Raw genomic sequence first — 288,358 nt, 5'->3', positions numbered from 1 at the left:
TTTTTTGCGGGACTGCGACATTGCGGCGGACAGATCGGACCCTTGACTGACATTTTTGACACTTTTGGGGTTACCAGTGACATTACTACAGTAATCAGTGCTATACATATGCACTGTTACTGTAAAAATGACACTGGCAGTGAAGGGGTTAACTTTTTTCGAGAGGGAGGGGTTAAGTGTGTCCCTAGGGGCGTGCTTCTAACTGTGACTGGTTGTGGCTTGAGGTGTAAGAACATAGCAGAACCGTATGATCACTATTCTTACACAGGGGAGAATGACAGGCGGCTGTGTTTACATTAGCTGCCTGCCTTTCTCCCGCTGTGACGGACAATCGCGAGTGCCCGGCGGACATAGGGTCCGACGGGCACACGCGTGGAGGGGTCCGTGAGCGAGCTGGAGCGCGCCTCCGGCGGCGCACGCTCGCTCCCTTTAGCCTCACAGGCTAGCGACGTAGCCCTACATCGCTTTGCCTGTGAGGGGCTGACTGCCGACGTAAATAGTCGTTGGGCAGTCGGCAAGTGGTTAAGTCATTTTTAGGAGGGGGTGATCCTTTTTCCAACTCAGTGATTCTATTTGTCATTTTTTGTATTTTTTTCTGACATGTTATATCTTTCACTTGGATGTTATAAGTTGCACCGAGTAAATACAGCTGGATAAAGCAAAGACTGTGTCTTCATTTCAGGGTGCAAATCAACAAAATGTGATTATTTTAAAAGAGGGTAATTATTTTCTATACCCACTGTATATATACATATGAAAACATTCAGATTAATTGCAATGTCTTGTATCTCCAGACAGATTCCACACCTAAATGCTTTATCACCGGTTGTCCGAATGGGGCAGTGGACCAACCCCTGTACCCTGGAGTGACCCTGCATCATTTTCCAACTGACATTTCCAGAGTGAAGGTCTGGCTGCAGCAAAGCGGGCAACATCTTGGCAACCCTGACTTGGTTGCTCGTCACATTGTGAGCAATTGGACAAATTTTCGTATGTGTTCTTCTCACTTTGGCCCAGACAGTTATTTCATCCACGGTTCTGTAGTGGATCTTAAGCCCAATGCTGTGCCAACTCTCTTCCCAAAGTTTGAAGATCCCTCTATCAAAGAGGAAGAAACAGAGGAATTTCAGCCAGAGAGCACCACGGACACCAGCTGTGATACATCTTTTATTTCCAAAGAAGAGATTGATGAGTGTATAGACGAGAAGCGTAGAGTCAGACATGTTGGCACCACCACTGACCCCCACTGGGGGGTACGCAGCGTTGGAATCCTCACTAGACCCATTCTCATGAAGGAGGCCTCCACGTCCACGTCCATGTCACGGTTTGGAAAAAATGTGAAGTGCATAAAGTTACAACGGCACACGGCTGATAAGGGCGTCCAGTGCTCCACATTTGAGTTGGGTTTTGATGGTGATACACAAAGCTCCAGACCTGATTATTTTTACCAGGGTAGTCCGTTCCTGCCTTCAGGAGAAACGGGCTTCAATAAACCACTGTTTGGTGCGACCCCACAATGGAGCGAGGAACATGGGCTAAATGGGGCAAATCAAGAGTATATTGACTCATCTGAAGGTGTCCATGTGAAGGACAGCAGGTTATTTCTGGCCCTGGAAGATGTGCTGGTCAGTACAATTCCACACTACATACAATTACTAAAATCTCTTCTGTAAAGCTTATACTCTATGTTCTATCATGTTGGAGCTGTATAAATGTAAAACAATAATTGTGTATGGGGTGGGACCAGGGCTGCTGTTAAAAATCGTGGGGGCCCTGTACAGACTACCTGGCAGGGCCCCCCCCCCCCAAGAAAATATTATAGATATAATTAGCTAAAATGACAACAAAATCACTATTAGCAGACACAAATATAATATAACTCACATAATTCCTGCTAATACTAAAAAAAAAAAAAACGATGTTAAATAAAAAAGAAGATGAGATGAGAAAAATATACAGGTTGGGCAGTTGGAGCTCAGTGATCAGAGAGACAGAGAGAGAGAAACAAAGTTACAAATAAACTCCTGAGCAGAGATAACATTAGAGCCAGTGCTGGGAGGGGGGCCCACACAGGGAGGGGGATTAGTGAGGGACGACTGTCTCTTTCTCAACAGATAAAAGCTGATAGCAGGGAGGGGGACAGATCAGATTCAGGTGCTGGAGGAAGATTTCTGTATTTGTTGTCCATCACTAATCCCCCTCTCTGTGTGGGCCCCCCTGTGTGCTCGGGCCCCCTACAAGAGGGCTGGTGGTCCCCCCCTATCAGCGGCCCTGGGTGGGACATTGGAGTGTAAGCTGGTCTGATGCAGAGACTGATGTAAATAAATCAGTATTCTCTGTACAGCACTGTCGAATATGTCAGCTATAGGAATGAGCATCCTAGCATTTGTTACCCCAACACCTCAGATTCCTGATATGTGGCTGCTGTACCATGTACTTGTATGAGAGAATCTCCTGTTCTCTTTGTACTGCTTCATTTGTGGGAAATCCCTGGTAGAAACTAGGGATGCACCGATCCAATATTAGGATTGGATATCGGCGCCGATACTGCCACAATAGCTGGATCGGTAAAATTAACCGATCCATGGGCCGATCCGGTTTTGCTGAGTCCCGGCTCAGCCATCCTTTACTTGGTGCAGTAGTAGTATGGGATGGGAGCCGCTACTTCCTGTATAGTCCCGGCTCACAGGCGGAGTGATATCAGATGCACTCCGCCTGTGAATGGAGGAGCCGTACACATGAAGCAGCGGCTTTGCTCTGTACTGCAGCCTCATGCATTTTGTGTATGTGTGTAGTTCCGGATCGGTATCGGCAGATACACAATGCCAGATATCGTTATCGGGACAAGAAAAGGCGGATCGGTGCCCCCCCTATTAGAAACTGACCACACTAATCAGGAGAGCACATCATGGTCAGTTCTGTAGCTATGCTGGGAACTCAGTGTGTTCTCTTCCAATAAGACTCGTCCTGACACGCCTCCACTGCACAGCCATTTACTGGTAAGCTTAGTGTACTGCTGTTTCCCCCCCCAGCTCTTATGCAGCTGAGAACAGAGGGAATATGATCACTTATAAAAAAAAAGTGAAAAATTTAATTTATAATGTATTTTTTTTATCTATACAAAAATGTTTTGCCTTTCATTTCTATTTTAAACTAGGTTGTTTTAGAAGGTGATAGTTTACAATCACTTTAAAGAGGAACACATCATTTGTAATAAAAACATATTTGCCATTCTGAAGCCTCCCTCCAACCACTTTGCATAGTTGATATATACTGTAATTCTGTACTTGCCAAAAATGCTGCAGAAATCTCCCCCCACTAAGTCTGGCTGCAGCCATTTTAACTGTGGGCATCTGAAGCTGCTGCCTGTTCACTCCCTGGATTTACACAGAGACAACACAGCCTTTAAGCTATCATTGGCCCTCCTATGACTCAGCCCTCTTTCCTTGCTGACAAACTCTCACAAGAGTTAGAGAGAGAGCTGTGCATGATGTCATTAGCCCCTGGGCAAATCACCAGACAAGAAAGAGGAAGTGGGCTGTAAAAGGTAATTACTGGCAGAAAAAAATGTTTTACTATCCAAAGTTAAAACAACAAGGGAAGACGATTTAATAGATGGAAAGATGAAAGAATTACTCAAGAGCCGCTTTAATAGTGGTTTGTGACTGTGGTGAAAATGTAGGCTTCTTAGTTGTACAGTAAGGGACACAGGCACTTTATTCATTGCTGGAAACAGAAATAAAAAGGGGGGGGGGGCACCACCATCTAAGTGTAGATTTTAGTGAAAAACCATTAAAAAGGGTTAAAATACACTCATAGCCCTGGTATCGTTTAATCTGACAATTGCTCCCACACTGACTACCTTTCTTCCTTTTGGCTGTTTCTCTGACCCATCTGCCACGCAAGCTACTGCTTTCTTATCCAGATTCAGATTTCATGAACCGATTTACTGACCCAATCAAGGCTAATGGAGGCATCAGTGGTCTCAGCTGTGCCCTTTTGACTTCCATTCCTGTTAAAAATGATCCATCTTCTGAGAAATCTGATCAGGATGACACTCTAGCATCTAGCTCCTATTGACTCTGTATGCACCCCCTTAGCATTGGAGCACCCTGGGTCTGCTCAAACCCAGTGGTGTATTTGGGTTTTGTGCTGCCCTAGGCAAGACTAAAATTTGGGCACCCCCCCCCCCATGTAAATTTGCCCCACTCCTTATTTAACAGATGTGACTCCCTCCAAAATATAAGGACTACAAGTCCCAGCACAAACCCCTGAGATCTCACGAGAGGGGGGGGGGGTGAGAGGGGGTGGAAGAAAGAGAGAGGGGGGTGGGTTTGGGGGGGGGAATAAGAGAGGATGGTGAGAGAGAGAGGGGGGAATAAGAGAGAGAGGGGGGATCAAAGAGAGAGGGCGATGAGAGAGATGGGGGGGGATGAGAGAGAGAGAGAGAGGATGAGAGAGAGAGGGGGGGATGAGAGAGAGAGGGAGGAATAAGAGAGAGAGGGGGGATGAGAGAGAGGATGAGAGAGAGAGGGGGGATGAGAGAGTGGGGGGATGTGAGAGAGAGGGGGCATGAGAGAGAGAGGGTGGGATGAGAGGGAGAGAGAGGGGGGATGAGAGACAGAGAGAGAGGTGGATGATAGAGAGAGAGAGGGGGATGATAGAGAAAGAGAGGGGGTGAGAGGAGAGAGAGGGGGCGAGAGAAAGAGAGAGGGGGTGAGTGAGAGAGAGGGGGTGAGAGAAGTGGCTCTAGCAACCAGTGGCCAATAGAGTCTCAGGTGGAGAGGGGGTGGATTTTTTGCTGCCCCCCTGCAAAGTGCCGCCCTAGGCCTGGGCCTTGTTGGCCTAGGCCAAAATACAGCACTGCCTCTTGGCATTGTTTTCTGTGTTCTCCACCCCTCGGCTAGACTGGTTTTGGATATCCCAGTAGTAATGAATAAAGATACTATGTCCTTTACTGCACAACTAAGAAAATAGGAGTTTTTGACTGTTTCTTGGAGTACAGTACAGGACTCGGGTCTTCCATGTCTGTTTTTACAATCTTCCTTTGCTTGCTACAAAACAGAGGCTAGCTGGGATTGGCATGGGCTATATAGGGTTATATAGTTATATATTGGGTTATTTATATGGGTTATAGAGTTCCTGCAGCTTTTTTTTTTCTTTTTTTTTTGCGTGAGTATCCAATCACCTGAGGGTAGCTGCACATTATGTAGTCTATGTCCTTTAATGTACTCCAAGAAACACATTTTTCTGGGGTTGTGAGACTAATGATACTCCGACCCTCTGTTCCCTCCTGATTGTCATTTCTCTGTCCCCTGCAGATCTCTCTCATGCAACATATGGTCAGCTCCTCATTCATCGAAGAGAACGCCAAACTGACAACACATCGTATCCTGAGACAAACTCTGGAGATTGTTGGTCTACTTACTGGAGATGTGAGTTTCTAAAGAAGAACTTCACTGAGGTTGTAAAAAATGTAAGGTCATTTGCTTAAATATCCTGTTTTCAGAGCTCATTAGCTCACCTATTAGACGCAGCAGGTCAAAAGTTGCAGAATGCATATGTTCAGAAAACCTGCAGAGATTTTAGAATCCTATATCAAGAGTTGCAGCCCAAACTATCATTCAGATTAAATCCCCTAAATACATTCCAACTGCATAAAAAAGTTAATTTTATTTAAAAAACAGCCACTGCCCTCTTGCCCAGCAACCCTGTGCAGCAGACATAAGGACCTACAGTGGGGATAATTATTTGATCCCTTAGAGCAGTGATGGCGAACCTTGGCACCCCAGATGTTTTAGAACTACATTTCCCAAGATGCTCAACTATACTGCAGAGTACAGGGGGCCTTGGCGCGGCCTGCAGCTTACGCATGTATTTGCAAATGTGTGCAACTAAACCCCTGCTTTTAACGCATACTGTTAGACAGGTTAATTTGGCTGGTTGGTAAGTAGTGACTGCAAATCCCTTCATTTTTGATCTGCAGAGTACAGGAGCATCATGGGAAATGTAGTCCCAAAACATCTGGGGTGCCAAGGTTCGCCATCACTGCCCTAGAGATTTTGTAAGTTTCCCGATTACAAAGACATGAAGGGTCTATAATTTTTATCATAGGTACATTTTGAATGATAGAAACAGAATATCAACCAAAAATCCAGAGAAAACACAAGATACAAATGTTATAAATTGAGTTGCAATTCATTGAGTAAAATAAGTATTTGATCCCCAAGCAAAACATGACTTGGTACTTGGTGAAACCCTTGTTGGCAAGCACAGAGGTAAGAGACGTTTCTTGAAGTTGGTGACCAGGTTTGCACACATTTTAGGAGGGATTTTGGTCCACTCTTCTTTACAGATCTTCTCTAAATCCCTAAGCTTTCTTGGCTGTCTCTTGGCAACTCGGAAGTTTCAGCTCCCTCCATATATTTTCTATAGGATTAATATCTGGAGACTGGCTAGACCACTCCATGACCTTAATGTGCTTCTTCTTGAGCCGCTCCTTGGTTGCCTTGGCGGTATGTTTTGGGTCATTGTCATGCTGGAAGACCCATCCTTGACTCATCTTCAGCGGTCGAGGGAAGAAGGTTCTCATCCAAGATTTTACAATACATGGCCCCGTTCATTGGCCCCTCCATGCGGCAAAGTCAGCCGGTACCTTTTAGCAGAGAAACAGCCCCAAAGCATCATGTTTCCACCTCCGTGCTTGACTGTAGGGATGATGTTCTTAGGATCATAGCATTTTTCTTCCTCCAAACGAGCAAGCTTTTTAAGAAGGTGGGACTAAAATTATTATTTAGAGCTAAATTCCTGGGAACTGAAAAAGTTGTCCCTGCGTTGGGGCTTATTCTTCACTGGAAGAGTTAGTGATATTAAAGGCAAGTTTTTTTAAAAGAAAAAAAATAAAAACATGTCATATTTACCTGCTCTGTGTAATGGTTTTTCATCCGGTCCTCCTCTTCTCGGGTCCCCAGCCAGCGCCTTCCCCCTGCCAAGTGCCCCCAGAACAAACAGCTTGCTATGGGGGCAGGCTCGCTCCCAAGCTCTCTCTCTATGGCCAATGGCTCCCCCTGCTGTCTCAGCCAATGAGGAGGGAGAGTCCCCGGGGGGCCGAAGCTCTCGTGCACTTCGCTGGATCAAGAGATAGGGCTCAGGTAAGTATTAGGTGGGGCTGGAGGGGCTGCTGCACACATAATGTTTTTTACCTTCATGCAAAGAATGCATGAAGGTAAAAAAAACCTTGGGACTTTACAACCACTTTAAATGCTCTGTTTTTGTCTAGGATACCAGTATAAAGCAAATTTACTTCTCTTATCCTTTACTCCTCCAGCAGCTGCCGCTCACCTCTTCTCCCCAATTGTTTCTGGTCATGGACGTGCCCGTGGCGTTCTTACCTACAATGCAGCATTGCTAGTCCTGCATTGTATATGATGAGGTCATAGCTGTCACTGCTAGACTGAGTGCCTAAGAGGAGAGACTGCAGGGGACTGGTCGTATGGAAGGAGGAGCCTGTGGAAGCAAGGGGTGAGGTAGGTACAAAATGCTTTTTACTGGTACCCTAGGAAAAGGTTTGTTTTTGCAATACAAGTGGAGCCCTGTTGCAAGGGAATTTTTTTCTGTTCCCCAAACTGCAGCTTTAACCTCTAAAGATTTACCCAAGCAAGACACTGTGTTGCTCCAGGACAAAGAGCCTCCGTTCAAAGCTCAGCCTCAGAGAGGAAATTCAGGTGCACGCCCTGGTTGCAACAGAAGCATATGAAAGAAATGGACTGGATGGCAGCACTCCAAAAAATTAGTCCTTTATTGAAGAAACAAAAATGCAGAAATACATGAAGAATGATCATACCACAGCGGAGATGATGACACTGGCAGCTAACACGTTTCGCACCCAAGCTGGTGTTTAGTCATAGCTCTAATGATTTACCCCCCTTCATGACCAGGCTATTTTTTGTGATACGGCACTGCGTTATTTTAACTGAGAATTGCGCGGTGGTGCAACATTGTACCCAGATACAAGTTTTGTTCTTTTTTTTTTTCCCCCACAAATAGAGCTTTCTTTTGGGGTATTCGATCACCTCTGCGTTTTTTATTTTTTGCGCTATAAACAAAAAAGACTGACCATTTAAAAAAAAAAAAAAAACGTTATTCACTTTTTGCTATAAAATATAACCAATTAAAACATTTTAAAAATCTACTTTCTTCATCAATTTAGGCCAATATGTATTCTGCTACATATTTTCAGTAAAAAATATTGATTGGTTTGCACAAAGGTTATAGCGTCTACAAACTATGGGATAGTTAAAAAAGGAATGTATATATATATATGTGTTTTCTTTTACTTGTAATGGCGGCGATTAGCGACCTATAGCGGGACTGTGATATTCCAGTGGACAAATCTGACATCTAACTGACACTTTTGACACTTTTTGGGGACCAGTGACACCAAGTGCCGGTTCACACTAGTGCGGCTGCGGCGATCGCATGTAATATCGGAGCGCACTGCTCCTTCATTACATGCGATCGGCTGTGCAGTGCGAATTTAGCCATACACTTTATATGGCTAAATTCGCACTGCACCCGCAGCAAAGTCGCACATGACCCTTTTTTTTAGCCGCATCAGGATCGGATCGCACAGTGGTTCACATTTGTGCGATCCATCCTGTGCGAACTGTAAAGATCGCACTGCGATATGCGATCAAACTGGGGGTGTCGTTAACATTTCATTGACACCCCCAGCGTATCGCATATGGCAGTGTGAACTACCAAGGGTGCATGTGCAATGCGGGAACAGGCTGCGAATTCGCAGCCTTCCCGCATCGCATTAGTGTGAACCGGCACTAATACAGCGATCGGTGCTAAAACATATGCACTGTCACTGTACTAATGATACTGGCTGGGAAGGGGTTAACATCAGGGGCGATCAAAGGGTAAATGTGTGCCTAGCCCGTGCTTACTCACTGTGTGGGATGTGCTTTGACTAGGGAAAGGCATTGATACATGTTCCTGCTTTGCAGGAACACAGGATCAATACCTTCCCTTCTGACAGAATGACAGTCTGCCTTGTTCACATACGCAGATTGCCGTTCTGCCTGTGTGCTGTCTGATCGGTGGGTGCCGGCGGGCATCGAGTCTTCGGTACCCACCGCTGGGCTCCCACTGTGTGTGATCAGAGAGGGAGCGGATCGCTGGTGGTGTGCGTGCCCCAGACCCGGATGTTTCAGATCATGTACTAGGTACATGATTTGGCACAGAGCGGCCGCCCTGCCGCAGTATATGTATGGTGGGCGGTCCGCAAGTGGTTAAAGAGGTTGTAAACATCAGACTTGAAGTATGAACAATGCATATCCCTTTGTAGTGTGTTTTCCTGACACCAAGAGATAAAAAGGTGACAGAGTAGGGAGCTTCAGCACACAGCTTGTGATTGACAGCCTCAGCTCTGTTCCTGCATGCTGTGTGAAGCGGGAAGGGTGTCCCTTCTCTCCCTTCCCCTCCTATCAGCTCTCAATGGAGGAGATCACCGCACCAACATCGCTTGTGTTAGTTCAACAAGCTCTGTTTTTTTTTTTTTCCTTTACATTCAGCCTGCTGGGTTGAGTGAAAAAAAAAACTTCTAGTGTTTTCCAGGCTTTACTGATGGGACTTCTGAATTTTGCATCCTACCGTTCTCTTATCATGTCATTGTGCTGTGTTCTCTGCAGAAATGGGTGATTGCCGAGAAAGAGGAAGACCTTGAAAGTCTAGATGAGGTGAGTGGCTGCCCATTGTAATATTACACTGGATGAGTTTTCTGGCTTTTCCAATCCTGTAATCACTGTGATTGGCTGTCACAGCAATCAGGTGATTGGGAATCCTGTCGGTGACCATAATGCCTTGTACACAGTGGCTACAGCTTAACGAGGACCTTTAATGGAAGCTGTACCAGAATAGGCAAGCAGAGGACAAAGTACCAGTCACCAGTATTGGCTGTGATCTTCCAGCAGTTGGTTCCTTCTCCATTACTGACTGACCATGCCTTGTTTCACACTATTTCTCCTTGTGGTTATTAACCACTTTACCACCGGAGGATTTTGCTGTCTTACGTCCAGGCCCCTTTTTGCGATTCGGCACTGTGCGACTTTAACTGACAATTGCACGGTCGTGCGACACCGTACCCAAACAAAATTTACGTCCTTTTTTTCCCACAAACAGAGCTTTCTTTTGGTGGTATTTGATCTCCTGTGCGATTTTTACGTTTTGCGCTATAAACAAAAAAAAGAGAGTCAATTTTGAAAAAATAACAATATTTTTCACATTTTTTTATATGAAATTCCCCCTCAAAAAAATGTAAAAATCAAAATTTTTTTAAATTTTTGGCCAATTTGTTTTCTGCTACCTATGTTTGGTAAAAAAAAATCACAATAAGCGTATTTTGATTGGTTTGCGCAAAAGTTATTGCGTTTACTAACTAAGGGAAAGATTTCTGTCATTTTTGGTGTTTTTTTTTTAACGAGTAATGGCGGCGATCTGCGATTTTTTTTTTTTTTTTTTGCGGGACTGCGACATTGCGGCGGACAGATCGGACCCTTGACTGACATTTTTTACACTTTTGGGGGTACCAGTGACATTACTACAATAATCAGTGCTATACATATGCACTGTTACTGTAAAATTGACACTGGCAGGGAAGGGGTTAATTTTATTGGAGAGGGAGGGGTTAATGTATGCCTGGTGCTTACTAACGTGTGGGGGGGGAGGTGACTGAGTGACACAGGGACAGATCGCATGTTCAGCTATGCTGAACCCTGCAATCTGACCCTGCCTGTCACTTAGGAGATCTCCACACTCGATATCCCGACGATCGGGGAAGAGCGACGGCGATCGCCACTGCTCCTCCCCTGGCCCCACTCCCGCTGTGACTGAATACAGCGGGAGCGAGCCTCCAGTGGCGCGCGGGTGCCGCCCACAAGGGGTGGAGTCCAGCGTCGTAGGTCTACATCGCTGGACGATAACGAGCCACATTGCCGCAGTAGCAGCAATGTGAGCGGTCGTTATGTGGTTAAAATGCCTCACCGTAGTGAGAGGGAGTTGAACATCCGCAGCAATATAAAATCTTGAATATTTTTCATCAAGTCCAAGATGTCCTTGGCGTGTGTCCGGCTTCTTAGTTGACTTCTTTACCTGCTGGGTCGTTCACCTTGAACAAGAATGCAGCCAGTGAAGCCGGAACCTGTATTCTTGTTTTAAGTCAGCCACTTAAGCAGGCCATAGATTATGCAATTTTCATTCCTGCAACCTGCTCGATTCCCCCCATCAACACAGAGAGTGAAGGTATCTGGCGCTGCCTAAACAAGTATATACAGTGGTGATCGAAAGTTTGGACACCCCAGGTAAAAAATTGTATTAATGTGCATAAAGAAGCCAAGGAAAGATGGAAAAATCTCCAAAAGGCATCAAATTACAGATTAGACATTCTTACAATATGTCAACAAACGTTATATTTTATTTCCATCATTTACACTTTCAAAATGACAGAAAACAAAAAAATGGTGTCTGCAAAAGTTTGGGCACCCTGCAGAATTTATAGCATGCACTGCCCTCTTCGCAAGGCTCAGACCTGCCAGTGTCATGGATTGTTCGCAATCATCGTCTGGGAAGACCAGGTGATGTCAATCTCAAAGGTTTTAAATGCCCCGACTCATCTGACCTTGCCCCAACAATCAGCACCATGGGATCTCTAAGCAGTTGTCTAGAAAACTGAAACTGAAAATAGTTGACGCTCACAAAGCTGGAGAAGGCTATAAGAAGATAGCAAAGCGTTTCTGATGTCAATATCCTCTGTTCGGAATGTAATTAAGAAATGGCAGTCATCAGGAACAGTGGAAGTTAAAGCAAGATCTGGAAGACCAAGAAAAATATCAGACAGAACAGCTCGCAGGATTGTGAGAAAAACAATTCAAAACCCACGTTTGACTGCACGATCCCTCCAGAAAGATCTGGCAGACACTGGAGTTGTGGTACACTATTCCACTATACAGAGATACTTGTACAAATATGGTCTTCATGGAAGAGTCATCAGAAGAAAACCTCTTCTACGTCCTCACCACAAAAATCAGCGTTTGAACTTTGCAAATGAACATATAGACAAACCTGATGCATTTTGGAAACAAGTTCTGTGGACCGATGAGGTTAAAATTGAACTTTTTGGCCGGAATGAGCAAAGGTACGTTTGGAGAAGAAGGGGCACAGAATTTAATGAAAAGAACCTCTGTCCAACTGTGAAGCATGGGGGTGGATCAATCATGCTTTGGGGTTGTATTGCAGCCAGTGGCACAGGGAACATTTCACGAGTAGAAGGAAAAATTGATTCAATAAAATTTCAGCAAATTTTGGATGGTAACTTGATGCCATCTGTGAAAAAGCTGAAGTTAAAGAGAGGATGGCTTCTACAAATGAATAATGATCCTAAACACACCTCCAAATCCACGGGGAATTACATCAAGAGGCGTAAACTGAAGGTTTTGCCATGGCCTTCACAATCTCCTGACTTCAACATAATTGAAAATCTATGGATAGACCTTAAAAGAGCAGTGCGTGACAGACAGCCCAGAAATCTCAAAGAACTGGAAGACTTTTGTAAGGAAGAATGGGCAAAGATACCTCAAACAAGAATTGAAAGACTCTTGGCTGGCTACAAAAAGCGTTTACAAGCTGTGATACTTGCCAAAGGGGGCAGTACAAGATATTAACTCTGCAGGGTGCCCAAACTTTTGCAGGCGCCTTTTTTTTTTGTTTTCTGTAATTTTGAAAGTGTAAACGATGGAAATAAAATCTAACTTTTGTTGACATATTATAAGAATGTCTAATCTGTAATTTGATGCCTTTTGGAGATTTTTCCATCTTTCCTTGGCTTCTTTATGCACATTAATGCAAATTTTTACCTGGGGTGCCCAAACTTTTGATCACCACTGTATATTAAAAATCACATAAATATGTAAACTTTGGATAAGATATTAAAGTGACAGGTGTGCATTAAGTGCCCTAGTGCAGTTTATGGCATCAATAAATGATGAATATTCTTCTTATATTTGTGTTTGTAGTGCCTAGGTCTCATGCACCAGAAGTAAGAAATGATTCCACTGTACAATGAATGCAGCTTCCATTGCTGTGGTGCCCATTGAGTTAACCCCTCAGCTCCTGGGGTGATCCAAAGTGTTCCCTGCATGTTGCTGAGCAGTGTTGTTTGTTGCAGGTGCCGGTGAAATGTGGTGACATTGGCGTCTATTTCACCCCGGATGAGTGGGACTATATTGAAGCTCACAAGGAGACGTACATTGACATCATTCCCGATGATCCTCTATTGACAGAATCCCAGCAAGACGTGGCTTCAGGTATTGTGGGGTCAGAAATACCTTCTACCAGAGTAACTCGTCCTTCCCCTGTGCACCCACGATCAGGACACCTCAGTCCTTTCCTGTGTCTGGGTCCTGAGTGGGCTTCTTATTTTAAGAAATAAGGTCATTTTTACATTGATGGCAGCAACATGTCGGTATGGGGCCATATTTAGCGCGGTGTAGCATCCCCTCTTCTTTTAACTACTTGCCTACTGGGCACTTTCACCCCCTTCCTCCCCAGGCCAATTTTCAGCTTTCAGCGCTGTCACACTTTGAATGACAATTGCGCGGTCATGCAACACTGTATCCAAACAAAGTTTTTATCATTTTTCTTTTAGACAGATAGCACTTTCTTTTGGTGGTATTTGATCACCACAAGGGTTTCTATTTTTTGCTAAAAAAAAAACAAAAAAGATCGAAAACTTTGAAAACAAAAATGTTTTTCTTAGTTTCTGTTATAAAATGTTAAAAATAATAAATTTTCTCCTTCACTAATGATAGGCTGCACTGATGGGTACTGATGAGAAAGCAGTAATATGTAGCACTGATAGACGGCACTGATGGGCATCTCTGATGGGCACTGGTTGGCATCACTGCTGGGCACTGACTGACATCAATGCTGGTCAATGATTGGCATCACTGCTGGGCACTGTTGGGGCTGCACTGATAATCGGAGCACTGATTATCTGTGAAGATCTCCCTGTGAGGAAATGCTGCTGATCGGCTCTCCTCTCTTTACTTCCTGTCAGTGTGAGGAAAGGAATACAGATAACCAGAATTTCCTTGTTTACATGTGATCAGCTGTGATTGGACACAGGTGATCACATTGGGTGAAGAGCCTCGTCATCAGCTCTTTACCGAGATCGATGATGCGCTGTCCCAGGGACAGAGCGCATCACCGATCGACTTGCTGCACTCCCCTGCACGCCCAGAGTGGGACGACGTCAAATGATGTCATCCCAAAATAAGAGAGCTGCGCGCATCACCGATCGACTTGCTGCACTCCCCTGCATGCCCAGAGTGGGACGACGTCAAACGATGTCATCCCAAAATGAGAGAGCCGCCGCTCGCCCGTCAATTGACAATACTGCGGGCGGGAGGTGGTCAACAACACTCTGTAAATGTCTGGGAACTGTGGAAATCATTTGCTGGAGTTTTGGGAGAGGAATAAAGTCCCATTCTTTAAAAGGAAAGAATACAGAGGGCGCACCAGCGTAGCGCATTACCTTTGTAACAATTTGTTTTGATAAAAATATATGTACATCATACTCACAAAGTAGATAAAATAACAGGCAGAAAATAAAACAATGAGTCCACCGGAAATTTCCACTGAGCATAGTCCACCGATGCAGACCGTGATTAGATGCGAAGCTCTAAATGCAGTTTACGCATTTTGGGGGTGTCACACATTTAACCCTTTCCCAGCTAGTGTCATTAGTACAGTGACAGTGCATATTTTTAGAACGGATCACTTTATTTGTGTCATTGGTCCCCACCTATCAGTGCCCACCAGTGCCACCTATGAGTGCCCCATCATCAGTACTGAATCAGTGTCACCTATCAGTGCCTATCATTGCCACCCATCAGTGCCACCTATTAGTGCCCATGAGTGCCACCTGTTAGTACCCTTCAGTGCTGCCTTATCAGTGCCCACCAGTGCCACCTTATCAGTGCCCATCAGTGCAGCCTATCAGGGCCCATCAGTGCCGCCTCATCAGCGCACATCAATGAAGGAGAAAAATTACCTGTTTGCAAAATTGTATAACAAACTATAAAAACTGTTTTTTCTTTTGTTTTTTTTTCCAAAATTTTCGGTCTATTTTTATTCAGCAAAAAATAAAACCCCCAGTAGTGATTAAATACCACCTAAAGAAAGCTCTATTTGTTTGAAAAAAATGATAAAAATTTAATTTGGGTAAATTGTTTGTTGCTTGACCGCGCAATTGTCATTCAAGGTGCGACAGCTGAAAGCTGAGAATTGGCCTGGGCAGGAAGGGGGTTTAAAGCGGAGTTCCACCCTAAAATAAAACTAACCTCCATCTTCATGCCCGGGGTCACCTGAAAAACAAATGGATAATCGCAATTTTTTTTTTTTTTACTTACCTGGTTTAGAAGAAAATATACTTCCTCTTCCTCCCCTCGGCAGCCACGGCGATTCGTCACTTCCTGGCTTGCAATGATCCCTGGGAGCTGAACGTCATCGCTCCCAGGAATCAATGTGCCTGCACCGGCCACGACGTCAGTTCCGGTGCAGGCGCCGTCATACCCAGAAGCTGTGCAGGGATGACGCTGCGGAACCGGAAGTGACGGCGGGGCCGGTGCAGTGCATCGTGGGACCGAAGAAGACGCAGAAGAGGATCGCGCTGGCTTCAAGCTGCCCACACCTGAGATGGCAGCGCTGGACTATACTTTTTCAAGGTAAGTATTTCTTCTAAAAGGTAAGTGCAACCCGGGACAGATCAGAGGCTAGCCATTGTGGAATGCACTAACCCTGACTGTCCCGGGGGTATTTTTATTAAAAAAGGTATTTGAGGCCGGAACTCCGCTTTAAGTGCCCAGTAGGCAAGTGGTTAAGGAAAAATTTGGAGTAGCGGCTTCAGCCTTTGTAAGAAGGCCGCTGTTTTGCAGAGGGTTTTAGAAATCTTACATACATTGTCTTGTTTCCTCCTCAGGGGAAGAGTCAGCGAGCGAAGATGAGGCAAAACCTTCCCCGGATCGTCAGAACTCCCCAGAATGGAAGCCACAGAGTGACCACAGCGAGTTCAGCGAGTCTGAGCTTTCCTCAGATGATGCTGATGATTCTGACGGCTCCAAAAAACGCAAAACTGAAGATGCGTTTTTGGGGAATCCTGAGATAAGGATCGAGTACTCTGCAGACGGAAGGTCTCGAACATTTTGGTGCCTGAGGTGCAACTTATCCTTAAAAGACAGACGGGGTTTCCGAAGCCACTTGAAGACACAGAGGCACCTGAATTTCCGCGCTGATGAGGAGGTGGTGACGTGCGAGGAGTGCAGTCAGGTGTTCAGCACTCGATCGGCACTGACTAAGCACAAAGCAGAGAACCACGCCAACAAGCGCTACGCCTGCACCATCTGCGGCCTGGAATATGACTATATATCTCAGTTTATTATACACCAGAGGGCGCATACCGGGGAAAAACCGTTTGAGTGTGACAAGTGCGGGAAGAGGTTCGGCCACAAATGTACTCTGCTTGTCCACCACAGGAGGCACGTCAAGGGGAAAACAGTGAAGTGTGGCACGTGCGGCAGGTTGTTTGACACCAAGTCTCAGCTAAGCAGACATGAGAGAATTCACGTGCCCAAAAAGCCCTATAATTGCCCTGTGTGCGGGAAACAGTTTGAGCAGAAATCACTTTTCACAAAACATAAGTGGGAGCATGAGGAGGAGGCAAAGCGAGCCCCGGAGGTGATCAGACAGGAAAGCTTAGCACCAAACTCTCCTCCTGGTGACGTCCTGCAAGAAAATTGAGCAGCAGAAGCACAGCTGAACAAGACTGGATGCTTGCCATTGCTTACAGACACTTTAAAGACTATCTCTGCCTTTATCAACATATTACACGTTACACCCATATTCCCACTTATTTAGGGTGTAAGGCCTCTTTCACACGGGCGCACTGCCCGACAGGGAGTCCGTTCTGCTCAGTGGGGGATCGATCCGCCAATCCCCGCTGAGAAGGCGGGTGACAGCTCTGTGTGCGGAGACGGAGCTGTCAGATCCCAGCTGTCCTCTATGGGAGATCGGATGAGAAAGGACCGCCTGTCCGTTTTAATCCGATCCCATCCGATCCGATTCTCCAGACGGATGGAAAATAGAGTTTCCATCCGTCCGAATTTCACAGACAGGATCGGATCAGAGAGCAGCGGGTGTCAGCGGAGATGTCACCGCTGCCATCCGCTGCCCCATAGGGATGCATGGAGAACCCGATCAGATCCACCTGACAACAGACAGGCGGATCGGATCGGATCACCCATGTGAAAGGGGCCTAAAATGTTGCTAAGCACCTCAATAACTGAACCCTCCCTTCCCATGACTGGGAGAGGGGGTGTCCTCTTACCCGCAGCTGCTGTCAAATTTAAAATTGCAGCGGCTGTGGGGCTCCCCCCCTCCTACACAGCTGCGTCATTCAGTCACAGAAATCTGTGAATGAATAAACTACAAGTCCCATTTCCACTACAGAAGACAGGGTTGTTTTTCTCAAATAACTAGGAGTGCACTGATTGATTGGTGCACTGAAAGTCTATTGCCATTTCTTCAGCTCAGTAACTGAAAGCCCATACAGAGGTACGGGCAGAGAACTGTAGAAAATGCCCGCAGGAGCCTGACATTGCAGCCACGATTCACTGATCCTGGGTGCAAAATAGAAAAAAAATTATAATAATGCAGATTTTTTTCTTTACCTGCTAAAAAATGTGCGTTTATTGTTTTTTTTCTTAAAGGTGAACTTACCATTTAGGTTCATTGAAAGCAGGGCTTTTTTTCTGAAAAAATAGGTGCTGGAACTCAACTACCCCACACACCTACCCTCCAAACCGCATCAAATAGTGGGTGGGGTCAAATTTCACTAACAGTAGGATGGCCTTAAAAGAGCATTAAATACCAGGAGTGCATCACGTACAGAGAGCAGAGTTTTGGGGGTTACGTACATAGTGCAGAGTTCAGGGGTGCGTTACGTACATAGTGCAGAGTTCAGGGGTGCGTTACGTACATAGTGCAGAGTTCAGGAGTGCGTTACGTACATAGTGCAGAGTTCAGGAGTGCGTTACGTACATAGTGCAGAGTTCAGGAGTGCGTTACGTACATAGTGCAGAGTTCAGGAGTGCGTTACGTACATAGTGCAGAGTTCAGGAGTGCGTTACATACATAGTGCAGAGTTCAGGAGTGCGTTACATAGTGCAGAGTTCAGGAGTGCGTTACATACATAGTGCAGAGTTCAGGGGTACGTTACGTACATAGTGCAGAGTTCAGGAGTGCGTTACGTACATAGTGCAGAGTTCAGGGGTGCGTTACATACATAGTGCAGAGTTCAGGGGTGCGTTACATACATAGTGCAGAGTTCAGGGGTGCGTTACGTACATAGTGCAGAGTTCAGGGGTGCGTTACGTACATAGTGCAGAGTTCAGGGGTGCGTTACATACATAGTGCAGAGTTCAGGGGTGTGTTACGTACATAGTGCAGATTTCAGGGGTGCGTTACGTACATAGTGCAGAGTTCAGGGGTGCGTTACGTACATAGTGCAGAGTTCAAAGGTGCGATACATACAGAGTGCAGAGTTCAGCCACCTTCTATAGCTGCTTACCTCTTACCATCCACATCTCACTTTCAGCACTCTTCAGCTCTGATCTCTGCATGCACCCCCCCCCCCTCCACTGCTCCTATCCTCTCTCCCCACTCCTTAAAAGCTCCACCATGTTTTACTTTTGTTGCTGTATTCTCCTGAAGCACCCAACCGGCTCTAGTATCTCTCCATATACTGTAGTTGGCTCCACCTCTCTCACTTATAGGGAAATCAACCAGTGAGGGTATTGGCATCTGCACTGCACCCCGGCACTTGCATCTTCCTTTTACCCATCCTGCACTCAGTGTGAGCCACTGAGGAGCTCAGATATGTAGGAGCTGTTGGGAAACAAGCTGTCACCAAGTCCCACCAAGTTCCACCAAGTCCCAGCTAAAAAAAAAGCCCTGATTTAAAGTGAGATTATGCAACTGTATGCATATATGTGGCAGCATGGTGCAGAACCTTGTGCTGTGCTGGGGGAGCGCCCAATTGGTGCCCCCAGCACTGTCACCATGCTGTCAACTACAGTTCCAGTTCACCTAGTAATGATTGGGAGCTGGTAGGATGCCTCCCAATCATGTGATCACTGGGACAGCCAATCACAGTGGTCGGGAGGCCCATGTCATGAACAAAGGCAAAACTTTTTTTTTTTGGATAGAGGGGAGAGGGATTAGAATGGTTGTTAGTTTTATTTTTTTTTTTCTGTCTGTGAAATAAAAGAAAATCCCAAATGTTGGTGCAATGTTCACTAATACACGAATAGGACTGATCCAAGTGCAGCCACCTGACCTGTCTCAGTGTTTACTGGCAACAAATAGGGTTAATTCTGGTGTGACTGGGCGAGACGTATTTGTGTCACCATTTCCATGATTTCCAAGCTGGTGGGACTTATGATTGGTAGAGCTCTATTTAACTACTTCCCTTCGGGAATATTTTTTTCATTTTTTGTTCACTTTAAAATCTGCATTTTTTGTCTATAAGGCCCCTTTCACACAGGCACCTCTGTGCAGTGGATTCCGCTTGCTCAGCGGTGGTCCTCCCTAAGCAGGCGGATGACAGGTCCTGTCTTGAGAAAGGAGCACGCATGCTTCGATCGTGTGCTGCTGATACCATGCCCACCAGCCTCTCCATTCCCCTTGACAACCGCTATCTGCCACTCCTGCCTACAGACCCTCTCGGGATGGATGCCATGGCGTGACTATACCATATGCTGATTTGATTTCTTCTTTTGTGAATGTAATCACAAATAAATTGATTCTTTTATCATCTGCTACACTTAGAATAGCGCTCCTTTTCTCCTATTTTGTTTCTACAGAGGTACTTCTTCTCTGCCAGCTGGCTGCCTGTCCACATCTGTGACACCTCTAGAATTATATGGACAGTTCTAGCAATATATGGACTCCCTTATTATTGGCATTGTAGTGTATACACCACACATTTTGTACCCAGACCCCCGCTCGTTATCTGTTTGCACTGTGTTTACCGAGCGCCCACACTATTTCCACTGTTTAACCAACTTTCAGCTTGGATTTCGACAGCTCCGAATCCAAAAATGTTGAGAGCCGAGTCCTTCGGGGTTCACAGTCAGCAGAGGAGATTGGGGAACCACCAAAGAAGGGACAGCGTGAGTCCTGTAAACGTGATTGCCCAGATTGCTTTTATATAAAATCACAACTAAACACATGTAAACAAGAAAATGCAGGTTATCGGCTTTCCTCTGTGTGAAGAGAGGAGAGCTAATCAGCGGCATTTTCCCACATGGGAGACCTGCACAGATAATCAGAGCACTGTACATCAGTGCAACCCCAACAGTACCCAGCAGTGAAGCCAGTCAGTGCTGCCTTTTAGTGCCTACCTATCAGTGTCGCCCATCCGTGCCACCTATCAGTGCTGCATATCAGTGCCACCTATCAGTGCTGCATATTACTGCCTTTTCAGGGTTTTTTTTTCCTTATTTTAACAAAAAAAAAAAAAAGGTGACTAAATATCACCAAAAGAAAGCTCTATCTGTCTAAAAAAAATTTCATTTGGGTACAGCGTTGCATGACCGCATAATTGTCATTCAAAGTGCGACAGCGCTAAAAACTCAAAATTGGCCTTGACAGGAAGGCGGTGAAAGTGCCCAGTACTGAAGTTGTTAAGCTATGGTGACTTCTTACCAAATATACAAATATCTCCCAATTAGATTAATAAAGATAATATATTAATATACAAGTATATTTATATATATATATATATATATATATATATATATATATATATATATATCTATATACAAAACCAAATTACTGGTGATTTATACTTCAAACACACTATCAAAGATCATTACCACAATAATGCAGTTACTTTGGAATTTCAAAGGCAAACATAAAAGCAGATATAACAATACAGGAGGAATTAGATCTGCTCTCCCACAGTACACAGAACATGGAAATGCAATTATTTTAGCAAATATGAACTGCTAAATACTTTTTCTTATCAGCAGTATATAGCAGTTTTGTGATTTCTGTCAGTGTCTAGTTAAAGCTTGTAGGAGGAGTTTTCATTCTCCTCTGACTGTCCTATGAGGCTGCATGACTCCTGATCCTCTGACTGGACAGTGCTGATTGGCCCTGTGCCGATCACATGCACCCTCTCAAGAAAGAAAAAAAAAACTAGCAATACACAGCAAACTGAGCATGTGCGCAGTGCCTCCTAGAGCTCTGTATTATCCGGAGATGGATTGGGGCCTGTGGAAGAAGGGGAGGATCAGAGGAGGCAGGATCATACAGTCTTTTTACACAATGCAGAAGAATAACCCCTTAGGTTCCACAATGAGTATAACAAGCATGCTTTACTGCATATACAGATTGATTTTACAGTTGGGAGTTTAGTAACACTAAGACCATAGGTTTGCTGTATTCAACAGGAAAGATAAACAGACAACCAAGTTATACCGACAATAGCAATCAGGTTTCAACACAGATTTGCACCCAATCTCACTATACACAATACAGTTTCAAAGATATAAAATAGATAAATATATGGAAAAATTTAGCAGATTAAGAGTCGGTTCACACTGGGGCGGCACGACTCTGTACTACTTCGGGGGCGACTTGTGCAGTCCCGTTCACCGCGACTTCACATAATGGAAGTCTATGCAAGTCGCTCCGAGGTCGCCCCGAAGTAGTACAGGACCCTTTTTCTAAGTCGGAGCGACTTGTGTCGCTCCTATTAGAACGGGTCCTGTAGCAGTCAATGGACCATGAGGGACCGCGACTTGTCAGGCTGACAAGTCGCTCTAGTGTGAATCGAGTCTAATTCACCTTCCTCAACGTAAACAATAACTTTCATAAAAAACACTTGTAATAAAATATCATTAATAGGATTTTGGAAGGAAGACAAGTTAGTAGCAATACTTTGTCTAGATCTCACCACCTTTTCAAAGATAATGTTCGTAGTATGATTGGATAAGAATGGTGGTTCATCTCAGACAGCAAGAAGAGGCACGTCTTCAGATGTCATCAGTGGTCAGCCTGGTGTGATCAAGAAAGTTTTTCTTTCTCTTTAATTCATTGACGGACACAGCTTCATATCTTCTTGACCCTTGGGTTTATGCTGCCCCCTAGAGGAGTAGGACACTAGGCGGAAAAAAGTTTGACTACGCCTATAGGGCAGTCCCAGGGGGTGTACTCCCACTTCCTGCTATAGGTCTTCAGTTTTTTTTCTGCCTAGTCAGGAGTAAGGACCTAGATTCTTGCTGGGATCTCTGGTCCTATAATTTTTTCCTTTTTAAATGGAATATCTTCCTTCTTAATTATTTTCTGTTCCTGTGAGAACTACAATCAACTGCTGGACTGGGCGACGGACTGGATATCATAGATCCTTACGGTCTCCCCAGTTCGGCCATCGATCGCTCCTCTGATCCCCGCTTAGCAGGTGGATGACAGGTCCTGTCCGCTCCGCTGTGCAGAGTGGACATGGACACAGTCCTGCTCTCTCCTCTATAGAGAAGTGATTGGTGGAGCTCTATTTAACTACTTCCCTTTTGGGAATTTTTTTTGTTTCATTTTTCGTTCAGTTTAAAATCTGCATTTTTTGTCTATAAGGCCACGGATGACACGGACACAGTCCTGCTCTCCTCTATAGGGAAGTCGGATGGAAACGGACTGCCTGTCCATTTCCATCTGATCCAATCCGCCAGATGGATGGAAAATAGGACCACCATCTGTCTGGTTTTTCCAGGCAGGATCAGATTAGATAGCGGCGGGTGTCAACGAACAAGTGTCCGCTGACATCTGCCGCTCTATAGAGGAGACTGCACGGTCCAATCAGGACCGCCTAAAAAACTGACGGGTGGACCTGATCGGATAGCCCGTGTGAAAGAGCCCTAAAAGTACTTTACATTCTGAAAAAGATTTTTTTATTTGACAATATATGGGTAACCGTTATAAAATCTATATTTCTCTTTCGTTCATTGACGGACACAGCTCCTGATCTTCATAACCATTGCGGAATACTGCCCCCTACAGGAGTAGGACACTAGGCAGAAAAAAGTCTGGCTACACCTATGGGCAGTCCCAGGGGGTATACTCCCTCTCTCTCCTAAAGGTACTTAGTTTTTTTTTTCTTCCTGCCTAGTCAGGAGTAAGGACCTAGTTCCTTGCTGGGATCTCTGGTCCTGGCAATTTTTTTCCTTTTAGATAGAAATTTTTTCTCCTGTTTTTTTCCTGTGAGATCTACAATCAACTGCCGGACTGGGCAACGGGCTGGATAATCTAGATCCAGTGGTCACCCCAGTCTGGCCAGCAAGTGCGCGCAGTCCGTAGCTCTGCACTAGGTTGGCCACGACATAGCCCCACTGGACAGGGGTTGGCCAATGAGTAAACGCCTCGCGAGGACGCATAGCCCTGGTCACGACCTGAGTCACAGCAAGCCTCTGGCCCGCAGCACCCCCATTCCAAGATGGTGCGGTGGTCTGCCTGGAGTGATGCCCCCCGGTTCCAAGGTGTGGTGAGCAGTGTCCCCCCCTCTGGTGGTTTTCAGGGTGGACGTGGGCCCCTCACTGGTGGGGGGGGGGCGTCGCCGGCTGCTCAAAGCACGATTTTTTTGGGAGGAATGGTTCTGATGGGACTTCTGCCAGTGCCCCTCCATGCTGCCCAAGTGTACCTGGGGGTCCCGGGAGCCGCGTGGAGCCCCCATTTTGCCGTGGATGGCTGCTGTATATCTCGGTGGCCATGTTTGTGTAGTCTGGCAGCCATTTTCTTGTAGTTTCCCATTGATATGAAGCAGCGGCCATGTTTTTGAAGCCTATGGAGCGATGAATCAGCGGTGGGCCCTAGTGTCAGTTCCTGAATTTTCTCCTTCTTTCTGATCGCCGTCTGGATCCCAATCTGCTTTGTCTGTGATGGCGGCGGTCCTGCAGTCACTAGTGTCCAAGGTAGATATGGCCCTCCAAAATAGGAACGAGCAAAAAGCGTCCCCCGCCTTCACCTGCATCCTCTGTCTCCTCAGATTCTGAGTTTGATTTGGATGGAGTCCATTCACACGGTAGTGGCATCCCATCATCAAAAGGACTTTCTGGCCTCCATCGATATCAAGGACATTTAATCCAGATGTTCTGTTCCCTTTTAATTCAGGTAAACATACAATATGTCTTCACAGTAAACATTTATGATACCTGGAAGTTAGTTTCTCTGGTTGAGGATGCATGAATCCATTGTCTAGGACTCTGTTCTGTACACGAGTGTTTACAGACTAATTTTCTGCCAGTTGGGACAGTTCAGTCCAAGTCTTCCTTTCTCTTGGGAAAAACCCATTATGTCTTAAGCATTTTTCACTGGGTATATATTTTATTTGATAGATGTTATGTATCAATACCATGACAGTACATGGCAGGGACCAAATGTAGAGGTGGTCGGGATTACCTCCCTTTTATGTGCGAGTAAGTAGTCCTGAAGAAGTCAGTTGGCAGATCTGATCCATAAGTGGGCTGACAAAAGAAGCTGCCATGAAAAGAAAATGATGGTAAGTAACTTAATCTTAAGCGCAACAAAACTGGAGTTGAACTTGTAAACTTAAAATGCATAACAGTCCTGCACTGGTGCAGGAGCCGATATTCCTGTGTGGTGAGGCCAGAGTGTTCACTACCAACAAAATTAAATAAACTAAGGCTTGACACAATTCTTGATGGGGTGTTTGTTGAAGCTGCGGTAGGTGTAGCACTTGTTGCAGTCCGGCAATAGCGCATCTTCTCATGTTTCACCAGTGCTGGCCGTTTACCAAGCTTTTTGCTGCACTTCTTACTTACTTCCAGCGTCTCTGCTGGTGAATGACCAGCCTGCATCTAGGCTTGAACTCCTTGCCGCACTCATCGCAGGTAAAGAGCCTTTAACCAGAATGAGATCTCATGTGGATGGAACTATGACTGGTAGTTGTACTGAATCCCACAAATGTCAAAGACTCTCCCACAGTCTTCATGGTCGAAGTCTTCCACGGGTTCACCCTCAATGTGCGTCGTCTGGTGCATCTCTAGGTCCCCCCAGGCTGGGGAAGCAGTCGTCACAGATGTCACACCAGTGCATTTCCTGCAATTCCACCTCCTTCCATTGCTTCCTCTTCTTCATGCTCTCTATAGACTCCATCTCTTTGCTTGGGATGACAAACCTAAGGCTCGACATGTCTCCAGTTTTCCAGGAAAGGTATGGCTTTTGGAAGTTTTCCACTGGCTTTCTCTTGCACGCTCCCCTGGGCTTTGAGGGTAGAGAGCTGCCCTTGTATCATACCAGAGTTCTCCGATCCGTCTGCTGTGTCCACACCTAAGAGGAACAGAACCAAAGAAAATTCCCAGCTCATCTTCCACCGGCTTTCTTTTGCGCATTCTTCTGGGCTTTGAGGGTACAGAGCTGTCAATGTGGGTCATACCCGCAGGGCCGGCCTTAGGGGTGTGCGAGCAGTGCGGCCGCACAGGGCGCCATGGGCAACAAGGGCGCCGTGCGGCCATCACAGCTCGCAGAAGATCAGGAACAGCGGGAAGTAAGCGGCGACCGCGGCCGGGATAGGGTTAACACAGGCCACGGCCGCCGCTTACCTCCCGCTGTGCCTCGGTCACCTCACCTACTGCAGTGCTGTGCTGACAGTCTGAGGCTGAGCTGTGTATCACACACAGCTCAGCCTCCAAACCACCACGGTGACAGATTCCCTCCTCCCTGCAGGGATCGTCAGCTCCTCCTCGCCCCGCCCTCCTACCCCGCCCACACTCCCTGGGGATGGGTGGGCGGGAAGTTTCAAGAAAAAAAAAAAAAAAGCTGCAGAGCAGACAGCGTGAGGTCTCCTTCAAAAAATGTAAGGGGGGTCTCTGATATGGGGGGCTCTGTGTGAGGGGGGCTCTCTGATGTGGGGGGCTGTCTCTGATGTGGGGGGGGGGGTCTGTGATGTAAGGGGGCTTTTTGTGGGGGGGTCTGTGATGTAAGGGGGGCTCTCTGATGTGGGGGGCTCTGATGTAAGGGGGCTTTTTATGGGGTTCTGTGATGTAAGGGGGGCTCTCTGATGTAAGGGGGTCTCTGATGTGAGGTGGGTCTCTGATGTAAGGGGGGCTTTGTGTGGGGGGTCTCTGATGTAAGGGGGGCTTTGTGTGGGGGGTCTCTGATGTAAGGGGGGCTTTGTGTGGGGGGTCTCTGATGTGAGGGGGGTTTTGTGTGGGGAGTGTCTGATGTGTGGGGGGGGTCTCTGATGTAAGGGGGGCTTTGTGTGGGGGGTCTCTGATGTGTGGGGGGGTCTCTGATGTAAGGGGGGCTTTGTGTGGGGGGTCTCTGATGAGAGGGGGCTCTGTGTGTGGGGTCTCTGATGTGAGAGGGGTTTTGTGTGGGGGGGTCTCTAATGTGAGGGGGGATTTGTGTGGGGGGTCTCTAATGTAAGGGGCTCTGTGTGTGGGGTCTCTGATGTGAGGGGGGATTTGTGTGGGGGTCTTTGATGTGAGGGGGGATTTGTGTGGGGGGTCTCTGATGTGAACATCCTTAAAAAGAAAGAACGCACCGATAAGCGCAGCAACACCAAAAGACCCGGAAGACCACGGAAAACAACTGTGGTGGATGACAGAAGAATTTTTTCCTTGGTGAAGAAAACACCCTACACAACAGTTGGCCAGATCAAGAACACTCTCCAGGAGGGAGGTGTATGTGTGTCAGATCAAGATCACTCTCCAGGAGGAAGGTGTATGTGTGCCAAAGTCAACAATCAAGAGAAGACCTCACCAGAGTGAATACAGAGGGTTCACCACAAGATGTAAACCATTGGTGAGCCTCAAAAACAGGAAGGCCAGATTAGAGTTTTCCAAACAACATCTAAAAAAGCCTTCACAGTTCTGGAACAACATCCTATGGACAGATGAGACCAAGATCAACTTGTACCAGAGTGATGGGAAGAGAAGAGTATGGAGAAGGAAAGGAACCGCTCATGATCCAAAGCATACCACCTCATCAGTGAAGCATGGTGGTGGTAGTGTCATGGCATGGGCATGTATGGCTGCCAATGGAACTGGTTCTCTTGTATTTATTGATGATATGACTGCTGACAAAAGCAGCAGGATGAATTCTGAAGTGTTTCGGGCAATATTATCTGCTCATATTCAGCCAAATGCTTCAGAACTGTAAATACCCTCAAATTAAAGCTGAAAGTCTGCAGTTAAAGCACATCTTGTTTGTTTCATTTCAAATCCATTGTGGTGGTGTATAGAGCCAAAAAGATTAGAATTGTGTCGATGTCCCAATATTTATGGACCTGACTGTATATTGTAATTTCTGGTAACATTCGTATTGAAAACTTAGGTTTTGCACCACCGCGGACTAAAGCCAAGTGATCAGTCACTGTGAAGCCCGCCCCTGTGTTTTTTTTTCCTCTGTGAATGAACGAGAGAGATACATCGTAGCTCTCCTCTCTCTCCTTGCAGAGAAAATAATAATAAAAAAATCAAATACAAAAAATTCCTTGTTTAAGGTTTGATCTACTGTGGGTCAGTGCCAGGGTTAGTGTTTGGGTAAAGGTCAGAGTCAAAGATCAAGGTCAGGGTCGGTTTTTTTTTTTTTTAATATAATTTTTTTTTTTTTAATATAATTTTGTTTTTTATATAAATTTTTTTTTATATTATATTAGTATCAGTGTGTTTAAGGTAGGATAAAAAAAAAAGAAGCAAAGTGGACGCTATTAACTATTTAATTTAGGTTGTTCTTTGGAGGAAGGTTATGGTAGTAGCAAGAGGTATACAGCTAAATTAACCACTTGCCGGCTGCCGACAGTAATCCTACTGCGGCAGTGCGGCTCCCCTGGGTCCAGCGACGTAAACCTACCTCGCTGGACTCCTAGCGGTCCCGGCAGCGCGCGTGCGCCGCCAGAAGGCTCGCTCCTGCTGTGTTTAGACACAGCGGGAGTCGGGCCAGAGGAGGAGAGGCGGCGATCGCTGCCTTTCTTCCCCGATTGTTGGGGAAAGTGTGAGAAGACCCGCCTGCTTATGTAAACAAAGCAGGCGGATCTTCTCTGTGACAGACAGGGAGAGATCACAGGATTCATAGCTGAACCTGCGATCTCTGTCTGTGTCACACAACCCCCACCCCCACACGTCAGTAAGCATGAGGCATACATTTAACCCTTTGATCACCCATAGGGTTGACCCCTTCCCCGCCAGTATCATTATTACAGTAACGGTGCATATTTTTTAGCACTGATTACTGTAGTAATGTCACTGGTCCCTCCAAAAGTGTCAAAAATGTCAGTTAGGGGTCCGATCTGTCGACCGCAATGTCGCAGTCCCGCAAAAAATCGCAGATTGCCGCCATTACTAGTAAAAAAAAATAAAAATGATATAAATCTTTCCTATAGTTAGTAAATGCAATAACTTTTGCGCAAACCAATCAAAATACGCTTATTGCGATTTTTTTTTAGCAAAAATATGTAGCAGAAAACCAATTGGCCTAAAATGTAAAAAAATTTTGATTTTTAATTTTTTTTTTTTGGGAATGTTATATAGCAGAATGTGAAATTTTTTTTTTTGTCGCTCTTTTTTTGTTTTATAGCGCAAAAAATAAAAATCGCACAGGTGATCAAATACCACCAAAGGAAAGCTCTGTGGGGAAAAAAGGACGTCAATTTAATTTGGGTTCAGCGTCGCACGACCGCGCAATTGTCCGTTAAAATAACGCAGTGCCGAATCGCAAAATAGGGCCTGGTCATTGAGCAGCAAAATCCTCCGGTCTTAAGCCTCGTACACACGCAAAGAATTTCCGCCAACCGGTCGTCCGTCTTTTGTCCAGAGTTGTGTTTTGTTGGTTGGAATGTGCTCTAGACTGCACACGAATTTTCCCGCACGACAAAATTCTATTTCAGAAGTGATGTCATGTGTTGGATTGCTTTCTTTGTGTTTTTTCTTCTCTGAGCATGCCCAGTCTTGCTCATCAGATTTTGCCCTGTCGAAATCTGTACTGACTGCACGAAAATCGGCCGTGTTTTGACGGAGGACAAAAATTTTATAGTCTGCACACCAGAATTTTTTCGGCCGAAAAGTCGGAGTCGGTTGTCGGAAGCATCATACTAACAAGCCGAAAATCGGCAGATCGGTCGTCGGACGAAAATTCCCGACCGAATTTCGACTCGTGTGTACGGGGCTTTAAAGTGGTTAACCACTTGCCGACCAGTCACGTTGACTGTACTGCGGCAAAGTGGTTCGATTCTGTCCAGCGCTGTAGACCTACGTCGCTGGACCCCTCCCCTCGTGGGCGGCGCGCGCGCACCGCTGGAGGCTCGCTCCCGCTGTAGTCAGTCACAGCGGGAGTCGGGCCAGGGGAGGATCGTCGGGGATCGAGTGTGGAGATCCGCCCGCTTGTGTAAAGAGAGCGGGCGGATCTCCTAAGTGACAGGCAGGGTCAGATTGCAGGGTTCAGCATAGCTGAACCTGCGATCTGTCCCTGTGTCATTCAGTCACCTCCCCCCACACACGTTAGTAAGCACCAGGCACACTTAACCCCTTGATCACCAATAAAAATTAACCCCTTCCCTGCCAGTGTAATTTTTACAGTAACAGTGCATATGTATAGCACTGATTACTGTAGTAATGTCACTGGTACCCCCAAAAGTGTCAAAAATGTCAGTCAAGGGTCCGATCTGTCCACCCCAATGTCGCAGTCCCGCAAAAAAAAATCGCAGATCGCTGCCATTACTCGTTAAAAAAAACCCACCAAAAATGACAGAAATCTTTCCCTTAGTTAGTAAACGCATTAACTTTTGCGCAAACCAATCAAAATACGCTTATTGCGATTTTTTTTCTACCAAAAATAGGTAGCAGAAAACAAATTGGCCTAAAATGTTAAAAAAAAAATTAATTTTTAAATTTTTTGGGGGGGAATTTCATATAAAAAATGTGAAAAATATTGTTATTTTTTCAAAATTGTCGCTCTTTTTTTTGATAATAGCGCATAAAGTAAAAATTGCACAGGTGATCAAATACCAATCAAAAGAAAGCTCTGTTTGTGGGAAAAAAAAGAAAGTAAAGTTTGTTTGGGTACGGCGTTGCATGACCGCACAATTGTCAGTTAAAGTCACACAGTGCCGAATTGCAAAAAGTGGCCTGGACGTAAGACAGCAAAATCTTCCGGTGGTAAAGTGGTTAAATGCCTAACCTGGAAATTTATCTTTTAGAAAAGAATTGCAATCCATCCATGCTAACGGATTGAAAGACTGCACTTCCCAGAATCCCGCGTGATGAAAGTAGGAAGTGATGCGGGTTGTCATCTCCCAGCCAGTTGGAACCTCTGTTGTCTCTCCAGATTGAACTTCCTGTGTGTGGGGGACTGAGGATCTGCTGCAACAATCAGGTATCATCTATCAGACCAGTGACATTCATTGTGTTGTACCAGCCTGTGTGTGAGTGTGTCTGCGTTCTGTACCATCAGCTCAGGGCACTACAAGTCTCAGCATGGCCTGCTGCACACAAGGCTGACACTTATTCCAGGGTTGGGTTGTCTTTGGGGTGGGGGGGGGGGCTGTGGAACTACAACTCCCATCATCATCAGTCTGCTGTGTACACCATGGGCTTGTGGCTCAACAAAGAACTACAACTACCAGCCATCCCTGCTAAGTGTAGTTAGCTTGCTGTAGAGCTACAACTTCCAGCATGCCTTTGCCTGCGATTCCTTACTGCTGTGGTACTACATATCCCAGCATGCTTCCTTTTTTTTTTTTTAATTCATACATGCTTTCTATGGTTCAGCAAATGTACATTGCATGCACCAAACATGCAGCCATCACATACAGATACGGGTGGAAGTGTACATTCACCTTTCTAATGCAGAATACCCACTTCTGGACCGGAAGGATTTGCCCCCTTAATGACCAGGCCATATTTTGCGATTCGGCACTGCGTTACTTTAACAGACAATTGCGCGGTCGTGCAAAAATAAAATTGATGTCCTTTTCTTCCCACAAACAGATCTTTCTTTTGGTGGTATTTGATCACCTGTGCGATTTTTGTTTTTTGCGCTATAAACAAAAAAAGAGAGCGACAACTCTAAAAAATATATAATTTTCACAATCTGCTATATAACATTCCCAAAAACATTCTGCTATATAACATTCCCCAAAAAAAAAAAAATGTAAAAATCCAAATTTTTAATCATTTTAGGCCAATTTTTTTTCTGCTACATATTTTTGGTAAAAAAAAATGCAATAAGCGTATTTTGATTGGTTTGCGCAAAAGTTATCGTGCCTACTAACTACGGGAAAGATTTATGTAGTTTTTATTGTTTTTTTTTTTTACTATTAATGGCGGCGATCTGCGATTTTTATCGGGACTGCGACATTGCGGCGGACAGATCGGACCGCTTACTGACATTTTTGACACTTTTGGGTGGACCAGTGACATTACTAAAGTAATCAGTGCTAAAAATATGCACTGTTACTGTAATAATGACACTGGCAGGGAAGGGGTTAACACTGAGGGTGATCAAGGGGTTAAATGTGAGCCTAGGGGGGTGATTCTAACTGTAAGGGGGTGTGGCTTGTGAAATGACCACAGAAACATGTGATCCTATATAGAAGGATCACAGGCGCTCTGTGATCATTGCAGGGAGAAGAACGGTCAGATGTGTTTACAACAGCCGACCGTTCTCTCTCAGCGAGGAGCGATCGCGGGTGTCAGACGGCAATCGAAGCTTTCGGCCCGGTGCATCGAAGCCCCTCCTGCCGAGTGGTGGAGGGAGCACGCCGCCAGTGGCGTGCGCTCGCCCCCTAGCTGCAGGCGCGTGACTGACGTATACCTACGTCGGGAGGACATCCATGTATGCCCTCTCGGCAAAGTAAGCCCGCACTGTAGCCGTCCTTTGGCTTAAGCTTGGGCAGGAAGGAGTTAAAGCAGTAATAAACCAAAAATGTATTATATTGCAGCTTACCGATCATTAGATGTGGCGGCTGCATTAGTTTTCTTTTCTTTGGCTTTTTTCTCCCTATTGATTTCACCTGGTGATCTGGCCAATAACACACCTTCAATATTAGTGAGACGCAACTCTGGATGAAGGAGCACATGAGGCACAGAAGACAGCAGCATTGTCAGTCTGGAGGGAGGGGAGTGTTAAGCCCCGTACACACGTACCGATCGTCGGCCGAACGATCGGCCGTCTTTTGTCCAGGGCTGTCGTGTCTGTTTAAAACTGCAAAAGACTGCACACGAATTTTGTCGGCCAACAACAGCCGACTGCAGAAGTGATGTCATGTGATGGTTAACTTTCCTTGTCTTTTTTCTTTTCTGAGCATGCCCAGTCTTGCAAATCTGCTGTCTGTCGGCCGAATTCTGTACTGACTGGCGAACAATCAGCCGTTCTGGTGTCGGCATGCAAAAATTTTAATGCTTGCACGACAGATTCTGTTCGGCCGAAAGTGCGCTGTCGGCTGTCGGAAGCATCATACTAACAAGCCGAAAATCGGCCGATCGGTCGCTGGCCGAATCTTTTGGGCCGACAATCTGCACGTGTGTACGGGCCTTTAGATGTACTTGCAGATTTGGATACACTAACAAATTGAAGCCAAACTCCAGCTCACACGTTTTAATCCGTCACAGCAACCAGTTTTTTTTTTCCCTTTCATGATAAAGGTTTTACACGATTAAATAAAAGCTGATCTTTGTAAGCACAACCGCCAGTGTTAATTGGTTTGTCCCATCCATGTAAACTGATACATACATCTGGAGAGCTTGTGCTGTAAAAAAATAACTGGCTGGATCACTAAATGAAAATAGAAGAAAGAGAGTGTAAAAAAGAAAAGGAATGCAGCCATCACATCTAAGAATTGCTAAGCTACAATATAATAAATGTAACTGCTTTACGGCTCCGTTCACACATTTGAGGTCGTGGGCCGAGATTCTGCCCGCAATCCCGAATCATTGGAAATCGCGGGACGACCGTGCGATTCCCGTGACTTGCAATGGCACCCCAAACGCGGTGCAATTTTGCCGCGATTGTTGTCCGACGAATCGCGGTAAAATTGCGCAAACAGAATCGTGGGACGCCTATCGCCCAATGAAAAAGTACAAGAACTTATTTTCGGTGACAGGCGTCCCGTGATTCTGTTTGCGGGATTTTACCGCGATTCGTCGGGGCGACAATCGCGTCAACGTGCTTCGAATGCTTCAAATATCTTCATCAGGAGCACACATGAACAGTATCCATATAAAGAAACCTAAAATCTAAACTTTCCGTACAGATTACTGGAGTGGAAATTCTCAATTTCAGAAGGGAAAATCCGAGGGACACGGTGGTGTGGTGTATTTGGGTTTTGTGCTGCCCCAGGCAAGACTATAATTAAGTATAATTAAGTGCCCCCCCATGTACATTTTCCCCACTCCTTGTGACTCCCTCCAAAATTGAAGGACTACAAGTCCCAGCATGAACCCCTGAGATCTCATCAGAGGGGGGGCGAGAGGGGGTGGGAGAGAGAGGAGGGGTGGGTGAGGAAGAAAGAGAGAGGGGGGATAAGAGAGAGAGGGGGGGTGGATGAGGGAGGGAGGGAGAGAGAGAGGGGTGGGTGAGGGAGAGAGAGAGGGGTGGGTGAGGGAAGGAGAGAGAGGGGGGGGGTGGATGAGGGAGAGAGAGAGGGGGGGTGGGTGAGGGAAGGAGAGAGAGGGGGGATAAGAGAGAGAGGGGGGGTGGATGAGGGAGAGAGAGAGGGGGTGGGTGAGGGAAGGAGAGAGAGGGGGGGTGGATGAGGGAGAGAGAGAAAGGGGGGGTGGATGAGGGAGAGAGAGAAAGGGGGGTGGGTGAGGGAGAGAGAGAGGGGTGGGTGAGGGAAGGAGAGAGAGGGGGGGTGGATGAGGGAGAGAGAGAAAGGGGGGTGGGTGAGGGAGAGAGAGAGAGGGGTGGGTGAGGGAAGGAGAGAGAGGGGGGGTGGATGAGGGAGAGAGAGAGGGGGGGGTGGGTGAGGGAAGGAGAGAGAGGGGGGATAAGAGAGAGAGGGGGGGTGGATGAGGGAGAGAGAGAGAGGGGGTGGGTGGGTGAGGGAAGGAGAGAGAGGGGGGGTGGATGAGGGAGAGAGAGAGAGAGAGAAAGGGGGGGTGGGTGAGGGAGAGAGAGAGAGAGGGGTGGGTGAGGGAGGGAGACAGAGAGGGGGGGTAAAAGAGACGGACGTGAGAGAGAGAGGGGGGGAATCAAAGAGAGAGAAAGGGGGATGAGAGAGATAGAGGAGGATGAGAGATATATATATTTATAGAAAAAGAGGGGGGGTGAGTGAGAGAGAGAGGGGGGTGAGAGAGGCGGCTCTAGCAACCAGTGGCCAATAGAGTCTCAGGTGGAGGGGGTGGATTTTTTTGCTGCCCCCCTGCAAAGTGCCACCCTAGGCCTTGGCTTTGTTGGCCTAGGCCAAAATACAGCACTGGAGGGACATGGAAGATAATAGTCCAAAAAATTTGACGATTCTCCAGAATAATCCTTTTCATTTTTACAGCAAAAGTAAGAAGCTTCAGAGGCAGGGAACAATATATTTGTAGTGGTGATCAACCAATATCGTTTTTTTATTACCGATACTGATATTTTCGTCATCGGATATCTGTATTGGCCGATATTTTCTGACATTTTAAAACATTTTTTATTTTTATTTTTCACAGGTATTCTTGTGGAGGGATCTGGGGGTCTAAAAGACCTCAAACTCCTCCTCTGCACTTAAAAGCATTCAAAACGCCAATTTTGGCTGTTTTGAATGCGGACATTTTTTTTAATTTGGTGCTGAGTACCCGGAAGTGATGTCATGACATCACATCCGGGTTTTTACATGGAGCCAAATGCGGCTTTGATCGGGTCTTCCCTTCGACGGCCGTGCAGGTAGGATGCCCGGGTCTCCCAGGTGGGACGGGAGACCCGGGCAAGCTGCGGAAGGTGGCAGGAGGGGGGGTGGGGGGCGTTCCCTCCTGCTTCTTGTAATGACAGCCGAGCGGCTCCTCAGCCGCATCGGCTGTCATTACAAGACAGCCGACCTTCAGCTATGGACGCCGGTACCGGGGTGATGCCTCTAGCTGCAGACATTACTCCGGTACAAGCACTTTCCTGAAATATCGGAAACCTCAGGGGCCGATTCCGGTATATCGGGGGAAAGTGCATATCGGCATTGCCGATAATCGGTCGGTCCCTAATTTGTAGCACTGTCCCCGCAGGGCCTGCTGAATAGGGACTTGACGGGCTCCCCTGATTACCAGCATACAGTTACCTTGAGATATAGTCCATGAATCCCTCCTTGCTCCTGATGGCTCATCACACAAATAAACAGTCTGTGGGGGGGGGGGGGGGGGTTGGTGTTTATTTGGAATTGGGTTCCAAATAAACTTTGTGAACTAAATTAATTATGAGGAGCGTTTACAATCGCTTGATTTATTCTCCCTGGAGAAGAGACGCCTGAGAGGGGACATGATAGCAATTTATAAATATCTCAATGGTGATCTCAGCATAGAAAAAAAACCTATTCGGCAGAAAGGTTTGCATGAGGACTCGAGGGCATACAATGCGATTAGAGGAGAAGCGTTTTAACATCAGGCAACGCAGGGGGTTCTTTAAAAAAGATTGTGGAATTCTCTACCACAAGAGGTGGTTTCTGCGGGAAGTATGGTGGCTTTCAAAAGACTCTTAGATGTACATCTCAAGGATCAGAACATTCAGGGGTATGTGAGATGATTACAGCCACACACACCTACACAGGTTGAACTGGATGGACTGTTGTCTTTATTCAACCTCAACTACTATGTAACTATTCATATTAGTTGAGCACTTCTATCTTCAGGACTTCTTTATCAGTTGGAAACAGCTAGGCTGCTTAATCCACACTGCCACAAGTGTAGAAAGGGTTAAGTCTCTTCCTCTCTTTACTGTCTGACAAGAGGACATGGTGGATGATAACTTATCTTCAGGACATTCTCATTAGCATCCCCTTTCAACCGACACCCCTCCACTGACTAGCCAATGAGCAGGGGTGGCTGCACACAATCCTGACTTCAACCTGTAGAACACCTTTGGGATGAATTAGAGCGGAACTTGCGAGCCAGGCCTTCTCATCCAACATCAGTGCCTCACCTCACAAATGCTCTTCTGGAAGAATGGTCAAACTTTCCCATAGACACACTCCTAAACCTTGTGGACGGCCTTCCCAGAAGAGTTAAAGGAGATGTACAGCCAAAGCTCGCGCGGCTGTACATCTCCTATGGATCACAGAAGTGCATTTAGTTCTGCACTCCTGTGACCCGTTTTCAGCAGAGAGTGGACTGAAGTCCGCTCTCTGCTGCCGTAACAGATGTCGGTCCAGGCACCACGTCCTCACGACCACGGAGTTTGGATCCGCCAGGTGCCCTGACCGACACCCGTCTCAGCCTCTCAGCGAGCTGCTGAGAGCATGAGCCGGCCACTCCCCCCCCCTCCACAGCTCAGCGCTCCAATGAGCGAGGAGGAGGCAGAGCAGAGAGCGGTGACTCACAGCAGCTCTCTGCTTGGGAAGCTGTCAGAACCGAGTGATCGGCGGTGTTCGATCGCTGGGTTCTCAGTGCAGAGGAGCGGGGGGACCGATGCTGCATCCACCTAGGTTGAACCCTACAGACTAAGACTGCAATGCCATTAAAGTTCATGTGCGTGTAAAGGCATATAGTGTATATATTCTTCCAACGCCAGTCTTCCACCACTTTTCAAAGACCACAGCTAAAACTAAAAATGTATACATTTTCCTTGTTCTATATACACACACAAACCGGCCACCTGCACTAAAGGCCACACAATACCTCATAGCCGATCGAGGCCTCCACGGCTTAGGAGGCCATACTTGGCTGTGAGGAGTCTGCCCAGAACAGTGGTGGTCTGTACAGTTGCCCTCATATGATCCCCCCCCCCCCCCAGAAGACATCTTTTAATGACGAAACTCGTAGGGTGGAGCCTCCCATTGATGTCATTGTGTACCGGAAGTGAACCGGAAATACAAGAGATCTACCAGCCGGGCAATTTTATTTCAAATGTACATATTTTATTACACATGTGAGTGTGATTTTATTTATTTATTTTTTTTTTTTAAAGAATCTTTATTTAGTTTAACAGATAAACACAAATAAGGAAACAACAAAACCAAATGGTAGAAATTAGGATGGGGCCAAACAGTGCCACATCTCAGGGGGTACAGTATTGCAATTCAGAACGCAGTGCAAAAACCAGGCAAATTGCATTTTCAAAACCATTATAGGACAGAGGGCAAGATGCTGGGAGCCATAAACGGGGGTAACTATGGACAGCCACAGGTGCCAATCAGAACATTAAGCTGGCTCCGAGGGGCCCCAGATCAGAACCCACCCCAGGGGAGGGGGGCCAACAGCCTCCATCAGACCTCCCATGACCAGGGCCCCCCCCCGCGGACCCGTTCCTTCGCCCAAAACGGGCAGTAGGATGGAGCGCAGCAGCAGCCCGGGTCCTCACAGGAAACACAGGCGGCTCTCAGGCAACCCCCCTGCGGCCCAAAAAGGGAAGGCAGTGATAGCTCCGGCAAACTGTCCAACATGGTCCACAAACAAACCATCTGAGGTAGAGTAAGCAGCATACAATAAAAGGGGAAAGTAAAGGGGAGAAAGAGACAGAAAGAAGGGAAAGAGAGAAGAAGTAGAAACGCGTCATACCTGACGAAATCCGGAGCCCGCCGCATTCCACACTCCTACGAGGCCAGCCATGCCATCCAGAAGCCTAAGATACGGCACTGGGGATGGTCTAGGGGGGGGGGGGCAGGGGGAGTCCACCTAAGGACGGGTCAGCCACCACCAACAGGGCCTAATCAAGGCTTGAAGGAAGCACAGCCGGGTTGCCCGAATAGTCGAGCCACGGTCTCCACTTCGCATCATTGCGCTCCCGCGTCCCCCTACATTTAGCTACCCAGTCCACTATGAGGAACGTTGATTTGTTTGTTTTTGTTTGTATGGGTCATTGTGGTCTGGAAAGCTGGCATCTTTATTAGTCTTGGTGATGGTGAATTCTACTGGCGCTTTTCGAGAATAAGGAAGAAATCCTTTTATCTGGCACATTTAAAGGGGACTCTACTTTTCTCATTTTTGGAGCACTTTTTAAGGCTTTTTGTGCGGACACGATTATAGATTTATTAATTTATTACATTGGTACTGTTTATACAGTATGAATATTTAATTATGCATATGCTGGAATTTTTTCACTGATCTAGCGCAACACAGTTTATTAATAGAAGAGATATCTTATTTTTGTGTTTGCTGCTCTTTTTATTTTTTTTGTGCACTACTCTTGAGCATTTATTTTAAAAGTTTTATCTGCTGTGTATAATAATCAGATTTTGTCTGCAGGTGGAAGCCATGCCTAAATGTATCTTCCGATCCTGCCCGCACTTCATGGGAAAGAACTGCTTCTCCCCCGGCATAACGTTGCACGTCTTTCCCAAAGATCTCAGCCGGATAAAGCTGTGGCTTCGGCAGACTGGTCAGTACTGTGATGACATTGATGACTTTGCCGAGAAAATTTTGTCTTCAAAAATGGGTTCTTACCGCATGTGCTCGGCCCACTTCGTTCCCGAAAGTTACATGACCCAGGGGGCCAAAGTGGTCCTCAAACCGGACGCCGTGCCCACAGTCTTCCCTGGGAATGTGGTGGAAGTCGCCATAAAACACGTTCCTCAGAAGAAGAAGCAGCGCCTGGAAGAGAAGGAGGCTGAGAAAAAAGAGCGTTGGTCCCAGGTGGAAGCCGGCACCTCCACCATACACATCTTACAGACAGAGATGGGCACACAGACTGACCTGACTATGGTGACCATTCAGTCTTGCTCAGTCAGCGTTCCTCGCTGGAATACCTATGACAGAGGCATCCAATGGCCTGAATACGAGTTTAATTTTTATGGGGAAGCCTGGAAGGTGCAGTTGGACCACATGTATTTTAACAGCAGATTTAAATGCGTTCAGGAGTTACCCGACGTAGAACAGGAAGAGATCATGGAGGACCATTATCAAGTTCCTTCTGCATTGAAACGTGGCTCCTCCCCAGAGGATTATCGTGTCACCCAACAGGAACCTCTTAAGCCGGAGTCTGAACCTCATACCTCCCCCGAGACACCAGAAGGATGCTTCTTCTCCAAATGTTCTCTGCGAAACAAGAAAACATTATGTGTCCTACAGGCCAAACTGGTGAGTTTGTGGCTTATTTTATGGAGAACTTCAGACGAAGTGGAAAGTATTGTTCTAGAACAGGGGTATTCAACCTTTCTAAACAAAGGGCCAGTTTACTGTCCTTCAAACTTTAGGGGGCTGGACTGTGGCCAGCGGGAGTAGAAAATGTCTTAGGGTCAGTAGGAGTAAACAATGCTCCACCTTTGGTATTGGGGGAGGAATAGTGCCACTATGTTGGTGTCAGTAAGAGGAATAGTACCTCATCATTGGTATCCGTGGAAAGAATAGCTACCCATCTTTGGTGTTAGTGGAAGGAATAGTGCTCCATCATTGGTGTCAGTGGGAGGAATAGTGCTCCATCATTGGTGTCAGTGGGAGGAATAGTACCCCATCATTGGTGTCAGTGGGAGGAATAATAGCACAATGTTGGTGTCAGTGGGAAGAATAGTGTCCCATCATTGGTGTCAGCGAGAGGAATAATGGCTAATTATTGGTGTTAGTGGGAGGAATAGTGCCCCAATGTTGGTGTCAGTGGGAGGAATAGTGCTCCATCATTGGTGTCAGTGGGAGGAAAAGTGCCCCATCGTTGGTGTCAGTGGGAGGATTGGTGCCCCATCATTGGTGTCAGTGGGAGGAATAGTGCCCCATCATTGGTGTCAGTGGGAGGATTGGTGCCCCATCATTGGTGTCAGTGGGAGGAATAGCACCCCCTCATTCATGTCAGTAGGAGGAATAGAAGCACATCGTTGGTGTCAGTGGGAGGATTGGTGCCCCATCATTGGTGTCAGTGGGAGGAATTTCACCCCCTCATTCATGTCAATAGGAGGAATAGTGGCACAATGCTGGTGTCGGTGGGATGAATAGTGCCCCATCACTGATGTCAGCGGGAGGAATAATGGCTCATTGTTGGTGTCAGTGGCAAAAATTATGCCCCACCTCTGGGTTCATCAGGGAGAGCAGTGCCCCAAAGGCCGGATGGAGATGAGCAAAGGGCTACGTCTTGCCACTGGGGCACAATTTGGAGACCACTGTTCTAGAACGAAGGGCTGTTGAAATAACCAATCTTCATTATTACCATCTTTCAGTGCAGTTATTTCTTGAAAGGTATATAAACCCAAAAATAGAAATGTAATATATTGCAGTTTCAGTCCTTAGTTGTGGTTGTTGCATTAATCTCCTTTTTGTGGGCTCTCTCTCCTCTTTATTTTTCTCCTGGTGATCCTGCCAGTAGCACACTTTCTGTTCTAGGGTGACAACGCTCACTCGCTGTACTGTCCCTTTGGAGTAGCATTGTTGTCATGTTAGGACAGGAAGTGCGTTAGGACTATAGTACACCTCCCCCCATCTCCTTATACCCATGACATTGTGGGGTTCTGTAGTCTAGTAGGGGGAGAACTGTGGAGGACTGATGGCTCTGCTTGAGAATTCTGCGCAGCAGAGAGCAGAGGGAGTTACTAGCTAAATTGATTTCTGGCAGAATCAAAAGGCATTTTTTAATATATAAATGCTTTCAATGCTATATGTAGAAGAGCAAAAGGAAGCAAACATGAGACGTTTATTTTTTGCATCTACCAACACTTTATTCTCATTTCCTTGAAGCACTACCAGTGTTAGAAAAGAACCAGCTTAGTGAAGATCAGTGCAGATATCAGCTCATGTTGTGCTTTTCCCTTCCTGACAGGTGGCGCTCTTGAGACACATGACTGAAGCACCACATATGGGCAGTTATAAGAGGCAGCGGACCAGGAAACTGCTGAGTCAGATTGTGGAGATCGTGTGTCTTGTGGCTGGAGAGGTGAGGACTGGGACCGACAGATATGTACAGTAAGGCCTTTTCACTCTTTCTTATTCCTAGGGTGGAAATATGGGTCATATTAGTATGGTACCTCCTTGAATTCCATCACTTCCTTTATTTAAACCTGTTTTAAAAAGCATCTCCATCCAAAATGGGTAAAATAAAGGGCAAGGAACGATTGCCTGGCAGGTCTTCTGCCTATATTTCCAACACAGCTTTGTCAGGCAACGCGTTTTAGTTGAGCTGCTGTTGACACTACATTGAATTGTTCGTAAACTATAATGATATTTTTATCTTTTGTTAAAATTTAACACAATATTGTCAAAATATATATACTATATTGGGACGCCTGCCTATACACACACATGAACTTTAATGGCATCCCAGTCTTAGTCCGTAGGGTTCAATATTGAGTTGGCCCACCCTTTGCAGCTATAACAGCTTCAACTCCTCTGGGAAGGCTGTCCACAAGGTTTAGGGGTGTCTATGGGAATGTTTCACCATTCTTCCAGAAGCGCATTTGTGAGGTTGGGCACTGATGTTGAACAAGAAAGGCCTGGCTCGCAGTCTCCGCTTAATTCGTCCCAAAGGTGTTCTATGGGGTTGAGGTCAGGACTCTGTGCAGGCCAGTCAAGTTCCTCCACCCCAAACTCTCTCATCCATGTCCTCATGGACCTTGCTTTGTGCACTGGTGCGCAGTCATGTTGGAACAGGAAGGGGCCATCCCCAAACTGTTCCCACAAATTCGGAAGCATGAAATTGTCCAAAATGTCTGACACCTTAAGACACAGGTGTCAAACACAAGGCCCGCGGGCCAAATGCGGCCCACCAGGCCATTTCATGTGGCCCTCACACCTCTCCTGCAGCTGCAGAACCCCCTTGTCTCTGCACTCACCTTGTCTCAGTAGTCGGCAGCAGAGAGGACAGAACTCCTTTGCCAGATCCTGTCCTTCTCTGTGCTGCTGCAGAAAGGCTCGTCTTTGCCCACCCTCCTTTTTAGCAGTCTGCAGCAGAGAGGAGGGCAGAACTCCTCCTACAGATCCTGCACCTCTCTGTGCAGCCACAACATCACCTTGTCTCTTCCTCCCCTGGTCTCAGCATTCAGCAGTCTCTGTCAGCTGACTACAGCCCTCCTCTGGTCGTCCTCCAGACCTTGCAATTTCTTCTTCCCTGATCCACCGCATCTTCTTCCTGGCAGTAGCACAAGGTAAGGGGGTGCATTGTGATGTAAGGAAGGGTGGGGGGTCTTGACATCTCATGTAAGGGTGTAAGGGGGCGCTCCGGACACCTAATCTTATAGATATAACCGGCAACCGGCAACCATAATGCTGATGCGGCCCACAATGAAATTGAGTTTGACACCACTGCCTTAAGATTTCCCTTCACTGGAAATAAGGGGCCAACCCCCCAAAAACAACCCCACACCAAATGATTTGGACCAGTGCACAAAGCAAAGTCCACAAAGACATATAGTGTATATCAGATGGGTATAACATTATCTGGGGCTACACCCCAGAAGGTTCTCCCACAAGAAGGATGTCCCTTGGGGTTAATTCCGTCTCCTTTATGCTGTAGTATTACCAGTTTCGTTCACAGGAAACTCCTGATGTCAGGTAGTTGATAGGAGATAGGGATAGACCGATATGGTTTTTCCAGCGCCGATACCGATATTTTGGTCACAAAGTATCGGTATCGGCCAATATGGGCCGATATTCTGCACATTCAATCACACATCCAATGCAGAGTGACCAGTGCCCCCATCCAATGCAGAGTGACCAGTGCCCCCATCCAATGCAGAGTGACCAGTGCCCCCATCCAATGCAGAGTGGCCATTGCCCCCATCCAATGTAGAGTGGCCATTGCCCCCATCCAATGCAGAGTGGCCATTGCCCCCATCCAATGCAGAGTGGCCATTGCCCCCATCCAATGCAGAGTGGCCATTGCCCCCATCCAATGCAGAGTGGCCATTGCCCCCATCCAATGCAGAGTGGCCATTGCCCCCATCCAATGCAGAGTGGCCATTGCCCCCATCCAATGCAGAGTGGCCATTGCCCCCATCCAATGCAGAGTGGCCATTGCCCCCATCCAATGCAGAGTGGCCATTGCCCCCATCCAATGCAGAGTGGCCATTGCCCCCATCCAATGCAGAGTGGCCATTGCCCCCATCCAATGCAGAGTGGCCATTGCCCCCATCCAATGCAGAGTGGCCATTGCCCCCATCCAATGCAGAGTGGCCATTGCCCCCATCCAATGCAGAGTGGCCATTGCCCCCATCCAATGCAGAGTGGCCATTGCCCCCATCCAATGCAGAGTGGCCATTGCCCCCATCCAATGCAGAGTGGCCATTGCCCCCATCCAATGCAGAGTGGCCATTGCCCCCATCCAATGCAGAGTGGCCATTGCCCCCATCCAATGCAGAGTGGCCATTGCCCCCATCCAATGCAGAGTGGCCATTGCCCCCATCCAATGCAGAGTGGCCAGCGCCCCCATCCAATGCAGAGTGGCCAGCGCCCCCATCCAATGCAGAGTGGCCAGCGCCCCCATCCAATGCAGAGTGATCAGCGCCCCCATCCAATGCAGAGTGACCATTGCCCCCATCCAATGCAGAGTGACCATTGCCCCCATCCAATGCAGAATGACCAGTGCATGGGGATTAGACCGCCGCCTGATTACACAGAACGGGGTTCTTCTGCTTACCCGGCGTGGGAGCTGTCATACGAAGTCCCACCTCTTGGACTGGCTCCTATGATAGACGTCGCCAGTGTGCTGTCTATCATAGGAGCCGGTCCAGGAGGCGGGTCGTATGACAGCGCGCACACGGGTAAGCAGAAAAACCCTGCTCTGTGTAATCAGGCAGCGCTCTATTCCCCATCCCCCTTCCCCTCCGGAGGCAGCCCAATAGGCCCTACCTTAAGAAGATATCGGTCATATCGGCCAAGTTTGTGGCCGATACCGATACTTTCAAAAAAGTGAATATCCGCCTCTGATTACTGGCCATACCGATAATCGGTCGATCCCTAATAGGAGGTCCACATGATTTTGGCCATATGGCATAGATCCATGGCTGAGAATAGTGCATGCAGTAAATACGTAAGAAAATAAAGTAAACAGTAAAAAAGTAGGTAAATAGAGTTTGCTGCACCCTCTAAATTTGGTGTATCCAAGTTTCTTTGACTGTACTTTGTGACTGCTGGGTGAGTTCCACATTTTTTATATCTTGCAGGATTTGAAGCTGGTGAAGAAGAATGAAGATCTCAGCAAGTTCTATCAGGAGGAAGGACAGGTGAGAGAGTGGGCCAGGCAGACAGGTAGAGTTCTGACTACAGGTAGTGTTAGGTGGAAGAGTCAGAGCAGCGCTTCCTCTACTATGTATCCCATAAAAGAGGTGCAACCATGATGGTTCAGTAGGTGTGTCCTCCTACAGGGGACATAGGGACAGGTAGTAGACGTCATGGGTATCTTCCTGCAGGATAAGCATGGCTGTTTCCTGTTTTTGTTTTACAAAAGGTTTATTGGGCTTTTCTAGGTTTTACCCGCTTGACCTCCGAAAGATTTACCCCCCCCCCCCCTTCATGACGAAGCCATTTTTTGCGATACGGCACTGTTATACCTGAAGGGTTTCACATGTACTGTCACTTTAAGGCTGGCTCCACCCAGGAGTGATGACAGGGGTCGATTGCGCGGTCATGCAACGCTGCACCCAAATAAAATTAATGTAATTTTTTCCCACAAATAGAGCTTTCTTTTGGTGGTATTTTATCACCTCTGCGTTTTTTTTTTTTTTTTTTAAACAAAAGAAAAAGCTGACAATTTTGAAAAAAATAAATATTTTTTGCTCTCTGCTATAAAACATACCCAAAAAAAAAAAAAAACAATTAAAAATCGAATTTCTTAATAAAGTTAGGCCAAATCTTTTCTGATTCATACAGTGCATCCGGAAAGTATTCACATCGCTTCACTTTTTCCACATTATTTTATGTTACAGCCTTATTCCAAAATAGATTAAATTCATTATTTTCCTCAAAATTCTACAAACAATCCCCCATAGTGACAACCATGGGCGTCCGCAGGTAGGGGCAAAGGGGAGCAAATGCCCCCCCCCCCTGGAATCTCAACTTCCCCTTTTCAAGTGGTTGTTAAAGCTGAGTTCCACCCTGGATTTTTTTTTTTTAAATACCCCCGGGACAGTCAGGGCTAGTACATTCCACAATGGCTAGCCTCTGATCTGTCCCGGGTTGCACTTACCTGTTAGGACAAATACTTACCTTGAAAACGTCTTGTCCAGCGCTGCCATCTCAGATGTGGGCAGCTTGAAGCCAGCGAGATCCCCTTCGGCGTCTTCTTCCGCCTTCTTCGGTCCCACGATGCCCTGCGCCGGCCCCGCCGTCACTTCCGGATCGCGCGGGTCATCCCTCCACAGCTTCTGGGCATGCCCAGAAGCTGTTTAGAAGGGGATGACGCGCGCGACCCGGAACTGACGTCGGGGGCCGGTGCAGGCGCAATGATTCCTGGGAGCGATGACGTTCAGCTCCCAGGAATCATTGCAGAGCCAGGAAGTGACGACGGGCCGCGGCCGAGGAAGGAGGAAGAAGGAAGTAAGGTAAGTATATTTTCTTCGCTACGAGGTAAGTAAAAAAAAAAAAAAAAATATGTGATTATCCATTTCTTTTTCAGGTGACCCGGAGCGATAAGATGGAGGTAAGTATAAAAATAGGGTGGAACTCCACTTTAAGCTCAGGTGCGTCCTGTTTCCACTGATCGTCCTTGAGATGTTTCTGCAACTTGATTGGAGTCCACCTGTGGTAAATTCAGTTGATTGGACATGATTGGGAAAGGCACACACCTGTCTATATAAGGCCCCACACTTAACAGTGCATGTCAGAGCACAAACCAAGCCATGAAGTCCAAGGAACTGTCTGTAGAGGTTTGTATCAAGGCACAGATCTGGGGAAGGGTACAGAAAAGTTTGTGCAGCAGTTTGATAATGGACTGTAGGAGTGATCACACCAGAGGCGTAACTAGAACCTTCAGGGCCCCGGTGCAAGAAACCATGAAGGGACCCCTGGCGCCCTGGGGCCCTTTACTCTAGTTGCGGGGCACTTTATTACGGTCCCGCAGCGGGACCCTTTCACAAGTTCTGCAGTGGGCCCCCTTCCTGCCATCTTGGGGCCTCCCCACGGTGGTGGAATGCCAGTTTCCTGTCGCAAGTGTGACCTTTGCGATCCTGGAAGTTCACCCACTGGTGTCAGTAGTTTTTTTTTTTTTGGTATTTTAATTGTATTATTTTTTATCATTTTATTTAATTTTTTTACAATGTGACTGACTATGACTCTGTCCATTCAGAAAAGGAAGGAGCTGTTAAATTACATATTTACCGACCCCTTCCTGGTTTCTCTATTGTAACACATCCCCTGCAGCAGCTGGCAGGAGAGGGAAGGGAGCATTCTGAAGGGGGGGGGGGGACCAGGGAAGCACACAGGGGCCCAGAGACAGCAGAACACAAGTATACTGGATAGGAGAAGTGGCGGGGGGCAGCGTACAGAGGAACCAATCTCCTCCATTTTCCTCCTGCAGCTACAGAAGGAAAAAGGAGGACAGTGATTTCTCTACATGCTGCCCCCGGTGTACAGGGGAGCCACATGGGCCCCCTTGAGCATGGGGCCCGGTTGCGATTGCAACCCCTGCAACCCCTGTAGTTACGCCCCTGGATCACACCAAGAGAAGGGTTCGATCTATATTCAGACGATCATTGTCTGCTATCCATGGTTTTCAGACCTTCAAGTACTTGGTGTGGAAGTCCTTCAAAATGGAAGTGAGCTTCTCATTGACCATGGTACCCAGAAGCCTTATGATGTGCTTCTTTTTTTTGGAAGTAGAAGGTGAAAAAAGTTGTTTTATCCAGGCTGGTGACCTCATAAAGGAGCTCTATATAGTGGCCAGGTACCCTGCAATAAACCGTCTATGTGCTGCACTGATGGGGGTCTTGTCATTCTTGATTTGCCCAACTTCTTCTTTGTGAAAAGAAAAAAGAAAATGAGATGTATGTAATGCTATCTAGAATGTATCAGTGTTTCTCCTCGCAAGGAAATGGGAGGCCATTATGTCTCCTCTGTTGGCGAGCAGTGGCAGCGGACTGTGATTTAGCCAATCGCTGTCAATCACTGTCCTGTGTGTTTCAGATTCCAGTACGATATCAGGACGTGGCTGTGTTCTTCACTAGAGAGGAATGGAATTACATAGAAGAAAACGAAGAGCTTTACAAGAAAGAAATACTCAGTGACCCCAATGAATCTAAGGAGGACCAAATAGAGGACTTCATAGGTGACACTGGCATTGGCTGTATTTCTGGCATATTACGCTGCAGGATTGTTTTATATCAGTGGTCTGCAAACTGCAGCCTGGTGGCCGGGTGCGACCCTTTGCTTGCCTTTATCCGGCCCTTGGGGCACTTTTCCTCCCACTAATACAAGACATTATTCCTCTCACTGACACCAACAATGGGGCTTAATTCGTTCTTTTGACATCAGCAATAGGGCACTATTTCTCCTAATAACGCCAACGATGGGGCACTATTCCTCCTACTGATGCGAACGATGGGACACTATTCCTTCCACTGACACCAACGATGGGGCACTATTCCTTCCACTGACACCAACGATGGGGCACTATTCCTCCCACCGACACCAATGATGGGGCACTATTCTTCCCACTGACACCAACAGTAGGGCACTATTCCTCCCACTGACGCCAATGATGGGGCACTATTCCTCTCACTGACACTAACGATGGGGCACTATTCCTCCCACTGACACCAACGATGAGGCACTATTCCTCCCAGTGACACCAACAATGGGGCACTTTTACTCCCACTGACACCAACGATGGGGCACTATTCCTCCCACTGACACCAATGATGTGGCACTATTCTCCCACTGACACCAACGATGGGGCACTATTCCTCCCACTTACACCAATGATGGGGCACTATTCCTCCCACCGACACCAACGATGGGGCACTATTCCTCCCTCTGACACCAACATTGAGGCACTATTTCTTCTACTGATACGAATAAGGGGGCACTATTCCTCCTACTGACACCAACATTGGGGCACTATTCCTCCTACTGACACCAACATTGGGGCACTATTCCTCCCACTGACGCCAACATTGGGGCACTATTCCTTCCACTGACACCAATGATGGGACACTATTCCTCCCACTGACACCAACGAATATCCGATTATAGCCTCTCGGGGGATCAGGAAGGAATTTTTCCCCTGCGGTAGCAAATTGGATCATACTTTGCTGGGGTCTTTCGCCTTCCTCTGGTTTACCTGTGGGTATAGGATTGTGTATATGGGATTGTATGGTTGTGTTTTCTTTTTTTGTTTTTTATTGGTTGAGCTAGATGGACTCGTGTCTTTTTTCAACCTGACTAACTATGTAGCTATTCCTCCAACTGACACCAACAATGGGCCACTATTTCTTCTACTGATACAAATAAGGTGACACTATTCCTCCCACTGACATTAACGATGGGGGCACTATTCCTCCTACTGACACCAATATTGGGGCACTATTACTCCTACTAATAACAACATTGGGGCTCTATTCCTCCTACTGACACCAACATTGGGGCACTATTACTCCTACTGACACCAAAATTGGGCGCTATTACTCCTACTGACACCAACATTGGGGCACTATTCTTCCCACTGATACCAATATTGGGGCACTAGTCGTCCTCCTGGTACCAAAGCCCTTACCCTTCAGATGCTGTTTGGATCCACAACACACTTTTGCAACGTTCATAAAGCTTCTGAAAACTGTCAATAAAGGCCTCTTTAGGAATTGATCGCAGAACCGATGTCGTACATTCTTGGATTACCACCACGTCCACAAAACGTGCGCCTTTCATGGCGCTGTTCAGGCAGGTAAACAAAAAGAGTTCCGGAGGTGCCAGATCAGGGGAGTAGGGTGGATGATCGAGAACAGGTACACCGCTTGGATTCCAGATGGAACTGGAAGCACCAGGTCTCATGCCCTGTGACAATGATTCGCAGAAAGGATGGCTCCTGGTCACACATGATAATTAAAGTGGAGTTCCACCCATTTTTAATAACTTGGATTACATAGATGTATGTAATCCCCTTTAAAACTACTTTTACCAATGGAAACTTTTTTTTTTTTGCTAGGAAATACCTTTTTTTCTTCTTTATTCATCCTCTCCTCACTTCCGGGTCTGGCCGCCGATCGGCGATTAGGTCATTCGGCGATTCGCAATGGCTGCTGGGATGTATCTCATGAAATCTCATGGGATGAAATCTTGCATTATTACACAGGAGTCCTGAGGTGTACTCGTATGTATTGGATTGAGTCCGTGCTCCGCCCCGCCTCCTCTCAGTGAACTGTACCCTCGGATGTATTGGATTGAGTCCGTGCTCCGCCCCGCCTCCGCCCCGCCTCCTCTCAGTGAGCGTGGAATGAAAGCATTATATCCCGTAGAGCTCACTGAGAGGAGGCGGGGCGGAGACGGGGCAGAGCACGGACTCAATCCAATACATACAGTACAGCTCAGGACACCTGTGTAATAATGCGAGATTTCATCCCATGAGATACATCCCCAGCCCTTGCGAATCGCCGAATGACGTAATCGCCGATCGGCGGCCGGACCCAGAAGTGAGGATGAATAAAGAGGAAAAAAAGGTATTTCCTAGCAAAAAAAAAAAAAGTTTCCATTGGTAAAAGTAGTTTTAAAGGGGATTACATACATCTAAAGTTACTAAAATGGGTGGAACTCCACTTTAAATCTCCAGAGGTTTCCATCCATTTTGCTTTCTGTTGGTCTGTCAGCTTGTGTGGCACAAACTGGGAACAGATCTTCCGCTTAAAGAAATCTTCACGGACGAGGGTGCGCACCGTGTCCTTGCCCAATTCTTCCGCCATCAATCGTAGAGTCGATCGCCGATCTCGTGCCAGCATTTGTCGCACTCACTCGATCATGTCTGGGGTTTTGCTTGTCAACGGCCAAACTGAACGTGGCTCATCCTTGTTTTCTTCCCGTCGCGAAAGCGTTTGAACCAATCCTAAACACATTTTCAGCTTCTGTCCCGTACACTTGCACCAACATTTTATGCGTCTCCGTCACTGTTTTCCCCAATTTGTAGCAGAACTTGATGCTCTATTACACTGTGACCCTGCCTTGCACACTGTCTACATTCGATTGCCAGCTGCAGGTTTACCCTGACGGTCACGTGCACTCCACTCTGGGTGGCGCTTCTTGACATGTCCATGGATAGCCATGTGTATTCGCATGCAGCTGGCCCATGTTGCCATTGCAATATCGGACCATTTACCAAACTTTTTAGACACACCAGGTACACTAGAATGGTTTAGGTCAACATTTTAACTAACTTTTTAAAAAAAAGTTTGTTTATTGATTTTTTTTGTACTGTTTATGTATAAACATACCTGATAAAGTGTTCCTAGAGCACTATGGGTTAGCTAAAAAGGCAGACAAAATATTTATTTAAATTCTAGAATGCTCGTAATGGGGCTTAGTTTCACTGTGGGGGAATGGGGATTCTAGAGGAGGTTGGGAGAATCTGTAGCAGACTTGATGGTTTTGTTGGGAATGAGGGTTCTGTAAGGAGCTGGGGGCAGCTGTGGGGGCTTGGATCCCTGGAGGGGGCTGGGAGTCTCTCCATGAGGCTGGGGGCTTTGTAGGGGCACTGTGGAGGACTTTGCAGGAGGTTGGGGGGCTGTAAAATCTGTAGAAAGCTAGGGGGCACTATGAGAAGTTGGAGGGCACCGTGGGAGGTTGGGGGTTTTCAGGGAGCCTGGGAGAGGCAAAGGAAGCATAGCAGCTTCCTTTGCAGCTCCCTTTGCCTGATTGAAACCTCGGACTGAGCCATCTGATAAGAGAGGGGTTGGTGCTCTGATGAGTCATCTAATATCTGTAAACATATAATGATGTGGGTGGGTAGGAAAAGGAAAAAGGTGTTTCTGCCCACCATGCCATGTATTCCGGGTGAGTCTCATGCCACACAATATACTCAGAGTACTAGGGAAGTATATTTAACATTAGAAATTTTTTTATTACAATAGCACTGCTGACTGCTTCTCCATTATATACCATGTAGAATGTGGAATTATACAAGGAGCTATGATCTCTATACAAGCTGACCTAGCAGTACTGGCCCATTGGATGTGTGCTTGGCTGGGATTACCCAATGGCTTTTATGTACAATATCTCTGTGCTTAGCAATGTACACATATTAGGGCCAATTTATAAACATACCTGATAAAGTGTTCCTAGAGCGCTATGGGTTAGCTAAAAAGGCAGACAAAATATGTATTTAAGTTCTAGAATGCTCGGGATGGGGCTTAATGTCACTGTGGGGGAATGGGGATTCTAGAGGAGGTTGGGAGATTCTGTTGCAGACTTGATGGTTTTGTTGAGGATGAGGTTTCTAGAGGGAGCTGGGGGCAGCTGTGGGGGCTTGGATCCCTGGAGAGGGCTGGGGTGTCTCTCCGGGAGGCTGAGGGCTTTGCGGGGGCACTGTGGACGACTTTGCAGGTGGCTAGAAAATCTGAAGAAAGCTAGGGGGCACTATAAGAAGTTGGATGGCACCGTGGGAGGTTGAGGGCTTTCAGGGGGCCTGGGGGAGGCAAAGAAAGCATAGCAGCTTCCTTTTCTGCTCCCTTTGTCTGATTGAAACCTCGGACTGAGCCATTTGATAAGAGAGGGGTTGGTGCACTGATGTGTCATCTAATATCTGTAATCATATAATGGTGTAAAAAGGGTTTTTTCTCATTGCCCGCATTCTCCACCAGAAAAAAAAAAAGGGGGGGGGCTTAGTGTAACTGTGGGGGAATGGGGATTCTAGAGGAGGTTGGGAGATTCTGTTGCAGACTTGATGGTTTTGTTGAGGATGAGGTTTCTGGAGGGAGCTGGGGGCAGCTATGGGGGCTTGGATCCCTGGAGAGGGCTGGGGGTCTCTCCAGGAGACTGAGGGCTTTGCGGGGGCACTGTGGATGAATTTGCAGGTGGCTGGAAAATCTGAAGAAAGCTAGGGGGCACTATAAGAAGTTGGATGGCACCGTGGGAGGTTGAGGGCTTTTAGTGGGCCTGGGGGAGGCAAAGAAAGCATAGCCGCTTCCTTTGCTGCTCCCTTTGTCTGATTGAAACCTCGGACTGAGCCATCTGATAAGAGAGGGGTTGGTGCTCTGATGTCTGATGTGTCATCTAATATCTGTAATCATATAATGGTGTAAAAAGGGTTTTTCTCATTGCCCGCATCCTCCACCAAAATAAAAAAAAAAGGGGGGGGGGTTTCGTCTGCACTGATTTTTGTGGATGGAGGAATCTGTTATGTTTTTTTCATTCAGCCTGCAGATTGAATGAAAGAAATATGACAGTGGATGGCCTGTTATGGTCCTGACCATAATAAACAAAGGAAGGAATGATGTACAAACCCACTAACCCACCTTTATGACATAATGGGAAGTTAGGAAAGAAACCTATTGATTTCTGCAACCATAATAGTTGTGTTGGAGGTTGGGGTGTTCATTTTTTTTTTTTTTTTTTTTTTAAAGCAAAAAGCAATGTTGTGTGTTTTTCCATATACAAATTATACTCTGTGTGTGGAGTGTGGCTGGTTTTAAAGTTTTTTTTTTTTTTACAGAGGATTTTGAGGATGATACGGATATAACAGACGACCATTTCTTCAAGCTTCTGGAAGTGAACTCACAAGGTACAGAAATCTTAGATGTTGTCAGGAAGAAGATTGTTGAATTAATTATTTGGGGTTTGGCCTGCTGGGCCCGCACTCTTCACTATAGACACGAGATGTGATTGGCCAAACCTGGGTGAATTCTAAAAGTGCCGGGAGCCTTCAAAAATAAATGGTCCTTTCTTCAAGCATTTTCATTCATTGTATTAGCCAAAACTAAGCCTGAGTTCAGGACTCTGTGCAGGCCAGTCAAGTTCTTCCACCCCCAAACTCCCTCATCCATGTCTTTATGAAGAGAGAGACACGGAGCGCCTCTAAGTGCCGTATGCTTTAATCCAAGAATACACACACACGATTTAAAAACTCAACATGGGGTAGATTAATGCAAGGCTCAAAAGATGGTGACGGCAGATGGTAGTGGAATCCAGTGGCCGAAGATGGAGTGCAAATGGAAGCTGATGTATACGGCAGGAGGACAAGCTAAGCCGGCCGTTGTTTTCGGGGATCTGGTACTTCCGCGTGTTGGACTGGAACGTGACGTCACCAAAGTCAGATGGGAGACACAACGCGTTTCAGAGCATGCGCCAAGCTCCCAGCGGCCCCAGAGCCTAGTAAAAGGTTTGAAGCTTCACTTTTCAAAAAGTACCCAATCACATGCAAGAAAAAAAGGCATTTTTGCTTGCACATGATTGGATGATCAGGTTGAGGTCAGGACTCTGTGCAGGCCAGTCAAGTTCTTTCACCCCAAAATCGCTCATTCACACTATATTGCCAAAAGTATTGGGCCACTCCTCCAAATCATTTGGTGGAGGGGGGATTATGATGTGGGGTTGTTTTTCAGATGTTGGGCTTGGCCCCTTAGTTCCAGTGAAGGGAACTCTTAAGGCGTCAGCATACCAAGACATTTTGGACAATTTCATGCTCCCAACTTTGTGGGAGGAGTTTGGGGATGGCCAATTCCTGTTCCAACATGACTGCGCACCAGTGCACAAAGCAAGGTCCATAAAGACATGGATGAGCGAGTTTGTAAAGGCAGGCGTCCTAATACTTTTGACAATATATATGGCAGCACATAATAGGGCCCACCTCTACGTTGCCACCTATAAGACCAACGGGAAGGGGAAAAAAATTAAATATTTATAAATGAAAATTAATGTAGGTGGGCAAATTAGAGGTTTTTTTTTTTTTTTTTTTTTGTTCCCATTAATCAACAAATATTGGCACTGCTAAATCTGGCCTGGAAATCTTGATTTCAAAGACCTTTGCTCATGAAAGAGATAGAAGTGGACATTGTATCAAAATGCAAAATTGGCTTATCAGCAAAGCCCCATCAGTATGGAATGTAGAATTACATAGGGGATTATTGTAAAGGTTACTAAAGGCGATCTTACGCTTTAAATCAGGTATTTATGGTATATCAGTAAAGTACCTAAATCACCTTTGGGAAGTCATGAGTGTAACTCTACGCATCTTTCCTTTCAGGTCACAGTCCAGGAGCAGCGCCATTGGGTAGGAAAAGGAAAAAGGTGTTGCTGTCCACCATGCCATGTATTCCGGGTGAGCCTCATGCCGCACAAATTACTCAGAGTACTAGTGAGGCTTCTGACCTGAAGTATATTTAACATTAGAAATTATTTATTACAATGTGTTGGAGCTGGAGAGAGTCCAGAGAAGGGCAACTAAACTGATTAGGGGGTTGGAGGACCTTAACTATGAAGAGCGGCTGCAATCGCTCGATTTATTCTCCCTGGAGAAGAGACGTCTGAGGGGGGACATGATAGCAATTTAGAAATATCTCAATGGTGATCTCAGCATAGAAAAATTTGAAGGAATTGCCTGAGGACTCGAGGACATACAATGCGATTAGAGGAGAAGTGTTTTAACCTCAGGCAACGAGGGGGGTTCTTTACTGTTAGGGCTACAAGATTGTTGAATTCTCTACCACAAGAGGTGGTTTCTGCGGGAAGTATGGTGGCTTTCAAAAGACTCTTAGACGTACATCTCAAGGATCAGGACATTAAGGGCTATGTGAGATGATTACAGCCACACACACCAACACAGGTTGAACTGGATGGACTATTGTCTTTATTCAACCTCACCTACTATGTAACTATGTAACAATAGCACTGCTGACTGCTTCTCCATTATATGCCATGCAGAATGTGGAAAAAGACAAGGAGCTATGATCTCCAAACAAGCTGACCTAGCAATACTGGCCCATTGGATGTGTGCTTGGCTGGGATTACCCAATGGCTTTTATGTACAATATCTCTGTGCTTAGCAATGTACACATACTAGGGCCAATTTAAACAGGAGCCAAGTAGCCTACAAGCATGTCTTTGAAGTGTGAAAGAAAACCACCCGGAGAAAACCCATGCAAGCACAAGGAGAACTTACAAGCTTCAGATAGTCTTGTAATAGAAAAGTGTAGCACTATACGACATTTCAAAAGCAATAAATTTAAAAATATCTACAAACCAGTCATCAGTAATATAATTACACTTTACTGTCAAAAGTATTGGGACGCCTGCCTTTACACACACATGAACTTGGCATCCCAGTCTTAGTCCGTAGGGTTCAATATTGAGCGAAGAAATTAGCGTTCCATCAGTCCGCAACTGCACCATTACCCCAAAATCGAATAAATGAAAAAAAGGAGTTGTAGGCTAGAGAGGGGGGCTATATCGGTGCTGTTAATCCCGACCCAAGAGACAAAAAATGTTTTATTCAAACAGAATAGATGTAAAAAAAACCTTTATTATACATTTTCTAAAATTTCGTGCAAGAAACGTACATTTATACAACCACCAACATGTATCTAAATAACATATACGTGGACCTCTATGGTTCAATATTGAGTTGGCCCACCCTTTGCAGCTATAACAGCTTCAACTCTTCTGGGAAGGCTGTCCACAAGGTTTAGGAGTGTCTATGGGAATGTTTGACCATTCTTCCAGAAGCACATTTGTGAGATTAAGGGCCGTACACACTTGACGAAAATCGGACGAAATATCCTCCGATTTTTCTCTGTCTTCTCAGCGTTCATTACCGTTTTTAGTCGACGGTGCATAAATGTTCACAAAATTTCTCGTCCGATTTTTTTTTTTTTTTTGGCACATTTGTTCCTAGACTTCCGGGTTGTCAGCAAGTTCAGATCATGTGCGGTCTTTCGTATCCGATTTTTCATGGACGTACTGCATACACATTAAATAAAAATCGGTCATCTGGGGACGGACGAAAAAAATTTTGGTGTTTGTCCCTCCGTTTTTTTTCATTGAAAATGTCGGCATCGGCTGCTGAAAGTTGTGTACACACTAGGCGAAAATCGGACGATTTCACATCGGGCGGCAATTTTTGGCAGATTTTCTACTAGTGTGTACCCCACTTTAGGGGCTGATTTTGAACGAGAAGGCCTGGCTCGCAGTCTCCACTCTGATTCATCCTCAAGGTGTTCTATCGGGTTGAGGTGCAGGCCAGTCAATTCCTCCACCCCAAACTCACTCATCCATGTCTTTATGGACCTTGCTTTGTGCACTGGTACTCAGTCATGTTGGAACTGGAAGGAGCCATCCCCAAACTGTTCCCACAAAGTTGGGAGCATGAAATTGTCCAAAATGTCTTGGTATGCTGACGCCTTAAGAGTTCCCTTCACTGGAACTAAGGGACCAAGCCCAACCCGGGAAAAACAACCCCACACCATAATCTCCCCTCCACCAATTGATTTGGACCAGTACACAAAGCAAGGTCCATAAAGACATGGATGAGTGAGTTTGGGGTGGAGGAAGATGATTTGTTTTCTAATTGGAATACATTTTGGAGTAGCACAGACTTCTTTACATGGATACTAAGTTCTTGTAGTTTGGTCTCCAGGCCTCAGTACAGTTTTGTCTCTCATTATTGATGAGTTTATGGAATTTTGTGATTTTTACCGATGTTGGCTTGTCCATGAATCAGAAGTCAGATTAGTTAGCTGTGGTGTTTTTCCCTGTCATTGCAGAGAATGTTCCCGGAGGACAAGGACATGAGGACACGGACTGGCCCAACAACCGAACCTGCAAATCCGAATGCTTCTCAGGTGAGCCAACTAAAGAGGTACAGTGTATCTTACTATTCATATTGCGTAGACCAGGAGTTGTCAAACTTTTTGAAACTGAGCCCTGTAAATTCTTCCAATCCTTTTTGCCCACAAAAAAAAAAAAACAAATCAATAATAGTATGGGACTACAAAACATGTATTTACATTCTAGAATGCTGGGGATGGGGCCTGGTGTCTCTGGGGTGGAATGGGGATTCTAGAGGAGGTTGGGAGACTCTGTAGCTGACTTGAAAGTTTTGTAGGGGATTACGTTTCTGGAGGGAGCTGGGGCAGCTATGGGGGCTTGGATTCCGGGAGGGGGCTGGGGGTCTCTCTAGGGGGCTTTGCAGGGGCACTGTGGATGAGTGGATGGCTTTCAGGAGGTTGGGGGCTGAAAAATCTGCAGAAAGCTAGGGGGCACTATGGGAAGTTGGAGGGTACTGTGGGTGGTTGAGGGCTTTTCGGGGGCCTAGGAGAACCTGCTTGCTCATTGAGTTATGAATTTGTATCAGTGTTCCTTTGATCTAATCTCCAGTATGAAGGCAGGTGACACAGGAAGCTGCATAGTCTATGTCAGGGCTAGGCAACCTTAAAGAGGTGGATATCTACCTGAACAACATGGGGGAAGTCAAATGGCACTTTTCCACTGCAAGTACCGGCTCAGCTCCACTTGGCCCTGCTTGGCCCGGTTTGGTTTTCCACTTCATGGTACCACATGGTACGGTGTTGGAACAGTTCGGTACGGTTTGGTACGGTTTGCTTTTCCACTAATGTAGTACTAAAGTAAGTGGGTGGGATAACAACGATTCTCTGACTAATCAGTGGCAAGTAGTGACAAACAGTCAAGGCTGCATGCAAAGGATTCTGGGATATGGTACCGGTACGGCCCTCTTGGAACCACAACTGAGGTGGTACTGTTTATGGTATTGTTTAGAGAGCCGTACCGTTCGGTTCCATGTAGTGGAAAAGCGCCGCCGTACCGCACCGAACTGTTCCTACACCGTACCATGCGGTACCATGCAGTGGAAAAGCACAAAAGCGAGCCGAACCGTTCGGTTCAATGCAGTGGAAAAGCACCATAAGATCACTGGGTACAGTGTTGACTCCTCACACTTGATTTAAACCTCTAATTGCCATACTACCATGTCGCAATCACGTGTTTCACATGGTAATCAGGGGTTTAAATCAGGCGGTGAGGAGGCAACATATCGACACCTGTCAAAAACATCCGATCGCTTTTCAGAGGAGCAGCAGTGCTTGCTGCACTTGTAAATGAGCCCTTTTTCGGAGCGGCACCCTTAGGGCTTGTTTACACGTGAAGCTGGGGGTGATAAAACCCTGCTGTTGAGTTATGGTTTTACTGCCCCCATTCCCTAACCTAATTTTAGTTGCTGAGGCAGCAGCCAAAGGTGCAAACATTCTACAGCAGGAATTAAGCCCCTTGTTGCTTTTGATTGGTGCTACCGCCTGCCAATTGCGATCCATGCAAGTAAATGAGGCCACTCTTCAAGCGCCCCGCAACTACATGCTTCTTTGGGGTCCAAGGGGTTAAAGCAGGTTGTGAGAAAGCAACACAATGCTGCTAATATGCCCGGTGTATTTTCTTCTTTCCTGCTGCTGGCACCATTCTGGAGACCACTAGCCGAGATAAGAGGTGGAGTGCAGTTGGTATCATTCCGCATGGGATAGGATCCAGCACTAAAGAGGAGGCATTGACTTATGCGGCTCTTGCTCCCTTCTACAGATCCAACTTTACAAGTAGTCCCTCTGTATTGCACTCTTTGATGCTCTGGAATAGCGGGTTAGCAAGCCAAGATCGCGATCCACCCGTCACCTATCCGTGATTTACAATTTGCTGACCCCCGGTCTAAATAGTGTCATCCTCCCCACTGTATACAGTAGATTGCAGGAACAGCTGTGGATTTATCCATTTACCTAAAGCTCCCCTTTAAGCTGCTGTAATGTTGATAAAAAGCTGCTGTAACCCTGACATCAAAAATTTCACTCATTTATATTACCAGTTCCCGCCCGACGTATGGCAAGATGACACCGGTGGGAGCCTCTCGTTGATCTGGGCGGATGTCAAGGCACCGGCTGCATCCACCAGATACAGCCGATGACTGAACGGTACCAGTACCGGTGTTCTGCTTAAAACTCCAAATCACCCAAATCTCCGACCACGTCACTTCCGGTGACTCTACAGCAGGAATAATTCTAGATTTTGACGAGTTGCTGTTTTCATAGAACATCGGCAGCCTATACATTCCGGTACACGCTATAATCACTGGACATTGTTAGTAACGACTGCTACTAACCAACAACATGGCTGCCTCCAGGGCGGCGACAACTTTTTTTCCTCCTTACCCAGTGTTCTGTGAAAAGAGGCAACTGCTCGTGTACTGGAATGTATAGGCTGCCGGTGGTCTCTGAAAACAGCAACTCGTCGAAATCTCCAATTATTATTCCTGATTCCTGCTGTAGAGTCACCGGAAGTGACATGGTTAGAGTCCTCGGCAAGTTGGAGTTTTCAGCAGAACACCCTGGCCTGCTGCCAGTACCATGTGACTGCTGTAACCAATCACAGCAGATCACATGACAATTGTACACAACGGATGGCTTCCTTTCAAGCCATCCATTGTGTCCAATTGTGTTGCTAGCTGTGATTGGTCAGTGTTAGAGATGAGCTTGGGCGTGTTCGAGTTTGCATGTGCCCGATCCCGCCAGGAAGCCGACACTGCACTCCACTAATCACAGACAGTGAGACATTTCCCGATCTGTGCAGCTACAGATCAGGAAATGTTTCACTGCCTGTGATTAGCGGAGTGCAGTGTCAGCTTCCTAGCGGGATCGGGCACGTACGAACTCGAACACGCCCCGAGCTCATCCCTGGTCAGTGTGATCACATGGTACAGACTGGGCCAATCACAGCTAATTACAACAAAACAAACTGAATGAATCAATTTCATTCAGTAAAATGCTTGCATATAGAAATGTAATGCACTGCTTTATGCAAACATATAATGTGTTAAAAAAAAATTGTAAAAAAAAATGTTAAGTCAAATTATTATTTTATTTTATTTTATTTTGTTTGTACTGTCCCCAGTCAGTGTCCCTGATCACCGCACACCAATTTTATAATGACACATCTAAAAAAAAAAATTTTAATTTCTTAATTTTCCAAAAGCTTATGACAAAAAAAATGACGACTTCAAAAAACCCGCCATGCCTCTTACAAAATACCTTGGACTTTCCAAAAAGGGGTCATATGGGGGGGGGGGGGTTGTATTGTTCTGACATTTTAGGGCCTCAAGAAATGAGACAAGCCATCAGTACATCAGGACTGATTAATTTTCATATATCTAGTATCTCACAAAAGTAAGTACACCCCTCACATTTCTGTAAATATTTTATTATATCTTTTCATGTGACAACGCTGAAGAAATGACACTTTGCTACAATGTAAAGTCGTGAGTGTACAGCTTGTATAACAGTGTAAACAGTGTGGCGGCAACCGGGTGAGGAGTCATTTCTTCAGTGTTATCACATGAAAAGATATAATAAAATATTGACAAAAATGTGAGGGGTGCACTTACTTTTGTGAGATACTGTATACGCACACCATAGTTTGCAGACTCTCTAACTTTCCTACAGACTAAATAATACACACTGATTTTGGGTATTTTCACCAAAGAAATGTGAAAGAATACATTTTGACCGAAATTTATGAAAAAAGATTATTTATTTGCAACATTTTATAAACGGAAACAAAGAAAAACGTTTTTTTTATTTTGAAAACAACAAAAAAAAAACCCAGTGGTGATTAAACACCACCAAAAGAAAGCTCTATTTGTAAAAATATAGTTTGGGTACAGCGTTGGATGACTGCGCAATTGTCATTCAAAGTGTGACAGCGCTGAAATCTGAACATTGGCCTGGGCAGGAAGGGAGTAAAAGTGCCCGGTATTGAAGTGGTTAAACTGGTTAAGTTTCATTGTTATCATGCATCTTGTCTCTCTAGATTTTCTCTCATTCTGATTTTCTCTGCCCTTCCCTCCAGACAATGATGATGCAGTAGAAGAGGACGGCGGCTGTCTCCGGTCTCTGGACCCCGGTGCGTTCTGTCTCTTTGGTCAACAATTGGTCAGCTGCAGCGGTTGGTAGTGGTGTGGGAGATTAGGTCACACAGATTTAGGGCTCTTTCACACGGTCCGCCTCCGTAGGCGGATCCGTGCTGCTCAGTGGGGATCGATCCGCCGATCCCCGCTGAGCCGGCGGATGACAGCTCCGTCTCTGCTTGCAGTGTGGAGAGGGAGGTGTCACAGCTCCCGCTGCTCTCTATGGGGGATCGGATGAGAGCGGACCGCCTGTCCGCTCTCATCCGATCCGATCCCTGAACGGATGGAAAAATAGGGTTTCCATCCGTCCAGATTTCACGGACAGGATCGGATACGGATGGCAGCGGGTGTCAGCGGAGGTGTCTCCACTGACATCCACTGCCCCATAGAGCTGCATGGAGGATCCGATCAGATCCGCCTAAAAAACTGACAGGCGGATTTGATCGGATCGCCCGTGTGAAAGAGCCCTAGGTCGCACACCTTGTGCCCCATCCTCCACATCTGCATGGTCAAAGGACCAGAATGGGTTAGTTACCATTTAAAGCACAACTCCGCTATTGTGGGGAAAAAAAATAGTGAATATAAAAACAAATAATATAGTGTAATTGAATGTTATTAAAAATGACTTATTTTCAATGTGCAGCGCTGTCATTTTCTGTAAAATGCAATATGGTGACCTGGAGACATTCTGTACACTGATGGTGTACAGAAGCCCCCCCCCCCTCCCCCAACAAAAAAAGAAAAAGTATTTTCTAGCTTGTGTAATTGGCTTACTGATTCTCCCAGAAGTCTGCACTAAGATTATAGGTTGAAGTCAGATTTTGGGCATCCTCTGTAACAAATACGTCATTTTTGTTGAGATAATCCCAAAGGGAAATCACTTCTAAAGGGATGCAGACTCTGCCACTTTGCTCATGAACCCTGCAGGTGCTGCCGCTGATTGATAATGATAAAATCACTCCCATACAGATTCTGCTTCAGTCTTTTTTTTTTTAAGATTTTAAATAACAAGAAAAAAACATAATTAAGTAGCAAAATCGGGTACAAAATGGTACTATCATCATAGTCAGTATACAATAAAAGAAATTGGTGACAATAATAGATGAAAGATGATGAGGGGTTCAGGCATGAACCCATATAAAGTCCATAAGTTGATATGAGAAAGTATATATCCAAGTGGTCGACCATGAAGAGTCAAGTGTAATACTAACTCCCATGGAGATTTGCTCGGCACATGGATACAAACATCTATTTCTTTAGAGATTAACAAAAGGTAGGAATTTGCAACAGAGTTTGTTAAAATCCCTGCAATGTACAGAGATCACCCAGACAACAGAGTTTGTTAAAATCCCTGCAATGCACAGAGATCACCCAGACAACAGAGTTTGTTAAAATCCCTGCAATGCACAGAGATCACCCAGACAACAGAGTTTGTTAAAATCCCTGCAATGTACAGAGATCACCCAGACAACAGAGTTTGTTAAAATCCCTGCAATGTACAGAGATCACCCAGACAACAGAGTTTGTTAAAATCCCTGCAATGCACAGAGATCACCCAGACAACAGAGTTTGTTAAAATCCCTGCAATGCACAGAGATCACCCAGACAACAGAGTTTGTTAAAATCCCTGCAATGCACAGAGATCACCCAGACAAAAGTGGAGTTACTCTTTAAGTCTCCATTTTTATAAGGCCTTAGTTGTTCTTGGTTAAATTTTACTTCCTGTAATTTTGATTAGGGTTGCTGTTAGAAATCACAGGGTCCCATACAGCCTACTAGACAGCCCCCCCCCCACCCCCACCCAGCCAAAAGAAAGTGACTGAGGATCTAGATTTATCAGTCCCTTTTCTTTGCAGCCTCAGCTGCACAGATGATTGAATAGGAAGCGCTCTGAGGCTTCCTGCTCATTCACAAACTGAGACACAGTTTACTATGATTCGGTGATGAATAAACACAGTAGTGATTGGTACAGATTGCTCACTGCGTTCATTCAGGAAAGGAAGGGGCCTGTAAATTACATATTTGCCAGCCCCTTTTCCCGCTCTCCATCCTGAAACATCTCCCTGTGTGCCCATAGCAGCTTCTAGCGGGAGGTAAGTTGGCAGAGCTGTGGGGGAAAGGGGCACATGAGAGGTCTGGACAGAAAATGGAAGATGCACATGTGCCAGGACCCCCCTGCAGTGCAGCCGGAGGGAGAAAGAGAAGGAGATGCTGGCAGCACTGTAAGGGGAGGCAGAAGAGGATCGGTGTCTGCAATAAGACAGTACAGCCAGCCTTCCTGTTCAGCAGGTGCCCGGGCCCCCTTTTTGAACTGATGGGGTCCAGGCCCAGTACAGGAGGGCTGGTTGTACTGCCTTATAAGCAGCCCTGATCTTGATATTAGGATGGCCTCCCTGTGCCCCTTTACAAGACATTCCTTTGTTAGGACCGGGGATGGGCCAAGATAAAGACTATGTTTGTTGATACGTATTGAACACACTGTACTTCTCCTTGTAGAAGACAGACGTGTGTCCAATGCTGAAATCGCCCACTATGTTTTTTTTAATCCCAGCAGGGTGCAAGGATCTCCTTTTGTGTAGAACCATAACATTTTTGTCATACATGGATCAAAATTTGGCCTGTTCACCATGGACCAGCCGAGATTCGATTCAATGCTGATTGTACCCAAGTTGATCCATAATTGACTTTGGTACAACCAACCTGTCAGATTTTTTACATGTGATTACTGACGGTGTTCTGCCAAAAACGCCAGCTCGCCAATATCTCCAACCACGGTGACTCTCCAGCAACAATAATTGGAGATTTCGATCAGTTGGTGTTTTCAAAGAACACCGGCAGCGTATACACTATGGTACACGCTATAATGATTGGACAATGTTAGTCCGCCCGCTAGTTGTCACCGCCTTGGAGGCGGCCATGTTGTTGTTGTTTAGAAGCTAGAAAAAAGGGTGTACTCCGTGGCCTCCCTCAAATATAACCGAAGTTATATGAACACAGTAAAAAATTGGGGGAAAAAGAGGTATGGCGCTGCCTAATGAATAGATGGGTGGGTACCCCATACCACCACCCATCTATTCATTTAGGAAGCGCCATACCCCTTTTTCCCCCAATTTTTTACTATGCTGGTACTATGTATGTATGATGTTGTTGTTGTTTACTAGGGGGCGGACTAACAATGTCCACTCAATATAGCGTTTACCATAGTGTATATGCTGCCGCCTGTTCTGTGAAAACACCAACTGGTTGAAATCTCCAATTATTGTTGCCGGAGAATCACTGGAAATGACATGGTTGGAGATTTTGGTTAGTTGGAGTTTTCAGCAGAACACCAGCGGCTATAGCCACTAGCCATGGTCATTGTGTTCTGTCGGCCTGAAATGCTGCCCCCCCCCAGCAGAACACAATGGCGCTGTGGGAGGAATTGAGTGAAGGTCTAGAGCGGGGGTCTCCAAACTTTTGAAACAAAAAGGGCCAATTTACTGTCCTTCAGACTTTAGGAGGGCCAGTGGGAGAAAAAAATGTCCTGGGATCCAGTGGGAGTAAACGATGCCCTATCTTTTGTGACAGTGGGAGGGCTAGTGCCCCATCGTTGATGTCAGTGGAATTAATAGTTCCTAGATGTGGGAGTCAGTTGCAGGAATAGTTCCCATTGTTGGTGTCAGTGGGAATAATTTTGCCCTTTCATTGGTGTCAGAGTGAGGAAAAGCATCCCATAGTTGCTATCAATGGAAGGAATTATGCCCCATCATTGATGTTAACGGAAGGAATAATGCCCCATCATTGATGTCATTGGAAGGAGTTGTGCCCCATCGTGGGTGTTAATGGAAGGAATTGTGCCCCATCAATGTTGTCAATGGAAGGAGTTGTGCCCCATTGTGGGTGTCAATGGAAGGAATTGTGCCCCATCATTGGTGTCAGTGGAAGGAATTGTGCCCCATCATTGGTGTCAGTGGAAGAAATTGTGCCCCATTGTGGGTGTTAATGGAAGGAATTGTGCCCCATCAATGGTGTCAATGGAAGTAATTGTGCCCCATCAATGGTGTCAATGGAAGTAATTGTGCCCCATTGTGGGTGTTAATGGAAGGAATTGTGCCCCATCAATGTTGTCAATGGAAGGAGTTGTGCCCCATTGTAGGTGTCAATGGAAGGAATTGTGCCCCATCATTGGTGTCAGTGGAAGTAATTGTGCCCCATTGTGGGTGTCAGTGGAAGGAATTGTGCCCCATCATTGGTGTCAGTGGAAGTAATTGTGCCCCATTGTGGGTGTTAATGGAAGGAATTGTGCCCCATCAATGGTTTCAATGGAAGGAGTTGTGCCCCATTGTGGGTGTTAATGGAAGGAATTGTGCCCCATCAATGTCAATGGAAGGAGTTGTGCCCCATTGTAGGTGTCAATGGAAGGAATTGTGCCCCATCATTGGTGTCAGTGGAAGGAATTGTGCCCCATCATTGGTGTCAGTGGAAGGAATTGTGCCCCATCATTGGTGTCAGTGGAAGGAATTGTGCCCCATCAATGTTGTCAATGGAAGGAGTTGTGCCCCATTGTAGGTGTCAATGGAAGGAATTGTGCCCCATCATTGGTGTCAGTGGAAGGAATTGTGCCCCATCATTGGTGTCAGTGGAAGGAATTGTGCCCCATCATTGGTATCAGTGGGAGGAATAGTGCCCCATCATTGGTGTCAGTGGAAGGAATTGTGCCCCATCATTGGTGTCAGTGGAAGGAATTGTGCCCCATCATTTGTGTCAGTGGAAGGAATTGTGCCCCATCGTGGGTGTTAATGGAAGGAATTGTGCCCCATCAATGGTGTCAATGGAAGGAGTTGTGCCCCATTGTGGGTGTTAATGGAAGGAATTGTGCCCCATCAATGTTGTCAATGGAAGGAGTTGTGCCCCATCGTGGGTGTCAATGGAAGGAGTTGTGCCCTATCATTGGTGTCAATGGAAGGAAGGAATTATGCCCCATCAATGGTGTCAATGGAAGGAGTTGTGCCCCATCCTGGGTGTTAATGGAATGAATTGTGCCCCATCATTGATGTCAGTGGGAGGAATTGGCCCTTTTTATGGTGACAGTTGGAGGAATAGTGCCCCATTGTTGATGTCAGCGACAGGAATTCTGCCCCATTGTTAGTGTATTTCGATGGAATAGTGCCTCAAGGACCAGATAAATGCAAGCAACGGGCCGCAGTTTGGAGACCGCTGGTTCAGAGCAATTGCACTTTGTAGAGTTCATATGCACTTGCAAAGTCCACATTTTATTTGCCTTTAGTAAATCGAATAATCTATGGATGACTAAAGTCTTCAAACGTGTTTTCATCTACCGTACATGTGTATGACTTCTAGAGCCAGGATCAGCGGCGCATCGTCCTTTGAATAGCTCTTGGGAACAGCTGCAATTCTTACAAGGGAAATTTGCTTTTCTGGGGAAAAAAAAACTTTTATTCTTTAATAACAGAAGTTTTTGTTGCCTATTGTGCCCTAGAAATTGCCAACGAAGAAACTGTGAGCGCCAGCCATGACTTAAAGCCCCTGATAAAAACAGAAGATTGTTCTCCAGGTAATGAATTGTATTTTGCAAATGTCATTTGTCACTTCAGCTTATGTACTTATGTATTGCGGACTAACAATGTCCACTCAATATAGCGTTTACCATAGTGTATATATAGTGTATATGCTGCCCCTTGTTCTGTGAAAACACAAACTGGTTGAAATCTCCAATTATTGTTACCGGAGAGTCACTGGAAGTGACATGGTTGGGGATTTTGGTGAGTTGTAGTTTTCAGCAGAACACCGGCGGCTGTAGCCACTAGCCATAGTCACTGTGTTCTGTCGGCCTGAAATGCTCCCCACGCCCACCCCTCCCCAGCAGAACACAATGGCGCTGTGGGTGGAATTGAGCGAAGGTCTCCAAACTTTCTAAATAAATGGGCCAATTTACTGTCCTTCACACTATAGGAGGGCCAGTGGGAGAAGAAAATGTCCCGGGATCCAGTAGGAGTAAACAATTCCCTCTTTTGTGACAGTGGGAGGGCTAGTGCCCCGTCGTTGATGTCAGTGGAATGAATAGTTCCCAGATGTGGGAGTCAGTTGCAGGAATAGTTCCCATTGTTGGTGTCAGTGGGAAAAAGTTTGCCCTTTCATTGGTGTCAGTGGGAGGAAAAGCATCCCATAGTTGCTATCAATGGAAGGAATTGTGCCCCATCAATGGTGTCAATGGAAGGAGTTGTGCCCCAACGTGGGTGTTAATGGAAGGAATTGTGCCCCATCAATGGTGTCAATGGAAGGAGTTGTGCCCCAACGTGGGTGTTAATGGAAGGAATTGTGCCCCATCAATGGTGTCAATGGAAGGAGTTGTGCCCCAACGTGGGTGTTAATGGAAGGAATTGTGCCCCATCAATGGTGTCAATGGAATGAGTTGTGCCCCAACGTGGGTGATAATGGAAGGAATTGTGCCCCATCATTGATGTCAGTGAGAGGAATTAGCCCTTTTGATTGTGGCAGTTGGAGGAATAGTGCCCCATTGTTGATGTCAGCGACAGGAATTATGCCCCATTAATGGTGTCAATGGAAGGAATTATGCCCCATTAATGGTGTCAATGGAAGGAGTTGTGCCCCATCGTGGGTGTTAATGGAAGGAATCGTGCCCCATCAGTCAGTGGGAGGAATTAGCCCTTTTGATAGTGGCAGTTGGAGGAATTGTGCCCCATTGTTGATGTCAGCAACAGGAATTATGCCCCATTAATGGTGTCAATGGAAGGAATCATGCCCCATCAATGGTGTCAATGGAAGGAGTTGTGCCCCATCGTGGGTGTTAATGGAAGGAATCGTGCCCCATCAGTCAGTGGGAGGAATTAGCCCTTTTGATAGTGGCAGTTGGAGGAATTGTGCCCCATTGTTGATGTCAGCAACAGGAATTATGCCCCATTAATGGTGTCAATGGAAGGAATCATGCCCCATCAATGGTGTCAATGGAAGGAGTTGTGCCCCATCGTGGGTGTTAATGGAAGGAATCGTGCCCCATCAGTCAGTGGGAGGAATTAGCCCTTTTGATAGTGGCAGTTGGAGGAATAGTGCCCCATTGTTTATGTCAGCAACAGGAATTATGCCCCATTAATGGTGTCAATGGAAGGAATCATGCCCCATCAATGGTGTCAATGGAAGGCGTTGTGCCCCATCGTGGGTGTTAATGGAAGGAATCGTGCCCCATCATTGATGTCAGTGGGAGGAATTGGCCCTTTTGATAGTGGCAGTTGGAGGAATAGTGCCCCATTGTTGATGTCAGCGACAGGAATTATGCCCCATTAATGGTGTCAATGGAAGGAATCATGCCCCATCAATGGTGTCAATGGAAGGAATCGTGCCCCATCGTGGGTGTTAATGGAAGGAATCGTGCCCCATCAGTCAGTGGGAGGAATTGGCCCTTTTGATGGTGACAGTTGGAGGAATAATGCCCCATTGTTGATGTCAGCGACAGGAATTATGCCCCATTAACGGTGTCAATGGAAGGAATTATGCCCCATCAATGGTGTCAATGGAAGGAATTATGCCCCATCAATGGTGTCAATGGAAGGAGTTGTGCCCCAAAGTGGGTGTTAATGGAATGAATTGTGCCCCATCATTGATGTCAGTGGGAGGAATTGGCCCTTTTGATAGTGGCAGTTGGAGGAATAGTGCCCCATTGTTGATGTCAGTGACAGGAATTATGCCCCATTGTTAGTGTATTTGGATGGAATAGTGCCTCAAGGGCCAGATAAATGCAAGCAACGGGCCGCTGTTTGGAGACCGCTGGTTCAGAGCAACTGCACTTTGTAGAGTTCAACTGCACTTGCAAAGTCCACATTTTATTTGCCTTTAGTAAATCGAATAATCTATGGATGGCTAAAGTCTTCAAACGTGTTTTCATCTACATGTGTGTGACTTCTAGAGCCAGGAATCCCTCATCACTGGTAAAGGTAATTCTCTGATCAGCGGTGCATCGTTCTTTGCATAGCTCTTAGGAACAGCTGCAATTATTACAAGGGAAATTTGCTTTTCTGGGGAAAAAAAAACTTTTATTCTTTAATAACAGAAGTTTTTATTGCCTATTGTGCCCTAGAAATTAACAATGAAGAAACTGTGAGCGCCAGCCATGACTTAAAGCCCCTGATAAAAACAGAAGATTGTTCTCCAGGTAATGAATTGTATTTTGCAAATGTCGTTATTGATGATTATGTGATTCGCCTTCTGTAAATAACACTTCAACTTATGTACTTTTTGCCATTTGTCACTAAACAGCATTTAAAGCGGAGTTCCGGCCTCGGGGGCAAAATTTAGATAAAAATACCCCGGGGACAGTCAGGGCTAGTACATTCCACAATGGATAGCCTCCGAACCGTCCCGGGTCGCACTTACCTTTTAGAAGAAATACTTACCTTGAAAATTTCTTCTCCAGCGCTGCCATCTCAGGTGTGGGCAGCTGAAGCCAGCGCGTCCTCTTCTGCGGCCTCTTCGGTGACGTCGGAGTCCCACAATGCACTGCACCGGCCCCGCTCATCACTTCCAGTGCAGGCGCGGTATCCCTGCACAGCTCCTGGGCATGCCCAGAAGCTGTTTAGCAGGGAATGTCGCACCTGCACCGGAAGTGACGAGCGGGGCCGGTGCAGTGCATTGTGGGACTCCGACGTCACCGAAGAGGCCGCAGAAGAGGACGCGCTGGCTTCAGCTGCCCACACCTGAGATGGCAGCGCTGGAGAAGAAGTGACGAGCGGGGCCGGTGCAGTGCATTGTGGGCATTGACAGGCCTTCTCGTCCACATCAGCACTTGACCTCACAAAAATTTGCTTCTGGAAGAATGGTCAAACATTCCCATAGACACACTCCTAAACCTTGTGGACAGCCTTCCCAGAAAAGTTGAAGCTGTTATAGCTGCAAAGGGTGGGCCAACTCAATACTGAACCCTACGGACACACGATAAGATTATCGGAGGAATGATCGCCTGTTTTTTTTTTTTGTGCATGCTAATCTCAGATTGAAACTGAAAAGTTTACTAAAGCTATGAAAAGTTACTAGAGTTTACATCACTTCCGAATTTTTATTCTGCCGCACGAGAACATTAGTAATGTGTTGTAGTGTATTTTCGGACTACTGTACTGATTAAACGAAAATCGTACAATCTGGTATCGTATGAGGAAAATTTTTGTGCTTGCGCCATTGACTAATATCGGATGAACTGTCGTGATAGGCTATCGAAAGCTGTGTACTAATGATTAGATTATCATACGATCGCTGCAAAAGCGCTATTTTTCATACGATTTTCAGACCGTCTGTATGGGCCATTGGACTGGGATGCCATTAACCACTTCCCGACCACCTGCTGCCTTTTTACTGTAGATCTATGTCGGCCGCGCGCGCGCTGCCGGCAGGGCCCTCCCGCCCCCCACTCGGCAGCTGCGTGTGTCAGGCGGCTCCGATTGCCACCTGACACCCGCGATCGTTCCCTGCTGAGAGAGAAGGACGGTCGGCTGTTGTAAACACATCCAACCGGCCTTCTCCCGGCAATGATCATAGAGCCCATGTGATCCTTCTATATAGGATTACATGTCTCTATGGTCATTTCAGAAGCCACGCCCCCCCCCCACAGTTAGAATCACTCCCCTAGGCTCACATTTAACCCCTTCCCTGCCAGTGTCATTATTACAGTAAAAGTGCATATTTTTAGCACTGATTACTGTAGTAATGTCACTGGTCCCCCCCCCCCCCCCAAAAGGGACAAAAATGTCAGTTAGGGGTCCGATCTGTCCGCCGCAATGTTGCAGTCCCGCAAAAAATCGCAGATCCCCGCCAATAAACAATAAAAATTACCTAAATCTTTCCCCTAGTTTGTAGACGCGATAACTTTTGCGCAAACCAATCAAAATACGCCTATTGCGATTTTTTTTTTTTTTTTTTTTTACCAAAAATATGTAGCAGAAATCAAATTGGCCTAAATGTTAAAAAATTTTGATTTATACATTTTTTTTTTTATGTGAATTTTTTTTTTTTTCAAAATTGTCACTCTTTTTTTGTTTATAGCGCAAAAAAAAAAAATCGCACAGGTGATCAAATACCACCAAAAGAAAGCTCTATTTGTGGGGAAAAAAGGCCGTCAATTTTATTTGGGTACAGCGTCGCACGACCGCGCAATTGTCCGTTAAAGTAACGCAGTGCCGAATCGCAAAATAGGGCCTGGTCATTAAGGGGGCAAATCCTTCCGGTCTTAAAGTGGTTAAGGTTCATGTGCATGTAAAGGCAGGCGTCCCAATACTTTTGGTAATATAGTGTATTTGCCTTTAGTAAATCAACCCCTATGATCTCTGCTGAAGCAGCCTAAACTTTGTTCCTCCACTTTAGTGGAGATCACATGACCAAATGACAAGGCTTTTAGACATGGAACCAGCAATGGTGTTGGAAGCAGCGATTTCTCCAGCAAAGGTAGCTAAGTCAGCCCTTCCTTCCACTATTTATTTTCATATTTTATTAAATATGTTAATATTTGTATCTAATTTAAAGTCTTCTTAAAAAATCCATTTTATTTTTTCCTCAGTGTCAGAGGTCAGCACTGGATTGAATGCAGCAGGTAACTCCCATGATGCACCTGGCCCCATGCTGTGGATAGCGGAGGATGGCACCACTTCAACTCATTGGGTGCCGTGGCTCGCCTTCTCTTATGACACGCCCATCATGAAAAGGCATAGAGGGCGCCAAAAAAAGCGTCTTAAGGAGCCCGACGAGCCCTCGGATACAGGTGATGTCTCATGGCACATCACTCACAACCCTACAGAGTTAGAAGAGAATTCTAAAAGTAGGCTAAGGAACCTCCCTGCCTTGGGTTGGGTCAGCAGACAAAGTCCTTCGCCGGCAACACTCTCGTGTGGCGAATGCAATATGTGTTTTTACAGCGTGGCCGAACTTAAAACTCACCAAATCCTGCACAGCGAGAAAACTCAGCTAAGGTGTGAAGACTGTGCTGAGGTCTTTGATGTCAAGAGCGATCTTGAAAAGCATAAAGCCAAGAAACATGGCAAGCTGCGCTATCCTTGCGAGGTCTGCAGCTTGCAGTACAATTACCGCTCGCAGTATATTATTCACCAGCGAACCCACACCGGCGAGAAGCCGTTTTGTTGCAAAGAGTGCGGCCAGGCATTCGGCCATAAATGCAGCCTGCTCATACACATGAGGAAACATTCGGGGAGCTCGCTGTTTGAGTGCGGCCGGTGCGGTAAACTGCTGGACACAGAGCAGGCCTTAGAGAAACACCGCAAACTACGATTCTGTGTCAATTGTAAGAAATGCTTTACTCGCCGGGCGCTGAGACGCCACCTGAAAACGCACACGCCGGACGAGATGGGGAAAAAAGACTCTAGCTAGACTCTCGAAAAACTTTCCTTGGTCTCACCCAAAATTTCTGTTTGTTCTAAAAGGACCAGTATGCACCTCCTTTGTGGTCTTAAAACTAAGCCTCTATCTATGGCAGCCATTCTGTGTCTCTTGGACCACATATTAGTTGGAGTCATTGCCAGTAAAACTGACAATTGTCCGAAAACCAGTGTTCAGTCTAAGAATGTCAGCCGCTATGGATTACACAGGTCACACAGGTCTTTTGCTTTGTGATAGGTTCCCCTTTAAGAGTCATTGTCAGGAACCGTAAACCAGGTGGAGACAGAAAGTGCAGTTAAAAGCACACCTTTAATTAAATAGCAAAAATAACACCATTCAGGAACATAGTCAAAAACTGAAGCCAGGGTCTGGATGAAAGAGTGGGTTATCAGACGAGCAGGAGCCAGGACACCAGAAAACAGCGTAGTCAGGAGCAAATTCAGGAACAGGTAAAGAAAGGGAAGTCAGCCAGGCCAAGTCGTACAGGAACATAGGCAGGAACACACTGGAGATCATAGACCACGCAAGGGCAAGGAGGAAATGAGCTAAGCGCAGTGATGGCAAACCTTGGCAACCCAGATGTTTTGGAACTACATTTCCCATGATGCTCATGCACTCTGCAGTGTAGTTGAGCATCATAGGAAATGTAGTTCCAAAACATCTGGGGTGCCAAGGTTCGCCATCACTGAGCTAAGCTGTTTAAATAGCAAAAAGAGGCTGGCTGTAGGCTGGACTAATGAGGCAGGTAAATGGTAAGCAGGTGAGTCACTGTGGTAACAATGAGTGGCCTAGTAAATAGCCAACAGCTGAGCAGCTTCTATGCACTGAAAGGAACTGGCTGCTTGTAAATAGCAGGAGCCCAGACTTGCCAGTTATTAATGTTAACCTATCACAAACCAGGGAAATTCATACCAAGCCTATGGTAGAAAAATACTTTTGAGTTTTGGGTTTGGTGCCTCAAACCAAGGTTGTTGGGACTTTAAGGGCAAGAGTAAACAAAATAAAGTATCATAGAATAAAAATTGAACAGTTTATTTTCAAAAAAGTTTTACAAGGTAATAGACAAGTTTGTTGTGGGTGGGTTTAAGGTCCATCGTGAGAGAAGTGAAGAAGTTAGAAAGGTAGGTGACAAGGTGAAAAATGGTGACTTTTGAGGAACATTTGTCTCTGTTGTTCCATGCCTGTATTTCAGGCTTGGAACTTTGTTCAGAGGAAAATGTCCAGGAGATTATCCTACGCGTTTCGGCTCTATAGGTATTAGCCTTTTTCAAGGATAAGTCACCATGTCTAGAAACAACAATGAATTGTAAGTTTTTTGCACATATCAAAAATTTAAAGTAGAATTATGCAATGTGCTTTATGTTACATACATCTTCCTTTTGTCTGGTCCATATGTGAAAGGTTTTCCCCAGGTTTCTAAGTCGCATCAAAAATACTTAACTCCACTTTTGTTGAGAAAGAAAAATTCCCTCTAGGTGATCAATATACATTGCAGGGATTTTAACAATCTTTGTTGCAGATCCCTACCAGGTTTTGCTCTGAATAAATAGCTGTTTGTATGGCTATGTCTTATGTAGACTGATTTTGAATGGGAGAGTCTGGTTCATTATAATCAGCTGATGCTCTGTCGGTGTTCTGATGAAGAAAGCTGCAGTGTCGGCATCCCACAAAATTTAATTAACCCTTTGGGGAGTATCCCCCCCCCCAAAAAAAAAAGCAAATTCCTATTGCAGGAGGTGCCTAAAATCTGACTTGCATTTTAGTATAGACTACTGAGAAAATCAGTGAGCCAATCACGCAAGCTGGAAATCAAATTTTTGGAGATGTTTTGTACACCAATGTTATACAGAACCCCTCCTCGTTACCATGTTGTATTGAATTTTATGAAAAAATTACAGCGCTCCAGTTTGAAATGGAAAGGTAATTTTTATAAAATTAAATTACAATATGGCTTGTGCTATATTCTTTCCCACAAAGTGTAGTTACGCTTTAATCAAAGGTCAATTCCAGAGGAAACCACATGTCAAAACCACTAAAAGTTCAGTGATGCCCTGGCCGTGATCTGGGTGGAAATACCCCAGGACACCATCCGTCATCTCATTAGGAGATGCCCCCCCAGACTGACAATGCTGCTGTCTGCTGTACCCCCTGTGCTCATTCCTCCAGTAATGGGCCATACACACTATACAATTGTCTTTAGATTTTTTCCTTTAGATTTACCAAAACCATATAATATGAGGTCAGATCTAAACGCGTTTTAATTAGTATGCAATCAGGCAGGTCCTTGTACTACGTAGTTGAAGGTAAATCTAAAGGAAATCTACCAACAAAAGTTGTACAGTGTGTATCCAGCTTAAGTGGTGTCTCACTAATACCGGAGGTGTGTTACTGGCCAGATCACCAGGTGAAAGCAGAGGCCTCCACATCTAATGATTGGTAAGCTGCAATATACAGTAATACATTTTTGGTTTTGGGTTTAATACTACTTAAAGCGGAGTTCCAACCTGAAAATTATTTTTTCACTGTCTGCTTGCTCTTAATAACCTGTAAAACAATTGGATAATTAAAAATATTTTTTTTATTCACTTACCTTCTTTTTAAAGAAAACATACTTACCTTACTTCCTCTTCCTCCCTCTGCGGACACGGCCGCCGCCGTCACTTCCTTCTTTCATTGACTCCTGGGAGCTGAACCTCATCGCTCCCAGCAATTAATGCGCCTGCACCGGCCCCGCTCGTCAGTTCCGGGGCAGGCGCTTCATTCCCTGCTAAACAGCTTCTGGGCATGCCTGAGATGGCAGCACTGGACAAGAAATTTTCAAGGTAAGTATTTCTTCTAAAAGGTAAGTGAACCTGGGGACAGTTCAGAGGCTATCATTGCTGAAATGCACTAGCCCTGACTGTCCCGGGGGGATTTTTATCAAAATTTTTTTTTCAGGCAGGAACTCCACTTTAACCGCTTGCCGACTGCCGCAAGTACATATACTGCGGCGGTCAGCCCCGTGAAGGCAAAGTGACGTATGGGTACGTCACTCGCCTGTGAGCCAATAGGGGGCGAGCGTGCGCCGCCGGAGGCGCGCTCCCGCCCCCACTCGTTCACGGACACCTCCGTGCAAGTGACCGGCGGACTCGATGTCCGCCGGTCACTCGCGATCGTCAGTCACAGAGGGAGAAAGGCAGACGGCTAATTTAAACAAAGCCGCCTGTCATTCTCCCTTGTGTAACAGCAGAGATCATATGGTCCTGCTATGTAGGACCGTAGATCTCTGCTGTTACATGAAAAGCCACATCCCTGCACAGTAAGAAGCACGCCCCTAGGGACACACTTAGCCACTGCATCACTAATAAAGTTAAACCCTTCACTGCCAGTGTCATTTTTACAGTAACAGTGCATATATATAGCACTGATTAGTAATGTCACTGGTAACCCCAAAAGTGTAAAAAATGTCAGTCAAGGGTCCGATCTGTCTGCTGCAATGTCGCAGTCCTGCAAAAAAAATCGCAGATTGCCGCCATTACTCATTAAAAAAAAAAAACAACAAAAATGACAAAAAATCTTTCCCTTAGTTAGTAAACGCAATAACTTTTGCGCAAACCAATCAAAATACGCGTATTGCGATTTTTTTTTTACCAAACATATGTAGCAGAAAACAAATTGGCCAAAAATGTTAAATTTTGATTTTTACATTTTTTTGGGGGAATTTCGTATAAAAAAATGTGAAAAATATTGTTATTTTTGCAAAATTGTCGCTCTTTTTTTGTTTATAGCGCATGATCAAAAAATCGCACAGGTGATCAAATACCACCAAAAGAAAGCTCTGTTTGTGGGGAAAAAAAGGACGTTTAGGTACAGCGTCGCACGACCGCGCAATTGTCCAGTAAAGTCACGCAGTGCCGAATCGCAAAATAGGGCTTGGTCAGGAAGGGGGTAAAATCTTCCGGGGCTTAAGTGGTTAAAGTGGTGTTACAACCTCCAGCCTCCCCCTCCAAAAATTAAAAGTCAGCAGCTACACATACTGTACACATACTGTAGCTGCTGACTTTTAATATTAGGACACTTACCTGTCCTGGAGTCCAACGATGTCGGCACCGCAGCCCATGTTTCCATCAGCTGTTGGGTGCTACCGCCGCCACCATTGCCGGTGAGGGAACCCGGCAGTGAAGCCTTACGGCTTCACTGGCAGGTCCCTAATACGCATGCGTGAAGCGCGCTGCACATTCGGATTGGCGGAGGAAGAAGGAGGGGGCCAAACTTCCGAGGGACATCGCAGCGGTGCCGTCTCCCGGAAGTGGGGAAGGGTACCTGTCAAAAACAGGTACCCGTTCCCCCCTTCCCCCTGAAAGGTGCCAAATGTGGCACCGGAGGGAGGGGGGGGGGGAGAAAGCAAATGAGTGAAAGTTCCACTTTTGGGTGGAACTCCGCTTTAAGCACAGGTAGGGGGCAGCACTGTAGGGTTGCACTAAAAATGGCCATACATGGCTACGTTTTTTTCCAATTATCCAGAAGGCTGATTGAAATAAACTGAACAGGTTCCCCCAGCCACACCATCGAGATAGAAGATAGAGGAATCCTACCAATTGTGCTATTATATCCTGATAGCAGGGGCTCCTCCACTGTCAGAATACACTGATCAGCATTGCAGCAGATTGGCTACAGGGCTGATAGAACAAACATTTTCCAACAAACCCATTCATGAGATCATTGGATTGACCATTAGATTGATCAGAATTTCAATCCATCTGTGGCCAGCTTGAGCCGTGGCATTGTTGTGGATTTTTCTGGTTGAGACACTGAAAAAAAAAATAACACTCACCGGCCGCTTTATTAGGTACACTTGTTCAATTGCTTGGTAACACAAATTGCTAATCAGCCAATCACATGGCAGCAACTCAATGCATTTAGGCATCTAGATGTGGTGAAGATGACTTGCTGAAGTTCAAACCGAGCATCAGAATGGGGAAGAAAGGGGATTTAAGTGACTGAATGTGGCATGGTTGTTGGTGCCAGATGGGCTGGTCTGAGTATTTTTGGGATTTCCACACACAACCATCTCTCAGGTTTACAGAGAATGGTGGGAAAAAGAAAATATCCAGTGAGCGGCAGTTGTGTGGAGGAAAATGCCTTGTTGAGGTCAGAGGAGAATGAGCAGACTGGTTCCAGATGATAGAAAGGCAACAGTAACTCAAATAACCACTCGTTACATCCAAGGTATGCAGAATAGCACATCTGTGAATGCACAACACATCGAACCTTGAAGAAGATGGGATTCAGCAGCAGAAAACCACACCAGATGCCACTCCTGTCAGCTAAGAACAGGAAACTGAGGCTACAATTGGCACAGGCTCACCAAAATTGGACAATAGAAGATTGGAAAAGCGTTGCCTGGTCTGATGAGTCTCCATTTAAGCCACGACATTCAGATGGAAGGGTCAGAATTTGGTGTAATGAAAGCATGGATCCATCCTGCCTTGTATCAACGGTTCAGGCTGGTGGTGGTGTAATGGTGCGGGGGGGATATTTTCTTGGCACGCTTTGAGCCCCTTAGTATCAATTGAGCATCGTTTAAACACCACGGCCTACCTGAGTATTGTTGCTGACCATGTCTTTCCCTTTATGACTACAGTGTCCCCATCTTCTGATGGCTCCTTCCAGCAGGATAATGCACCATGTCACAAAGCTCCAATCATCTCACCACTGGTTTCTTCACCATGACAATGAGGTCACTGTACTCCAATGGACTCCACACTCACCATATCCAGTCACTGTACCCCAATGGCCTCCACACTCACCATATCCAGTCACTGTACTCCAATGGATTCCACACTCACCATATCCAGTCACTGTCCTTCAATGGCCTCCACACTCACCTTATCCAGTCACTGTACTCCAATGGCCTCCACACTGACCATATCCAGTCACTGTACTCCAATGGCCTCCACACTCACCATATCCAGTCACTGTACTCCAATGGCCTCCACACTCACCATATCCAGTCACTGTACTCCAATGGCCTCCACACTCACCATATCCAGTCACTGTACTCCAATGGCCTCCACACTCACCATATCCAGTCACTGTACTCCAATGGCCTCCACACTCACCAGATCTCATCCAATAGAGCACCTTTGGGATGTGGTGGGATTGTATGAAACAGATCAATAATCAGATTTGCATTGTCAATTGTTGGCCCTCAAATGTGGATGCTAAAAGGCGCCAGCAATCTGGCATGGAACAGATTGCCCTAAGGCTGTGTAAATAGTCTCCCAACCAAAAAAATGTAAATTACCAAAATGTGAAATTTGAACTGTCTGTCTGCCGCTTAGTAGCCAATCACATGTACACCTCTGCAATGAAAGTGCAACTCTAGACAAAAGGAAGGTTTTGGAAAGGGGTAGAGCCGGTGCCAGGCATTTTCTGCAGTTTGTAACACCTGTAGAAGAAATTTCCCCTTTTTTTCCTGTCTGTACAGGAAGTGAAGGGAAATCTCTTCAGTGGGGATACATACTGTAGAAAAAAACAGGGTTGTTTCTACAGGGGTTGCAATTGCAACAGGGCCCCATGCTCCAGGGCCTGTGCGGCTCCCCTGTACACCTGGATAGGAGGGGCGGCGGGGGGCAGCATGTAGAGAAATCACTGTCCTCCTTTTTCCTTGTGTAGCTGCAGGAGGAAAATGGAGGAGATTGGTTCCTCTGTATGCTGCCCCCGCCACTCCTCCTATCCAGTTCACTTGTGTTCTGCTGTCTCTGGGCCCCTGTGTGCTCCCCTGGACCCCCCCCCCCCCCCACTGTGCTGCTGGCTTCCTCCCTCCCCTCTCTTGCCGGCTGCTGCTGTCACAATAGAGAACCAGGAAGGGGTCGGTAAATATGTAATTTACCAGCTCCTTCCTTTTCTGAGTGGACAGAGTCATAGTCAGTGACATTGTAAAAAAAAATCAAATAAAGTGATAAAAAATAATTTAATTAAAATACAAAAAAATAAAACCTACTGACACCAGTGGGTGAACCTCCAGGATCGCAAAGGTCACACTTGCGACCGGGCCCTGGCATTCCACCACCGTGGGGAGGCCGCAAGATGGCAGGAAGGGGGTCCACTGCAGAACTTGTGAAAGGGTCCCACTGCGTGACTATAATAAAGGGCCCCACAACGGGACTAAAGGGCCCCAGGATCAGTGGGAAGAGGCTCATGCTTGAAGGGAACGGGGGGCCCTTCATGGTTTCTTGCACCGGGGCCCTGAAGGTTCTAGTTACGCCTCTGGAAAAAACCCTTTTCTCAATACAATAGTGAAGTCGTTGGGGATCAATCATTATCATTACTATCTGTGTCTTCCTGTCCCTGTGAAAACCACTTTCCCAATTTTTGTCCTGGTATCACAGGGACAGGAAGTGAGGTCAAATCTCCCCAGGGGTTTAAAGAGAACTATAAAAACTCTACAGAAGTATTTACTGAGACTATACAAAATTTAAAAAAACTTTAGATTTGCATTTGGCTTTAAATCCAGACCATGGCAGAGCCACCAAAGTCATTTTTAGAGACTGATCTGATGCTACTAATTAATAACGCCGATGCACGGACTGTACAATAAGTGAAGTAACTTAGCTGGAAATGATGACAGTGATTACAAAAATGGAAACTATTCATCAGTCATGTCATGGAGCCCATAGAAATGCTAACTTCTGATTGAATGGACTTTCACAGATCCATCAGTAATTCAATCACCTTCACAGAGCCATAAATCCGACAACACTGCATTAATATAATTGGTGGTGGCTGCAGGGATTCTCCACCTTCTGTGTGTCATTCGATTGCATTTGGACGCACCCAGGAGGTGGACATCATAATGAATTAGCAGATTAGTGCGGAGCAGATAGTCTGTACATACAGTGCATTGCGAAAGTATTCGGCCTTTTGCCACATTTCAGGCTTCAAACATAAAGATATAAAACTGTAATCTTTTGTGAAGAATCAACAACAAGTGGGACACAATGATGAAATGGAACGAAATTTATTGGATATTTCACTGAAAAAACTGAAACTGAACTGAAAAATTGGGCGTGCAAAATTATTCACCCCCTTTACTTTCAGTGCAGCAAACTCTCTCCAGAAGTTCAGTGAGGATCTCTGAATGATCCAATGGTGACCTAAATGACTAATGATGATAAATAGAATCCACCTGTGTGTAATCAAGTCTCCGTATAAATGCACCTGCACTGTGATAGTCTCAGAGGTCCGTTTAAAGCGCAGAGAGCATCATGAAGAACAAGGAACACACCAGGCAGCTCCGAGATACTGTTGTGGAGAAGTTTAAAGCCGGATTTGGATACAAAAAGATTTCCCAAGCTTTTAAACATCCCAAGGAGCACTGTGCAAGCGATAATATTGATACTGTATTAAAGACACTGGCAGGGAAGGGGTTAACCCTGGGGGTGTCCCTAAATGTGCTTACTGACTGTGGGGGGGGAGGGGTTCTGTGACAGGCACAGAGAGATTGGGGGTTGTAGTTTAGCTGAAACTCCTGATCTGTCCCTGCCTGTCTGACAGAAGATCCGCCTGCTTTGTTTACATAAGCAGGCGGGTCTTCTGTCAGTTTCTCAGAAGAATGAGGGAGGAGCGGTGGCAGGCCCGCCTCCCGCTGTGTCTAAACCCGCCGCCGAGACCTCGTGCACAAAATCCGGTAGTACTATGTGATTTTGCGCAGCCGAGCCGCCCTGCCGCAGTAATACTATGGTGGGCGGTTTAAAAAAACAAAAAAGGCAGTGAAAGGGTTACACTAAGTGAATTGAATTTGCCATTTTTCATTGTAAGAACATTCGTTCATTTTAGTGCGGTCAAAACGCCGTTCGTTTTCGGTCGCAGTGATGGGAAAATTGAAGGAGCAGGATGGAAAATGATTCCGGAAGGAATTTCTGATTTTCCTTCGGTGAAGGCCGTTCAATACAACATTGAATGGAAAAAGCGAAGGAAATCTCAATGTTCTGATAATCTTTGTATCAGTGTTCATTGGAAATTCTCTCAGCTTTAGTTTCACTGTAAGTGAGCGGACATGCGCAGTGATCGGAAATCCACAAGCCGAGCCTGACTGCAGGGGAGAGCCGTGTACTGCTGTCTACAAGAAAATGGCTGCTACAGCAAGGACAACCGAATCCTTGTCACAGAAACAGGAAGAGCCCCCTAGCTCTGCCTGTGATTGGGTACTGCGTGTCAGTGATGTCACATGAGCAGCGGAGATACTTCCTGTAGTTCTTCACTGGGAGAGACCGAGAGCAAGGGGGCGGAGCCGGAACTACAATTCCCAGAGTTCATGGCGGCTGGACTCCTGAATGCATGAGCCAATCACAGGCTGGCTTACTCCAGACTTTGCTGCTTCCGGTCCTGAGTGCTGGAGCCTGGTGTGTGTGAGTGCAAATACTGCTGGTGAGACACTGAAAGCATGTTTTTTATCACTATTATTATATACTGATATCCTGTGTATGATCACTATTATTATATACTGATATCCTGTCTGTGATCACTATTATTATTTAATACTAATATTATACACTGATATCTAGACTGTGATCACTATTATTATATACTGGTATCATGTCTGTGATCACTAATATTATATAGTGATATCTTGTGATCAATAATATTATTCACTGGTATCCTGTGATCACTATTATTGTACACTAATATCCGATGATCACTAATATTATATACTAATATCTTGTGATCACTATTATTATACACTGATATCCTGTCTGTGATCACTAATATTATATAATGATATCATGTGATCACTTTTATTATACACTGATATCCGGTGATCACTATTATTGCACACTGATATCTTGTGATCAGTAATATTATTCACTGGTATCATGTCTGTGATCACTATTATTATACACTGATATCCTGTCTGTGATCACTATTATTATACACTGATATCATGTGATCACTATTATTATACACTGATATCATGTGATCACTATTATTATATACTGATATCATGTGATCACTATTATTATACACTGATATCATGTGATCACTATTATTATATACTGATATCATGTGATCACTATTATTATACACTGATATCATGTGATCACTATTATTATACACTGATATCATGTGATCACTATTATTATATACTGATATCATGTGATCATTATTATTAGACACTGATATCATGTGATCACTATTATTATATACTGATATCCAATGATCACTATTATTACACACTGATATCTTGTGATCAGTAACATTATTCACTGGTATCATGTCTGTGATCACTATTATTATACACTGATATCTTGTGATCACTCTTATTACACACTGATATCTTGTGATCACTAATATTATTCACTGGTATCCTGTCTGTGATCACTAATATTATATAATGATATCATGTGATCACTTTTATTATACACTGATATCCAATGATCACTATTATTACACACTGATATCTTGTGATCAGTAATATTATTCACTGGTATCATGTCTGTGATCACTATTATTATACACTGATATCACGTGATCACTATTATTATATACTGATATCATGTGATCACTATTATTATACACTGATATCATGTGATCACTATTATTATATACTGATATCATGTGATCATTATTATTAGACACTGATATCATGTGATCACTATTATTATACACTGATATCATGTGATCACTATTATTATACACTGATATCGTGATCACTATTATTATACACTGATATCATGTGATCACTATTATTATATACTGATATCCAATGATCACTATTATTACACACTGATATCTTGTGATCAGTAATATTATTCACTGGTATCATGTCTGTGATCACTATTATTATACACTGATATCATGTGATCACTCTTATTACACACTGATATCTTGTGATCACTAATATTATATAGTGATATCTTGTGATCACTAATATTATTCACTGGTATCCTGTCTGTGATCACTATTATTATACACTGATATCATGTGATCACTATTATTATACACTGATATCATGTGATCACTATTATTATACACTGATATCATGTGATCACTATTATTATACACTGATATCATGTGATCACTATTATTATACACTGATATCATGTGATCACTATTATTATACACTGATATCATGTGATCACTATTATTATATACTGATATCCAATGATCACTATTATTACACACTGATATCTTGTGATCAGTAATATTATTCACTGGTATCTTGTCTGTGATCACTATTATTATACACTGATATCCATTGATCACTATTATTACACACTGATTTCATGTGATCACTATCATTACACACTGATACCTTGTGTCCGATCACCGATAATAAACACTGATACAGTAGTGATCTTTGCACTGATATTGGTACATCTCTCCTATCTCAGCCATCTGTGACGTCCTGACCCTGCAGTCTTTGCTGTATGTGGATTGGTGGAGCCATACCATGGGGGGTGGGGACAGGTGATGTCACAGCAGCTCACATGATCAGCATTCTCAGACTCTCCACCAATCCATGCTCCCGCTGCAACTTTCAACTTTTGTGGGCGGAGCCTGTGTTTGCAGTTTCTGGGCACATGTGATCAGGGGATCTGTTCTATAGCAGAGGTCTCCACGCTACGGCCCTCCAGCTGTTCAGGAACTACAACTCCCATCATGCCTAGCCATGTCTGTGAATGTCAGAGGTTTACAATGCCTCATGGGATGTGTAGTTCTGCAACAGCTGGAGGGTCGTAGTTTGAGAATCCCTGGTCTATATCTTCACCTCTGGTCTCCCCTGTGGGGGAGGGGTTTGTTCTGTATCTCACAATCTTCTCCTCCTCCTCTCTTCTGATAGGACGGCTCCGGTGAGGTCCCCCGCCTCAGACAACATGGCTTCTCCAGGCCAGAAATCTGATGATGTGCTCCACGTATTGCTGGAAGGTTTTGGCCCTCCCCCCTTGGATCGGGGTACAGTATATCCAGGTAATAGTGTTAGGAGGAGACGCCTTGGTGGGGGTGCACTTGCTGATTGGACGTTCCCTTGTAATTTTAAATATTCCTTTTAAATCTGACATTTCCTTAATTTTTTTTTTTTTTTTTTTTAGATGTTCATGGGCTGAATCCCTTTCTGATTACTTCTATCTATAGGAGTTCCCAGCTCCGCCCACCTACAGTAACCACATGAGGGCGCTACCCTCCCCTACAAATAATTTAGGGGTCTGTGTGGGAGAGAGGAAGACTTTATAATGGGCTTGTAGGCAGGGCGGGGACACTAGAGGTAGATGCGCACAACGGGGACCCCTCCAGGTGGTCTTAAAAGTCACTCAAAAAAAAAAAAAAGACACTCAGTGGATATGGGTGCAAAAAAAAAAAATTGTCTCTAGGTAAATTTAACCACTTCTGGACCGGAAGGTTTTGCCCCCTTAATGACCAGGCCATATTTTGCGATTCGGCACTGCGTTACTTTAACAGAAAATTGCGCGGTCGTGCGACGCTGTACCCCAATAAAATTGATGTCCTTTTTCTCCCACAAATAGAGGTTTCTATTGGTGGTATTTGATCACCTGTGCGATATTTATTTTTTGCGCTATAAACAAAAAAAGAGCGACAATTCTGAAAAAAAAACAATAATTTTCACATTCTGCAAAAAAAAAAAAAAAATTAAAAATCTAAATTTTTTTAACATTTTAGGCCAATTTGTTTTCTGCTACATATTTTTGGTAAAAAAAAAAAATCGCAATAAGCGTATTTTGCTCAAAAGTTATTGCGTCTACAAACTACAGGAAAGATTTGTCATTTTTATTTGTTTTTTTTTACTAGTAATGGTGGCGATCTCCATATTTTTTTTTTTTTTTTGCTCTATAAACAAAAAAAGAGCGAGAATTCTGAAAAAAAAAATAATTTTCACATTCTGCTATATAACATCCCCAAAAAAAAAATTTAAAAATCAAAATTTTGTAACATTTTAGGCCAATTTGTTTTCTGCTCCATATTTGTGGTATGAAAAAATTGCAATAAGCATATTTTGATTGGTTTGCGCAAAAGTTATCGCGTCTACTAACTACGGGAAAGATTTATGTCATTTTTATTGTTTTTGTTTTTTTTTACTAGTAATGGTGGCGATCTGCGATTTTTTTTTTTTTTTTTATTTTTTTTGCTCTATAAACAAAAAAAGAGCGAGAATTCTGAAAAAAAAAATAACAATAATTTTCACATTCTCCTATATAACATTCCCGAGAAAAAAAAAAAAAGTTAAAAATCAAAATTTTGTAACATTTTAGGCCAATTTGTTTTCTGCTACATATTTGCAGTAAAAAAAAAAAATTGCAATAAGCGTATTTTGATTGGTTTGTGCAAAAGTTATTGCGTCTACTAATTACGGGAAAGATTTGTCATTTTTATTGTTCTTCTTTTTTTTTTTTTTTTACTAGTAATGGCGGCGATCTGCGATTTTTTTTTTTTTTTTTTTTGCTCTATAAACAAAAAAAGAGCGAGAATTCTGAAAAAAAAAATAACAATAATTTTCACATTCTCCTATATAACATTCCAGAGAAAAAAAAAAATGTTAAAAATCTAAATTTTGTAACATTTTAGGCCAATTTGTTTTCTGCTACATATTTGCAGTAAAAAAAAAAAATTGCAATAAGCGTATTTTGATTGGTTTGCGCAAAAATGATCGTGTCTACTAACTACGGGAAAGATTTATGTCATTTTTGTTGTTTTTTTTTACTAGTAATGGCGGTGATCTGTGATTTTTTTTTTGCAGGACTGCGACATTGCGGCGGACAGATCGGACCCCTAACTGACATTTTTTGACACTTTTGGGGGGACCAGTGACATTACTGCAGTAATCAGTGCTAAAAATATGCACTGTCACTGTATTAATGACATTGGCAGGGAAGGGGTTAACAGTATGGGTGATCAAGGGGTTAAATGTGTACCTAGGGGCGTGATTCTAACTGTGGGGGGGGCGTGGCTTGTGGAATGACCATAGAGACATGTGATCCTATATAGAAGGATCACAGGGGCTCTGTGATCATTCCTGGGAGAAGAACAGTCAGTTGTGTTTACAACAGCTGACCGTTCTTCTCTCTCAGCGGGGAGCGATCGTGGGTGTCAGGTGGCAATCGGAGCCGCCTGCCCCGTGCATCGGAGTCCCCGCTGCTGAGTGGGGGCAGGAGAGCGCCGCTGGCGACACGCACTTGCCCCCTAGCTGCAGGCGCGCAACCGACGTAGACCTAAGTCGGTTCGCCTGGGAGAGCCACACGGCCGCAGTAAATAGGCGGCGTGTGGTCCGCAACCGGCTAAAGAATTCTATGGGGGAGTATCTTGAGGCCCTTTTTTAACCACCTCGGTACCGCTGTTTATCAATATGGAGAAGAAGAGACGCGCTAATCCCTTAGTCCCGGTTCACACTAAGGCGACCTGTGAGGCGACCTGGTCGCCTCACCGGTCGCCGTAGGTCGCCTCCCATAGGGAAGCTGCGGACCCGTTCTAATAGGAGCGACACAAGTCGCTCCGACTTTGAAAAAGGGTCCGGAGCTTCTTTGGGGCGACCGCCATAGACTTCAATGTTATGAAGTCCGTGGCGGCCGCTCCGAGGTCGCGGCGCGCTGCTCGCACTGCGACCTCGAAGGTCGCGGTGCGAAGTAGTGTCGCCCCTATGTGAACGGGGCCTAAAATCAATATGAAGACATGTGAAAGTTCAAATAAATAAACAACCACTGTTTATAAACAGTGCTGCAGAAAACCCACATGAGCAGCCAACCTCTAAAAGCCCTGTAATCAACCTGTCATTAGCACAAATCACAGAAAAAAAAAATGTACAGAGCCAGTCTGAGCAGCTCTGTACTTTGTGATCACCAGTGACCAATCACAGCAGTCACAAATGTAAACACTGCTAGTGTTTACATATGAGAGCCCTCCCCTTCTTCCTCTGCTGTTGAATGTTTTTCCACCAAGCTATAAGGGACTAGTTCACATCAGAATGCGGTACGAGAAATGCACGTTTACCACGCCGTGTTCAAAACGCACTGCCTTTGCAATCTGCTGCGGGTGCCAATACGTTGGTAATGGCACCCCAAATGCAGATTGCTTTTGCAGGCACCAGATCGCATGGTACTGCAGTACTATGCGATTTGGTGCGGACGGTGTGTTTTTCAGAAGTAATGCATGCCGTTTGCAGCCTATTAAAATGAATGGGCTGCAAAATCGCACTGCAGAAGAACGCAGACCGCATTCCTATGCGAACTAACAGTTTAAGATCAGTATGGCTGTCTGTGTCCCCACTGGATAGATTTCCCCTCTCTTCCTGTCCTGGAGACAATACAAAAAGAACAAAGAACAGTTTGTTCTCTAATTCCTGTATAATAGTAAACATCAAAAATTTCCTGCAGACTATCTCACCCTCTCCTCTTTTCCCACAGAGTCCTCACAGGAAGACGGAGCTGTGGTGACCCCTGAGATCTCCACCAGAGGGCAGACTGAGCTGACACCGGAGGCAGCGGATCCTGGAAAACCCGTGAATGAGAACCTCAGCACTTCGAATAGTAAGAACTCTGACTGATTTTGTAGCGATTATTTCTTTTCATGTGCCCCAAGTGAGGCAGGAACCACGCAGAGCGCACAGAATGTGCCATTGCAAAACAACAAAAAAAAAAATTCAATATTGCTTTCTCCTTCACTGATGAGGCTGCACTGATGGGCACTGAAGAGGAGGCACTAATATGCAGCACTAATAGAGCACTTTCATCCCTGTCCTGGCCTCTATAGTGTGTTGTTTTAATCCAGAGCACAAAGTATCTGGATTGAGAAAGAAAGGTGACAGGGGAGGGAGTTCCAGCTCACAGCCTGTGATTGACAGCCTCAGCTCTGTTCCTGTGTGTAGAGGATGTGTCCCCCCCACTGTAAGTTCAGGTTGCAGAATAATTTTATCCCATTTGATAGGAAGCAAATGATAAGCTTGAAGGATCACCAGAGATAATTCCATAAACCAGAAGATCCATAGAAGTAATAAAGATCATCTACACCTTTGTGTGTTACATTGTATGTTACATTGTATGTTACATTGTATTGCCATGCATGTTTATCAGAGCCACAATTTATAAAATTAAATACCCAGAAATCATCCTTATATTGGCGTCTGTAGGTTGATTGTATTCCCGTTCATCTCTCCCTTTGTGTCTCTTGGCAGTTCCAACAGAATGTGAAAGCGGCTCGGTGTCATTCCTTCCCCCAGGATTCGGCATCCTAATCCCCTCCCCCTACAACAGAAGAGGAAACCGCAGGAAGAGTAAGCCGCAGAAATTAGGTAGGTGCCCAGAGGAGATGACTGTTGTTGCGTTTTTAATGTTTAAAGTGGAACTCCAAGAATTTACAAACTGCTGCAGGAAACTCTCAACGTTGTGTGGGAGGAGTAGAAACACAAACTATTGGGGGGGGGGGGAATCTCACCATTGTGGGAGGGGCAGAGACACAAACTACTGGAAGGAAATCTCACCATTGTGGGAGGGGCAGAGACAAACTACTGCAGGAAATCTCACCATTGTGGGAGGGGCAGAGAGACAAACTACTGCAGGAAATCTCACCATTGTGGGAGGGGCAGAGACACAAACTACTGCAGGAAATCTTACCATTGTGGGAGGGGCAAAGGCACAAACTACTGCAGGAAATCTCACCATTGTGGGAGGGGCAGAGACACATACTACTGCAGGGAAATCTCACCGTTGTGGGAGGGGCAGAGGCACAAACTACTGGAAGGAAATCTCACCATTGTGGGAGGGACAGAGACATAAAATACTGCAGGAAATCTCACCATTGAGAGAGAGACAAACTACTGGGGGTAAATCTTACTGTTCTGGGAGGGGCAGAGACACTACTGCTGGTAAATCTCACCATTGTGGGAGGGGCAGAGACACAAACTACTGCAGGGAAATCTCACCATTGTGGGAGGGGCAGAGGCACAAACTACTGGAAAGAAATTTCACCAATATGGGTGGGGCAGAGAGACAAACTACTGGGGGGGAATCTTACTGTTATGGGAGGGGCAGAGACACTACTACTGGGAAATATCCCCATTGTGGGAGGGGCAGAGACACAAACTACTGGTCCAGAAAGAGGTAGATGTTTAATGTAATTGTACCATTCAGTAGTTTTGTTGTGCTGGTGAGAAATAACCAGTTCACGGTTTCTACTCTTTTTTTAGTTGTTCCCGAGGAGGAAGATGGCAGATCCCCTTTGGATGGTAAGTAATGTATAAATCTGTTTTAGCGTATAAAAGTCAATTACAATATTACAAACTTTATGTGAGGACGAATTTGTATTCGTCGACCTAAGATGACAGGCCGGGCAAGGAGAGCATTAATCAGAGAAGCAGCCAAGAGGGCTGTGATGGAACCGACCCACAGTGTGCTTCCGTCAGTTTGTCGCTTCCTCTAGTCTTAAACATAGATATCAGATATTTTAGCCGCCCTACATACATACAAGACTAGCCAACAATAGCTTGTATGAGATCTGGAACTCTTTATTGAACAAACTCACACAGAATATATACCCCACAGGAGGACATCCCCCCTCCTGATCAAATTACCTTAACAATACAAACTGTATCCAGAAACATAATTAACCTGATCTAATTAACCACTTGCCGACTGCCGCAAGTACATATACGGCGGCGGTCAGTCCCCCCTGGGCAAAGTGACGTATGGGTACGTCACTCGCCCGCGAGCCAATAGCTCCCGCCCCCGCTTGTTCACTGCCATCCCTGCGCGAGTGACCGGCGGCTCCGATGTCCGCCGGTCACTCGCGATCTCCCGCTGGAGAGGGAGAAAGGCAGGCAGCTGATGTAAACAAAGCCGCCTGTCATTCTCCCTGGTGTAACTGCAGAGATCATACGGTCCTGCTATGTAGGATCGTATGTCTCTGTGGTAACATCAAAAGCCACGCCCCTTTACAGTTAGACGCACGCCCCTAGGGACAAACTTAACCCCTTGATCTCTAATAAAGTTAACCCCTTCCCTGCCAGTGTCATTTTTACAGTAACAGTGCATATGTATAGCACTGATTACTGTAGTAATGTCACTGGTACCCCTAAAAGTGTCAAAAATGTCAGTCAAGGGTCCGTTCTGTCTGCCGAAAAGTCGCAGTCCCACAAAAAAAAAAATCGCAGATCGCCGCCATTACTAGTTAAAAAAAATAAAAAATAGAAATGACATAAATCTTTCACATAGTTAGTAAACGCAATAACTTTTGCGCAAACCAAATATAACCAAAAATAAGCAAATATGCTTATTGCAATTTTTTTTCACCAAAAATATGTAGCAGTAAACAAATTGGCCTAAAATGTTAAAAAATTTGGATTTTTACATTTTTTTGGGGAATTTCATATAAAAAAATGTGAAAAATATTGTTATTTTTTCAAAATTGTTGCTCTTTTTTTGTTTATAGCGCAAAAAGTAAAAATCGCACAGGTGATCAAATACCACCAAAAGAAAGCTCTGTTTGTGGGAAAAAAAGGACGTCAATTTCATTTGGGTACAGCGTCGCACGACCGCGCAATTGTCCGTTAAAATCATGCAGTGCCGAATCGCAAAATAGGCCCTGGTTTTTAAGCATCCAAATCCTCCGGGGCTTAAGTGGTTAACTAGCCATGTGGACAGAAACAATATGTGAATAGGAATCCACACCTAGACAATGTTATAATTAACAAGCTAATTAACTCAGCATTTAACCAATGCCAGACTGACCGGCAACAAGGCTAAAACAAAGTACATAACACATTATCCGAAGTATAAACACAGAACACCTTATTAAACAGACAATAGAAGGAGACCCCAGTAGCAGACTGTCCTCCTGAGCAACCTATATACTCGCTGTAGGAGACGGCAAACCGCTGCAGCACCGCTCGGAAGATCACGGTGGTGTAGTGGTTAGCACTTTCATCTAGCAGCAAGAGGGTCGCTGGTTCGAATCCCAACCACCACACTACCTGCCTGGAGTTTGCATGTTCTCCCTGTGCCTGCGTGGGTTTCCTCCGGGTACTCCGGTTTCCTCCCACACTCCAAAGACATGCTGGTAGGTTAATTGGATCCTGTATAAAAAAAATTGGCCCTACTGTGTATGTATGTGAGTTAGGGACCTTAGATTGTAAGCTCCTTGAGGGCAGGGACTGATGTGAATGTGCAATGTATATGTAAAGCGCTGCGTAAATTAACAGCGCATGCCCAGAAGCTGTTTAGCAGGGAATGCCGTGCCTGCACCGGAAGTGACGAGCGGTACCAGTGCAGGCGAAATTGATTCCTGGGGGCGATGACGTTCAGCTCCCAGTAGTAATCGCAAGCCGGAAGAGACGGCGCGGGCCGCGGCTGCAGAGGGAGGAAGTGGAAGGAAGGTGAGTATATTTTCTTCTATAACAAGGTAAGTAAACAAAAAAAAATTAAATTTGGGATCATCCATTTCTTTTTCAGGTGACCCACAGCAAGCGGATGGCCCAAAATCGATTTTTTTCAATTTTGAGACCGGAACTCCGCTTTAAGTCTGTATCTGTCCTGAAAAAAAAAAGTATGTATATTATGTTATTGTAGGCTGCAAAAACTAGATTTAATACGCGGACCTAAGATCTTGCCAAAGCAAAACAGAAACTCTCTGGCACTCAAGTGGTTAACCTGAGATCCACATAAGCAGACTTCACAGAGCTGCTCACATGTTTGTGGGTGTGTCTGCATTTCAATTTTTGATCTTGTACCCCCCCCTGTACATTTTGCGATGTATCCGTTTTTTTTTCTGACGCTTCTGTTTCCTCGCCTTAGGTGTGCATGCAGCAGCCGGATCGCAGAATTCGGGTACGACGCACTATGACTGCTGTGCGTCCCCAAAGCCCAGGAGAGCGCGCAAGAAAAAGCCAGTGAAAAACTTCCAAAAGCCGTACCTTTCCTGGCAAACCGGAGACATGCCGAGCCTCATGTTTGTCGTCCCAGACGAAGAGATGGAGTCTATAGAGAGCAAGAACAAGAAGAGGAAGCAACGGAAGGAGGAGGAATTGCAGGAAATGCACTGGTGTGACACCTGCGACGAATGCTTCCCCAGCCTGGGGGATCTGGAGATGCACCAGGCGACGCACGTCGAGGATGAACAACCCCTGGAAGACTTCGACTGTGAAGAGTGTGGGAGAGTCTTTCACTCCGCCCCCGAGCTCCAGGCGCACCAGTCAAAGAGGCACGGCAAACTGCGCTACTGCTGCGACATTTGCGGGATTCAGTACAACTACCAGTCGCAGTTCAGCATCCACATGCGCGCTCATTCTGGTGAAAAGCTTTTCCCCTGCAAAGAGTGCGGCAAGACGTTCAAGCACCGGAGCAGTATGGTCATTCACCAGCGGAGACACTCTGGAGTAACGCCGCACCAGTGCAAGAAGTGCGGCAAAATGCTTGATGCGCGATCGGAACTGGTGAAGCATGAGAAGCTGCGCTACTGCCCTGACTGCAACAAGTGCTACACCCAGCGCAGCTTCAACAAACACCTCAACAACTGCATTAAACCATAGAACGTTATTTCATTTTGTTGGTGGTGGACATGTGGGACCGACCGCGCAGGACTGTCGGCTCCTCCGCAGTGGAGGACTGTTAGGCACTTAAAGTCCAACTCCCAGTTTTGTTTAGATTATGGAAATTGTTTAGTTGCTGTGTAGAATAAAGGCAGTTTGGGACTTTAACCACTTAAGCCCCGGAAGATTTTACCCCCTTCCTGACCAGGTGGTATTTTGCAATTCGGCACTGCGTGAATTTAACGGACAATTGCGCAGTCGTGCGACGCTGTACCTAAACGAATTTGACGTCCTTTTTTTCCCACAAACAGAGCTTTCTTTTGGTGGTATTTGATCACCTGTGTGATTTTTTGATCATGCGCTATAAACAAAAAAAGAGCGTCAATTTTGCAAAAAAAACAATATTTTTCACATTTTTTTATATGAAATTCCCCCCAAAAAAATGTAAAAATCAAAATTTTTTTAACATTTTCGGCCAATTTGTTTTCTGCTACCTATGTTTGGTAAAAAAAAATCGCAATAAGCGTATTTTGATTGGTTTGCGCAAAAGTTATCGTGTTTACTAACAAAGGAAAAGATTTTTGTCATTTTTGTTGTTTTTTTTTTTTAACGCGTAATGGCGGCGATCTGCGAAATTTTTTTTTGCGACATTGCGGCGGACAGATCGGACCCTTGACTGACATTTTTGACACTTTTGGGGTTACCAGTGACATTACTGCAGTAATCAGTGCTATACATATGCACTGTTACTGTAAAAATACACTGGTAGTGAAGGGGTTAACTTTATTTGAGAGGGAGGGGCTGTGTGTGTCCCTAGGGGCGTGATTCTAACTGTGATTGGCTGTGGCTTGAGGTGTAGGAACAGTGATCAACGGTCCTACATAGTAGAACCGTATGATCAGTGTTTCTACACAGGGGAGAATGACAGGCGGCTTGTTTACACTAGCCGCCTGACTTTCTCCCTCTCCCCCGACGATGTCCGCCGGTCACACGCGCGGGGGGGTCCGTGACCGCGCAGGAGCGCGCCTCCAGAGCCTCACAGGCTAGTGACGTTTATATACGTCACTTTGCCTGTGAGGGGCTGACCGCCGCAGTATATCTACTTGCGGCGGTCGGCAAGTGGTTAAATGAGGCACAAGCCGGGTAAGGCTCAACGTCTCCATCCCTGTATATGGAAAATGAGGAAAAAGGTTTGGGACTTTAACCATTTCCCGACCAGCTCCTGTATATTTACTGTGGCAGGCTCCTACAGGCAAAACGACGGAGGTCTACGTCGCTCGCCTGGGAGGAGCTAGGGGGCGAGCGGGCGCCGCCGATGGCACGCTCCCACCCCCAATTGTCAGTGGGGAAGCCGTTGCCGGTGTCAGGCGGCTCCGATTGCCGCCTGATACCCGCGATCGCTCCCCGATGAGAGAGAAGAACGGTCAGTTGTTGTAAACACAGCCGACCATCCTTCTCCCTGGGATGAGCACAGAGCTCATGTGATCCTTCTATATAGGATCACAGGTCTCTGTGATCATTTCAAAAGCCACGCCCCCCCACCCCACAGCTAGAATCACTCCCCTAGGGTCACATTTAACCCCTTGATCGCCTATACTGTTAACCCCTTCCCTGCCAGTGTCATTATTATAGTAACAGTACATATTTTTAGCACTGATTACTGTAGTAATGTCACTGGTCCCCCCCAAAAAGTGTCAAAAATGTCAGTTAGGGTTCCGATCTGTCCACCGCAATGTCGCAGTCCCGCAAAAATCGCAGATTGCCGCCATTACTAGTAAAAAAAAAAAAAAAAAAATTACAAATATTTCCCCTCGTTTGTAGACTCGTTTGCGATAACTTTTGCGCTTATTGCGATTTTTTTTTTTTTTTTTTTCTACCAAAAATATGTAGAAGAATACAAATTGACCTAAAAGGAGGAAAAAATGTGATTTTAAATTTTTTTTTGGGGAATGTTATATAGCAGAATGTGAAAAATGTTTCTTTTTTTCAGAATTGTCGCTCTTATTTTGTTTATAGCGCAAAAAATAAAAATCGCACAGGTGATTAAATACCACCAAAATAAAGCTCTATTTGTGGGGAAAAAAAAGGACATCAATTTTATTTGGGTACAGCGTCGCACGACCGCGCAATTGTCCGTTAAAGTAACGCAGTGCCGAATCGCAAAATATGGCCTGGTCATTAAGGTCGGCAAATCCTTCCGGATCCAGAAGTGGTTAAACTAGCCAGCAAAACCTTGAGACAGGTCATGTGGCTGCACTCCTATCACTGGATTGGCTGCTTATATTGCAGATCTTTACCTTCTTCTGTCCAGTAAACACTGAGATAGGTCATGTGGCTGCACATCTATCACTGGATTGGCTGCTTTTACTTCAATCACATGATCAGTGTTGTATTAGCCAACATTGCACCCCCTAGAGGTCCAGAAGTGCTTAAACCAGCCAGCAAAATGTATGCCAGACTTACACATTCCCGCCCCAGAGGGATCCCACCATCTAACGTTGGAGGCCTTCCACCAGCAGAGGTTTGAACCTGGCAGGCAAGTAGGGAAAGCTGTAAAAGGAGAGTCTCACAGTGAGGATGAAAATAAGAACGTGGGGGTGGGGGATGACTTCCATTTTATTTACTAGTAAGGAGTGGTCTTGTACTGGTCAGGATGAAGGACCAGTAAATGGGCCGACATGAGGAGCTCCAGGGGAAAAAAAAAAAACGACTATACGGTTCAAAGACCAGATCAGCTTATATTGCAGATCTTTACATGCTTCTGTCCAGTAAACACTGAGATAGGCCATGTGGCTGCACTTCTATCACTGGATTGGCTGCTTTTACTTCAATCACATGATCAGTCCCAGTTTTGTATTAGCTAACATTGCACCCCCTAGAGGTGCAGCCCCAGTATCACACCACAGGTGCAGTTGAGCAGTGAACCATTTACAGGAGCAGGGGGAAGAGGAATCCTATTTACAAAGTATTTAACATGTTTTTTTTGGCAGGCCTGAAGGCAGAATGACGAGGCTGGAGTTACCCTTTAAAGTTTGAAACTCAGAATAATTTTACTTGGGGAATTTGCGTTGAGTGTTTAAAAGGGGGGGATCTCCACCCTACACCATGGCCCTACTGATAAATGTCAGAACTGAACGGAGCCCAGAAATGTAGCGGGGAGGACTCTCCAGAGGTATAAGTGACTCCACCTATAACGGATGTCCCTTTTCGGTGGAATGTTCCTTTGAGATATAACGTTTCCTTGTTCTGCCGTTGTCTGTTGTAGATTTCAGCTCCAGTTTCCAGAATTTCATCTTTATGTAAGGTTAGACGGCTTATTGGTAGCAGATACGTTCATCTATTTTCTACTCGTATTTTTCTAACATCCTTCTCTATGAAGACTTTGTTCGTTTTTGTATTAAAATAAAATGTTTTTCTATATCTTGGGCCATCTGTGTGTCTTCAAGTTTCGGGAAGAGCACCCAAAATGCAAAATTGGGTGGCACTTGCCCAAAGAAAATCCTTCATCAAAGGTGAAAAGGCCAAAGTGGATTCCCTATGAGCTGTGAACTTCTTCAGCACCAAAGGTTTGCAGGTCTTGCCCTGTTTGTGTGGCCACCCCCCCCCCCCCCCCCTCAAATAAAGATTCCAGGGCAGCCATATCTTCTATCTTCCCCTAGGCCCCACCCTGGCTGTCCTGCGCACTAATATGCATCAATAATCTGTGTTCGCAGATTACCATCATGGATGGACAATCTTCCACAGTGCCAGAGCTTTGCCCATGTGACCTCAATGGTGAGGACTGCAGGATGCCCTGAATATGTGCTGCCACCTCTCAAAACCTCTTCTTTAAATCTATCACCAAATCTTCGATCTACAGTATCTTCTTGTTTCTCCAGCTCTACTTCTCTTTGTTGATCCCACCTTTGGCTGACCATTAGTCTGAGGATTGAAGTTGAACCCAGTTCTAGATTCCTCCACCTCATTCTCTATAACACAGTGATGGCGAACCTTGGCACCCCAGATGTTTTGGAAATTCCTTACAGGATGTCTCCAAGTTACCAGCTGACCTCAATGCACTGTTGCATTGGGCAACTATGTGGCAAATGAGGTTTAATGTTGATAAATGTGAAGTTTTTCACTTGGGGGCTAAGAATATGCATGCATCATACATACTAGGGGGAGTAGAACTGGAGGAATCCATAGCGGAGAAGGATCTGGGGGAATCCATAGCAGAGAAGGATCTGGGGGAATCCATAGCAGAGAAGGATCTGGGGGAATCCATAGCGGAGAAGGATCTGGGAGAATCCATAGCGGAGAAGGATCTGGGGGAATCCATAGCAGAGAAGGATCTGGGGGAATCCATAGCGGAGAAGGATCTGGGAGAATCCATAGCGGAGAAGGATCTGGGGGAATCCATAGCGGAGAAGTATCTGGGGGAATCCATAGCGGAGAAGGATCTGGGGGAATCCATAGCGGAGAAGGATCTGGGGCAATCCATAGCAGAGAAGGATCTGGGAGAATCCATAGCAGAGAAGGATCTGGGGGAACCCGTAGCGGAGAAGGATCTGGGGGAATCCATAGCGGAGAAGTATCTGGGGGAATCCATAGCGGAGAAGGATCTGGGGCAATCCATAGCGGAGAAGGATCTGGGGGAATCCATAGCGGAGAAGTATCTGGGGGAATCCATAGCGGAGAAGGATCTGGGGCAATCCATAGCGGAGAAGGATCTGGGGCAATCCATAGCGGAGAAGGATCTGGGAGAATCCATAGCGGAGAAGTATCTGGGGGAACCCGTAGCGGAGAAGTATCTGGGGGAACCCGTAGCGGAGAAGGATCTGGGGGAGTCCGTAGCGGAGAAGGATCCAGGGGAATCCGTAGCGGAGAAGGATCTGGGTTTGTCCGTAGCGGAGAAGGATCTGGGTTTGTCCGTAGCGGAGAAGGATCTGGGGGAATCCATAGCAGAGAAGGATCTGGGGGAATCCATAGCGGAGAAGGATCTGGGAGAATCCATAGCGGAGAAGGATCTGGGGGAATCCATAGCGGAGAAGTATCTGGGGGAATCCATAGCGGAGAAGGATCTGGGGGAATCCATAGCGGAGAAGGATCTGGGGCAATCCATAGCAGAGAAGGATCTGGGAGAATCCATAGCAGAGAAGGATCTGGGGGAACCCGTAGCGGAGAAGGATCTGGGGGAATCCATAGCGGAGAAGTATCTGGGGGAATCCATAGCGGAGAAGGATCTGGGGCAATCCATAGCGGAGAAGGATCTGGGGGAATCCATAGCGGAGAAGTATCTGGGGGAATCCATAGCGGAGAAGGATCTGGGGCAATCCATAGCGGAGAAGGATCTGGGGCAATCCATAGCGGAGAAGGATCTGGGAGAATCCATAGCGGAGAAGTATCTGGGGGAACCCGTAGCGGAGAAGTATCTGGGGGAACCCGTAGCGGAGAAGGATCTGGGGGAGTCCGTAGCGGAGAAGGATCCAGGGGAATCCGTAGCGGAGAAGGATCTGGGTTTGTCCGTAGCGGAGAAGGATCTGGGTTTGTCCGTAGCGGAGAAGGATCTGGGGGAATCCGTAGCGGAGAAGGATCTGGGGGAGTCCATAGCGGAGAAGGATCTGGGGGAGTCCATATCGGAGAAGGATCTGGGCGAATCCATAGCGGAGGGCAGAGAGGCATGGACTCCAGAGAGCGAGATATAATTTTGCCCCTGTACAAATCATTAGTAAGACCTCATCTGGAATATGCAGTTCAGTTTTGGGCATCAGTTCTCAAAAAGGATATCAGGGAACTGGAGAAAGTGCAGAGAAGGGCAATGGCATGGAGGAGCTCATCAATGAGGGATATTGATCTGTCAGTTAAGTCGCAATGGGGGTTGTTAATCAGTTTCAGCTGTTTTGGTTTTATTGAAATGAACAGCTGTACTAGATGGGCAACAATGAGACGACCTTCAAAACAGGAATGGCTTTACATGTGGAGGCCACTGACATTTTTTTCCTACTCATCTTTTCTGACTGTTTTTCAGTAGTTTTGCATTTGGCCAGGGTCAGTGTCACTACTGGTAGCATGAGGAGATGCCTGGGCCCTATAGAGTTTGCACAGGCAGTCCAACTTCTCCAGGATGGCACATCAATACGTCCCATTGCCAGAAGTCTCAGGAGCACGGAGGAGATTCCAGGAGACAGACAGTTACTCTAGGAGAGCTGGACAGGGCCATAGAAGGTACTTAACCCATCAGCAGGACCGGTATCTGCTCCTTTGTGCAAGGAGGAACAGGAGGAGCACTGCCAGAGCCCCACAAAATGACCTCCAGCAGCCACTGGTGTGAATGTCTCTGACCAAACAATCAGAATCAGACTTCATGAGGGTGGCCTGAGGGCCCAACGTCCTCTAGTGGGTCCTGTGCTCACTGCCCGGCACCGTGGAGCTCGAATAGCATTTGCCATTGAACACCGCAATTGGCAGCTCCACCACTGGCGCCCTGTGCTTTTCACAGATGAGAGCAGGTTCACCCTGAGCACATGTGACAGACATGAAAGGGTCTGGAGAAGCCGTGGAGAACGTTATGCTGCCTGTAACATCGCTCAGCATGACCGGTTTGGTGGTGGATCAGTGATGGTCTGGGGAGGCAAATCCATGGAGGGACGCACAGACCTCTACAGGCTAGACAATGGAACCCTGATTGCCATTTGGTATCGGGATAAAATCCTTGGACCCATTGTCAGACCCTATGCTGGTGCAGGGGGTCCTGGGTTCCTCCTGGTGCACGACAATGCCCGGCTTCATGTGGTGAGAGTATGCAGCCAATTCCTGGAGGATGAAGGAATTGATACCATTGAATGGCCCCCATGTTCCCCAGGCCTAAATCCAATAGAACACCTCTGGGACATTATGTTTCGGTCCATCCAACGCCACCAGGTTGCACCTCAGTCTGTTCAGGAGCTCAGTGATGCCCTGGTCCAGATCTGGGAGGAAATACCCCAGGACACCATCTGTTGTCTCATTAGAACCATGCCCCGACATTGTCAGACATGCATAGAATTTTTTCACTATGATTTTCGGGGTGTGTTTGAATTCAGCCCTCTGTAGGGTGATAATTTTCATTTCCATCAAACGATGTGCCATCCTTTCCTTCCTAACACATCACCCAGTCCATACCAGTATAGATCCTAACACATTACCCAGTCCATACCAGTATAGATCCTAACACATTACCCAGTCCATACCAGTATAGATCCTAACACATTACCCAGTCCATACCAGTATAGATCCTAACACATTACCAAGTCCATACCAGTATAGATCCCAAGACATTACCCAGTCCATACCAGTATAGATCCTAACACATTACCAGTCCATACCAGTATAGATCCTAACACATTACCAGTCCATATCAGTATAGCTCCTAACATATTACCCAGTCCATACCAGTATAGATCCTATATTACCCAGTCCACACCAGTATAGATCCTAACACATTGCCCAGTCCATACCAGTATAGATCCTAACACATTACACAGTCCATACCAGTATAGATCCTAACACATTACCCAGTCCATACCAGTATAGATCCTAACACATTACCCAGTCCATACCAGTATAGATCCTAACACATTACCCAGTCCATACCAGTATAGATCCTAACACATTACCCAGTCCATACCAGTATAGATTCTAACACATTACCCAGTCCATACCAGTATAGATCCTAACACATTACCCAGTCCATACCAGTAAAGATATCCAGCATGATATCTTTCCCCATTCAGATCTGATATGTTTTTAAAGTGTTCCTTTCATTTTTTTTTTTGAGCAGTGTATAATAAAATTGTACAACAGCGCCACCTGCTGCTTCCCTACTTGTAAATACAATGACGTAGCGTAACAGCGACCCCGCTGGCTTCCTATGGTTATGCAGCGATCACCATATATGATATAATGTCTCCACCTGCTGCCCACAGTCCTTACTACATGTATCTTCTACCACAGCGCCCTCTGTTGTCCTCGAGTGAATATTACATCGGCTATATTGTTCGGCCATTTTCTTGGAGACCAAAAATCTCAGCCGTGTTGGAGACACTCGGACTTTCCTCGTTCTCTATCATGCTGGAATTATCGGACGTTATTCCCGTTTTATAGGGGGGTCCAGGCTGCCTTCCTCCATCTCCCAGCATGCTGTGCGGTCAGCCCTGACTTCCTGTGCTGTGATAACAGAGCTACTTCCGGTCCTGTCCTGGCTGCTGCAGGTCTGTGCTCATTGTTGTCACCACTGGGTGTGGGGGGGGGAGGGGGTCCCTGTAGTTCAGTATGTTGGGGGCGGGAGGAGTGAGACTCCCTGTGATGTTCAGCATTTGTTAGGCAGATAATGTTATGGTTTAGGAGAGGAATGAAGGATGTGCAATGGGGGGATGGGAAGAACTAGAAATCCCAGCATGCTCTATGGGTGCAAGGCATGCTGGGATTTGTAGTACTGGACAACCTATGTGAGTAAGGTTCAATCCTAAAGAGTCAGTTCAATTTTAACCACTAAAGGAATGACATTTGTTGTTTACAAATCAGTATTTTTTTGCTAGAAAATTACTTAGAACCCTCAAATATTATATATATGTTTTTTTTATTATTTTTATTATTTATATATTTATTATTATTATTATTTTTATTATATATATATATATATATATATATATATTATTATTATTTTTATTATATATTTTTTATTATTTTTATTATTCTATATATATTTTTTATTATTATTTTTATTACATAGGTATATAATATATATATATATATATTTTTTTCTTTTCGAGACCCTAGACTGCAGGGAAATGCAAACTGTGGCCCTCCAGATGTTGCAGAACTACAAGTCCCATGAGGAATAGCAAGACAGACAGCCACAAGCATGACACCCAGACAGAGGCATGATGGGACTTGTAGTTTCGCAACAGCTGGAGGGCCACAGTTTGCATATCCCTGCCCCTAGAGAATAAAATGAAGATCGTTGCAATACTTTATGTCACACCGTATTTGCGCAGCGGTCTTACAAACACAATTTTATTGTAAAAAAATAAAATTGTTTGAATTAAAAAAATAAGAAAGCAGTAAAAGTTTGCCCAATTTTTTTTGTATAATGCGAAAGATAATATTATGCCAAGTAAATAGATACCCAACATGTCACGCTTCAAAATTGCGTACGCTCGTGGAATGGCGACAAAATACTGTACTTAAAAATCAAATACCACCAAAATAAAGCTCTATTTGGGGGGGCATAAATTATTTTGGGTACAGCGTCGCACGACTGTGCAATTGCCAGATGGAGGGGAATGGATCCCTTTATTTTTATGGGATTGGAGGTAGCCGGGTGTAAACGGACACAAGTCTGTTTACATCCGACTGTCCATAGAGGAGGATGGAGGGTCCTATCGTGTCCATCTGAGAAATGGAATGGAAGGCCTGATTGGACCTCTAGTGTTAGAGGGGCCTAAGTATGCCTATAATGTGTGTTAGAAATATCTTATTAATTGAAAACCTTGTTTAAAAAAATAAAAATACATTTACATTTTAATTTTTTTTTCCTGCAATTTCCAAAACTTTGTGGCAAAAATTACATTTTCAAAAGACTTGCTATGCCTTTCAGAAAATACCTTGGGGTGGTGGCTTTCCAAAATGTGGTCTTTTTGTAGGTGTTTTTCCTGTTCTGGCATTTCGGGGACTCAAGAAATATAAGTAATCGGGAAATGAAACGCATAATGTTTGCTTCTTCAAAGCTCAAAGGTGCTCCTAGGATTTTGGGCCTCTCGATGCATCTAGGCTGCGAAAAAGTCTCACACCTGGTATCCCCATACTAAGGGGGTATAACAGAATGTTGTTTTGGGATGTAATTGTAAGTATGTTCATGCTGTGTGTGAGAAATGACTTTTTTTTTTTTTAATGTCTTTATTTTCTAAAAATTGTGACCAAAAATTTAAAATTTAAAAACTCACTATGCCTCCTACTAAATAACTTGGACTTTCCACTTTCCAGAAAGGGGCCATTTAACCACTTGCCGACTGCCTAACGCCGATCTACGTCGGCAGTCAGCCCCTCACAGGCAAAGTGACGTAGGGCTACGTCACTAGCTTGTGAGGGTCTAGGGAGCGAGCGCGCGCCCCCGGAGGCGTGCTCCCGCGTGGTCACGGACCCCCCCCCGCGCGTGTGACCAGCGGACCCGATGTCCACCGGTCACTCGGCGATCGGCGGGGGAGAGGGAGAATGTCAGGCAGCTTGTGTAAACAAGCCACCTGTCATTCTCCTCGCTGTAAAGACACTGATAAAACGGATCTAGTATGTAGATCCGTTGATCAGTGTCCTTACAGCTCAACCCACAGCCAATCACAGTAGAAAGCACGCCCCTAGGGACACACACAGCCCCTCTCTTCCAAATAAAGTTAACCCCTTCACTACCAGTGTATTTTTACAGTAACAGTGCATATGTATAGCACTGATTACTGTAGAAATGTCACTGGTAACCCCAAAAGTGTCACAAATGTCAGTCAAGGGTCCGATCTGTCCGCCCCAATGTCGCAGTACCGCAAAAAAAATTGCAGATCGCCGCCATTACGCGTTAAAAAAAAAAACAACAAAAATGACAAAAATCTTTCCCTTTGTTAGTAAACGCGATAACTTTTGCGCAAACCAATCAAAATACGCTTTTTGCGATTTTTTTTTACCAAACATATGTAGCATAAAACAAATTGGCCGAAAATTTTAAAAAATTTTGAATTTTACTTTTTTTTTGGGGGGAATTTCATATAAAAAAATGTGAAAAATATTGTTATTTTTGCAAAATTGACGCTCTTTTTTTGTTTATAGCGCGTGATCAAAAAATCGCACAGGTGATCAAATACCACCAAAAGAAAGCTCTGTTTGTGGGAAAAAAAGGACGTCAAATTCATTTAGGTACAGCGTCGCACGACCGCGCAATTGTCCGTTAAAGTCACGCAGTGCCGAATCGCAAAATACCCCCTGGTCAGGAAGGGGGTAAAATCTTCCGGGGCTTAAGTGGTTAATGGTGTATCTGTACAGTCCTGGTGATTTAGGGCCTCATAAAATGAGATAGGCCGTCAGTACATTAGGATTGATCAATTTTCAAATAAATATATATATATATGTGTATGTATGTGTGTGTGTGTGTGTGTGTGTGTGTGTATATATATATATATATATATATATATATATATATATATATATATATAGCATCATTTGTAGATTCTATAAATTTCACACAGACTACATAATATACACGATTTTGTTTTTTTGTTTGTTTTTTTTTACCAAAGAAATGTAACAAAATACATTTTGGCCTATATTTATGAGAAAAAGATTACATGGTTGCAACATTTTAAACAACAGTTTTTTTTATTTTTGGGTTTTTGTTTTTCGCAAGTCACCAAATGAAAGCCCTGTGTAAGAAAAAAAAAAAAGATATAAAACGAATTTGGGTATAGTGTTGCATAACTGAGTAATTGTCATTCAAAATGTGAATCCAAAAAAGTCGCCTGGGTAGGAAGGGGGTGAAACAGTCTGGTCTTGAAGTGGTTAACCTGTGTATTTATCTGTTTACCTGGAGTGCAGCTTTAATAAACACCATAATTGTGTATTTGTTAAATCATGAACTGTTATAAGGTGTATTTTATCTTCTCCCTCCCAGGCTGCCGCCATGCCGAGCTGCATTGTGAAGGGCTGTAAGCACCACACTAGCATGAAGTCCTCCAACCCTCTGCTCACCATGCACGTCTTCCCCCGGGAGCTTGGCCGGATAAAGCTTTGGCTTCAGCAGACCGGTCAGAACTTTGATGATATCGACACATTCGCTGCCAAAATTTTAGACGCGGCAAAAACGGGTAAATACCGAATCTGCTCAGCCCATTTCGATCCGAGTTGCTACACCACAGTGGGCTGTAGGCTGGTACTGAAACACGACGCCGTACCAACAGTCTTCCCTGGGGTCTATCCCAAACTGCCCTCGGATTGGAAGAGCTTCTCTCCACATGCCAGAAAAGCCCACATGGGCCTTGATGTCATAGGGGCGTACGTCCCGGGATTTGAAAACGTTGGCACATCCAAGCTCGGCTTCCTGAGAAAAGACGCGGCGACGCAGACAAGGGTGGACAATGATAAGACGCGTCCAATATCCCTCAACACAAGTCTAATGGAGAGATGTAACAAACAGGAGGAGATATTTGACTCTAGCGGGCGTCTCATTGGGGTCTTCACCCCGGATTCTCACCAGAGGGATCTGAAGGTTAGACCGGGACTCTGGACTTATGATTGGTCAACACAAATACCCAAAGAGCCTTCCAAGAAACACCAAACAACGGAGAATAAAGAGGCCCTGTCTTCTCTAGAGAAAGTTCTGGTTAGTCGATGACATCATTGAGGACGTTATCTGTAAGGGCGTAAATTCACATGGGGGGTACTGATCCATACACCTGTGCAGGGCTGCTGATAGGGGGGGGGACCACCAGTCCTCTTGTAGGGGGCCCGAGCATACAGGGGGGCCCACACAGGGAGGGGGATTAGTGATGGACAACAAATACAGCTAAAAGCTGAACTCTCTCCCTGCTGGCAGCTTTTATCTGCGGAGAAAGGTACAATTGTCCCTAACTAATCTTCCTCCCTGTGTGGGCCCCCCTCCAAGCCCTGGCTTTAATGTTATCCCTGCTCCTGAGTTTATCTGTAACTTTGTTTCTCTCTCTCTGTCTCTCTGATCCTGTAGCTCCAACTGGCCAGCCTATATATTTTTTTTCATCTCGTCTTCATTTTTATTTATTAACTCTTCTTTTAGATTTTTGCAGGAATTATGGCACCCCAAACGCAGCGCAATTTTGCAGCAGTTGTCGCCCGAACGAAATCACGCAAACAGAATCGCGAGACGCCTGTCGCCCCAAAAGAAGCTCTTGTACTTGTTTGGGCGACAGGAGTCCCGCAATTCTGTTTGTGCAATTTGTTTGGGGCGACAATCGCAGCAAAACCGCGCCACGTTTGGGGTGCCATTGCAAGTCACGGGAATCACTCGGGCGTCCCGCGTCTTGCAATGGATCGGGATCGCGGGCAGAATTGCGGCAATTCTGCCTGCGATCCGAGATGCCTATATGTGAATGAAGCCGAAAGACGTATTTAGCTAAAATTACAGTAAAATCATTACTAGCAGGGGCGTAACTACAGGGGTTGCAATTGCAACCGGGCCCCATGCTCCAGGGGGCCTGTGTGGCTGCCCTGTACACCTGGATAGGAGGGGCGGCGGGGGCAGCATGTAGAGAAATCACTGTTCTCCTTTTTCCTCCTGTAGCTGCAGGAGGAAAATGGAGGAGATTGGTTCCTCTGTATGCTGCCCCCGCCACTCCTCCTATCCAGATCACTTATGTTCTGCTGTCTCTGGGCCCCTTTGTGCTCCCTCCCCTCTCCTGCCGGTTGCTGCAGGGGATGTGTCACAATAGAGAACCAGGAAGGGGTCAGTAAATATGTAAATATGTAATTTACCAGCTCCTTCCTTTTCTGAATGGACAGAGTCATAGTCAGTGACATTGTAAAAAAAAAAATAGAATAAAATGATAAAAAATAATACAATTAAAATACCAAAAAATTAAAACTACTGACACCAGTGGGTGAACTTCCAGGATTGCAAAGGTCACAACCGGGCCCTGGCATTCCACCACTGTGGGGAGGCCCCAAGATGGCAGGAAGGGGGCCCACTGCAGAACTTGTGAAAGGGTCCCGCTGCGGGACCTTAATGAACATCCCTTGTGATAGAAATAAGGGATGACAGGTCCTCTTTATGGAGAGATCTGGGGTCTATAAGACCCCAAATATATCCTCTACATTTGAAAGCATCAGATAAAAAAAAAAGCCCATCTTATCTTTCTAAATGCTTTAAAAAGAAAAGAAACTGCTCCGCCCTAGAAGTGACGTCATGACGTCGCTCCAAGCCCTTCTAGATCATAGAGGTGGGGAGAGATGATCTGGTCTCTCCTTACCTCTGTGACCAGCTGCGCCATTCAGAGGATCGTTTTCTGGGCTTGCCGGTAAGAACAGTAAGCCAGAGAAACACTGGCAAGCAGCGGGAGAGGGAGGTGGGGTGGGGGGGTGGGGTTGTAACCATTCCCCTCCCGTCGCTTCTAAAAGCAATCCAGCAGCTTGGATCGTTTTATTGAAAAAGAAAATCACCAGCTTGAAATAAAGAAAAAAAAAAAAAAGGCAGATCCCTTCAGCCATAACCCTGGTAAAGCACTTTAAAGTTGTGAAAAGAATCAAAGGAGCCAAGCTCTTATATTAGAAAATACCAGGGCTTTTTTTCAGGGGGAACGTGGGGGAACGCAGTTCCGGCACCTCTACCACTTAATCTATTTAATGGCAAGGGGTGCTGGGGATGTGCTGTAGGGTCTATTGATGATTGCCGTTGGGGGATGTATTGTCACTGGTTGGGATATTTTTTTGTGTAGGGGGGGTCTATTGTTGCTGGTGGAGAATCTATTGTTGCTGGAAGGGGTCTTATATTCCCGGGGGGGGGATAAGATTCATAAGAGGGGAGTTCCTGCACCTATTCTCTGTGAAAAAAAGCCCTGGAAAATACATATTACCATAGTAAAGAAACAATAAATAAATACATCTTCATTTAAATATAGAAAATACATAAAAATTGTGAAGTCCATATATGATCCCACACCTAAATAACGTCCTCAGTGAGTATAGGAAAGGTTCCTCTCCACCCGCATGCAGACGCACTATGCACTCACCAGAATTAATTGACCCCTATTACAGGGAGTCAATTTACACATATGGGAAAATCGAAGATGTCATACATGAGGTCACAGGAACGTACTTCACTCCGCTTCAAAGCCACAACATATGTGTGTATATATATATATAGTATAAAAATTGAGGTCTTGAAGTGGCTATTCCTGTTTTGGCAATAACTAAAGCGTAGGATTTTCTATAACTTCCTATCCCTGTGACAGTGTGAACAGAGATCGTAATAAAAAATCTGTGAGGGGTTGTAATCATTCCACACTCCATATAAAACCCAAAACTTTTTCGGTTGGGACACATTTAAAAACAACCAATGTTGTTATATATATATATATATATATATATTATAATGTTTTTCATATAACCAGATAGTTATATGAAAAAAAAAAAAAGGCAACAGAGAAATATGGATTGTTGACTTCTAGTTCTCAATTTGCTAATTCCCCGGTTTTAAATGGTTCTAATGTGAAGATTTCCTGGTCTTCATCCATGGTTGGGTCCATGGACATGACAGAGAGGCAACCAGTATTTTCTGGAGGCTGGCTCTACAATTCCTGCAATACCATCAGTGTCCACCAGTATCTCTCCCATGGCTTGCTGGTCTTCCATCTCCCTTCACATGTCAATACCGACCACCAACACTCCCCTATATCAGGGCAGTCAGTTGGCTCAGAAGGTAGTCGCTCTGCCTCTCATACTGGAGACCCTGGATCGAATCCCCGCAGGTCACTTTATCACTAGGCTCCTGGCTGTAGAAAAGCCCCTACAGCTAGGAGTTTCTCACACCACAAAAAAGCAAGACCCTCTTTTATAGTGGCTGCCAGGTCACAGCCACCTTATATTGTATAGTCCTAGTCATCCCCATTAACAGGGATTAGTGGCTATTCCAAGGAGTCAGCACCAAGACTAGAACCGGGAACTCCAACACCACTGCTGGATCAGCTCCTGGCAGCTAACCCTCTGAGCCAACTCTCAGCCTGAGCATCAGAGCGAAGTATCTCAATGTCCTCATCGGTTCTACAAGACACAGGAATAAATTAGAGGTCTTCAATTTACCATATCACACCATTAGTGGGATTCGAACCCAGTTCTCCAAAATGCTAGTGGATTGTCTGGCAACTAGCTGACTGAGCCATACAGGAGTCTGACTTCACAGGATGGCATTCCTCGATGGCATTCCTCGATGGCATTCCTCGATGGGATCAAACTCCATATAGGATGCACAAGTAGTGTATTATAAGGAGTATAAGAGGCCTCACAAGGTTGAGATTCCCCAATTATTAGTAGCTTGTTAACCTGAGGTTGGGGTGTTGCTCATAGAGTTCGTCAATGGGTACTGTTATACCTGAAGGGTTTCACATGTACTGTCACTTTAAGGCTGGCTCCACCCAGGAGTGATGACAAGGGTCAAGGGGCAGAGTGGCCATCTTTAGACACATGTAGAGATGTATGATATGCAGAGCTGTCCTGTAATGCTGTACAGTGAGTCCTGAATAAACATCCGTTGTTCCAGACCAGAGTCCTGTGTCTCTCACAACACGGAGAATATAACAGTGGCGACGAGGATGGGATTTACAAGGTTACTATCCGTGTGAGAAAGGAAAGGAAGAAAAAAAAAAAACTCTGGATTGTCAGGAATACAAACACCCACAGAGCCCAGCAGGAAAATGTCATTGATCGGGACATTAAGTGAATTTGATGGCGAACAGACAACGTGGATTTCTTGGATTGAAAGATTAGAACAATATTTCTGTGCAAATGCCATCCCAGGCGACAGGCAAGTAGCAGTGTTTCTGACAGTGGTTGGTGCTAGGACATATGACACTCTTAGGGATCTCCTTTTCCCTGAAAAACCAGCAACTAAGACTTTGGCAGAGCTCCTGACACTGTTAGGAAATCACTTCCAGCCTAAACCACTAGAGATTGCAGAGAGATTCAGGTTCTATCAGCGGCAGCAGCAGCCAGGTGAAGATATTAAGGCTTATGTGCTCGCCCTTCGCAGACTAGCCTCAACCTGTTCTTTTGGGGAGTACTTACCAACTGCACTGAGGGATAAGTTTGTCATGGGACTGAATAGTGAGTCTAGCCAAAAGAGACTGTTAACAGAGAAAGACCTTACCCTTACAAAGGCAATTGAGATAGCTTCAGTGATGGAAATGGCTGTGAAAGATACAGAAGCTTTGAACCCCCAGAGCAGAAGGGGAGAGGTTAAAGAGGAAGTTTTCAGAACAGCAGTCAAGCCAACTGCAGCTAACGGTAAATATAGACCCTCACCAACCAGGACGTCAGCTTGCTACCGTTGTGGGAATACAGACCATGATCACAAAGTCTGCCGGTTTAAGGATCAGCTCTGTCATAATTGTGGAAAGGCAGGCCATCTGAAACGAGTCTGCCGTAGTAAGAAGGTGCGAAATAAACAACCTCTGAACCCCAGGACAAAGGCATATATGGTGGGAAGATATACATCGTCATCTGAATCAGAGGATGAGGAAGTGCTCCACAGATTGGACATACATCATATGCATTCAGCACCCTCAGCAATGACTGTAGAGGTAACCGTGGAAGGAAAGAAACTCAAGATGGATGTAGACACAGGAGCAGCAGTTTCAGTTATCACCCAGAAACAATGGAGAAAACTTCTGATCCGAACAACTGTCCGTCCAACACCAATCAAACTGCAGACATATTCAAAGCAGATACTCCACCCACTGGGGTACGTGAAAGTACAGGTATCCTACAAGGGTCAGACAAAGAGAATGCCATTATATATCCTAGAACATGGGGGACCCCCTCTTTTTGGGAGAGACTGGATTGCTCACTTTGGCATGCCAGACATCGCCATTAACCCCTGCAACACCGTGACCATCCCATCAGGGGATGAAGAGGGATGGGTGAAGTCCCTGAAACAGCGATTCCCGCAAGTCTTTGATAACCATTTGGGAAAAATAAAGCATGACTGTGTGAGACTCAGGCTGAAACCCAATGCCCAGCCTAGGTTCTTCAAAGCTCGGACGGTACCTTTCGCACTCCGAGCAGGTGTGGAAGCTGAACTAAGCCGGCTGGAGGAACAAGGTGTCATCTCAAAGGTAGAGCACAGCGAGTGGGCATCACCAGTTGTACCAGTAAAGAAAGCGAATGGGGACTTACGCATTTGTGGCGATTTCCGCATGGCACTAAATTCTCAACTGGAGATAGACCAGTATCCCCTACCCAGAGTAGATGACATTTTTGCCTCTCTTGCAGGAGGTCAAAAGTTCACCAAGCTTGATCTCAGGCAAGCTTATTTACAGTTTGAGGTCCACCCTTCGTCCCGCAAGTTTCTAACAATCAACACTCACAAGGGACTGTATGAATACAATCGGATGGTGTTTGGGGTAGCCTCCGCCCCAGCCATTTGGCAACGCAAAATGGATGAGATTTTGGCGGACATTCCTTTCACACAGTGCCTGTTAGATGACATGCTCATCACGGGCCTGACGGACCAGGAACACAAGCGTAACGTGGAGCTTGTGTTGGCCAGACTCCAAGAGCAGGGTCTAAAAGTGAACTTAGCGAAATGCCAATTCATGGTACCTAAATTGGAGTTTTGTGGCCACCTTGTGGATGCAGAGGGTATACACACCACGGAAGCCAAAGTTGATGCTTTAGTAAAAGCTCCAGCCCCGACCAACGTCCAGCAGCTGCGATCATACCTGGGCTTGCTGAACTATTACCACAAATTCCTGCCGGATCTAGCACACACTTTGTTTCCATTAAACAAGCTTTTGGAGAAACACTCCAGATGGAACTGGTCGGCTGCATGCCAACGTGCTTTTGAAGTTTCTAAGCGAAAGCTGTTGGCGTCACGCATGCTCGTGCACTATGACCTCCAAAGGCCTCTCACCTTGGCTTGTGATGCCTCACCCTATGGTCTAGGGGCTGTACTATCTCACGTTTTACCAGATGGGTCAGAGAAACCTGTGGCATTCGCCTCCAGGTCCTTGACAAAAGCAGAAAGCAATTACTCTCACATTGACAAAGAGGCTCTGGCGCTCATATGGGCAATTAAGAAGTTTCATCTTTACCTGTATGGTAGGGAATTCACCATACTGACTGATCATAAACCACTCCTTCAGATCTTTAGCCCTGACAAAGGCATCTCCCAGACGACTGCAGCCCGTCTTCAACGCTATGCCCTATTCTTGGGAGCATATAGCTACAAAATCCAGTATCGCAGCCATGATGCCAACGCTAATGCAGACGCCATGTCCCGTCTGACAAGGACATTAACAGACTCTTCTCCACCTGTCAAGAGTTGTCGTTACACTAGCCTGTCCTTTCTGTCTTCCGGGGAAGTAGCAGCCCATACAGCCAAGGATACCTTCCTTAAGACAATACTCTCCTGGGTACGGTACGGTTGGCCTGCAACTGTCACACAGGATTATGAGCCTTACTTCCGTAGGCGTCTGGAATTAACTGTGTCTGGCAACTGTGTTTTATGGGGAGACCGAGTGATCGTTCCACAGACCCTCCGGAGACACATTCTGGAATTGCTACATACTGGTCATCCCGGGGGCACACGTATGAAACAAAAGGCCCGAGGCTATGTGTGGTGGCCAAACCTCGACTCCGATATCACGACATATGTGAATGCGTGTGCTGGATGTGCACAAACTGCGAGAGACCCTCCTCGAGGGTGCGTCCAGCCCTGGACTTGGCCCACGGTTCCCTGGTTTCGCCTACACTTGGACTTTGCAGGCCCGATCAGAGGACACACCTTTTTGATCATTATTGATGCCCATTCAAAGTGGCCTGAGGTCGTTCCTGTTACTCAGCCAACGACTAAGGCGACGATTTCCATACTGTTACATCTCGCTGCTACGTTTGGATACCCCAGAGAAATTGTCACAGACAACGGTGCACAATTCACAAGCCAGGAGTTTCAGGGTTTCCTGACTGCCCACAACATCAAACACAAGTTGACCGCACCTTACCACCCGGCTACAAATGGTCAAGCAGAAAGGTTTGTACAGACCTTCAAACGCTATTTCAAAGCTACTGTGGCTACAAGTAAACAACAGTCCCTGTCACCCCAGCAGCTGGACTCCTTCCTTTCTGCTTACAGAACCACACCACATGCAACCACTGGGAAAACTCCAGCTGAACTTCTTTTGGGTCGGCAGCCATGGACTGTTTTGGATATGCTCCGCCCTCAAACGGTCCAGGAACATGTACGGCAGTCCCAAGACAAGAGGGTCGAACACGACGAGATTCCCCGGTTTACAGCCCAGCAAAAGGTATGGGCCCGATCTTATGGCGCTTCCAACACTCGTTGGCTTCCTGCTATCGTCGCAGAGACTTTGGGACCCAAAATGTATAGGGTCTGCCTGGAAGATGGTTCCATTTGCAGAAGGCATGTGGACCAATTGCGTTCTCGTTCTCAGCTGCCCGAATCCCTGACATCGGCTGCACCTCCAGTGTCTCAAGGATCTGCTCCTACCGGATCAGGAGGCATTGAGACTGATGCTTGGGGAGACTCTGAACTTTTGAACTCAGCTCCAACAGAGCCCTCCAGCCCTGGTCCAGAGGTCTGCTCACCCTCTGAGCTAGGGAATCCCCTCTTGGCCCCGCCGGTGTCCATTCCGGCCAGCCCTGCTTCCTCCAGCCCCGAGTCGCTGGGTGCCCGTCCTCAACGACACTGTCGCCCTCCTGACCGGTTTCAAATGCAAGACCGGTTACGAGACTTTCGACGGGCCCGCCGAAAGTGATCCGCTGCCATTTTCCCCCCGGAGCTTCCCTGGAAGTTGTTCTCACATCCGGACGTGGAAGAAACCATGTAAATCTCCTGAGTTGGAGGACTGTATTGGACAATTATGAGTTACTGTTTTATGCCTGTTCTCGTTTTGTTGTTTTTTTTTTTTGTTTTTTGTTTTTTTTTTAGGTATGGATGGAAGGTGTTATACCTGAAGGGTTTCACATGTACTGTCACTTTAAGGCTGGCTCCACCCAGGAGTGATGACAAGGGTCAAGGGGCAGAGTGGCCATCTTTAGACACATGCAGAGATGTATTGATATGCAGAGCTGTCCTGTAATGCTGTACAGTGAGTCCTGAATAAACATCCGTTGTTCCAGACCAGAGTCCTGTGTCTCTCACAACACGGAGAATATAACAGGTACTTTTGTTAAGTGTTGAATCCCTGGGTTTGAAGCCTGGGGCTGGGTGAAATTTGTTCACCATGTGTTGCTGAGGAGATAATTGATGGATATTGCTCTTGAGAGTTGGATGGTGGTTCGGGGGAGGAAGTGGACATTGATGGACACCCCTGTTGAGAGCTGGATGGTGGTCCGGGGAAGGGAGTGGACATTGATGGACATCCCTGTTGAGAGCTGGATGGTGGTTCGGGGGAGGAAGTGGACACTGATGGACATCCCTGTTGAGAGCTGGATGGTGGTGATCCAGGGGAGGAGGAGGACATTGATGGACATCCCTGTTGAGAGCTGGATGGTGGTGGTCCAGGGGAGGAAGTGGACATTGATGGACATCCCTGTTGAGAGCTGGGTGGTGGTGGTCCAGGGGAGGAGGAGGACATTACTGTTGACAGTTGGATGATGGGGATCAGAATTAGGGGGTGGGGGCATTTATTCACACAACTTGTTAAGAGCTGGATGGTGGTGGTCCGGGGGAGGAGGACATTGATGGACATCCCTGTTGAGAGCTGGATGGTGGTGGTCCGGGGAAGGAAGTGGACATTGATGGACATTCCTGTTGAGAGCTGGGTGGTGGTGGTCCAGGGGAGGAGGAGGACATTACTGTTGACAGTTGGATCATGTGGATCAGAATTAGGGGGTGGGGGCATTTATTCACACAACTTGTTAAGAGCTGGATGGTGGTGGTCCGGGGGAGGAGGAGGACATTGATGGACTTCACTGTTGAGAGCTGGATGGTGGGGGTCCAGGGGAGAAGGAGGACATTACTATTGAGCGTTAGATGATGTGGGTCAGAATGAGGGGGGGGGACATTGATTCATACACCTTGTTAAGAACTGGATGGTAGTGGGCCGGGGGAGGAGGAAGACATTGATGAACTTCACTGTTGAGAGCTGGATGATGGTGGTTCAGGGGAGGAGGACATTACTGTTGGGAGTTGGATGATGTGGGTCAGCATGAGTTGGAGGACATTTATTCACACAGCTGTGGTGGGCTGGGGGGGGGAATTGATGGACATTGCTGTTGAGAGCTGGATTGTGGTGGTCCGGGGGTAGGACAAGCAAGCCAGACCAGAGTTACTATTTGTCATTGAATCGGGTATTGTGCTATTTTAGCAAAGCTCTGGGCACCTTATTCTGTACAGGGGAAGAGGCAGAGCATTGAATGGATATTCAGGAGCCTCATGTACTACAGCCAAAGAAATGGTCACCTTGCCTGTTGATATGGTCCCTGTATTCTAAATGACTGCACAAGTCCCATGATACGCTTGCACCGACTTTATCTAATAAAGCAAAGACTAATGTGTAGATTGCAGTGACCCATGTCAACCAATCAGCAGTCATCGTTCATCATGTGTCAATTTATTGAATTGCATAATCCCATACCGAATTAAAGTCATCCCCACCCCACTCAGCCCTTCTTATGTAATAAATGGTAGCACAACACACAATCGGGGTAATTCCAATGTCGGACATATCCCCCAGAGTATATTCAATTGTCTTTATTTATACATATTTACTATGTATGGATTGTATGTAGAGAGAAGCCTTTTTTGGGGTAATATTTTGTACATCCTAATCCTGACTGATGGGTAATGACTGAAAAAATAAGATGGTGACATATACATCACAATATATCATATTATATAATATATTATGCTGTGTTTTTTGTCATTTGTAGCTCTCCCTATTGAAACACATGGCAGAAGTCCCTCATACCCGCCCCCAGAAACAAAGGACCAGCCGCCTGCTGAACCGGACCGCCGAGATCATCTCCATCCTGACCGGAGAGGTAAGAGGGGTTCAGGGTTTTGGGTGTTACAAGCCGTTAGCTGGACAATCCTTAAAGTGGATCTTCACCCTAAACAAAGGGCCATCATATTACCTCGTCTCCCCCTACCCTATCTCATATATTTATAATATATATATACACACACAAAAAATGTTGCGCAAAAATATATAGTTAACTTAATATTTGTTCTTAAACAATATGTATATAAATGACCTCAACACGTAAAAAAAAAAAAAATATTATATATATATATATAAAAATAATATAAATATAGCAAGTCCATCAAATCAATCTCAATATAAATAAATACTATAAAGTGCCCAATGTGAAAACGCACATGTGCTTAAATATCCAATCATGTGAATCCAACCAAGCAGATGCCGGTATGGTTGTGGACCTCTATAAAAGTGCAAAAAGTGCTACATAAAATAAATAATATACATGTGCAAAGTTCATAAGGTGCAAAAATAAGAGTCTCTAATAAAATAAAAAACACGTGTGAAGTCCATATTGTGCAAAATAATCCTGTTGAATCAGTGCAAACTTGGATAGAAATAGCTTCTTCCAAAAAGTGCCACTTGTGCTAGATAGATCATATATTCAGTTTACTATATATTTTTGCGCAACATTTTTTGTATATATTATTTGCACTGTGTGAGATAGTGGTGTGTTGCAGCAAATATGTTATCACTTGGTTGCGAAATATATATATATATATATATATATATATAGTGGTGTGTCCCCAGTTATAGGAAACCCTGGAAGTGGGTTGCCAACATCCCAAATAACTGTAACAAGACAAGAAAGGGTTCCCCCTAGGGGTGGGACTTTAGCGGCAATCACACTTCCAAAAAAAGTAAAATTAATTATTTATAGCAAGATAAAATAGATCACAAAGATCAATCAATATACAAGTATACAACATTTACAAAGGTGTAATGCATGGATGTGAAACCATGTGTGAAACGTAAGTATTACATATACTGTGGGGTATATGATGAGAAAGATGAGGAAATCCTCCAATTATATACTGTATATATAATTTATTTTTTTACTTTTTTTTGTGCTTCCACATTTCTTGCCTAGGTGAAAATGTGTCCCCCTGCCCTCCCCACGCATGCGCAGATGTGCTTGCAGGGCTTTGGGTCCTGAATGAGCCCTGTGGAGGTTTCCCGAATATCTGCACATGTGCAGGTTTTCCCACACATGCACAAAGACAGCTATTCTAGAAGTCACCAAACCTTTACTGTCTTTGCAAATGCACTGAAAAATCTCTATGAATGGAAAGCTGCAGGACCTGAAGGCTGGGCAGAGAACTTCAGAATATCTGTGCATGCTCCGTAATAAATGTCACCAGATGAGGGGTATAGCCACTAAAAGGACATTTAAAATTCCTCTTTAAAGTGAACTTTTTTCCACCTTAGGGGCCTGGAATCCTGAAATCGGAACTTAATCTCTTACTACAACATTTTCTTTCTTTTTTGATCCTCCCTCTTACAAAAATGTGAACAAAAAAATAATAGAAAATGTGTACTTTTGGGTTTTTCTTTGTGCAGCACTTCCTATTTTTTGGCCTAGACCGAGCCCTACTTCCTCCTGCTGTTGGCAAGTCACAGCTATCCCAGGAGGGGTGTGCTGTACCATCTGAGCATGCGCGGCATTTTTCTACACATGCACACAAACCGTTGCCAGCAAATAGAACTGGCAGCGCGCTGCACATGCACAAAAAAATATCCTGCAGGTGCGCCGCCACTCTCTGCCAGAGACTGATGGACAAACCATGTAGTACTAGAGATGGGGGAGGGGGAGGGGGAAATGTGGAGGGAACCCCACTGATGTAAAACTGGTTTGATCTAAAACTCTAAGAGTCAGAATTCCGAAATGTATTTATTACAGGCAAGACTGCCAGAGGCAGACGGAAAGGGAGAAAATATGGAACATGCTCTTATTGGTGGAAAATCTGCTGATTTATAATACACTACAGATAATAGTTTATTGCTCATGCACATTGATTCACGCATCCCATAGACACCCATCAGGATACTGCTTAATGGGGAGGGAGCATGATTGGTTGTAATTGTAATAGGCAACACAGGCAGTTCCCTTCTCAGTCTGTCTTCCTTTCATTGCTCAGGAATGGACGGTGGTGAAGAAGAACGCACACATCAGCAAGTTCTACCAGATGATCCGAGAGGTGAGCGGAGGTCACATGACCAGTCACATGTCCTGCTTCCTGTCCGTCTTGCTGAAGCCCAATCTGCGAATTTCAGGTTCCCATCAAATGCGGGGACGTGGCCATGTTCTTCACGATGGAGGAGTGGGATTACATAGAGGAGCACGAGGACCTGTATAAGCCGGTGATGCTGGAGAACCCCAAGGATTGCAAAGACGCTGCGTCTCATACCGTCACAGGTAAACGCTGTAAATGAAAATTCATGCATCTACAATTCTGCACCACCTGAAACTGAATGGATGAGTCATTAAAGGTGCACTCCGCTCTGGAGGAAAGATTTAGCAGGACGCACAAAAAAGAAAATCTAGCATACCCCTCCAGGTTTCATACTTTAATCCTGGCGCTGCATGTGCAAACCAGACCAGACCAGCACACTGCGTGCAATCCTCTGGTGGCTAGTAAGCTGCTGTTCTGAAAACACCTGAGATACTGCAGGCCAGGGGATTCCCAGCTCCGCCCATCTCTGTACACTCTGGGACAACCTCATCCTGATTTAATAGTCCAGGAGCAGCCAGCAGGAAATCACTGTCACCCCTAACCCTCCCCCACAGCACCTCTCCAGGGTTTGGTTGGAGGTGAGCTCTCTCTGCGCTCTTGCGGCTCCATGCTGCACTGGCCCACACCCTAGTCTGGGCAGGGGACTTCCTGTCACCCGGGTGGAGCCCTGAACTGCTCTAAGGCCATTGACTATAAAGTTGGGTTCTGGAGTCTCAAGACTTCAAAGAGCTTTGGCAGGGATTCTTCCCTCCCAAAGCTCTTTGAATGCTCTAGACTCCAGAACCTGATTCTGGGAATTACAAAACCAAAAGGCCAATGTTCTCTGCTCATATTATCCATTCTGGAGCCTCTCAATCTGCATCCTAGAGAACCCGTTACCTCCTTTTACATAGTGGTAGGGCCCAGCACTGTCACAACATACACCTGCCAGAGGCCCTTTTATTGGCTCTCATGCAGTGGGGACTGTTAGTGGCCTGGGAATCATAAAGTGCAGGGGGCCTACCCCAGCAATCCTGGAAATGAATACCCATATGGCCCTTTTATATGACTTTGCAGTTGGTACAATCCAATTGTGACATGTGGCCAGCTTAAAGTGGAGCTTCCCCGTCCCTGCCACTTGCGTGATGATGTGCATGATGCGTGATGATGTGCATGATGATGTGCATGATGTGTGATGATGTGCTCCCTGGGGGATGGGGTGTAAATGACAGGCAGGGCTCACAGAGAATGGGCAGAATGACAGATTGTTATCCTGCACTGATTAGCACAGACAGGGCCGGACCGAGGAGGAAGAGAGGAAAAGTCAATACTGCCACTATTACAGGAGGAGATGGGAGAATGTAAATAAAAAAAAAAAGTGCCTGGAGTTCCACTTTAGCAGAGAATAAGAAAAGGGAGGAGCAATAACAGGAAAAAAACTCTGCATATATCTTTATAGATATAAATTGTTCAGATCACATGTGAAGAGTTACAATCATTATCTGATTTATCTCATCATTGGTGTGTTTTCTTTGCAGCAAGCAGTCAGGAAAAAACTCCCCTATCCAGGCAACAGCCAATCACCAACGCAGACCACAACGCAGGTAACGCATCATCCGGGCAGAAAACAAACAAATCTGCTGCAATGAGGAAATCAATTACTGAAATATCAGCGGATTCCCTGTACTGGGGTCCTGGGGACAACGATCCGGTCTGTTGTCCCCTCAGGCAGGAATTCGAGTAAGGGCAAGATGGCCCCCACTCCACTCTATGGTCTTGGAGGACCGGAGCGACGTCATACATCACTTCCTAGCAACGGATTTAAATAGCTCATTTTTTTTCATCATGAAAAAAATTACTTTTTTTTTTTCTTTTTTAGTGTAGATGTGAGAGGTGAGGTCTTTTTGACCCCCAGATCTCACATTAAAGAGGACCTGTCCTGCTTATTTCTATTACAAGGGATGTTTACATTCCTTGTAATAGGAATAAAAGTGATCAAAAAATTTTTTTTTAAAGGACAGTGTAAAAACAAAAAAGAAAAGATAAAATAAAAAAAAAAAAAATTTAAGCGCCCCGTTCCTGTTAGCTCGTGCGCAGAAGCGAACGCATACACTGGTCGTGCCCACATAAGTAAACGGTGTTCAAACCACACATGTGAGGGATTAGAGCGATCGTTAGAGCAAGAGCAATAATTTAAGCCCTAGTCCTCCTCTGTAACTCTAAACTGGTAACCTGTAGACATTTTAAAAATGTCGCCTATGGGGATTTTTAAGTACCAATGTTTGTCGCCATTATTCGAGCGTGCGCAATTTTGAAGCATGACATGTTGGGTATCTATTTACTCGGTGTAACATTCTCTTTCACATTATCGAAAAAATTTGAGCTAACTTTACTGTTTTCCTTTTTATTTTAATTCAAAAAAGTGAATTTTTTCCAAAAAAAATTGCGTTTGTAAGACTGCTGCGCAAATACGGTGTGACATTATTGCAACGATCTCCATTTTATTCTCTGGGGTCTCTGCTAAAAAAAAAAAAAATATATAGTATTTGGGGGTTCGAAGTAATTTTCTAGGGGAAAAAAAATGATTTTAAGTGTCAGAAAAGGACCTGGTCCAGAAGTGGTTAAAGCAGCCAATTGTAGTCACCATCAGCAGCCCCTGTGACAAAGCAGGGAGACAGGGACAGAGCGTTGTCACCTATATAAGGAAGTGCCTGAACAAGAACTTTCATGGCAGGATCACCAGGGATTATTTTAATAAAAGCTACAGATTTAAAAAAAATATTAAAAATTAACATTAATATGTTCTATTTTCTTTGTGGCTAAGACTTTTTAAACTGTTTTTAGTTATTTTTACAAATTTATTCCATAAAGCAAAAAAATATAGTTACCCACAACAACCAATCAGAGCCCATCTTTTAAATCTCAGGTTTAATTTATAGACAGTGGTATTGCTGTCTGTGTCCCTGTTAGGGACATTTACTGTAATTGTCCTGATCACCAATGTCAATGAAAAAAGTGAGAGTAAATCCAAAAATTAGAGTGTACCCCAGAACAGGAATAGGGGATGATTCATCCAATGGGGACACTTGTTCCCATGACAACTGTCAAAGAGGGGAATTCCCTCACATTGGAAGTTAAGCACTCACTTCCCGTTGAGTCTACAGGAAGTGATACAAAAAATCCTGAGACATAAATGGCAAAAAAAATAAAAAATTCATTTTTTTTCCAGTTCTAACCCTCCCATACTCTATCCAAAAAAAAAAAAAAAGAACATTTTTGGTTTTATATTTATTTTAAATCTGATTGGTTAGTATGGATAATGTACCAACGCCCCCTGGCACTCTGTATAGTATAGGTCAGGGATGGCGAACCTTGGCACCCCAGATGTTTTGGAACCACATTTCCCATGATGCTCAACTACACTGCAGATGGCATGAGCATTATAGGAAATGTAGTTCCAAAACTTCTGGGGTGCCAAGGTTCGCCATCACTGGTATAGGTGGTGGGCCTGATGTCCTACCAAACTATAAACTGACATTTTTTTTTTCTAGGTAACAAAGGAATATTGGATATCCGCCATCCTCCAGACTGTCACAGAACTCCGACACCAATTGGCACCGGTGAGGACGACGTGAACAGTGAGTCACATGTCTGCACATATTGAGCAGTAAATTATCACTTCTCTGCCTTTTGGCTAAGATCAAGTGTAGTACCTGTTCTTATCCAGTAGGGGTGGCTCCACCGTCTTTCTGGATTTATGGCTGGCTGTATAGTACCCTTGCAATTATAAGGGGGCCCTGAGGAATCTTCCACGTGGGAATAGAAACTGGGTGGGGTGGGGCAAGGGAGTAATTCCCTAGTTCAGGGATATGCAAACTGTGGCCCTCCAGCTGTTGCAAAACTACAAGTTCCATCATGCCTCTGCCTCTGGATGTCGTCCTTGTGGCTTTCAGAGTCTTGCTATGCCTCATGGGACTTCTTAGTTGTGCAACATCTGGAGGGCCACAGATTGAGAACATCCACTAGGGCAGGGATATGCAAAGGGCCACATGCCTCCTGATTTGACTGTGCTACCTTGCCTAGTCAGGGGCTGGGAAGGCAGGGAACCTACTGTAACAGGCAATCCCTGGGAGTGACATCCAGGGGGGGGGGTGCCGGAGTAGCACTATGGGTTTGGGACCCCATTGTGTTTAACAGCACTAGACCACGACACTAAAGCTTTGCACTACATGGACTAGGCCTTTTGGCCGAGATCGGGGCAATTTTTGTTACCAGGCCGGAAGGCCATGCCTCTTGCCCCGACACCTTTTCTGTTGTTTTTCTCATTTGTCACTTTGCACTTATAGTATACGTGTGTTTTCTTCATTTGGATTGTGGGGTGCGGGTCTTCGGACCTACCCTAAAGTCTAGGGGAGGATGTGTGGCCTTTAGGTTCCTTTCTCTGCTGCCTTGTGGGGGGGTGGTGGGGGGTCTCTCTTTGGGAGCGCCCATCACCTAGTACTTGTTGGTTGAAATATGGTTGTCTGATGGTGAATGTCTAGATGCAGGTGGCCATCATCCCAAATTGGATACCAAGAAAAATTCCCCTAAATCTGTGGGATTATAAGGGTGACCTAAGCATCTAAATAATAGTACAACATAGTATAAAAAAAATATACATTTTATTGTAAATACATAAATAAATAATAAATAGAAAACATGTTAAAACAATCTCAAGACAAATACATACAAAAGACATGTCATGGTTAAAATAATCACGGCTAGCAAGAATAGATCAAATATGAAGTGAATGTGTTCCAAGGAGAGCCAACGCGTTTCAAGCGTGTCCTTCTTCAGGGGTCGGGTGGAACAGCTTTATTCATATCTAAACAATTTATAGAATAAAATATATAACATAGAGTCACTATATATTCATTAACAGATAGTTAAAAAGAGTGCTGTCAAGTAGTATACGCACCACTGAGGTCACCTTCTGTTGACCAAAACCCGTGAAAACAGCGTCACTATTCATGCATCAAAATATAGAGAGATGCCGGGAGAGGCTACATATATATGTATGTATATCTATATATATATATATATATATATATGTTTTCTATGGTCTTGATGATGATAAAAGTAGTACTTGTTGGTTGGCTTTGGATGACCACGAGGAGCGGGGGGTCTGCCAGGCCTTTTGGCTAGGTGAACCTAAGTGTGCCAGGGAAGGTTCCTTTCTCTTCGGGAGGAGAATCACATGATACACCCTAAGCAGAGGTTTATCTACTGCGAGGCAAACAAGACATTTGCCTTGGGCGGCATTTTTCAGGGGGGCGGTGCCGCCCCTAGGCAGAATGGCTCTTTAACCACTTCCCGTCCTTTTCCGCAGTTGTAGCTGAAGCTGCAGGCATTACCCTGGTATCGTATTTTAGAGCCTGGGTGGGCTCTCTTAAAATGGCAATCGGAGCGGCTTACTAGTTACTTGATTGCTATTACAAGCAGCGGGAGGGTAGATCTCCCAGTCCCGCCACCTTCCGCGGCTCTCTCAGGCTCTCCCGTCCCACCAGGAGACCCGAGCGGCCATCCTGGGCATCCGCCAGCTGGCCTGACAGCCAAGCAAAGTTGGGATTGGTGCCAGTTTGGCAATTGCAACCGGGCCCCATGCTCCAGGGGGCCTGTGCGGCTCCCCTGTACACCTGGATAGGAGGGGCGGCGGGGGCAGCATGTAGAGAAATCACTGTCCTCCTTTTTCCTCCTGTAGCTGCAGGAGGAAAATGGAGGAGATTGGTTCCTCTGTATGCTGCCCCCGCCACTCCTCCTATCCAGTTCACTTGTGTTCTGCTGTCTCTGGGCCCCTGTGTGCTCCCCTGGTCTCCCCCCCCCCCCCCACTGTGCTCCCTTCCCTATCCTGCCGGGTGCTGCAGGGGATGTGTCACAGTAGAAAACCAGGAAGGGGTCGGTAAATATGTAATTTACCAGCTCCTTCCTTTTCTGAATGGACAGAGTCATAGTCAGTCGCATTGTAAAAAAATAAAATAAAATGATAAAAAAATACAATTAAAATACCGAAAAATAAAAACTACTGACACCAGTGGGTGAACTTCCGGGATCGCAAAGGTCACACTTGCGACCAGGCCCTGGCATTCCACCATCGTGGGGAGGCCCCAAGATGGCAGGAAGGGGGCCCACTACAGAACTTGTGAAAGGGTCCCACTGTGGGAACGTAATAAAGGGCCCCGCAATGAGAGTAAAGGGCCCCAGGATCAGTGGGAAAAGCCCCAGGCTTGAAGGGAAGGGCCCTGGCCAGGGGTCCGGGGGCCCTTCATGGTTTCTAACACCAGGGCCCTAAAGGTTCTAGTTACACCTCTGGGCTGGGGTGGAGGGGGGGGGGCACCCAATTTTAGTCTTGCCTAGGGCAGCACAAAACTAAAATACACCACTGACCCCAAGTGCACTGATTTGGTTCACTTTGGTGTTTAGTTTTTGCGCTCTGCACCGTGGTCATACACAAATTTTGTCCGGTTCGCTCAGTTGGTGGCCCTATCACTCTTAACCCCCCTATGCCCGACATCCCATAATTAAAAATTGGAGGAGCCAGATTGAAAATTGTCAGTTGAACAGCGGTTGCATCAAATCAGATGCAGATGCTGCATGGGTATTTTGATAGCCAGTGGTGCTAGCTGTCAAAGTACAACAGCCGCAGCTGGAGATTCATCCATCCATCCGCATCCTGTTCAGCGTGGATGGAGCAATTGTTTAGACCTTCAGGCTCAAAAAAAAAAAAAAAAAGCTAATATAGGGTTAGCTTTATTCTTCATATTTGTATTGTTTTTTTCCCCAGATTGTAAAGTGCTCCGGAATGTGCCGGCCAAGCAATCCATTACTCCAAAAAGACCAAAACAGCGCAAATCCTCAGTCTCGGATTCGATTGGATACGCCAAGCCTGATTCCACGGCACGCAGTAAGATTCTGACAATCCGCCATTGGTTGATCCTCGTACATTGCTGGGTGGGAGCCTCTCATTGTCTTCTTCTTAATTCAGCAGCAAAGCAAAGAAGAAGAAAGTCCCTGAAGGAGGAGAAAGACGCGGACGCTTCCTGCACACAGAATTCCACGGGAGATGCCCACCAGACGCACCACAGTAAGTTCACACTGCAGATCCTGATTGGGTCTAATGTTAACCACTTTACCACCGGAGGATTTTGCTGTCTTATGTCCAGGCCACTTTTTGCGATTCGGCACTGTGCGACTTTAACTGACAATTGCGCGGTCGTGCGAAGCCGTACCCAAATGAAATTTACGTCATTTTTTTCCCACAAACAGAACTTTCTTTTGGTGGTATTTGATCACCTGTGCGATTTTTACTTTTTGCGCTATAAACAAAAAAACAGCGACAATTTTGAAAAAATAACAATATTTTTCACATTTTTTTATATGAAATTCCCCCCCAAAAATATGTAAAAATCTAAATTTTTTATCATTTTTGGCCAATTTGTTTTCTGCTAACTATGGTGGTTGGTAAAAAAAATCGCAATAAGCATATTTTGATTGGTTTGCGCAAAAGTTATTGCGTTTACTAACTAAGGGAAAGATTTCTGTCTATTTTGGTGTTTTTTTTAACGAGTAATGGCGGCGATCTGCGATTTTTTTTTTTGCGGGACTGCAACACTGCGGCGGACAGATCGGACCCTTGACTGACATTTTTGACACTTTTGGGGCTACCAGTGACACTACTACAGTAATCAGTGCTATACATATGCACTGTTACTGTAATAATGACACTGGCAGGGAAGGGGTTAACATTATGGGTGATCAAGGGGTTAAATGTGAGCCTAGGAGAGTGATTCTAACTGGGGGGGGGGGGGGGGGCGTGGCTTCTGAAGTGACCATAGAGACATGTGATCCTATATAGAAGGATCACAGGCACTCTGTGATCATTCCAGGGAGAAGAACAGTCGGCTGTGTTTACAACATCCGATCGTTCTTCTCTCTCAGCGGGGAGCGATCGCGGGTGTGAGGCGGCAATCTGAGCCATCTGCCCGCTGCATTGGCTTCCCCGCTGACGAGGGGCGGGCGCTCACCCCATAGCCTCCTGAGAGCGAGCGCCGTACATGTACGGCCATTCGCCTGGGAGCGGCTGCCGGGTTAACCCCTAGGCTCACACTTAACCCTTTGATCACCCCTGGGTTAACCCCTTCCCTGCCAGTGTCATTATGACAGTTACAGTGCATATTTTTAGCACGGATTACTGTAGTAATGTCACCGGTCCCCCCAAAAGTGTCAAAAATGTCAGTTAGGGGTCCGATCTGTCCGCCAAAATGTCGCTGCCATTACTAGTAAAAAAAAAAGTAAAAATAAATAAAAATGACATAAATCTTTCCCCTAGTTTGTAGACATGATAACTTTTGCGCAAACCAATCAAAATTCACCTATTGGGATTTTTTTTGTAGCAGAATACAAAAGTGGCCTAAAATGATGAAAAAATTAGATTTTTTCTTTTTTTTTTGGGGGGGGGGGGGGAATGTTATATGTGAAAGTGAAAAATTGTTTTTTTCAGAATTGTATCTCTTTTTTTGTTTATAGCGCAACAAATAAAAAAAAAAATTGCACAGGTGATTAAATACCACCAAAAGAAAGCTCTATTTGTGGGAAAAAAAGGACATCAATTTTATTTGGGTACAGCGTCGCACGACTGCGCAATTTTCCGTTAAAGTAACGCAGTGCCGAATCGCAAAAAAAATGGCCTGGTCATTAAGGGAGCAAAACCTTCCGGTCCAGAGGTGGTTAAATAACCAAAAAAAGCTCTATTTGTGTAAAAAAAAAAAAGATAAAATTGTAACTTTGCATGATCGTGCAATGGTCAATTAAAGTAGCCCCTTTGCTGAATAGCAAACAATACCCTGGTCATGAGGGGGTAAAACCTTCCGCAGGTCAGGTGGTTAAAGGGCCCCTCAGACACAGGCGGTCGTGGATGCATGATAAAGCTGTTTAAGATCTTTCTTACAAAGGATCTTTCTGCAGATATGCACTATTGGGCCTATACCGGAAGGAGGATAACAGGAAAGATTGGCTGGAAATAAACAGCCCAGCTGATGAATTTGTCCCCTGAGAATTCTCGGCCAGGAAACTCGGGGGTCCTACAGACATAAGTCACCTGACTCAACAATAGCAGGCCAGGTGGGAGGCATTGTAGATGATCTGTGGGAGCTTCAGCCATTGCTAGGTATCTTGCATGTAGAGTTGCATATTGCCACCTGCTATTTTTTTTTTCTTTTTTATTAATTAGCAGCTAAAGATGAAAAATTCATAAAGGAGGAAAATCTGAACGCTTACGTGACAGAAAGTTCCACCGGTAAGATTAACCCCCCCCCCCCCCCGGCATCACCAGACATAGCACAGACAGTTTACACTGCAAGATCCATTTATAAAAGAGTTCATTTGTTTTCTCATTTTGCTACACTCTTTGTACGAGATTATTTCAACAATTTCTTCTCCAGTTTATAAATCTCTCAGCGTCTAAAAAATAAAATGGAAAAAAATAGAAAAGTACTTGGAAAAGGATGCAGGAGGGTGTATACAATGTGAAGAGTTGAACATACTCTGCATGTAACAGGGAAAGGAGAGGAGGTTGGGACTTTAACCACTTAAGCCCCGGAAGATTTTACCCCCTTCCCGACCAGGGCCTATTTTGTGATTCGGCACTGCGTGACTTTAACGGACAATTGCACGGTCATGCGACGCTGTACCCAAATGAATTGTGGTACTTGATCACCTGTGCGATTTTTTGATCATGCGCTATAAACCAAAAAAAGAGCGTCAATTTTGCAAAAATAACAATATTTTTCACATTTTTTTATATGAAATTCCCAAAAAAAATGTAAAAATCAAAATTTTTTAACATTTTTGGCCAATTTGTTTTCTGCTACATACGTTTGGTAAAAGAAAAAATCGCAATAAGTGTATTTTGATTGGTTTGCGCAAAAGTTATTGCGTTTACTAAGGGAAAGATTTATGTAATTTTTATTGTTTTTTTATTAACCAGTAATGGCGGCGATCTGCAATTTTTTTTGCGGGACTGCGACATTGCGGCGGACAGATCGGACCCTTGACTGACATTTTTGACACTTTTGGGGATACCAGTGACATTACTACAGTAATCAGTGCTAAAAATATGCACTGTTACTGTAAAAATGAAACTGGCAGGGAAGGGGTTAACTTTATTGGAGAAGGAGGGGTTAAGTGTGTCCCTAGGGGTGTGCTTCTAACTGTGAAGGGATGTGGCTGTGTGTGTAACAACAGAGAAATACGATCCTGCATAGCAGGACCATATGATCTCTGCTGTTACACAAGGGAGAGTGACAGGTGGCTGTGTTTACATTAGCCACCTGCCTTTCTCCCTTCACAGCAGACGATCGCGAGTGGCCGGCGGACATCAGGTCCACCGGCCACACGCGTGGGGGGGGGTCCGCGAACGAGCGGGGGCGGGAGCGCGCCTCCAACGAGCAGATGCCAGACAATCCCTTGTGCACCTGACAAGGGATTGTCTGGCATCTGTTCCTGAAGAAGTAGCATAGGTTTATGAAACGCGTCGAGCAATTTATGATGCCATTTTTATGTCCAACATACCCAGCTGACTTGTATAGTACCATTATCCATTATTTACCTTCCCATCATATTTATCAGATTGTGTCTATGCAATTTATTTGTAACAACCCTGCCTCATCTCAATGTTTCATGACTTTTTATCTGTGATGTACTGATTTCCATCATATCATTTTATTACTATATTGTAATTAAGGTGTTACATGCTGTGGCAGCCGCAATAAAATTTGTTACCTTTTTAATTTGTTTTTCTGTTAGTCATGGCCCGATTTTTTTTCTATGCTCCTCATTTAAAGTCCCAACCTCCTCTCCTTTCCATTTGAACCAGGGATGGAGATACTTCAATGTGTCGCATATAAAGTCCAAAAACCCCCCCTTCTTATGTGCTGCATGTAACAGACCCAGTGCCGGGACAAGGTCATCCAGCGCCCAGTGCAAAGATGCCAAACTGCGCCCCCTTTTCCTTAGGGTTAGCCAGGGCCACTAATGGGGGGGGGGAACCATCAGTCCTCCTGTAGGGGGCCCGTGCCCCAACAGCACAGGAAATCGGTGTGGAGGGGCAATTAAAGAAGGAAGGCCTGTGCGGCTCTCAGCAGCAGCTGAAAGCCAGTTTCTCCCCCTCCTGCCAGCTTTCAGCTGCTGCGGGGAGAGACACAGACACAGGGCATCGTTCCTGTATTTGCTTCTCCGACACCGATCCCCTTCCCTTTTGTGCCTGCTTCTGATGCCCCCTTCCCCATGTGCCCCCCCTCTTGCAGTGCTGCGGGCTTCCCTGTCCTGTAAAAAAAAATAAGAGATTGTAAAAAAATAATTAAACATTTTAATAAATCATTTAAAAAAAAATTGGAAAATAAAATCATTGTAAACATTTTTAAATAATACTTAAACATTGTAGTAAATAATTTTTTTTAAAAATTGTAAAATAAAATCATTGTCAACTATTTTTTAAAAAAAATATATAATTTTTTTTTTTTTAAATGTAAAAAACAATTAAAGAGGGCTAATTCACACAGGTTCTCTGTTATGTTTGCATCCACTAGTTATGATTTTAGTGTATTTAGTGTAGTGAAAATATTGTCTTGACATATTTAGGGGGGGTGCCCTGCTAGGTAGGCTGGGGGGGGGTCGCCCTGCTAGGTAGGCTGTACTGGGGGGGGGGTCGCCCTGTTAGGAAGGCTGGGTGGGGGGGGGGGGGGGGTCGCTTTGCTAGGTAGACTGTACGGGGGGGTGCCCTGCTAGGTAGGCTTTACGGGGCGGGGGGAGGGGGGGGGCCCTGCTAAGTAGGCTGTACGGGGCCCCCGTGATTTCTAACAGCAGCCCTGGGGTTAGCAGTGATGTTACTGTCACTACTCCTTTCAGCCTTATAAAGCAACTTAGAAGCAACTGGCACAGGGTGCCCACCATCCCTGCAATAAACCATTGCGCCCAGGGAAGCCGCCCCCCTCCTGCTCACTCCTTGTCCCGGCTCTGAAAAGACCCCCCAACATACACACTCCATGTAGAAGATCTGTCTGCTGTAGTCTCTGTATTCTGAGGATACAAGGATTCATTTCACTCTATATCTCTGTTTTCAGATAACATCACTACAGAGCTTCATAGTGATCCCCCTTTGAGGAAGGATCCCTCCCCAGGTAAAACGCAATGCATAATTAAACGCAACAGTCTCTTTATAGTGTATGTAGAGCCAAAAGTTTTTTCCATTTTCGATGAAAACGGTTAAGGTGATATTAAAGGCAGTTTTTTTTATTTTCCTTAAGATAACAAACATGTTCTATATACCTCCTCTGTGCAGTTGGTTTTGCACAGAGCAGCCCAGATATTATTTTCGGGTCCCCTGCTGACAATCCTGGCCCCTCCATCATGCTGAGTTGCCCCTATAGGAAGAAGTTTGTTATGGGGGCACCCAAACAGGCTCTCTCCTAAGCGGCTGCTCTGTGTATCCATTTACACACAGAGCACAGTTTGGCCCCGCCCCCACTCTGTCATCATTGGCTGTGATTGACAGTAGCGGAAACCAGCCAATGAGGAGAAAGAGACCCAGGAGAGCTGCTGTTCTTGAGATTGGGCTCAGGTAAGTATTAGGGGGGGCTGCTGCACACAAAAGGTTTTTTACCTTCATGCATAGAATTCAGACTCTCAGGGCCCCGGTGAAAGAAACCATGAAGGGCCCCCCGAACCCCTGGCCGGGGCCCTTCTCTTCAAGCCTGGGGCTCTTCCCACTGATCCTGGGGCCCTTTACTCTTGTTGCGGGGGCCTTTATTACGGTGCCGCAGCGGGACCCTTTCATAAGTTCTGCAGTGGGCCCCCTTCCTGCCATCTTGGGGCCCCCCCACAGTGGTGGAATGCCAGGACCCGGTCGCAAGTGTCACCTTTGCAATCCTGGAAGTTCACCCACTGGTGTCAGTAGTTTTTATTTTTTGGTATTTTAATTGTATTATTTTTTTATTATTTTATTTTATTTTTTTTGTCACTGACTATGACTCTGTCCATTCAGAAAAGGAAGGAGCTGGTAAATTACATATTTACCGACCCCTTCCTGGTTCTCTATTGTGACAAATCCCCTGCAGCAGCTGGCAGGAGAGGGGAGGGAGCACAGTGGGAGGAGGGGGGAGACCAGGGGAGCACACAGGGGCCCAGAGACAGCAGAACACAAGTGAACTGGATAGGAGGAGTGGCGGGGGCAGCGTACAGAGGAACCAATCTCCTCCATTTTCCTCATGCAGCTACAGGAGGAAAAGGAGGACAGTGATTTCTCTACATGCTGCCCCCTCCCCCTCCTATCCAGGTGTACAGGGGAGCTGCACAGGCCCCCTAGAGCATGGGGCCCGGTTGCAATTGCAACCCCTGCAACCCCTGTAGTTACACCCCTGATAGAATTTGCATCATAAAGTACCCAAACGTCAATGCAGTTGTAACCGCAGGAATATTTTAAGGCCAAGATATGGCTGAAAGTAGGGCCAGAATTCAGCTTTAACTTGTAGATAACAAGAAGTTTAAAAATAGGCCAGATAGATAAAATGTACAATTCCTTGGCCAGAGATCAGCTCTGATGATCACAAGAAGTATATGAAATTTCTATAGTGTTACATAGCAGCATTGATGATCAGGAAGTATGGATTATTCAGGGGCGGCCCGTCCATTGGGGGCGCAGGGGCACCGCCCCCCCCTATCCAGGCGTCCGGCCCCCTAATCTACATGCAGGGCGCCGGATGCACGGATTCCAATGGGGGATTTTTTTGAAGCACGTAATAGGCTTCAGAAAAGGGTGGGCTCGGGGTGCAGAGCATTGCGCCCCGAGCCCACCCAGTTGTATGACAATAGCGAATGAATATCCGCTATTATCACATTGACTCTCCTCCCAGCCAATCAGGAAGCGGGTCGTGAGACCCCTTTCCTGATTGGCTAAAAAGAGACGTGATTTTATTGGCCACTGGCCAGGAAGAGGGAGGGGACATACAGCCGAGGAAACTCACAGCGGCGGAAGGAGCAGGTAAGGATGCTGGCTGTCCGGCTGGGCAGCCAGCCATCCATCCCGGGAGGGGGGGGGGGAGGAAGGAGGGAGGGGGTGGTAGAGCAGATTGCTGGCTGGCCATCCCGCGGGGGGGGGGGGGGGGGTTTGTTGGTTTAGGCACTGACCCAACCCCCCCAAATTTTTATTCACCAGCCGCCACTGGGATTATTAGGATGAAGTCAAGCCTAAGCCTTTCACCTACACCCCAAGTATAGATAATATTCTGTGCATTCTCATTGGCAGCAGAGGTCCGTCGTAGATGGGGAATGAGGAAAGATTCCCACCAGTTGGAGAGCCCTGAGCTCTGGATAGCGCAAGATGGAACCACGTCATCCCGCTTTACACCAGAAGATGACCCCAGACCCCCGGTAGGGACCCGCAGGACATATTCCAGGAAATCGCTGCCGCTCCAGTGTCCCCTCAGCCTCTCTTCTGACAAACCCCCCAAAGTGAAACTCGACAGCTCGGAATCAGACCAGACCAGATCAAAAAGGCCGGTGACAGGGAACGAGCACCGGTGCGATCAGTGTAACGAACACTTCCCGGAGAGAGGCCAACTGACAGCTCACCAGAGATTACACACAAAGAAACCAAGACGGTGACTGGAGCTGTACGCTCTACACAGCGACACAATGGCAGGCGTCTAAATATCCTGCAATGTGACAACTGACACAAGGCCGCAGCTTCCAGTTCTGCATCAGGGGAGTTACGATAGACGATTCATAGCCATCATTACACCTCAGTATATGCTCACATTAGGACAGGGGTACCCAAACCCTGGTCCGTGGCCTGTTGATGGCCGGGTTGCACAGCAGGAGGAGAGTGGTGACCGCAGTCGTCGCTCACCTTCTCCTGTGCGGCAATGCCTGTGTGTCCTCTCCCAGCTCCTCCACCTTTCCACTCGCCCGATTATGTCATCCATTCAGCAGGGCAGTGGGTGGGAGGAGCGGCAAGATCGGAATGGAGAGCTCCTCCCGCCCCCTGCCCTGCTGAAAGGATGACATGGTCAGAAGGGCAGGACACACGGACTGATCACAGCCTCTGCCCTGCCAAAGGAAGGAGTCCTGTGCAGGGGAGGCAGAGATTATGTGTAATGTTAGAGAAGAAAGAGGGGGGAGGGCAGACTGCAGGGGCACAGTGACAGAGGAGGCTGTGATTGCTATGGGTCCCTGGTTTGAAAAAAAAGGTTGGGGACCGCTGCATTAGGACACACTTTTATGTTATCTGTATTGTATTTTCTTTTGTCTACAAAGCAATTTAGGACAGGTATTCATTTAATAAAATCCTTATTTGTAGAACAAACAAATCGGTGGTTGATACAAGTTTTTTTTTTTTTTTTTTAATTGCTGGTAAAAGGTCTAAGTTAGATCTGAGAATTTCCATTTTCTGTTTCTGTCTCTGGGTTTGTCCTTGGGGAAAAAAAAAAAAAAGTATAATCTAACTGGATACATGTAGTCGTTGCATAGTTACATAGTTAGTGAGGTTGAAAAAAGACATCAGTCCATCCAGTTCAACCTATGATGTGTGTGTGTGTTTGTTTTTAACTGTACATTGTATACCCCTCTATGTTGTACATTGTATACCCCTGTATGTTGTGGTCTTTAAGGTGTCCATCTAATAGTTTTTTGAAACTATCAATGCTCCCTGCTGATACGACTGCTTGTGGAAGAGAATTCCACATCCTTACCGCTCTTACAGTGAAGAACCCCTTATGCACTTTAAGGTTAAACCGCCTTTCCTCAAGTTTTAGTGAGTGGCCACGTGTCTTATTGTATCTCCTTTCTCTGAATAGTTTGTTCCTTATGCTCGGGTCGCCAGTACAGTATTTGTACATTGATATCATATCCCCCCTCGTTGAGATGATATGTGCAGTTTTACTAACACATATCAAAGTTGCAAAATTGGGTTTGGGCATTAAGGTTTATTTTAACCAAGAAGTGGTTAAAATCATTTATATTATTATATTCCTATTGTAATAAAAACTCACATTCTGATTCTGCCTTCAGCACGGATTACTGAATAATTGTGCATTCTCGTTTGAAATGATTGTTAAAGGCTAAAAAGTAAACGGAATGTGGGCTGGGCCAGCACATAGCACACGCTATACATTGCTGTCATCACTAGGCGTGGGTCAAAGATTGGGATGACAAGGAGGAGGAAGTGAGTTGTTCTTTGCACCGTCTTTGTGCAAACAAACCTACTGCTTGGATTTTCAGCGTTCGCTTCCCATTCCAGCTCGGCGCGATGGCTTCCAGTGACTTACGAGAAGAACTAGACTGCTCTATTTGCCTGGAAATTTATACGGATCCTATAACACTGAGATGTGGACACAACTTCTGCCGCATCTGTATCGAGGACTTTCTGAGGACACAGGAAAGAACAGGGGTTTATAGCTGTCCTGAATGCAGGGAAGAGTTTCAAGATTGCTCTGATATGAGGAAGAACAAAACCCTGTACAACATAGCCCAGCATTTCCTGTCTATTCAGCCTGATCAGACGGAGACTGAGATCTACTGTACTTACTGCGACTCTACAGTCCCCGCCGTTAAGTCCTGCCTGCAGTGTGAGACCTCAATGTGCGATGATCACCTGAGGAAACACAACAAATCAGTACAACATGCTTTAGTTCCACCAGCCAGGTCTACAAGGGATGAAAAACGGACTATCCATAAGAAGATCTGTACTGAGGACTCTTCTTGTATCGGTGAGTCCTGCAAGCTTGGTGGAGAACACAGAGGACACCAAGTGGAGTCACTGGATGAGGCCTCTGAGAAGGACAAACTTAAAAAAATTCTGGAGGAACTGACAGCAAGGAGAGAAGAAACCGAGGAAAAGGTCCATAAACTGCAGGAATGCAAGAGAGAGGTACAAGAAAAAGCAGCCAGTGTAACAGAGAGAGCTACCGGATTATTTCGAGAAATCAGGAGACACCTGGAAGATCTCGAGAAGAGAGTTATGACTGCAATTGCCAACAAGGAATTGCAGACCTTGCAATCGTTCTCGGATCGAATTCGGCAGCTGGAGGTGCAGAAGGAGAAGCTGTCTAGGACGATGAATCACATTGAAGAGAAGTGCAACAAGACCGACCCAATGACCATCTTACAGGAACCGAACAGTCGAGACATCTTGGAGGACACATTGGAGGATACAGAGGCAAGAGAAGAGAAACCGGTCCATGATGGAGATCTGGGTGAGAATCAGATCTTTGAGACATTGACTACAGGTTTATCTGACATTATATCCATTGTAAAACAAAATATTTGTGCCCTGAAGGATTCAGAAATCAAACTGGATATAAATACAGCTGGAAACCGAGTCGTTATTTCTGGAGACTTGAAAACCGTGTCTTGGTCAGAAGAGAACCAAGGCCGCACCGAGACAGCAGAGAGATTTGAGTATTACCAAGTCCTGAGTACCAGGAGATTCTCGTCAGGCCAGCACCATTGGGAGATGGACACCAGCGACCCAGTGCGGTGGAGACTTGGGCTGTGCTACCCCAGTACCACCAGAAGGGGTGGGCAATCGCTCTTCGGGAACAACACTGCATCCTGGTGTTTACGCTGGTGTGACAACAAGCTAACGGCAATGTATAATGGTAAAGTTACCCATTTACCGCACAGAATCTCCCATCGTAAAATAAGAATACATCTGGATTATGAGGCCGGGAAGATCTCCTTTTTTGAGCTGTGTGACCAAATTCGGCACCTCCACACCTTCACCACCACCTTCACTGAGCCCCTCCATGCCGCGTTCTGTGTCTGGACAGGATGGGTGCGAGTCCTGAGCTAAGAAAACACACATTTTTAGGTTTATTACTTTTTATTTTTTCCTTACCGCATTTAAACTGAAGTTGAGCAAGGAAAAAAAAATCATCACAAGGGATATTACTTGATGTGTCCCTTGTGCTGCTGGTTCCTGCTTTAGTTGAAATCAACAGAAAACATCAATCCAACTCAGTTATGGGTGGAGGGTGCCATCATCCCTTGTAAATACAAATTATACCAATGTTCCTCAAAGTCCTTTTAGAGGAACATTGGCTTCCTCCTCTGATCCCCTCCGCCATAATCTTCCGGTGCAGCAGGTGGGGTTAAAAAAGCTGATGGATGTATGACAGACACTAATGCCAACTATGCCTGTATGAAGCCGTACTATAGGGGGGGTGGAAAGGGCAGGCATAGTCGCACTCTTGAAATTTCCTTTGGTTCCTTTAATCCCCACAGCACCTCAAGATTATAGTGGCAGGGGTGGGGGATCAGAGGAGGAAGGTTTCAACTAGCAGCACAAGGGACACAGCACGTTGACTGTAAGCAGGGCTTTTTTTCTCAGAAAATAGGTGCAGGAACTTAACCACAACCACCCAAAACCCTCCAAACTACATCAAATAGTGACTGTGGTCAAATTTTAACAGTGGAAGGGTTTTTAAAAGGGCATTAGATACCAGGAGTGTATTATGTACAGCGTGCAGAGTTTGGGGGGGGGGGGGGGGGGTGGGTGTTCCACACTAAGTTCATGGGTGTGCTACCTGCAGAGTTTGGGGGGTGCGCTGCATACAGAGTGCAGAGTTCAGGGATGCGCTGCACACAGAGTGCAAAGTTCAGGGGTGCGCTGCACAAAGTGCAAAGTTCAGGGGTGCGCTGCACAGAGAGTGCAAAGTTCAGGGGTGCAAAAAGAGTAAAGAGTTCAGGGGTGCGCTGCACAGAGAGTGCAGAGTTCAGGGATGCGCTGCACAAAGTGCAAAGTTCAGGGGTGTGCTGTACACAGAGTGCAGAGTTTAGGGGTGAGTTACACACAGTGCAAAGTTCAGGGGTGTACTACACATAGAGTGCAGAGTTCAGCCTTCTTCTACAGCTGCTTACCTCTGCACCCCCCATCCACATCTCACTTTCACCCCCTCTTCAGCTTTGACCTCTGCATGAACTCCCCTTCTAGTACCCCCACACACTGTAGGTGGCTCTGCCTCTCTCACTTGCAGGGAGATCATCCAGTGGGGGTTTTTGATGCACCCTGGGCCCCTGCATCTCCCTTGTCCCCATCCTGCACTCAGTGGGAGCCATTGGGAGACAAGCTATTACTTGTAAACACAGAAGCCGGACTTCTGTGTTTACAAGTGATAGTGTTGAGCAGTGGCAGCCCGTCCAGTAGGGGTGCAAGGGCGCCGTCCCCCCATCCATGCGTATGGCCCCCTAATCTATATGCAGGGCGCCGGATGCATGCATTCCAAGGGTTTTTTTTTTTTTTTTGAAGCATGTGATTAGAGCCAGAGGCTCTAATAGCCTTGAAAAAAGGGTGGGCTTGGGGAGCAGAGCACTGCGCCCTGAGCCCACCCAGTTGTGTGACAATAGTGAATGAATTTTCGCTATTGTCACACTGATTCTCCTCCCAGCCAATCTGGAAGCGGGTCCTGAGACCTGTTTCCCGATTGGTCGAAAGGAGAAGCCATCCTATTAGCGAAGGAGGAGGGAGGAAACAGCCACCGTGATGCCGAAGAAACGCAGGGGAACTCCGACCAATGAAGGAGGGGACACAGAGGAGACTGACGGGGGAGCGGCCGCTGCCTCCACATATCAGTCTCTGGGGGGCAGCACAGGGTTGGTGAGCCGGCGACCGGGGGGGGGGGGGGGATGTGTGGGTATGGTGCGTGGTGCAGGCTGGATCGACGGGGGGGGGGGGGGGGGGGGGAGGGTCCGTAGTTAGGTCCATCTGACGCCACCTATCCCCCCCACCGATGGAGCACCAGCCACCCCCAGTAGTGAGCAGGGAGCGGAGGGCCTGAGCCAGAGGTGTGGAAAGTTCCAGCTGAAAGAAAGCCCTTACTGTAAGTAATGTCCCTTGTGCTGATTTTTTTTTTTTATTTAGGATGTGGACAGTACTTTGGTAGGGTGCCCACAAACACTAAGATATGCAAGCAGCAATACATCTGTCCTGACCAAAGATCCAAGGATCTGATTGGATTGAGATTTAAAGCGGAGTTCCACCCCCCCCCCCCCCCTCCTGAAATTAAAAGTCAGCAGCTACACATACTGTACACACACTGTAGCTGCTGACTTTTAATATTAGGACACTTACCTGTCCTGGAATCCAGCGATGTCAGCACCGCAGCCCATGTTTCCAGCAGTGAAGCCTTGTGGCTCCACGGCTGGGTCCCTACTGCGCATGCGCGTAGCGCGCTGCGCTCGGTAATAGGCCTGGAAGGAGAGGGAGGAGGAGGGGGCCGATCCTCTGACGTACCCCGCCATGGCGAGATCCGACGGAAGTGGGGACAGGGTACCTGTCAAAAACAGGTACCCGCTCCCCCCTCCCCCCTGAAAGGTGGGGGCACCAGAGGGGGGAGGAGACAGGTAAGTGGAAGTTTCACATTTGAGTGGAACTCCGCTTTAAAGCTGGATACACACTATACAACTTTTGTTGTTAAATTTTCCTTTAGATTTACCTTCAACTATGTAGTGCAAGAACCTGCCTGACTGCATACCATACAAAACTGAAAGTGTTTAGGTTTGACCTCATATTATATGGTTTTGGTAAAATCTAAAGGAAAAAATCTAAAGACAATTGTATAGTGTGTATCCAGCCAGGGCTGTCTTTAACACAAGGCAAAACGGGCAGCTGCCCCGGGTCCAGTCATTCTTGTGGGGCCCAAAGCAGCTGCCCCCTGAGCCCACAAATAGTTGATAAGTGGATTCAAGAGAGCCCAAGAAAATGTTTGCCCAGGGTCCAATCAAAATTAAAGACGCCCCTGTATCCAGCTTAATACTGGGTGTTCACAGACTGTTCGATCTTTGGAAAGCCAGGTGATCGGTTTATAACATTTGCTGCAATGACCTTTCTCACGAACCTGAGCAGCATTACAGCCCATGTGCAGAAACCAGATCGTTCCCTTCTCTATAGCAAACGATCATTTATTATTTATGCAGATCCTCCAATGTGTCATAAAAAATGCATTCTTTTTCCAAATATTGGCTGTGTATGTGCAATTGCAGCCACAAAATATTGCAGAAACGGAAAAGCTGATTTTAGTTACCCGATTGAAAGCTGAAAAAGGCTTTTTCCTCTGTCGGTATAACCATATAGGAGAATCTGAGATTTTAAATATGAACTACATTGTTAATTGTGACCAAGTAGCAATTGTTTTATGCTAAACTCAATGCATATACAAATAAAGACAAATTAATTAAATTCTGTATTCTTAAATGTATTGTTTGAATTCCAGCAATGTACCTGAATTGGACCTGAACATGGTATCAGCTTCTTGCAGTCTCTATACAGCAGAGCTCAGAGAAACAACTCTGGGGGAACCAATCAGGTGTGCTCATGTACCGACAAGGCTCATGCTGATAGGAGGAGGGAGCATAGTGACAAAGAGGCTGTCAATATTAATCACTTCAGCTCCGGTTCTCTTCCACAAGCAGTCGTATCAGCAGGGAGCATTGATAGTTTAAAAAACTATTAGATGGGCACCTTAAAGACCACAACATACAGGGGTATACAATGTACAACATACAGGGGTATGCAATGTACAACATACAGGGGTATGCAATGTACAACATACAGGGGTATGCAATGTACAACATACAGGGGTATGCAATGTACAACATACAGGGGTATGCAATGTACAACATACAGGGGTATGCAATGTACAACATACAGGAGTATGCAATGTACAACATACAGGGGGTATACAATGTACAACATACAGGGGTATACAATGTACAACATACAGGGGTATACAATGTACAACATACAGGGGGTATACAATGTACAACATACAGGGGTATACAATGTACAACATACAGGGGTATACAATGTACAACATACAGGGGTATACAATGTACAACATACAGGGGGATACAATGTACAACATACAGGGGGTATACAATGTACAACATACAGGGGTATACAATGTACAACATACAGGGGGTATACAATGTACAACATACAGGGGTATACAATGTACAACATAGAGGAGTATGCAATGTACAACATAGAGGAGTATGCAATGTACAACATACAGGGGGTATACAATGTACAACATACAGGGGGTATACAATGTACAACATACAGGGGTATACAATGTACGGTTAACAGCAAGCACACACACATCATAGGTTGAACTGGATGGACGGATGTCTTTTTTCAACCTCACTAACTATAAGGTTTTACCCCCTTAATGACAGGCCATTTTTTTTGCGATCCGGCACTGTGTTACTTAAACGAAAAATTGCGCGGTTGTGCGACGCTGTACCCAAATACAATTGATGTCCTTTTTTCCCCCCACAAATAGAGCTTTCTTTTGGTGTTATTTGATCACCTCTGCGGTTTTTAGATTTTGCGCTATAAACAACAAAAAAAGAGACAATTTTGAAGAAAAAAAAAAACACCAATATTTTTTACTTTCTGCTATAAAACATTCCCAATAAAAAAAAAAATCTATTTTTTTTTATCAGTTTAGGCCAATTTTTATTCTGATACATTTTCTTGGTAAAAAAAAAAAAAAATATCCAAATAAGCGTATTTTAATTGTTTGCGCAAAAGTTATCGCGCCTACAAACTACGGGACAGATTTTTGGACTTTTTATCGTTTGTTTTTACTAGCAATGGCGGCGATCAGCGAATTTTAGCGGGACTGCAACATTCCGGCGGACAGATCGGACCCCTAACTGACATTTTTGACACTTTTTGGGGATCAGTGACATTACTACAGTAATCAGTGCTAAAGAATATGCACTGTTACTGTATAAATGACACTGGTAGGGAAGGGGTTAATACTGGGGGCGATCAAAGGGGGTTAATGTATTTCTAATAGTGCTTACTGACTGTGGGGGGGGGGGCTCTGTGACAGGTACACAGAGATTGGGGTTGTAGCTTAGATGAAACTGCTGATCTCTCCCTGCCTGTGTGACAGAAGACTCTCCTGCTTTGTTTACATAAGCAGGCGGGTCTTCTGTCGGTTTCTCTGATGATTGCGGGAGGCCGGCGACGATTGCCGCTGCTCCTCCCGTGGCCCGCCTCCCGCTGGACCACATGCACAAAATTACGCAGATGTACGTGATTTTGCACAGCCGAGCCGCCCTGCCGCACAAATCTGCGTGGGGCAGTCGGCAAGTGGTTAACTAACTATCCCTTTACAGGCTGGGGGGGGCAATCAAAACCTGGGATCTCCTGACTTGCCACACAGGGCTTTGATGTGAGGACTAGATGGGCAGAAATACAAATCCTTTTACAGGTACACCAGCCCTTTTAGGTTCACTCTTTCTGGTGCAAATCGGCTTCAAAAAAGCTCATTTACACCAGATAAAACAGTGCATGAATATGTGACTATTACGCTATTACGCTATTAATTCCTATGACATTGCGGCGGACAGATTGGACCCCTAACTGACATTTTTGACACTTTTGGGGGGACCAGTGACATTACTACAGTAATCAGTGCTAAAAAATATGCACTGTTACTGTAACAATGACACTGGCAGGGAAGGGGTTAACCTAGTGGGTGATCAAGGGGTTAAATGTGTACCTAGTGGAGTGATTCTAACTGTATGGGGGGTGTGGCTTGTGAAATGACCATAGAGACATGTGATCCTATATAGAAGGATCACAGGCGCTCTGTGATCATTCCAGAGAGAACGGTCAGCTGTGTTTACAACCGACCGTCCTTCTCTCTTAGCGGGGAGCGATCGCGGATGGCTTGCGGCAAAATCGGTGCTGCCTGCCCCGTGCATCGGAGTCCCCGCTGCCAAGGAGCGCGCTGGTGGAGGCGTGCGTTTGCCCCCCTAGCTGCAGGGCTACGTCAGTTTATGCAGGAGGGCCAGCCTGCCGCAGTAAATCTGCGGCGGGCAATCCGAAAGAGGTTAACCACTGTAGCCCCAGCCGCCGCAGATATACTGCAGCAAGCTGGCGCTCCCAGGCAAAGTGCCGTACATTTATGGCACTCACCTGGGTGGAGCTAGGGGGCGATCACGCGTCGCCTGAGGTGCGCTTCCGCCCCCGCTCGTCAGCTGGGGAGCCAGTGCGTTTGACCAGCAGCTCCGATGGCCGCCGGCACTCGCAATCTCCCGCCGCTGAAAGAGAAGGACGGAGGGCTGAAGTAAACACAGCCGTCTGTCATTCTCACTGAAGTGATCACAGAGGCTATGTGATCCTGCTATGTAGGATCGCATGTCTCTGTGATTACTTCACAAGCCACGCCCCTTGACAGTTAGAATCACTCCCCTAAGGACACATTTAACACACTTAACCCCTTCCATGCCAGTGTCATTTTTATAGTAACAGTGAATATATATAGCACTGATTACTGTAGTAATGTCACTGGTACCCCTAAAAGTGTCAAAAATGTCAGTTAGGGGTCCGATCTGTCCGCCGCAATGTCGCAGTCCCGCAAAAAAAAAAAAAAAAAAAAAAAAACGCAGATCGCCGCCATTACTAGTAAAAAAAAAAAAAAAAAAAATTATAATAAAAATGAAATCTTTCCTGTAGTTAGTAAACGCAATAACTTTTGCGCAAACCAATCAAAATACGCTTATTGCGATTTTTTTTTTTTTACCAAAAATATGTAGCAGAAAACAAATTGGCCTAAAATGTTAAAAAATTTTGATTTTTACTTTTTTTTTTTTTGAGAATTTCATATAAAAAAATGTGAAAAATATTTTTTCAAAATTGTCGCTCTTTTTTTGTTTATAGCGCAAAAAATAAAAAATCGCACAGGTGATCAAATCCCACCAAAAGAAAGCCCTGTTTGTGGGAAAAAAAGGACGTCAATTTCATTTGGGTACAGCGTCGCACGACCGCGCAATTGTCCGTTAAATTCACGCAGTGCCGAATCGTAAAATATGGCCTGGTCAGAAATGGGGTAAAATTTTCCGGTCTTAAAGCAGGTTAAAAATACGCTCATTGAAAATTTTTTTGTCAAAGACATATAGCTAAATACATTTTGGCCTAAATATATGACAAAAATTGAATATATTGGATATTTTTTAACTGTCAAAGTAGAAAAATATTGTTATTTTTTCAAAATTGTCGCTCTTTTTTTATTAATATCGCAAAAAATGAAAAGCGCAGAGGTGATCAAATACCACCAAAAGAAAGCTCTGTTTGTGGGAAAAAAAGGACGTAAATTTAGTTTGGGTACGGCGTCGCATGACCGCGCAATTGTCAGTTAAAGTCGCACAGTGCCAAGTTGCAAAAAGTGGCCTGGACGTAAAGCAGGAAAATCCTCCGGGGCTTAAGTGTTTAAAATATATAATTTTTTTTTAATGAAAAATAAAATGTAAAAAACAATTAAAAATGATTAATTCACACAGATTCTCTGTTATGTTTGTGTCGGCTAATAATGATTTGTGTATTTTTTGTGAAAATATTGTCTTGATATAATAGGGGGGCCCCTGCCAGGTAGGCTGTAGGGGGCCCCTGCCAGGTAGGCTGTAGGGGGCCCCGTGATTTCTAACAGCAGCCCCAGTCATAGTATACAGTGAGACATTGTGAACAAAGGTCACTTCACCCGCAAAGTCACATGCAGGCCATATATAGCAGGAGAAGACAATGACCTTCTATTAAAGGCAATAAATAAAGGTGTTGGCGCTCACAGTGCGGGGGGATGTTTGAGCAGACAAAAAGTCTTGTGCAATAGGTTAGCGATAAACCAGTATTATGTACATAAACACATCGTATAGCAAAAAATGTGTGCACGAGAAATGCAATACAGAAAATAAAAGTCCAATGTGACAATACCCCAACACCAAAAAAAATAATATTTTGTTGTATAAAAAGTGCTTTGGTGTCTTCCCAATACTTACATAGTTACATAGTAGGTGAGGTTGAATAAAGACAATGGTCCATCCAGTTCAACCTGTGTAGGTGTGTGTGGCTGTTATCATCTCACATACCCCTGAATGTTCTGATCCTTAACCACTTAAGCCCCGGAAGATTTTACCCCCATTCCAACCAGGGGGTATTTTGCAATTCGGCACTGCGTGACTTTAAACGGACATTTGCGCGGTCGTGCGACGCTTTACCTAAACAAATTTAGGCGTCCTTTTTTTCCCACAAACAGAGCTTTCTTTTGGTGGTATTTGATGACCCGTGCGATTTTTTGATCACGCGCTATAAACAAAAAAAAAGAGCGTAAATTTTGCAAAAATAGCAATATTTTTCACATTTTTTTATATGAAATTTCCCCCAAAAAAAATGTCAAAATCAAAATTTTTTAACATTTTCGGCCAATTTGTTTTATGCTACCTATGTTTGGTAAAAAAAAAAAAAAAAAAAAAAAAAAAAATCGCAAAAAGCGTATTTTGATTGGTTTGCGCAAAAGTTATCGCGTTTACTAACAAAGGGAAAGATTTTTGTCATTTTTGTTGTTTTTTTTTTTTTAACGCGTAATGGCGGCGATCTGCGATTTTTTTTTGCGGTGCTGCGACATTGGGGCGGACAGATCGATTCCATTCCCAATCCCTTGACTGACATTTGTGACACTTTTGGGGTTACCAGTGACATTTCTACAGTAATCAGTGCTATATATATGCACTGTTACTGTAAAAATACACTGGTAGTGAAGGGTTTAACTTTATTTGGGAGGGAGGGGCTGTGTGTATCCCTAGGGGGCGTGCTTTCTACTGTGATTGGCTGTGGCTTGAGCTGTAAGGACACTGATCAACGGATCTACATACTAGATCCGTGTGATCAGTGTCTTTACAGCGAGGAGAATGACAGGTGGCTTGTTTACACAAGCTGCCTGACATTCTCCCTCTCCCCCGCCGATCGCTGAGTGACCGGCGGACATCGGGTCCGCTGGTCACACGCGCGGGGGGGGGGTCCGTGACCACGCGGGCGCGCGCCTCCGGCGGCGCGTGCTCGCTCCCTAGACACTCACAAGCTAGTGACGTAGCCCTACGTCACTTTGCCTGTGAGGGGCTGACCGCCGACGTAGATCGGCGTTAGGCAGTCGGACAAGTGGTTAAGATGTACGTCTAAGAGTCTTTTGAAAGCCACCATACTTCCTGCAGAAACCACCTCTTGTGGTAGAGAATTCCACAATCTTGTAGCCCTAACAGTAAAGAACCCCCCACGTTGCCTGAGGTTAAAACGCTTCTCCTCTAATCGCATTGTATGCCCTCGATTCCTCATGCAATCCTTTCTACTGAACAGCTTTTTTTCTAAGCTGAGATCCCCATTGAGATATTTAAAAATTGCTATCATGTCCCCGATCAGGCGTCTCTTCTCCAGGGAGAATAAATCAAGCGATTGCAGACGCTCTTCATAAATAAGGTCCTCCAATCCCCTAATTAGTTTAGTTGCCCTTCTCTGGACTCTCTCCAGCTCCAACACATCCCTCCTGAGGACTGGCGACCAGAACTGGACAGAATACTCCAGATGCGGTCGGACCAGAGTTTTATTAATACTTCACCACGAGTGCTCATTTGGTAGATGGCAACTCACCAATGGTGTTTAACCTCTTTTTACCGAAGGCCAAAATTGTGCTTGTGGAAAAACCAGATTGGTTCCTGGGTTAGCACCCCTCCATTTTTATTTAAAAATAAAATAAAAATGAATGTAAGGTGGATGTGAACCCTCTCCTATACCCAGTGAAGTGAACAGCTTCAGATGATACACAGAGATTACATAGTTGCCAACATTTGAAAAAATTTTCCAGGGACACTCTGCAGCACAGCAATCAATTACTTACCACACCCACTTCCCTGAAGCTCCGCCCACTCCACATAATTAATATTCGCCTACTTATATAGAGAGAATTACAGGAAATTAAAAAGGGGATTTCAAACTTAAGGCCACAGTAGCAGAGTTGGAATAATTCTCCCATTCAGCTGCACTACTTCTGCGTAACATTTACGGGCAGCCCGATTAGCAGGCGCTTCCAGGGACAATGTAGATTACCCGGGACAGGCTCCTGTTTGCAGGGACTGTCCCTGCAAAAACAGTACAGTTGGCAAGTATGAGATTGAAACAAATCTCCCTACATAGGTTTTACATGTATATCTGCGGTCTTCAACTTTCTAGTGCACATCGTGTTGAGACTTTTTTTTCTTCCTGTTCAGCACTGGGTGTGGAGTCTTGGCACACTCTGTGAAAGCTGATTGGAGGAAAGGCACACGCCCTACTCCACATAGGCAGAGGAACAAAGAAATATGCAGAGCTGTGCTGTGAATAGACCAGCTCTCTGCTAATCTATGTATAGCACCCACTCTGATACAAATTTTAGGCTGATTTTATCTCGGTTGTCGGAGAACTTGTCAGAATTCATCATGCTGATCACAGAAGAATGGAGCAGCAGAAAGACAAGCGACTCATGGCTTTGGAAAGGGCTATGGTAAATATATATATATATATATATATATATATATATATATATATATATATATATATTAATATAAATGGTATGGTATAATACTATTCCATCACCCTTTACAGAACCGCTATTCTCATACTTACAAAGTGTACGGCAAGGGTCTTCAAACTATGGTCCTCCAGTTGTTCAGGAACTACAATTCCCATCATGCCTAGTCATGTCTGTGAATGTCAGAGTTTTGCAATGCTTCATGGGATGTGTAGTTCCGCAACAGCTGGAGGGCCGGAGTTTGAGGATCCCTGGTGTACAGTATTGAATTTGAGTCAAAATCTTACTTTTAAAAACGCTGTCTGGGTGCGGCCATCTTGGATGTGGGCATCTGAAGCCGCAGTGTAATCTGCTGTGTCCTTCTTCCTGATTCCAGGGAGTGTTCTGGGAGTTCTTCCTGATTCCAGCCTCCTGGGAGTGATGACAAACAGCTCCCAGGATGCAATGCAAAGGCGGAAGTGATGTCGGTGGCCGCAGCCACAGAGGGGGGGGGGAGAAGGAGGAAGTACAATCAAAAATGCCCTGAAAATAAGGTAAGGGACCCCCGAAAAAAATTGAAAATGCCCAATTGTTGATCAGCATAGAGAGCACTCCAGGAATCACTAAAGTTGCAAAATAGTCCGGAACTCCACTTTAACCACTTGCCGACCGCTCACGTTGAGGGTACTGCGGCAAAGTGGCACGTTATCGTCCAGCGACGTAGACCTACGTCGCTGGACTCTCCTCCCATTGTGGGCGCCGCGCGCGTGCCGCCGGAGGCTCGCTCCCGCTGTATTCAGTCACAGCGGGAGTCAGGCCACGGGATGAGCGGCGGCGATCACCGCCGCTCTTCCCCAATCGTCGGGGATCGAGTGAGGAAATCCACCCGCTTGTGTAAACAAAGCGGGCGGATCTCCTAAGTGACAGGCAGGGACAGATTGCAGGGTTCAGCGTAGCTGAACCTGTGATCTGTGTCACACAGTCCCCTCCCCCCACACACGTCAGTAAGCACCAGGCATACATTAACCCCTTGATCACCAATAAAAGTTAACCCCTTCCCTGCCAGTGTCATTTTTACAGTAACAGTGCATATTTATAGCACTGATTACTGTAGTAATGTCACTGGTACCCCCAAAAGTGTCAAAAATGGCAGTCAAGGGTCCGATCTGTCCGCTGCAATGTCGCAGTCCCGCAAAAAAAAAAAAAAATTGCAGATCGCCGCCATTACTAGTTAAAAAAAAACAATAAAAGTGACATCAATTTGCCGTAGTTAGTAGCTGCGTTAACTTTTCCGCAAACCAATCAAAATACGCTTATTGCGATTTTTTTTTTACCAAAAATATGTAGCAGAAAACAAATTGGCCTAAAATGTAAAAAATTTTGATTTTTACATTTTTTTGGGGGGAATTTCATATAAAAAAATGTGAAAAATATTGTTATTTTTTCAAAATTGTCGCTCTTTTTTGTTTATAGCGCAAAAAGTAAAAATCGCACAGGTGATCAAATACCACCAAAAGAAAGCTCTATTTGTGGGGGAAAAAGGGACATAAATTTAATTTGGGTACAGCATCGCACGTCCACGCAATTGTCCGTTAAAATAACGCAGTGCCGAATCGCAAAATATGGCCTGGTCAGGAATGGGGTAAAATCTTTCGGTCTTAAAGCAGTTAAAAATACGCTCATTGAGAATTTTTTTGTCAAAGACATGTAGCTAAATACATTTTGGCCTAAATATATGACAAAAATTTTATATATTGGATATTTTTTAACTGTCAAAGTAGAAAAATATATTGTTATTTTTTCAAAATTGTTGCTTTTTTTTATTAATATCGCAAAAAATGAAAAGCGCAGAGGTGATCAAATACCACCAAAAGGAAGCTCTGTTTGTGGAAAAAAAAGGACGTAAATTTTGTTTGGGTACGGCGTTGCATGACCGCGCAATTGTCAGTTAAAGTTGCACAGTGCCGAATCGCAAAAAGCGGCCTGGACGTAAAGCAGGAAAATCCTCCGGTGGTAAAGTGGTTAAAGTCCCTTTGGGCCATCATTTTTTGTTTCTATATACTGTACTAAAATTGTAAAGAAAAGCAAAAATAACAAAATAAAGACTCAAATGCATGTCATTTCATATACATATTTATATATATATATTTACACACATATATACCATGTACAAAGCTACATTCTAAACCCCCTGGGGAAAGGGGGTCAATGATGGAAATAAATACTCCAATCCCTACATAACAAAATGATAATTTCCTGTCTGCAAAGTTAGCTCTTTCCAAAATAACAGGCAGCTTTTCAATGATGTATTTATCTATAGTCAGCTTAGGAAATGTTCAAACAGAAGACGGCAATGGAGGATTAAAACAGAATCAAAACAGGATTAGAAGTTTAAAAGGGAAAAAAATAAAATAAAAACAATTGCAAAACACAAAATTAATACAGACAAAAACTTAACAAAAAAAATTCCTTACAAGGAAAAAAAAAAAACATTTCTGCAAGGCATCAATTTCCATCCTTCTTGTCAAAGCCATTTTTATCAACAGAAATATACGATGTAAAGCCCCATTTATTCATTTTTATTAAATCCTTTGGTACATTTGTAATTAGGATGGAATAACTCTAGAATGTTCATATTTTTTTTTTTTTGTGGAGTTGTGATGTTTCCTTCACATGGAAAAGACATCTATGATACATGTGTGATGCTTCAAAGATAAAATACAACTCTCTATCCAAACATGTCATTTTTTTTTTTTATATATAAAAAACATAGCCGATAAGTCTATAAGTACAATAACATTGTGAGCACATTAGCGTGTGAAATATATGTATATAAACAAGTTAGTGTTACAGTATCTCAAACTTATATAAAAAGTTATTTTAATATTATATAAAATACAATTCAGCAATGCATGACTCAAGTTTTAAGAATGTACAATGTTTGACTTCTGCAAGGACGATTATTATACGAACAAAGTGCAAAAAAAAATCCACCCAATAGGTTTTGGCAGAAGTATTCAATATGGGTTTTCGAAAAGTGAAGAAATGAAGTGTATATGAATTGTAAAAAAAAAAAAAAAAAAAAATAGAAGAGAAAAAAAAAATAGAAGAGAAAAAAAAAAGAGAAAAAAAAAAATAGAAGAGAAAAAAAGAGAAAAAAAAAATAGAAGAGAAAAAAAAGAGAAAAAAATAGAAGAGAAAAAAAAATAGAAGAGAGAAAAAAAAAAAAAAAAAAAAAAAAAAAAAAAAACTTACCCTTCTTTCTTTTAAAAAGTTACCATATATAGTCATGTGAAAAAAAAAAAAAGTAAGTATATTCCATGGAAATTGACTTTTTTTAATATAAGTGACGTTAGATCTTCATTCAAACAAAGCCTACAGATAAAGTGATATACATGAATATAAAATGATATTAATATGAATAAATAAATGATTGATTATTCTAATTGAAAATGCTAAATTGTCATGTGAAAAAAATTAAGCACACCCTTATGTTTGCCACCACTATAAATCCAATAAATTAGAATCTAGAGAAAAGAAATGCTAGAATACTAACTAGTCAGTACCAGTTTACCAGGAATAAACCACTTCTAATGTTGGGTGGCCCATGTTTTGGATGTTGCTGCTATATGTAAAACTATTAGTTTAGGGTTTTTTTTTACATTTTAGAATGGGGTGCCTCGAGATTGTGCAGAATTTTAAAGAGTGCTGCAACTGAAAAAAGGTTGATTATGGGCACTCGACAGAAGAGGGAGGGGCCAGGAGCGCCGGTGAGGGACCGGAGAAGAGGCGGATCCAGGCTGCTTTGTGCAAAACCAACCGCACACAGGAGGGAAGTATAACATGTATGTTAATTTTTAAAGAAAAAAAACAAGACTTTAATATCAATTTAAAGAAATATTAGTTTGCCAAGGAACTTGTAGGCAAAGAACAATGTGGCTAAACATAAAAACTCTAGGGGTCCTTCTTCCATTCAAACCCAAAGATGTGGGGAATGGTAGTACTGGTAAAGCAATTACCGCACTGTCCGGTAGGAACGGGTATCTCTACAACTGGGATATTGGCAAAAAATAAAAATGGGGGATCCCTCACAAGAGGGGTACCCTAGAAAGAAGTTGTAACTGGGATATTGCCAAAACATAAAAAAGGGGGATTGCTCACAAGAGGGGTACCCTAGAAAGAAGTGGTAACTGGGATATTGCCAAAAATTTAAAATGGGGGATCCCTCACAAGCGGGGTACCCTAGAAAGAAGTTGAAAAAATCCACCAAGGAATGGCTCGAAAAAAAAGGAAAGGTTATGGACTGGCCCTAGTCAATGTCCTGATATAAATCCCGATGAGACGCTGTGGGGGAAAGGATATGAAATATACGAGTCCATACAAGGAAACCAAATACACCCTAAAACTGAAAGAATTTTGTTAAAATTTTTGATTGGCCAGGGAATGGTGGGCAGTAACTTAAAACTCTACAAGAATTTTGCATGGTTTAAATGGTCAAAAATTAGGATGGCCAGAGAATGTTGGGCAGTAACGTAAAACTCTACAAGAATTCATTCCTGCTAAAACACCAGCCAACCAGGCCAAGGGTGCACTTACTTTTTCCCCACTGTACCTATTAATATTTTTGTTAAATAATTGAAACTGCAAATTGTCTTGCATTTTTATTCATGTATATCACTTTTATCTGTGGGAATTATGTAAATACCTGTTTTTAAAATTCAAATTTCCCTGGTAATAACTTTTTCAAATGACTTTAACTATTATACTTTTTTTTCTTTTTAAGGAAATCCTTCATTTTTCAAGTAAAAAAAAAAAAAAAAAAACATTAAAATGGGTAACGTTAAGTGGTCTCGGGAAAAAAAAAAAAAAAAAAAAAAATCGAGAAAATGGTGTTGAGCTATGCACACTAAAAAAAGGTTATCGGCTATTTTAGCAATTATAGAATACGTTAAAAATTTAAAGTGCTAGTAAGTGGTAGACAACACTTTTCGGAAACAGCAGGTTCGTGGTACATGGATTTGTTCTGAAAACTAAGCGGAGGAACAGGAGGAGAAAACAATCAATCCAGAATTCTGTCCAGGGATTTTACAATCGTTGCAAACCGGAATATCTGGAAGCATAATACTGAAGAAAAAAAAAAAAAAAAAAAACCCCACAAAATCGAATTCTATTGATTTTATCTGCAACACAAAATTCGGTGTTCTACAAAATTGCAAATTTGGGAAGGCGTTTTCCTCTACTATAAAGCATGTCACACCGACAAACAGTTCAGTCCTTTGAATGGCACAAGCTTTGCCCATAGGAGGATTACCAAAAATAATTGCAAGTTCGTAAAAGTGAATATAGTTCTATGTTTATATATTGATAGCGTTTAAGGCAAAATGCAAAGCTTTTTTTTTTTTTTTATATTTTAAATAAAACTTCTACAATAAATATCTGGAAACTTTACAGATCGGAGGTCGCCGCAGTTGGGTTGCAAGCTTTTTAATATTTTTTTTTGGTTCACACCTATGCGTTTTTTTTTTTTTTCAGTGCTTTTTTTTTCTCAGAAATGCACTACAGTCCATTTAACCTCTTCAGCACCAGGAGATTTTACCCCCTTCATGACCAGGCCATTTTTTGCGATACGGCACTGCGTTACTTTAACTGATAATTATGTGGTCGTGCGACGCTGTACAAAAAAAAAAAAAATAAATGTCCTTTTTTTCCCCCCACAAATAGAACTTTCTTTTGGTGGTATTTGATCATCTCTGAGTTTCTTTTTTTCCCCCCGCTATAAACAAAAAAGAGCGACAATTCTAAAAAAAAAAAAAAAAAAAAATAATATTATATATATATATATATATATATATATATATATATATATATATATATATATATATATATATATATATATATATATTTTTTTTTTTTTTTTTCACTTTCTGCTATAGAACAATGCCAAAAAAAATTTTCTATTTGGGTACAGCATCGAACAACTGCGCAATTATCAGTAAAATAACGCAGTGCCGAATCGCAAAAAATAGCCTGGTCGTAAAAATAAAAAAATAAAAAATAGGGGTAAAAAAAATCTTCCGGTCCAGAACTGGTTAAATGCAAAACGGTGCATTTTTGGTTGAATAGACTTCAATGAAGAAGCTGCAGAAAAGCGTGCAGTGTGTTTTCTGCCGCAATTTTACCACGGTTTGTGGTTTTTAATCTGGCCAACAACAAAGTTGGGCAAAAAAAAAGCAAAAATGCATCAAAAACGCATATGCAACAACGCAAAATGCACCGCAAAAAGCAAACTGCATAGGTGTGAACCCGGCCTTAGAGCTGAAGTTTAATCTGCTCATCTCCCCCCCCCCCCCTTTCAATCCACATTTAATGGCATTTTTAAATAAAATCTTTTTTTTCATTACAAATCTCATTCTAAAATCTAAACCATACAATGTCATCACAGGGTTTCTGTGGTTCTCTATGCAATGCAGGCAGATCATGGCTGGTGGGAGGGGCCGGCTGGCTGCTGTACATTGTTTCCTAAAAGCATCCTGCCTCAAGAGCCCTCAGTCCTGAAGCAAACAGTGGGAGGAGTTATGCAAATATGAAAATGCCTTGATGGGTGGAGGTCAGCCTGGAGAAGTGGGTGTTCCTAGGCAGGCTTTATTTGCATTGGTAACGCCCACATGTGATGCTGAGCCTCCATGATTGGAGGAACCGAAATCCAATTGATGAAAGGGATGGGCCATGGGAGGAAAGAGCTAGGATTTGTTGGTGTCCAACCTGGGGCCCTCCAGCTGTTGCAGAACTACAACTCCCAGCATGCCTTTGAGAGTCGTGCTTGTATCTGTCAGCAGCTTGCAATGCCTCATGGGACTTGTAGTTCCGCAACAGCTGGAGGGCCACATGTTGGGATCCATGACTGCTCGATGTTGATTAACCATCCCCCCAGCCAGGAAATGGGATGGGGCTCTATCCAGTGCCTGGAGGTCATCCAGCGCCCAGGGGGCAAGGATGCCAAACTGCGCCCCCCCCTTCCCTTAGGTTTAGGGTCAAGAGGACCCCCCATCCCTGCAACAAACCATGGCGCCCAGGGCAACCGTCCCTCCTGCCCACCCCTGGTTTTTTTTTTTAATAGTATATTTTGCTCAATTGTTTTTTTTTTGCCACATTATTTATTTACCATAGGATTATTCATGATTGCACTATTAGAATTTAGTGTCCCTTCTTATTTATATTGATCATTTACAGCTGGTATCATAGCTGGTTAAAGTGGCTGCTCACCTTATAGTTCTTTTTAATTGACTTAGCGCTGATTTTTTTCCGGTTTTATATTTTAATAATTCCTGTTACATTGTACACACAGGTAATCATACACACATACAGCTGCAGCAGACATTTACGAAGCATCTGTAGTGATTTGGCCCCTAAATTCTGGGCTTGCTAAATGCTTGTTTAAAGCGTAACTCCACTTTTGTTGAGAAAAAAAAATAGAACATTCCCCTCTGGGTGATCTCTGTACATTGCAGGGATTATAACAAACTTTGTTGCAGATTCCTATCTTTTGTTATTCTGAAGAAATCATTGTTTGTTCCTCTGTGCTGAGTGGGTCTAATGGGAGTGGTTTCAAAATTATCTATCAGCTGTAGCAGCTGCAGGGCTCTAATGAGGAAATCTGCAGATGTGTTCCTATTGGGAGGATCTCACCAAAAATAACATTTTTGTTGCAGGGGATGCCAGAAATCTGACTTGTATCTTAGTGCAGACTTCTGGGAAAATTGGTGAGCCAATCACACAAGCAGAAAATTATGTTTCTGGGGGTGTGGTCAGTATACATTCTGTGTACAGAACAGCTCCAGGCGGCCATATTGCATTGCATTTTCAGAAAATTACAACAGATGCAGATTGAAAAGGAACGGAAATGTTAAATAACATTCAATTACAATATGATTTGTGCCGCACTTGTATACGCTATATTGTTTTTTTTTTTTTTTTTTATTTGCTGATTTTTTTCCCCACTAAAGTGGAGTTACCCTTTAAAGCTACAGCCAGCACCTCCATGAAGGTTTGTATTCATCACCCCTAGACTGGAGCTGAAGAGAGAGATGCTTGCTGACCCCAATGCTGAGCAAGATGATAATTTTCCTGCCTACGACTTAAAAAAAACAAGATCTCTTTATAGGATTGGCCTTAATACAATATAAATGTAAAACAACCAGGGTTGAACCGATACAGTTTTTTTTTTTTAATCAGATACTTTCGGTCAAGTACTTTCCGATACCGGGCACCAATACCTTTGCAGTGTGTTTGTGGCAATACAAAATAAATGGGCGCAAATTGCGCTGCAAAGAAATTGCATGCGATTCCCCCTACAGCACTTGTTTGTAAGCGTATAGAAAAGGAAAAGCGCCATCTAGTGGGCAGTTTATTAAAAATTTTATAAACTCACATTAAAAGCCCTTTCACATTGAGATGCTTTGGCGCTAAAAAAAAAGCGCCTGAAAAGCTCATGAAAACCTATTCCCATTAAAATAAATGAATGCTTTCACACTGGGGCAAGTATGCTGGTGGTGCGGTAAAAAATAAAAACGTGCAAGCACCATCTTTGGAGCTCAAAAACGCCATACTTCTCTTTTTAATATGAGTTCTAACATTTTTAATATACTGCGCACTAGATGGCGCTTTTCCCTTTTTATACACACACAGGAGCAGTGGGGGGGGGGAGTCGCATGCGATTCGGACAGCAATCACACCGTATTCCTGTTCAAATCGAATGCGATTATTTGCGCCCATTTATTATGTATTGATAAAAATCGAACCACAAAGGATCGGTTTTCGGGAGCATTTGCCGATACTTGTGCAGATGCTTGGTATTGGATACCGGCGCATCCTTAAAAGCAATCATATAATCAGGTAACACATTTAGAAAGATCTTTAGAAAGACAAAATTAAATCAAACAAGCAGACTGCCCCCCCCTCCTGATTGCACTGCCTGCCTCACCAAGATTTATATTAGTGACATTGATTTTTCCTAGTGCATCCTCATGAAAATACTTGAGGAAACAGACTTAAAGTAAATAGCCAATAATAGCAGCAAGTTTTAGGGCGGTATTAATCCCAAAACCAAAAATGTAATATATTGCAACTTACCAATTATTAGATGTGGTGGCTGCAATCGTTTTCTTTTCTTTGGCTTTTTTCCCCTCGGTTTTCCCCTGGTGATCTGCCCAGTAACACCTCCTGTATTAGTCAGATACAATTCTAGAGAAGGGTTTTCCAAACTTTTTAAACAAAGTGCCAGATTACTCTCCTTCAGACTTTAAGGGAGGCAGGACTATGGTCAGTGGGAGGAACAGTGCCCCATCGTTGGGGTCAGTGGGAGGAATAGTGCCCCATCGTTGGGGTCAGTGGGAGGAATAGTGCCCCATCATTGGTGTCAGTGGGAGGAATAGTGCCCCATCATTGGTGTCAGTGGGAGGAATAGTGCCCCATCATTGGTGTCAGTGGGAGGAATAGTGCCCCATCATTGGTGTCAGTGGGAGGAATAGTGCCCCATCATTGGTGTCAGTGGGAGGAATAGCGCTCCATCATTGGTATCAATGGAAGGAATAAATTACATATCTGTGGTCAGTAGGAGGAGGAATTATACCCCATAATGGGTATTAGTGACAAGAAAAATGCCCCATCGTAAGTGTGAGCAATAGTGTCCCATTGTTGGGGTCAGTGGGAGGCATAGTGCCCCATTGTTGGTGTCAGTGGAAGGAATAGTGTCCCATTGTTGGGGTCAGTGGGAGGCATAGTGCCCCATTGTTGGGGTCAGTGGGAGGAATAGTGCCCCATCGTTGGGGTCAGTGGAAGGAATAGTGCCCCATCGTTGGGGTCAGTGGAAGGAATAGTGCCCCATCGTTGGGGTCAGTGGAAGGAATAGTGCCCCATCGTTGGGGTCAGTGGAAGGAATAGTGTCCCATTGTTGGGGTCAGTGGGAGGAATAGTGTCCCATTATTGGTGTCAGTGGGAGGAATAGTGCCCCATCATTGGGGTCAGTGGGAGGAATAGTGTCCCATCATTGGGGTCAGTGGGAGGAATAGTGCCCCATCGTTGGTATCAGTCGGAGGAATAGTGTCCCATTGTTGGTGTCAGTAAAAGGAATAGTGCCCCATCATTGGAAGGAATAGTGCCCCATTATTGGTGTCAGTGGGAGGAATAGTGCCCCATCGTTGGGGTCAGTGGGAGGAATAGTGTCCCATCATTGGGGTCAGTGGGAGGAATAGTGTCCCATCATTGGGGTCAGTGGGAGGAATAGTGTCCCATCATTGGGGTCAGTGGGAGGAATAGTGTCCCATCATTGGGGTCAGTGGGAGGAATAGTGCCCCATTGTTGGGGTCAGTGGGAGGAATAGTGTCCCATCATTGGTGTCAGTGGGAGGAATAGTGCCCATTGTTGGTTTCAGTGGGAGGAATAGTGCCCCATTGTTGGTGTCAGGGGAAGGAATAGTGCCCCATTGTTGGTGTCAGTGGAAGGAATAGTGCCCCATTGTTGGTGATCATTTTAAAAGCTCCTACCAGTGTTAAATGGTTTGTCTCATCCATATAAACCGATACATTCTACTGGACAGGTTGAGCTTTGGAAAAACAACAGACTCGCTGGCTGGGTCACCAGATAAAAATAAAAGAAAGAAAGCTAATGCAGCCACCACAGCTAAGAATTGGTAAGCTGCAATATATTAAATGTTTGCTTTCGGGTTTATTACTGCTTTAATCATTAGCATGTAGGCAGCAACATTTTATAAACTAGAAAAATATACAAAGATATTCTATATCCTCATTATTAGTGATCTCTAAAGATGAGATAAAGCAGAAGTTCAGGAAAAGCAAGTACTATTTAAATACATCTAGGCGTGCTTTGTGTATTTCTTTCTGATTATGGAGTAGTCCAGCACAAAAATGTCTCCATGCAGGAGCTTCCTCTAATAAAGACCACTCACTGCTGCTCTCTCTCCTTGTGCAGGGTGACTGGTCTTGTCTCCGCCCCCTCCTATAGTTTTTTTCTGCAGGCAGCCTGTAGAGAGTGGAGCCTGCCTGGTCCCTCCCACAGCTCTGCTCTCTCTCCTTGTGCAGGTCGACTGGGTTTGTCTCCGCCCCCTCCTGCAGTTTTCTAAAGGCAGCTTGTAGTGGGTGGAGCCTGCCTGGTCCCTCCCACAGCTTTGTTCGCTCTCTCTTTGTGCAGGTCAACTGGTCTATCTCCGCCCCCTCCTGTAGTTTTCTAAAGGCAGCTTGTAGTGGGTGGAGCCTGCCTAGTCCCTCCCACAGCTCTGTTCTCTCTCCTTGTGCAGGATGACTGGTCTTGTCTCCACCCCTTCTGTAGTTTTTTAAAAGCAGCTTGTAGTGGGTGGAGCCTGCCTGGTCCCTCCCACAACTCTTTTCTCTCTCTCCTTGTGCAGGATGACTGATCTCGTCTCCACCCCTCCTGTAGTTTTCTAAAGGCAGCTTGTAGTGGGTGAAGCCTGCCTAGTCCCTCCCTCAGCTCTGCTCTCTCTCCTCGTGCAGGTCAACTGGCCTTGTCTCCGCTCCCCCCTATAGTTTTCTAAAGGCAGCTTGTAGTAGTGGGTGGAGCCTGCCTGGTCCCTCCCACAGCTCTGTTCTCTCTCTCCTTGTGCAGGATGACTGGTCTTGTCTTTGCCCCTTCTGTAGTTTTCTAAAAGCAGCTTTTAGTGGGTGGAGCCTGCCTGGTCCCTCCCACAGCTCTATTCTCTCTCTCCTTGTGCAGGATGACTGGTCTTGTCTCCACCCCTTCTGTAGTTTTCTAAAAGCAGCTTGTAGTGGGTGGAGCCTGCCTGGTCCCTCCCACAGCTCTGCTCTCTCTCCTTGTGCAGGTCGACTGGACTTGTCTCTGCTCCCTCCTGTAGTTTTCTAAAGGCAGCTTGTAGTGGGTGGAGCCTGCCTAGTCCCTTCCACAGCTCTGTTCTCTCTCTCTCCTTGTGCAGGATGACTGGTCTTGTCTCCGCCCCTCCTGTAGTTTTCTGCAGGTAGCTTGTAGTGGGTGGAGCCTGTCTGGTCCCTCCCACAGCTCTGTTCTCTCTCTCTCCTTGTCCAGGATGACTGGTCTCGTCTCCGCCCCTCCTATAGTTTTCTAAAGGCAGCTGGTAGTGGGTGGAGCCTGCCTAGTCCCTCCCACAGCTCTGCTCTCTCTCCTTGTGCAGGTCAACTGGTCTTGTTTCAGCCCCTCCAGTAGTTTTTCTGCAGGCAGACTGTAGCGGGTGGAGCCTGCCTGGTCCCTCCCACCGCTCTGCTCTCTCCCTATGCAGGTCGACTGGCCTTGTCTCCGCCCCTCCTATAGTTTTCTAAAGGCAGCTGGTAGTGGGTGGAGCCTGCCTAGTCCCTCCCACAGCTCTGCTCTCTCTCCTTGTGCAGGTCAACTGGTCTTGTTTCAGCCCCTCCAGTAGTTTTTCTGCAGGCAGACTGTAGCGGGTGGAGCCTGCCTGGTCCCTCCCACCGCTCTGCTCTCTCCCTATGCAGGTCGACTGGCCTTGTCTCCGCCCCTCCTATAGTTTCCTAAAGGCAGCTTGTAGTAGTGGGTGGAGCCTGCCTGGTCCCTCCCACAGCTCTGCTCTCTCTACTTGTGCAGGTCAACTGGTCTTGTTTCAGCCCCCTCCAGTAGTTTTTCTGCAGGCAGACTGTAGTGGGAGGAGCCTGCTGGGCCCCTCCCACAGCTCTGCTCTCTGCACAGGCTATGTACAGCCCAGTGATGATGTCACTATCACATATCTGAGTTTTCGAAAACATAAGGTGCACAAAAAGTAGCTTGATACATGTAAATGAACATTGTTTGCAGCCAGTGGAAAGTGTCTTTTCCATATCTTCTACTTAAAGTGAACCTGTGATTTAACAATACAGGGCAAATCAATATGGTCACTTTAATGGCACCCCCACAGCTGCTTTTATTTGACTCAATGTTTAACCCTGGGAGGGAAAAGTGGAAACCCCGTGTCAGATCTATATCATAGCCTGAAGCTTAAATATGGGGGCTCCCTCTTCTGCCCAGATCACTAGTGCGGTCACATGGGGGAGGGAAAGGATAATGAGTCCTATGCTCTCCTACGCCTGGAAATATTGAGGATTTCTCATCTGCCGTCATTAAAGTAAACCTGTCGTTTTGCTCTATTCTCTGAATGGGCCAAGAACAAAACCAGATAAATATATTTCCTGCTCCAGCAGCTCCGTCTACACATTTACAGCCCAGTTGGGTGGATCAAACACTTTTAAGTCAATGTTTAACCCTGGGAGGGAAAAGTGGAAACCCCATGTCAGATCTACATCACAGCCTGAAGCTTATACATGGGGGCTCCCTTTTCTGCCCAGAACAAAACCAGATAAATATATTTCCTGCTCCAGCAACTCCATCCACACATTTACAGCCCAGTTGGGTGGAACAAACAATTTTAAGTCAATGTTTAACTCTGGGAGGGAAAAGTGGAAACCCCGTGTCAGATCTACACCATAGCCTGAAGCTTAAACATGGGGGCTCCCTCTTCTGCCCAGATCACTAGTCCTGTCACATGGGGGGGGGGGGAAAGGATAATGAGTCCTATGCTCTCTTACACCTGGAAATATTGAGGATTTCTCATCTGCCGTCATTAAGGTAAAGCCGTCGTTTTGCTCTATTCTCTGAACAGGCTAACGTTGTCCAAGAACAAAACCAGATAAATATATTTCCTGCTCCAGCAGCTCCATCTACACATTTACAGCCCAGTTCGGTGGATCAAACACTTTTAAGTCAATGTTTAACCCTGGGTGGGAAAAGTGGAAACCCCTTTTAAGTCAATGTTTAACCCTGGGTGGGAAAAGTGGAAACCCCTTTTAAGTCAATGTTTAACCCTGGGTGGGAAAAGTGGAAAACCCTTTTAAGTCAATGTTTAACCCTGGGTGGGAAAAGTGGAAACCCCTTTTAAGTCAATGTTTAACCCTGGGTGGGAAAAGTGGAAACCCCTTTTAAGTCAATGTTTAAAGCTGGGTGGGAAAAGTGGAAACCCCATGTCAGATCTACATTAACGCCTGAAGCATATACATGGGAGCTCCCTCTTCTGCCCAGAACAAAACCAGATAAATATATTTCCTGCTCCAGCAGCTCCATCTACACATTTACAGCCCAGTTGGGTGGATCAAACACTTTTTTTGTCTATTAAATAAAAAAAAAACAAAAAAAAAAAAAAACCTCACTCTGCAGAGGATATAGTTGCCCTGCCAGTCGTAAAATATAAGACAGCATTTTCCTCTCATCAAATATGAAATTGTAGATGAAACCTAAATAATGTACAAATATATTGTTTTAAAAACTTGCCTTAAAAAAGTTTTCACAGCAATATTACAACGCAATTTAAAAAAAAAAAGCTGCAAAGCCAAACCGTTATAAAACGAAGAACATGTATAACGCTTGTAAATTCTCGCACTCGCCTCCCAGCCATGAACACCAGAGCAGCCTCGGTACAACCTTTCATAAGACACATTTAGGATTTGAACCAACATTCCACCAATCAACAGCCATTTTTTGTCTGAAGACCTACGCTAAAAACCAGTTGAATCCAAGATCACAGGCTGCGAGCTCTCTCCGTAGAGCCAACTGCTCCGCAGTATACTTCATTGCACAAATCAAGTTTGGTCCACTAGTTATATATGCCATTCTTATTTTGGGGGGGTAAACATAAATGCGATTACAACGTGAAAAAACACAGCAAAAATTAGCTCGGAGAAGAAAAAAAAAAAATGGAATTCATACGGTAGGAGAGTTTTTTTTTTCTTAAATACTCAACCAATATGGATCATGAAAGCCACGAACTTCATGCCACCAATTCGGTTTATAGAAAATGTAATTCAGGAGCAGATGTTCCGCCGTAGATATGTTAATTTGTGAGATGGCAAACGCTGGCGAATCCGTATAGAGTGCGCAGTGACGGAGCTCGTTATTATTAAGGGGTGGTCAGCAGGCATTGAACGCCAAAAAATCAGAAACCGCAGTGCAAATAAAAAAAAAAAAAAACAGACGGCTGAAGAAGTCTACTTGGAATCCGCGCCCAGAGAACGCACAAGTTCCTGCGCCAGAACAACGCGTTTCAATAGGTTTGTGAAGGTCGTATATACATACAGTCCAAATGTTAAAATAGTTGATAAAATAATCCAGAGTAGAAAAAAAGATGGAAAAATACATCATGCAAAAAAAAAATCCTTCTGAGTTCCGAGGTCATTTCCTTCACTCGCTGCTACTGTTGCACATAACCTGCCAGACGATGAGGTGGCTTCTCTCCACTTTGGCCATGGAGGGATCGAACGGCAGAGACTCTTCTAGATGTTCAGAATCGGTTGTGTCATCACCTGAGGAGGAAAACGAAATTCGTTCTTAACACGAATGAACATTACTGCTTCATGTTTGTACAAAAGGGTATCAGATCACATTTAATGAGAGTGCCTGGGGAAAAAAATAAAAAAGGTTTGACCTGAAAATTGCTTCACCCAACCAAACACCAATCTATGGACATGGCAGGCTGAAGCAATTTGGCTATGGAATTAAAGTTACAGGGTTTAACTAATCTTGAAATGCCCCAAGGGTCTCCCCCCCTTCTTCAATAATGAGATTTCCCTTCAGTAGTTTGTCTCTCTGCCCTTCCCACAATGGTTTGTGCCTTTGTCCCTCCCACAATGGTTTGTCTCTCTGCCCCTCCCACAATGGTTGGTCTCTCTGCCCCTCCCACAATGGTTGGTCTCTCTGCCCCTCCCACAATGGTTGGTCTCTCTGCCCCTCCCACAATGGTGAGATTTCCTTCCAGTAGTTTGTGTCTCTGCCCCTCCCCACAATGGTAAGATATCCCTGCAGTAGTTTGTGTCTCTGCCCCTCCCACAATGGTGAGATTTCCCTGCAGTAGTTTGTGTTTCTCCCCCTCCCACAATGGTGAGATTTCCTTCCAGTAGTTTGTGTCTCTGCCCCTCCCACAATGGTAAAAGATATCCCTGCAGTAGTTTGTGTATCTGCCCCTCCCACAATGGTAAGATATCCCTGCAGTAGTTTGTGTATCTGCCCCTCCCACAATGGTAAGATATCCCTGCAGTACTTTGTGTCTCTGCCCCTCCCACAATAGTGAGATTTCCCTGCAGTGATTTGTATCTCTGCTATTCCCACAATAGTGGAATTTCTCTGCGGTAGTTTGAGTCTCTGCCCCTCCCAGAATGGTGAGGTTTCCTTGCAGTAGGCTGTATCTCTGCCTCTCCCACAATGGTGAGATTTCCCTCCAGTAATTTGTGTTTCTGCCCCTCCCACAATGGTGAGATTTCTTTCCAGTAATTTGTGTCTCTGCCCCTCCCACAATTGTGAGATTTCCTGCAGCAGTTTGTGTTTCTGCCCCTCCCACAATGGGGGGGGGGGGGGATTTCCCTTCAGTATTTTGTGTTTCTGCCCCTCCCACAATGGTGAGATTTCTTTCCAGTAATTTGTGTCTATGCCCCTCCCACAATTGTGAGATTTCCTGCAGCAGTTTGTGTTTCTGCTCCTCCCACAACGGTGGGATTTCCTTGCAGTAGTTTGTGTCTCTGCCCCTCCCACAATTGTGAGATTTCCTGCAGCAGTTTGTGTTTCTGCCCCTCCCACAATGGGGGGGGGGATTTCCCTTCAGTATTTTGTGTTTCTGCCCCTCCCACAATGGTGAGATTTCTTTCCAGTAATTTGTGTCTCTGCCCCTCCCACAATTGTGAGATTTCCTGCAGCAGTTTGTGTTTCTGCTCCTCCCACAACGGTGGGATTTCCTTGCAGTAGTTTGTGTCTCTGCCCCTCCCACAATGGTGAGATTGCCTGCTTTAGATTGTGTTTCTGCCCCTCCCACAATGGGGGGGGGGATTTCCCTTCAGTATTTTGTGTCTCTGCCCCTCCTGCAATGGGGAGATTTCCCTCCAGTAGTTTATGTCTCTGCCCCTCCCACAATAACGAGACCTTCCACAGTAGTTAATGTCTGCTCCTCCCACCATGAGGAGATTTCCCTCCAGTAGTTTGTGTCTCTGCCCCTGCCACAATGGTGAGGCTGCCCTGCAGTAGGTTATGTCTCTGCCCCTCCCACATTGGGGAGATTTCTGCACAGTAGTTTGGGTCTCTGCTCTGCCAACAAATGAAAAACTACTGCAGGAAAATCTTATCATTGTTGGCAGAGCATAGACCCAAACTACTGTGCAGAAATTTTCCCAATGTGGGAGGGGCAGAGACACAACCTACTGCAGGGAAGCCTCACCATTGTGGCAGGGGCAGAGACACAAACTACTGCAGGAAAATCTTATGTCTATGCCCCTCCCGGAACTGGGGTGTCACCCTCTCCGATCTGGTACATGTTTATTCTACGCTGTGTTCCGCGAAGGGAATGTGACACCATTATTTGGCTCAGTATTCGCTGCGGCAGCTGGGTAAAAGCAGGAATTCTAATCAGAGATATCACTGGTGGAGACTTCAGCTATAAGATAGCATTCGTTTTACCTTTCGAGCAACTATACAAAAATGAAAACCCCAGTACAAGGTGTTCGTCTTTAATAGGAATACTGGTGGAATCACACCTAATTTGACACGGTACAACTAACGATCCAGTACCCAGTAACCTCTAGAAGAAGCCAATAGAATGGTCTCCATCATAAATCCGCCATCTTACAGTGACACTGGAATTGGTCTCTTACCCATCCTAAAATCGATGTAACCCTCTCCTCCGCTCATCACCAACATGGACTTCAGAGGCAGGTTACTCAGCTCCTGTTGTGCGGCGGCACTTTTCTCTCCGGCTGCATCTGGCGTGCCACCACTGGACGGGCAAATCACCTGACCTAAGGAAACGACGTATCACCAACTTTTCATTTTTATAAACTTACATACATTGTTTCAAGAGTTCTTTAAATTCTATTTTACTTCCAAAAAACGAAATTGGTCAATAACCCAGGTGATTGACATGATGACATAAAATTCCATAAGCAGAGATAACCTTTAGAAAGGATGGCATGTCAAAATAATTCGATCCAGAGATGGACAGCTGAAGTTTTGTACAATAACTTCCAAGTACTGTAAAATTAGAGTTTGCCTTCACCCTTGAATACATGTCCTTTAATGTGACGATGGGCTCTCTTTACTGTTCTCTATGCCAGCCTTAATCAACCTTTTTAACATGAAGAAACCCTTAAAATAACTTACAAAACATGGGCAGTTTTGGGACTTTAAAATGAGACACCGGCGAGCACTGCTCAGTGTCTCCATCCCTGTATATAACAAAACTGAAGAGAAAGGGGGATTAAAGAAGGTGTGTGGAAACCAGCCAGTCTTTAGTTTGATATACAGTGCTTTACGAAAGTATTCGGCCCCCTTGGACTTTGCGACCTTTTGCCACATTTCAGGCTTCAAACATAAAGACATAAAACTGTAATTTTTTGTGAAGAATCAACAACAAGTGGGACACAATCATGAAGTGGAACGAAATTTATTGGATAGTTCAAACTTTTTTAACCAATAAAAAACTGAAAAATTGGGCGTGCAAAATTATTCAGCCCCTTTACTTTCAGTGCAGCAAACTTTCTCCAGAAGTTCAGTGAGGATCTCTGAATGATCCAACGTTGACCTAAATGACTAATGATGATAAATAGAATCCACCTGTGTGTAATCAAGTCTCTGTATAAATGCACCTGCACTGTGATAGTCTCAGAGGTCCGTTTAAATCGCAGAGAGCATTATGAAGAACAAGGAACACACCAGGCAGGTCCGAGATACTGTTGTGGAGAAGTTTAAAGCCGGATTTGGATACAAAAAGATTTCCCAAGCTTTAAACATCCCAAGGAGCCCTGTGCAAGCGATAATATTGAAATGGAAGGAGTATCAGACCACTGCAAATCTACGAAGACCTGGCCGTCCCTCTAAACTTTCAGCTCATACAAGGAGAAGACTGATCAGAGATGCAGCCAAGAGGCCCATGATCACTCTGGATGAACTGCAGAGATCTACAGCTGAGGTGGGAGACTGTCCATAGGACAACAATCAGTCGTATACTGCACAAATCTGGCCTTTATGGAAGAGTGGCAAGAAGAAAGCCATTTCTTAAAGATATCCATAAAAAGTGTCGTTTAAAGTTTGCCACAAGCCACCTGGGAGACACCAAACATGTGGAAGAAGGTGCTCTGGTCAGATGAAACCAAAATCGAACTTTTTGGCAATAATGCAAAACGTTATGTTTGGCGTAAAAGCAACACAGCTCATCACCCTGAACACACCATCCCCACTGACAAACATGGTGGTGGCAGCATCATGGTTTGGGCCTGCTTTTCTTCAGCAGGGACAGGGAAGATGGTTAAAATTGATGGGAAGATGGATGGAGCCAAATACAGGACCATTCTGGAAGAAAACCTGATGGAGTCTGCAAAAGACCTGAGACTGGGACGGAGATTTGTCTTCCAACAAGACAATGATCCAAAACATAAAGCAAAATCTACAATGGAATGGTTCACAAATAAACATATCCAGGTGTTAGAATGGCCAAGTCAAAGTCCAGACCTGAATCCAATCGAGAATCTGTGGAAAGACCTGAAAACTGCTGTTCACAAACGCTCTCCATCCAACCTCACTGAGCTCGAGCTGTTTTGCAAGGAGGAATGGGCAAAAATTTCATTCTCTCGATGTGCAAAACTAATAGAGACATACCCCAAGCGACTTACAGCTGTAATCGCAGCAAAAGGTAGCGCTACAAAGTATTAACTTAAGGGGGCTGAATAATTTTGCACGCCCAATTTTTCAGTTTTTTATTTGTTAACAAAGTTTGAAATATCCAATACATTTCGTTCCACTTCATGATTGTGTCCCACTTGTTGTTGATTCTTCACAAAAAATTACAGTTTTATATCTTTATGTTTGAAGCCTGAAATGTGGCAAATGGTCGAAAAGTTCAAAGGGGCCGAATACTTTCGCAAGGCACTGTACTTACCCATCAGTCTGCTAACAAACCAAATAAACCTGTCTAACAAAATAGGTTAAAAACAGGGGTTTAGTTAACACACATTTGCAAACGCATGTATAAGCTGCAAGGCCTCTCCACGGCACCCTGTGTATCCTGCAGTCCTAACACTTCCTAACACTACTCAACCTGAGTGTCTCCACAATGGAAGCAAACGAATGCTGATGGATGGATGGGAAACAGGTGGACTTGGAGATGGCTCAATCCTCCCCCAACCTGCTCCCATCCAAGACTGGTATTGAAAAACTAATGGCTATGTAATAGCCATAGGGTGCAAACTAAACAATGACCAGCTGGGAGACACACACCCCCATCCCTATAATATAGATGGTAAAGACAAATTGGGACTTTGAGTGAGACACCAGCCTGTAAAGCAAGCGTCTCCATCCCTGGTAACATACAAAACATGGGCAGCTTTGGGACTTTAAATGAGACACCGGCGAGCACTGCTCAGCGTCTCCATCCCTGTATATAACAAAACTGAAGAGAAAGGGGGATTAAAGAAGGTGTGTGGAAACCAGCCGGTCCTTCGTTTGATATACTTACCCACCAGTCTGCTAACAAACCAAATTTGCAGAGGCCCTCTGATTCCTCCTGTATTGTATTGTAACTGTACTGTCTGCCCTCATATTGTAAAGCGCTGCGCAAACTGTTGGCGCTATATAAATCCTGTATAATAATAAATCCTGAATAATAATAATATCATAATAATAGATCCTGAATAATAATAATAAATCCTGAATAATAATAATAATAATAATAATAATAAATCCTGAATAATAATAATATAATAATAATAATAAATCCTGAATAATAATAATAATAATAATAATAATAATAATAATAATAATAATAATAATGAACCCTTTCACGGCTTGTGCACTTTGGGGGAAAATGTCCATAAATATTAAACAATTCTCTTTTATCTCTCACTAGATGATCCATGTTGTAAAGTGCTGTGCTAACTGTTGGCGCTATATAAATCCTGTATAATAATAATAATAATCAATAAAGAATTACATAAATCAGAGACAGTATGAAATGGACATTCCTAAATGTTCACGGCTACATAATCTATTTTATAATTTATTAAAATGTCTCTTCCAATCTGATCTGTAATCAGTAGCTCGGTGGTCACTATGATTAATTTGATTTCCCAGGAGCCACCCAGTAGATGGCTTATTACCTTTCCTTGTTATTGTTCCCTGACAACTGACTTGGCACAGTCTAATCTACCATGTTCAGAGGCATGTTGGGAGTAGGAGGGGTCAAGCTGCAGCACTTTTTTTTTTCTCTTTTAAACCAATGACGAAATCCTTCTGTAGGCGGCAGTATGAGCCAAGAGTCTCTATTTCAGTGGTCCTCAACTCCGTTCCTCGGGGGCCCACTAACAGGCCAGGTTTTAAGTATTACCTTGGGGAGATGCAGACTAGAATACTGCAATCACTGAGCAGCAAATGAGATCACCTGTGATGTAATTTAGTTATCTTGCAAACCTGGCCTGTTAGTGGGCCCGCGAGGACCAGGGTTGAGGACCACAGCTCTATTTAATTCCACACTTTTGAAGGTCTGTAGCTCTCCTGGAGGGGATTTATTTTATCTACACAAAATGTAATTTGCACTTTACAAAGCAATATGTCCATTGTTAGGCCCCTTTCACACAGGCGATCCGATCCGATCTGCCTGTCAGTTTTTCAGGCGGACCTGATCGGACGCTCCATGCATCCCTATGGGGCAGCGGGTGTCAATGGAGACATCTCCGCTGACACCCGCTGCTATCCGATTCCGATCCGGTCCGTGAAATCCAGATGAATGGAAACCCTATTTTCCATCCGCCTAGAAGCAGGGATCCTCAAACTACGGCCCTCCAGCTGTTGTGGAACTACACATCCCATGAGGCATTGTAAAACTCTGGCATTCACAGGCATGATGGGAACTGTAGTTCCTGAACAACTGGAGGGCCATAGTTTGAAGACCTATGGCCTAGAGCAGTGGTCCTCAACTCCGGTCCTCAGGGCCCACTAACAGGCCAGATTTTAAGTATTACCTTGAAGAAATGCAGACTAGAGTACTGCAATCACTGAGCAGCAAATGATATCACCTGGGATGTATTTCAGTTATCTTGCAAACCTGGCCTGTTAGTGGGCCCTGAGGGCCAGGGTTGAGGACCCCTGGCCTAGAGGATGGGATCGGATGAGAATGGACAGGCGGTCCGTTCTCATCAGATTTCCCCATAGAGGACAGCGGGGATCTGGAGAGAGAGAGAGAGAGAGAGAGAGAGCCAAGCGCCGATTTGAGTGTAGCACAGCAGTAATTTTAATGACACACAATAAAATCGTTACTCACAAGAGGTCCATAAAAACAGGCATTGGTAAAATCCATGAGGGGAAGGTCTCTGGGGTCACATCCGAGGTGGAAGATCCAGTCAGGCGGTACCGCTGTGATGAGGGAGGACAGCCGATGGCCTCATGTCGGAGGCGGGAGACGTGCAGGTCCTCTGTGGTGGTGGAGCAGCGTGGGACCACCGGTCGGATGGCTGTGACGTCACTTCCGGAGACAGCAGGGAATCAAACGGCGACGCGTTGCGGAGCTCCGCTCCTTCTTCAGGCCGTCCCGTTTGATTCCCTGCTGTCTCCGGAAGTGACGTCACAGCCATCCGACCGGCGGTCCCACGCTGCTCCACCACCACAGAGGACCTGCACGTCTCCCGCCTCCGACATGAGGCCATCGGCTGTCCTCCCTCATCACAGCGGTACCGCCTGACTGGATCTTCCACCTCGGATGTGACCCCAGAGACCTTCCCCTCATGGATTTTACCAATGCCTGTTTTTATGGACCTCTTGTGAGTAACGATTTTATTGTGTGTCATTAAAATTACTGCTGTGCTACACTCAGATCGGCGCTTGGCTCTCTCTCTCTCTCTCCTGAAACCATACAGGGTCGCTTCACCCTCTACAAGCCTGCAGCCATCCAAGTGTCCAGCTATTGGATTACATTCCACCATCTGCCCACAGTATATTTTTGCAGTCACTCAACTGTCTGTTTGCGCCACTTCTCTCCCCCCTCTGCCTGACAGCGGGGATCTGACAGCTCTATCTCTGCACACAGAGCAGAGAGGGAGCTGTCATCTGCCTGCTCAGCGGGGATCGGTGGACCGATCCCCTGCTGAGCAGAACGGACTTTGTAGGTCCGTGCGCCTATGTGAAAGGGGCCTTAAAGAACTTAGGCGAACCGAAGCCAACAACCCCCCCAATCCCCCCCCCCCCCACCCCCACCAGGAGTCACTATATGATTTTCTAACACTCCAAATTACCTGGTACTGCAACAAAAAACTTGACGGCATCCCGGTGACCGTGGAAACATAACTGTGCATGTGCCATAGAACAGTACGGTATGAAAGTTCCAGGGGTCACTTTATCGCTGTTCTCATCGCCGTAGACTCGGATCACGCTCCCTGGACGGTTCCCGGAGCCAGGCAAGGCTTTGTTGGCTTGAGATTGGAAGACAAAATAAAGAGAGATCCAGCAACCATACACACGGTGGGTACTAAGCACACAGGAAATGGTCATTTAGGAAGCGCAACTAAAAAAGGGGGATACAATCGGTTTAGTATTCCAAGCACCTGCCTGAACTATTAGAAGAACATGCGAAGATGCTGCAGGAAGAGAGGAATGCGATGTGTTTTTTGTTCATCTAGCACTAATATACGCTCAAGGTGCCTTACTGTGTTTTATAAATGTCACCTAGAACCTAATAAATGTCACCTAGAACCTAATAAATGTCACCTAGAAGCTAATAAGCCGCAGACCGCTAAAGGATAGATGTTAAAAAATGTTTTATTGCTCCCCGACAACAGACTTGGCACGGTCTATCTAATCTACCACATTCGGACATGAACTCTGCTATAATGCAATGGAAGCTGCTCATACTTCTGTAATTTTATGCATAAGCTGGGACGATTACTTTTGAATGGTGTGGGCAGCATTGCCAGTTCTGCTTGCATCCATTAGGAGCCCTGAACACACCAACCAGTCCATCAGCTGCTATTCACTCTCTGCCTGGGATGGATTAAGAGTAGGGATGGATTAAGAGTAGGGATGAAATACCTTTCCGGGAGTAAAAGCTGTCCCAGGTTCCCCTCAGTGCAGCCTCATGCATGAAGGCGTCAGCTTTTTATCAATGATGAAGGGCAAGATTGCAGTTTACATTGGTCTTCCCTTCCCATTAGTGGTAGCTGGTGCTCGGTAATTTGGGGGGGTGCGGCAAACCAATGCGCACCCCCTCCCGGTTGGCCGGTCAGTTGGCAGGCGACACGCTCTTCCCCCCCCTCCCCAACGGTCTGCCTCCTTACCGCCTCCATCCTCCTGTCCGAGCCGGGGAGTGCTGGATGGCTGACCCGCTGTCCTTCTCCTCCAGTTGTGTCTCTTCTGCCTCTTCCCGGCCACTGATCGCTTCTCCTTTTGGCCCATCGGGAAAGGGGTCTCATAACCCTCTTCCTGACTGGCTGGGAGGAGAATCAGTGTCACTAGCGTCACACAACTGGGTGGGCATAGGGGGGAATCCTCTGCGCCCCAAGCCTACCCTTTTTTGAAGCCTATTAGAGCCTCTGGCTCTAATCACGTGCTTCAAAAAAAAAATCCCCCATTGGAATCCATGCGTCCAGTGCCCTGCATGTAAATTAGGGGGGAGGACGCATGGATGGGGGGCGGCGCCCCCAATGGACAGGCCCCGCCCCTCATCCCCCCCTGCCGATGGCCCCATTAGCAAGCCTCGCTCGGTGTGACTATTCACACAGAGCGTGACTTAGCCCCGCCCCTCACTCTCATTGGCTCACTGGCTGTGATTGACAGCAGCAGGAGCCAATGGCTCCCGCTGCTGTGTTTGCGAATAAGGAGAGGGAGAGACAGGAGAGCCGCTGCTCTCACGTACATCGCTGGATTGAGATGGGGCTCAGGTAAAGATAAGGGGGGGGGGGCTGGGGAGCGGCACCCAGATGTTTTTTTTTTTACCTTAATGCATAGACTATATTAAAGCTAAAAAAAAGGAGTCTTTAGAGCCACATTATCATCAAGGGAACCAGAGAAGTATAATGAGCTGGCAAAATAGACAAGCTGCACACAAAAGAAAACCTACCCTATGCCAGGCTCTGATGTATTTCACTCCATACAGGCCTTAGTCATAGGAATTAAGGCAGTCAGAGGGAAAGGCCATTTAAATAACCATAATGCAGGAGACTTATTAAATAAATAAATTACTAAACCCTAAAAAACCTAAGAGTTGAAAAAAATGTATATAGGGAAAACTATTGCTCACCACTAGACCCCAGAGCGGTGGACGGCCCGATTCCTTTTGGTGTGTGTGCACTGTGGAGGGGAGGTGGGCTACTCGGCTCTAACACTAGGCTGCGCCATGGAGCAAAGGAACGACACGGGATGCATTGGACCAGTGGCGCATGCTCAGACCATTTAACATGTGAAGGGACCACCGAGCAGCATTTTCCCCAGGAAAGGTACACTAGCCCTCACTTTCGATTTATCCATCCCAAAAAGAAATACAGGTATGACTTGCATGTAGCACTATGTTTTTTTTTTTTTTTTTTTTTGTGGAGGCGATACATTTTTTTCCAGAAAAAAAAATTTGCTTTAAAAAAAAAAAAAAAAAAAAAATCATGCATCACTAGGTTGCTTTTTTTTTGTAGAGGTGATATAAAACTTTTTGCAGAAAAAAAATTTTGATTAAAAAAAAATCATGTATCACTAGGTTTTTTATTTTTATACAGGTGATATAAAACTTTTTCCAGAAAAAAAAAATTTATTAAAAATAAATAAATAAAAAATAAAAGAAAGAAAGATATACAGGTATGTTTTTCAAGGGAACTGCCAGCCATTGTGAATTTATTTCATTGTCTTGCAATTTTTTTTTTTTTTTTTGTGGCTTCTACTTAATACTCTGTTGCTTTCCTACCATTCTACTGACTTTAAGCCTAAAATTTCTGCATCATGCAGCTTCTTTTCATTAATGCTGAGATTAACTTGTCTCTGCCGCACGTTCCATATGAATGTTTCTTTTTTTTTTTAGAAAGCAACTGTCTGCACGCATGCAGGGAGAAGGTTTAAAGTTAATGTCCGGGCAAAAAAAAAAATAAATTAGTACATATACATTTTTTTGTAGCAGAGCTTTAAAGATATAAACATGGGGAAATATGAATGTATTGGAGAGATGTACAGAATATTTTTTGCCCAGACATAGACTTTAGGAGACTTAAAGCGGAGTTCCACCCAAAAATGGAACTTCCGCTTTAGGCATTCTAACCCCCTGACATGCCACATTTGGCATGTCATTTTTGGGGGGGGGGGCGGGTACCTAGTTTTGACAGGTACCCTCTCCCACTTCCGCTCGGAGCGCCGCGGCGCCCTGAACGGAAGTTCTCCTCTCCCCCTCCCTGCAATCTTCTGGGACATGTCAGAGGTCCCAGAAGATTGCCGGCCAATCAAGACGCGCAGCGCGACTCGCGCATGCGCAGTGGGTACCCGGCTGTGAAGCCGCAAACTGTCACAGCCGGGTGCCCACAGCAGTGATGCCGGCGCCGAGGGAGAGGATCGAGGCTTCGGGTGGCCGCATCGCTGGACCGTTGGACAGGTGAGTGAAATGGCTGGAACTCCACTTTAATATCACATCAAAAACTCTTCTTTTTGAGATGTGGGCTGTTCTTCTCTTCCTTTTGATCTTCTGCTTTTCCGTTTCTTTACTCTCTTGGGGGTCTGGCTGCTGGAAGGGTGTTCTTGGCTCAGGCTCCAGAACTCTGGTTTGGGTTTTCTGCTATGGGCCAAGGATGTTTTCTACTATTTGACCCTTGGTGGGAGCCCGTTAGTTTCCCCTTCTGGGGAGGGAGGCTGGGGGGGGGCTTCACCCTTTCGTGGACACAGTTTGTGCCCATTGGGGGTGTCTGGGGGGGGGGGGAGCCCTCTGCTGGCTGATATCTTATTGGAGTTTGGTGAGTCTTCTGGACTCTTGATGTATCTCCTGTGGAGGGGACTACAGCTGTTGCGATTTGATGTATTTTGCGGTTTATTTTTATCACTGACTGCCTGGTTGCGAATACTGTTTGGAGTCATATTTTGTTATGTATTGTCCGGGTATGGAGTGCCTTTTCGCAGGCCAACCCCCTTTTCTCTTGCCTATGTTTTCTACATTATCTATTTTATGTTGTACTACTGCAATATGTTGTTTAAAATCAATAAAAAACTATTGAATACTAAAAACTCTTCTTTTTATCACCGGTGTGATTTCGCCCTATGACCTGCTAGATTTACAATACACATCTATTAGAATGAGAAGGCCATGGAAGGACAGACAGGTCCAAGAGGAGAGCATTGCGTGGGAAGGAGAAGCTCCAGAGTGAATGACAATGATGTGGTGACCAGCGCAGAGGGTGCGACTGTAAGATTAGCTGCGACACATGAGAGGAGGCTAATCTGTTGAGCCATTTAGTATTACAGGAGACTACAGCCAAAAAGGGCTCCGGAGAAGACAACATACAAAAAGGAGTGAATCTACACAGCCAGGACAAAGTGGCTACTGAGAATAAAGCCTGGAGGGAAGAGAACTTGTTGACTGTGTCGGCACTTACCCCTCAACCCAAGTAACCGGCCCTGGTGCAGTATAATGGCTATAAGTAAGAGAGTAAGGGGAGGGTAATGGACAGGGGTGACAGTGAAGAACAAGTTCTTGAGAACCTGGTAGGCAAAGTCTAATCAACACTTGTCTCTGGTAATTGGGGCCTTAAATTCCCCCCCTCCACCCAATGCCCTTTTCAGGACTAGAACACCTATCTCTATCTTTCAGAACTAGTCACTAACACTCAACATATATGAGCAACAGTGCGGAAGATGCTTCAGAAAGAAAAGCTCCACCACCAAGTGCAGGAAACCAAAAGTCATTCCAATAATGGTTTTTAACAGAAGTTTAAGCTGAACTCCAAGATGAAAACATTTTGTTTAAATACAAGAGTCATGTGTATTCTTACTTAATCTTGATGTGCATTGTGTATTTTTTTCAGATCTGTGCAGTAATCGGGTGTGAAACTTTGCCTTTGTGCTGAACCTTCCTGAAATAAAGACTGGTAACTGCTGCCCTCTTCCCCTTGTGCAACGTGACTGGTCTGGTCTCTGCCCACGCTCCCCACCCATACTTTCCTGCAGGAGTTGGTGAACCTGCTGGGCCCCAACCAAAGCTCTGCTCTCTGTATATCAATGATGTCACACTACTTTTACAAAGTCATAACTGGGTTGTGGCAAAGGCATTTGGTGCACATAAAGCAGATTTTCATCCTTCATGGTTATTAAGGAATATATTAAATGAAAATTTCCATGTCCAGGAGTTCAGCTTTAATGTGTCAACACATCTTTTCTCTGGGGCCCAACATATCGTGGACCCTTACTGCACAGATCTAAAAGATTCTACTCTGGTATATTGGACATATTCTCATTACACAATCTAATAACTCAATGAATAATCTCCAGCCAACCTATCAGTCATCAAGTAAAGTTTCATTTGCAACTTTCCCAAATTCAGTCAAAATTGTACTGCTTAATTGCCCCCTCCAAACTAGAGATGGGCTCAGGTGTGTTTGGGATCCTAGTCCCAACCCACCTGCCCAATCCCGCCAGGTAGCTGAAACTGCACACAGGCAGTGAGACATTTCCCGGTCTGTGCAACTGCAGAGTATGAAATGTCTTACTGCCTGTGATTGGCGGTGTGCAGTGTTGGCTTCCCGATGGGATCGAGCAGGTGGGTTGGGACTAGGATCCTGAACAGGCCTAAACCCATCCCTACTCCAAACCTGTATCAGTCAGATCAACATGTGATAAGACTGGTGCAAGAAAGACAGAATCGGCTTGTCAGGCTCCAGTATACTTCAACAAAATGGCAGCCATCTACATACAGACACCGACTCGCCTGTTGCATAAATGTGTGAGATGGTTATGAGAAGGCTTCAGCTCCTGTTCTCCACCTGTAGAGAACTCCGCATTTGTGTCTGTGTGCAGACGGCCACTATTTTGATGAACTTTCCTGAATTCAGGATTGCAAATTTTAAAACAGCATTGTCCAGGGTTCATCAAATGCTATTATTCCATAACCTTCTGCAATGTCGGCATTAAATACACTTAGAAAGATTTCAGAACTGTATTTCGTTTGACGTTTTATTTGAGCAAACAATGTCACCTCGGATTTTGTCTACAGAAATCCGAGAAGGTAATTTAGTGTTCTGATCTGCTATAGCTGTCTGTATATTCATCACTCCTTCGTCCATACTTACTTTCAGTCAGGGGGATGGAGATAATGACACCATTCCCGGTCCCCACCCAAAGCCGGTTACAGGATACCATCAAGGCCGTTATCCTAACAAAGGAGAATCCCAGCTTTCCAGTGCCTGAAAATAGAAATAAAACACAAGTCGATGTGATTTTAACCAAAGTAGAGAAAAGAGGGGGGTTTGGGACTTTAAATGAGGTGCATAACATGCAGTCAGTAGTAGGTAGGTACATATGGACAAGAGATCGACCGATATAGGTTTTTCGTTGCCGATACCGATATTTTGGCTATTGCATATCAGTATCAACTTATATGGGTCCGAGACTAGTCTTCTCCTCCTCCAACCATTAGGTGGTGATGCTCATGTAAGGGTAAAATGAAGTCACATAGCATAATTCTGTTTACAAATGTTATTGAATATGCCACTCACATATGTACAAATTAAAGATATAAGCAATTCCACATTAGCAGATCTGCTGGCAGATCAGTATCTCTCCCCAACTTGCCGTAAGTGATACCCGGGTGATACCGCTTCATCCAGCACCCACTCGATACCGCTCCGTATCCCCCCCACCCAATACCGCACTGGACCACGAGACCTCCGAGATCGTATGCCGGACGGAGCGGTATCACCCGGGTGTCACTTAGGGCAAGTGGGTGAAAGACGGAGCGGTATCGGGTGGGAGACGGATCGGTATTAAGTGGATGCCGAACGGAGCGGTATCATCCGGGTATCACTTACAGCAAGTGGGTAAGAGATACCGATCTACCAGCAGATCTGCTAACATGGAATTGCTTATATCTTTAATTTGTACATATGTGAGTGGCATATTCAATAACATTTGTAAACGGAATTATGCTATGTGACATTTTACCCTTACATGAGCAATATTTGGAATATCAGTAGTATCGGCCAGTTCCGGGGCCGATACAGAGATATATATCAGCAAAAGTGCATATCGACCCTCAGATAATCAGTCGATCCCCAATATGGACACAAACATTGTATAAATTCATGTATATACATATTGGGAAATATGACAAATATAATGATAGACCGTAATGTTGAGAATACCTTTTATTGTTACAGAGCCTCAACAACATAATAAAACATACTTGTGTGTCCATGATTAAAATGATTCATACAAGTAATAAAGCGTATTCATCATAGATGAGCAATGCCCTAATACACCAAGATTGCAAATATTGGGTAAGGAGCTGATGTGTTGGAAGTCTAAAAAACAGTTAACATGCGTCCAGGATTGGTAAAAAAAATGTATATAATGGATCAAACAAAGCACAAAAAAAAAAAGTTGCATGCATGTAGCTCGACGCGTTTCGTAGAGTAAGCTCCACTTCCTCAGGAGCAGATGCAAGTCTCTACAAAATGAATGGATAGGGTTATGGTCTAATAATGTATCCAATACAGGAGAAAGGGGAGGAAGGAAGAGGGAAACAAGCCCATCCAAGTGATGGGATTCCTACCTTATTATACCTGCAAATCAACTCAGGATTCATCCTGTGTCTGTAGAATAGGAGTTGTCAGGGGGCATCTGCACCGGGAGCTATGGGAGTACTGCATGTGACCACCACAATATAGAAGGGCTTGAAAAAAGTAGTGGAACACGAATGTGTCATTGAAAGTAGTATAGCTGGAAATGTCGAAGAATTCTAGGAAATGATTGATATATTATCATTGCAGTGGGTATAATTGTTGCCACCAGGCGTATATACTACAAGTAGATCCCAAGAGAAGAGGGATCTCCAAAAATTAAAAGTCAGCAGCTACACATACTGTAGCTGCTGACTTTTAATATTAGGACACTTACCTGTCTTGGAGTCCTGCGATGTCGGCACCGCTGTTTCCATCGGCTGTTGGGTGCTGGCGCCACCATTGCCGGTAAGGGAACCCGGCAGTAAAGCCTTGCGGCTTCATGGGCGGGTACCTACTGCGCATGCGCGAAGCACGCTGCGCATTCCTATTGGCTCGGCAGCAGGGGAAGGAGAAGGGGGCCGAACTTCTGAGGGACGGCCCCGCAGCGCCGTATCCCGGAAGTGGGGAAGGGTACCTGTCAAAAACAGGTACCCATCCCCCCCTTAAAAGGTGCCAAATGTGGCCCTGGGGGGGGGGGTGTGAGCAAAAGAGTGGAAGTTCCCCTTTTGGGTGGAACTCCGCTTTGAGGTGGCTGACATAGTGGACTGAGAGTACAAAACCAGAAAGAATATTTGCCAATTGAAATACCTGTTAATGCATAGTGTAACCTTTAACCAAAGTGCGATTGTCCCGGCAGAATACAAGAAAGGGTGATGAAGGATGTGCGGTTCAAAACAGATGGTATTTATAGCACCTAAGCGGCCAAGGGTTCCTCCCAGTGTCACGCTAACACTCGCAGCGTGGGCGGGCATCACAGCTGACCGGTGATGACCACCCTTTTTAAGCAGGCGTCAGAGTGTAAACCACGCGCTGGCGTCATGGCGTCAAAAAAGCTGGCGTCATAAGTCCGGCACAGGAGGCATGGCGCCGATGCGCTTCAGGGAAAACCCACCTGAACCCCCCGACACTTGCTGCTTACAAGGTAAAGTGGTTGTAAAACCACTCTGATCACTTTTACCTATAGGTAAGCCTTTAACCACTGGACGACTGCTCAATGTGCCTCTACTGCAGCACAGTGGCTCGTTATCATCCAGCGACGTAGTACTACGTCGTTGGACTCCTCCCCTTGTGGGCGTCGCTCGCGCGCCGCCAGAGGCCCGCTCCCACTGTATTCAGCCACAATGAGAGTCGGGCCAGGGGAGGAGCAGCAGCGGGTTCAGCATAGCTGAACATCCGATCTGTCCCTGTGTCACTCAGTCACCTCCCCCCACACACGTCAGTAAGCACCAGGCATACATTAACCCCTCCCTCTCCAATAAAATTAACCCCTTCCCTGCCAGTGTCATTTTTACAGTAACAGTGCATATTTATAGCACTGATTACTGTAGTAATGTCACTGGTACCCCCAAAAGTGTCAAAATTGTCAGTCAAGGGTCCGATCTGTCCGCCGCAATGTCGTAGTCCCGCAAAAAAAAAAAAAAAAAAACACCAAAAATGACAGAAATCTTTCCCTTAGTTAGTAAACGCAATAACTTTTGCGCAAACCAATCAAAATACGCTTATTGTGATTTTTTTTACCAAACATAGGTAGCAGAAAACAAATTGGCCAAAAATGTAAAAAAATTTAGATTTTTACATTTTTTTGGGGGGGGAATTTCATATAAAAAAATTTGAAAAATATTGTTATTTTTTCAAAATTTCCGCTCTTTTTTTTTTGTTTATAGCGCAAAAAGTAAAAAATCGCACAGGTGATCAAATACCACCAAAAGAAAGCTCTGTTTGTGGGGAAAAAAAGGACGTCAATTTTGTTTGGGTACAGCGTCGCTCGACCGCGCAATTGTCAGTTAAAGTCGCACAGTGCCGAATCGCAAAAAGTGGCCTGGACGTAAGACAGAAAAATGCTCTAGTGGTAAATAAGTAGTGGTTAATAAGGCTTACCTATAGGTACTGTAAATATCTCCTAAACTTGCACCGTTTAGGAGATATTTACATTTCATGCAGCCGATGACGTCATCCACGCATGCGCTCTGAAGAAACGGCCGCCCGTGCCGTTTCTTTAAAGCCCTGTGCCGTGACCGGCGGGAGTGACATCACACGGCTCCCGGACAATAGCACAGCCGGAGTCCGCAGACCCGGAAGGAAGACAACAGAAGATGGATGTGGCCGTCAGCGGGGACGACGAGGACTTTGTTTGGCCATGCATTTACTTTGAAGGGAAGAAAAAAAACACGGAAAAGTTTACTTCCTCTTTAAAATCAGTATTTTTTGCCAGAAAATTTACTTCGAAACCCCAAGCATTATATAAATATTTTTTAACCAGAGACCTTAGAAAATAAAATTGTGATCGCTGCTAACTTTTATGTTACACTGTATTTGCATGGAAGTCTTTCAAACGCAGTTTTTTGGGAAAAAATACACTTTATTGAATTTAAAAAAAAAAACTAAAACAGTAAAGTTAGCCCAATTTTTTGTATAATGTAAAAGATGATGATACCTCGAGAATCGTGATCTTAATTCTAAGCAAAACAATTGTGATTCTCATTTTATCCAGAATCGTGCAGCTCTAGTGCAGGGTTTCTCAAATCCGGTCCTCAGGGCACACTAACAGGCGAGGTTTGCGAGAAAACTGAAATACATCACAGGTGATATCATTTGCTGCTCAGTGATGGCAGTACTCTAGTCTGCATCTCCCCAAGGTAATACTTAAAATCTGGCCTGTTAGTGTGCCCTGTAGACCGGAGTTGAGAAACACTGCTCTAGTGTATGGCCAGCATTACTTTCTTTAAGTCCAACTTTGACAGTATATATACTGTCAAAGTTGTATATATACAACTTTATATATACAGTATATATACACATCTTCCACACTGTTTTTCCCATGGCTGCCTCTGCAAATACCTGGTGCTAGTTGATGTTGAAGCTTGGTGGTTGTGGGAATGCAAATATTGTCCACAGAAGCTGGGAAAATACCTGCATAATAGAGTACCAGGGTTTGGAATAAAGATCGACCGATTATCGGCAAAGCAGATATATCGAGGGCCGATATGCACTTTCCCCGCTATATCGGTGGCCGATATTATCGATATTTAGGGGAAGTGCTTGTACCGGATTGATGCCTGCAGCTAGAAGCATCACCCCGGTACCGGCGTCCACAGCCTACAGTCGGCTGTCTTGTAATGAACAAACAATGAGGCTCGCCCTTCCGCGGCTCGCCCGAGTCTTCCGTCCCACCGGAAAACCCAGGTAACCAGCTTGCATGGCTGCCGAAGGCCCGATCAAAGCCGCATTCAGCTCTGATTGGGTCTCCATGCAAAAACCTGGAAGTGATGTCATGACATCACTTCCGGGTACTCGGCGCCAGATTTAAAAAAATGACAGCATTCAAAACAGCCAAACTTGGCGTTTTGAATGCTTTTAAGTGCAGAGGAGGGGTTTGGGGTCCTTTAGACCCCCAGATCCCTCCACAACCATGCCTGTCAAGTAAAAAAAAAAAAAAAAAAAGTAAAAATTTTTTTTTATAAATGTACGAAAATAACGTCTCATATCAGCCGATACCGATACGCAATGACCAAAAAAATCAGTATCAGCAATGAAAAAACCATATCAGTCGATCCCTAGTTATAACCCTCCCTTGCTCTATCCAAAATTCGGAAAAAAAAAGTTTTGCCTATAGTTTTACTTTAACGCTATGCTTCCAGGATTTTCATAAATGTAATACCCCCTAAATCAAAAACTATTAGAAAAACAAAAGAGTGGAAAACTCACCCAGCATTTTGCTAACATAGGGCTCAATGTCCACATCCTGCAGATGTTGGTAGGTGTGCGCATGGTACAACCGTAACGTTGAATCGAGCCGGATGGAAACCCAAACGCCATCGCCGATCCAAGCCAGCTGCCTCACTTGGCTTTCTTTCCTCGGATGAGCATCAAAAGATTTCTGGACACATGGAAAAATGTATATTACAATCATAGAATAGTATATGGACAGGACAGAAAACCGCAGAATCTGAGAACTGGATCACATAATCAGAGGAATGGATCAGAGAACATGGACAAGGAACAAAAGAGTGTAAGAAGCGGCTTACACAATTTATTGAAATTATCAGAAAACATGGAAGAGGAAAGACCAGTCTGAGAATCGGATCACACAATCCAAGGAATGGTTCAGAGAACATGAGCAGATAATCTCTCTGCTCACCTCAATTTTCATGGTCTTTGGATTTACAATGTAGATTTTATTCCTGTATCCGCACCAGACCTTTTCATGGACTACTGTCATACATCGGATAGAGTGGTGAGGACGGCCAAAATCGAGGAGGTGATAGTTGGATAGATCCCACTGGCCATCTATTAAAAAAAATTAAAAAAGCCTTAAAAGTTAGGCTGATAAATAGAACAAATTCGAATAACTGCTGGCCTTATGCATAACAAGTTAACACTTAACATGTCTGTCCAGCTCACTATAGTGTCCAGCTCACTATACAGCTGAAGGAACAAGGACATCAACCCTAGGATGAGGGGTCACAAGTTGACATTTATTGGCTGCTACTGATCACGGTGTATTGTCTTCTGAGCCACAAAAAGGAAAAAAAAAAAAGAAGGTTTGGGTGACTTCCCAGTTCCTAACTCCCATGGACTATGGTTTACTGATATTCAACGCTCTAGTACAATGAACACAACAGGGGTATGGACCCAGAAACTCAGTGCAGGGATGGTGGGAACCCCTCATAATGGGTTAAGCAGGATTCCAGAACCAGGAACTCAGAGCAGGAATGGATGGACTCAAACTCAGTGCAGGCATGGTGGGAACCCCTCAATGGGTTAAGCAGGTCTCCAGAACCGGGAACCCAGAGCAGGAATGGTGAGAGCCTTTCCACGGCTACAAAAGGTGTTAAGACCCCACAGAGGTCTCAACCCGGGTGGGATCTCCAGCACAGAAGCCTGTAGGCCCAACCTAAGATTATCCCTTTTACACAAAACTATTTCTTGCTTTATTGGCTCTAACTTTGCCAAGAGCATATTTACCATTTGCAAAACATTTTATATGAGAACTATTTTTGCTCATCAAGGGTGACAAAATATTGTGAGGCCAAGGACTATAAAAGGGAAAAGCTTCTCCTTTTGTTATTAGGTTTAAGTCTACTGTGGTTAAAATTTTTGCTAATAAAGCTGGGTATGCAAAATGGGCCTGAAAATCGGCCAAAAATGGCGGTTCAGCAGGAACCAGCCAACTTTCGGCCTATGTGTACTGCTGTCTGTAGAAGCCAATCTTCTGACCGTCTCCTGTCAGACGGCACTCTGGAAAACCAGCATCCAATCGGCGCTGGTGGCCAATGGCTGCGAGCGCTGATCAGTGTGTTTTGGCAGGGGGGCAGTTCCCCTTTTAGAACACGATAGCACAGTGGGGGAGATCGCCACACTAACATTGCTTAGCTGCTTAATGACTGTACTGCGGCAGGCAGCCGCTCCCAGGCAAAATCGCCATACATGTACGGCACTCGCTCTGGGAAGTCTAGGGAGCGAGCACGCGCCGCCAGCGGGGGAGCCGATGCAGCATGCAGGCGGCTCCGATTGCCGCTTGACACCCGCGATCGCTCCCTGCTGAGAGAGAAGAACGGTCAGCTGTTGTAAACACAGCCGACCGTCCTCACTGGAATGATCACAGAGCTCATGTGATCCTGCTATATAGGATCACATGTCTCTATGATCAATTCAGAAGCCCAACCCCCCCACAATTAGAATCACTCCCCTAGGCTCACATTTAAGCCCTTGATCACCCACAATGTTAACCCCTTCCCTGCCAGTGTCATTATTACAGTAACAGTGCATATTTTTAGCACTGATTACTGTAGTAATGTCACTGGTCCTCCCAAAAGAGTCAGAAATGTCAGTCAGGGGTCCGATCTGTCTGCCGCAATGTCGCAGTCCTACAAAAAAAAAAAAAAAAAAAAAAAAAAAAAAAAAAAAAAAAAAAAAAAAAAAAAATCGCAGATCGCTGCCATTACTAGTAAACAAAAAAAAAAAACAATAAAAAATAAATAAATCTTTCCCTTAGTTAGTAAACGCGATAACTTTTGCGCAAACCAATCAAAATACACTTATTGCGCTTTTTATTACCAAAAATATGTAGCAGAAAATAAATTGGCCTAAAATGTTAAAAATTTAGATTTTTAAATTTTTTTTGGGAATGTCATATAGCAGAATGTGAAAAATCGTTGTTTTTTTTTCAAAATTGTCGTTATTTTGTTTATAGCGCAAAAAATTAAAAAAAAATTGCACAGGTGATCAAACACCACCAAAAGAAAACTATTTGTGGGAAAAAAAAAGGACGTAAATTTTGTTTGGGTACAGCGTCACAGGACCGCGCTATTGTCCATTAAAGTAACGCAGTGCCGAATCGCAAAATGGGGCCTGGTCAGGAAGGGGGTAAAAATCTTCCGGGGCTGAAGTGGTTAAGCTAGTATGGCGGTCATTTTTTTTTTTTTTTTCAGTCCATTGGGTTAAAACCACGGGTAATCAACCTGTGGCCCTCCAGCTGTTGGGAAACTACAAGTCCCATCATGCCTCTGCCTTTGGGAGCCATGCTTGTACCGGTCAGCCTTGCAATGCCTCATGGGACTAGCGATTCCGCAACTGCTGGGAGGGCCACAGATTGAGCATCTATGGTACATGAATAAAAACTTAGCGTATACCCAGCTTTACACACTGCACTTCCCTGATGCACATCATACCCACCGACTCCTCGATGGAAGATAGCCAGCGTCCCATCAGCCAGTGCCACCAATACAATCCCCTTCAAATGGCTGAAATACAGAAAGAAAAAATAATCAGCCGGAGAAGATTTGTAACAGGGAACATAAAGATACGATTCCAAGAATTTGAGAGAATCTAGGTGAGATAATTGACTTAATATTTGAATAAATCTCCATCCACAATGAAGACTTGCTGCTCTTGTAGGAGTTCATCCCACGCTGATGAGGATCGGGAGTGGGTTTTCAGGATGACTCAGCATAATGCGCCATTTTCCGGTACAAACCATACTTACACAATACTGAGAATGGAATCTTTTAGTTTTATCTGGAGCAGACATTTCTTCCACTGGGCGACAGACGAGTGTACGTACAGGCTAGAACAGAGATACCAGTCACTCAGAGCAATGGGCTTTATAAAACAGCACCAGCGAGGACATTGCAGTGGCTGGAGACAACTTACTGTCCATTTTGTGCTCCAAGCCACATTGTCGGCAGCAGGCTGTTCATCTTTTGGGCTTCTTCTCTCATCAGGTCCTGCTCGCTGGGAAGGGTCGCCACTCCGTCTCTGTACAGGTCCGACTCACTGCTGCAGCAGAGGAGAAAGCCAATAGTTACTATAAACTAAAAGATTGTGATTGCATAGGACAGTGATGGTGACCTTTGGCACCCCAGATATTTTGGAACTACATTTCCCATGATGATCATGCACTCTGCAGTGTAATTGAGCATCATGGGAAATGTAGTCCCAACACATCTGGGGTGCCAAGGTTCGCCATCACTGGCATAGGGTATCCTGGCCGGAGCTCTCCTCCATCACATCTACCGGGTCACGCTATGAAGGCCTTCCACTGCATATCTTCTAGTGATTGACCGATATTTTTTTATTGTCGATACCGATATTTTGGTCATCGCATATCGGTGTCGGACGATATTGGATGATATTTTCGTACATTTAAAAAAAAAATTTTTTTTTTCTTGACAGGTACTCTTGTGGAGGAAGCTGGGGGGTCTAAAAGACCCCAAACCCCTCCTCTGCACTTAAAGCATTCAAAACACCAAGTTTGGCTGTTTTGAATGCTGTCATTTTTTTTAATTTGGCCCCGAGTACCCAGAAGTGATGCCATGACATCACTTCCGGGTTTTTACATGGAGACCCGATCAGAGCCGAATGCGGCTTTGATCGGGTCTTTGGCGGCCATGCAGGCTGGTTGCCCGGTTCTCCCGGTGGGACAGGAGACCCGGGGGGGCCGCAGAAGGTGGCGGGAGGAACGACATCCCCTCCCACTCCTTGTAATGACAGCCGAGCGGCTTCTCAGCTGCATCAGTTGTCATTACAAGACAGCCGACCGTCAGCTATGAACGCCGGTACCGGGGTGATGCCTCTAGCTGCAGGTATCACTCCGGTACAAGCACTTTCCCGAAATATCGGCAATATCGGTAACCTCCGGGGCGGATTCCGATATATCGGGGAAAGTGCATATTGGCCCTCGATATATCGGCTTTGCCGATAATCGGCCTATCCCTAACATCTGCAAGTGCTACTCTGCTCTTGGAGAGCCAAACATTATCCAATGCTTTCTGCTGCTTCCTCCACGTCAGTTTTTCAGTGCTGCTACTTTACCCAGAATTAACCCAACATACTGGATGATTCCACTTGGATGACAGCAGAATACAAACATCACCCTTCTTACTACTAGGAGTCACAATACGAGTTTTGTCAACTTACATTTTTTCGTGACTTTCACTTATTGATGTGCTGCTTGTAGCACATTTCATATACACACACACACAAATCTGGAGTCTGATCAGGGACAAGTGTCACTTTTCTTCAGCAGACAGATTGGCATTGAAATAGAAAATAAGCAAAATTCAATTACTGTGCAGCAACACCAAAAAGGGGCAATTAAAGCCTAAGAGCCGATCAGGACAGGTCAAAGGGACAAGCACGAAAACTTTTGCTGTACAATTTCTGAACTAACAATATCTAATCAGTACAGAACTATAAAGTTTTACCAAGACCACGCATAGTCGGAAACCCAAAAATAACCCGAAAGGACAAGTACTCAAAAAAAATAAAAGCATGCAAGATGCAAGAGGGGAAGTTCTTCGGGATCGTCTGAGAAAGTTTGTACGCTTGAGTAGCATTCTCAGATGTGACATTAGATTAGCGTGCAAAAAACACAAACGATCAGTTTCTTATCGTGTGTTCGAGACTTAGACAGTATTAAACACACACACTGTTTAGTTTACATTATCCCTTCACTTTCTGTATGTAGATGATGGCATTGTAATTATTTTCATAAAAAGGAAAAGAAAAAAAAAAAAATGAATCCTTTTTCCTAACCAATATAGAGCTGTCACATGACCCAGCGTTTTCCCAGCCTGTCTGCAGAACAGTGGCAGGAGGAGCTTCTAGTCCTCTGCCGCTGGTCACATCATGTTCAAAATAAACAAAAACACAGCCTTTGGGATACTGAGTGAAAATAATGAATATCAATTAACCGTTTTAAACAGTCGTACAAATGAATATTTGAAATCAAATCTTTATTATTTTTGGCAATAAGATGGTGTGGGCAAATTTCTGACAGGAACAGGCTGTGTCACTCCCCTCCAGCCTATGTGGTAGAATAACAGGGAGGTGAAGCCTCCATCAATCAAACGTAATATCCTAGCGCCAGCTATCTAGCTGGTTAGTGGGCATGGAGGAGGGAGGGAGGGAGTGGGCTGTGATTTACCAGAGTGTATACGCCCACATGTGTTACTCTATAACAGGGATCCTCAAACTACGGCCCTCCAGCTGTTGTGGAACTACACATCCCATGAGGCATTGTAAAACTCTGACAATCACAGAAATGACTAGGCATGATGGGAATTGTAGTTCCTGAACAACTGGAGGGCCATAGTTTGAAGACCCCTGCTCTATAGTCACATGAGCTGCTCAGATGTGATAGAGAAGAAATGCTCAGGGTAAATACACTGAAAATTGAGCATGTGCACTAGCTGCCAACACTGCTCTGCAAAATCCCCAACTGCAGCGGGGACAAGGACAGGAGGGGAGACAGAACAGCAAAATCAACCCGGGTTTTTTGAGGAATACAGAATACAAATCCCATAGTGATTGAGTATGAACAGCATACTATACACCATTTATTGATGGTTTTTAATAATAATGACACTTTAATGTCCCTTTAAGTAGCTCACTTGTGATAAAAATTTTATGCACAACAGATGCTCTTGCTGGGCATGCTAAAGTAATTGTATGTAGCCTCAGCTAAATAGAGTATACAGCGCTGTGTTTCAGCAGTGGGACAGGGATTTCCTGTACAAATCCCGGAACAAAACAGAAAAAGACTGAGCGCTGCTCAGCCATTCTTTCTCTGATTGGCTGAGGTAGAGAGGTGGGCGGATGACGTTTTTTGATCGCTTTAATTGGCCATAGCAGCAATCACAAGGCACACAGTCACTCTGATAGGCTATGTGCCATTTTGCTTGTTTTTCCTGCCCTTGTCTAATGGCATTGTGATAACATGCATTGTGCACATGCTTTGAAACAAGGACATTATTAAACATCAACTCAGAGGTCAAAGTGCTTATGACTGGCTGTTTAAGTACAATGGCCAATCAGGAGATGGTTAAGATTCTAACAATTTAGTTTAAAATAAAAATATTTATTTCCCTTCACACGTGAGACAAAGGCTGAGCCATGGTTGGCTTTAGGACTAAGAAAACGTGAATATGATGATGGGTAGATAATTACGGGTGACTCTCACCTGGGCTGGCAGCCGGAGTCGTCATTTGTGTTCTGTACACCTAGAGGGTCGGTGAAGACGTGTTCTGTATAGATCCCGGCCTGAAGATCTGCCACGTCATCTGTGCTGACGTCTCCCACCTCTGTGGCCTCCGTGGCTTCCTCCGCTGTGGGCACATTATCATCCAGCTCAGTATTGGTGGACTCGAGATCTGTCATCACAATAAAATAAGAGTGGGTAATGGTGGGGATAGAAGAACAAAAAGTCTTCACCTTTCTTATTGTGTGCAATTATCCTCCAACTGCCCACCAAATCTGATTGGCTGCATCAAGGCACTAAACCAACAGTCATCACATCTCACCTGGATTGCACTCAGCGTCGGTGGAGAGAACACTGGCGGTTTGTGGCGAGAGGGGCTCAGATTCCTCCACTGAGGCAACAGTAACTCTGACGCCCCCCACTGGCTGCTCCGTGGAAGAGCTACTGCTTACTAGGCTTTCTGATAAGGAAGATTTGTCCCCCTGCCCAGAGTCTGCATCTAGTTTGGAGGCATCTCCTGTGGGGTAGTCAGTTTCCATAACTCCTGGAATAAAAACCGGATATGTTTAATAATATAATGTATGATCATTAAAAACCCAGAACCCAGGCGCTGGCTGACCCAGGGCGAGGGGGCGGGAAGGCGCTGGCTGACCCAGGGGGCGGGAAGGCGCTGGCTGACCCAGGGGGCGGGAAGGCGCTGGCTGACCCAGGGGGCGGGAAGGCGCTGGCTGACCCAGGGGGCGGGAAGCGGAAAGGCGCCGGCTGACCCAGGACGGGAAGCGGAAAGGCGCCGGCTGACCCAGGACTGGTAGCGGAAAGGCGCCGGCTGACCCAGGACTGGTAGCGGAAAGGCGCCGGCTGACCCAGGACTGGTAGCGGAAAGGCGCCGGCTGACCCAGGACGGGAAGCGGAAAGGCGCTGGCTGACCCAGGACGGGAAGCGGAAAGGCGCTGGCTGACCCAGGACGGGAAGCGGAAAGGCGCTGGCTGACCCAGGACGGGAAGCGGAAAGGCGCTGCCTGACCAAGGACGGGAAGCGGGAAGGCTCTGCCTAACCAAGGACGGGATGTAGAAAGGCGCTGCCTGACCGAGGGCGGGAAACAAAGGAACTTGATGATGCAGGACAGAAGCACTTTAATTCAGGGACACCATCAACTTACAGAGATCAATCCTACCTGGCACACTGGCAATGCACAGTACGTGTGAGTTGCAAACTATAAAAGTATCCAACACCTTTCCGGGTTCATTGGCGTCAATGATGATGACCTTGGTGGAGGAATGTGTACTGGTGCAGATCCAAACCAGACTAGACAATTCATCTTGGTGCCTTAACTCTTTCTGCTGGACCTGAAGGGTTACAATAACATGCTGAGAAGGTGATTGATCACAGAGCTGAGAGAGAAAACACTGGCCCCCAGGGGTCATGTACATACACACATTAGAAGGGATGAGCCCCATCACATTTATCTGTAATGAAGTCTGCATTCTGTTGTCTTTTCAATCACAAGGCAGCATAATGGTTAGAGAAGGGCAGCAGGACAGCGCAGAGAAATATTACTCTTCACAAAAAAAAAAAAAAACAGCAGCTGCACACAATCTGTCAAGGACAAGGATGGGGATCACAGCACACCATACTAATCCCCGATGACAGTGAAAATTTATCTCCAGCCAAGTCATTTTTTTTCTAATCTGTGTCCCTGCTGGGGGGAGGGGGGGGAATCACTATCCATTTGTCTTTGTGACCACCGTTACAGAATTAGTAGGAAATCCAAACATTACAGTTGTCAAAAGATCAGGAACAGAGGTTGAATCTACTAAAGAGGACAACGGTTCTGGTGACAACAGTAAGCGGGGATTTTCCTTGCATCAAAAAGATTTCCTCTTGCTTCCTGTTGTGTCTGTAACAGGAAGTCAAGGAAAACCTACCTTATGGGACACAGACAAAATGTTTCAGTAAAAACATTTTAAGAGCGGATTTTCTCTCCATTTCCAATCTTGTCGTGTCTCTTATTTATTTAAACATAGAACGGGAGGGACAAGACAGAGCGAGCCCTCCAGTAGGAACTGTCCTCATCACTATTTATATCCCAACGTGTTAGGGAATGAGATGAATGGCTGCTCTCCAATCTCTGCAAAACATTTCTATTAGTACCAGTAACAGGTGAGGAGCTATAGAATCCCAAGTAGCAGCAAAGTTGTGATACAAATTACTGTATAAACTAGGCAAGTTAAAGTGATTCTAAGGCCCCTTTCCCACTTGTGATGCAACGTTGGACATCAGAGTTGCACGGCATGTCGTTCGCTAGGTTTTCCAATGATACCCATTCATATATGCGCAACTTAAAGTTGCAGCAACTCCAAAGTAGTCCCTGCACTACTTTGGCCTGATTTTAATGCGTTTTGAGGTCCAAAGACATAGGCATTGCTTCAAGCCCAGTCAAAATTTCGAATCAAAATTGCGGCAACAAAATCGCGTGACTTTCAAGTCGCACAAGTGTGAAAGGGGCCTTAAGGTTTCATTTTTTTCCCCTCTAAAATAACCAAAATGTTATACTTAACTGCTCTTGTTTTGCATTGAGCAGCCCTGATCCTCTCCTGGGATACCCTGCCAGTGCTACTGGCTCCTCCTGTCTTCGAGCTAAACACCCCCCCAACAAGCCACTTGCTAGGGGAGGTGCTCATGTGGGCTGTGTCCAGAGAGGAGGGAGAGAAAGCAGCACCACTGGACCAAAACCAGGCTCAGGTGAGTGTTTGGGGGAGGGGTTTGGGGCAGCTGCACCCAAAAGATTTTTCTTACATTAATGCAGAGAATACATTTAGGCACAGGGGGGGTCAAATTGGCAGCCTTCTAGCTGTTGCGGAACAACAAGTCCCACGAGTCATTGCAAGGCTGACAGTTACAAGCATGACTCCCACAGTCAGAAGCATGATAGGACTTGTAGTTCCGCAACAGCTTGAGGGCTGCCAGTTTGACACCCCTGCTTAAGGTAAAAAATATTTACCTTTTACAACCACTTTAAATTATTCCACCTGTCACTGTATAACAAGGGATGAAAAAGATGGCCTGCTACTAACAGCTGAGGTCATCCTACAAAAGTCAGATGTTTTATTATGATGATGGGCCAGATTTTATAATTTGCCTCTTTTGGGGGCAACTCACCTTCAACTCTTGTTCTAGTTTTTCTAAACTGCTCTGGGACTCACTGCGCGGCTTCTGGTCATCTACATCAGAGCCCGGGAGGTCGCTATAGAACACACTGGCTCCAATAATTGAGCCGCCATCTCTGGTCTTCCCGCCAGATAGGTTGACACCGACCGCACACCAAAGCTAGGAGGGGAACAAAGAACATCTCAGTCACTGAAAGTGCCGGACTAAAACACACACTGACCTCCATCTGAAGGAAGCTGAGCTGTGCCGTTACCTTCATCGAAGTGTCCTTCTCATCAAGCGGCCTCAGGTATACTGGAACTGGCAAATTCTTCATCTTTCCTTCGCCTTGTCCACCGTTGGCAAGCTACGATCAATGGTGTGACAGAAGAAAAACGTGCAGAGTTACAATGAAAAGAAGGTACAAAAATTACACACACATACATACATATATATATATATATATATATATATATATATATATATATATATATATATATATATATATATATATATATATATATACACACACACACACACACACACACACACACACACACACACACACACACACACACTATCTCATAAAAGTGAGTACACCCCTCACATTTTTGTAAATATTTTATTCTACCTTTTCATGTGACAACACTGAAGAAATAACCCTTTGCTACAATGTAAAGTAGTGAGTGTACAGCTTGTATAACAGTGTAAATTTTCTGTCCCCTCAAAATAACTCAACACAGCCATTAATGTCTAAACCGCTGGCAACAAAAGTGAGTACACCCCTAAGTAAAAATATCCAAATTGGGCCCAATTAGCCATTTTCCCTTCCCGGTGTCATGTGAGTCGTTAGTGTTACAAGGTCTCAGGTGTGAATGGGAAGCAGGTGTGGTAAATTTGGTGTTATCGCTCTCACTCTCTCATACCGGTCACTGGAAGTTCAACATGGCACCTCATGGCAAAGAACTCTCTGAGGATCGAAAAAAAAAAAAAAAAAAGAATTGTTGCTCTACATCAAGTTGGCCTAGGCAATAAGAAGATTGCAAAGACCCTGAAACTGAGCTGCAGCACGGTGGCCAAGACCATACAGCGGTTTAACAGGACAGGTTCCACTCAGAACAGGCCTCGCCATGGTTGACCAAAGAAGTGGAGTGCACGTGCTCAGCGTCCTATCCAGAGGTTGTCTTTGGGAAATAGATGTATGAGTGCTGCCAGCATTGCTGCAGAGGTTGAAGGGGTGGGGGGTCAGCCTGTCAGTGCTCAGACTATACACCGCACACTGCATCAAATAGGTCTGCATGGCTGTCGTCCCAGAAGGAAGCCTCTTCTAAAGATGATGCAAAAGGAAGGCCACAAAAGGTTTAGTGAAGACAAGCAGACTAAGGACATGGATTACTAGAACCATGTCCTGTGGTCTGATGAGACCAAGACAAACTTATTGGTTCAGATGGTGTCAAGCGTGTGTGTTGGCAACCAGGTGAGTACAAAGACAAGTGTGGCTTCCTACAGTCAAGCATGGTGGTGGGAGTGTCATGGTCTGGGGCTGCATGAGTGCTGCCGGCACTGGGGAGCTACAGTTTAAACATGTACTGTGACATACTGAAGCAGAGCATGATCCCCTTTCTTCGGAGAGAGGCCGCAGGGCAGTATTCCAACATGATAATGGCCCCAAACAACTTCAAGACTACCACTGCCTTGCTATCGAAGCTGAGAGTAAAGGTGATGGACTGGCCAAGCATGTCTTCAGACCTAAACCCTATTGAGCATCTGTGGGGTATCCTCAAAACGGAAGGTGGAGGAGCGCAAGGTCTCTAACATCCACCAGCTCTGTGATGTCATCATGGAGGAGTGGAAGAGGACTCCAGTGACAACCTGTGAAGCTCTGGTGAACTCCATTCCCAAGAGGGTTAAGGCAGTGCTGGAAAATAAAGGTGGCCACACTAAATATTGACACTTTGGGCCCAATTTGGACATTTTCACTTAGGGGTGTACTCACTTTTGTTGCCAGCAGTTTAGACATTAATGGCTGTGTGTTGAGTTGTTTTGAGGGGACAGCAAATTTACACTGTTATACAAGCTGTACATTCACTACTTTACATTGTAGCAAAGTGTCATTTCATCAGTGTTGTCACATGAAAAGATATAATAAAATATTTACAAAAATGTGAGGGGTGTACTCACTTTTGTGAGATACTGTATATATTAATAATAGAGACTGATTGGGTTAGATATATTTATATTACACACACACCGGTTTGTACTTCTGAGGAAGACTCCAGCCGAACGCCTGAACACGGCCATCTTCCTTCTGGACGTGCGCTTTCACCTGGCGGTACTGCTCTCTCTTCTGTTCTCTCCGGGAGGCCAGAGCGGCTTCAGTACTGTCCAATGATGATTAGTGAGACATAAAATGTGAATTATACACTGTTCTGACAACTTAAAACAAAAATAAAAAAGTACTCATCAATCCCTAATGACAGTTACATGAAGAAAATACGGTGTAATCTCACACTAGCCAAACATTTCCTTTCAGCCAGTAAGCTGTAGGGATGCACCAATCCGATATTAGGATCGGATAATGGCCTCCATACTGGCAAAATAGCTGGATCTGGGATCGGTAAAATTAACAGATCCAGGAGCCAATCCGGAGGGGAGGTGGTATTACAGCAAAGTTCAATAATGTTACTGTTTGATTACTATTGTATGTTCAAGCTATAAGATGTTTTTTTTTTCTTGTGGCTACATTTTATTCTTTTTAACCACTTTACCACCGGAGGATTTTGCTGTCTTACGTCCAGGCCACTTTTTGCGATTCGGCACTGTGCGACTTTAACTGACAATTGCGCGGTCATGCAACGCCATACCCAAACAAAATTTATGTCCTTTTTTCCTTTTTTTCCCACAAACAGAGCTTTCTTTTGGTGGTATTTGATCACCTATGTGATTTTTACTTTTTGCGCTATAAAAAAAAAGAGCGAAAATTTTGAAAAAATAACAATATTTTTCACATTTTTTTTATATAAAATTCCCCCAAAAAAATGTAAAAAAATCTAAATTTTTTATCATTTTTGGCCAATTTGTTTTCTGCTACATATATTTGGTAAAAAAAAAAATCGCAATAAGCGTATTTTGATTGGTTTGCGCAAAAGTTATTGCGTTTACTAACTAAGGGAAAGATTTCTGTCATTTTTGGTGTTTTTTTTTTTTAACGAGTAATGGCGGCGATCTGCGATTTTTTTTTGCGGGACTGCGACATTGCGGCGGACAGATCGGACCCTTGACTGACATTTTTGACACTTTTGGGGGTACCAGTGACATTACTACAGTAATCAGTGCTATAAATATGCACTGTTACTGTAAAATTACACTTGCAGGGAAGGGGTTAATTTTATTGGAGAGGGAGGGGTTAATGTATGCCTGGTGCTTACTGACGTGTGTGGGGGGAGGTGACTGAGTGACACAAGGACAGATCGCATGTTCAGCTATGCTGAACCCTGCAATCTGACCCTGCCTGTCACTTAGGAGATCCGCCCGCTTTGTTTACACAAGCGGGCGGATCTCCTCACTCGATCCCCGACGCTCGGGGAAGAGCGGCGGTGATCACCGCCGCTGCTCCCCTGGCCCGACTCCCGCTGTGACTGAAAACAGCAGGAGCGAGCCTCCGGCGGCGCGCACGCGCCGCCCACAAGGGGCAGAGTCCAGTGACGTAGGTCTACGTCGCTGGACGATAACGAGCCACATTGCTGCAGTAGCAGCAAATTGAGTGGAGTTAAAGTGGTTAATTTTGAGTTTGACTTGGATTACATATTATTTTAGATTTTGAATGCACAATTGTTCTAACAAAACAATAGTACCGGATCGGTATCAGCATCGACAGATACACAAAGCCAGGCATCGGGACTAGAAAAGTCAGATCGGTGCACCCCTAGTAAGCTGTACATAAAATGTGTTAACACAAAACTGCCACTCACTCATCACTAAGAAAGTCGAAGGCTTTGGACTTGTCACTGGGGAGTTTGGCTAAGGCACTGCTCTTCTTCTTGATGGAGGGGGTGATGTGCGAGGTTGGGGCGTTGTATCGGACGTTGACAGGCAGGTCGGGTTTCTTGGAAGCAGTGCCGGAAGGGCTGAACAGGCGGCTGAAACTAAAAACAGGAGAAAAACAGATTCGGTTATGAAAACACCCCTATAAACCAGAAGAGGCTTTCTCTGCTGGAAACCTGACGGGTAACAAAATCTAGTTCTGGCTGACTGCGGAATTCTCCAGAAGGAGTTTCAGTCGTGTAAGAGGAATAGAAGGTTAAATAAGGTGTGAATTGGAAGGACACCACAAGAATGAACATCCGTCCCTGGAAACCAAGACGTCTACTGAATTATAGGAGGAAAGCTAACTTCTGAAACATGCAAGATCCATACTCCACTGCGCTCCAAGCTCTTACATGCTGTCATACTCAGCAGAGCTGGGAAGGAGGCATGTCAACCTGTGAGGTCACAGGCTAATTATGAAAGTTCAACACCACCATGCATCAGCATTGGGTCCTGTAGGTAAACTGGCCACACTAGTACTAATTAGGGCCGAAACTACTAATCGATTAATCGACAACTAATCGATTATGAAAATAGTTGTCAACTATTTTCATAATCGATTAGTTGGTCAGCATACAGAATGCATTATTTGTTTACATATCAGAAGACAGAGTGCAGCACACATACAGCTCAGTACACCATCCATATATGTCAGTAAGTGCCTTAGAACTTGTGAATGTGTGAGGAGCGATGCCTCATGGGACATGTAGTCCTGGGCAGGAAGTGAGTGGTTCTAAAGGCAGAAGTTTTTTACCTTGCTATAGAGGCAATCTATACTATACTTTGCAGCTTGCTATTGGGGCACTCTGAAGCCAGAAGCTTCAGTGGACCAGACCGGTTTATAATCATCCTGAAAATGAACTGCAATTAGCACTCTTTAACATCTTTAATGTCTTTCTCCAACTTACAACTGCCAGATGCTGGACCTCTTCTTTTCCTGCATGGCCGGATTCTCTCTGGATGCTCTGAAGGAAACGGCAAACATTTCTGAATTACTAGGAAGGTGTCAGTTTATTAGCGAGTGTAGTACATTTAGAGATAAAAATGACATTCACCAGTTCAACATATACAAAATATATCTTGTAGAATATGTGATGTACATTTTTTTTATTCTTGCATGAAGTTATAGAAGTTATCCTGATGTTATCAAAAGACCTCCCAAGATGATTCTTTTCATTTTGTTATCTCCTTGAGAGGTGTAGGCATACCTTATCATTTCCGTCCAGCGGACTGCCTCCTGCAGCTCCATCAGTCTCTCCTTATACTGATTCCTCTCCATTAGAACCCGCGCCATCTCCACCCGTGTGAATCGCTTCCGCTGAGCTGTGGGCACGTCGCTCTTCAGCAAAGAAAGAATATAAAATGGGTCAGAAACAGGGACAACACTGAGACACTGGATTCAAACGCAGAAAGTTTTAGTTACTTGCAAACTCATTTAAAATCATTTTTCCTATTCCAATTTTGGGAGAATAACCAAATCATGTTAAACAGGATTTTTTGTTACAATTCTACTAAACACATGCAGCAAGTCAAGTTGGTTTAGAGAACAGTATAAAAATTAGTATAGTATACAGTATAGAAAAGAAAATATATATATTATATACCGTATATACTCGAGTATAAGCCGACCCGAATATAAGCAGAGGCACCTAATTTTACCACAAAAAAACTGGGAAAACGTATTGACTCGAGTATAAGCCTAGGGTGGGAAATGCAGCAGCTGCTGGACTTAACTGGACTACCACGAGACCCAAAACAGGGACTGCGGACATGGTACAGGAGAGGCAGGGCTGTGGGCATGGTACAGGAGATGGTTCAGGCATGGCACAGGAGATGGTACAGGCTTGGCTAAGGAGATGGTACAGGCTTGGCACAGATGGTACAGGAGATGCAGTGCTGCTTGCATGGTACAGGAGGAGGAGGATGCAGGGGCTGTGGAGGAGTCTCGCTTACCTTTCTGCCTTCCATTAAAAAATGGCGCCGCCGGGCGCCAACACATCACCGCGCATGTGCAGTCTGCCTGGGAATAGCCGAACGTGTACGGGCTCTCCCGAGCAGCGGCGGCGCATGCGCACTGACCGGGGAAAAGGTAAGTGAGAGCGTGACTCGAGTATTAGCCGAGGGGGGCTTTTTCAGCATAAAAAAAACATGCTGAAAACGTCGAGTATATATGGTATAAAGAAAAAAGAAAAAAAAAAAAAAAGATAAAAAGATGAGTTACTAATTACCACTTACAGTCTTTTATGGAAAGTGTAAGTGATCCCAGACACCCCAGCTTCTCAGTACAGCTACCTTCAAAGTGTGTCTGTTTTTTTTTTCAATTTCTGGGTCCCCTTACAGAGCACCTCCCCCTCCTTTCACTTTTATTTCCTGCCCCAGAGACACAGCAATAAAATACTGACATCTATAATAATGATCTCTGATCATCTTATTGCTCAACTAATAAAATAACTGCAGAAGATTAATTTTCTGCTGTATATTGGAGATTTTTTTATGCTAATTTTGGTCTCCAGGGAAGGATAAAAAGTTTGTTTTCCAGGTCGGGTATTGCGGAATGTGTTTAACTTACATCCTCCTCGTCCTTTGATTTCTGTCTTGCCTCCTCTGCTTCGGCCCTCGCCCTGGAACAAAATAATGTCAAATGTTACTGATGGCATAAAAAACTGTCCAATAACATCTCAGTCCATTCCATAAACTCAGATTTAACATTAATGCACAAATTTTTCTGGTTTTCTTTCTATCTTTTCTACTAGGGCTTGTTCACACTTGACTAAATTTCTAACTCTTACAAATGCTCCTAGAGCATTACCATACTTTAGTATAGGTGTGTGACTGGCGTTTTACGAGCGTTAATGAGCTAAAAATGCTCCCTAAACGTCCTATGTGCATTTTTGATGCATTTGATGAGAGTTCAGGCGCATATAAACCGCTCCACAAATGTTCATTTTTAAAAGGAAAGTGACATTACAGGAAATAAACAATTTGAGATGCGGCTTCTTGGTGAATGTTTCATTTATTCTCCCTCTCCTGAGAAAAGGATTCCCAACTGTTTGCACAGACCAGTTCTCATACTTCAATCCATGGCTTATGCTTTCTGTATGCATCACAGTAGCTTAGGGTGCTGGGATCCTATAAATCTGGCCGGTTTTCTACCTCCGGGATCAACAGAGACATTGATGGTCAGCCATCTTCAAGCAGCACAAAGAGGAAGTGAATGCAGGACACTATTGGCGCTTTTCCACTACATGGTACGGCTCGGTACGGCTCGCTTAAACAGCACCACCTCGGTTGGGGTTCCAAGCGGGCCGTACCTATACCATATCCCCCAATCCTTCGCATGCAGCCTTGACTGTTTGTCACTACATGCCACTGATTGGTCAGAGAATCGTTGTAATCCCACCCACTTACTACTTTAGTGGAGAAGCAAACCGAGCTGAGTAGAGCCTATACAGTGCTGAAACTGCCGACTCGTACCACACAGTGGAAAAGCAAACTGAGCCGAGTAGAGCCTATACAGTGCTGAAACTGCCGACTCGTACCACACAGTGGAAAAGCAAACTGAGCTGAGTAGAGCCTATACAGTGCTGAAACTGCCGACTCGTACCACACAGTGGAAAGGCAAACTGAGCCAAGCTGGGCCAAGCAGTGCCGAGTGGAGCCGAGCCGGTACTCGCAGTGAAAAAGTGCCATATGCTCTCCTCTATCATTGCTGGCCATTGTGGGACATTATATTCCTCTTGCATGATTTTTTAAAAACAAATTTTAAACACACCTCGAACGCATGGCAACTGCTCCACAAATGTCTGGCAATGCATTTGCGGAGCGTTACCATAGACTTGAATGGGAGGCGTTGAAAGGCTTCAAACGCCTCTAGAATGGACTTAAGGCTTCAATTTCTAAAGCAAAGCGACGCTAACGTTTCATGTTTTGATAATGTGAACAGTACCTGTCCCTGTCAATTGTAGGATTGGCATAGGCATTTGAGGTGCGTTAAAAACGCCCCTCAAACACCTGCAGTCAATGCCAGTAGGAACTTGGCCTTAGTGATGTATAGAAGGAAATGCCTTTTTTATTTGGAAAGTCAGTTTGTGAACTGTAAATCTACAAAACAGTAAGAAGTAAGTTATTTTACCGAGGGCTACAATAAATTTGGCAGAAACTCACTTTTTCAGCTCTTCCTCCAGCTCCTTGTTCTTCTCCTCCAGCTTCTGCTTGGTCTGTTTGATGGCGGTCAGCTCACCTTGTAAGACGTCCTTCTCACACATCAGCTCATCCATCTTGGCAATCAGGTCATTCTTCACCACATTCAGCGCGTTCCTGGAATAGATTATATAAATGAAGATGGACAAAACATGGGGGGTACATGTGGGAGGTCAAGAGCTATTTCAAAGCAAATTACAGTTCTCTTGTAGGAGGAATCCCATTACCCACCAATACCTTCCTATCCATTACCCACCAATACCTTCCTATCCATTACCCACCAATACCTTCCTATCCATTACCCACCAATACCTTCCTATCCATTACCCACCAATACCTTCCTATCAATTACCCACCAATACCTTGCTATCAATTACCCACCAATACCTTGCTATCCATTACCCACCAATACCTTCCTATCCATTACCCACCAATACCTTCCTATCCATTACCCACCAATACCTTCCTATCCATTACCCCACCAATACCTTCCTATCCATTACCCCACCAATACCTTCCTACCCCTTACCCACCAATACATTCCTATCCATTACCCACCAATACCTTCCTATCCATTACCCACCAATACCTTCCTATCCATTACCCACCAATACCTTCCTATCCATTACCCCACCAATACCTTCCTATCCATTACCCCACCAATACCTTCCTACCCCTTACCCACCAATACATTCCTATCCATTACCCACCAATACCTTCCGACCCATTACCCACCAATACCTTCCTATCCATTACACACCAATACCTTCCTATCCATTACCCACCAATACCTTCCTATCCATTACCCAATACCTTCCTATCCATTACCCACCAATACCTTCCTATCCATTACCCCACCAATACCTTCCTATCTTGCTCCATACCAGATGTCCTAGAATTACATCCCGGGAGAGTGTGTACAAATCCCACTCGGGTGGGATTTTTAGAGAATAAATCAAAAACAGTTAAAAAAAACATACTAAGCATTACATCCTGGGAGCAGGTCACATGCTCCTCCATTCTCTTTACCAAGGGCTCTGATGGAGGGGGTGATGAGAGTAGCAGTGGGTTTGATGTTGGGGGTCTTCATACAAGATAATCTGTCACTGGCCTTAAAAAGCAAAGTGACATATTCCATTTAAAGTAATTTATCCAGCATAGCAGAACTCTATTCTGGTGCATCAGTCATCTCCTGGGACTTAAATCTTCTACCAGTAGAAACACGTCACACACAGTACATGAGAAGGAGGAATATATATAAAAAAAAAAAAAAAAAAAGGGGGGACGTACTTTGTTTCCAGGAGCTGTGTGTTCTCCAGGATAAGATTTTCCACCTCTCGTCCCATTCCTGAAAGGCAAGATTGATAAAGTGTAGCTGCCATCGCAATCAATCACCCAATTATCACATCACAGCAATGAGAACAATGAAGAGGACCGCCGCTGGCTGCTGCAAATTGTAGGCTGTCTTATGCCCATTTTTGGAGCCTTATATTTAACCCTTTCCCAACCGTCCCATCATCCCTTTAAGCTACTTCTAGCCAGGGCCGATTCTGGCATTTCTCTTGTTCGCTTCTGTGTATGAGCACGAAGGGAGGGGGGCTTTAAAATTAAAAAATATATTATAATTATAATATTTATAATATATAACATTATAAATTATAATATATATATAATAAATATTTATATAAATATTACAAATAAATATATATATATATATATATATATATATAAAAATATATACATATACACACACACACACACACATATATATAATTATTATATTATTATTACTATATATATTATAATAATAATAATATATTATAATTATAAAGACCAGTGTGCTGCTTTTTCTCCACCCCTAGCTCTCTAAGCCCCCTATGCAGCTGAGAACAGTGGTCATGTGATCACTTTTTTTTTTTTCTAGAAGATATTTATATATACAGTATGTTTTATCTATACACAAATGTTTTGCCTTGTATTTCTATTTTAAACTGAATGGGTTGTTTTACAAGATAAGGGTTCACATATAATTCAGGATCCATTGTGACAGGTTCCCATTTTCAGCTCAATTTCATAAATCCTTAAAGGGGTTATGAAGTCAGAAGGTTTTTTTTTTTATCTTAATGCATTCTATGCATTAAGATTTAAAGCCTTCTGTGTGCAGCAGACCCCCTAAGCCACCCTAATACTTACCTGAGCCAACTCTCTGTCCAGCGATGTCCACGAGTGTCTCGACCATGCAAGACTCTCCCTCCTGATTGGTTGAGACACAGCAGCGGTGCCATTGGCTCCCTCTGCTGTCATTTAAAGTCAGCCAATCAGAACAGAGAGGGGCGGGGCTGCAGCACTAAATGGACACAGGGAGCTGTGACTTGGCTTGGGTGCCCCCATAGCATGCAGCTTGCTGTGGGGACACTCGCCAGGAGGGAGGGGCCAGGAGCACCAAAGAGGAACCTGAAAAGAGGAGGATCTGGGTTTCTTTGTGCAAATTCACTGCAACAGAGGAGGAAAGTAGAACGTTTGTTATTTTTATTAAAAAAAAAAAAAAAAAAACACTTTACAATCACTTTAATTTCCTGCAAACTAAGCCATCCATGCAAAGCAGAGCACATTACACAGAAGAGGATCTTTAGTGTGACGATACCTAAAAGGTCCGCCCCTTCATCCACGTCTCCTATGAGATCCGTCCCTGCTGATGACAACTCCTCGAATAGGGAATCAGTGTTGCGGTCGAAAGCTTTATTCTCTATACCTTTGGTGGGAGTACTGAGAGAAAAAGAGACACCATCAATAAATTATAGGTCAATTATATTGATATCAGTCTTCAGGCTGCTGAAATATAAAAACATGGCGTTTGCTACGTTCCGTTTACTTACAAGTTTAACAATAGCTATTCCAATGATTATCACACAAATCTCCAAGCAGCAGCATTGTCCTCATATACATGTCCTCAGAATTCATGTTCCTCTATAATGTGGAAGCTAGCAAAGCAGAAAAACTCTGCAAATATTTGACAAATCCCCCATTTCAACTTCCCAAAATCATTCTGAAATGTCCAATTCAAAACGCATGTTTGGCCCTACATGCACTGGGGTAAATCTGTCCACATAGACTGTCTTCCTCACCCCTGGCTCTCACCGCTGTCAGTCTGCAGTCCTGACTGGGAAGCAGTGTTAATTTCAATCGACTAAAATGTTTTAGTCGACTAAATTAACACAATTTTAGTCGACTAAAACAATTCAGATGACTAAAATACAACTAAAACTAAAATGGCATTTTAGTCATAAGACTAACTAAAAATGGATTTTTGTAAAATCTTACCGTAAAATCCTTTTCTCTTAGCTCATCGACAGACGTAGTCCTCGGTGATACACCACCTTCGGGTTATGTTACCTCCGCAGGAGCAGGACTAGACAGGAAATTAAAAAGCTCTGGCCACACCCTAGGGGCAGTCCCAGAGGGTATATCCTCTCTCTCTCTGCCTCAGCAAATCAGTTATGTGAAAAAGCAGTGCTTAGAGAATTTAACCCAACCCAACTCCAAAACAGAGGGGCGGGGACTACGTCTGTCGATGAGCTAAGAGAAAAGGATTTTACGGTAAGATTTTACAAAAATCCATTTTTCTCTAGCGCTCATCGACAGACGTAGTCCTCGGTGATACACCACCTTCGGGACGTCCCAGAGCAGTATCACAACTGAGGGGTGGGAAAATGGAAATCAAATCCCAATCTAGAAGGCCCAACCGGTGCCAACTAGAAGTTTACAATGCTCATCCTTAATGATGAGACTCAACAAAAAAATTTTTCAAACAGAAAAAAACCCTCGAGGTAGACCACCGGTCTCCTCAAATTGCGGCCTGCAAAACCTTGCGGCCAAATGAGGCATCCGCCGATGCCGTCACATCAATTTTATAGAATTTAGTAAAGGTATGTACCGACGACCAGGTGGCCGCCTTACATACCTGGACCACTGACGCCTGATGGCGAAAGGCCCAGGAAGTACTGAGCGCTCGAGTGGAGTGCGCCCTAACAGGGAACGGAGGACTCTGACCCTTAATAGAATAAGCCTGTACCACCGTTTGTCTAATCCATTTGGCAATGGTCGCGGCAGATGCAGGCAAACCCTTTCTGGGGCCATCCGTGATCACAAAAAGTGAATCCGTCTTACGGAATGATTCCGTAGCTTTCAGGTATACCCTGATTGCCCGAACCACATCCAAGGAATGCAACGCATGTTCCCGATGATGCTTGGGCTGAGGACACAAGGAAGGTAGTACAATATCTTCATTCAGATGAAAATCTGAAACCACCTTAGGAAGAAAAGATGGCTTAGGATGAAGTACTACCTTATCCCTATGAATCACTAGGTATGGGGACTGGCATGATAATGCAGCCAGTTCTGACACCCTGCGAGCAGACGTAATAGCCACCAAGAAGACCACCTTCTGGGATAAAGTAAGCAAGGGAATCTCCCTGATGTTTTCAAAGGGAGGTTTCTGTAGAACCGACAAAACCAAATTAAGATCCCAGGGCGGTAAGGGCGCGCGGACTGGAGGAGCCAGGTGCCGCACCCCCTGGATGAAATTCCGCACCAAGGATTTGGTAGCTAAAGGTTTCTGAAAGAAGATTGCTAATGCTGAAACTTGACCCTTGATGGTGCTCAAGGCTAGCTTCTGCTCAACCCCTTGTTGCAAAAAGGCCAATATTCGAGACACCGAATAGGTACGTGGAGGAAATCCTAAAGATTCGCACCACGCAATATAAGTCTTCCATGTGTGATAATAGACTTTGCTGGAAGTCGCTTTCCTTGCTTTAATAAGGGTAGGAATGACAGAAGTAGACAAACCTCTGTCCTTCAGTACTTGGGTCTCAATGGCCAGGCCATTAAAACCAGCGACTGTAAAGCACGAAGGTAAATAGGTCCTTGAAACTACAGACACTCCCTGAGACGAAGTTCCCACGGAACGTCTGCGACTAACCTGTCCAAGTCGGCCAGGCCGGCTTGAAGAGGCCAGCCTAGAATCTCTAGGACCACTGGCGCTGATTGGATCTGAACCAGGCGTCCCTAGAGGTATCTGGCCCCGACCATCCGAGAAAGTCTGGTCGTTTTCTGTTCCCACACATTTATCAGATACCTGATAGTTATCAGGCAAGGTGATCTTTTCTGGTTGAACCTCAGGGACCGAAGTCACCCGACTAGAGGCTACTTGGCCTATCTGGTCAATCAGATCCGATTCCTGTGAGGTATCGGGACTAATCTTAGGAAAAGGTAAAGAAAAAGATCTATACAGGGAACGGTAGCTACCGCTTCCTGTGCTTAAATGTTGGAAGGGAAGAATCGCACCGGTAGTAGTGGTTGATGCTCGATCTAATGTCCTGAATACCGGTGAAAACGTCCCCCCACCCTGAAATTGGGTGGGGGCGCACCTTCAGGCTGTGTACTCCTTTGCTTCGGGTTTGGCTGGGTTGGTCCTCTGCTTGTCCGACCAGCCCTTCTTGAACCCTCCTGGAGGAGTCTTGCCTTTCCCGGAAGTACCAGCCGGGCGTCCTTTATGGGCGGTAAAGAAAGGTCCTCGCTTGTTGCGAGGTTCCTTAGCTTTTGCAGCCTGTGGCAAAAAAGTACTCTTGCCCCCGGTGGCATCCTTAATGATTTCATCTAGGTTGGCTCCAAATAGACGATTCCCCTGGAAAGGGAGATTGGTCAAAGTCTTTTTGGAACCTAGGTCAGCTGACCAGCATTTTAACCACAGCACACGTCTGAGGATCACTGCTAACTTAGATGCATGCCCTAATAGGGGAGTAGTGTCCAAGGCTGCGTCACAGATAAACCGTAGCCCTTGTATGATCTGTTCTATCAAATCAGATGTCTCCTGGGGAATATCTTTTCCCCTAAGATCTTGGCGTACCATCTTCGCCCATTCTGTAAGTGTCTGGGAAACTAGACCAATAACGATTACTGGTCTAAATGCTGACCCTATCAGAGAAAAGATAGTGCGGGACTCCGCTTCTATCTTTCGATCCACCGGATCCTTAAAGGACGAAGTGTCCTCCACTGGAATAACCGTGGCTTTGTTCAGCCTGGAAATAGGCGGATCCATGACTGGTGGTACCGTCCATTTCTTAATGATGGATTCCTCAAACGGATAGCGTCTAGCAATACGCTTGGAAATAGTAAAGGTACGTTTAGAATGTTCCCATTCTCCTTTAATCTGATTTCCAAAACATTTAGGTACAGGAAAAGCCTTCGCCGTCTTGATGGGCTTATTAGTCCCAAAAGGCCTCTCTGTTTCAGTTGCCTCTGCCGGTAAAGCCTCAAGTTTTAAGGTTTCTTGCACTGCCACAACTAGTGCGTCCACCAATGCTTCTTCCTGAATTATAGCAGGAGAAGAAGCGTCCTCCTCACTGTCTGAGGGGGCTTTACCTGGGATAGCAGCCCTTGCAGAGGAACCTGCAACTGTAGTGACCATCTCTGAATCAGAGTCAGAGGTGTCAGATGGTATAGGGGTAGGCGGGGGTCGCTTCCTTGACCCCCGTCCCTGACAGGCCGCCTCCACCCGAGCCACCATAGACTCCAAAATTGCTGTAAATGACTCTATACTCTGTACACCGGCGGGTCCCGAGGCCCCCTCGAGGGAAACAGGTGGGGGAATCTGTGTGGCAGGGTCCATAATAACTCCAGTTACTTCCTGGATGATATAATTCAAAGTAAAGAAAAAACTTTTTTTTTTTTTTTTTTGACCCTCAGCGCCACAAAAAACCCCTTAGTGTTACCTGCTAGGGATCCCTATCGATCGAGAGAGAGCGAGATAAACCCCCAGGCTCACCACTTGATGTTCAGAGTTGAACTGCAACAGCTTACAGCGCTGTCTTAGACAAACAGGAAGTCTTTTGGCTGGCTGCCCAGGAAGAAAGGAGGCGGCTCCGCCCCTCTGTACGCCTTCCGGCGCCTCCCCCAAGCTCCACGAGGTGTAAATCACCTAAAACATGGCCGCCCCCATGCTGGAGACACGAGGCTACGCCAAAATGGCGGCTCGTGCGATCCAGCAAAAAAAATGGCGGCGGCCTGTGCTGACTAGCGGTGTGCTGCAGGCACACAACACTCTCTCTGCATGGGGATATGGCGTGTTTGGCGGTACCGGCCCTGGCGGACCGCATGGCCGTTCGGGAGGCCTGCTATTAGCTGGAGATCTGACTTGGAAGGCAGTCTACATGTCCATGGCTTCTGACTGGTAGGTAGCTTATACTTAACCCATAAGATTCCCAGAATGCCACAGATTACATCTTTAAAACATGTATACAATAGATTGTTAGCTCCCAAACCAAGCCTCCTGGCTTTTGCACACATAAAATCACACTCAAAGTAGGAGGATTTGTGACATGTTATAGGATAGAAAGAAACTCTTTCTTACCATACAGAGAGGGGCCCGCGTTCACCACAAAACCCGTCAGGGAAAACAGGGGGAACATACTACTCACCATACCGGAACCAGGCGGGCACCAACTCCTGACAGTACCCCTCTCCACCGGGGCGGGAGGGCTGTCGACCGATACAGACGCCGTGACTCATGGTCTTTGGCGTTTCAGCGAGACGTTTAACTCGCGGGTTTAGTCCTTTAATGGGACTTTGTCGCGGCCGACTCAGCGCGGAGCTATGGCCTGCACGCGCTCGTAGGCTGAACTGGGGTGACCACCGGATCTCAACATCCAGCCCGTCGCCCAGTTCAGCTTTCTTGCTTGAAGATCTCACAGGAACACTGGAGAAAAAAAGCTGTCCAAAAATCCTTTTAGAAAAAAATTTCTTGCCAGGACCTAAGATCCCAGCAAGGTATCTAGGTCCTTACTCCTAACTAGACAGAAAATAACTGATTTGCTGAGGCAGAGAGAGAGAGGATATACCCTCTGGGACTGCCCCTAGGGTGTGGCCAGAGCTTTTTAATTTCCTGTCTAGTCCTGCTCCTGCGGAGGTAACATAACCCGAAGGTGGTGTATCACCGAGGACTACGTCTGTCGATGAGCGCTAGAGAAAACTAAAATGACATCATCAAAATGAACACTCCTCTGCTGGCCCTTTCTAAATCGGTAACACAATTCCATCCAGAGCTGGTAATAATAGCACATTAAAGTTTAAACATGTATTGCACCACCGCATAAGCATGAGTAAGGCCTCTTTCACACGGTCCGCCTCCGTAGGCGGATCCGTGCTGCTCAGAGGGGATCGATCCGCCGATCCCCGCTGAGCCGGCGGATGAAAGCTCCGTCTCCGCTTGCAGTGCGGAGAGGGAGGTGTCACAGCTCCTGCTGCTCTCTGTGGGGGGATCGGATGAGAGCGGACCGCCTGTCCGCTCTCATGCGATCCGATCCCTGAACGGATGGAAAAATAGGGTTTCCACCCGTCCAGATTTCACGGACAGGATCGGATACGGATGGCAGCGGAGGGGTCTCCGCTGACACCCGCTGCCCCATAGAGCTGCATGGAGGATCCGATCAGATCCGCCTAAAAAACTGACAGGCGGATCTGATCGGATCGCCCGTGTGAAAGGGGCATCTACTAAGCTGCTGAAAACTAAACAATTAAGAAAAAGGCTTTTCTTATATTTTTCCTTAATAGTTAATGTTGGTAATATATTTAGGTAATATGTGCAATGACATCACAGCCAATGGAGTTTTCAGTTTTTTGTATTTTAAAATTGCACTTCGGTTTGTCAAAAAGCAACATTTCTGTTTGTTTATGAAACTTGGTTTTATTTATAAAGAGGTTATATATCACAATGGCTAAGTGCCGGGTCACACTGTTCCAACTTGTCAGGCGACTGCTGAGGAAGTCCGCGCACATCTCGGACGTAACGCGTACAGGGATTGGTCCATCTGATCCATGGCCATAACCAGGAAGTAATACAGCACGGTCCCAGCACGCTGCAGGCTCTGCATACTGTTACTCGCTTTTATATGTCAGATATCATGTAAGTGCGATTCCTTTGCTTACGAGCTAATTAAATGTTACATACAGAGAGCACTAGATCCCCTTATCTTTTATTTCATGGCTTGGGGGATGCATCCTGGATTGGTGCTTATCCTTGACATTATACTGCGGTAAAGGATTGCTTCTGCAGCATCTGAGGTTTGAGACCTTGGAGCTGTGCTCCCTGATTCTTTTGAGAGATTTATGTGTTTTGACCCTGTAGGGTCGCGTTATTAAGGAGAGAGGCAGAGATTGCTTGGTGGAGGGAAGCTGCAAGCATGGAAGTCACATTAAGGCCCCTTTCACACATGCTGTCCGTTTGTCCGTTTTTCATCCATCCGTTGACGGATGAAAAACGGACATCAATGCATCTCTATGTAAAAACGGATGACAACGGATGATCATCAGTTAACATCGGTTTTCATCCGCTTCCGTCAATGTCCGTTTTTTGAACGGATGAATGCCCTATTTTTCATCCGTCAAAAAAACGGATCGGACGAAAAACGGATGACAACGGATGAAAAACGGATGACAACGGATGAAAAACGGATGACAACGGATGAAAAACTGATGTCAACTGATGACAACGGATGAAAAACGGATAACAACTGATGAAAAATGGATGAAAAACGGATGACAACTGATGAAAAATGGATGAAAAACGGATGACAACTGACGAAAAACGGATGAAAATCGGATGAAAAACTGATACATTTGACGTGACTGAACTGATGAACTGAACGGACTGTATGTGTGAAAGGGGCCTAAGGCCCCTTTCACACATGCTGTCCGTTTGTCCGTTTTTCATCCATCCGTTGACGGATGAAAAACGGACATCAATGCATCTCTATGTAAAAACGGATGACAACTGATGATCATCAGTTAACATCCGTTTTCATCCACTTCCGTCAATGTCCGTTTTTTTGAACGGATGAATGCCCTATTTTTCATCCGTCAAAAAAACGGATCGGATGAAAAACGGATGTCAACTGATGACAACGGATGACAACGGATGAAAAACTGATGTCAACTGATGACAACGGATGAAAAACGGACGACAACGGATGAAAAACGGATGAAAAAACGGATAACAACTGACGAAAAACGGATGAAAAACTGATGACAACTGACGAAAAACGGATGAAAAACTGATGAAAAATGGATGAAAAACTGATACATTTGACGTGACTGAACTGATGAACTGAACGGACCGTATGTGTGAAAGGGGCCTTACTGTGTTTTTTCACCGAACCACAAGTGGACTACCTTTCCTTTCTTGCATATCTTCAAACTATGGACTGTCTCTCGCAACACTTGTATCAATATCATTGTGCATTTTTATGTTGATTTTGTCTCTGTGGGATATCTATCAGAGGGTTTTAGATTGCGCTGCACTACTGTTTTATACATTGTTTTAAGGTGTTTTTGATTGCCCTTGAAGTGTTAGCTGCTGGTCTACATATTTTCTCATAATTCAGCACTGAATCTTTAACACAAATCATCACAGGTAAGGCCTCACCTGGTCATTTGAAAGGATTTTGGATCCTTGTCCATGTCCAGCTCTGGAGTGGACTCGATAATAGACTGAACCTCCGACTTCTCCTCATTGTCATTGGTGTCTGAATAAAGAAAACAGAAATCATTTTTATAGATCTACATTTCTGCTATAGGACTTTGAATAGTACACTGCAGATTTAGCTTTACTTTTCCCATAACCCTCCTCTCCACACTTTGCTCAGACTTGTTAACCACTCGACTTTAAGAAGATTTACCCCCCCCCCCCCCTTTATGATCAGGCCATTTTTTGTGATACGGCACTGCGTTATTTTAACTGACAATTGCGCGGTACCCAAATAAAATGTATGTAATTTATTTTCCAAAAATAAAAACTTTCTTTTGGTGGTATTTGATCACAAATAAGTTTATTTTTTGCGCTATTAAAAAAAAAAAAAAAAAAAAAAGACAATTTTGAGAGAAAAAAAAAAAAAAAAAAAGTTTACTCTTTCTGCTATATCCTATGTTCTATATGATAAATCGTATCATGGTAAGTGCAAATCGACCCTCAATATATCGGTCAATCCCTACAAAGGACCGCGTCCGTCAATGAATGATAGACACATATAAAACATAGGATATAGCAAAAAGAAAAAACATTTTTTTTTTTCCTCTCAAAATTGTCAGTCTTTTTTTTTTTTTTTTTTTTTAATAGCGCAAAAAAATAAAAAGAAAACGTATTTGTACCTTTACTTTACCTTTGTACCTTTAACTGATAAACAATTGTCTAAATTGATTCTATATATCTACATGTTTTTCCTTCACCCCCCCCCCCCCCATCCTCCAACATGTGTTTTAAGTTTTATAAACCTTTGTTAATAAAAGTTTATGTACCAAGACGCGTGTTACGTTTGACTTCAAAGAATGTTGATCATCGCTGTATACTGTTCACTTATTTTAAATCAAATGAAACTTTTATTGGAAAAAAAAAAAAAAAAACTTTTTTTTTCTCTCAAAATTGTGTCTTTTTTTTATAGCGCAAATTAATAAAAAAAAAATGTATTTGTGATCAAAATACCACCAAAAGAAAGAGTTATTTGTGGAAAATAAATTACATTTGGGTACCGCACAATTGTCAGTTAAAATAACGCGGTGCCGTATCGCAAAAAATGGCCTGATCATAAAGGGGGGGGGGGGGGGTAAAACTTCTTGTTACCGATAGTGTCGATATTTCGGGAAAGTGCTTGTACCGGAGTGATGCCTGCAGCTAGAGGCATCACCCCGGTACCGGCGTCCATAGCCGACGGTCGGCTGTCTTGTAATGACAACCGATGCGGCTGAGAAGCTGCCCAGCTGTCATTACAAGGAACAGGAGGGGACGTCCTCCCCCCTCCCGCCACCTTCCGCGGCTCGCCTGGGTCTCCCGTCCCACCGGCTGCATGGCCACCGAAGAGAAGACCCGATCAAAGCCGCATTCGGCTCTGATTGGGTCTCCATGTAAAAACCTGGAAGTGATGAAAAAAAGCCGAGCTATAAACCTGTCAGATGTAAATACAGTGGTGTAGTGGTTAGCACTGTCGCCCAGCAGCAAAAGGGTTGCTGGTTCGAATCCCAACCATGACACTACCTGCCTGGAGTTTGCATGTTCTCTCTGTGCCTGTGTGGGTTTCCTCTGGGTAATCCGGTTTCCTCCCAGACTCCAAATACATGCTGGTAGGTTAATTGGCTCCTGTCTAAGGCCTCTTTCACACGGCCGCTCAGTTTTTCTCTTCTGCTCCGGCGCTTTTTTTTTTTTTCACGGAGCGGATGACATTTGTGTCATCCGCTCCGTATGCCCGCATATCATCTCATCCGTTTGCGGATGATATACGGACATAATGTATGTCTATGGGCATTGCGGATGTCAGCGGATGACACCGCTGACATCCGATTTTGCATCCGTTCCATTTTTTACACGGAACAAAAATAGGGTTCTGTTCCGTTCCAAAAAACGGAACCGAACTGAAAGGACGCAAATCGGATGTCAGCGGATTGTCATTCGCTGACATCCGAAATCCCATTGACATTCATTATGTCCGTATTTCATCCGCAAAAAAATAGGATGATATACAGACATGCAGAACGCCCGTGTGTAAGAGCCCTAAGTTGGCCCTGGTATGTGTGAATGTCAGTTAGGGACCTTAGATTGTAAGCTCCTTAACCACTTAAGCCCCAAGCCTATTTCGGACACTTTTTTTTCACAAGTTAAAACCAGTATTTTTTCCTAGAAAACTACTTAGAACCCCCAAACATTATATATATATATATATATTTTTAGCAAAGACTCTGGTGAATAAAATGTCGGTCATTGCAATATTTTTTGTCACGCGGTATTTGCGCAGCGGTCTTTAAAACGCCATTTTTTTGGAAAAATTATGAAAAATCACATTTCACTGCATTTAAAAAATACTAAACAGTAAAGTTAGCCCATTTTTTTTTATATATTGTGAAAGATGATGTCACACCGAGTAAATAGATTCCACAAGTGGAATGGCGACAAACTACGGTCAATAGAAATCTCAATAGGCGACGCTTTAAAATTTTTTAACGGTTACCAGTTTAGAGTTAGAGTGTAGCTCTTTTTTTTTTTTAATTATTGCTCACGCTCTGGCGATCGCGGCGATACCTCACATGTGTGGTTTGAACAGGGATTTCATTCACGGCTCGACTTCCGTATACGTTTTCTTTCGTGTGCAAGCCAACGGGGGCGGCTAAAAAAAATTTTTCCTATTTATTTTATTTTTTTTTTTTAACTTTATTACAGGCTTTTTTAAAAAAAAAAAAAAAAAAAAAATCTGATCACTTTTATTGCTGTCACAAGCAATGTAAACATCCCTTGTGACACCAATATGCAGTGACAGGTACTCTTTATGGAGGGATCGGGAAGGAATGTGACAGTAATAGGAGTGACAGGTACTCTTTATGGAGGGATCGGGGGGAATGTGACAGTAATAGGCAGTGACAGGTACTCTTTATGGAGGGATCGGGGGGAATGTGACAGTAATAGGCAGTGACAGGTACTCTTTATGGAGGGATCGGGGGGGAATGTGACAGTAATAGGCAGTGACAGGTACTCTTTATGGAGGCATCGGGGAGGAATGTGACAGTAATAGGCAGTGACAGGTACTCTTTATGGAGGGATCGGGGAGGAATGTGACAGTAATAGGAGTGACAGGTACTCTTTATGGAGGGATCGGGGAGGAATGTGACAGTAATAGGAGTGACAGGTACTCTTTATGGAGGGATCGGGGGGGAATGTGACAGTAATAGGAGTGACAGGTAATCTTTATGGAGGGATCGAGGGTCTAAAAGACCCCAAACCCCTCAACTGCACTTCCATGTATTCAAAATGCCAAAAACTGCATTTTTGCATACAGTCGTTTTTTAAATCTGCCGCCTTTTGCAGCAGAGTAACCTGGAAGTGACGTCATGGACGCCGCCTCCGGGTTACGTCATCGGAGACCCGATCGAAGCCGCTTCCGGCTTTGATCGGGACTCCATCCAGCCAGCGGACGCGCCGGCTGGTTGCTCGTGTCTCCCGGGCAAAGTCACGGAAGGCGGCGGGAGGGGGGGGGGGGGGGGTGGGACGTCCCCTCCCGCGGGTAACGATCAAGCGGCTCCCGAGCCGCATCGGTCATTACTGACGGAAAGCCGACCGCCGGCTCTAAACCACGGTACCGGGATGGTGCCTCTAGGTATAACACCACAAAGTCTGCCGACGTACCCATACGTCACTTTGCGGTAAGTGGTTAAGGGCAGGGACTGATGTGAATGTGAAATGTATATGTTAAGTGCTGTGCAAACTGATGGTGCTATATAAATACCTGAATTAAATTAAAATAAAAAATAAATAAAGAAGTTCAGGAGATATCATGCACTTCTTTGGACTTAACTCATAGCGTGCCATCACTTTTTATAAAGTGGCTCAATTCCAGGAATTCAGCTTTAACAGTGAACAATTTACCTGCCATGAGAGAGCAACTAATCTGCAGGTATCCAAGACCCTCATAAACTAACTGCCTCAGCCCAGCGGCCATAGCTAACATAGGTCCGCATTGCATCATGGGAGCATTTCATTAGTCCTAGTTCAGATTTGCCCATCTAGGACAGAGAAGCAGTGGACATACACAGGAGATAAAATGCATATTTCTGGCCATGTACAAGCAAGAGGTCGCCATAAAACATTCACTTCACACGATGGTTTGTCGCCAGGGCTTTTTTTTCAGCGGGAACGTGGGGGAACGCAGTTCCGGCACCTCCAGAACTGAATGTATGTAATGGAAAGGGGTGCTGGGCTTTGCTATGGGTGTCTTTTGATGCTGGCTGGTGGGGGATCTATTGTTGCTGGAGGTGATATCTTTTTGCGGGGGGTTTATTGTTGCCGGGGAGGTCTACTGTTGCTCCTGGGGGACCTATTGTCTCTGGAAGGGATCTATTTTCACAGAGGGGGTCTATTGTTGCTGGGGTTGGTCTTATGTTGCTTGGGGGGGGGGTCAGTTGTTGCGGAGAAGGATCTACTGTTGAGGGAACCGTCTATTGTAAATGGCTGCTGGAGGGTCTATTGATGCTGTCTGTGGGGAGATCTGTTGTTGCTGCTGAGGGTCTATTGTTGTCTAGGGGTATTTTGTTGTGGCTGGTCCATTGTTGCTGGTGGGATCTACCGTTTCTGGGGGGGGGGGTCCTTTGTTGTTATTTTTCTTCTTTTCTTGTTATCATTAACCACTTTACCACCGGAGGATTTTGCTGTCTTATGTCCAGGCCACTTTTTGCGATTCGGCACTGTGCGACTTTAACTGACAATTGCGCGTTCATGCGACGCCGTACCCAAACGAAATTTACGTCCTTTTCTTCCCACAAACAGAGCTTTCTTTTGGTGGTATTTGATCACCTGTGCTATTTTTAGTTTTTGCGCTATAAACAAAAAAATGCGACAATTTTGAAAAAACAACAATATTTTTAACATTTTTTTATATGAAATTCCCCCCAAAAAAATGTAAAAATCAAATTTTTTTAAAATTTTTGGCCAATTTGTTTTCTGCTACCTATGTTTGGTAAAAAAAAAAATCACAATAAGCGTATTTTGATTGGTTTGCGCAAAAGTTATTGCGTTTACTAACTAAGGGAAAGATGTTGTTTTTGGTGTTTTTTTTTTTTTTTTTTTAACGGGTAATGGCGGCGATCTGCGATTCTTTTTGCGGGACTGCGACATTGCGGCAGACAGATTGGACCCTTGACTGACATTTTTGACACTTTTGGGGGTACCAGTGACATTACTACAGTAATCAGTGCTATACATATGCACTGTTACTGTAAAAATTACACTGGCAGGGAAGGGGTTAATTTTATTGGAGAGGGAGGGGTTAATGTATGCCTGGTGCTTACTGACGTGTGTGGGGGGGAGGTGACTGAGTGACACAGGGACAGATCGCAGGTTCAGCTATGCTGAATCCTGTAATCTGTCACTGTCTGTCACTTAGGAGATCCGCCCGCTCTGTTTACACAAGCGGGCGGATCTCCAGACTCGATTCCCGACGATCGGGGAAGAGCGGCGGCGATCGCCCCCGCACCTCCTCTGGCCCGACTCCCGCTGTGACTGAAAACAGCAGGAGCGCGCCAGGAGGAGTCGTCCAGCGACGTAGGTTTACGTCGCTAGACGAGATCGTGCCACATTGCCGCAGTAGCAGCAATGTGAGCGGTCCTAAAGTGGTTAACAAATCCCATACAAATTACTTAGTACCACAAATGATACTTGATTCTGTATTCTCTAAAAGGGGCAGTACTGGGAGGTGGGTAGGGGGTGGAACCTAGGCACGGTGCTTGGAGGTAGGTAGGGGGCGGAGACAAGGGGTAACCCCGGAAGTGGGAGTTCCTGCACCTATTCTCTAAGAAAAAAAGCCCTGTTTGTCGCCATTTCCTCAATCAGTATTGGGGCTGCACAAGTCTATAGGAAAAATACTGCTCAGCTGACTTCTTGAATAGATTACTTTGACTTTATAATTTGTCCCCAGACCCAGCTAATGATGAATAATCCCGCTCACCATCAAAAGTCAGAACATAAACTTAGCCTGTATCTGTCTGGGGAGCCTTTGTCTGCTCAGCAGGAAACGCAGCCCATTAAACGCAGAGCCTCCTCTCCGCAGTATCCATTACAAAAGACGTAAATCGATATCTTCTGCAAACACCGCAATCCATTAGAGGAAGGAGAACAGAAATAAATCAGCCGGTAATTGCACCAAAGACGCCACAAGAAGGCACGACTTCTTCATCCGTCATGACCTTGAGGTTCTCACGGTGCTACAGCCCAGTGCCTCCGAGTACAAAATAACACCACTGGGGTTCATTCACTGCGATTAGCAAAGTTTAGATAGGAATTTCCTAATTTTTGAAGGGCTGTAGCCTGTTTATGGAAAGGTGCAGTTAAAGCGGAGTTCCGGCCTTGGGAGTGAAATTTAGCTAAAAATACCCCCGGGACAGTCAGGGCTAGTACATTCCACAATGGATAGCCTCTGAACTGTCCCGGGTCGCACTTACCTTTTAGAAGGAATACTTACCTTGAAAATCTCTTGTCCAGCGCTGCCATCCCAGGTGTGGGCAGCTGAAGCCAGCGCGCCCTCTTCTGCGTCCTCTTCTCCCAGAATGCACTGCACCGGCCCCGCTCGTCACTTCCGGTAAGGGCACGTCATCCCTGCACAGCATCTGGGCATGCCCAGAAGCTGTTTAGCAGGGAATGAGGCGCTCTCACCGGAAGTGACGAGCGGGGCCGGTGCAGGCGCATTGATTCCTGGGAGCGATGACGTTCAGCTCCCAGGAATCAATGCAGGGAGGAAGTGACGGCGCAGAGGGAGGAAGTGACGGCGCGGGCCGTGGCCACAGAGGGAGGAAGTGGAAAGAAGGTGAGTATATTTTCTTCAATAACAAGGTAAGTAAACAAAACAAAAAAAAAAATCGTAACTATCCATTTCTTTTTCAGGTGACAAATAGGAAGCGGATGGCCCAAAATCGATTAAGTCGATTTTGAGGCAGGAACTCCGCTTTGATTCTCTTGCTGCTGTACATTTCCAATGTCGTATAGAAGAACTGGGACCCTCAATACACACAGGTGGCAATTTGGTCACAACGCAATCTCATTCACCGGCCTCCTTATTAGATACACCTTGCAAGTAACAGGCTGGACCCCCTTTTGCCTTCAGAACTGCTTTCATTCTTCGTGGCATAGATCCAAGCAGCTGCAGATTTGTTGGTTCTACATCCATGATGCCAATTTCCCGTTCCACTACACCCCAAAGATGTTCTATTGGATGAGATGTGGTGAGTGTAGGGCTGCAACTAACGATTACTTTCATAATCGATTAGTTGGCCGATTATTGTTTCGATTAATCGACTAAAAGGATAAAAACCTCAACAAAAAAAAGGTTGGTGTATAATTTAGTTAATATTCTTGAATATCTATATGCAGTGGTAAATATAAATATCCAGCTATATAGTCCACTCTGAGACAGATATATGTATTATTAGAGGTTTAAATGTGGTACATATCAGACTCAGAGACCAAAAATGTTAAAATTTGAAAAGACCTAAAATTTTGCAAATTTTCAGACCGGATTGGTATATTATGGCACTTTTCCACTGCAAGTACCGGCTCGGCTCTACTCGGCCCTGCTTGGCCCGGTTTGCTTTTCCACTGCTGGTACCGCATGGTACGGTGTTGGAACGGTTCGGTACGGTTTGGTATGGTTTACTTTTCCACTAAAGTAGTACTAAAGTTAAGTGGGTGGGATGTGGGTGGGATTCTCTGACCAATCAGTGGCTAATAGTGACTGCATGCAAAGGATTGTGGGATATGGTACCGGTATGGTACCTCAAGCAAACAACAATCGAGGTGGTACTGTTTTTGAGAGCCGTACCGTTCGGTTCCATGCAGTGGAAAAGCTCTGCCATACCGTACCGAACCGTTCCTACACCGTACCATGCGGTACCAGCAGTGGAAAAGCACAAAAGCGAGCCAAACCATGCAGTGGAAAAGCGCCATAATATTCATGATAGACTCCCTTATTAATAGGCAGGTAGCTGGATACAAGCTCCCTGCACCTGCTGTCACTTATGCTGGCCATACACAAACTACATTTTTTTTAGAAAATTTTTAAAAACATTCATCTGATTTTCTAACCATTAGTGGGGGTCTATTCGGTGTTCGTTGTCAACCACGGTGACAGGAAAATTAGAAGGAGCAGAAGTTTAGGGAAGACATCTAACAGCTTTACCTGTAGATGCAGAAGTCATCTCCTGGTTGACCTGGACGTCCTCATTTTTCTTATTCTTCTGTACATTGTTGTTCTGAAGGTTGGCCCTCATGATCACTTCATCCTTCTGATCTTTGGACGTTGCGTGCACCATGTTGTCGGCTTCAGAGCTCCCGGTTTTGCTCCCAGTTTGGCTGAGATTCATCAGCTCATCCTGAAAAAAAATCGGAAGTAGGACAGTCTGAGAACTGCATATTGTAAGCCAGTGCTGTATTTTGGCCTAGGCTGACAAGGCTCAGGCCTAGGGCAGCACTTTTGCAGGGGGGCTGCCCCCACCTCCACCTGAGACTCCATTAACCTCTGGTTGCTAGAGCTGCCTGGCGTCTAGCAACCAGTGACATCACAGCTGTGACTCCCTGGCTCTGCCCCCCTTTCTTTCTCTCATCCCCCCCTCTTCTCTCTCGCCCACCACCTCCCCTCTCTCACCCACCACTATCTCTCTCGCCCACCACCTCTCTCCTTCTCTCTCTCCCACCCCCTTTCTCCCCCTCTCTCGCCCAACACCTCCCCTCTCTTGCCCACCACTATCTCTCTCGCCCACCGCCATCTCTCACCACCTCTCTCCCTCTCTCGCCCACCACCTCTCCCCCTCTCTTTCTCCCACCCTACATTCTCTCTCTTTCTCATCACCCCCCAACTCTCCCTTACCCGATCCCTCTCACCCCCCCTCACCCGCTCCCTCTCTGTCACCCCCCTCCTAACCCTCCCTTACCCACTCCCTCTCTCTCACCTTCCTCACCCGCTCCCTCTCTCTTACCCCCCCTCACCCTCCCTTACCCACTCCCTCTATCTCTCTCTCACCCGCTCCCCCTCTCTCACCCCCCCCCCACCATCTCTCTCTCTCCCTCTCTCTTCCACCCCCTCTCATAAGATCTCGGGGGTTCTAGCTGGGAGGGAGTCACATCCGTTAAACAGGAAGGGGTGGGCAAATTTACATAGGAGGGGGAGGGGGGCGCCCAATTTTAGTCTTGCCTAGGGCAGCACAAAACCAAAATACAGCACTGTTGTAAGCACGACACACAAAACAGAACAATACACCGATAACTGGCAACTCCTAGATTGCCTTCTGTGCCGAGACCAAGGAAAGGTAATGAACCAATCACAGGAGCCGGTGGATGCGCACTTTCAGAATACTCCTGCCTTGGTTACAGAAAAGTTATGGAAAAGTTTGATCCACTTAAATTTTGCCTTCCTTTGTTCCTCCCTCCCCCCTCATCAACATGCTAACAACGTTCTTAAATAAAACCTTATCGTATTCATTAGATACCATATTTTGGAACTAGTGATGTCACCACTGGTCTCAGTTCTTCTCTATGCAATGCAGGCATGTTGTGGCTAATAGGAGGGGCTGGAAGAGTGTACATAGCTTCCTGAAGACATCACAGCACTCTGACTCAGTACTCCTCTCAAGAACGCTCAGCCCTGATGCAAGCAGGGAGCTGGCTCTTTGGAGGAGGAGAAGAACACAAGAGGGCGCCAAACTAAGTGCAGCAATTGGGAACGTTTACTAAATAGACAATGGCAACTTGCTTATGAGAAATGACTAATCACTTATAATGTAGTGTCCCAGGAGTCTAACTCCAATGCCAAGGTGCTTGGTCACCACCATCAGCAGAGTATGGAAAAGAGCAGCTGAAGAAGCTTGACAAAGGCGCATGGGGGCTCCAAAGCACGTAGCCACACCCCTCAAGCCTGATTGGAGTAGGATATAATTTCCGATCTGGTGTTATACCAGATTCTGCTACCGGGAAGCGACGTACGGACTAGAACTTACTGCGCATGCGCCATGCGTTCCGACATGGCCGCTATGGATTCCAATAGGTTTCTTAATGTGACAGAACACGAAGCAGTGGCAAAGATCTTCTTACACTCACGCAAGTCCTGAATTTTACATTTATTTTAGCAGTAAACTCACCTTATAGACTGAATCACAGTATTACATTTCTATTATTATTGTATTCTCCTAAGTGGAACGAAAAACCTGCAGGTAGAAGGTGGCGACGGCCATCTTGGTACACCCGGCACTGCTCAGCGACAAACTGATTATATAGTGAAATAGACTATGTGACTCGGTTGCGGTGAAAAAGTCTATTTCAGTCTATAAGGTGAGTTTACTGCTAAAATAAATGTAAAATTCAGGACTTGCGTGGGTGTAAGAAGATGTCCGCCGCTGCTTCATGTTTTGTCACATTAGGAAAGCTATTGGAACGCATAGCGGCCATGTTGGAACGCATGGTGCATGTGCAGAAAGTTGTTTTTGTCCGTATGTCACTTCCGGTAGCAGAATCTGATAGGTAGCGCTATTCTGACAGAACACCGGCCCTGCACTCCTTTAGCGCTTTCACTTCCCGTTTCAGCTGCTTCCTGGTCTCTCTTCCATACTTGGCTGATGGCGGTGACCGAGCGCCCTGGCATTAGAATTACAGATTCCTGGAGCACTACTCCACTGGCGGTCAGATGATTGTCATAAGTGATTACAGCCATTTCTCATAAGTTAGCTGCCAATTGTCTCTTTATTTAAAGCGGAGTTTCGGGCACAAAATCAACCTCATCGATTTTGTTGCCACCCGCTTGCTCTTCTTCACCTGAAAAGGAATTGGATAGTTAGGATTATTTTTTTTTTTATTTTTTTTTTTTTTACTCACCTTGTATTTGTAGAAAGAAATACTCACCTATTCTCCACTTCCTCCCTCTGTGGCCGCGGCCCGCGCCGTCTCTTCCGGTTTGCAATGATTCCTGGAAGCTGAACGTCATCGCTCCCAGGAATCAATGCGACGGCACCGGCACTGCTCGTCACTTCCGGGGCGACGCCGCATTCCTTGCTAAACAGCTTCTGGGCATGCCCAGAAGCTGTGGAGGAATGCGGCACCGGTGAAGGCGCATTCTGGGAGAAGACGACGCGGAAGAGGATCGCGCTGGCTTCAGCTGCCCACAACAGAGATGGCAACGCTGTGGAAGAAATTTTATAAGTGAGTATTTCTTCTTGCAGGTAAGTGCGAACCGGGACAGATCAGAGGCTATCCATTGTGGAATGTACTAGCCCTGACTGTCCCGGGGGTATGTACATTGAAAAAATGTTTTTGTGCCCCGGAACTCCGCTTTAATAAAAGGTTCGCTATTGCTACACTTAGTTTGGTGCCCTCTCGTGTTGTCCTTACATTTTTCCTGAATTCTTCAGTCTGTAAGGTGCTGCAGCCAATGTATTTTGGGATTATGGACTTTTAGCCTGGGTTCACACCATTATGAACACAGACATCGCATGTGATCCGCACCGCATTGCTGCGATGTCTGCGCAATGCAAATTCAGCCATACAGTTTGTATGGCTAAACTCGCAAGGCAGTCGCATGAAAATGCTGTAGGAACCTTTTTTTTCCCCGCACTGGATACGGATCTCATGGGTGTTCACAACAATGCAATCCGATTCCTGTCCTAATTCACAGTTTGCACTGCGATACGATCTGGGGGTGTCGTTAACTTTGTATTGACACCCGCAGCGGTTCGCAGAGGACAGTATGAACTTACCTGCAAGGGGGAAGTGATGCGGGAACCCGCACTGGTTCCCGCATTAAAATAGTGTGAACCCAGGCTCAAGGACTTTGTAATTTTATTGTCACATTTATGCTTCTTGCACCATATGTAGTTTTTTTGTTGGCTCTTAGGGAGGAGTTATGCAAATATCAAAATGCCTTGATGGGTGGATGTCAGTCCGGGTTCCTAGGCAGGCCGTATTTACATGCAGACTACCCTAAATAACGCCCACCTGCGATTTTTTATTTTTTTTTTTATCATCCAGCAATCTTGAAGCCTCCTCTAAATGGTATATTAGGACTTTGTTCTGTACCTTTAAGCTGGTGTTGCAGCGTGCGAGGTTCTGGTCCTGCACCTTCCAGGGGCCATTTCCGGGGGTCTCTGCACCGCGGGCGTCCGGTAACACCAGAGAGTCTCCGGGAGAAAGAGGAAAAATACCCAGAGAGATGGGGCGCTCCTTCCTGATTGGTGGAAAAAAGAAGAAGATGTCAGCCCTTTCAGTGATGACCAGGCGCGGCTGGGAGGGCTTTGTTCTACGGTAAGGTTCTTGCAGGGTTTTCTTTGTTTCTGCCCCCCCCCAGCAGTTTACAATCACTTTAAAGCGATATTTAAAACCAAAACTGTAATATATTGCAGAATATCAATCATTAGATGTGGTGGCTGCATTAGTCTTTTTTTTTTTCTGGCTCCCCCTCCCCAGGAGTTTCCACCTGGTGATCTGGCCAGTGACACACCTCCTGTATTAGAGTGTCCCCACTCTGGATGAAGGAGCACAGGAGAGACACAGCAGACATCATGGTCAGTCTGGAAGGAGGGGGAGTGTTAGATGGACTAGCAGATTTAGATACACTAACAAACTGAAGCGGAACTCCAGCTAACAGTTTATAAGAAGTTACAGCAGTTTTTGTTTTTTCTTTTGGAATAAAGGATTTACAGCTGATCAATGTAAGCACCCCTTCAGTGGAAAACTGCTTGTCTCAACCCTGCAACTGCTATATCCATAAGAGAGCTTGTTGGTTTTTTTTTTTTTAAACAAGACTTAGGCCCCGTTCACACTGGGGCGACGCTACTTCCCGGGGCGACCTCATAGGTCGCGGCGCGCTGCTCGCACCACGACCTCGGAGCAGCCGGCACAGACTTCATAACATTGAAGTCAATGCAGGTCGCTCCGGGTCGCCCCAAAGAAGCTCCGGACCCCTTTTCTAAGTCGGAGCGACTTGTGTCGCTCCTATTAGAACGGGTCCGCAGCTTCCCTATGGGAGGCGACCTACGGCGACCTGTCAGGCGACCAGGTCGCCCCAGTGTGAACGGGGGCTCACTGGCCAGATCACCAAGAAATAAGGCCCTGTTCACATACAAGCGACGCTACTTCGCACCGCGACCTCCGAGCAGCCGCCACGGACTTCATAACATTGAAGTCTATGGCGGTCGCCTCCTGGTCGCCCCAAAGAAGCTCCGGACCCTTTTTCTAAGTCGGAGCGACTTGTTTTTTTTTTTTTTAAAGCCCGTAGCGTGTGAAACACACTCAAAAGACTTCACCCGGTGCATAAAAAAGTGCACACACACCAACGTGAGGAACACAAAAAGTGCACAGGGTGTGCGAACACAAATGGTCTTCCCTCCGAAGAGGTAGGACCCGAACCTCGATCCCCCGGGGCCCAAGACTCCTGACAGGGATTTAAGGTACTCATGGTCTGTCTGGCCGAAACCAGACCGACCCCGTTCTTCAGGGGGGCTGCCGAAACAGCCCCCACCGAGTACTAAGTGGGGCTCCCCCGAAGGGAGACCCCATGAGAGAGGGCGGACTAAGCCAAAAGGCCATATCCACCCCCTCCCAAGACTCAAGGCTGGGCCCGAGGACCCACACCCTACAAGTCGTGCAGTGAAAAAAAAGGTGATAGAAAGTGACAAACTACAAAGAAAAAGCACACACAAACAAAAAGGTGGGGGAGGGGAAGTGGAGAGGTGAATTAGTGCCCTTGTGAAAATACAAGGGCAGGCCTTCCGGCCGGAATAAAAATTCCTCTGGTCGAAGCCAAAAGGCCTTGCCCAAGAGGCAGGTGCTTAAAAAAGTGTGTAGGTGCAGTGACCATGGTGCCGAAAAACTCAAGGCGAGCTGCCCCTCACCAGTGAGAATTAAGGCACCCCTGGGCTGCCACCCCAGGGGCACATACACTACGGGCTTTTTCTACCCCGGCCCAAAGGCCAGACCAAGTGTAGCCCTATCCTACCAGGAGGCATCAGAACTTTAGACAGCTTAGGGTGAGCCTGCCTTTAACTGGGGACAAGCCTTTTGCAAGGCCAGATTCAACCCAGGAGGAAAGGCCCTCCCACCGCCACCGCCGTTCCTTACCAATCACATCCAGGAGCAGTACTAACAAGTCGGACAAGCTGGTTTTCTCGCTCCCTTCAAACTGGTAGGGGCGGACCCATTCAAATCAGGAAGGCATTGGAACCTTCCGGCTTTCTCTGGTTTGGCCTACTCCGGTCCTCCAGTTACGCCCAGAGCGCCCCGGTTAACTTCGGCCACCACCGATACTAACCTTCAGGTTCCATTCCAACACTGATAAGAACAGATACTACACTTGATCTTAGCCAAAAGGCCTCGGAGCGGCCGCCACGGACTTCATAACATTGAAGTCTATGGCGGTCGCCTCCGGGTCGCCCCAAAGAAGCTCCGGACCCTTTTTCTAAGTCGGAGCGACTTGTGTCGCTCCTATTAGAACGGGTCCGCAGCTTCCCTATGGGAGGCGACCTACGGCGACCAGATCGCCTCACAGGTCGCCTTAGTGTGAACGGGGGCTTATAATGAAAAGAGATTCTAAAAAAATAAATATATAAATAAATAAAAAAAAAAAAAAAAAAAAAAACAAAACAAGGGTAGCCATGAGTTGGTAAGCTGTAATATGATAAATGTTTGCTTTTGGGTTCAATACCAATTTTAAAGAGCAAGTACAGCTAACCAGTATAGCCAATCATTCAGAAAGCCCAGTTTAAAAAAAAAAAAAAAAAAAAAAAATTCTAATAAATGCAATTGGAAGGACTCCAGCTTCTTGTTGCATGATTCCGCGCATCACTAGTGCCGGTTCACACTATAGCGATGGAAGACATTGCATGTGATTCGGAGCGCACTGCTCTGCAAATCACATGCAATGTCTGTGCGAAGCAGATTCAGCCATACAGGTTTTATGGCTGAATTCGCATCGTATTTGGACCAAAGTCACGCAGGACACTTTTTTTGGTCTGCACCAGAATCGGATCGCATGGGTGTTCACACCTATGAAACCTGATTTCTGTTTGAATTGACAGTTCACACTGCGATATGCGAACTGATCTGGGGGTGTCATTAACTTTGTATTGACACTCCCAGCGATTCACATATGACAGTGTGAACTGCCTGCGAGTCGGGTGCGGTGCAGGAACCCGCAGTGGATTCACAGGGTTCCCGTGGCACGCATCGCACCAGTGTGAACGGGCACTAAAACACAGAACAGTGCCAACAGTAGAATGGATAGTGACAGTTGGCTTACTGCCAATTTTTCTTTTAAGTGCCGTAGAAAACATGCAGCCATGTGCACAGTTCCAGTGTTTGTAGGATTGTATTTCTGTGGATGACGCACAATCCTCACTCCCCATGGATGCACAATTGAAAACACTAATAGCACAACAATTTTCCACTGCATGCAACAAAGCAACAATAGAGCCCATAGGGTGACATGACCCCCCTGAGATAATGGAGAGGCGGGGGCCGTGCAGAGCCCGACCCAAAGGCCAGCGTGCAGAACCCGACCCCCGCGGCCAGCATACAGAACCCGACCCCCCGCGGCCAGCATACAGAACCCGACGCCAGCATACAGAACCCGACGCCAGCATACAGAACCCGACCCCAGCATACAGAACCCGACCCCAGCATACAGAACCCGATCCCAGCATACAGAACCCGACCCCAGCATACAGAACCCGACCCCAGCATACAGAACCCGACCCCAGCATACAGAACCCGACCCCAGCATACAGAACCCGACCCCAGCATACAGAACCCGACCCCAGCATACAGAACCCGATCCCAGCATACAGAACCCGACCCCAGCATACAGAACCCGACCCCAGCATACAGAACCCGACCCCAGCATACAGAACCCGACCCCAGCATACAGAACCCGAACCCCAGCATACAGAACCCGATCCCCACAGCCAGTATATTGGCTAGAAAATTACTTAGAACCCCCAAACATACATACATATATATTTTTATATTTTTTTTATTTTTTTAGCAGAGACCCTATAGAATGGTGTATGTTGCATTTTTTTGTGTCACACTGTATTTGTGCAGCAGTTTTTCAAAAACTCAATTTTTTGGGGAAAAAAAAAAAAAAAAAAAAAAAAACACATTCATGAATTAAAAAAAAAAAAAACAGTAAAGTTAGCCCAATATTTTTATTTGTATAGTGTGAATGATGATGTTACGTCGCGTAAATAGATACCCAACATGCCACACTTTAAATTGTGTCTGCCTGTGGAATAGCCTCAAACTACGCTAACAATTCTCCCATAGGCGACGCTTTAAACGCCTTTACAGGTTACCAGTTTAGAGTGGCACAGGAGGTCTGGTGTTAGAATTATTGCTGTGACGTTCGCGACAATACCTCACATGTGTGGTGCGATCACCATTTACATATGCGTGCGCGAGTAACGTATGCGTTCACATTTGCGCCTAAGCACGGTGGGACAGGGGCGCTTTAAATTTATTTAATACAAAAAATTGTTTTTACACTTTTTAAAAAAAAAAAAAATATATATATATTTTTTTTTTTATGTACAAACATTATTGCTATCACAAAAGATGAATAACACCCCTTGTGACAGCATGGACCGTGACAGGTCCTCTTTATGGAGAGATTTGGGGTCTATTAGAGCAGTGGTCCTCAACCCTGGCCTACAGGGCCCACTAACAGGCCAGGTTTGCAAGATAACTGAAATACATCCCAGGTGATATAATTTGCTGCTCAGTGATCTCCTCAAGGTAATACTTAACTCCGGTCCTCAGGGCACACCAACAGGCCAGATTTTGAGGACCACTGTATTAGAGGACCTAATGTCATAATGAGGACTCCTGAGAAGACAGGGGACATAGATAAGACATCCCCTGAAAAAAAGGCCCAATGAGTTTTTGTAGCCAAAATAAATATAAGACCCGGTCTTATTTTCAGGGAAACACGGTATAGTGTATGAGTAACCCCACAAAGCCTTGTTATAGGTGTTACTGGTCCTTTAAGCTGCTTAGCGTCTCTCCTAACAGTGTCGGGTCAATGGAAACTCCTTCAGGCTACGTTCACATGTGGGCGCAGCGGATCACGGGCAGAATCACCGCGATTCTGCCCGCGATCCAGGAATCAATGCAAATCGTGGGACGCCCGTGTGATGCCCGTGATTTGCAATGGCATCCCAAACGCTGTGCGATGTTGCCGCGATTTCCCCCTGCCGAATCGCGGTAACATCGCGCAAACAGAATCGTGGGACGCATGACGCACAAAAGAAGCTTTTTGGGCGTCATGCGTCCCACGATTCTGTTTGCGCGATGTTACCACGATTCGGCAGGCGGAAATCGCGGCAACATCGCACAGCATTTGGGGTGCCATTGCAAATCACGGGCATCGCACAGGCGTCCCGCGATTTGCAATGATTTCCGGATCGTGGGCAGAATAGCAGTGATTCTGCCCTGATCCGCTGCGCCCACATGTGAACGTAGCCTTAAGGAAAGCTGCTTTTCCCTATTATCATTAGCAGAACTTTCTAGAAAGCAGATTGCATGACTTGCACAAATTAAAGCAATCCTATGTATATGAAAACAACACAAAACATCCACAATAGAAGCAAAAATTACAAAAACGGTGACAAAAAACACCCTCCAAACCAGCAGAGAGCTCCACAAAAAGCTGAATTCCTCCGCTGTGTTGGCAGGGGGACAATGGACAGTTTCCATTTCCAGAAAAGACTCGCAGCCCCACCGCTATTGGGGGGGGGGGGTGAGCAGGGGGGGAGACACGCCAGGAATTAAGGTCACACAAATTAACGATGGCAGCAGCTCGTCCTGACTAATAAAAAGTGACTTCATTAAGTCGCAGCCACTGGATCAGCTAATTGTGCGCTCTGCTTGTCCTTTCGTCACTTATCGTACGCAGACGATATTTTGTCCATATCCGAATCACAGAACACAAAACGCGTCAGACTATGTAAAAGGTTTTCCAGTCACATATAAAATTTCAGTCAGGATAAAGCAAGATTGAAGTTTGTTCAGCTTTACCAAAAGAATTGCCTATGCAGATAAGGGGCGTCTGTAGATAAAAACAAACGGTGCAGCTTTGACTAAATTTAATTCATGCCCTTGATATTGGTGTAGGCCATTTACATACCTCATGAAGCCTGTCTGGAATACTGCCAGGACGTTGCTAAGAGACGCCAAGTCATTACTGCTCACCTCCACCATCACAGGAGCGAGCTCTCCAATGTGGAGCTCAGAGCTACTACATCAGGGGGGAGAAAGAGCATGTAAGGGGGTTTCAATGAGAAGGAGCTCACTCCTGTTATGGTGAAGGAGAGCAGTAATTACTGGGCCTCTCTTAGCAACATCCTAACAACATCTCGGGAGTATTCCAGTCAGGCTTGTATGTAAGTACTGTATGTAAATAGTAAGTATGTAAATAGCAAGTATGTAAATAGTGCAAAGTTTGTTTTTATCTACAAAGTTAAATAATGCCTTATGCGCCCATTCAGACTGGTGCGACACGACTTTACTGGGGGCGACCTGTGAAGGCGCGACTTGCAGGGACATCATATAATTGAAGTCAATGCAAGTCGCCTCCAGGTCGCCCCAAAGTAGTACAGGACCCTTTTTCTAAGTCGGAGCGACTTGTGTCGCTCCTATTAGAACGGGTCCTGTACTATTCAATGGCGAGCGACCGACCGCGACTTGTCAGGCGACCAAGTCGCCTGACAAGTCGCACTAGTGTGAATGGACCCTATATAGGTGTAGGCCGTTTACATACTTCATAAAGCTTATTCCCAGGACATTGCAAAGAGAGGCCTAGTTGTTACTGCTCACCTCCACCATCACAGGAGTGAGCTCCTTCTCGGAATCAAACCCCATCACATGTTCTCACTCTCTCCTGATGCAGTAGCTCTGAGCTCAGAGTTTAAGAGCTCGCTCCTGTGATGGTGGGGGTGAGCAGTAGGGACAAGGCCTTTCTTTGCAACATCCTTAGAAATATCCTGGGAGTTTTCAGTCAGGCTTCAGGAGGTACCTAAAACATCCTAAACCTATAGAAAGGGCATTATTCAACTTAGTAGATAAAAACGAACTGTGCAGCTCTGACTAAAGTTGAATAATGCTCTTACTATAGTGTAGGCCATTTACGTACCTGATGAAGCCTGACTGGAGCATTCCCAAAACACTGCTAAGTGAGGCCTAGCTTCTTCTTCCATCACAAGTGAGCTCCTTCACTGAATTAAACCCCGTAATATGCGCTCGTTCTCCCCTGATGTAATAGCTCTGAGCTCAGCTTGAGAGCTCGCTCCTGTGATGGTGGAGGTGAGCAGTGATGACAAGGCCTCTCTTAGCAACATCCTTAGAAACTTCCTTGGAGTATTCCGGTCAGGCTTTAGGAGGTACGTAATTGGCCTACACCGATAGAAGGGACATTATTGAACTTTGTAGATGAAAACGAACTGTGCAGCTCTGACTAAAGTTGAATAATGCTCTTGCTAAAGGTGTAGGCCATTTATGTACCTGATGAAGCCTGACAGGAGCATTCACAAAACATTGCTAAGTGAGGCCTAGCTTTTACTGCTCACTACTTCCATCACGAGTGAGCTCCTTCTCTGATCCAAGCCCGTCATATGCTCTCGCTCTCCCCTAATGTAGTAGCTCTGAGCTCAGAGTTTGAGAGCTTGCTCCTGTGATAGTAGAGGTGAGCAGTGATGACTAGGCCTCTCTTAGCAACATCCTTAGAAACTTCCTGGGAGTATTCCGGTCAGGCTTTAGGAGGTACGCAATTGGCCTACACCTATAGAAGGGGCATTATTCAACTTTGTAGATAGAAAACAAACTGCAGCTCTAAATAAAGTTGAATAATGCTTCTGCTATTGGGGTAGGCAATTTGCATACCTCATGAAGCCTGACTGAAATACTCCCAGGATTTTTCTAAGGATGTTGCTAAGAGAGGCCTAGCTATTACAGCTCACCTCAACCATCACAGGAGTGAGCTCTTTCTCTGATTCAAAACTCCTCACATGATCTTTCTCTCCCCTGATGCAGTAGCTCTTAGCTCAGCATTTTAGAGCTCACTCCTGTGACAACGGAGGTCAGTAGTAACGACTAGGTCTCTCTTAGCAACATCCTGAGAGTATTCCATTCAGGCTTCGTGAGGTACATAATTCCCTTGCTATAGGTGTAGGCCATTTATGTACCTCATGAAGGCCGCCTGAAATACTCCCAGGACGTGTCTAAGAATGTTGCTAAGAGAGGCCTAGCTATTAGGGCTCACCTCAACCAGCACAGGAGTGAGCTCTTTCTCTGATTCAAACCTCCTCACATGATCTCGCTCTCCAATGATGCACTATTTCTGAGATCAGCGTTTGAGAGCTCGCTCCTGTGACAGTGGAGGTGAGCAGTAATGACTAGGTCTCTCTTAGCAACATCCTGGAAGTATTCCAGTCAGGCTTCATGAGGTACATAATGCCCTTGCTATAGGTGTAAGCCGTTTATGTACCTCATGAATCCTGACTGGAATACTCCCAGAATGTTTCCAAGGATGTTGCTAAGTGAGGCCTAGTCGTTATTGCTCACCTCCACCATTACAGAAGTGAGCTCTTTCTCCGCTTCAAACCCCCTCACATGCTCTCTATCTCTCCTGATGTAGTAGCTCTGAGCTCAGCATTTGAGAGTTCGCTCCTGTGATGGTAGAGGTGAGCAGTAATGACCAGGCCTCTCTTAGCAATATCCTGGGAGTATTCCAGTCAGGCTTCATGAAGTACGTAAACAGCCTACACCTATAGCAAGGGTATTTTTCAACTTTGGTCAGAGCTGCAGTTAGTACAGGTGCCCCTCAAGAGGAGTTTTTTTGGTAAAGATAAACCAACCCTTTAGGGAAAACTGGGTGAAAAGACAGCAAAATACAGCAGAATGAAGAAAAAAAAAAAAAAAACAGTGAGGCCTTTTTCTAGGTTTGGGTTGGTGAAAATTCTCTACAGTTCAGTCAGGTTTTTAGGTTATTTCCACTTCACTTCAAAAATGGTTAAAATGAGAAGACGAATTGTCCAACACATGATGATTGACAAGTCAAACTGCCGGAAACTCACACAGAGAGCAAACCCAGATAAAGGCAAATTCCATCTTTATAAACCTTCCCAAAATGTTACACTTTGCGAACATAGGCATAGTTCACCTTTACCAAAAATCAGCTTATGCAGGTTAGGGGCGCCGGTAGATAAAAACAAACGGTCAGCTGTGGCCTAAGTTGGATAATGGCCTTGCTATGTAGGTCATTTACACACCTCCTGAAGCCTGGTCAACAAAACTCCCAGCGATGGCATCATCCTGTCCTGCCTTGTTGTTCGGACGTTACTAAGACACTGTGGGACAAGGGAGAGACCGACAGCTGCAGTGGCCGGACAAGGGAGAGACCGACAGCTGCAGTGGCCGGACAAGGGAGAGACCGACAGCTGCAGTGGCCGGACAAGGGAGAGACCGACAGCTGCAGTGGCCGGACAAGGGAGAGACCGACAGCTGCAGTGGCCGGACAAGGGAGAGACCGACAGCTGCAGTGCCTGGACAAGGGAAAGACCGACAGCTGCAGTGCCTGGACAAGGGAGAGACCGACAGCTGCAGTGCCTGGACATAAGGGAGACCGACAGCTGCAGTGCCTGGACATAAGGGAGACCGACAGCTGCAGTGCCTGGACATAAGGGAGACCGACAGCTGCAGTGCCTGGACATAAGGGAGACCGACAGCTGCAGTGGCTGGACATAAGGGAGACCGACAGCTGCAGTGGCTGGACAGAAGGGAGACCGACAGCTGCAGTGCCTGGACAAGGGAGACCGACAGCTGCAGTGCCTGGACAAGGGAGACCGACAGCTGCAGTGCCTGGACATAAGGGAGACCGACAGCTGCAGTGGCTGGACATAAGGGAGACCGACAGCTGCAGTGGCTGGACATAAGGGAGACCGACAGCTGCAGTGCCTGGACATAAGGGAGACCGACAGCTGCAGTGGCTGGACAGAAGGGAGACCGACAGCTGCAGTGCCTGGACAAGGGAGACCGACAGCTGCAGTGCCTGGACAAGGGAGACCGACAGCTGCAGTGCCTGGACATAAGGGAGACCGACAGCTGCAGTGGCTGGACATAAGGGAGACCGACAGCTGCAGTGGCTGGACATAAGGGAGACCGACAGCTGCAGTGGCTGGACATAAGGGAGACCGACAGCTGCAGTGGCCGGACAAGGGAGACTGACAGCTGCAGTGGCCGGACAAGGGAGACTGACAGCTGCAGTGGCCGGACAAGGGAGACTGACAGCTGCAGTGGCCGGACAAGGGAGACCGACAGCTGCAGTGGCCGGACAAGGGAGGCCGACAGCTGCAGTGCCTGGACATAAGGGAGACTGACAGCTGCAGTGGCTGGACATAAGGGAGACTGACAGCTGCAGTGGCTGGACATAAGGGAGACTGACAGCTGCAGTGGCTGGACATAAGGGAGACTGACAGCTGCAGTGGCTGGACATAAGGGAGACTGACAGCTGCAGTGGCTGGACAAGGGAGACTGACAGCTGCAGTGGCTGGACAAGGGAGACTGACAGCTGCAGTGGCTGGACAAGGGAGACTGACAGCTGCAGTGGCCGGACAAGGGAGACTGACAGCTGCAGTGGCCGGACAAGGGAGACTGACAGCTGCAGTGGCCGGACAAGGGAGACTGACAGCTGCAGTGGCCGGACAAGGGAGACTGACAGCTGCAGTGGCCGGACAAGGGAGACTGACAGCTGCAGTGGCCGGACAAGGGAGACTGACAGCTGCAGTGGCCGGACAAGGGAGACTGACAGCTGCAGTGGCCGGACAAGGGAGACTGACAGCTGCAGTGGCTGGACAAGGGAGAATGCTGGTGTTCTGGACATTGGGTGTATACTGTCCTAAGTGTTAGTACAGCTAGCTGCTCTGTCCAGCCCCATGCAGCCACAGCAGCTGTCAGCCTTTCAGAGTTTGACAGGTTGCTGGCAGCAAGGCTGGATGCTGCACCTCTGCTGGCAATACCAATAGCAAGCATACCAACTTGAAAAGAGGTAACTGATTTTGCTATGGACTACAGCAATTCGCAATGTTAAAGCAGAATCAAACCCAAAAGCAAGGCTCTCTTTTGTCTATTTTCATCTGGTGATCCAGCTAGTAAGTCTGTTTTCAAAAGCACAAGCTCTCCAGCAGAATGTATCAGTTTACAGGGATTATACAAACCATTTAAAATTACAGGAGGCACGCACAATGATCAGCATTTATGTACTCATGTAAAACCTTTACCCCAAAAAGGAAAACAAAGTTTGCTGAAACTGATTATAAAGTGTGAGCAGGAGTTTGACTTCAGTTTGCTACTGTATCTAAATCTGCTAATAAATTTAACACCCCCCCCCCCCCACCCACTGACAAGGCTGCTGTGTCTCCTATGCTCCCCCTATAAATAGAATAGAGAGGCTCTAGTACAGGAGGTGAGCTACTGGCCAGATTATCAGGTGAAACAGAGAAAAAAGACAAAAAAAGGAAAACGAATGCAGCCGCTACATTTAATGATTGGTAGGCTACAACGTATTATATTTTTGGTTTTGGGTCTAATTCCGCTTTAGGGCAAACCACAAACGAACAATGAAAACCAAAAAAAAAAAAATACTGAACTACAAAAAAAAAAAAAAATCATCATAATTATAAATACGCAACGACCGCATCAAACTCATATTACACTGCATTCAAAATGGAACGTCCTCGGAGGTGATCCCAGTGCAGGATATCAGACATATTACATTGAACTCCACTAGATTGTAAGCTCTGGGGGACAGGGCCCTCCTACCCTCTTGTATTAAATTGTTTTCTTTTTAAACTTCTTTTTATTAAAGTTTATATATGCAAGTACAAAAACAAAAAACAATTCAGCACCAGTAGGCAATGCGACCGATATAGGATATTAACAGAGCCAATGAAAAAATACTTCAACACATCGCATTATCAACATTTGCGAATCGCAAGTATGGAATTGTTTTCTAACTGTTCTGTCTCCCAAGCACTGCAAAAACTGCTGGGTCTATATAACTCCTGTGTAATAAAAATAGAACAAGAATATAAAATAAAATAATGTAAAATTTTATATATACATTATAAAATAAATATATAAATAAATAATAATTTAAAATATAACAAGCATATAAAATAAATCTAAAATATATAAATAATTTAAAAATAATATAGAAATAATAATCTAAAATTTATGAACAATAATCTAAAATTTAACAAGAATATGAAATAAACATTATAAAATATTTTAATGATAATCCAAACTAAATAATAATCTAAAATATATAAATGATAAAATATAAATAATTTAAACTATATAAATAGTAATATAAAAAAATAATATAGAATATTTAAAATGTAAAAATAATACTCCAAAATATACCAAGAATATTAAATATTCTAAAATATTTAAAAATTAATATAAAATAAATAGTATAAAATATATTCATGATAAAATCTAACAAGAATATAAAATATAGAAATAATATTCTAAAATGTATAAATGATAGTCTAAAATATAACAATATGAAATAAACATTATAAAATATTTAAATATAAAATAAATAATAACTTAAAATATAACAAGAATATAAAATAAATAACATCAAATATATAAATATTAATCTAAAATAAATATAGAAATAATAATCTAAAATATATAAAATTATAACAAAATATAACAAGAATATAAAATAAATAACAAAATATATAAAAAATAATCTAAAATCTATAAATGATCATATAAAAAAAAAATAATCTAAAATATATAAATAATATAAAATATAATACAATAATAATAAATCGCAACAAGGCAGAACAATGTCACATACACAGGTCAGAAATCCGGGAAACAAAGCGACAAAACCGTTATAAATGCCACACGATACTGATGATACAGAAAGCAAAATATCCAAATTCTGTATACTATCACAAGCCAAACTTGTCCAACTCTGGCCCCCAAGGGCCGCACACCACTAAGATTTCGGGGAGGCGCAGTAACCATCCATTCGCCACTCTTGCCAATAAAATGACCAATCTCCAGTTAGCAGAGATCACAGAGCGAAGGAGACAGAGTGACCGGCTGCCAGCGCAGAGACGGCGGTAATCAGCTTTAGCCGTGTCAAACGTCAGTCATCCCAATGGTCTCCGCAGAGACGCAGGACGCGCTGTCACTGGAGAAAGTTGCCGCCGTGTCTGGCGCTCTGCATTTCAGCTCAAGGTCAGCCGATATCTCAGATCCGGTAACGTACGACCGACCTCCTTTCCATTTCACCGTCCTCACTGCGGCAACCTTTAAACTTTGGATGAGTCCGGCCTGTAAGGGCCGAGCTGGACGACTCCATTACAGCGGCATATAAAGTACATTTTGCATTAAATGCAAAGAGCAATAAAAACAAAAGCAAGCAATAAATACGCAGGACAGAGACGCACGAATACAGAAAGCGGCGATCCGTACGCTCGGCAGGGGGATCAATCAAACCACATAAAAACAATGAAGTCAGTGCAGCTGGGCGGCTGAGCATGCCCTGGGAGGCGAAGGGTTAATAAGTACCTGAGGATCCTGGGAAGGGTCTCGGTGAGGGCCGGCAGGCCGGCGGAGAAGGAGAAATGGACGAGCAGCAGGACAGACAGCGACACCAGGATGGCAGAATTAATGACCACCGCCCCGCCAACAAAGCCAAACACAAAGAGTAGCATGCATCTGGGACTCATGGCTCTGCGCTGGCATGGTGGCAGGCCTGGGGGATCAAGGGTGCCGCACGTCTAACGAGGGGGGTCCGCCGGCCGAGCTCAGGGTCTGTCATTCAGCTGGTGCCACAAAAAGCAATGCCAGAGCCCATTGCTGCGTGTGTGCTCCTGCAGCAGACTCCGAGCGATGACATCATCCCTCCCCCCCCCTCCCCTCCTCCCCTTCTACACCGGCTCTCCCGGGGAAAGGGATGAAGATGCTCTGTATTGAGCTGCAGCCAATCAATGCGCATTATCCATCAGGGGACTCCAGCACAGAGGAGGAACAGGCAGCCGCTGCTGGATGCTGACAATCCGTGCGCAACAAACACAGACAGAGCGCAACACACACACACACACACAGACACACAGACAGACAGAGCACAACACACACACACACAGAGCACAACACACGCAGACAGAGCGCAACACACACACACACACACAGACAGACAGAGCACAACACACACACACACAGAGCACAACACACGCAGACAGAGCGCAACCCACACACACACACACACAGACAGACAGAGCGCAGCGCAACCCACACACACACACACACACACACAGACAGACAGAGCGCAGCGCAACACACACACACACACACAGACAGACAGAGCGCAACACACACACACACAGAGAGCGCAACCCACACACACACACAGACAGACAGAGCGCAACACACAGACAGAGCACAACACACGCAGACAGAGCGCAACACCGACACACACACACACAGACAGAGCACAACACACACACACAGAGCACAACACACACACACAGAGCACAACACACACACACAGAGCACAACACACGCAGACAGAGCGCAACCCACACACACACACACACACACACACACAGACAGACAGAGCGCAACACACACACACACACAGACAGACAGAGCGCAACACCCACACACACACAGAGAGCGCAACCCACACACACACACAGACAGACAGAGCGCAACACACACACACAGAGCACAACACACACACACACACACACAGACAGAGCACAACACACGCAGACAGAGCGCAACACCGACACACACACACACACACAGACAGACAGCGCAACCCACACACACACAGAGCGCAACCCACACACGCAGACAGAGCGCAACCCACACACAGAGCGCAACCCACACACAGAGCGCAACCCACACACAGAGCGCAACCCACACACAGAGCGCAACCCACACACACACACAGAGCGCAACCCACACACGCACACAGAGCGCAACCCACACACGCACACAGAGCGCAACCCACACACACACACACACACACGCACACACAGAGCGCAACCCACACCCACACACACACACAGAGCGCAACCCACATACACACACACAGAGCGCAACCCACACACACACACACGAGCGCAACCCACACACACAGACAAGAGCGCAACCCACACACACAGACAGACAGAGCGCAACACACACACAGACAGACAGAGCGCAACACACACACAGACAGACAGAGCGCAACACCCACACACAGACAAGAGAGCAACCCACACACAGACAAGAGAGCAACCCACACACAGACAGACAGAGCGCAACCCACACACAGACAGAGCGCAACACCCACACACAGACAAGAGAGCAACCCACACACAGACAAGAGAGCAACACACACACAGACAAGAGAGCAACACACACACAGACAGACAGAGCGCAACACCCACACAGACAGAGCGCAACACCCACACACAGACAAGAGAGCAACCCACACACAGACAGACAGAGCGCAACACCCACACAGACAGACAGAGCGCAATCCACAGACAGACAGAGCGCAATCCACAGACAGACAGAGCGCAATCCACAGACAGACAGAGCGCAACCCACACACACACACACACACACACACACACACACACACACACACACACACAGCGCAACCCACACACACAGACAGACAGCGCAACCCACACACACACAGAGCGCAACCCACACACACAGAGAGCGCAACCCACACACACAGAGAGCGCAACCCACACACACACACACAGAGCGCAACCCACACACACACAGAGAGCGCAACCCACACACACAGAGAGCGCAACCCACACACAGACAGACAATGGAGCCGGTTCACACATCTCCGGGGCGGCCGCGGTCCGCACTAAAAAAGGTCCCATTCGTCTTTGGCTCCAATTCAGGCAAAAATGTGGACCCGATTCGTACCTGTAATGGAGAATAGGGACGCACCGGACCCCCCCCAAATTCATGTCCGAACTGACAATTCGCACTGCGATATGCAAACTGATCTGGGGGTGTCTTTAACTCTGTATTGACACCCCCAGCGATTCACATATGGCAGTGTGTACTGCCTGCGATTTCAATGCATCGCATATGTGTGTGAACCGGCACTTAGGCTCCATTCACACCTGAGCGCATCTTTCTCAGGCATTTTTAGGGGGGGATTTTTCTCAGGCATTTTTAGGGGGGGATTTTTCTCAGGCATTTTTAGGGGGGGATTTTTCTCAGGCATTTTTAGGGGGGGATTTTTCTCAGGCATTTTTTTGGGATTTTTCTCAGGCATTTTTCAGGCGTTTTTTTGGTGTTTGGAGGCAGGCATTGATATCTAACAAAAACGCTTGTATTCAGCCAAAAAAAGACGCTCATGTACTATTTTAAGCTTCAGGCATTTTGCTTCAGGCGACAAAATGCTCATATGTGAACAGGAGCCATTGAAATGAATGGGATTTTGCTTGTTGGGCATTTTGAGACTTCAGAGATGAGCGTTTTACCAGCTGAAATATGCTCAGGTGTGACCAGGGCTTAGAGCCAGTTCACACTGGGGCGACTCAAAGTCGCCCTGACTTTGAAGCCGCCCCGTGCAGCGCAACTTCATTGCGGCTTGCAAACTAATTCTCTAATAGAAGTCAATGCAAGTTGCTCCGAAGTCGCCCCTAAGTAGTGCAGGAACCTCTTTCTAAGTCGGAGTGATTTGAGTCGCTCCTATTAGAACGGTTCCATTGCACAGCATGGACCGAGACTTGTCAGGCGCCAAAGTCTCCTGACAAGTCGTGGCAGTGTGAACCGGAACTAGGCAGCACATAAAAATACAAACACAGGAAAGTAAACAAATAACAACAAACAGGATAAAGGAACAAAAAATATCACCTGATATTAGAAATGAAAAATCTAACAAGTAAACATCACGCAATAAAATAAGTTAAAAAAAACTAAAAAAAGTTCCATCAAAAAATAAAAAAATAATAATAATAATGTTAAAAATGTATAAAGTATGAACAAAACAACCAATAATAACAACAAAAACAATAATAATAATAATAATAATAATAATAATAGTAGGTGATGGTGGAAGAGACCGTGTTCTGGAGAGGAAAGGGTGCTACACGCCGCCTGGCTCCCACCACATTCCAGCCCAGCACACAGATTTTCGGAATCAGCCCCGGCATTGTTATAGGATTTAAATACAATGGTGGTATTCTCTGCCATAGACAAAAGCAGCCTGGGGGTGAGAGGCACATCCCCCTCCCCCCCCCCACTTTCTCTATTAAACTTGCACTGATCTCACCTAATTCTGTTTTGCATGGTAGATTCCAGTTGATCGGATGACATCAGCTGCTGCAGTTTGGTACGTTCCAGGTGTTCCATGTAATTATGGATCATCTAGTGAGAGATAAAAGATGATTGTTTAATATTTATGGACATTTTCCCCCAAAGTGCACAAGCAATGAAAATGTTCATTATTATTATTCAGGATCTAGGATTATTAAATTATTATATTATTATTTAGGATTTATTATTATTATTCAGGATTATTATATTATTATTATTAATGATTTATTATTATTATTATTATTATTATTATTAAGGATTTATTATTATTATTATTCAGGATCTATAATTATTAAATTATTATGATATTATTTAGGATTTATTATTATTCAGGATTTACTATTATTAAATTATGATATTATTCAGGATTTATTATTATTTTATTATTATTATTATTATTATTCAGGATTTATTATTATTATTCAGGATCTATTATTATTAAATTATTTAGGATTTATTATCATTATTATTATTCAGGGTTTACTATTATTAAATTATGATATTATTCAGGATTTATTATTATTTTATTATTATTATTATTATTATTATTCAGGATTTATTATTATTCAGGATCTATTATTATTAAATTATTTAGGATTTATTATCATTATTATTATTCAGGGTTTACTATTATTAAATTATGATATTATTCAGGATTTATTATTATTATTATATTATAATTATTCAGGATTATTATTATTAAGGATTTATTATTATTATACAGGATCTATTATCATTATTAAATTATGATATTATTCAGGATCTATTATTATTATTATTATTATTAAAATATTATGATATTATTCAGGATTTATTATTATTATTATTCAGGATTATTATTATTAAGGATTTATTATTATTATACAGGATATATTATTATTATTAAATGATATTATTATTCAGGATCTATTATTATTATTATTATTATTATTATTATTAAAATATTATGATATTATTCAGGATTTATTATTATTATTCAGGATCTATTATGATTAAATTATGATATTATTCAGGATTTGTTATTATTATTATAGAGGATTTATATAGCGCCAACAGTTTGCGCAGCACTTTACAATATAAGGAAAGACAATACAGTTACAATACAATTCAATAAAGGAGGAATTGGGCTCATCCACCCAAAAGTGGCGTTTCAGTTGTAGGTGGAGCTTGTGGGGGGGGGGGGGGTTGTATGAATTTTGGGCGACTCCAATAGCAAGGGTCCCCCCCGTAACTGATCCTGGCTCTGTTCCCCAACACCATGGGGGTCGACCTAATCCTTCGTTATATTCTCTATAATATGAAAAATTCAGCACAGGGATGGTGGGAACCCCTCATAATGGGCACAGTAGGTGTACAGACCCAGGAACTCAGCACAGGGATGGTGGGAACCCCTCATAATGGGCACAGTAGGTGTACAGACCCAGGAACTCAGCACAGGGATGGTGGGAACCCCTCATAATGGGCACAGTAGGTGTACAGACCCAGGAACTCAGCACAGGGATGGTGGGAACCCCTCATAATGGGTACAGCAGGTGTACAGACCCGGGAACTCAGCACAGGGATGGTGGGAACCCCTCATAATGGGCACAGCAGGTGTACAGACCCGGGAACTCAGCACAGGGATGGTGGGAACCCCTCATAATGGGCACAGCAGGTGTACAGACCCGAGAACTCAGCACAGGGATGGTGGGAACCCCTCATAATGGGCACAGCAGGTGTACAGACCCAGGAGCTCCGCACAGGGATGGTGGGAACCCCTCATAATGGGCACAGCGGGTGTACAGACCCGGGAACTCAGCACAGGGATGGCGGGAACCCCTCATAATGGGCACAGCAGGTGTATAGACCCGGGAACTCAGCACAGGGATGGTGGGAACCCCTCATAATGGGCACAGCAGGTGTACAGACCCGGGAACTCAGCACAGGGATGGTGGGAACCCCTCATAATGGGCACAGCAGGTGTACAGACCCGAGAACTCAGCACAGGGATGGTGGGAACCCCTCATAATGGGCACAGCAGGTGTACAGACCCAGGAGCTCCGCACAGGGATGGTGGGAACCCCTCATAATGGGCACAGCGGGTGTACAGACCCGGGAACTCAGCACAGGGATGGTGGGAACCCCTCATAATGGGATACAGCAGGTGTACAGACCCGGGAACTCAGCACAGGGATGGTGGGAACCCCTCATAATGGGCACAGAGAGAATGCAGTGCTGGGAATTCAGTATGTAAAGTGCTCTGAGAAGCACTATATAAAAGTTTATTAATATTTTTATGATGTCACAGGAGTGTCGCTACTTTTACATTCTAGAATAATGGAGCTTCGCGCTGCCAAAGTGATGTATAAAACACTCAGTGACCGCATTCAAACACATCAAAGCTGCTGCAAATACAAATTCTGTTCCCACAATGATAACACTCAGTTATCATTTATCAGTTAAGTTAGCCATTTTCTTTCTATATTGTGAAAGATGATGTCACGCCGAGTAAATAGCTACCCAACATGTTACGGTTTAAAATTGCGCACACCCGCGGAATGGCGACAAACTACGGTCAATAAAAATCTCCATAGGCGACGCTTTAAAAAATTTTAACGGTTACCAGTTTAGAGTTAGAGAATAGCTCTATTTTTTTTAATCATTGCTCTCGCTCTGGCGATAGCGGCAATACCTCACATGTGTGATTTGAACAGCGATTTAATTTGCAGGCGCAACTTCCGTTTACATTTTCTTTCGTGCGCAAGCTCACGGCGACGGTTCAAAAATTATTTTTTCCCCAATTTTATTTTTTTTTTTTTTTAATTTTAGTACAGGTTTTAAAAAAAAAAAAAAATCTGATCATTTTTATTGCTGTCACAAGCAATGTAAACATCCCTTGTGACAGTAATATGCAGTGACAGGTACTCTTTATGGAGGGATCGGGGGTCTAAAATACCTCAAACCCTTCCACTGCACGTCAATGTATTGAAAAAGCCGAAAAACTGCATTTCTGAAAATTGTCACTTTTTAAATTTGGTGCCGTTAGCAGCCGAGTAACCCATGGACGCCGCCTCCCAGTTACATCAACGGAGAGAGAGACCCGATCAACGGAGAGAGAGACTCGATCAAAGCCACATCGGGCGTTGATCGGGACTCCAACTAGAGCCGCTCGCTGGGGTAACGACCGAGCGGCTCTTGAGCAGCATCGGTCGTTACCGCCGGTAAGCCAACCGCCGGCTCTAAAAAAATGGTACCGGGATGATGCTGCTAGCTAGAGGCACCATCCCGGTACAACCACTTCTTGCAGCCGGCATACAGCTACGGCGATTTGCGGTGAGTGGTTAATAAATTACGGTTTTACACTATGGTGCCTCTTCCATTGATTTGTATGGGGTATCCATCTACCTTTGCCATGAGAGTTCTGGATGGAGATCTAATGCTGGCCATACACCAGTGGCGTAGCGTGGGGGGTGCTGGGGGTGCCAGCCGCACCGGCAGAAAAATCTGGGGGGGGGGGGGGGGAGCATCCGTGGCCGCACCAGTGTCACTTAAACGCGGCCGGCCCAATGTGCTCCTGGGGCGCCTTAGATTTAAAAACGGCGCCGCCTGGCGCCAACATGTCACTGCGCATGCGCCGCTGCCCCTCGGGAAAGGCCATACATGCCTCAGGAACAGGTAAGTGAGCAGGTAAGTGAGACTCCTCCACAGCCGCATTACCTGCCATTATGCGGGGCTGCGGGGACACCTGTACCCAAAAACAAAAAACTGTTTTCCTAGTTTCGGTTATAAAACTTTGAAAAACAACAAGTAATTTTTCTTCTTCACTGATGAGGCTGCACCGATGGGCACTACTGAGGCTGCACCGATGGGCACTACTGAGGCTGCACCGATGGGCACTACTGAGGCTGCACCGATGGGCACTACTGAGGCTGCACCGATGGGCACTACTGAGGCTGCACCGATGGGCACTACTGAGGCTGCACCGATGGGCACTACTGAGGCTGCACCGATGGGCACTAAAAAGGAGGCACTGGCGGCCACCAATAAGTCGGCACTGGCGGCCACCAATAAGGAGGCACTGGCGGCCACCAATAAGGAGGCACTGGCGGCCACCAATAAGGAGGCACTGGCGGCCACCAATAAGGAGGCACTGGCGGCCACCAATAAGGAGGCACTGGCGGCCACCAATAAGGAGGCACTGGCGGCCACCAATAAGGAGGCACTGATGGCCACTAATGAGTGTTCATTAATTTTAATGGCTAGAATAAATAATTTGTCTGGCTAATGAAATTAATGCCAAAGCGCTTTACGTGCCTGAATGTGTTACACACGTTTACAAGTGACAAACGCTGCTGCCAGGAAGTAAGACGTCTAAGAGAGACGGCCAAACTTCCAGTGTACAGGAGGCCTTAAACTATGAAAACTGTAAAGGCATTTCAAGCGCCACCTACTGATAATTAATGGCATCGCAGTTTTTCATCACATGGCAGGCACAAAGATTTGAGGCTCAACATATCTGATATCTGTTTACTCTTCACTACCTCGATTTGCACAAGAAAAAAAAATAAAAAAATAGGAATTAAATTGTGTTTGTGTAAAATAAAGTTCACTTTGGTGTATGTTTTTTCTGAAAATTTAAACTTGATAAACAGTTGTGCAAATATCAGAATATCACGTGACATAAAAAAATGCACCTATTATCAGCTGATTCTACAAGTCCTCTGCATTTAGAAAACACGTTCTAGGGGTTATAAATCATTTTACAGCAAAAAAATTTGGCATTTAACGTGTGCAAAAAGAAAAAAAAAAGTTCTAGAGAGGAACTGATTAAATACATTAAGTGCCGGTTCACATATATGTGATGACAGACATCGCATGTGATTCGCACTGCACTGCTCTGCAAATCACATGCGATGTCTGTGCAATGCAAATTCAGCCATACAGATTGTATGGCTGAATTTGCATTGGATTCGGACACAACTCGCACAGGACCCTTTTTTGGGTCCGCACCAGAATCAGATCACATGGGTGTTCACATCTATGCGATCCGATTCATGTTCGAACTGACAGTTCTCACTGCGATATGCAAACTGATCTGGGGGTGTCATTAACTTTGTATTGACACCCCCAGCAACTCGCATATGGCAGTGTGAACTGCCTGCGAGTCGAGTGCGATGCGGGAACCCGCAGTGGATTCGCAGGGTTCCCGCATCGCATATGTGTGAACCGGGACTTAGGGTTTGATTATATGCTATTTAACCACTTCAGCTCCAGAAGGTTTTACCCCCTTAATGACCCCCCTTAATAATTGCGCGGTGGTGCGACGCTGTATCTGTAGTCAGGAAGAATTCGCTACGCACGTAATTTACTAAAACGACACCTCCCAGGATTCTCTGAGACTTTACAATTTTGGGGAGTCCTTGGGCGGTGAAAGGGCCAATGCAAGCTGCAGTTGTAGAACTAGAAGAGGTTATTCAATGGGTGCGACTGAACCAAAGTTAGCTGCAAGTTGCAATCAATCAATCGCGCCTTTTATCAGAAAAGGGAATTCTTTTACATCACCTCTGGACTCCATGACTAAAGGACACCGCCAGGGGAGGGAGGGGCTGCGTGACATCATGGTACAGCCGGGTGACATGTGGTATGAAACCCCAATGATTGTTTACATGCTGACTGCGGACATGCGGCAGCTCTGGAAGGCAAATGAAAATTCTGGAGGTATCAACAAATGCTATTATAATATTCACAGCGTACAATCCACCGATCCGAAAAAAACATCCAACTTACGGTAATTGTAGTAATAAAATCACTCTAATATAGCACTGTAACACCATGATGGTCATAGTAGCCATGATAGTGACAGTAGCCATGATGATCAGCGTGAAAACACACAAATATATATATTATATATTATATACACAAATTATATTATATATATACACACATATATACACACACACACACACATAATGCCTGTAGTATGGATAGATGGCACCGCCTAGAGGAGCTCCATATAATATTTGATGCAAAAAAAGCCTGAATAACCGTGGCATCTTGTGAGTTGCTACAGCTATTGTTCTTATTTTATAATAAATTTGTCTGCACTTAGAGTGCTTTTTTTTTTGTTTTTTTATGATGATCAGCGTAGTCACGACGATCATAGTAGCCATGATTGACCATCATGGCTATGACCATCATGGCTACTATGACCATCATGGCTACTATGACCATCATGACTACTAGGACCATCATGGCTACTATGACCATCATGGCTACTATGACCATCATGGCTACTATGACCATCATGGCTACTATGACCATCATGGCTACTATGACCATCATGGCTACTATGACTTAGTAGCCATGATGGTCATAGTAGTCATGATGATAGTAGCCAAGATGGTCATAGTAGCCAAGATGGTCATAGTAGCCAAGATGGTCATAGTAGCCAAGATGGTCATAGTAGCCATGATTGACCATCATGGCTATGACCATCATGACTACTATGACCATCATGGCTACTATGACTTAGTAGCCATGATGGTCATAGTAGCCATGATGGTCATAGTAGCCATGATGGTCATAGTAGCCATGATGGTCATAGTAGCCATGATGGTCATAGTAGCCATGATGGTCATAGTAGCCATGATGGTCATAGTAGCCATGATAGTAGCCATGATGGTCATAGTAGCCATGATAGTAGCCGTCATAGTAGCCATGATGGTCATAGTAGCCATGATGGTCATAGTAGCCATGATGATAGTAGCCATGATGATCATAGTAGCCATGATGATCATAGTAGCCATGATGATCATAGTAGCCATGATGGTCATAGTAGCCATGATGGTCATAGTAGCCATGATGGTCATAGTAGCCATGATGGTCATAGTAGCCATGATGGTCATAGTAGCCATGATAGTAGCCATGATGGTCATAGTAGCCATGATGGTCATAGTAGCCATGATGGTCATAGTAGCCATGATGGTCATAGTAGCCATGATAGTAGCCATGATGGTCATAGTAGCCATGATGGTCATAGTAGCCATGATGGTCATAGTAGCCATGATAGTCATAGTAGCCATGATAGTCATAGTAGCCATGATGGTCATAGTAGCCATGATGGTCATAGTAGCCATGATGGTCATAGTAGCCATGATGGTCATAGTAGCCATGATATTCATGATGATTATAGTAGCCATGTTAATCATAGTAGTCATGTTAATCATAGTAGCCACGATAGTCATGATGATCATAGTAGTTATGATTAACCACTGAATTACGGGGAAATGAGATGACTTTCCTCTGCCCCCATTGTGTTACAGTGATATAATAGAGTGCTTTTATTACTACAATAAAGTTGGATGTTTTCCAAAGTGCAGCCGTCTGGATCTGTGGATTGTGCACTATATATAAAGTTAGGGCCAGTTCACACCACATGCAGTCCAGTGGTTTTTTTTTTTTTCCTGCATCAAAAACACATGGAAAGTCGGTTATACGGTTTTCAATAGCATAGTTCACACCAGTGCTTGCAGTTTCAGGGCGTTCCGGTTACAGAAAAAAAACACATCAGAAACGCACATGTAGAAAAGCATCTGGATTGCATCCAGACTGCGTTTCTTTCTATGGTGTGAACTGGCCCTTAAACAAACAGGGCTGGCCCCCCCAAATTTCTGAAGGGTGTGGAGGAGTGGAGGATAGTGGCGCTTGGCCCACCAGGAGCAGCATTTTGCTATCGAATGTTTCACAGACTGGAGTTCTGCTTTAAACTGGGGGGGGGGGGGGGTAGGGGGGGGGGTTACCACATAGTTGCCATGTCTAAGGTGCAAAGACACTGTATTAAATAAACCTCATTTATCAAAGAGTCAAAAGTAAGGACGGCCTGCGTGACCCAATGTGATCGGGCTTTGTGTGCGATTTTGTTTTGACGTTTCCAGAGCTCCTCTATAGGAAAGTATAGGCATGTTCCTTTTTTTTTTTTTTTTTTTTTTTTTTAAAAACAAAAAAAAACCCAGGGTTTAAGGCTACGTTCACATGTGGGCGTAGCGGATCAGGGCAGAATCACCGCGATTCCGCCTGCGATACGGAAATCATTTCAAATCGCGGGACGCCTGTGCGTTGCCCGTGATTTGCAATGGCTCCCCATACGCTGTGCGATGTTGCCGCGGTTTCCCCCTGCCGAATCGCGGTAACATTGCGCAAACAAAATCGCGGGACGCATGACGCCCAAAAAAGGTACAAGAGCTTCTTTGGGGCGTTATGCGTCCTGCTATTCTGTTTGCGCGATGTTACCGCGATTCGGCAGGGGGAAATCGCGGCAACATCACACAGCGTTTGGGGTGCTATTGCAAATCACGGGCAATGCACAGGCGTCCCGGGATTTACAATGATTTCTGGATCGCGGGCAGAATCGCAGTGATTCTGCCTGCGATCCGCTACGCCCACATGTGAACGTAGCCTAAATCCCCTTTAATGAATACTAATACATTTTTATTATGTTTTATATAAGTGTGTGTGGTCTTCCATATTGGGCCTGGAAGTGCCGGTTCACACATATGCGATGCAGGAAACCTGCGAATACACTGCGGGTTCCCGCATCGCATTAAAATCGCAGGCAGTTCACACTGCCATATGCAAATCGCTGGGAGTGTCAATACAAAGTTAACGGCACCCCCAGATCAAATCGCATATCACAGTGCGGACTGTCAGTTCGGACATGAATCGGATCGCATACGTGTGAGCCACCATGCGATCCGATTCGGTTGTGGACCCAAAAAAGGGTCCTGTGCGAGTTGTGTCCCAATTCGATGCAAATCTGTATGGCTGAATTCGCATCACACAGACATTGCATGTGATTTTCCGAATTATATGTGATGTCTGATGTCATAGTGTGAGCCGGAACAAAAGTCGATTTTTTTTTAGGTTGTGGTTGAGTTGGTCAACCTTCATCTTCTGTTGGATTTCTAACAGTGCAAACTCGAGGCCCAGTATTCACGTAACAAAAAATGCCTGATGAAGGCGCAACGCATGCTCTGAGCGCGCGCATTCCCCTGCTCATACCGGACGTGACGACATCTATTGAGGTGGAGGCGCCGAAGATCCAGGAAGTGCCGGGAACCACGACACAGCCGGGGGCCAATGGCTGCACTCCTTTCCTCCTACTCCACCACCACTTACTTCCCTGTGCATCCTTACCAACATCTTGTGAGTTACATATACGGTTTGCTCAATAAAATGTTTTTTTACTACACTTAGATGGCGCTGCTCTTTTCCCCTACCCTTGTCTGTTCACAGAGTTTCTTCTAGCTCTTTTCAGAGCTGGCAGCCGTCCTAGCAGTGTAGTCATCACCCAATAGACTTCATTATAAGGACTTCCTTAAGGTAGGGTGACCAGAAGTCCCGGGTTTCCAGGGACAGTCCCGGGATTGAGGACGCTGTCCCCGGACCAAGTCTGTCCCCGGGATCAGGGCCGGATTAATGTAGACAGGGCATCCCATGCTGGCTGAGCAACAGCCTGGTGGCTCAGATGCAGACGCCCCCTGCTGGACGATCTCACTGACGCTCCTGCTGCTGTTCAGTAGAGGAGAGGCAGAGCCACAAATTTACTGTGTGGAGGGCTGAGACCAGGAGGTGAGCAGATTGGGGGGGGGGGTTGTAGTTTGTATACAGATGAGGGCAGTGGGGGAGGAGGGGTCAGAGCTGATGCAGCTGCATGGAGAGATGGAGAGTTTAGCTGTTGTGGGGGAAGGGCTAAGAGGTGGCTGCAGAGATAATCTGTGAGAGAAGGGTGCAGTGGTGAGCTATGGATGTGGGGGCAGAAGTGTCCTCTGTGCATAGCAAACCTCTGATCCCTGCAGTCTATGCCCAACACCCTCCTTTATATTAAGCAGTCCTTTGCCCTACACTCTGTGTATTATGTAGTCCTGCGCCCAGCGCTCTGTGTATTATGCAGCCCTGTGCCCAGCGCTCTGTGTATTATGCAGCCCTGTGCCCAGCGCTCTGTGCATTATGCAGTCCTGTGCATTATGCAGTCCTGTGCCCAGCGCTCTGTGTATTATGCAGCCCTGTGCCCAGCGCTCTGTGTATTATGCAGCCCTGTGCCCAGCGCTCTGTGCATTATGCAGCCCTGTGCCCAGCGCTCTGTGCATTATGCAGCCCTGTGCCCAGCGCTCTGTGCATTATGCAGCCCTGTGCCCAGCGCTCTGGGCATTATGCAGCCCTGTGCCCAACGCTCTGTGCATTATGCAGCCCTGTGCCCAGCGCTCTGTGCATTATGCAGCCCTGTGCCCAGCGCTCTGTGCATTATGCAGCCCTGTGCCCAGCGCTCTGTGTATTATGCAGTCCAGTGCCCAGCGCTGTGTATTATGCCGCCCTGTGCCCAGCGCTCTGTGTATTATGCCGCCCTGTGCCCAGCGCTCTGTGTATTATGCCGCCCTGTGCCCAGCGCTCTGTGTATTATGCCGCCCTGTGCCCAGTGCTCTGTGTTCTATGCAGTCCTGTGCCCAGCGCTCTGTGTTCTATGCAGCCCTGTGCCCAGCGCTCTGTGTTCTATGCAGCCCTGTGCCCAGCACTGTGTATTATGCAGTCCTGTGCCCAGCGCTCTGTGTATTATGCCGCCCTGTGCCCAGCGCTCTGTGTATTATGCAGTCCTGTGCCCAGCGCTCTGTGCATTATGCAGCCCTGTACCCAGCGCTCTTTTTCTGCAGTCCTGTGCCCAGCGCTCTTTGTATTATGTAGTTCTGTACCATTCGCCAATAAATATAAATAAATATGTCCCCGGATTGCATTTTAAAAATCTGGTCCCCTTACTTTAAGGACGTGCACTATTGTGAAGAGCGTTGATCCTCACATACTGCGTTGTGCAGTCCCCGTCCCTCCCCATTTCCATCATGCTCACTGTGCGCTGATTATTTTATTTGTTGTACGTAATAAAAAAAATGGCGGACCCCTACCTCTGAATGTCGCTGGTGGAGGGCGTTATATTCTTTCTTCAGCTCTGCCTCTCTCTCCTCCAATCGACTAACTGTAAAGATGAATAGATTACTCGGTGTCGTTCATTTTTACAGCTAAAAAAAAATGCAAACAAAGAAAATCACAAGGAAAATGGAAAAGTTGCTGTGAAACAGTAAAGAGATTTGTGCAGAGAACGGGGCGGTGGATTTATAGAATGTTCTGGTAATGGCAGAGCTGCATCAGGTTGTCTGTAGAAATGAAAACCACATTGGCTTAAATTCTAGGACCATCCTCATTCCAATCCCCCTGTATGCCAGGAGAAGTATGGGGTCCAACACCGACCCATACCAACCCACATGTGACTCCAGACCAATAGAAAAATATTATATATGGAATACTACCAGTATCTCCTCCAAGTCCATCGGAGCGCCTCACACAATGCTCGTTAGACTGATTTCCTATACTACCCGCAGTACTGAAGGGGGCGCCATTTTACCTGGAACATCTACTCTACTATGGCCCCAAGTCACACCACTTTAACCACTTTACCACCGGAGGATTTTGCTGTCTTACGTCTCGGCCACTTTTTGCGATTCGACACTGTGCGACTTTAACGGACAATTGCGCGGTCATGCAACGCGGTACCCAAAACGAAATTTACGTACTTTTTTTCCCACAAACAGAGCTTTCTTTTGGTGGTATTTGATCACCTGTGCGATTTTTACTTTTTGCGCTATAAACAAAAAAAAGAGCGACAATTTTGAAAAAATAACAATATTTTTCACATTTTTTTATATGAAATTCCCCCCCCCAAAAAAATGTAAAAATCAAAATTTTTTATCATTTTAGGCCAATTTGTTTTCTGCTACATATTTTTGGTAGAAAAAAATTGCATTAAGCGTATTTTGATTGGTTTGCGCAAAAGTTATTGCGTTTACTAACTACGGGAAAGATTTGTCTTTTGTATTTTTTTTTACTAGTAATGGCGGCGATCTGCGATTTTTTTTTTTTTTTTTTAGCAGGACTGCGACATTGCGGGAAAGATTTCTGTCATTTTTGGTGTTTTTTTTTTTTTTTAACGAGTAATGGCGGCGATCTGCGATTTTTTTTTTTTGCGGGACTGCGACACTCCAGCGGACAGATCGGACCCTTGACTGACATTTTTGACACTTTTGGGGGTACCAGTGACATTACTACAGTAATCAGTGCTATACATATGCACTGTTACTGTAAAAATGACACTGGCAGGGAAGGGGTTAATTTTTATTGGAGAGGGAGGGGTTAATGTATGCCTGGTGCTTACTGACGTGTGTGGGGGGGAGGTGACTGAGTGACACAAGGACAGATTGCATGTTCAGCTATGCTGAACCCTGCAATCTGACCCTGTCTGTCACTTAGGAGATCCGCCCGCTTTGTTTACACAGGCGGGCGGATCTCCACACTCGATTCCCTGACGATCGGGGAAGAGCAGCGGTGATCACCGCCTCTCCTCCCCTGGCCCGACTCCCGCTGTGACTGAATACAGCAGGAGCGGGCCTCCGGTGGCGCGCGCGCCGCCCACGAGGGGAGGAGTCCAGCGACGTAGGTCTACGTCCCCAGACGTTAGCGAGCCACTTTGCCGCAGTAGCAGCTCAGTGAGCAGCGGTAAAGTGGTTAAAGAGGAACTAAACCCTCCTCTGCAACTTGTGCCTATAGATCAGTGATGGTGAACCTTGGCACCCCAGATGTTTTGGAACTACATTTCCCATGATGCTCATGCACTCTGCAATGTAGTTAATCATCATGGGAAATATAGTTTCAAAACATCTGAGGTGCCAAGGTTCACCATCACTGCTATAGGTGATCCTATGATATGGCTTACCTATAGGTACTGTAAATATCTCCTAAACATGTACCGTTAAGGAGATATTTACCTTACATGCAGCCAGTGACGTCACTGGCGCATGCGCTCTGAAGGAACGGCCGCTCATGCTGTGAAAGTCGGCTTCCGCGCGCATGCGCGGGAGTGACGTCACTGCGGCTCCAGCCAATCAGATGGCCGGATGCCACAAACCCGGAAGAAGAGCGGCCGAACATGTGGCCCATGAGGGAGGTGAGTGAGTGGCACTGCAGGGCTTCGTTCTAAGGTAAGTATTTCATAATGAGCTAGTATGCGATGCATACTAGCTCATTATGAGTTTTATGAGTTTTTCTTTCAGAGGTTTACAACCTCTTTAACGTCCCACTTGGCCAACGAGGCCTGGGACAATCCAGTGCACGGAACAACTCATCACCACCTCATCCATCCAAACTCCCAATAACTCAGCTTGACAAAATCCTAAACATAAAAACAAACTGATCCAAAAAAAGAAAAAAAAAAAAAAAAGAAGAAAAAAAAATGAAATAAGAAAAAAAGATCAAAAGAAAAAAAGAGAAAAAAGAAAAAAAGATCAAAAGAAAAAAAGAGAAAAAAGAAAAAAAAAAAAAAAATGAAATAAGAAAAAAAGATCAAAAGAAAAAAAGAAGAAGGACAGTGAGAGGGGGAGGTGTAATTCTAAACTCCAAGAAAGCAGCCACTGACTAGAAAGATACTGCAGAGCTCTTCTATACTTGGAGATGTTATCAAACCTCAAAGACACTTCCTGAGCCTGTACAGACTGAGCATAGATCATCAAGGAATGGTGACCGCACACCGATAGTTGAAATCAAAATTTACGAGTATGTTTATTCTTCATCACAGGTATCAATACAAGACTGGTAGGACATGGGACAAGTAAAAGGTTGACACGTTTCACGACAAAATAAGTCGCTTACTCATAATGCTTAACCGCTTTTTGGGGAGCCGGCCTCAGACAGCCCCACCATAGAGAGGAGCCGGCCTCAGACAGCCCCACCATAGAGAGGAGCCGGCCTCAGACAGCCCCACCATAGAGAGGAGCCGGCCTCAGACAGCCCACCATAGAGAGGAGCTGGCCTCAGACAGCCCCACCATAGAGAGGAGCTGGTGTTGTAAAATTTTGTCGGACCCGTGAAAAAAAAAAAAAAAAAAAAAAAAAAAAAAAAAAAAAAAAAAATCGGACCTCGTCACTTCCGGTGACAGAGCATCACAAAACAGCTGATAGGAGTCGTCCGTGCGCATGCGCAGAAGACATTTTTCGAGGTTTGGAAAAATTATAACAGAGAGCGGACAGCTGATTGAGAGAAGGCGGGGCTGAGGTGCGACGGAGGACGGAGGACACCGCCGCGTCATCGAGACATTAGGGAGGGAGGCACATATGCAGAGCTGGCGGAGGAGGCGGGACGGAGGTGCGGCCGTGTAATAAATGCAGGGCTTAAGCGACTCCTTGTTTTATTATCTTTAGTAATTATCGTATTATTTATCCTTCGGATTTCATTACATTTAGTATTTCTATAATACAAAATAAGAAATACTAAATGTAATGAAATCCTAAGGATAAATAATACGATGATTACTAAAGATAATAAAACAAGGAGTCGCTAAAGTCCTGCATTTATTACACGGCCGCACCTCCGTCCCGCCTCCTCTATTGAGCTCTGCAGATGACGCGGCGGTGTCTTCCGTCCCACCTCAGCCCCGCCTGCTCTCATTCAACTGCCCGCTATGGGTTATAAGTTTACCAAACCAAGATAATGTCTTGTGCGCATGCGCACTTGAGACTCCCATAACCGGAAGTGACGAGGTCCCGATTTTTTCACGGGTCCGAGAAAATTTTAGAACACCGGACTCAGACAACCCCACCATAGAGAGGAGCCGGCCTCAGACAACCCCACCATAGAGAGGAGCCGGCCTCAGACAACCCCACCCTACAGAGGAGCCGGCCTCAGACAACCCTACCCTACAGAGGAGCCGGCCTCAGACAACCCTACAGAGGAGCCGGCCTCAGACAACCCCACCCTACAGAGGAGGCGGCCTCAGACAACCCTACCATACAGAGGAGGCGGCCTCAGACAGCCCCACCATACAGAGGAGGCGGCCTCAGACAGCCCCACCATACAGAGGAGGCGGCCTCAGACAGCCCCACCATACAGAGGAGGCGGCCTCAGACAGCCCCACCATACAGAGGAGGCGGCCTCAGACAGCCCCACCATACAGAGGAGGCGGCCTCAGACAGCCCCACCATACAGAGGAGGCGGCCTCAGACAGCCCCACCATACAGAGGAGGCGGCCTCAGACAGCCCCACCATACAGAGGAGGCGGCCTCAGACAGCCCCACCATACAGAGGAGGCGGCCTCAGACAGCCCCACCATACAGAGGAGGCGGCCTCAGACAGCCCCACCATACAGAGGAGGCGGCCTCAGACAGCCCCACCATACAGAGGAGGCGGCCTCAGACAGCCCCACCATACAGAGGAGGCGGCCTCAGACAGCCCCACCATACAGAGGAGGCGGCCTCAGACAGCCCCACCATAGAGAGGAGGCGGCCTCAGACAGCCCCACCATAGAGGGGAGGCGGCCTCAGACAGCCCCACCATAGAGAGGAGGCGGCCTCAGACAGCCCCACCATAGAGAAAAGCCGGCCTCAGACAGCCCCACCATAGAGAAAAGCCGGCCTCAGACAGCCCCACCATAGAGAAAAGCCGGCCTCAGACAGCCCCACCATAGAGAGGAGCCGGCCTCAGACAGCCCCACCATAGAGAGGAGCCGGCCTCAGACAGCCCCACCATAGAGAGGAGCCGGCCTCAGACAGCCCCACCATAGAGAGGGGCCGGCCTCAGACTTACTTTGATCAGTGGAGTTCTTTGCTTTCAGCTCCAGTTGCCGGATTTGAGACTCCAGATTTTCCAAACGCGTCTGAAGCTCCTTCTTATCCTGTTCTTGTACATCTTCAAATTCTATAAATTTCTGCAGAAAAAAAAAAATAATATGTTAAAAAAAAAAAAAAAATGAATAGAAGATGGCCGCTTGCTAGAAGTGCAGATAGAAAAGGGAAAAAAAGACAGAATCTGAACTAAGGGCCAGTTCACACCACGTGCAGTCCAGTGCGTTTTTTTTCGGGATCAAAAACAACATAGAAATTGGGTTATATGGTTTCTAATGGCATCGTTCACACCAGTGCTTGCAGTTCCGGTGCGTTCCAGTAAAAAAAAAGTAGCACTGTACTGTACTGGATAGCTGTAAAATGCATCAAAAACGCACTGGAAAACGCGTCCTTGGGGCCATTTCACACCACAGAAACGCATTGAGGATGCCTTCCAGATGCTTTTCTGCATGCGCATGTTTGACGCATTCCATTGTGTTTTCCCCCTCCTTTTTTCTTGTGATTGTAAAGTCTATTTTTTTTTCTATTAAAATAAGAAACTTGTGACCCTTCCCTCCTCTGTGCGGTTGGTTTTGCACAGAGCAGCCCAGATCCTCCTCTTCTCAGGTCCCTCCTCTCTGCTCCTGGCCCCTCCCTCCTATCGAGTGCCCCCACAGCAAGCAGCTTACTATGGGGGCACTCAAGCCGAGCTGCAGCTCAGTGTATCAATTCAGACACAGAGCTGGCGTTCGGCCCCACCCCCTCTCCCCTGATTGGCTCACTGACTTTGATTGACAGTATCTCAGCCATTCAGGAGGGAGAGTCCCAGGAAGACTGTGTGACTCGTGGACATCGCCGGACAGAGAGGGGGGCTCAGGCAAGTATAAGTGGGTGCTGGGGGGGGGGGGGGGGGGGCTGCTACACACTGAAGGCTTTTTATCTTAATGCTTCGTATGCACCTTCCTGCCTTAACAACTCTTTTAAATAAGGACATGCGTGTTCCAGTGCATTTTTTTTGTGCGTTTCGGTGCATTTTTGATGCATTTAAAACATTGCAGTACAGTTCAGTGCAGGAAAAATGCAGCATGTGCTACTTTTTTTTCTGGAACTGCAAGCACTGGTGTGATGCATGCCATTGGAAACCATATAACCTAATTTCCATGCGTTTTTTATGCAGAAAAAAAAAATGCACTGGACTGCATGTGGTACGAACTCCCCCTTATTTAAAGTTAGGAAAATTGAGGGAAAAAAAAAAAAATACACAGGACTGCATCAAAAATGCACCGGAACGCATCTGCAACGCGCATGCAGAAAAGCATCCGGAACGCGTTTTCTATGGTGTGAACTGACCCTGAAACCGAGATAATTCAAAGCAACCAATTTCTGCCAGACCCGTGACCGCTTGGCTACATAGAAACACCAGGAATAGATTTTAAAACAATTTACAGAAAACACCCCTCCCCGGGAATATACGGAATAGTTAGAACAGGGGTAGTTGGCAGCAGCACAACCCCGGGACAGTCCCTCCTCTGTACACTAGGGGGCAGCTCAGCACAACCCCCGGGACAGTCCCTCTGTACAATAGGGGGCAGCTCAGCACAACCCCGGGACAGTCCCTCCTCTGTACACTAGGGGGCAGCTCAGCACAACCCCGGGACAGTCCCTCCTCTGCACACTAGGGGGCAGCTCAGCACAACCCCAGGACAGTCCCACCTCTGTACACGATGGGGCAGCTCAGCACATCCCCCGGGACAGTTCCTCCTCTGTACACTAGGGGGCAGATCAGCACAACCCCGGGACAGTCCCTCCTCTGTACACTAGGGGGCAGCTCAGGACAACCCCGGGACAGTCCCTCCTCTGTACACTAGGGGGCAGCTCAGGACAACCCCGGGACAGTCCCTCCTCTGTACACTAGGGGGCAGCTCAGGACAACCCCGGGACAGTCCCTCCTCTGTACACTAGGGGGCAGCTCAGCACAACCCCGGGACAGTCCCTCCTCTGTACACTAGGGGGCAGCTCAGCACAACCCCGGGACAGTCCCTCCTCTGTACACTAGGGAGCAGCTCAGCACAACCCCGGGACAGTCCCTCCTCTGTACACTAGGGGGCAGCTCAGCACAACCCCGGGACAGTCCCTCCTCTGTACACTAGGGGGCAGCTCAGCACAACCCCGGGACAGTCCCTCCTCTGTACACTAGGGGGCAGCTCAGCACAACCCCGGGACAGTCCCTCCTCTGTACACTAGGGGGCAGCTCAGCACAACCCCGGGACAGTCCCTCCTCTGTACACTAGGGGGCAGCTCAGCACAACCCCGGGACAGTCCCTCCTCTGTACACTAGGGGGCAGCTCAGCACATCCCCCGGGACAGTCACAGTCCCTCCTCTGTACACTAGGGGGAAGCTCAGCACAACCCCGGGACAGTCCCTCCTCTGTACACTAGGGGGCAGCTCAGCACAACCCCGGGACAGTCCCTCCTCTGTACACTAGGGGGCAGCTCAGCACAACCCCGGGACAGTTCCTCCTCTGTACACTAGGGGGCAGCTCAGCACAACCCCGGGACAGTTCCTCCTCTGTACACTAGGGGGCAGCTCAGCACAACCCCGGGACAGTTCCTCCTCTGTATACTAGGGGGCAGCTCAGCACAACCCCGGGACAGTCCCTCCTCTGTACATTAGGGGGCAGCTCAGCACAACCCCAGGACAGTTCCTCCTCTGTACACTAGGGGCAGCTCAGCACAACCCCGGGACAGTCCCTCCTCTGTACACTAGGGGGCAGCTCAGCACAACCCCGGGACAGTCTGTCCTCTGTACACTAGGGGGCAGCTCCGCACAATACCGGGACAGTCCCTCCTCTGTACACTAGGGGGCAGCTCACTCCTAGCACACAGAGACCAAGGACAGAGTAAAATAATACAATTAAAAACAGACATCTAAATGTACAGCTTCTTCCCAGCAGCACCACAAGGTAAGAGGGGGGGGGGGGGGGTGCACTGTGATGTAAGGGAGGGTGGGGGGGGAACTCACTTTCTGATGGTGGAGAGGCTCTTGACATCTTATGTAAGGGTAGGGGGCGCTGTGGACATCTAATCTTACAGGTACCGCCGGCCCTTTCAAGGGCAATCATCATGCTAATGCGGCCTGCAATTAAGTTTGACACCCCTGCCCTAAGGGCTCATTTACACGTGCCTTGCACCTTGACGAGCGATCCATGTTTAGCTTGCTCTTCAGTGAGTATGATGAAAAGGAGAATCAGTTTTAACCCCCTAAATTCTGAATTTCTGCCCCACAGCCACATGCGTTCTGTGCGGTTGTGGGGTAGTGGCAGTGCGGCCCCCCCATTCACTTGCGTTCTGTGGATGTTAAAGCTAGTCAAGCACAACAGGGGGTAGAATTCCATATCCACATGCTGCAAACAGCTGTAGAGAAGAGAAGACTGCAGATAAACAGGTACAACTTGTGTAGGAGGATTTATTTCAACTGTGTACCATCTGGGGCCAGTCACTTCACTGAGTATATGTAAGGGTTAACAACCACTCTAAACTGAAAATAAGATGTTTTTTTAAACATCAAAAGAACAAAAAATAAATAAGAAAAAACATTTGATTTGTATGCTGCCCCTTGAACAGGGAGTCCTTCAGGCAGCTGCCAATATGACAATTTGCTGCAATGTATAAAATTAAAAAAAAAGGAACAGAAAGATTACATGACCACCACAATGTGAGAACATCACAAGATGCAGCCTTATGACCGTCATACACCACGCCTGGGGCTCCCGGAGAGATGGGAATCACACATGGTTTACGATGAAGAGATAAAGAGAAATGAGTCATGTGACCTCAAATACAAGAGACCGAAAACAATTGTGTTATAAAAACATATCACAATATAACTAGAGACCAGTGACATCACCGAGACCATTTATATTCATGAGAACATAGCCTATCCATCACTAGAGACCAGTGACATCACCGAGACCCTTCATAGTCATGAGAACACAGCTTATCCAATAACTAGAGACCAGTGACATCACCGAGACCCTTCATATTCATGAAATCATGGCCTATCCATCACTAGAGACCAGTGACATCACCGAGACCCTTCATAGGAGAACGTAGCCTATCCATCACTAGAGACCAGTGACATCACCGAGACCCTTCATATTCATAAGAACACAGCCTATCTATTCACTAGAGACCTGTGACATCACTGAGACCCTTCATAGGAGAACGTAGCCTATCCATCACTAGAGACCAGTGACATCACCAAGACTCTTCATAGGAGAACGTAGCCTATCCGATCATTAGAGACCAGTGACATCACTGAGACCCTTGCTAGGAGGAGAACGTAGCCTATCCATTCACTAGAGACCAGTCACATCACCGAGACCCTTCATAGGAGAGCATAGCCTATCCATCACTAGAGACCAGTGACATCACCGAGACCTTTCATAGAACGTAGCCTATCCATCACTAGAGACCAGTGACATCACCGAGACCCTTCATAGAACGCAGCCTATCCATCACTAGAGACCAGTGACATCACCGAGACCCTTCATAGGAGAACGTAGCCTATCCATCACTAGAGACCAGTGACATCACCGAGACCCTTCATAGAACGCAGCCTATCCATCACTAGAGACCAGTGACATCACCGAGACCCTTCATAGGAGAACGTAGCCTATCCATCACTAGAGACCAGTGACATCACCGAGACCCTTCATAGAACGTAGCCTATCCATCACTAGAGACCAGTGACATCACCGAGACCTTTCATATTCATAAGAACACAGCCTATCTATTCACTAGAGACCTGTGACATCACTGAGACCCTTCATAGGAGAACATAGCCTATCCATCACTAGAGACCAGTGACATCACCAAGACCCTTCATAGGAGAACGTAGCCTATCCATCACTAGAGACAAGTGACATAACGAGACCCTTCATAGGAGAGCATAGCCTATCCATCACTAGAGACCAGTGACATCACGGCACCCTTCATATTCATGAGAACGAAGCCTATCCAATAACTAGAGACCAGTGACATCACCGAGACTCTTCATAGGAGAACGTAGCCTATCCATCACTAGAGACCAGTGACATCACCGAGACCCTTCATAGAACGCAGCCTATCCATCACTAGAGACCAGTGACATAACGAGACCCTTCGTATTCCTAAGAACATCACTAGAGACCAGTGACATAATGAGACCCTTCATATTCATAGAACGCAGCCTATCCATCACTAGAGACCAGTGACATCACTGAGACTCTTCATATTTATGAGAACACAGCCCATCATTTTATACATCCAGTCTGTATAAAAAGGGTGAAGCAGATGTAACCCAATTACCAGCCTTTTGAAAAGTCATCTTTTTAAATCTTCAGCTTTCATTAAAATAATCCCTATTATTCCCGTCATGAAGGTCCTGCTTCAGGCACTTCTTTTTATACGGTGACAACACTGTCACTGATTCACAATTGTTCTCTTGTGTTGTCACCGTGTCACGTGTGCTTCTGAGACTACAGGCGGCTTCCTCAGCACACATGACACAGGCATGGTCCACTGTTCCACCATCAGGCAACCCACCCTAAGAAATGCAGTGCAGCCACTGTTGGGAGTGCCTGTAGACAGGAAGTGGCTGTAAAGAGGCTGCAGGAGATCAACACTGAGATGTAACAAAAGTACGGAAAAATAAAAATAAGTACGATTCTTGCGGTCAGTGTTCTCTTTTAGGCCTCGTTGAGTCACATGGATTGGCATGCTCAGTGGCGGTGGGATTTGGACAGCGAAGGTGAACGTTCGATGACCCCTGCATACGGCTCTAGAAAGGTCCAGGGACACGGCTGGTGAAAAGCTCTCGCTGCCCTCCCCCCCCCCCCTCCCCCAAAATCCTTTTGTGATATTGTCTGAGTGAGCAAAAACCCGTCCAGCATTGTCAGACCCATCACCAGACAGCCGGGACCTTATCCAGGATCTGGGGACACCCTGCCCTCTGCTCACACCACCCTACAGCCTCTCCATTCCCGGCTCTGCGCCTGCACTGGCCACACACAAACACCGACCCAACCACCGTTCCTCGGAGGAGGAGGAGGACGGCACCCCCAACCATCGGAGAACGCCTCCCATTCCAGGTCAGGTATCTCAGCATGTGTGACGGGGGGAGCCCAGTTCTTTTATTTGGGTGGGGGTGCTTTACAGTAGGACACCTGGTGGCCATTTGGGGAATACAACTCCCAGCAAGCCCCTGGGGCCAGCAGCCCATGCTTGGACTTGTAGTCCTACAGTCAGTCTTCAGCCATCACGTGGAGAAGCATGCAGATCTCCAAAAGTACTTGGCGGTAAGTTGCCCCCATCCTCGCCCAATTCCGACCCAAATACTTCAATCATTCGGATTCTTCAGGGGCGGGTCACACCACAAAACCGCACCCCAGATCCGTTCCACAGGCGTGTTTTTAACACGCTTTTAATGCATTTCTAGATTTTCTTGTTTTACTGTACTGGGGGTCCGATGCGTTTTTGAGGGTTGGTTTACACAACAGAAATGCAGTCCAGGTGCGTTCCAAATGGGTTTCTGCATGCGTGTTTTTAAGGCTACATTCACACCGGAGCGTAGCGTTTTCGCGCGTTTACCGCGATTTACAAGCGTTTTTACAGGCGTTTTTTGTGCAGGCGTTTTTAGATTTAATAGAGACCAATGGAAAACGCCTGTAATCTGCCCAAAAAGAAGCTCATGTACTTTTTTGAGTGTTGGTCGTTTTGCTCACAGCGTCAAAACGCTCAGATGTGAACAGGGACCATTGAAATGAATAGGATTTGTCTTGTTGGGCGTTTTGAGAGCTGATCCTAGAGCAGAAAAACTCCCCCAAAACGCCTACATGTGAACGGAGCCTTACACACTTTTAACCACTTTACCACTGGAGGATTTTGCGTCCAGGCCACTTTTTGCGATTCGGCACTGTGCAAAGTTAACTGACAATTGCGCGGACGTGTGACGCTGTACCCATACGAAATTTACGTTCTTTTTTTCCCCACAAACAGAGCTTTCTTTTGGTGGTATTTGATCACCTGTGCGATTTTTACTTTTTGCGCTATAAACAAAAAAAAAAAAAAAAAAGAGCGTAAATTTTGAAAAATAAATATTTTTCACATTTTTATATATGAAATTCCCCCCAAAAAAATGTAAAAATCTAAATTTTTTAAAATTTTTGGACAATGTGTTTTCCGCTACATATGTTTGGTAAAAAAAAAAAAAATCAGCATATTTTGATTGGTTTGCGCAAAAGTTATTGCAAATCTGTAAAGAAAAGCGCACGCAACCTCGGGCAATAACGCTTTAATAAAGGACAATAAAACAGTACATTGGAATTGCACTCACACTTTTCCTTTAAGACAATCGCTTTACAGCATTCCAACAGGAGCTACTCGCTCCTCCCGTCCCTCCAGATGGTGACTCTGCGGTCTCCTCATCCGCGGCTGCCACCGCTGTATCCCCGCTCTCCTTCACTTCCTGTGTTGCCTGGTCACCGGATGCCGGTTCTAGTGCGCCTGCACACTATACCAACGTGATCTACAGCGCCTCAGGAGAGCCTCAGCCAAAGCCGGAGCCACAAGTTGTACGGAGCTGCGAGGTGGGGGATTCAAGACACGGGTGCACTGCCTCTGCTGTTACTATGGACAACGCGTTTCGGAGGCTGAGCCTCCTTCCTCAGGTCCCACCTTGCTTCCTGCTCCCTTCCATAGTAACAGCAGAGGCAGTACACCCGTGGAGGAGCGAGTAGCTCCTGTTGGAATGCTGTAAAGCGATTGTCTTAAAGGAAAAGTGTGAGTGCAATTCCAATGTACTGTTTTATTGTCCTTTATTAAAGCGTTATTGCCCGAGGTTGCGTGCGCTTTTCTTTACAGATTTGAATTGTTTTGATCCGCCCCCCCCCCAGTGGAGTGAGAGAGGAGCAGCAGCAACCAGGACATTTCAGCCAAAAAAAAAAAAAAAAACATACAAACAAAGGAGGTGAATACATGGACAGCGCCATGGGCTGGTGAAGTACTCCTCTTTGTACTTGTTGCATATCAGCATGTGCAGGATCTGTCCTTTTTGATTGCAAAAGTTATTGCGTTTACTAACTAAGGGAAAGATTTTTGTAATTTTTGGTGTTTTTTTTTTTTTTTAACGAGTAATGGCGGCGATGTGCGATTTTTTTTGCGGGACTGTGACATTGATAGATCGGACAGATCGGACCCTTGACTGCCATTTTTGACACTTTTGGGGGTACCAGTGACATCACTACAGTAATCAGTGCTATAGATATGCACTGTTACTGTAAAAATGACACTGGCAGGGAAGGGGTTAATTTTATTGGAGAGGGAGGGGTTAATGTATGCCTGGTGCTTACTAACGTGTGTGGGGGGAGGTGACTGAGTGACACAGGGACAGATCGCAGGTTCAGCTATGCTGAACTCTGCAATCTGTCACTTCCTGTCACTTAGGAGATCCGCCCGCTTGTGTTTACACAAGCGGGCGGATCTCCAGACTCGATTCCCCGACGATCGGGGAAGAGCAGTGGTGATCACCGCCGCTCCTCCCCTGGCCCAACTCCCGCTGTGACTGAATACAGCGGGAGCGAGCCTCCGGCGGCGCCGAGAAGGGGGGAGTGTCTGGTGACGTAGGTCTACGTCGCCAGACGTTATCGAGCCACTGTGCCGCAGTAGAGCAGTGCGGAAGGGGTTAATGCATTCTGGTGTGTTTTTGATGCATTTCTAGATTATTTCCTTTCTTGTTTTTTTTTTCACTGTACTGGGGGTCCGATGCGTTTTTCAGGGCTGCTTTACACACCAGAAACGCAGTCCAGATGCGTTCCAAATGGGTTTCTGCATGCGCATTTTTGGTGTTTTTGATGCCTTACACATAGTTGGTAAAGTGGGGTACACATTAGTAGAAAATCTGCCGAAAATTCCCGTCCGAGGTAAAATCGTACGATTTTCGGTTAGTGTGTACACAACTTTCAGCAGTCGATGCCGACATTTTCAACGAAAAAAAAAAAAAAAAAAAAAAAGGAGGGACAAACACCAAAATTTTTATTGTCCGGCCCCAGACGACCAATTTTCATTTAATGTCTATGCAGTACATCTGCAAAAAAAAAAAATCGGATACGAAAGACAGCGCATGATCTGAAGTTGCTGACGACCCGGAAGTCTGGGAACAAACGTCCCAAAAAAAAAAAAAAAAATTTCATGAACATTTATGCACTGTCAACTAAAAACGGTTATAAACGCTGAGCAAGAGAAAATCGGAGGATATTTCGTCCGATTTCCGTCAAGTAAGTACAGGCCTTTAGGCTGAAAAAAGACACCACCAGTCCTTTGAATGTGTGAATAGGTTTAAAATGTAAATCTCTGTATGTTGGGATCATTAACTACTTCTGGGCCGAGCCCAGTTCTGACACTTGTTGTTAACATGTTAAAATCTGTATTTTTAGCTAGAAAATTACTTGGAACCACCAAACATTATATATTTTTTTTTTAGCAAAGACTATGGAAAATAAAATGGCGGTCGTTGCAACATTTTTTGTCACGCGGTATTGGTGCAGCGGTCTTTAACCACTTCTGTACCGGAAAGATTTGCCCCCTTAATGACCAGGCCCTATTTTGCGATTCGGCACTGTGTTATTTTAACGGACAATTGCGCGGTAGTGCGACGCTGTACCCCAAAAAAATTGATGTCCTTTTTTTTCCCACAAATAGAGATTTCTTTTGGTGGTATTTGATCACCTGTGCAATTTTTACTTCTTGCGCTATAAACAGAAAAAGAGCGACAATTTAAAAAAAAATAGCAATATTTTTCACATTTTTTTTATATGAAATTCCCCCCAAAAAAAAAATAATTTTTAACATTTTAGGCCAATTTGTTTTCTGCTACATATTTTTGGTAAAAAAAAAAATAAAAAAAAAAAAATCGCAATAAGCGTATTTTGATTTTTTGAGCTATAAACAAAAAATAAAAAAAAAAGTGAAAATTCTGAAAAAATATATATTTTTCACATTTTGCTATATGACATTCCAAAAAAAAAAAAAAAAAAAAAAATTAAAAAATCTAAAATTTTACATTTTAGGCCAATTTGTCTTCTGCTACATATTTTTGGTAAAAAAAAAAACCCAATAAGCGTATTTTGATTGGTTTGTGCAAAAGTTATCACGTCTACTAACTACGGGAAAAGTTTGTAATTTTTATTGTTTTTTTTTTTTTTTTACTAGTAATGGCGGCGATCTGCGATTTTTTGCAGGACTGCGACATTGCGGTGGACAGATCGGACCCCTAACTGACATTTTTGACACTTTTGGGGGGGACCAGTGACATTGCTACAGTAATCAGTGCTAAAATAATACACTGTTACTGTACTAATGACACTGGCAGGGAAGGGGTTAACATCGCGGGTGATCAAGGGGTTAAAAGATAGATTATATATATATATATATATATATATATATATATATATATATATATATATATATATATATATATATATATATATATATATATATATATATATATATATATATATATATACACACACACACATACACACACATACATACACATACAGTGGGTACGGAAAGTATTCAGACCCCCTTAAATTTTTCACTCTTTCTTATATTGCAGCCATTTGCTAAAATCATTTAAGTTCATTCTTCTTCCTCATGAATGTACACATAGCACCCCATACTGACAGAAAAACACAGAATTGTTGACATTGTTGCAGATTTATTAAAAAAGAAAAACTGAAATATCACATGGTCCTAAGTATTCAGACCCTTTGCTCAGTATTTAGTAGAAGCCCCCTTTTGATCTAATACAGCCAGGAGTCTTTTTGGGAAAGATGCAACAAGTCTTTCACACCTGGATTTGGGGATCCTCTGCCATTCTTTCTTGCAGATCCTCTCCAGTTCTGTCAGGTTGGATGGTAAACGTTGGTGGACAGCCATTTTTAGGTCTCTCCAGAGATGCTCAATTGGGTTTAAGTCAGGGCTCTGGCTGGGCCATTCAAGAACAGTCACGGAGTTGTTGTGAAGCCACTCCTTCGTTATTTTAGCTGTGTGCTTAGGGTCATTGTCTTGTTGGAAGGTAAACCTTCGGCCCAGTCTGAGGTCCAGAGCACTCTGGAGAAGGTTTTTGTCCAGGATATCCCTGTACTTGGCCGCATTCATCTTTCCCTCGATTGCAACCAGTCGTCCTGTCCCTGCAGCTGAAAAACACCCCCACAGCATGATGCTGCCACCACCATGCTTCACTGTTGGGACTGTATTGGACAGGTGATGAGCAGTGCCTGGTTTTCTCCACACATACCGCTTAGAATTAAGGCCAAAAAGTTCTATTTTGGTCTCATCAGACCAGAGAATCTTATTTCTCACCATCTTGGAGTCCTTCAGGTGTTTTTTAGCAAACTCCATGCGGGCTTTCATGTGTCTTACACTGAGGAGAGGCTTCCATTTGGCCACTCTGCCATAAAGCCCCGACTGGTGGAGGGCTGCAGTGATGGTTGACTTTCTACAACTTTCTCCCATCTCCTGACTGCATCTCTGGAGCTCAGCCACAGTGATCTTTGGGTTCTTCTTTACTTCTCTCACCAAGGCTCTTCTCCCCCGATAGCTCAGTTTGGCCGGACGGCCAGCTCTAGGAAGGGTTCTGGTCGTCCCAAACGTCTTCCATTTGAGGATTATGGAGGCCACTGTGCTCTTAGGAACCTTAAGTGCAGCAGAAATCTTTTTGTAACCTTGGCCAGATCTGTGCCTTGCCACAATTCTGTCTCTGAGCTCTTCAGGCAGTTCCTTTGACCTCATGATTCTCATTTGCTCTGACATGCATTGTGATCTGGAAGGTCTTATATAGACAGGTGTGTGGCTTTCCTAATCAAGTCCAATCAGTATAATCAAACACAGCTGGACTCAAATGAAGGTGTAGAACCATCTCAAGGATGATCAGAAGAAATGGAAAGCACCTGAGTTAAATATATGAGTGTCACAGCAAAGGGTCTGAATACTTAGGACCATGTGATATTTCAGTTTTTCTTTTTTAATAAATCTGCAACAATGTCAACAATTCTGTGTTTTTCTGTCAGTATGGGGTGCTATGTGTACATTCATGAGGAAGAAGAATGAACTTAAATGATTTTATCAAATGGCTGCAATATAACAAAGAGTGAAAAATTTAAGGGGGTCTGAATACTTTCTGTACCCACTGTATATACATACACACATATATATATATATTCAAATGGCTGCCACTGCACGCAAATCAGGGCTAAAAAAAAAATGGGCTCGGGTGCACAGCAGAGACTGCAACACATATGAACCAAAAAAGGAGGAGAGCGGCACTCACGGGTCTTAAATGGTGAACGCACAATGACAGTTTTAATCTATATTATATATATATATATATATATATATATATATATATATATATATATATATATATATATATATATATATATATATATATATATATATATATATATATATATATATATATATATATATATATATATATATGGGATAAGAATTAGAAATGATGGGTCAGCTTTATAGAGAAGGGAATTAAAAGTTTTCTATAGGAATGCACTCAATAAAAAAGCACACACATGGCTTCTGATTGGCTGCTGTCCATTCCTGCGCAGTGCACATTGCAGGGAGTGACACGCACAATGGTGCAGTCAGGGTGCAGACACATGTGGCAGGGCTCACAGGCAGCCAGGTCCTTGGCTCTGGTCCCATTGATGACTGTCACTGGGACCCATTCCAGAAAAAGCCGCCACCCCAGGGGATGACATCATCACACCTCCGGACCCTTCATAGGCCTGGGTGACACAGCTGGGTGACAACAGCACAGCCTGTGAGCAGGCCGCAGACAGGAATGTGGAAACAACGCCAGACCGACAGAGGAAAAAACTGCGCCACTCCCATCGCCAGCGCTCAACAAATCTCCAACACAACACTCCGAGCAGCAAACTCTCCCTTTAATCCCCCCCCCCCCCCCCCACCTAGAAAACCGCCAGCCCTGGGTGGTCAGATTTTATCACCAATAAAAAATGCTCTGAATCACCCAAACCTACAGGAGTTCGAAAAATTTTATAAAAGATGAGAAATAAAGTTGTGGTGCTGAGGGGGAAGACAATTCCCTGCGCACAACTTGACTTCCTGTCCAGTAAACTCAGCGAGGAGTCTATTAATATCCGCACCCCCCAGAGACCACAGCTGTCCACGTCTCCGTGGCTGTAATAACCTGCGCAGGCGGCGGAAGGGTTAATAACCAGACTCCGCACTCCCCGGGGAGGAAATTCCCAGACTTAAAGAAACAGATGGCCGCCGCGAAACCACTGACAGCGCCGCTAATAGCCCAATTTATTAACGGTCTGCATCTCAGTCACAACAAACGCACGGCGGCGGCGATTAATGCACATTGCAGATGGAAACTCATAAAATGATGAAAAAAAAAAAAAGTCAGGAAAATTTCGATCATATCGAGTAATGAGAGAGTCAGATTAAAAGAGAACCTGTCCCCGCCCCCCAACACTGGACACGTACGGCGCATCCGCCCCCCCAACACTGGACACGTACGGTGCATCCGCCCCCCAATACTGGACACGTACATCGCATCCGCCCCCCAATACTGGACAAGTACATCGCATCCGCCCCCCAACACTGGACACGTACGGCGCATCCGCCCCCCAATACTGGACACGTACAGCGCGCATCCGCCCCCCCAACACTGGACACGTACAGCGCGCATCCGCCCCCCCAACACTGGACACGTACGGCGCATCCGCCCCCCAATACTGGACACGTACATCGCATCCGCCCCCCAATACTGGACAAGTACATCGCATCCGCCCCCCAACACTGGACACGTACGGCGCATCCGCCCCCCAATACTGGACACGTACAGCGCGCATCCGCCCCCCAATACTGGACACGTACAGCGCGCATCCGCCCCCCAATACTGGACACGTACATCGCATCCGCCCCCCAATACTGGACACGTACAGCGCGCATCCGCCCCCCAATACTGGACACGTACATCGCATCCGCCCCCCAATACTGGACACGTACATCGCATCCGCCCCCAACACTGGACACGTACAGCGCGCATCCGCCCCCAACACTGGACACGTACAGCGCGCATCCGCCCCCCAATACTGGACACGTACATCGCATCCGCCCCCCAATACTGGACACGTACATCGCATCCGCCCCCAACACTGGACACGTACAGCGCGCATCCGCCCCCAACACTGGACACGTACAGCGCGCATCCGCCCCCCAATACTGGACACGTACATCGCATCCGCCCCCCAACACTGGACACGTACATCGCATCCGCCCCCAACACTGGACACGTACAGCGCGCATCCGCCCCCAACACTGGACACGTACAGCGCGCATCCGCCCCCCAATACTGGACACGTACATCGCATCCGCCCCCCAATACTGGACACGTACATCGCATCCGCCCCCCAATACTGGACACGTACATCGCATCCGCCCCCCAATACTGGACACGTACATCGCATCCGCCCCCCAATACTGGACACGTACGGCGCATCCGCCCCCCAACACTGGACACGTACGGCGCATCCGCCCCCAACACTGGACACGTACGGCGCATCCGCCCCCAACACTGGACACGTACGGCGCATCCGCCCCCCAATACTGGACACGTACATCGCATCCGCCCCCCAACACTGGACACGTACATCGCATCCGTCCCCCAACACATACAGCGCATCCGGAAAGTATTCACAGTGCTTCGCTTTATCCACATTTTATGTTATGTTACAGCCTTCATCCAAAATGGATTAACCACTTCTGTTTTACCCCCTTAATGACCAGGCGATATTTTGCGATTCGGCACTGCGTTACTTTAATGGACAATTGCAATAAAATTGACGTCCTTTTTTCCCCACAAACAGAGCTTTCTTTTGGTGGTATTTGATCATCTGTGCGTTTTTTATTTTTTTGCGCTATAAACAAAAAGAGCGACAATTCTGAAAAAAAAAATATATATATATATTTTTCACATTCTGCTATATAACATTCTTAATAAAAAAAATTAAAAAATCTAATTTTTTTTAACATTTAGGCCAATTTGTTTTCTGCTACATATTTTTGGTAAAAAAAAAAAAAAAACAAATCACAATAGGTGTAATTTGATTCTTTTGCACCAAAGTTATTGCGTCTACAAACCAGGGGAAAGATTTATGTAAATTTTTTTTACTAGCAATGGCGGCGATCTGCGATTTTTAGCGGGACTGCCACATTGCGGCGGACAGATCGGACCCCTAACTGACATTTTTGACACTTTTGGGGGGAACCAGTGACATTACTATAGTAATCAGTGCTAAAAATATGCACTGTTACTGTACTAATGACACTGGCAGGGAAGGGGTTAACACAGTAAGTGATCAAGGGTTAAATGTGTACCTAGGGGAGTGTTTCTAACTGTATGGGGGTGTGACTTGTAAAAAGACCATAGAGACCTGTGATCCTATATAGAAGGATCACAGGCGCTCTGTGATCATTCCAGGGAGAAGAACGGTCAGCTGTGTTTACAACAGCCGACCGTCCTCTCTCAGCGGGGAACGATCGCGGGTGTCAGGCGGAGCCGCCTGCCCCGCGCATCGGAGTCGCCACTGACGAGTGGGGGCGGGGGCGCGCGCACTTGCCCCCTAGATGCAGGCACGTGACCGTATGTCGGTTCGCGCAGGAGGGCCGCCCTGCCGCAGGCGGTCGGAAAATGGATTAAATTCATTATTTTCCTCAAAATTCTACAAACAATTCCCCATAATGACAACTTGAAAGTCGTTTGTTTGAAAACTTTGCATTTTTTTTTAAATAAATTTGCATTTTTTTTTTTAATAAATTTGCAAATTTATTTAAAAAAAAAAAAAAAATGCACAATTAAAAAAAAAAAAAAAAAATAAAAAAAAAATTCCCCATGTATACAAATATCACAGCCTTTGCCATGACACCCAAAATGAGTTCAGGTGCATCCTGCTTCCACTGATCATCCTTTAGATCAGGGATCATCAAACTACGACCCTCCAGCTGTTGCAGAACTACACATCCCATGAGGCATTGTAAAACTCTGACATTCACAGACCGGACTAGACATGATGGGAATTGTAGTTCCAGAACTGGAGGGCCGTAGTTTGAAGACCCCTGCTTTAGATGTTTCTACAACTTGATTGGAGTCCACCTGTGGCAAACTCAGTTGATTGGACGTGACTTGGAAAAGCACACACCTGTCTATATAAGGTCCCACAGTTAACAGTGCATGTCAGAGCACAAACCAAGCCATGAAGTCCAAGGAATTGTCTGTAGACCTCCGAGACAGGATTGCATGGAGTTTGGAACCACCACCAAAAGACCCTGCATGTCTCCCCTGAATGTAATGTAATTCAATGCACATTGTACTGCATTACATTCTTTCCTAGCCTTGATGGCTGGAGAAACAGTCAACGGGGGACCCGGAAGTGGCATCTTTCATGTCACTTCCGGATCAGCAACTAGAAGGGGAGGAGAGCAGATGTGTGTCCGTTCTCCTCCCTTCCCTCTACCTAAGCGGAGCCCCAAATACATGGCGGGCGCGGGGGGGGGGGGGGGGGGAGCGGTGCTAGCACGCAATTGTCACCTTGGCGACCTGGCGCCTGGGCTTTGTCAAGCCCGGTTCTAATCCCTCTCCACTCTATCCAAACCTAAAAAAAAAAAGTTTTGTTCTTCATTGCAATTACTTTAACCGCTTCCCCCCTGCTCACTGTGCTGCTACTGCGGCACAGTGGCTCGATAACGTCTGACGACGTAGACCTACGTCACCAGACATTCCCTTCTCTCGCCGCCGGAGGCTCGCACCAGCTGTTTCCAGTCACAGCGGGAGTCGGGCCAGGGGAGGAGCGGCGGTGATCGCCGCTGCTCTTCCCCGGTCGTCGGGGAATCTAGTTTAGAGATCCGCCCGCTTGTGTAAACAGAGCGGGCGGATCTCCTAAGGAGTGACAGATTGCAGGGTTCAGCATAGCTGAACATGCGATCTGTCCCTGTGTCACTCAGTCACCTCCCCCCCACACAGGTTAGTAAGCACCAGGCATACATTAACCCCTCCCTCTCCAATAAAATTAACCCCTTCCCTGCTAGTGTCACTTTTATAGTAACAGTGCATATTTATAGCACTGATTACTGCAGTAATGTCACTGGTAACCCCAAAAGTGTCAAAAATTTCAGTCAAGGGTCCGATCTGTCCGCCGCAATGTCGCAGTCCCACAAAAAAAAAAAAAAAAAAACACAACACACACAACTAAGGGCTCTTTCACACGGTCCGCCTCCGCAGGCGGATCCATGTTGCTCAGCGGGGATCGATCCGCGATCCCCGCTGAGCCGGGCGGATGACAGCTTGCAGAGCGGAGAGGGAGGTGTCTCAGCCCCCGCTGCCCTCTATGGGGGATCGGAGGAGAGCGGACCGCTTGTCCGCTCTCATCAGATCCGCTCCGATTACTCAACGGATGGAAAAATAGGGTTTCCATCCGTCCAGATTTCAGCACAGGATCGGATGCGGATGGCAGCGGGTGTCAGCGGAGGTGACCTCCGCTGACACCCGCTGCCCCATAGAGCTGCATGGAGGATCCGATCAGATCCGCCTAAAAAACTGACAGGCGGATCTGATCGGACCGCCCGTGTGAAAGAGCCCTTAGTTAGTAAACGCAATAACTTTTGCGTAAACCAATCAAAATACGCTTATTGTTATTTGTTTTACCAAACAAAGGTAGCAGAAAACAAATTGGCCAAAAATTTAAAAAAAAATTTGATTTTTACATTTTTTTGGGGGGAATTTCATATAAAAAAAAATGTTAAAAATATTATTTTTTCAAAATAAACGCTCTTTTTTTGTTTATAGCACAAAAAGTAAAAATCGCACAGGTGATCAAATACCACCAAAAGAAAGCGCCGTTTGTGGGAAAAAAAGGAGGTAAATTTTGTTTGGGTACGGCGTCGCACAACCGCGCAATTGTCAGTTAAAGTCGCACAGCGCCGAATCGCAAAAAGTGGCCTGGATGGAAGACAGCAAAATCCTCCGGTGGTAAAGTGGTTAAAATTTGGACTTTTACTCCCTAATGTCACATTGTATTATGGAGGGGTCATCCAGGAAGCGGCCATACTGGATTGTCTTCGGAGTTGGAGAACAGAAGAATGTAGGAAGACTGGATGGACAGGACTCTGGGGACAGCACAACCAAGATTGTAGAGGCCGGAGAGGCCGCAGAAATAACCGAGAACCCAAAACAGAACTTCACATCCAGCTTTCTCAAGGAGGGATCCTCTTTATCCTTTAATAGGGTCTTGGCAGTGCAGGAGAACCTGGACTGTTCTGTGCCACATCAGGGGGTCAGCCAATGCGGGTCACATGAAGGAGGAACTCATGACAGGAAGCCCTGGGAGGACGGCCAAATCCACACCGACCAACTTGGTTGAGGCTCCTGCTGATCTAGCTACTGACTCATACGGAGTTAATAAGTAGCCACAATGTAAATGATGGGTGGACGGTGCTGCCGAAAGCTGGGTGAGGCCCATAAACAGAGTGACAGCGGGAAATGAGCACCACAATAAAAGGTCCGTTAAAGTGACCCCAGAGGCAGCCCATACCAACGAACATTGACAGCTGTACTTTTGGCATCCGTCCTACTGTTCTACTTATCGATGTGTATATAAAAATACCAAAAGAGTACATAAAGGGCCCTTTAAATGTCCCACGTGCTAATGAGAGACCAACATATACTCACGAGAACGGCCCTCCTCGTCAGTGTTGGGGGTAACGAGTTACAAAGTAACTGATTACAGTAACTACATTACTTTTTTTGGTAACGAAGTAACGTAACTAGTTACAATACTAATATTGGTAACTACACTACTTTACTAGGATATAGGAGCGTGCTTTCCTGCGTTACCCAAGCCGTGCGATACAAATCGATATTTGGAAGAATAGAGAGGGATGAAGTTTATGACTTTTTGTTGCACTTTATGTTTTATTCTGTTTTTTCAGGTTTTGTTCTCATGTTTCCCAAAGCCTGTGTTTATACAATAAACTCTATGCAGAAAGAGTGTCATGTATCTTCTTCTACACGGTCAATTAAGAAAGAGGAAAGTAAAGTAATAAGTAGTGAAGTTACTTTTCAAATGCAGTAACTAGTAAAGTAATCTCGTTACAATTTACAGAACTAATAACTAGTAACTAGTTACATTTTTTGAGTAACTACCCCAAACGCTGCTCCTCATCCGGCCTCACGAGAACGGACCCTCCTCATCCGGCCTCACGAGAACGGACCCTCCTCATCCGGCCTCACGAGAACGGACCTCCTTAACTGCTGCCGGCACCTCAAGAGACTAAGCCTCCTCGACCGCCGGCATCGACGTAGACTAACCCTCCTTAATCACATCACGGAACCAAATCTCTTCAACCGGAGTCATCGCCTCATGGGACTGACCCTCATCCACTGCCGGCATCGTCGTCTCACGGGACCGACCCTCATCCATCTCACGAGACTGAGCCTCCTTGACTGCCGGCTTCGCCTCACGAGACTGAGCATCCTCAACCGCTGGTGTCATATTACGGGGCCGACCCTCCTTGACCGCCGGCGTCATCTCACAGGATCGACCCTCCTCGACCGGCGCCGTCAACTCAAAGGATCGACCCTCCTCGACCGGCGCCGTCAACTCAAAGGATCGACCCTCCTCGACCAGCGCCGTCGTATCACGGGACCGACCCTCCTCCACCGCCAGGGTCGTCTCACGGGACCGACCCTCCTCCACCACCAGGGTCGTCTCACGAAACCGACCCTCCTCCACCGCCAGGGTCGTCTCACGAAACCGACCCTCCTCCACCGCCAGGGTCGTCTCACGAAACCGACCCTCCTCCACCGCCAGGGTCGTCTCACGAAACCGACCCTCCTCCACCGCCAGGGTCGTCTCACGAAACCGACCCTCCTCCACCGCCAGGGTCGTCTCACGAAACCGACCCTCCTCCACCGCCAGGGTCGTCTCACGAAACCGACCCTCCTCCACCGCCTGGGGTCGTCTCACGAAACTGACCCTCCTCCACCGCCAGGGTCACCTTATGAATGGGACTCCCTTTGACAGCCAGGGTCATCTCAGGAGACTGACCCTCCTTGGCCACCAGGGTCATCACACATGACTGACCCCTTCTAAACACCTGGGTTGTCAAATGTGACCAATTGCCACAATATGTCCAGTTTTGAGGACAATTTACAAGCAGTTTTTTTTCTCCCTTTCATAGATGTGCAAATAAGAGTGTAGGATGCAGCTTCTGTCAAACGCAGCCTTGTCGGGGGCCCCAAGGGCCAAACATCTGGAGGATATTAAGAACATTTGTGCTGGATGATTCAGAGAGCCGTTTTTGCTCCTTTACTGAACACAGGATATCTACTTCAGGATGGCGAGTCACTGAGTACTCCACCCAGAAACAACTTCCCAGCAACCCATAGAACGGGCAACAAGCCCCCCCCCCCCCCCAACATAGGCAGCTCCTTCACCTTGGGGGTGTTGGTGGCTCAATCAGCACTGAACGTTTTCTTGAATTCTGGTAACACTCACATTGCAGGAGTTCCCTACAACCCTCATGGAGGACTATTACTGCCACCTCGACCAGTTAGAGGCGGAGTCTGTCATACCGCAAGGGGGTGCTTTAAAAAAAAAAAAAAAGGTGATAATCAGTCCGGATCCCCTGTCCACATGATTTTCACTATTTTAAGGACTTCAAATTTTCACAGACTGTTCACTTCCCCTTGAACTGGGTGCAACAAACGTATTTCCCTCGGAGGGAGAATACAGGGAGACTTCCTTCCAGATGGCACCATCAGGTCCGGCCCGATTTCTTACACTCTTCTCTTCCCATTTCCTCTGCTCCACCCTTCCTGGGGAAAAGTCGGAATTCTCGACAGAAGAGTGTAAATATTCTGCTGAGATTTACAAACAGGAAACGCGAGGCAGCAAAGGTTCTCGAATGAATGAGAATAGTCCTGGCTCTGCATCTTCCCCCCACCCCAGGTCAGTGCGGGCCGCCTGACCGGCACTACGCAAGAGCCAACAACCAATGTGACAACACAACCATGAATCAGGAAATAGATTCCCAGCAGTGACAACAGCCATCATACATGTGGACCGCCGAAATCCTTCACCAGGAGATCCCACACACTGAAGGAAGTCTGTCCCCGAGTACATATACTTCCATCATACAATCATACACAGTGGGCAAAATAATGGGCATCAAAGAAATGAAGGGTATATCATTTTTATCATAGGTGTATATTCAATGAGAGGCAGAATATCAACCAAAAATCCAGAAAAAAAACAATGATACAAATGTTATAAATTGAGTGAAATAAGTATTTGATCCCCAAGCAAAACATGACTTAGTAGTTGGTGGAGAAATCGTTGTTGGCAATCACAGAGGTCGGACGTTTCTTGTAGTTGGTGACCAGGTTTGCACAAATCTCAGGAGGGATTTTTGTCCTCTCTTCTTTACAGATCTTCTCTAAATCCATAACCACTTAAGCCCTGGAAGATTTTACCCCCTTCCTGATCAAGGCCTATTTTGCGATTCGGCACTGCGTGACTTTAACGGACAATTGCGCGGTCGTGCGACGCTGTACCCAAATAACCACTTTACGTCTGCCTGCAGTAATATTACTGCGGCAGAGTGGCTCGTTATCGTCTGACGACGTAGTACTACGTCGTCAGACACTCCCCTTTCTCGGCGCCGGAGGCTCGCTCCCGCTGTATTCAGTCACAGCGGGAGTCGGGCCAGGGGAGGAGCAGCGGCGATTGCCGCTGCTCTTCCCCGATCGTCGGGGATCTAGTGTGGAGATCCGCCTGCTTGTGTAAACAGAGCGGGCGGATCTCCCAAGTGACAGGCAGGGTCAGATTGCAGGGTTCAGCGTAGCTCAACATGTGATCTGTCCCTGTGTCACCTCCCCCCACATGTCAGTAAGCACCAGGCATACATTAACCCCTCCCTCTCCAATAAAGTTAACCCCTTCCCTGCCAGTGTCATTTTTACAGTAACAGTGCATATATATAGCACTGATTACTGCAGTAATGTCACTGGTACCCCCAAAAGTGTCAAAAATGTCAGTCAAGGGTCCGATCTGTCCGCCGCAATGTCGCAGTCCAGCAAAAAAAAAAAAAAAAAAAAAAAAAAAAAAACACCAAAAATGACAGAAATCTTTCCCTTTGTTAGTAAACATAATAACTTTTGCGCAAACCAATCAAAATACGCTTATTGTGAATTTTTTTACCAAAAATATGTAGCAGAAAAATTGGCCAAAAATTTAAAAAAATTTTGATTTTTACATTTTTTTGGGGGGGGGGATTTCATATAAAAAAAAAATGTGAAAAATATTGTTGTTTTTTCAAAATTTACGCTACTTTTTTGTTTATAGCGCAAAAAGTAAAAATCGCACAGGTGATCAAATACCACCAAAAGAAAGCTCTGTTTGTGGGGAAAAAAAAAAAAAAAAGGACAAATTTCGTTTGGGTATGGCGTCGCACGACCGCGCAATTGTCAGTTAAAGTTGCAGTGCCGAATCGCAAAAAGTGGCCTGGACGTAAGACAGCAAAATCCTCCGGTGGTAAAGTGGATAAAATTGGCGTCCTTTTTTTCCCCACAAACAGAGCTTTCTTTTGGTGGTATTTGATCACCTGTGCGATTTTTTGATCATGCGCTATAAACAAAAAAAGAGCGACAATTTTGCAAAAAAAAACAATATTTTTCACATTATTTTTTATATGAAATACCCCAAAAAAAATGTAAAAATCGAAATTTTACATTTTAGGCCAAGTAGTAATGGCGGCGATCTGCGATTTTTTTGCGGGACTGCGACATTGCGGCGGACAGATTGGACCCCTGACTGACATTTTTGACACTTTTGGGGGTACCAGTGACATTACTACAGTAATCAGTGCTATATATATGCACTGTTACTGTAAAAATGACACTGGCAGGGAAGGGGTTAACTTTATTGGGGAAGGAGGGGTTAAGTGTGTCCCTAGGGGCGTGCTTCTAACTGTGATTGGATGTGGCTTTTCATGTAACAGCAGAGATATACGATCCTACATAGCAGGACCGTATGATCTCTGCTGTTACACAGGGGAGAATGACAGGCGGCTTTGTTTACATCAGCCGCCTGCCTTTCTCCTGATGTAACCGACGATCGCGAGTGAGCAAGTTAAAGTGACAGGACTGATCTATGTAGCACATGAGCACCTACTGTAGCCAGTCTGTGGGAGGCAGAATTATTGTTGGTTGGTAGGGGATCAAATACTTATTTTACTCCCCGAACTGCAACTTAATTTATAACATTTGTGTCATGTGGTTTTTCTGGATTTTTGGTTGATATTCTGTCTTTATCATATAAAATACACCTATGATAAAAAATGATAGACCCTTCATTTCTTTGTAAGTGGGCAAACCTACGAAATCTGCAGAGGAACAAATATTTTTTGCCACTGTAGAAGCACATCCACCTATACAAAGTGTAACTACTGTACAGTATGTGCAAAACCTATTTAAATATAATCGTATACGAAAAAAAAATATATGGAGACCAAAGTCCTGAACACCCTCCTGTAAGCAGATATTAACCCTTTCCGCCAACTGTACAAATATATACGGCCTCAGTTGGTCTTTATCTGTAAGGCTACATACACTGTATTACCAAAAGTATTGGGACGCCTGCCTTTACACGCACATGAACTTTAATGGCATCCCAGTCTTAGTCCGTAGGGTTCAATATTGAGTTGGCCCACCCTCTGCAGCTATAACAGCTTCAACTCTTCTGGGAAGGCTGTCCACAAGGTTTAGGAGTGCGTCTATGGCAGTGATGGCAAACGTTGGCACCCCAGATGTTTTGGAACTACATTTCCCATGATGCTCAACTGCACTGCAGAGTGCATGAACATCATGGGAAATGTAGTTCCAATAGCCACCGAGTAACCTGGAAGGGACGTCATGAGGACGCTTCCGGGTTACTACATTGGAGACCCGATCACAGCTGAATCCGGCTTTGTTCGGGACTCCAACCAGCCGGTGGATGTTCCGGGTGAGTACTCGGGTCTCCTAGTGGGACAGAAGACCAGGATAGAGCCGCAAAAAGCGGAGGAGGGGGGGGGCGTCCCCTTCCGCTTGCTGGGATAACGGCCGAGTGGCTCCCGAGCCGCATCGGCTGTTATTTTCTGAAAGCCGACCGCTGGCTCTAAAGAACGGTAATGGGGTGATGCCTGCAGCTGCATATCATCCCACTACAACCACTTCTCCAAGCTGACGGACAGGGATGGGGAAGGGAACAGGGACCGGGAACAGGGACCAGGGATGGGAACAGGGACCAGGGATGGGAACAGGGACCGGGAACAGGGACCGGGAACAGGGACCGGGAACAGGGACCGGGAACAGGGACCGGGAACAGGAAGTGGTTAAGCACAGTAAGACTGCATTCACACTTCAGTGTTTTGAATGGTGGGCAGATTTGCAGCGATTCTGACCGCGATTTCAAAGCGCCGAGGTGTAAATCACAAAATCGCAGAACGTACATTTGAGACGCCATTCATTTAAATGGCACCTAAAAATCGCAGGGGTGGTTTTGCCGCGATTGCAGCGGGATTCATTGCCCAGACTATGTGAAGTATGTCACCCAAAAAAGTAGCTCCTGAACTTTTTGTCGGGCGACGAGCTTCACGTGATACCGGTTGCTGCAATTTATTGCGTGTATGTTGTTTGTCGCTGTTGCACGGGTGTGCGCAATTTTAAAGCATGACTTGTTTGGTATCTATTTACTCGGTGTAACATCATCTTTGAAATTTAAAAAAAAAAAAAAATTGGGCAATGTATTGTGTTTTTGTGCATTAAAAAAATAAATAAATGGATTCTTTCCCCAAAATTTGCGTTTGAAAAATAGCTGTGTGTGACATAATAAAATTGCAAAAGCCACCAATGTATTCTCTAGGGTCTCTGCTTTTGAAGGAGATGTACTGTACATCTAAAGATCACAGGGGGGGGGAAGTTCAGTCTGCACTCCTGTGACCCGTTTTCAGCAGACAGCGGGCTGAATTCCGCTCTCTGCAGACGTCGGTCCAGGAACCGCATCATCACTACCACGGAGTCGGGATCTGTTGAGAGCCCCTAGTCGGCGGCTCCCGCCCCTCCACAGCCCAGCACTCCAGAAGGCAAGAAGGGAGCAGAGAGCGGTGACTGACAGTCAGCAGCTCTCTGCTCGGGGAGCTGTCAGAACCGAGTGATCGGCGGTGTTCGATCGCTCAGCTCTCAGTGTAGAGGTGCCGGGGGCCAGATGCAGCATTCACCTAGGTAAGTATAAATGTGCGATAACCCAAAACCCCATACCTCTCTTTAAAAAAAATAAATTATTATATATATATACACACACACATACATACATACATACACACTATATTATATATACGCGTGTATATACATATGTGTGTGTATATACATACACACACATACATACATACATACATACACATATACATATACATATATATATATATATATATATATATATATATATATATATATATATATATATATATATATATATATATATATATATATATATATATATATATATATATATACGTAGAGCTGCAGCCTTGTAGCAGTAAGATTGCTGTAGGTCGGTCAGCAAGCGGTTAATAACTATTTATAGAAGTGAACATAAAAAACTTGGGCTTCCCTTTTTATTCTATATTAGGAAAGTATTTGATGAGAGATCACACACCGATACATTGTATGGGGGACACACTTACTTATATATGATTGTTAAAAAAATTTGTCACACTTTATAGAGAGGGGGGGGGGGGAAATAGAAGAGAGAGCACGGATTATTGTGAACATTTCCCTCAATCATACACAGGGGCCACCGCCCCCCCCCCGCCATCATACACAGGGGCCACCGCCCCCCCCCCGCCATCATACACAGGGGCCACCGCCCCCCCCCCCGCCATCATACACAGGGGCCACCGCCCCCCCCCCGCCATCATACACAGGGGCCACCGCCCCCCCCCCCCGCCATCATACACAGGGGCCACCGCCCCCCCCCCCGCCATCATACACAGGGGCCACCGCCCCCCCCCCCCCGCCATCATACACAGGGGCCACCGCCCCCCCCCCCCGCCATCATACACAGGATCCCCGCCCCCCCCCCCGCCATCATACACAGGGGCCACCGCCCCCCCGCCATCATACACAGGGGCCACCGCCCCCCCCGCCATCATACACAGGGGCCACCGCCCAACCCCGCCATCATACACAGGGGCCACCGCCCAACCCCGCCATCATACACAGGGGCCACCGCCCCCCCCCCCCGCCATCATACACAGGGGCCACCGCCCAACCCCGCCATCATACACAGGGGCCACCGCCCCCCCCCCCCCCGCCATCATACACAGGGGCCACCGCCCCCCCCCCCCCCGCCATCATACACAGGGGCCACCGCCCCCCCCCCCCCCCCCGCCCATCATACACAGGGGCCACCGCCCCCCCCCCCGCCATCATACACAGGGATCCCCGCCCCCCCCCGCCATCATACACAGGGGCCACCGCCCCCCCGCCATCATACACAGGGGCCACCGCCCCCCGCCATCATACACAGGGGCCACCGCCCAACCCCGCCATCATACACAGGGGCCACCGCCCAACCCCGCCATCATACACAGGGGCCACCGCCCAACCCCGCCATCATACACAGGGGCCACCGCCCCCCCCCCCCGCCATCATACACAGGGGCCACCGCCCAACCCCGCCATCATACACAGGGGCCACCGCCCCCCCCCCCCCGCCATCATACACAGGTGCCACCGACCCCCCCCCCCCCCCTTCCATCATACACAGGGGCCACTGCCTCCCCCCTTCCATCATACACAGGGGCCACCGCCCCCCCCCCATCACCAGGGGATCCCACACATCGGAGGAAGCCAGTCTGCCATCCCCTTGGCCCCCCCATGTTAGGCTATAGAAGGCTCCAGAACAATGTATCTTCAATCACCTGATATAATAATGTTTCCATGTTTTTTTTTTTTTATGGAATTTCATACTCTGAACTGCAGATTCACAATCTGATGAGTGACTGCATATCAGGCAGTACAGTCAGCACCAAGGCTAGATGAGTGCTGAGATAAGATCAGTCAGACGCACACTAACATGGTTGGAGCAGTGAAGTGCAGTCACCGTGCATCAGTGCAGGAAGAGGAGACCATATGGGGGAATGCACCCCCCCCCCCACTCACAGTACACAGACATTGGGGGGGGGGGGGGGGGGGCTCCATACATGACACCGCTGATCTGATTCACATATTTATCGGCAGACATGGCAGCAATGTTTTCCACTACAGGATTTCTAGACAGGAAGTGATCTGTGCGCTGCAGGAATTATTCCCCCAATACAGCACCTTCATCCTGAACACTACTATGGGGGGGAGAGAAGTAGGGGGTATGGGGGGGGAGAGAAGTAGGGGGTATGGGGGGGGAGAGAAGTAGGGGGTACGAGGGGGAGAAAAGTAGGGGGTACGAGGGGAGAAAAGTAGGGGGTACGAGGGGGAGAAAAGTAGGGGGTACGAGGGGGAGAAAAGTAGGGGGTACGAGGGGGAGAAAAGTAGGGGGTACGAGGGGGAGAAAAGTAGGGGGTACGAGGGGGAGAAAAGTAGGGGGTACGAGGGGGAGAAAAGTAGGGGGTACGAGGGGGAGAAAAGTAGGGGGTACGAGGGGGAGAAAAGTAGGGGGTACGAGGGGGAGAAAAGTAGGGGGTACGAGGGGGAGAAAAGTAGGGGGTACGAGGGGGAGAAAAGTAGGGGGTACGGGGGGAGAGAGAAGTAGGGGGTACGGGGGGGGGAGAGAGAGAAGTAGGGGGTACGGGGGAGAGAGAAGTAGGGGGTACGGGGGAGAGAGAAGTAGGGGGTACGGGGGGAGAGAGAAGTAGGGGGTACGGGGGGAGAGAGAAGTAGGGGGTACGGGGGAGAGAGAAGTAGGGGGTACGGGGGGAGGGGGAGAAAAGTAGGGGGTACGGGGGGGGGAGGGGGAGAAAAGTAGGGGGTATGGAGGGGGAGAGAAGAAAAGTAGGGGGTATGGAGGGGGGAGAAAAGTAGGGGGTATGGGGGGGGAGGAGAAAGTAGGGGGTATGGGGGATGGGGGGAGAGAGAAGTAGGGGTACGGGGGGAGGGGGAAGAAAAGTAGGGGGTACGGGGGGGGGAGGGGGAGAAAAGTAGGGGTACGGGGGGGGGAGGGGAGAAAGTAGGGGGTATGGAGGGGGAGAGAAGTAGGGGGTATTGGGGGGGGGAAGAAGTAGGGGTATTTGGGGGGGGGGAGAAGTAGGGGGTATTTGGGGGGGGGAGAGAAGTAGGGGGTATTTGGGGGGGGGAGAGAAGTAGGGGGTATGGGGGGGAGAGAAGTAGGGGGTATTTGGGGGGGGGGGAGAGAAGTAGGGGGTATGGGGGGGAGAGAAGTAGGGGGATGGGGGGGAGAGAAGTAGGGGGTATTGGGGGGGGGGGAGAGAAGTAGGGGGTATGGGGGGGGGGGGAGAGAAGTAGGGGGTATGGGGGGGGGGAGAGAAGGGGGTGGGGGGGGGAGAGAAGTAGGGGGTATGGGGGGAGAGAAGTAGGGGGTATTGGGGGGGGGAGAGAAGTAGGGGGTATGGGGGGAGAGAAGTAGGGGGTTATTGGGAGGGGGGAGAGAAGTAGGGGTATGGGGGGGAGAGAAGTAGGGGGTATGGAGGGGGGGGGGAGAGAAGTAGGGGGTATGGGGGAGAGAGAAGTAGGGGGTATGGGGGAGAGAGAAGTAGGGGGTATGCTCTCTCAGCACCTCTCCCCCCTTTGGGGGCATATGGAGTGTATATAGGTATATAGGAGGTTGGTGCCTTCTCTCTCTCTCTAGTATTGGGTGGTATAGAGTAGTTATGTATGTGGGAGGGGTAGTGTAGGTGTTGGGGGAGGTGTATTGTAGGTGGAGGGTGGGGTAGCATAGGTAGGTATTGGGGGAGGTGTATTGTTATTGTAGGTGTGGGGTAGTAGTGTAGGTAGGTATGAGGGGGGCTGGGGAGGTGAACTGTAGGTGGGTGTGTATTTTAAGTCAGTATTGGGGAGGTGTAGTGTAGACAGCTATTAGGGAGGTGTATTGTAGGTCGGTAAGTATTGGGGAAGATGTATTGTAGGTGGGTATTGGGGGAGGTGTACTGTAGGTGAGTATGGGGGGGGGGGGGGGGGAGTATTGTAGATCAGTATGGTATGTAGTTGGGGGGGTGAATTGTAGATCAGTAGGTATTAGGGATGGCGATATGTATGAGGGATGTATTCTCTCCCGGTGACAATCCTGTGTATTGCGGTGATCTATCCGGTTTATATGGATTATTGATCGGTAATATCGGCTGTATTGGATGAAGCGCATTTATATAATTATTGGTGAGATTTAAAGATTAGCTACTTTGTATTCCTCTATTCCCCGGGTGAGAATCCGGATCGGTCCGGTTATGGGATGTATTCATGATTGGAAGGTTTGGGGAACGTCCAACCATGTACATATTTTTATTAAAGTCTCAAACATTTTTTGCTGCGGGAGGTGGCGGAGGTGTCCTGTAGGTCGGTATGCGTAGGTGGTGTCCTGTGGATCAGGTGGTCGTGGGGGAGGTGTCCTGTAGATCGGGTGGTAGGGTGTTCTGTGGATGGGGGGGGTCCTGTAAATCAGAAGGCCGAGAGGTGTATTGTAGATTGGGAGGTGGTGGAGGTGCCCTGTAGGTCAGTATGCGAGGGAGGTGCCCTGTAGGTCAGTATGCGAGGGAGGTGCCCTGTAGGTCAGTATGCGAGGGAGGTGCCCTGTAGGTCAGTATGCGAGGGAGGTGCCCTGTAGGTCAGTATGCGAGGGAGGTGCCCTGTAGATTGGGGGGCGGTGGAAGTGTCCTGTAGATCGGAAAGTGGTGGTGTCCTGTAGGTCGGTATGCGAGGGAGGCGTCATGTAGAATGGAAGGTGGTGGTGGGGGAAGTGAATTGTAGATCAGGAGGTGAAGGTGTCCTGTAGGTCAGGAGGTAGGGTGTTCTGTGGATGGGGGGGGGTGTTCTGTAGGTCATCCACAAGGAAGGTGTCCTGTAGATTGGGAGGTGGTGGTAGGAGAAGTTTATGGCAGATCAGGTGGTGGAGGTATCCTGTAGGTCAGTATGCGAAGGAGGTGTCCTGTAGGTCGAGAGGAAGGTGTCCTGTAGATCCGAAGATAGGGTGTTCTGTGGGTCGGGGGGTTCGGTATTGTAGATCGGTAGGGGGGGGTTCCTGTAGATCGTAGGTGGGGGTAGGTGCGTGTGTGTGTGGGGGGGGGGTGTATTGAAGACCGGCAGGTGGGGTATGTTTCCTGTAGATTGGTAGATGGAAGAGGTGTATTGTAGATCAGGGAGGTGTATCATAGACCGGTCGGTAGCGTGGTTGGGGGGTTCCAGTGGATTGGTAGACTGGGAGATGTGCATTGTAGATCAGTCGGTAGCATGGTTGGAGTTTCCTGTAGATCGGTAGGTGGAGAGGTGTATTGTAGATCTGGAGGAAGCGTATTGTAGACCGGTAGGTGTGGGGGGTCCTGTAGATCGCTAGGTGGGGAGGTGTATTGTAGATTGGTCGGTAGCATGGTTCGGGGGGTTCCTGTAGATCGGTGGGGGGAAGGTGTATTTTAGATCTGGGGAGGCGTATTGTAGACCAGTAGGTGGTGTGTGGGGGGTCCTGTAGATCGGTGGGTGTATTGTAGATCTGGGGGAAGGTGTATTGTAGACCGTTTGGTAGCGTGGTTCCTCTAGATTGTTTGGTATCGCGGTTGGGGGGTTCCTTTAGATGGGGGGAGTTGTATTGTAGATCTAGAGGAGTTGTATTGTAGATCGGTTGGTAGCGTGGTTGGGGGGTTCCTGTAGATTGGTAGGTGTATTGTAGATCTGAGAGAGGCGTTTTGCAGACCGGTAGATGGTGTGTCGGGGGTCCCTTAGATCGGTAGGTGTATTGTAGATCTGGGGGAGGTGTATTGTAGATCGATCAGTAGGGTGATTGGGGGGTACCTGTAGATCGGTAGGTGGGGACTCGGGGAGGTGTATTGTAGATGTGGGGGGGAGGTGTATTGTAGACCTGGGGGAGGTGTATTGGAGATCTAGGGGGGAAAATGTATTGGAGATCGTTTGGTAACGTGGTTCCTCTAGATTGTTTGGTATCACGGTAGGAGGCTCCTGTAGATGGGGGGAGTTGTATTGTAGATCTGGGGGAGTTGTATTGTAGATCGGTTGGTAGCGTGGTTGGGAGGTTCCTGTAGCTCGGTAGGTGGGGAGGTGTATTGTAGATCTGAGGGAGGCGTTTTGCAGACCGGTAGATGGTGTGTTAGGGGGGTCCCTAAGACCGGTAGGTGTATTGTAGATAGGTCAGTAGGGTGGTTGGGGGGTACCTGTAGATCAGTAGGTGGGGACTCAGGGAGGTGTAGTGTAGATCTTCGGGGGGAAGGTGTACTGGAGATCTTGGGGGGAAGGTGTACTGGAGATCTTGGGGGGAAGGTGTACTGGAGATCTTGGGGGGAGGAGGTGTACTGGAGATCTTGGGGGGAGGAGGTGTACTGGAGATCTTGGGGGAGGTGTATCGTAGATCTTGGGGGGAGGTGTATCGTAGATCTGAGGGGGGAGGTGTATCGTAGATCTGAGGGGGGAGGTGTATTGTAGATCTTCGGGGGAAGTGTATTGGATATCTAGGGGGAGGTGTATCGTAGATCTTGGGGGGGGTGTATTGTAGATCTGGGGGGAGGAGTATTGTAGATCAGTACCTCCTCGGCGTGCTTCCTGAGCGCCTTCTCCCGCTCGTACTGGGTAATGAGCTGCTCGTTGTCCTCCCGGAGAAGCTCCAGCTCGGCCTCCTGCTCATGTCTCTCCGTACAGGCCGCCTCCAGGTTCTCCAGCACGGCCACCACCAGCGGCATCAACTCCTTCACCGACTCCTCCTCATAGCGGCCGATCAGCCGCTCCATCTCCCGGTATATGGAGGCCGCCAGAGCGGAGACCCGCTCCGACATGGAGGCCCCGGCCTCCTCCTGATAAACCAATCCGTCCTCCAGCTCCATCACCGACACCGACCGGGACCGCCACCACCGTGACGTCACCCAACCCCGCCGGACCCGGAGCCGCCCATCGCACCGCCCACAAATCCTACTCCCGCCCCTTACCAGCCAATACAAGGGATAGCCCCGCCCATTTCCTTCATACGCCCCGCCTCCCTTCCCTGTCCCTGCATTCTCCCATGGAATACTCCCCGCCTCTCCCAGGGATAGCTCCACCCCCCTGTACTCCTTCCTTCTTATTCTCCGCCCCCTGCCGGGTCATCCATCCTCTTGCTCCTCCTCTTCCCAAGAGAACTCCTCCTCCTTAAAGGAACACCCCACCTCCATCCCTCTAATCTTCCAGGGACATTCCTCCTCCGCCTTCATTCCAGATTAGCTCCTCCTCTTCAAGGAGCAACACCACCCCCCTCTCCTGGAGGACCTCCCCCCAACATGCTGGAGAAAAACATCACATGACACCACACCGAGCTCTGCACTGCATCCGAGAAATACCGGAAATCCCCGAACATGGAGCTTCAATGTCCCCTCCATACCCATCTCCTTCCATTATCAGGAGGCTCCTCCCCCAATACAACCTGATCTGTGTCACTGCCCCGCCCACCAACCTGCCTTAAAGGACCACTACACCCCAAAACCCCACCCCCTTCTATTACAACCAATACCTGCTCTGTGTCACTGCCCCGCCCACCAACCTGCCTTAAAGGACCACTACACCCCAAAACCCCACCCCCTTACTATTACAACCAATTCCTGATCTGCGTCACTGCCCCGCCCACCAACCTGCCTTAAAGGAACACTACACCCCAAAACCCCACCCCCTTACAACCAATTCCTGCTCTGTGTCACTGCCCCACCCACCAACAAGCCTTAAAAGACCACTACATCCCAAAACCCCACCCCCTTACAACCAATTCCTGATCTGCGTCACTGCCCCACCCACCAACCTACCTTAAAGGAGCGCTACACCCCAAATTCCCACCCCCTTCTATTACAACCAATACCTGCTCTGTGTCACTGCCCCACCAACCAGCAAGCCTTAAAGGAACACTATACCCCAAAAGCTAAAATATACTTTTTCATATGAGAGAGGGCAATCTGACACCCCACCCTCCTTCTATTTTGTAACCAATTCCTGCTCTGTGTCACTGCCCCGCCCACCAAAGTGCATTAAAAGAATCACTACACCCCAAAACCCCATCCCCCTTCCATTACAACCAGATCATGCTGTGTAATTTCTCCGCCCACCAAAGAGCCTTAAAGGACCGCTACACCTCAATACCCCCATCCCCTTTCATCACAAGCAAATCCTGCTCTGTCACTGCCCCGCCCACCAACAAGACTTCAAGGATCACTACACCCCAAAACTCCACCCCCTTCCATTACAACCAGTT

General features: G+C 45.8%; 5 protein-coding genes across 10 annotated transcripts in view; 4 read left to right on the top strand and 1 right to left on the bottom strand.

Moving 5' to 3' along the window:
• The window catches only part of LOC309567097 (uncharacterized protein), a 22,118-nt gene extending 5,177 nt beyond the window's left edge, over positions 1-16,941 (top strand). Inside the window, exons 2-6 of the mRNA XM_082272424.1 lie at positions 795-1,625; positions 5,322-5,435; positions 9,696-9,743; positions 13,226-13,364; positions 16,040-16,941. Coding sequence (XP_082128550.1) covers positions 795-1,625; positions 5,322-5,435; positions 9,696-9,743; positions 13,226-13,364; positions 16,040-16,857 — 1,950 coding nt within the window. The 3' untranslated portion in view covers positions 16,858-16,941. The remainder of the gene's footprint in view (positions 1-794; positions 1,626-5,321; positions 5,436-9,695; positions 9,744-13,225; positions 13,365-16,039) is intronic.
• A 13,473-nt stretch (positions 16,942-30,414) lies between these two features.
• On the top strand, positions 30,415-93,005 carry LOC309567098 (uncharacterized protein). Of its 3 annotated transcripts, XM_082272427.1 has the most exons (15): positions 30,415-30,504; positions 38,493-39,323; positions 40,987-41,100; positions 44,324-44,383; positions 47,280-47,421; positions 52,789-52,857; positions 54,319-54,393; positions 60,969-61,022; positions 66,506-66,580; positions 69,119-69,203; positions 84,257-84,354; positions 87,813-87,935; positions 88,580-88,696; positions 89,591-89,629; positions 92,193-93,005. In XM_082272427.1, exons 2-15 carry the CDS (start codon positions 38,502-38,504, stop codon positions 92,924-92,926), a joined length of 2,607 nt encoding a protein of 868 aa, XP_082128553.1. In that variant the 5' UTR covers positions 30,415-30,504; positions 38,493-38,501; the 3' UTR covers positions 92,927-93,005. The 3 variants fall into 3 exon arrangements, with proteins under 3 accessions (XP_082128553.1, XP_082128552.1, XP_082128551.1); XM_082272426.1 differs by lacking the exons at positions 69,119-69,203; positions 84,257-84,354; positions 87,813-87,935; ... (1 more) ...; positions 89,591-89,629; positions 92,193-93,005 and adding an exon at positions 71,591-72,652 and having other exon boundaries at positions 38,493-38,792; positions 38,829-39,323; XM_082272425.1 differs by lacking the exons at positions 69,119-69,203; positions 84,257-84,354; positions 87,813-87,935; ... (1 more) ...; positions 89,591-89,629; positions 92,193-93,005 and adding an exon at positions 71,591-72,651.
• Positions 93,006-101,025: 8,020 nt separating this feature from the next.
• On the top strand, positions 101,026-132,732 carry LOC309567129 (uncharacterized protein). Its single transcript, XM_082272467.1, has 11 exons — positions 101,026-101,154; positions 104,595-105,302; positions 115,559-115,669; positions 117,804-117,863; positions 117,940-118,081; positions 119,417-119,482; positions 124,699-124,818; positions 124,900-124,998; positions 127,144-127,209; positions 130,034-130,090; positions 132,214-132,732. Exons 2-11 carry the CDS (start codon positions 104,604-104,606, stop codon positions 132,570-132,572), a joined length of 1,779 nt encoding a protein of 592 aa, XP_082128593.1. The 5' UTR covers positions 101,026-101,154; positions 104,595-104,603; the 3' UTR covers positions 132,573-132,732.
• Positions 132,733-134,129: 1,397 nt separating this feature from the next.
• LOC309567113 (E3 ubiquitin-protein ligase TRIM39-like) lies at positions 134,130-135,759 on the top strand (the record flags this gene model as incomplete). The annotated part of the gene is made up of 1 exon (XM_082272443.1): positions 134,130-135,759. The coding sequence occupies exon 1, from the start codon at positions 134,215-134,217 to the stop codon at positions 135,757-135,759; it is 1,545 nt and encodes a 514-aa protein (XP_082128569.1). The 5' UTR covers positions 134,130-134,214.
• A 25,567-nt stretch (positions 135,760-161,326) lies between these two features.
• Positions 161,327-287,015, bottom strand: SPAG9 (sperm associated antigen 9). Of its 4 annotated transcripts, none has more exons than XM_082272420.1 (30): positions 286,677-287,015; positions 254,781-254,901; positions 250,058-250,128; positions 239,086-239,180; positions 221,793-221,940; positions 217,912-218,104; positions 209,637-209,736; positions 201,804-201,925; positions 200,450-200,507; positions 199,124-199,276; positions 197,529-197,580; positions 196,168-196,298; positions 195,868-195,924; positions 194,845-195,018; positions 193,125-193,254; positions 191,148-191,240; positions 190,886-191,053; positions 188,901-189,072; positions 188,049-188,270; positions 187,709-187,898; positions 184,399-184,524; positions 184,232-184,312; positions 183,922-183,989; positions 181,385-181,533; positions 180,952-181,123; positions 175,597-175,710; positions 173,908-173,946; positions 169,591-169,767; positions 163,969-164,112; positions 161,327-161,637 (listed from the first exon to the last, which is right to left on the bottom strand). In XM_082272420.1, exons 1-30 carry the CDS (start codon positions 286,968-286,970, stop codon positions 161,516-161,518), a joined length of 3,936 nt encoding a protein of 1,311 aa, XP_082128546.1. In that variant the 5' UTR covers positions 286,971-287,015; the 3' UTR covers positions 161,327-161,515. The 4 variants fall into 4 exon arrangements, with proteins under 4 accessions (XP_082128546.1, XP_082128547.1, XP_082128548.1 ...); XM_082272421.1 differs by having other exon boundaries at positions 184,399-184,521; XM_082272422.1 differs by lacking the exon at positions 173,908-173,946.
• Positions 287,016-288,358: the final 1,343 nt, after the last annotated feature.

This window comes from Pelophylax lessonae (assembly GCF_965119305.1).
Source record: "Pelophylax lessonae genome assembly, chromosome: 11".
NCBI lineage: Eukaryota > Metazoa > Chordata > Amphibia > Anura > Ranidae > Pelophylax > Pelophylax lessonae.
The sequence above is the reverse complement of the archived record's forward strand: the minus strand, read 5'-3'. Positions and strand labels throughout refer to the sequence as shown.

Coding starts and splice junctions, on each gene's coding strand:
- LOC309567129 (XM_082272467.1), top strand. CDS start 104,604: ATGCCGAGCTGCATTGTGAAGGGCTGTAAGCACCACACTAGCATGAAG. Junction 118,082..119,416: donor TGCGTCTCATACCGTCACAG/GTAAACGCTGTA, acceptor TTTTCTTTGCAG/CAAGCAGTCAGGAAAAAACT. Junction 119,483..124,698: donor CAACGCAGACCACAACGCAG/GTAACGCATCAT, acceptor TTTTTTCCCCAG/ATTGTAAAGTGCTCCGGAAT.
- LOC309567098 (XM_082272427.1), top strand. CDS start 38,502: ATGCCTAAATGTATCTTCCGATCCTGCCCGCACTTCATGGGAAAGAAC. Junction 52,858..54,318: donor TCTGGAAGTGAACTCACAAG/GTACAGAAATCT, acceptor CTTTCCTTTCAG/GTCACAGTCCAGGAGCAGCG. Junction 66,581..69,118: donor AACAGAAGATTGTTCTCCAG/GTAATGAATTGT, acceptor ATTGTGCCCTAG/AAATTAACAATGAAGAAACT.
- SPAG9 (XM_082272420.1), bottom strand. CDS start 286,970: ATGGAGCTGGAGGACGGATTGGTTTATCAGGAGGAGGCCGGGGCCTCC. Junction 209,737..217,911: donor GATGACTTCTGCATCTACAG/GTAAAGCTGTTA, acceptor TTCTTTATTCAG/ACACCAATGACAATGAGGAG. Junction 184,525..187,708: donor GACTCCGGCTGCCAGCCCAG/GTGAGAGTCACC, acceptor CCTCTGCTGCAG/CAGTGAGTCGGACCTGTACA.